This window comes from Pongo pygmaeus, chromosome 11 (assembly GCF_028885625.2).
Source record: "Pongo pygmaeus isolate AG05252 chromosome 11, NHGRI_mPonPyg2-v2.0_pri, whole genome shotgun sequence".
Lineage (NCBI taxonomy): Eukaryota > Metazoa > Chordata > Mammalia > Primates > Hominidae > Pongo > Pongo pygmaeus.
Genome location: NC_072384.2, coordinates 100,852,379 through 101,072,505, shown reverse-complemented (window position 1 = coordinate 101,072,505; position 220,127 = coordinate 100,852,379). Strand labels below are relative to the sequence as shown.

The 220,127-nt window shown below is 42.3% G+C and overlaps 3 protein-coding genes, 1 long non-coding RNA gene, 2 other non-coding genes and 2 pseudogenes across 8 annotated transcripts; 1 reads left to right on the top strand and 7 right to left on the bottom strand.

The window, feature by feature from the left end:
* Positions 1-1,814: 1,814 nt before the first annotated feature.
* LOC129031595 (protein bicaudal D homolog 2-like) lies at positions 1,815-5,463 on the bottom strand (annotated as a pseudogene).
* A 13,779-nt stretch (positions 5,464-19,242) lies between these two features.
* On the bottom strand, positions 19,243-19,350 carry LOC129032343 (U6 spliceosomal RNA). The gene has a single exon (XR_008501334.1). It is a non-coding gene; the product is annotated as a U6 spliceosomal RNA (small nuclear RNA).
* A 7,052-nt stretch (positions 19,351-26,402) lies between these two features.
* BZW1 (basic leucine zipper and W2 domains 1) lies at positions 26,403-37,133 on the bottom strand. 3 transcript variants are annotated; one of them, XM_054476824.2, is made up of 12 exons: positions 36,987-37,133; positions 35,704-35,777; positions 33,471-33,647; positions 33,227-33,321; positions 32,602-32,667; positions 31,751-31,886; positions 30,911-31,020; positions 30,601-30,771; positions 30,092-30,238; positions 28,881-29,019; positions 27,705-27,827; positions 26,403-26,860 (listed from the first exon to the last, which is right to left on the bottom strand). In XM_054476824.2, the coding sequence occupies exons 2-12, from the start codon at positions 35,765-35,767 to the stop codon at positions 26,829-26,831; spliced, it is 1,260 nt and encodes a 419-aa protein (XP_054332799.1). In that variant the 5' UTR covers positions 35,768-35,777; positions 36,987-37,133; the 3' UTR covers positions 26,403-26,828. The 3 variants fall into 3 exon arrangements, with proteins under 3 accessions (XP_054332799.1, XP_054332798.1, XP_054332800.1); XM_054476823.2 differs by lacking the exon at positions 36,987-37,133 and adding an exon at positions 36,486-36,706; XM_054476825.2 differs by lacking the exons at positions 33,227-33,321; positions 35,704-35,777; positions 36,987-37,133 and having other exon boundaries at positions 33,465-33,548.
* Positions 36,743-64,723, top strand: LOC129031075 (uncharacterized). Its single transcript, XR_008500934.1, has 5 exons — positions 36,743-37,090; positions 48,717-48,859; positions 54,548-54,743; positions 57,219-57,337; positions 64,618-64,723. It is a non-coding gene; the product is annotated as an uncharacterized LOC129031075 (long non-coding RNA).
* On the bottom strand, positions 57,100-134,029 carry LOC129031073 (aldehyde oxidase 2-like). The gene is given in 35 exon segments (XM_054476822.1): positions 57,100-57,161; positions 66,570-66,737; positions 69,280-69,468; positions 69,581-69,646; positions 71,426-71,540; positions 73,460-73,512; positions 74,320-74,394; positions 76,705-76,833; positions 78,848-78,943; positions 82,857-83,084; positions 85,272-85,463; positions 85,638-85,724; positions 89,840-89,927; positions 92,224-92,357; positions 93,079-93,203; positions 93,975-94,071; positions 97,223-97,345; positions 98,285-98,399; positions 99,629-99,798; positions 100,818-100,910; positions 102,970-103,154; positions 104,465-104,648; positions 106,474-106,583; positions 108,052-108,145; positions 110,077-110,228; positions 114,667-114,759; positions 116,723-116,867; positions 119,012-119,092; positions 121,370-121,459; positions 123,741-123,802; positions 126,473-126,599; positions 128,021-128,129; positions 129,409-129,505; positions 130,963-131,047; positions 133,976-134,029. Coding segments are annotated over 35 exon segments (4,065 nt in total). The 3' UTR covers positions 57,100-57,107.
* Positions 71,647-71,812, bottom strand: LOC129032326 (U1 spliceosomal RNA). Its single transcript, XR_008501331.1, has one exon. It is a non-coding gene; the product is annotated as a U1 spliceosomal RNA (small nuclear RNA).
* Positions 134,030-146,908: 12,879 nt separating the features above from the next.
* LOC129031072 (aldehyde oxidase 4-like) lies at positions 146,909-218,797 on the bottom strand. The gene is given in 36 exon segments (XM_054476821.1): positions 146,909-146,962; positions 148,380-148,446; positions 148,448-148,539; positions 150,437-150,622; positions 153,713-153,778; positions 153,963-154,077; positions 154,599-154,651; positions 156,161-156,241; positions 159,864-159,992; positions 161,417-161,512; positions 163,910-164,137; positions 165,123-165,317; positions 165,500-165,583; positions 165,901-165,988; positions 166,919-167,052; positions 170,607-170,731; positions 177,161-177,257; positions 179,047-179,169; positions 179,730-179,844; positions 180,460-180,629; positions 181,204-181,296; positions 183,209-183,371; positions 184,443-184,627; positions 186,977-187,086; positions 188,519-188,610; positions 190,345-190,498; positions 193,256-193,348; positions 193,605-193,749; positions 196,359-196,439; positions 197,039-197,122; positions 200,877-200,938; positions 205,122-205,248; positions 208,860-208,968; positions 211,646-211,742; positions 216,503-216,560; positions 218,744-218,797. Coding segments are annotated over 36 exon segments (4,005 nt in total).
* Positions 167,994-169,852, bottom strand: LOC129031168 (luc7-like protein 3; annotated as a pseudogene).
* Positions 218,798-220,127: the final 1,330 nt, after the last annotated feature.

Sequence of the window (220,127 nt, the reverse complement as noted above, 5' to 3'; positions counted from 1 at the left end):
TGTAAATTCTCCCAATACTTTGAAGAGTTGACCCCTTTGGACCGCCCTTTTCCTTTCTCAGGGATCTTAGCCCCTCAAGTCATCACTGCCTTGGTAACTGCTTGGGGTTTTTTTAACTTAAGTATTTTACATTTTGTCCAGGTTTTCTAGTTACTTTTAGTGAAAGGGTTTATTGGAATAAGTGATCCTACCATAGCTAGAAGCAGAATTCCCAGGCATACAATACTGAAGGAAGAAAAGTGAGAATAAAAAGGGTCCCTTGGGCTTTGTTAACAAAGACCAACCAAATCAAAACCAGTCTATAGCCCTACCACCCTGAATGCACCTGAACTCAGAAGCTAAGCAAGCTCAGGCCTGGTTAGTCCTTGAGTGGGATTCCTACCAGGTGCTGTAAGCTTTTGACCCCCGACTCACTCTTGCCAGGTACAGTGACTTGCACCTATAGTCCTAGCTACTCAGGAGGATCGCTTGAGCCCAAGAATTGGAGTCCAGCTTAGGTAACATAGTGGGAACCCATCTCTAAAAACAAAAACTTGGGTGTTTTATCCTAAATAGCAAGACTCTGGTTTTTCATTTTGTATGTCAATTGGCAACTAAGACATTCGTAAATCTACATCCCACCATAAGCTTTGTTTTCCTGAATCTTGTGAAATTCACTCTACTTGCTAGGTTTATAAATTTGGCAAATGCCAACCATGGAATAACTCCCACTACATCGCCTTCATAGAGCATTTTTTTTTTTCAAGCTCACCCACCCCCGGCCATAAAGCACTTTGGATTGTAGGTTCTAGAAGATTTCTCCTTGTGTGTCTCACATCTCTCTGAAAACCCCTGTGTTTCTTTTTTTTTTTTTTTTTCCTCCCTAATCCACCACCTCCCTGGGTCAAACCTCTGTGTTTCTAATCCCTGGACCTTAATTAATGGCATTGTGTAGATTCATACTTATATACATGTTGCCTTAAATTTTTCTTTTCTTGGGAATTTGAAGGCATCTGTAGCTTATATTATTTCTTGAGAACTGATGTTTTCAATATTGATATTTTGATAATTTTAAAATCAGCCTTCTTTAGGTATAATTTAATACAGTAAGTTTACCCATCTTAAGCGCATGGTACAATATTTTGACAGATGAACATGTAGCCACCACCACAAATAATATTCAGTTACAACATTTTCTTAGCATATGGCTGATTAAAAAGAAGAAAAGAAAGAACATCTCCACAATGCCCATAGGTTTCCTCATACTCCTTTCTTTTCTCTTTCCTTCCTTCTTTCTTTCTTTTTCTCATCTCTTTCTTTCTCTTTTTCCCTTCCTTCCTTCCTTCTTTCCTTCCTTCCTTCCCTCCCTCCCTCCCTCCTTCCTTCCTTCCTTCCTTCCTTCCTTCCTTCCTTCCTTCCTTCCTTCCTTCTCTCCCTCCCTCCCTCGCTCCCTCTTTCTTTCTTCCCTTGCTCAAACACAGGAGGTAGAGGTTGCAGTGAGCTGAGATCGCACCATTGCACTCCAGCCTGGGCAACAAGAGCGAAACTCGGTCTCAAAAAAGAAAAAAGAAAATCCCATTACTTTCTGGTTCTCTCTCTATGCATTTGCACCTGCCCATATGTACACATTGTAAAACTCTGTGAATGAGATTGCTGTAATTACTGTTCTGCCTCCCTTTTTACACTTAACAAATACAAGTATTTGTGTAAAAAGTCTGACAGATTGTATTTTCCAGGAATGTCCGCGACAATATCTCCCACTTCACATGCTCTTTGGAACTAGTAACTGCTTCAAATAATGGACTATGGGAGACACCATTCTAGGTCATAAAAGGTCATGCAACTTCCATCTGGTCTTCACAGAACACCTGCTCTCTGGCAGCTCCCTGTTGGAGGGCTACCTTTTGGAATCCAGTCACCATGCTATGAGAAGCCTATCATATAGAAAGACTACATGTAAGTAACCTTTGGAAAGCCCTGATCTTCAAGTCATCTCAAGTCAGATGCTAATGACTCCAAGCCTCTGTCATTTGAGTTACTTCCCTTATTGAACCACAGAATCTGTGAGCATAATAACATGGTTATTGTTTTATGCCGCTGAACTTTAGCATATAGCAACAAATAACTGAAATAAGTTCTTGGGATTGGAACTGCTGAATCAAAAAATATGTTCATTTTGGCCAGGCATGGTGGCTCACACCTATAATCCTAGCACTTTGGGAGACTGAGGTGGGTGGAATGCCTGAGCTCAGGAGTTCAAGACCAGCCTGGGCAACATGGTGAAACCCTATTAGCCAGGCGTGGTGGTGGGCGCCTGTAGTCCCAGCTACTTGGGAGGCTGAGGCACGAGAATAGCTTGAACCCAGGAGGTGGAGGCTGCAGTGAGCCGAGATCGTCCCACTATACTCCAGCCTGGGCAACAGAGCGAGACTCTGTCTCCAAAAAAAAAAAAAAAATTTTTTTTTCATTTATAATTCTGACCCAATGCCAATTGCTTCTCATCAGTCATTGATTCAAAAATAAATAAGAAATCCGGCTGGGCATGGTGGCTCACATCTGTAATCCCACCTTTGGGAGGCTGAGGTGGGCTGATCACATGAAGTCAGGAATTTGAGACCAGCCTGGCCAACATGGCAAAACCCCGTCTCTACTAAAAATACAACAAATTAGTCAGGCGTGGTGGCACACACCTGTAATCCCAGCTACTCGGGAGGCTGAGACACAAGAATTGCTTGAACCCGGGAGGTGTAGGTTACAGTGAGCCGAGATTGCACTACTGTACTCCAGCCTGGGTGACAGAGTGAGACTTTGTCTCAAAAAAAAAAAAAAAAAAAAAAGGCTGGGTGCGGTGGCTCATGCCTGTAGTCCCAGCACTTTGGGAGGCCGAAGCAGGTGGATCACCTGAGGTCAAGAGTTCAAGACCAGCCAGTCTTTACTAAAAATACAAAAATTAGAATGGTGTCATTGTGCATGCCTGTAATCCCAGCTACTTGGGAGGCTGAGGCAGGAGAATTGCTTGAACCTGGGAGGCAGAGGTTGCAGTGAGCCAAGACTGCACCATTGCACTCCATCCTGGGCAACAGAGTGAGACGCCACCTCAAAGTAATAATAATAAGTAAAATAAAAAATAAAAATAAAAAATAAATAGAAAATCTGAATAGACTTATAACAAGAAATTGAATTTGTAATACAAAAATTTTGCACAAAGAAAAACTCAGGCCTAGATGCCTTCTCTGGTGAATTCTCTGGTCAAAGCCCTAATCTCCACAGTCTAGAGCTACATGTTACAGAGCACACAGCTCTGCCTAGTGCTGACGCCAGACCAACACAGAGGGAGCTGGGCAGGCAGCGACAGGCCCATGAGCATAGACCATCTGAGACTGTCAGTGCATGAGGAATTAAGGAAGCAAATATAGTATCAAAATATCAAAATATCAAAAGTGCGCAAGTTGATCAGATAAAAAAAGAACATTGTAACAAAGAGCCCTGTGGTGGGCGTTTCTAGAGGGCTCTTAGCAAGCCTGGCAGCCAGGGAAGGATCTTCAGCCTGTACAGAGGCCTTTCCACGCAGCAGCTTTCGACATGCTCAACATTAAAGCTTCTTTTTTTACTCTATTGCCCAGGCTGAGTGCAGTGGCGTGTTGATGACTCACTGCAATCTTGATTTGCAGGGCTCAAGTGATCCTCCCACCTCAGCCTCCCAAGAAGCTGGGATCACGGGTGCATACCACCATGTCTCGCTACTTTTTTGTAGAGATACGGTCTCAGTCTCGCTATGTTGCCCAGGCTGGTCTCCAACTCCTCAGCTCAAGCCATCCTCCTGCCTCGGCCTTATGATGTGTTGGGATTACAGGCATGAGCCATCACTCTGGCCAACATTAAAGCTTTTTTTCTGTCCCATTAAAAACTCGGGGAATGGGCCAGGCATGGTGGCTTACACCTATAATGTGGAACACCTGGTTGGTCAGCCCAGTGCCCTTAGCCCTGTCACTGGCGCAGACGCAGGCATAACATAAGCTTGGGGTGGCCAGCTTGGCCTTGGGGGCAGCTTTGGTGGGGTCACACCAGGTCTGTGTGGTCCAGCTTGAGCAGCTCCAGCCACTGGGTCAGTGCCAGCTTCTGCAGGATGAGCATGCGCAGCAGTGAGTTCAGTGCCTTCTCATCCTCTGCAGCTGACAGCTGCTGCTGCGTCTCCTCCAGCTGTGATGTATTCATTTCACCTGGTGGCAAACTGGCACACAGTGAGGAGAAGGTGGCCATGTCCTCCTCAGAGGCGAGCACCTGGAGCTCATTGCAGAGCTTCATCCTGGTCTTGGTAACCATGGTCTTCTCCTTCTCCTACTTGCCCTTCAGCTTGGAGAGGGCCACCTTGGCTGCCTGCTGGCTGGCCTGCAGCACAGTGCGCAGCGTGGTGAGCTGCTCCCACTTGGTGCTGAGCAGTGACTTCAACTTGAGGATCTCTTCCATGAAAGCCTCCTTGAACTTGTCCATGGTTGGGCCCAGCTCTTGCGAGGTGATGCGCCGCCACAACAGCTCCATTATGTGGTTCACAGCTGCCTGCAGGTGCTTGATCTGGTGGCAGATGATACGAATCAGGTGGTAGATATTCATGGGCTCCCAGCATGGGTCACCCAGGGGCGATGGCAGCGAGGGGCTACGTGAAGGGCTGATGTCCCTGGTCCCGCTGTGTGCTTGGCCTGCCTCTGCAGCCAGCAGCCCCTTGGGTAGGAGGATGGAGGAGTTGCCCGTGGGGCTGGTGCAGCTGGCCCCGTCCTGGCCCTCAGGTAGTAGTGCCCCATGACAGAGCTGGGCCTCCAGTTGTTTCACATGCACACATGATGGTAGAGGTTGGCCAGCTCCTCACTGAAGATCACCAGCTCATCCTGGGCCACACTCAGGCTGGCCCTGCGTCTCACCGGCAATGTTGCTCACTTTCAGCAACTTCTCCAGCAGGGCCAGCGCTGGCAGCTGGCCTTCTCCAGCAGGGAGACCTCTGCGGTAAGCGCCTGGACTTTCGCCTTGTATAGGCCCTCTCCTCAGCGTGCTGAGTCTCACGGGCCTCATGCCTGCTGCGCAGTGCACTGAGCTGCTCTTGGAGCTCGCCAGCCTCGGCAATGCCACAGCCACATGGTACCTGCAGGCCAGGATCTTGCCCGTTGATGTCCACCTCGTAGTAGTCACCATCCGTGATGTTGCAGTCCCTCTCGTTTTCCTGGGCTGTCTGCCACACCTTGCAGGTTCAAAATGGGTTATAAAGCAGTGGAGACAACTTGTAACATCGACAATGCATTTGGCCCAGGAACTGCTAACGAACATAGAGTGCAGTAGTGGTTCAAGAAGTTTCGCAAAGGAGATGAGAGCCCTGAAGATGAGGAGCATAGTGGCCAGCCATGGGGAGTTAACAACGACAAACTGAGAGCAATCATCAAAGCTGATCCTCTTACAAGTACACGAGAAGTTGCCAAAGAACTCGACATCGACCATTTTTGGTCATTCGGTATTTGAAGCCAATTGGAAAGGTGAAAAAACTCAGTAAGCGGGTGCCTCATGAGCTGACCAAAAATCTAAAAAATCACCATTTTGAAGTGTTGTCTTTTCTTATTCTACTCAACAACAATGAATCATTTCTCAATTGGATTGTGATGTGTGATTAAAAGTGGATTTTATATGACAACTGGCAACAACCAGCTCAGTGGTTGGACTGACAAGAAGCTCCAAAGCCCTTCCTAAAGCCAAACTTGCACCAAAAAAAAAAAAAGGTCATGGTCACTGTTTGGTGGTCTGCTGCTGGTCTGATCCACTACAGCTTTTTGAATCCCAGCAAAACCATTACATCTGAGAAGAATGCTCAGCAAATCAATGAGTTGCTCTGAGAATGCAATGCCTACAGTTGGCATTGGTCAACAGAAAGGACCCAATTCTCCACGACAATGCCTCACCGCACGTCTCACCACCACCACTTCAAAAGTTGAATGAACTGGGCTAATCTGCCATATTCACCTGACCTCTCGCCAGCTGACTGTCACTTCTGCAAGCATCTCAACAACTCTTTGCAGGGAAAATACTTCCACAACCAGCAGGACACAGAAAATGCTTTCCAAGAGTTTGTCAAATAACGAAACATGGATTTTTACACTACAGGAATAAACAAACTTATTTCTCATTGGCAAAATGTGTTGATTGTAATGGTTCCTATTTCGATTAATAAAGATGTGTTTGAGCCTAGTTATAATGATTTAAAATTCAGGGTCTAAAACTGCAATTACTTTTGCACCAACTTAATAGAATGAGTTTGGAAATATTCCCTCTGCCTTTATTTGTTGGAATGGTTTGAGTAGGATTGGTATTAGTTCTTCTGTAAATGTTTGGTAAAATTCATAAATAAAGCCATTGGGTCCTGGGCTTTTATTTGTTAGGAGACTTTTCTATTATGGCTTTGATCTCATTACTTGTTATTGGTCTGTTCAGATTTTGTATTTCTTCATGGTTCGGTCTTGGTAGATTGGATGTGTCTAGAAATTTATCCATTTCTTCTAGGTTTTCCAATTTACTGGCATGAAGTTGCTCATGGTAGCCCCTAATCATCCTTTGAATTTCTGCACTATTAATTCTGATTTCTCCTTTTTCATCTCTGATTTTATTTATTTGGATTTTCCTTCTTTTTTCTTAGTCTGGCTAAAGGTTTGTCAATTTTTTCTTAACTTTCCCAAACAACTTTTTGTTTCATTGATCTTCGGTATTGTTTTCTTCATTTCAATTTCATTTATTTCTGCTCTGATCTTTATTATTTTTTTCTTCTACTAATTTTGGGTTTGGTTTGCTCTTGCTTTTCTAATCTTTGTTTGTTTGTTGGTTTGTTTGTTTTGAGACAGTCTATCACCCAGGCTGGAGTACAGTGGCACCATCTTGGTTCACTGCAACCTCCACTTCCTGGGCTTAAGTGATCCTCTCACCTCAGCCTCCCAAGGAGCTGGGACAAAAGGCATGTGCCACCACGCCGGGCTCATATTTGTAGTTTTTGTAGAGATGGGGTTTCACCATGTTGGCCAGGCTGGTCTCAAACTACTGGCCTCAAATGATCTGCCCATGTCAGCCTCCCAAAGTGCTGGGATTACAGGCATGAACCACTGCACCTAATTCTTTTTTTTCTTTTTTTTCTCTGAGACAGAGTCTGGCTCTGTCGCCCAGGCTGGAGTGCAGTGGTGCGATCTCGGCTTACTGCAAGCTCTGCCTCCTGGATTCACGCCATTCTCCTGCCTCAGCCTCCTGAGTAGATGAGACTACAGGCACCCGCCACCACATCCAGCTAATTTTTTGTATTTTTAGTGGAGACAGGGTTTCACCGCGTTAGCCAGGATGGTCTCAATCTCCTGACCTCGTGATCCGCCCGCCTTGGCCTCCCAAAGTGCTGAGATTACAGGTGTGAGCCACTGTGCCCGGCCCACTGAACCTAATTCTTTAGGATGTATCATAATTTGAAGTTTCTCTTCTTCTTCTTCTTTTTTTTTTTTTTTTTTGAGATGGAGTCTCAGTCACTCTGTTGCCTAGGCTGGAGTGCAATGCCACGATCTCAGCTCACTGCAACCTCTACCTCCTCGGTTCAAGTGATTCTCCTGCCTTCCTGCCTCAGCCTCTGGAGTAGTTGGGATTACAGGCACACTCCATTTTGCCAAGCTAATTTTTGTATTTTTTAAGTTGAGATGGGGTTTCACCATGTTGGCCAGGCTGGTCTCAAACTCCTGACCTCAAGTAATCCACCCACCTTAGCTTCCTAAAGTGCTGGGATTACAGGCATGAGCCGCCACGCCTGACCTTTTTCTTTCTTTTTTTGAGACAGAGTCTCGCTCTGTTGTCCAGGCTGGAGTGCAGTGGTGCAATCTTGGCTCACTGTGACCTCCGCCTCTTGAGTTCAAGCATTCTGCCTTGGCCTGCCGAGTAGCTGGGATTATGGACGTCCACCACCATGCACAGCCAATTTTTGTATTTTTAGTGGAGACAGGGTTTCACCATCTTGGCCAGGCTGGTCTCAAACTCCTGATCTCAAGTGATCTGCCCGCCTTGGCCTCCCAAAGTGCTGGGATTACAGATGTGAGCCACCACACCCAGCCAGTTTCTCTTGTTTTGATTTCTAGTTTTATTCCATTGTGATCACAGAAAATACATATCATTTCAATTTTTTGCCTGTTTTTTTTTCTCGCTTTTTTTCACTTTTTTGTTTTCTTTTTTACCTTTTTCTTTTTTTTTTTTTTTTTTGAGATGTAGTCTCGCTGTGTCCTGCAGGCTGGAGTGCAATGGTGCGATATTGGCTCACTGCAACCTCCGCCTCCCAGGTTCTAGCGATTCTTCTGCCTCAGCCTCTGAAGTAGCTGGGATTATAGGCGCCCGCCACCACGTCCAGCTAATTTTTTTTTTTTTTTTTTTTTTTTTTTGAGGCGGGGTCTCGCTCTGTCACCAGGCTGGAGTACAGTGGCACGATCTTGGCTTACTGCAACCTCCGACTCCCTGGTTCAAACGATTCTCTTGCCTCAGCCTCCTGAGCAGCTGGGATTACAGGCATGTGCCAGCACACTCAGCTAATTTTTGTATATTTAGTAGAGATGGGGTTTCACCATGTTGGCCGGGATGGTCTTGATCTCCTGACCTCAGTTGATCTGCCCACCTCAGCCTCCCAAAGTGCTGGGATTACAGGCATAAGCCACTGTGCCTGGCTTTTTAAACCATTTTTTAAGATCCTGCTTGTGCTCTATTCTGTATCTATTAACTTTTTTCCACTCATGTATATACCAATTTTTGAATGTTTTAAGACTTTTTTTTTTTTTTTTTTTGAGACGGAGTCTTGCTGTGTCAGCCAGGCTGGAGTGCAGTGGCGCGATCTCGGCTCACTGCAAGCTCTGCCTCCCGGGTTCATGCCATTCTGCTGCCTCAGCCTCCCGAGTAGCTGGGACTACAGGTGCCCGCCACCACACCTGGCTAATTTTTTTGTATTTTTAGTAGAGACGGGGTTTCACCGTGTTAGCCAGTATGATCTCGATCTCCTGACCTCGTGATCTGCCCATCTTGGCCTTCCAAAGTGCCGGGATTACAGGTGTGAGCCACAGCGCCCGGCCCAATAATTTTTCTTAGTACAGATCAAAATGGAGTTTCTTATGTCTTCCTTTTCTATATAGACACAGTAACAGTCTGATCTCTTTCTTTTCCCTACAGAAAGGCCCATGGGGAGCACTGCCAGTGTACCACCAATGTTTACTTAAGGCCCAAGGGCTCTTTAGTCAGCTTTTGGTGAATGTTACCAGGCTTGGGACTCACCCTTCAGGGCAGTGGGCTCCCCTCTGTCTCAGGGTAGGTCTAGAAATGCCATCCAAGAGCTAGGGCCTGGAATTGGGAACCCCAATAACTCACTTGCTACTCTTGCCCACTATGCCCAAGCTGGTACCTAATTTGCAACACAAAGTTCCCTTTATTTTTCCCTCTGTATCGCTCAAGCAAGAGTCTCTCCTCATAGCCACCACAGCTGTGAATATGCTGGGTCACACCTGAAGTCATCAGTCTCAGCATCTCACCCAAGGCTGGCAGGTATTACCTGATTACCACTGCTGATTATTTAGGGCCTAAGGGCTCATTAGTCAGCAGGTGATAATTCCTGCGAGAACTGGGTTCTTCCCTTCAAGGCAATAGGTTCCCTTCAGGCTCAGGGTGTGTCTAGCAATGTCATCCAGGAGCTAGGGCCTGGTATGGGGACTTCATGGCTCTGCCTGGTGCCTTATCTTACTGTGGCTGAGCTGGTATCCAAGCTGCAAAACGAAGTCCTCTTTACTCTTCCCCTTCCTCTCCTCAAGTGGAAGGAAGGAGTCTCTTCTGGAGCTGTGAGTTGCACCACCTGGTGTTAGGGGAGGGATGAGGCAAGCAATCTTTTGGCTGCCCTGGCTGGTACCCCACTGGGTTGCATGGCCCCCCAAGTCCACTGGCCCTGAACCGAGCACAGCACTAGAACTTGCCTAGGAATTGCAGTCCTTGTGGCCAAGATAGGCTTTCAAGTTTATTTCAGACCCCAGAGTACTGTAACCCATGGTGGTGAGGTTGGCTGAAACTCAAGTTCTGACTGTTGGGATGGGCAATTCCCCTCTGGCTAGGGCTGTTCTTTTTTTTTTTTTTTGAGGTGGAGTCTCGCTCTGTCACCCAGGCTGGAGTGCAATGGCGTGATCTCGGCTCACTGCAACCTCCACCTCCTGGGTTCAAGCGATTCTTCTGCCTCAGCCTCCCGAGTAGCTGGGACTACAGGTGCCCGCCACCACGCCCAGCTAATTTTTGTATTTTTAGTAGAGACAGGGTTTCACCATGTTGGCCAGGTTGGTCTTGATCTGTTGACCTCATGATTCACCCGCCTCGGCCTCCCGAAGTGCTGGGTGAGCCAAGATCGCGCCACTGCACTCCAGCCTGGGGGACAGAGCGAGACTCCGTCTCAAAAAAAAAAAAAAAAAGAAAAGAAAAAGAAAAATTGTTTTGCCTTGAGATGCTGTTAATCTGTAACTTTAGCCCCAACCCTGTGCTCACAGAAACATGTGCTGTATGGAATCAAGGTTTAAGGGATCTAGGGCTGTGCAGGATGTGCCTTGTTAACAATATGTTTACAGGCAGTATGCTTGGTAAAAGTCATCGCCTTTCTCCATTCTCGATAAACCAGGGACACAGTGCACTCCAGAAAGCCACAGGGATCTCTGCCCAAGAAAGCCTGGGTATTGTCCAAGTTTCCCCCCCACTGAGACAGCCTGAGATATGGCCTCGTCTTCCCCTGGTCTCGAACTCCTGACCTCAGGCAATCCACCTGCCTCGGTCTCCCAAAATGCTGGGAATACAGGCGTGAGCCACCATGCCTGGCTGGCTAGGGCTGTTCTAAATGCTTTTTCTATGGGCATTGGCTGAGTTTTGCGTGGTGTTGGCATCACTGAGTTCCAATATAAAGTCCCACAAACTCTGCGCCCTCTCTCCCCCAAGTTCCCAGATTCTCTCTCCACACCCTGGGCCAGTGGCATGTGGCCACTGCTGGGGGATGAGGGTGGGGTGGTGTCAGCAATTCAAGACCGTCTTTCCTACTCTCTTCAGTGCCTCTTCCAGCAATAATTTGAAGTTAAAACCAGATACTATGATCACTCACCTGATTTTTGGTTTTTAGGAAGGTGCTTTTTTGTGTAGATAGTTGTCAAATTTGGTGTTCCTGCAGGGAGGATGATCAGTGGCGCCTTCTATTTGGCCATCTTGCTCTGTCTCCTTCCTCTGTTTAATACATTTTTGCTATTTGTTTTTTATACATCTTTCATGTTTCATTATGTCTTTTTTTATGTTAGATATTTTTAGGGTGCCATTTTAGTTCTGTACTTTTTTGAATGATTTTCTTAGCAGTTGTCATAGTATTACCTTTAGCATCTTAATTTATAACAATCTAGTATATATGAAATAATGCTAGCCTAATCTCAATATGCAAAAACTTCTTATATAGCTCTGCTCCCTCCCTGCTACTTTGTGCTATTATTGTCCCACAAATTACATCTTTACACATTATAAGCCCATCAAAACTGTTTTATAATTTAATTGGCTTATGTGTTATCTTTTTAATCACATAAAAGAAAAATTACGAACAAAAAATAATTCCTCATGTAAATTTGAGTTACTGTGTACTGGATTTGAGTTGTATCCTTTTGTTTCAGCCTGAAAGACTCTCTTTTGTATTTTCTATAGTCTGAATGTGTTCCCCACAAGTTCATATGTTGTAATCTTGACTACTGGGGTGATGGTATGAAGAATTGGGACCTAGGCTGGGCATTGTGGCTCATGTCTGTAATCCCAGCACTTGGGGAGGCCAAGGTGGGTGGATCACGAGGTTAAGCATTCGAGACCAGCCTGTCCAACATAGTGAAACCCTATCTCTACTAAAAATACAAAAAATTAGCCAGGTGTGGTGGCAGGCACCTGTAATCCCAGCTACTTGGGAGGCTGAGGCACAAGAATCACTTGAACCTGGGAGGCAGAGATTGCAGTGAGCCGAGATCATGCCACTGCACTCCAGCCCAGATGGTAGCGTGAGAATCCGTCTCAAAAAAAAAAAAAAAGGAAAAAAAAGATTTGGGACCTTTTGTGAATTGACTAAGTCATGAAGGTTCCACCCTCCTATATAGGATTAGTGTCTTATAAAAGAGGCTGAAAGAAGTGTGTTTGCTTATTCTGCCATTTGAGGACACATAGAAGGTGACTTCCATGAGGAATAGTCCCTCACTAGACATCAAATCTGCTGGTGCCTTGATCTTGGACTTTCCAACCTCCCGAACTGTGAGCAATACATTTCTGTTGTTTATACATTTCTTGGTCTAAGATATTTTGTTATAGCATCATGAATGCACAAAGACAAAAATTGGTACCAGAAGTGGGGTGTTTCTATAACAAATATCTAAAAATGTGGGCCAGGTATGGTGGCTCATGCCTGTAATCCCAGCACTTTGGGAGGCTGAGGCAGGTGGATTGCTTGAGGTCAGGAGTTCAAGACCAGCCTGACCAACAGGGTGAAACCCCATCTCTACTAAAAATACAAAAATTAGCTGGGCTTGGTGGAGGGTTCCTGTAGTCCCAGGTCTGGGGAGGCTGAGGCAGGAGAATTGCTTGATCCCGGGAGATGGAGGTTGCAGTAAGCTGAGATCACCCCACTGCACTCCAGCCTGGGCAACAAAGTGAGATTTCATTTCAAAACAAAACAAAACAAAACAAAACAAATAAAAATGTTGAAGTGGCTTTAGGATTGAGCAATGAGCACATCTTGAGTTGGAAGAGTTTTAAAGTGCATGCTAGAAAAAGGCTATCTTGCTGTGAATGGAGTGCTAAGGACAATTCTAGTGAGGGCTCAGGAGAAGAGGAGTGCCATGAGGAAATCCTGAATCTTCCTAGAGATTACCTAAGTGGTACAAACATGGACAATAAAGGCTATTCTGATGAGGTTCATATAGAAATGAGGAACATGCTTTTGGAAACTGGAGGAAAGGCCATTCTTTTTACAAAGTGGTAAAGGGCTTGGCTGAATTGTGTTTATGTCCTAGTGTTTTGTGGAAAATAGAACTTTTTATTTATTTATTTATTTATTTATTTTTGAGACAGAGTTTCACTCTCATCCAGGCTGGAGTGCATGGCATGCTCAGCTAATTTTTGTATTGTTTGTAGAGACGAGGTTTCACCATGTTGCCCAGGCTGGTCTCAAACTCCTGGGCTGAAGAGATCCACCTGTCTCAGCCTCTCGCAGTGCTGGGATTACATGTGTGTGCCATTGCACCTGGCCCAGAAGACAGAATGTATAAGTAATTAAATAGAATACTTGGCAGGCAAAATATTCAAGCCAAGTGTTGAGGGTGCAGTATGGCTCTCTTGACTGCTTATAGTAAAATGTGAGAAGAGAGAAACAAAGATAGATTTTTAAAGTTATATAATTTCCCTCTTTTTTTTTTTGAGACGGAGTCTTGCTCTGTCACCCAGGCTGGAGTGCAGTGGCGCAATCTTGGCTCACTGCAAGCTCCGCCTCCTGGGTTCACGCTATTCCCCTTCTCAGCCTCCTGAATAGCTGGGACTACAGGTGCCCGCCACCACGCCCGGCTAATTTTTTGTATTTTTTAGTAGAGACGGGGTTTCACCGTGTTAGCCAGGATGGTCTTGATCTCTTGACCTCGTGATCCACCTGCCTCGGCCTCCCAAAGTGAGGGGATTACAGGCATGAGCAACTGTGCCCGGCCCTTTTTTTTTTCCTTTTGAGACAGAGTCTTGCTGTTACCTAGGCTGGAGTACAGTGGTGCAATCATAAGTGACTGCAGCCTCAAACTCCTGAGATCAAGCAATCTTACAGCCTTGTCCTCCTGAGTAGCTGGGACTACAGGTGCATACCACCATACCTGGCTATTTTTTTAAGAAATGGGGTCTTGCTATGTTATCCAGGCTGGTCTTGAACTCCTGAGCTCAAGCAATTTTCCCGCCCTAGCTTCCCAAGTACCCGGGATTACAAGAGTGCACCATTTGTCCTAAAGATGGAATTTGTAATAAAAAAGGAAGCAGAAGTTAAAGATTTGGGAAATTCTCAGCCTGGCCAAGTTATAAAAATGAAAAAGTATGTTTAGGAGACAACATCAAGGATATGACCAAAGCAACCATGTGATAAGAAAATTAGTATGGCTTAGAGGAAGCCAGGTGCTATTCATCAAAACAGTAGAAGATTGATCCTAGACATTTCAGTGGTCTTCAGGGGCTACCCTGCCTATCACAGGCCCAGGATGCCAGGGCCTTGAGGGCAGAACAATTTCAAATGATGGTTTCCCCAAAGTCATATGTTGAAATCTTAACTGCCCATCACTAAATTATGGGGACTTTTGGGAAGTGATTAAGTCATGAGGATTTCACCCTCATGAATGCGATTAATGCCCTTAGAAGAGTCATAAGTGACCATTTTTGCCACTTCCACTAAGTGAGAACATATAGGAAGTACCATCCATGACAATGGGCTCTCAGCAGATACTGGATCTGCCGGCTGGCATCTTGATCGTGGAATTCCTAGCCTCCAGAACTGTGAGCAACAAATTTCTGTTGTGTATTAAGTTACTAAGTCTAAGACATTTCGTTATAGCAGCAGGAATGGACTAAGACAGTATCTGTTAGTGACAAATTTACAGTTTTTGTTTTTGTTTGAGTAGGAATTTTTATTATTTTATTTTCATGTTTGAAATACAGGTTTGCAGGATATAGAATTCTTTTTTTTTTTTTTTTTTTGAGATGGAGTCTTGCTCTGTCACCCAGGCTAGAGTGCAGTGGTGCAATCTCGGCTCACTGCAAGCTCTGCCTCCCGGGTTCATGCCATTCTCCTGCCTCAGCCTCCCAAGTAGCTGGGACTACAGGCGCCCGCCACTACACCTGGCTAATTTTTTTTTTTTTTTTTTTTTTTTTTTTTAGTAAAGACGGGGTTTCACCGTGTTAGCCAGGATGGTCTCAATCTCCTGACCTCGTGATCAGCCCGCCTCGGCCTCGCAAAGTGCTGGGATTACAGGCATGAGCCACCACGCCCGGCCTTGCAGGATATAGAATTCTTGTTTGGCATTCTGTTTCTTTCAGCATTTTGAATATACCATCCCATTCATTGCTTTCTGGCCTCCATCGTTTCTGAGGATAAACCAGCTTTAAATATTATTGAGGATCCCTTGTACATGATGAGTCACTTCTCTATTGCTGCTTTCATGAGTTTCCCTTTGTGTTTGGTTTTTGACTTTTTGATTATAATGGAATATAGGTGTGGACCTCTTTGAATTTATCCTGCGTGAGTTGGTTTATCTTCTCAGGTGTGCATGTTAATGTTTTTCATCAAATTTAGGAAGTTTTAACTATTATTTCTTCTAGTATTCTTTCTGCCCATTTCTCTCTCTCCTTCCGAGACTTCAAATGTGAATGTTTGTATCCTTAATGGTGTTCCACAGGTCTCTGAGACTCTCATCTTTCTTCATTCTTTTATCGTTCTATTCATCAGACTGGATAATCTCAATTGATATAGCTTCTCATTAACCAGTTCTCTCATCTGCCAGCTTAAAATCTGATGTTGAGCCCCTCCAGTGAATTATTTTAGTTATTGCAATTTTCAACCTGGAAATTTCTTTTCTTTTTTTTTTTTGAAATAGAGTCTCGCTCTTGTCACCCAAGCTGGAGTGCACTGGCGCGATCTTGGCTCATTGCAACCTCCGCCTCCCAGGTTCGATTCTCTTGCCTCAGCCTCCTGAGTAACTGGGGTTACAGGCGCCTGCCACCATACCTGGCTAATTTTTGTATTTTTAGTAGAGATGGGGTTTTGCCATGTTGGCCAGGCTGGTGTCGAACTCCTGACCTCAGATGATCTGCCTGCCTCGGCCTTCCAAAGTGCTGGAATTACAGGTGTGAGCCACCACACCCGGCCTCAACCTGGAAATTTCTATTTGGTTCTTTTTGCAATTTCTCTCTCTTTAATGCTTATTCTATGTTTGGTGAAACATCATTATCTTACTTTCTTTCAGTTCTTTAGACTATTTCTTTTAGTTCTTGGAACATATTTGGAATAGCTGATTTAAAATTTTGTCTGGCTGGGCATGGTTAAATTTTCTATCTATCAGTTGGTCCTGAGGCTACACAAAATAAGATTATTTTAGGGCAATCAGAGAAGCTCTCTGGTCTTATGAGCATGTCTTGAGTTGAAAGTTTAGAGACCTGAGCTTGTTATCTTCTTTCTATAGGTGCTCTTGTGTACTTGGATGCAACCATTCCAAGTCCTTGTAGTCATCATTACTGCAATAATGGCCAAATGCAGCAGCCACTTGATCTCCCAAAGCACTTACTTCATTAAGTGTGTCATTGATAATTTGATTAATTATATGGTATTCCACACCATGAATTCCTAGCATGCCACTTTCCACTGGCAAAAAATTCAGCAGTGCATTTAAATTCAAACCAAACCACAAATACCCTCTTTGAGAGTCTTTTTTATAGGACCAGTCCTGGTACCAATTCTTCCTAGTCAGGAGACAGGAGAAACCTACTTATAACAAGGAGATCTAATAGAAAGTATTTAAAAACACGTACTGGAGAACTGGAAGGGCAAAGAGGGGATACTGACATATTACAGAGGTAGTAACTGCAAGATGCAGCGACCATCTCTATGGCTGGTGGTGAAAAAGGGAAAGCATTAGGATTATTCAAATTTTAAGCTTGGAGAGAGTCCAAAGATGTGGAATTTAACTTAGGGAGGAGCCCTTTCTTGGCTGATACTGGAGCCTTGAACTCAGAATGAACCTCACAGAGCTGGGAATAGACTTTTTGTTTTTTTTGAGACGTAATCTCGCTCGTCACCAGGCTGGAGTGCAGTGGCGCGATCTCTGCTCACTGCAACCTCCGCCTCCCAGGTTCAAGCAATTCTCCTGCCTCAGCCTCTCAAGTAGCTGGGATTACAGGCACCCGCCAACATGCCTGGCTAATTTTTGTATTTTTAGTAGAGATGGGGTTTCGCCATGTTGGCCAGGCTGGTCTCGATCTCTTGACCTCATGATTCGCCTGCCTCGGTCTCCCAAAGTGCTGGGATTACAGGCGTGGGCCACCGTGCCCGGCCAGGAATAGATTTTTCAGAGGGAAATTCTGGCTGGCTGGTGCTGGTATTTGAGTGACAATGAGATTGACTGTGGTAGCGTGGACAAACTGCAAACTGGAACCAAGTGCCACTGCCAGGGTGAAGAACCATTGCTGTAGTGACACTGACAGGAAAAAGAAGCAAAAAGGAGCAAGCCCTTCTTCCTCTTTCATCATTCTAGTCTTCCTCTAGAATCCCCTGCAGGAAGTCTAATTGGGAACCAGATGGCATGAGAAATCCAGTCTGCAGAGTTCCAGCCCCAGCATCGCAGAAGACAAAATGGTGTGTTTGAAGCTGAGAGATAATAGCTTAATAATCGATGGCTTAATAATACTTGCTTTTATTCCCTCTATGATGATGTATTCAGGTTTTCTCTTTCTTAAGTCTATTTTGGCTGTTTGTTTTGCTATTTTTCTCCATATTTCTAAATGACCATTCAGGATTGAACCCAGCAATCAGTAAAAATAAACAGGTTTTTTTGTTACCTGAAAAAAGTCTAGGGATGTAGGTTGTGCAGGGATGGAATGCTGAACTTTACTGTCAGGAACTCAGGCTCTATTTTGTTGCCCTGCAATTCTCAGCAAATGATTCTTCATCATGTCTACTTCCCAGCTAGCAGGAAGAGGGAAGGGAAAAGACATGACCTCTCCATTTTTTTTTTTTTTTTTTTTTTTTTTTTTTTTTTTGAGACAGAGTCTTGCTCTGTCTCCAGGCTGGAGTGCAGTGGCATGATCTCAGCTCACTGCAACCTCCAACTCCCTGGTTCAAGTGATTCTCCTGTGTCAGCCTCTCGAGTAGCTGGGATTACAGGCACGTGCCACCATGCTCCGCTAATTTTTGTATTTTTAGTAGAGACGGGTTTTCACCATGTTGGCCAGGATGGTCGCTATCTCCTGACCTCGTGATCCGCCAGCCTTGGCCTCCCAAAGTGCTGAGATTACAGGCATGAGCCACCACGTCCAGTCTACATGACCTCTCCTTTTAAGGGCACCAGACGTGGCCCATCCCAGTCTATATATATATATATTTTTTGAGACAGAGTCTTGCTCTGTCACCCAGGCTGGAGTGCAATGGCACGATCTTGGCTCACTGCAACGTCTGCCTCCCAGGTTCAAGCGATTCTCCTGCCTCAGCCTCCCGAGTAGCTGGGATTACAGGTGCCAGCCATCATGCCCGGCTAATTTTTGTACTTTTAGTTTCACCATGTTGGCCAGGCTGGTCTCAAACTTCTGACCTCAGGTGATCCACCAGCCTCGGCCTCCCAAAGTGCTGGGCATGGGCCACCATGCCCAGCCTTTTTTTTAAGAGACAAGGTCTTTCTCTGTCACTCAGGCTGGAGGTCAGTAGTGTGATCATAGCTCACTGCAGCCTTGAATTCCTGGGCTTAAGCAATCCTCCCTCCTCAGCCTCCCAAGTAGCTCACTTGACTTTATTACTTTTTTTGTAGAGATGGGGGTCTCCGTTGCCCAGGCTAGTCTTGAACTCCAGGCTTCAGGCAATTCTTGCCTTGGCCTCCAAAACTGCTGGGGTTGCACATGTGAGACACTGTGCCTGGCTTTATTTTAATTTTTATTATTTATTTATTTTTTGAGATGGAGTTTCGCTTTTGTTGCCCAGGCTGGAGTGCAGTGGCGTGATCTCGGCTCACCGCAACCTCCGCCTCCCGGGTTCAAGCGATTCTCCTGCCTCAGCCTCCTGAGTAGCTGAGATTACAGGCATGTGCCACCATGCCCGGCTAATTTTGTGTTTTTAGTAGAGATGGGGTTTCTCCGTATTAGTCAGGCTGGTCTCGAACTCCCGACCTCACGTGATCCACCCGCCTTGGCCTCCCAAAGTGCTGGGATTACAGGTGTGAGCCACCGTGCCTGGCCATTATTTTTATATTTATTTTTTATTAAATTTTTTTTATTATACTTTAAGTTCTAGGGTACATGTGCACAACGTGCAGGTTTGTTACATATGTATACATGTGCCATGTTGGTGTGCTGCACCCATTAACTCGTCATTTACATTGGGTATATCTCCAAATGCTTTCCCTCCCCACTCCCCCCACTCCACAACAGGCACCGGTGTGTGATGTTCCCCTTCCTGTGTCCAAGTGTTCTCATAAAAATATGGAATGCTTCACGAATTTGTGTGTCATCCTTGCGCAGGGGCCATGCTAATCTTCTCTGTATTGTTCCAATTTTTAGTATATGTGCTGCTGAAGCGAGCACTATTTTTTTTTTGAGACACAGTCTCGCTGTCGCCCAGGCTGGAGTGCACTGGCGCGACCTTGGCTCACTGCAAGCTCCGCCTCCCGGGTTCACGCCATTCTCCTGCCTCAGTCTCCTGAGTAGCTGGGACTACAGGCGCCCGCCACCACACCTGGCTAATTTTTTTTTTGTATTTTTAGTGGAGACGGGATTTTACCATGTTAGCCAGGATGGTCTCAATCTCCTGACCTCGTGATCCACCTGCCTCTGCCTCCCAAAGTGTTGGGATTACAGGCTTGAGCCACTGCGTCTGGCTTTTATTTTTAATACGGTGCTTTTTTACTCTTATCTGTCTGGTATCCCCCAGTCCATTATCACCCTCTCCTCCCCTTTTTCCAACTTTTGCAGAAGGTGAAACTTCTGTTTTCTGCTGAATTTGTGCAGGGGCACTCACTTGCCAGCATAAGGGGAAGAGATGGCCTAAGACATTAAATAAACTTGTTTTCAGCTCCACCATACTCACACCCACTCTCAGAAGAAACTAGCATCCCTGACTCCCAAGACCTTGCGGAGTTTGGCAGTTCCAATCAACTTTCTGGGTTGTTGTTAGCAACCTGCGACACCACAGAGGCTTAGCAGAACAGAGAAAGCTAAAACCAAGCTGGTTGTTGGTCATATCTGCTTGCCTTCTTCCAACAGTTGGATATTTTTCATCTGCCATTAACTCTTATCTCTTGTTCTTAGAAGTTGATAATATTTATACTGTTATTACAAAGGATTTTGTGAGACTCACTGAATACTTGACCAGTCACACAAAGCATGATTATCATTCACTACTGGGCTATAAGGATTTCAGCTACTATCTTGCTTCTCTTTTTTTATAGTTGCTAAAGCAGGCATCATAATGATGGCTGCTGGCACTTAAATTACCTTCCACCAGTTCCTATCAAACATAAAAACCTGTATTTAGGGCTGGGCGCGGTGGCTCACGCCTGTAATCCCAGCCCTTTAGGAGGCCGAGTGGATCACCTGAGGTCGGGAGTTAGAGACCAGCCTGACCAACATGGAGAAACCCCGTCTCTACTAAAAATACAAACAAAATTAGCCGAGCGTGGTGACACATGCCTATAATCCCAGCTACTTTAAGTAGAACTTCTCAACTGCCCCATGTAGTTGAGACTGTCATTTTATCACTGGGTAAAATGATACCATTTTTTTTCCCCCCAGAGATGGAGTCTCACTATGTTGCCCAGGCTGGAGGGCAGTGGCTATTCTCACATATGATCATAGCTCACTATATCCTCGAACTCCTGGACTCAAGCAATTCTTTATCTCAGCCTCCCCAGTAACTGAGATTACAGGTGCCACTGTGCCCAGCAATGATATCATTTAATCAAAATTAGATTGCCATTCTCATTTTACAGGTTCAGGAAACAAGATTCAGAGGCTAAATTATTTGCCCAGTCACACAGCTAATAGATGGAGACAGATCTTTCTCCATTAGACTGTAGGTATGCACTGTTTTGTTCAGCTATTAGGCGCTTGCAAACCATATTTTATCAGCAAGTACAATTTGTCTTTCACGGCATCCTAATAATTTACAGATTATATCCTTGAGACTGGACCTTCCAATTTGCCAGTCCCTCCCACATCCTTTTGTTTTGCATTCAGCCTACTCTTCCTTTCCTATCTCCTCCTATGGGCTTGAATCTTGGGGTCCAGTGCTGTTCATTACCATAGTCTTAAAGCTCAGCAGAGGGCCTGACAGTATATGTTTCACATTTGCTGACTGCCAGCTTCTCATCCTGTCTTGGTCACATCAAGCAATACTAACCACAGGACACAAATAGCTTGCATCTAATCTTGCCTAAGAAAAGTTGCTTCCTAATACCTGGAATTCACATAACAGTTTTCATTCTACAAGCAAACGTCCCTCCTAGTTGTCTTTTTAATAACAGTATTAAGCATGACACCTACAGTCCCAGCCACTGAGGTGCGAGGATTGCTTGAGCCCAGGAGTTTGAGGCTGCACTCAGCTATGATCATGTCAGTCTGGGCGACAGGGCAAGACCATCTCAAAAAACAAAACACAAATGGTATTAACTGATGGGCTTTATAATCTCTTTTTTCCTATCTTCACTATTCCCTGGATACTAATCCAGTTAGTAACCAGCTTGTTCAATTACCTGCAGGTTTGCATGTGACAAGCTCTGCCAACTACACAGCACATAGTGATGAAGAGGAAAAGGCAGATGAAGCTGAATAGTTCATGAAAGACCACCTAGGCAAAGACAAAGATTTTAAACTGGTAAACTACATCCAAAGACCACTCTTGCTGTTAAAAGATGAGATACACAAAAGTGGATGCAAAAATCACTTAGTAACTAGGTGAGATGCTGGTGGCCTGAATTGCGGTGGCATTTGAGATTATTTTGGAGTTAAAGTGGACAGGACTTGAAGCATTCTGGAGTAGATTACATTAATCTCTTTTGAATTAAACACTGGCATTTTTGGAATATGTTCCAACAGTTTGAAGCACATGAGCCATACAAATGCAAAAATGAGACTGGAGAAAAAAACATCTGGAAGCACAGGCCCTTACGTCATATTTAAAACAGCAAAATGGGAAAGGTCAAGGACTGAGGCCTTAGTGTACAACCAACTTAACAGTCATTGCTTTTCTCTACATTAACAAGGAGTCTCATGAAATTTTATTCCATTTCAAGGGTACAGACAAGAAGCAAGTTTCACAGTTAAACATAGAAATAATGCAGCAATAGAATTACTGGCTTGGATGGCTGTATTTGAGGTTGTTCAGAGTGCCAAGAGCTAAATGAGTTACCAGCTATCCAGTTTTCCCCATTCTGTGTGCTGTGCTGGGCGCCATTACTCCTAACTAGAATGGAAATGAGGTGTATTTACAGAGAAAATATTTTGTTCTTCAAATGCCAGACTGTAGAGTATCTTTTTGAAGTCATAGAGGCTTCAGTCTATAAACGAATCACTTATTTCCAACAGGTTTATCTCTAAAGCACAGCCTTCAGGATTTCAGATTAAAAAAAAAAGCTTTAAACTATTTTTGTCCTTAAGAATATTAGCATGAACTAGCTCCTAGCTTGTTTTGCCAAGGTATTTTTAAATGGTTACACTGACTGGAAACAGAACAGCTCAATTATATTTGATTAACGTTGTAGCACCCTAAATGCACTACACAACCACAAACATTCTAATCATACCACAGTTTAACAAGGTATCAGTCCTTCTGGATAAGATGACAAAGCAAGGGATTCTGCAGATTTTAATCACTGTCCCCACTAGGGCACTATAGTAGTTGCCACAAGCAGTTAAGCCTTTAACAACTGAGGTTCTGATTCAAGGTTACTAAAATGACAGTGATTGAGTACATTTAAAAATATCTTAGCCGGGCTTAGTTGGTGGGCGCCTGTAATCCCAGCTAGGAGGCTGAGGCAGGAGAATGGCGTGAACCCCTGCTGTGGAGCTTGCAGTGAGCTGAGATTGTGCCACTGCACTCCTGCCTGGGCGACAGAGCGAGACTCCGTTTCAAAAAAAAAAAAAAAAAAAATTATATATATATATATATATCTTCATCCCATCAACTCATTAAGAACTGAGACTATACTCCTAGCATAAAGATGAAAGGATAATAAGCACACTGGAAAATAAAAATAATTAGATTTGAAATGACTGTTAATTGCCTCTAGTTAAGTTGGGAGAAAAAAGTGAAGAGAAAGGAGTCAGAAAACCTTTCTGATCCAGTTTCATATAATTATGTCTAAGATTGTTCAGATAGTAATCAACTTAAAAGTTCTTGGACAAAAGCCAATTATAAACTCATTACTCCGAAGACAAAGGTACTTATCACATCATCCAGATTCCACTTAAATCAAATTAAGCCCACTGAAAACCTTTTTATTCCTGGTATTTTAACCTTTAGGCCTTAGTAGGCTGGGGAATACAAAAACTTCGTATTGATACTAGAGGACTAATACTGAGCATGAAAAATCATAGCAAGGCAATTTACCAGAATTTGCAAATACCTATTAACCTATTTTACATGGCACCTGTAGACAGCATCTGAGGAATATTTGTACAAAGGTAATTTGGTAATTTAAGTAACACTGTACACTAAAAGTTTGGCATCTACGTTACATTTAAAGCCAACCAATAGTTGTCAGTTCTGCAAGCAGCCTACTTGACTATGAGAGCAGAGGTTTATCAGTGTTATGCCTACAACTTTCGTTCATTCATCTAGAGGATTTTCACTGATTTTTATAGAAAAAACCCAAATGATTCTACTTAGTAACACATTTACAATCAAGTAAGAATCTGTTAAGACCTTGAAAGACAGCAGGAAATGCTTTGTCTGTTGCCTGTGGTGGGGTAAGGTACAAAGCACAACTGGTGAAAGATTGGCTGAAAATGAATTTCATCTACTTTCTATTGACCCTGACAGAAAAACTACTACTTCACTGTATAAACATAAAGACATGCCTGCCAATGCAAAGGTCTATTACTAGTTCTTCCCTTTTAAAAAAGATTAGAGCATGCATTCTCAATGGGGGTCAATCACTACCAAGAAGGATTAAAAAAAAAATTGGTTGGGCGTGGTGGCTCACGCCAGTAATCCCAGCACTTTGGGAGGCCGAGGCGGGCAGACCACGAGGTCAGGAGTTTGAGACCAGCCTCACCAACATGGAGAAACCTCTACTAAAAATACAAAAATTAGCCAGGGGTGGTGGTGGCCGCCTGTAATCCCAGCTACTCAGGAGGCTGAGGCAGGAGAATCGCTTGAACCCAGGAGGCAGAGATTGCATGAGCTGAAATTATGCCATTGCACTCCAGCCTGGGCAACAGAGTGAGACTCAGTCTCCAAAACAAAAACAAAAACAAAAAAATTTTACTTTTCATGTATAAAGCACCGATACAGTACATATACAGCGTTATCTATGCTAATAAAATTTATGGGGGACTCTTAGAAAAAAAGTCTAAAAACGCTGGGGGTATGATAATGGAAAAAAGCTTTTGAAAAACTGAATTAGAAGTCCAACCTCTTGGTCACATGCATTTCCCCTAACTAAAATTATTATGCTATTTCAAAATATCCTGTAGCATTTTTGGTATATGGAGGCTTTTTTTTTTTTTTAAATAAGAATGGAATAAACATCTATATATAGAATGAAATAACATCTATAACTCACAGAGTAAGGCTAAGAAACTTATGACCAGCTCTAAAAACTCATTTAGTTTCCAAGGAGACATCCTTAGAAACTGACAGTTAGAAAAATCAACATTTATCCAATCATAATTAAAAGTACAATTTAACATCTATATTAATTACATACTTGAGGCCATAGGCTGGCACTGGCACCTGAATTCTAAAATTACCACTTAAGATTCAGAACGGAATCTTTTTATATGGAATGGAATCTGCAGTCTTTTTATAAAGCATTCCCCTTCTTTACACTATTACTGTCACAAGTGGTATCCACTTACAATATTGTACTAAGTAAACAGTACAGTGTCATTATGAAGAAACAAACTACGATCAAAGATTATAATGTAGTTCTGGAAGATGACACACCTTTTCACTATACACAGTAGAAAATGGCACACTTTGTATGGAAGAAACATGCAATGAATTGGTTGTAGAAATATTAATGGAGTTTTAGCTACATCAGAATTCTGTGTAGGTGGTTTACAGTTTGGGAGTCTAATTATTACTTAATGGTATACAGATACAGTAAAGACATCTGAACACACAACATACAATACCACTAGGTATTAACATGAAATTAAAAAAAAAAAAAGACTGATGTATAAAGCCTAAGTGTAAGTATGGACTTTATTTTTTTTAAAAAAAAGTCTTTTGAGAACTACAAATTACAAAGTAAAGCAGATCACTACGTAGAAATCTAGTGAATACATTTTGCCTGTGCATGAAAAACTTTATCAAAGTTACTCATTTAACAAATTCACCCCATTCACAACAATCAGTTATAATGTTCTTTTTAAGGTTACTATACCTTTATTTCAAATTATATTACATGTTATTCCCTCAAAATGAACTTTTAAATGACAAACTTTTGGCTCGTAAGAATGGCACCTTCAAAAGGGGCGATTTCCACTCAGTCTCTGGTGGCATTATTCCAGGCTAGTTTCACCAGTTAAAAACCTTCAAAATGTTCACTTTTAACACAAAGTCTTCCCATAAAAAATGTGGCTACATTTTCCCCCCAATGACTACATACATAGATGGGTAGCAGCAAGAAAAGATGAAAATGAAAAGGCAGCCATTAAAATAAATGGATCAACTGTATACCAAGAAGTATTTGGCTCACGGCAATTAAAAAATGGCAACTAGGGTGTTAATAGCCAGAGGCTTGAGTCATTACTGAGTATGTTAAGAGAACGAAGCCAGTCCAGTATGACCGAGTAGGAATATATAATTGTCATTGCACTTCATTTGTTACAGCAAATACTCTAAGCCAATAGGAAATCTAAGCTATATCTAGATTCCCAATTAGAACATGCTGACCTTTAACATTTTCAACAATTTTTACTGGGTTTAGTACATCAGCCATTTTCTTTACTCAAACTCCATTACGAGTTCTTTCCTATCAATCTAAGTGTATTCTGTGCATAAAATACCTTAAATGTTAAGACTTTTCTAAGGTTCATTTGAAAATGGTTGTATGAAAAGAATAACCATTTGTTTTGCCTGGAAAGATACAAACTAAATGCAGAAGTTTCTCAAGGGGAAAAAGCTCAACTTTCTTCTTCCCAACACCTCTGCCACATTATGATTTCCTAAACTTTTCAAGTCTGTTCTCCATGGCTTCTCTAAAGATGAAAACCAGAGACCAAACAATTGAACTTTAGGACATCTGGAGTTAAAAATGCAAAAAAAAAAAAAAAAAAAAAAAAAAAAGTTAACATGCAAGCAATGGTTCATGTACTCAAGATTCATGTTAAATGAATTCGATTATTACATATGGGTTTTTCATTGATGAGCAGGGCTCCGGGCATGCCATATTATCACACAAATCATTGCCTTTTGAGACTTTGGATACTTTTCCAGTTTAATTTGCAAACAGAATTTTTATAACAAATTATTTTTTAACCAAATCATATCTTGAAAACTGTTTATAGAAAACCCAGGCAATAAAGTGAACTGTTCATTGTGGAAGGCCTTAAATTACATTATTACAGTAGAAAATACAGGAGGTAGAAGATAACTAAAAAGACTAATGCAACATTAGATTCAAATCTATAGCTCCTGTAGCTACTTAAAACATGGTTTTAGAAACTAAACCCAACATTTCCAGCAACCATAGAAACAGTTAAAATAAAATTTGCCATGAAAGCCCTTATATCATGCTTGATACAGGGAGGTAGGAAGATGTAAGAACCAGGACACATGAGACATGACATTTTATCTACAACTCCTGTTTGCTTTACTGAGGGTGTAGTTTCAAAATTCAGTCACCTTCTTCAGCTTCAGATTCAGATTCTAGAAAAGGGGAAAAAAGCAGTCAAACATTATATATCAGAAGGCAAAAGTTCCCATTTATAACTCTGAAGCTTCTTTAAGATAGAGTCTCCCTCTGTCCTACAGGCCGGAATGCACTGGCACCCTCTTGGCTCACTGCAACCTCTGCCTCTCGGGTTCAAGTGATCCTCCCACTTTAGTTTCCCGAGTAGCTGAGACTACAGGCGCCCACCACCAAAACTGGCAATTTTTTTTATTTTTAGTAGAGACAGGGTTTCCCATGTTGTCCAGGCTGGCCTCAAACTCCTGGCCTCAAATGACCTGATCGCCTCAGCCTCCCAAAGTGCTAGGATTACAGGCGTGAGCCACCACACCCAGCCTCCATATAACTTTGAAGCAGTTAAGGAATTTTATTAATAACCATTTACATGAGGCAGATATTCAAAAGCATTCACTTGGAAATCCCAACATTTGGCTGGGTGCAGTCACATCTGCAATCCCTGTACTTTGTGAGGCTGAGGCAGGACAGGAGGGTTGCTTGAGCCCAGAAGTTCAAGACCAGCATCGGCAACATAGTGAGACCCTGTCTCTATATGTTTAATTAAAAAAAAAGTAATCCACAAATTTATAAACATTAAATATTCTCAAACTTTTCCATTTCACGAAGAACATTTACTATTATGGCTGAGCCATAAATATACTATAATAATTAAACTCTAGCTTTTACCACCTGCCTTATACGTTAACAAAAATCTCTACTCCAGGTACAAAGTGGCATCAGAAAGAAGGAAGCATGTGTGAAGATATATTATGGCCACATTAAAATTAGCTTTACCAAACAAACCACACAAAGGAAAATCCTTACCTTCTTCAGCATTTTTGAGCCATTCTACAAACTTTTTCATTTGCTCAAGGAAAACACTCTTCCCCTTCGCAACATGTGCATCTTTATACCACTTCAAAATGGGCTCTTCGCTCAGGACTTCAGCTGGAAAGAAAACTCATTGCATTAGGGGAGTTTTAATATACTCTACTCAGAGTTAGAACCACCACCTAATGTGCAAATGCCTGCTTAGCAAACAAACTGCTGAAAAGTTAAAAACATCCATGAGAACTGGAGGACAGAATAACACATGTGTGCATACCAACTACACTCAACAGGATCAAGGCTGGTCTGATTAGTGCAGAATTTCAAAGTGTTATGACTAACTGCAATGGATTTTCTCCCAACAGAGGTCTTCTCTTTACTAGCCACTTTAGACCAGGTTTCTAAAATTGGGATCAAGAGAAAAGGGAACAATATAACTGAAATTGGGGTTGCTATGGAAGCACTCTGAACTGGTCTTGAAGGACTACGGAAAGTCAACACTGGGTGGGGGAGTAAGATGAACAGAAGCAGGATTCACACAGGCTGAAGACTCCAGAGCTATGACTACACAGCTAAGACTACAGACTGTCTGGAAAAGGGACCTGGGGATTTTCTTTTTTGAAACAGGGTCTCGTTGCCTAAGCTGCTGGAGTGCAGTGGCACAATCATGGTTCACTGCAGCCTTGACCTCCTAGGCTCAAGTGATCCTCCTACCTCAGCCTTCTGAGTTGCTGGGACCACGGGCTTGCGCCACCATTCCCTGCCTAATTTTTTTTTTCCAGAGATGAGGTCTCCTTATGCAGTCCAGGCCGGTCTTGAACTCCTGGGCTCAAGTGATCCTCCTGCCTCAGGCTCCCAAAGTGTTGGGGTCACAAGTATGAGCCACCACACCTAGCTGAACTTTGGGAATGTATACCTGGTTAGAGTATAGGAGGCAAGTTTGAGGATGCATAATGATGGCTTTAGATTTCATACTTCAACTTGTGAATAGGGTTTAGAGATGTTTTAAACAAGTATCAGTGCACTAAAAAGCACCCAGTTTAATCAGAGGTGACTCATAACTAGAAGTAAAATATTTCAGGGAGCTGATGTCCGGATAACTCATCATTTGGACCATTTTGTGTTTACAAGGATTTTTATTGTGTTATTTACAAAATTCAAAATCTAAATTACCTTTATAAAAAAGCACCACTATTTTCTGGAAGGCTTTCATGAAATGAATGTTGTCATAGCAATACTCCTGAATCTTCAGTAACAGAGTCAGCTCAGACTGACCTTGAGTAGTAAAGGCAGCAAGTAGAGGGCTGTATTGCTTTCAAAGGAACAGAGAAAAGATTTAGTCATTCATTACAAATAACCATCCATTACAAAACTCCTACAATACAGACAATATATAACTTATCTTTTATAATCACTGCAAACTATAACTTATTTACCAGAAATTTAAAAAATAGGCCGGGCACAGTGGCTCACATCTGTAATCCCAGCACTTTGGGAGGCCGAGGAGGGTGGATCACTTGAGGTCAGGAGTTCGAGACCAGCCTGGCCAACATGGTAAAACCTTGTCTCTACTAAAAATACAAAAATTAGCCAGGCACTACTTGGGAGGCCGAGGAGGCAGAATTGCTTGAACCCAGGAGATGGAGGCTACAGTGAGCTGAGATCACATCACTGCATTCCAGCCTGGGTGACAGAATGAGACTGTCTCAAAAAAAAAAAAAAAAAAAGCAGAAAATCTAAGTAGCTAAGTAAAATAAACAATACTATACCAAGTAGTCCAAGTAAATGTCAAACAATATTAGTATTTTAGAGGGGGGAAAAAATCCTATTTTCCAATACCCCCTTCAAAAGCAAACATCTAATTACAGGCTTAAGTTCCTTTTCATCATGTTCTTTTTGAGGCAGGATCTCGCCCTGTCACCAGGCTTTGTCTGACAAAGCCATCATAAGCTCACTGCAGTCTTGATCTCCAGGGCTCAAGCGATCCTCTGCCTCAGCCTCCTGAGTAGTTGGGACTACAGGCATGCGCCACCATGACTGGCTATTTTTTGTGATTTTTAGTAGAGATGAGATCTCACTATGTTGCCCAGGCACGTCTTAAACTGAGCTCAAGCAATCCTCCTGCCCTGGCCTCCCAAAGTGCTGGGTTTACAGGCGTGAGCCATTGTGCCTGGCCAGGCCATATTCCTGTTTTTAACCTGTGAAGCACAGCCCAATTCAGAGCATTATCATCGATAGTTAATGTTTCTATTTGTCTATTTACTGGTGGGCCATCCCCAGGAACCACAGGATGTGATAAATCCTCTTGGAAAAGCATAGTCACAGTTCACTTATCACCATGTAAAAGTAGAATAGTTTGTTTCGTCAAGGCATAGTTCTAATACCTTCAAGTGCTTGATGGCTTGCTCTGCTACAAGCTCCTCTTTTTTGTTCCATTCCACAGTGCTCATTACACTTGACCAGACTATTCCGATGACAACTGGCTCTGGGATGTTGTTTTTTTTCATCTCCTCCTTGACATATAAAATTATCTGCAAAAGAACCCAAATTTAGTAACAGAAGTCAGTTTTGATTATGTACATACTTCACACATCAAGTTTAGACCTTTAACAAAAACATAACAACTCCTTTTCCATGCAACTGGCAACCACATGTGTACCACATATTAAAAGAGACCTTTAGAACTGAAAGGTGCCCTGAGCTCCAGTCTCTTATATTTCTGGGCCTCAGTCAGGCACTGAAGAAGCATATGCAAAAGAATGAGGCAAAGTTCCAGTATAACATCCTGTTACTATTAACTCAATCTCATCCTGGTGAAGTAAGTTCCTCAAATTAGTGAAAATCTCTATGCCAGAAGCTTAGCCATAAAAAGACGGTTTAAACAAAAACTTACATCCTTAAATGGATCACCACGGGACATCTGTTCTTGAAGTTCTTTCTGGAGCTCCTTACGAGCTCCGATGGTTTGCTGATTCCGAACATATTCTGAAAGCTCTTTCAAGCCTGCCTCAGTAAAATACTTTGTGAAGTGTTCAACACTTTGCTTATTGGCAGGAAAGAGTTCCTAAAAGAAGAATTTATCTGGTTAAACTTTCTTTAAATCAGATTAAGAAAAACACTTTCTTTTCACAGTCTTAAAAATGAGAAATTTCTCTCATTTACATCTTTGGCAAGAATGGGAAGAAAGAAAAAAAGTTACCAACCATCAGTCTGTTATCCATGCTGACTTTCCGAAGACTTGCAGCTACTGCATTGATATCTTTTTCATTTATCCATGATTTAAAGAGCTTCACAGCAAAAGCTGCTGAAACTCCTGTAAAAGAAAATAGCTTACTTACTTAACAGAAGTACCTTCCCTGGTTTCAATCCCTGTATCCCCCTATATCCTTCCCTTTATAGTTCAATCCCATGGGATTACTGACTTTCCTCACAAACTTAACCCTGAACTTTCCTGGGCCACAGTTTATCACTTCTCCAATTTCCCTAGTCTACCACTTGTGAATTGTATATTCTTGGCCAAGTTACTTAAAGTGTTCTCCAAAGTATAAATTGAGGGCAACAGTCTCTACACTTGACAAGGCTGTTGTGAGAAATACAGTAAGGCAACTTAAATACTCACTACTGCAAGCAGTTTTTTAAAAAAAGCTTCAAAAAAAATTACTGTAGAGAATAATCTGACAATTGGAGCCAAACAGGGAATTGATTTTCCCTTCCAGCTTGACATTTTCCCCAAACGTCATCTTCTCCAAGTTCCCCAAATGGTATTAATCTCTTCTGGGGTTCCCACAGCATTTCTCATTTTATTTTCATTACATATAACAACATTTTGTCTAAATCTGGGTATTTGTTGTATGCCTAAAGAAAGCCATTAAACCTGGATGCCAAAGGTATTCATTAAATGTCTAGTGAATTAGACTGAACTTATTAAATTTAAGGCTGGTTAATAAACGAAGACTTTCACAGAAGTCACATCTATGAACAGTAAACCATGCTCTTATCCACCCCACTGAGTCAACTAAAGACCATCCTTTGAGGCTGATTACCTTCTTTAACCAAATTCTCATTATAAAGGCTATTAAGAATGGATGCATTAAGTGTTCCATTAGCCAGAAGAACACCAGTCAACATAGCTAGCTTGTTCCTCTCCGACTCTGAAAAACCCTTTAAGAACAGCAGCAGCTGTAAAAAGTAAAACAGTTAAGAGTTAAAACAGCAATTGCATTACAATAAGAGAAGCAGTAAAGCATGTTATACTGGCTACCTGTTCAATACGTGGACTTTGGGATCTAACCATCCAAGTTTATATCTAAGTTATAATACTCATTAGCTGAATGATCTTGGGCAAGTTACTCAATCTCTGCACCTCACATGTAAAATGTGGATAATAAAACTTGCCTCACAGGATTTTTATAAACATTAAGTGAATTAGTATCATTAGAACAGTGCCTGGTGCTTGATAAACGTATCAGGTTTTCTGGGCATCTATATGCAATATTGGGCCAGGCGTGTTGGCTCACACCTATAACCTCAGCACTTTGGGAGGCCGAGGGCAGATCACTTGAGGCCAGGAGTTCAAGGTCAGCCTAGCCAACATGGTGAAACCCTGTCTCTACTAAAAACAGAAAATTAGCTGGGCATGGTGGCACATGCCTGTAATCCCAGCTACTTGGGAGGCTGAGACACGAGAATCGCTTGAACCCAGGAGGCAAAGGCTGCAGTGAGCTGAGACTGAGCCACTGCACTCCCAGCCTGGGACACAGAGTGAGGCTCTGTCTCAAAAAACAACCCAAACAAACAAGCAAAATTACTCCAAATCTGTGGCAGAATTAGGATTTAACATTCCTCTTTCTAACCCTATTTTTTTCTTTTCCACAAAGTACATTATTACTCATACCTTTTTTACTTCATCTTCAAAACCTTTCTCCAGGTATTTGTAGCGCCTGATTAACTTGTTAAAAACCTATGAAGAACATTAAATGAATTCAGTAACTTCATCTATTTCTAGAACAGCAAAGTAGTAAATCTTTCACTGGATGTAAGTTTATGAGCTGCTTAAACCAGCTTGAGAAGAATTCCTAGTGACACATAAGAATGTCCAGGTTAGAGGTACTTTAATTCTTTGCTTACAGTAATACAAACATAACTACATATGAAACTTTCCAATGAGATCTTAACAAGCTCGTCAGCCCACAACTCATTTAACTTTAAAAATAAATATATGCAGATAAACTAGAGAAATCACAATACGAAACTGACTTTTTCAGCTTGATATTTTTCTTAAAAACTGAGTAATTTCAGGACAAATAGGAACAGAAGAGTTAATTTCATTTTTCCCTATTTTGTTCGCCTTAACACACCTTAAGTTTCTAATTCATCCCGTTGCACCAAGAACAGTATCCCTAAAATTTAAAATCAAATTTCTTCAACTTTCTAACCACAACTCTTAAAAGTAGAATATTCCTCAAATATACCACATGGATAGTAGCTAACTGAAAACAATTATGTAAAGTTTCATTTACCTGAGCAAATGCTTGCATGGTCTCTAGATCTTCTTGGGCTGCAAACACGCAGACATCTGTACGCATCATGTCATCTGCCAGTGTACCACCTGGGGCTAAAGTTGGATAAAACCAAAATACAACACAACCAAAAAAATCACTCCATTTTAACAAGTTTGCCAAATAGTTCATATTCTAGACTCTCCATAATCTCCATATATTATACCTTTCTAAATTATTAAGCCCACAAACCGCAGACACTTACCCAGCATTCCACCAGCCACCAGAATGTCAAAGAGTGTTTCCGCATATCGACGGTAATCAAGTTTTGCTCCAGAAGCATCAAGAAACTTAGCTACTGCTTCCAAATCAGTACCGGTTTCAGTTAAGCCTTGAATAATACAGTCTTGAAACTGAGTAGGGTCAAACCTCTCTTTTTCATCTGGGGGGACAGGGGACCCAAAACGTTTAGTTTTAAAAGATTTACCAAAACGCCACAAAACTATCACCTTATGAAGATGCAATTGTTAAATAAGTTAGATTAAATTCACATCCTTTGCATGTTTCCCCTCTGCAAGTGTAAGACAAGATGGCCCACTCACAAGAATTGTGCAACTTTTCAAATAATTTCACAAGTGATCTAAATGTGCTAGTGTCTTGTGTTCCCACTGCCATGAGGCAATTTCTACTGGGAACGCCCTCCTACTGCCTCTTGGCTTTTCCAAAATTTAGGCCATCCTCTAACAGGTAAATTTTATTCCTTTGGGTTTTGTTCAGACACTGGAGCTCTTGATCCTTTTCCTTAAATGTCCATAATATTAAACAAACAAAAAAACTGAACCAATCCTTTGGCATTTATGATGGTGAGTTTTAGAAAGTACATTTAATGAGCACCCAATATGACAGAAACTATATTAAGCATTTGCTTTAATCCTGTTAACAACCTTGTGAGGCAGATTTTCCCCCTATTATTCAGAAGGAAAACTGAGAATCAGAGAAATTAGATAATCAAGAGACTATATTGTGTAGTAGTTCAGTGCATGGGCTCTAGAGTTAAACTGCCTGATTCAAATCCTGATCACCATTTAACCACCTGAATTCGAGCAAAGTCTCACTCGCCATGCCAGAATTCCCCCACTGTAAAATGGGGATAAGAATAGTACCTATCCCATTAAGTTGTTGTAAATACTAAATGACATTAATAAAATAGAAAGCTCCCAGACCACAGCCTCGTGCACATACCTGACCTTTACTGAGTTGCTTTCACACACTCCATAATAGGGTTTTGCTTTCCCAATCTAGGCTAGATGACATCTTTTCACACAGTACTAGGGTGGCAAACACCTCTGTGTGTCCAGCACTTTCCTGGTTTTAGCACTGAAAGTCTTGTGTCTGGAAACTCCCTCAGTCCCAGACAGGGATTGTTGTATACCCTACCCAGTACCCTAACCATCAACAGCCAGGCCACGAATCATCTCTAACTGGAACTGGGGAAGTTACATCTCTCCCTGATGCTAATAATAAGAATGATAAAGCTACTTGCCATTATTTGTATTAAGGTAACATCAGTAACCCACATATTCAAGAGATACACTTTCCCATTTTACTGCCAAACTGTTCTAGTTTACAACTCCTGCTCCTTAAGAAAATTTACCAGCTAAATCTAAATGAATCTGCAAAGATTAGAATCAAATCACACTTTGGTCTCCCCACCACTACTACAAGGGGACAGCCAGCCTATGATTAGTGATTTTAAAATTCTACAATATATATCTCAAAATGTCTGCTACTTAAGGTAGAAAAAGAAAAACACAACTTATAACCAGTAGCTGACCCAGTTCTTCATTTCCTCAAAACCACCTGTAAAACAAGGTTAATATGCTTTTGACCAAAAACAGTAAAAATATATCTGAGACTACACCTTATTTAGCTTTATATCACTAGCACAGCACTTTGCTACAGAATTCAATACTCACTTAAGTACACACTAATGCCAAAAAAAAAGTAATATAATTCTAATACTTTTCCTACTAAGTCTGTATTTCAAAAGACATTACAATGTGAATCCTGTTCCACAATTAACTTCCATGGGTGAAGTCTGAGTTTTCTCTCACAAATCTCCACAAAATCTGGGTGACTACATTAGGAGTTCTTTTATATAAATTAACATTTTTGCTCATTTAAGTTTGCTTAAATGAGACTGCCTGCTAGTGAAAACAGAGCCCTTATTTTTATTTTTAAAAAGTATTTTACCTTCACACCAAAAAGAAGATTCACTAACCGGCTTAGAGATATATTGATACTAAAAATTAAGGCTTGAGCAGTAAAGCAGTAGAAATATTAAAGGTGTATGTGAAATGGCAGTCAACGAGAAATTCAAGTTTCTTTCTGGTATCTTCTCTTGAGGCTTTAGTACTATGCAAGTGCCTGTCAGAGAAGGCAAGATACACAAGATATTCTGGAGGTTTGAAGACAGACATTAAAACATAAATATTTACCTCTTTTTCTAGTTTTAAAACGCTGGCCTGATAGCGTTGGCTTTTGCTGCTTTTGATTATTCATAAAAGACACCCTAGGAAAGGAGAAATAAAGCCTTAATATCAGTGCCATAATACTAATTTTTAAAACAAAATATCAAACCTTAGTCTAGTCACATATGAATCAAATGGAACACCCACTCTCAGCTTGGCAATTATAGCCGGTGCAGGCACAAAGAATTACCTTCACTTGAATCAAATGTATGTCAAAATCTGCATTTCTCTCTACAAGAAACCCTTCAAATTAGTGCTGTGAACTACACTTTTAAGCGACATTGTAGTGCTACAGTGATCACCCATCATAAACCTAATTGTTCAGTTTCCTCCACATTTCTCTTTACATTCACTTACATCTTCCACGACCACTAAGCATCGCAGAACGCAAAGAGAGATTACCACCATAGTCACGAGGCATCCAAAATGTGTATGCCAATTCTAAAACACTGTCAAAAGGTAAACCCCGTCTTCTGACAGGCCTGGTTACGGGCAGCACCATCCTACCCTAGGTCATGCCTGTGACCCCAACAGCGGCCGCCTTGCACCACTCAGCCCTGCAAAACTAACAGCCAGCCCAGACTCCTTCGCCCATATCCCACAGTCCCAGCCTCCTCCCCGGGAACGTGTCTCCCAATCCACACCCTTCCCATGCCTCCCGCCCGAGCCACAGATCACCCGCTTCCCGCCCAGGACCCCACTGGCCACAGCGGGGCGCCGTAGGGTCCCGCGGCTCCTTTTCCACTGACCCTGTCGCCTGCGGTGGCGGCCGCCGCAACGAGCGGACCACAGGCACTGAGGCGCTTTGCGCCGGGGCCCCAGCCGCCCGGTACATCCGCCCACCCTCCAGCGAAAGCAGCGGCGGAGGCGGCGGCGGCCGCAGTGGTGGTGGCAGCCCCTCCGCCCCGCCCGCCGGAAGCCCCCACGCGTACATCACACAACAGAGGCCGCGGCGGCTTTGTTAGCCAGGCCGGGCACGGCCCAGAGGGAGCCCGCCTCGGCCACTGCCTTCGCCGCCAGCGCCGCGGCGCGCACCCGGACCCCACTTCCCGACCCGGGCCGCCGCTACCCCTCGGCCTCCCTGCCGATGCGGCGGCCTTTAGGCCCTGGTTCCGGCCCGGCCTCAACAGGAGACCTCCGTTCGGGCCCATCCAAGCCGGGCTGCATCCAGCCCGCCGCCTCCCTCTCCCTCTGCCCAGCGTCCACGACCCGCAGCGTCCGCGCGGGGTGAGCGGGGCGCCACGTCTTACCGAATTTAAGGCGAAGAGGAAAGAGCCAGAAACCCCCGATGTAGCGGCAACTGCGGCAGTGTCTCCTCTGCGACCGGAACTAACGCCAGGAGGAGGAGGGAGAGGTGCCACCCCCGCCCGGACCGCTCTCCTATCGCGAGATTTCTTCCCCTTTCCCCCCCACCCCCCTCCCCACACCCTCGGGCCCCGCCCTGATCGTGGACTGGCGCTTCCGCCTTTTCTATTCCGCGCGGATTAGGGTGAGGGACTGGGATAGGGGAGGGGAGAGACGTTTCAAGGCTTCTTTATTCACTTACTGGGTTCCACGTCGCCTGGACACTTGTCCTAGACTAGCTTATTTTTCTTCCCCCGCTGCGTCGTCCGCCCTCTTCACACACGGAGGGGTTGGAAGAGCGGAGCCGGCCCCCGCCGGTCTCGAAGTTGGACGCGTCCTCCTGGAGTCCCTCCCCGCCAGCCCTCTCCTCCAGCACCGGAAGTCGAAGCCCGAGGGCGGGGGGCGCTCGGGTCGTGCGGGGGCGGAGGCCGGGGGCGGGCATGGGGGCGTGGCTTGGGGAAGGAAGCCACACCTCGCCTCCGCCCAGGCCGGGATGGGCGGAGCTCGCTCCAGCTGAGTCCCCTACGGGGCGACTTTTCTCTGAGGGGCTGTCTCATTGTTCACTACCTCCCTTAAGAGCGAAGAGGACACAGGCCGAAGATTGAGAAGGGGAAATTCTGTCCTCCAGCCGCGGTCCCCGCGCGCTGCAGCGGTTGTCTCCCGAGTGTGGTGGCTATGGGGACTTGGAGAGCATCAGAATCCCTTGGAGGACTTGTTATAACAGACTGCTGGGCCCCACCCGTAGTTTCTCATTCTGTAGGCCTGGTGTGGAACCCATGAATGTGCATTTCCAACAAGTTCTCTGTGATGCTGCTGCTGGTCCACACCTTGAGAACCCCTCAGTTAGAGACTATATCATCAGGGAGCTGGGGTACGATCAGATTAGATAGTGCGTGTGAAAAGCACTGTGGACGTGACAAAACTCTGTGCAGATAAAGATGCACAGCGCCTCTAGGATGTAGCCCCATGTTTTTATTCACTGTACAGTAGTTTACTTCTCTCCAGTTGCTTCCTCACTCTCTGGTAGGAGGAGAGTGGCTTCTCTTCCCTAAACCTTTTGATAAAATAGTTTGTTGACTTCTTTTCCCTAATTAACCATCTGACCTCTACCCCCCCCCACCCCCCCGCAACTTCATGGAAAAATGACTTTCTCAGCGTTCGTTCCTGAAATTATTGCCAAACCCAGTGATTCTTTTATTCTTCACCCTCTTTGCCTCCTCTGAGCATTGAATGTTACCTACCTCTCTCCTTGAATCCTGGCTCCAGCTATCCTGGTTACGTTCTGAATGTGCCTTTGCACGGTATTTTCTGACTCTTCTTTTCTGTACTGACACCTTTTCTTTCTGGATACTTTCTTCCATGGCAGTCTCATACATTCTCAAGGATTTAACATTTACTCCACTTAAAAGAGTTCCAAGATCATCTACTGAATCATTAAACAAATATTTGTTAAGTCCAGGCTCTATGCCCTTCCAAGTTGAGGCAACAGCAGTGGGAAGGAGGCAGGAAACAAACTGATCTGTTGGAGGAACCGCAAGAAGCTAGTGTGACTGGGAGGGCTGTGGGGAGCAGAGGGAAGTGGCCGGAGTCGGATCTCTAAGTGTCTAGCCCCATCGTTTCTCCCAAGGCCCCAGTCCACACTATCTGGCATCTTCACTTCATGGCTAATTTAACACTGTCAGTGTTGTCGATTGCTCTTCCCCCAGACCTGCATTTTTCATATCTGAAGTTCTGTGAAAGGACAACGTTTCACAAATAAAAATGATAACTAATATGTTCCTATATGTATCAGGCCCTTTTCTATGCACTTTATGTAGTAACCCCATTTGATCCTGAAAACTACCCTGTAATCTAGACACTCATTAGTCCCATTTTACAGATGGAAAAGCCGAGGCATCGAGGTCAGGTAACTTGTCTAAGATCATAGAGCTAGTAAGTGGAAGAGGTCCAGTTGAACCCAAGCAGTCTGGCTTCGCCATTATAATGCACCGCCTTACCACCAAGATCTTATTTATTTATTCATTCAACAAATATTTATTCAGCTAGAGACCAGTAGAGATAGTGACATGTTAGGCCTATGGCCTCACAAAGCTTATCTTCTATTTTTGCCACGTTTTAAAATTGTATCATCTTTCCCCGGTACCATCTTGATTTAGGCATCTGTTACCCCTAACTAAATGGGACTTTTGCAATAACTTCCTAACTGTACTATCCCCTTTCTCAACATTTCCAGAGCAATCTTCCCAACTGCAACCTGAATCATTTCTCTTCACTGTTTAAATGCCTCTTTATACTCAGAGATAGCTCTGACCAATGTTTTTCGCCTTTACTTCCCATTACATTTGTGGTTCTTAACCTGTTATTACCATCATTGTGGGGTATGTAGCAAACGATTTTTGACTAAAAATGATATTAAAGTAAGCAGATTATTTTCTTTAAAATGTAAAGTGGATTAAAGGTTTTCCTGAACTCCTGGCCTCAAATAATCCTCCCACCTTGGCCTCCTGAAGTGTTGGGATTACAGACCACACCTTGCCACTTACCTTTTCTCTGCTTTCGGGTGCACCCATGGGAATAGGCACCGTGCAGCTAGCAGCAGAAATGTTGTTTGTGAATTGTATTATGGTAGGAAAAGATTCCAAACAATTGAACTCTATGCTTTGGTCAGACAGGACACATCTTGTCTTGACCTTTCTTGAGATGTCCTTCCCTCATTTTCCACTGTCAAAATCCCACTATTGTTTCAAGCCTCATCTCAATTACTGCTTTTTTCCCATAAGCCTTTCTTAGTCATGGATGTGAACACATTCCTTCTTTGTAATTGGGACTACAGGCATGAGCCACTGAGTCTGCTAATTTTTTTTTTTTTTTTTTTTTGGCAATGATGGGGTTTTGCTTTGTTGCTCAGGCTGGTCTCAAACTCCTGGCCTTAGGTGAGCCTCCCGCCTCAGCCTCCCAAAGTGCTGAGATTATAGGTGTGAATCATCACGCCTAGCCTTGCCCAGTTTTATGGTTGTTTTGGGAAAAAGGATATGCTGATCTCTTTACTCTGCCATTGCTGTGAATCCCGGTAGTACTTTTGGATTTAAAAATTTTGAACTACTTAAAAAGAAAGGTGCTAAGTGCAACATGTGAATGTGATACTGCTTTTAACTTCATTGATGGAAATGGATACCTAAGTGTTTCTTTTTCAAAAGCAAGTAACAATAGGTTTTTATTCCTAACAACTAGAAGAATGTCAAGGGCCTGTTTTGAAAAGCACATTGTTACCCTTGGAAAATGAGCTGGGGAAAGTATTTATTCCTATGCTGTGAGTCTTGTAGAAGCTTATAGAACATCCTATGAACCTGGCTTAAATATTGTAGCATATGTATATGAAATACTTCTAGATACACACACCTATGTATGTATGCATATATTTATGTATGTATGTGTGGCCAGAAGTATTTTCATAGGCTCCACAAAATTTTTACAATGAAAAAGCTTTGAGGTACAATGAGCTTTTAAATAATTTCATTTTAGGTAAAAAATGTGTTAAATATCATTCATTTGCTACATATCTCATATATACCATTTCTTTTACTTCCTTATAGAATTATTTTAATAGTTATAATTATTAATAATATTTGACATAATCAAGATAAAAATAAGCATTGCTTAGTTACATTAACATTTTGGTAATATTTGTTAAATAAATACCCTCTTTTAGCAAACATACTCTATTATTTAGATTTTAGTTGTTTTTTTTTTTTAAATAGAGACAGGATCTGGTTATGTTGCCCAGACTGACCTCCAACTCATGGGCTTAAGCAGTCCTCCCACCTCTGCCTCTTAAAATGTGAGCCACCACACCTGGCCTCGATTTTTGAATAGGCTGAAATAATTGGGAGGCTTAGGGATTCAAGAAATTTGGCATACATGCATTTTCTGTTTCTCTCTTTCCTCTCTCAACATCAGAATAATGACAGGTTAAGGTGAAAACTCTTTGCTCCTGTAAAGTGCTTGTTCAGAATATAGTTTGAAGTGAGTTGCCAAATAAGTGATATTTGGGGTGATTTAAATATGTGCATTCTAAGTTATATAGCATTCAAGACATTCATTAAAACAAAGCAAAATAAAAATCAACAAGAGAACAGTGTGATGGCATGTGGTATGTTAGCTATAGGATTGTTTAGAAAAAACTGTTTATTGCTTATTATTAATAGTTCATATCTCATAGAATATTACTGCAGAACTGAAGATTAAGAAATGTTACTAAGAGGCTGGATGCGGTGGCTCACGCCTGTAATCCCAGCACTTTGGGAGGCCAAGGCGGGTAGATTACGAGGTCAGGAGATCGAGACCATCCTGGCTAACACAGTGAAACCCCGTCTCTACTAAAAATACAAATTAGCTGGGCGTGGTGGTGGGCGCCTGTAGTCCCAGCTACTCGGGAGGCTGAGGCAGGAGAATGACGTGAACCCAGGAGGCAGAGCTTGCAGTGAGCTGAGATCCCGCCACTGCACTCCAGCCTAGGCGACAGAGCAAGACTCCGTCTCAAAAAAAAAAAAAAAAAAAAAAAAAAGAAATGTTACTGAGGACGCCAGATCCAAACATCTCTGTGTTGGAAAATTATCTCCAATGCATAACTGTTTCCTTGGCATATTTAGATGGCCATCTTTCTTTGATGTCTTTTTTAAAACCTACATTTCATTTTTTGGGAGGCTCAGTGTGATGGAATTTTTTTTTTTTTTTTTTTTTTTTGAGACGGAGTCTCTCTCTGTTGCCCAGCCTGGAGTGCAGTGGTGCGATCTCCACTCACTGCAACTTCTGCCTCCTGGGTGCAAGCGATTCTCCTGCCTCAGCCTCCTGAGTAGCTAGGATTACAGGTGCGTGCCACCACCCCCGGCTAATTTTTGTATTTTTAGTAGAGACAGGGTTTCACCATGTTGGCCAGGCTGGTCTCAAACTTCTGACCTCAAGTGATCCGCCCGCCTCAGCCTCCCAAAGTGCTGGGATTACAGGTGTGAGCTGCCGCGCCCAGCTGATGGAAAGTTTTTATCTAAGATGAAAAAGCAACTAAACCAAATAGAACTTAATCACTGCCTTAGTGCTATTATTAGTAGTACTACTGCTATTACTTGGTATGTACTACCATTAGTAGTAATAGAGTGGTCACAGTAGACCTTAAATTTATAGAGGATGTTACTGTTTACAAAATATTTTCACATGCATTTTATAATTCTTCACAGAAACTTTGTGAGAAAGTAAGGCTGCCTTGCTTTCAAAGCAAGCTAACTATAGATAGAATTGATGATTATTAGTCTTCCAGAATAAGGCCATGGACTACCATTAAGTAAACTTAATGTCAATTTATCTGATAAGAAAAAGTGGAACCTTTTTTCTAATGATACAATTCAGGTCCTACTCTTAAAAAGCAGTCTTGGAGGATTTCCCAGATCTTTCTGGGATAAAATTAGTTTTTTTTAAAAAAGCAGTTTCATTTTCCAGAACTTAACCAGTATAGAAGGCTTTAGCATCAGAGAACTTTATACAATAAGGCTTGCCCAGCACAGAGATTCTTAGCACTAGGTGACTAGTTATAGTAAGTGCTAAAATGAAATTCTCTGTTAGTTCTCTATACCTGTGCTTTGAATTCAACTCACATTTTTCAATACCTAAATTCCACGAAGAACTTTCAGAACCTAAGCGTGTTAGGCCGTTCTTGTGTTTCTATAAAGAAATACCTGAGGCTGGCGCGGTGGCTCACGCCTGTAATCCCAGCACTTCGGGAGGCAAAGGCAGGCAGATCACAAGGTCAGGAGATGGAGACCATCCTGGCTAACATGGTGAAACCCCGTCTCTATTGAAAATACAAAAAATTAGCCAGGCGTGGTGACACGCGCCTATAGTTCCAGCTACTGGGGAGGCTGAGGCAGAAGAATCGCTTGAATCCAGGAGGTAGAGGTTGCAGTGAGCTGAGATCACGCCACTGCACTCCAGCCTGGGCAACAGAGTGAGACTCTGTTTCAGAAAGAAGAAGAAGAAGAAGAAGAGGAAGAGGAAGAGGAAGAGGAAGAAGAAGAAATACCTGAGGCTGCGTAATTTATAAAGAAAAGAGGTTTAATTGGCTTATGGTTCTGCAGGCTGTGCCAGTGTGGCACGAGCATTTGCTTTCAGGTGAGGGCTTTGGGAAATTTACAATCATGGCAGAAAGTGAAGTGGGAGCAGGGACGTCACACAGTGAGAGTGGGAGCAAGTGTGAGTGAGGTGGGAGGTGCCACACACTTTTAAACAACCAGATCTCACGGGAATTCAGAGTGAGAACTTACTTATTACCAAAGGGTTGGTGCTAAAGCACTCATGAGGGATCTGCCTCCATGATCCAATCACCTCCCACCAGGCCGTACCTCCAACATTGGGAAATACATTCAACATGAGATTTGGGAGGCGAGAAACATCCAAACCATATCACCAGGTAAAAAGGGCTATAAAATAACATTAAGAACATTGGGGTTTCATGACTTCAGAAATTTTAAGAATTTCTTGCCTAGAAAGAACAATGTATAAGCAACAGATTTACTTGCCTTTGAGAAATGCTTTTGGTGAGAACTCTTTAGGAAGGACTCTGCTTTTCCTTATGTGCCTGGTGTGCTGTAATGGAGGCCCAAAGACAGTCATGGTGCTTGTGACATGCACTGTCCAGTGAGGGACATGGTACAATACCATCACGAATGTATTATACAAGGTGCTATTAGAATATGGAAAAGGGAGTGACAAACTCCACAGGTTGAGAAGGATTTGAGAAAGATTTTGAATAGGAAGCATTTGAGGTAGGTCTTGGCAGAAGAGAAGAGGTTGGTCAGATGGGGAAGAGGTAGGTAGGAGCAGCATGTGGAGCAGCCTGAAATGTAGCTGTCACATTCTAGAGCAGGGAGCAGCTTGCTGTGTGTGGTGTAGGGTGTATGTGTATCTGTGTATGTGTATGTTGGGACAGGGATGGCAAAGATGAAGAGGGGATTAGCTTGAGAAGGGCTAAGAGCCCATCCTAAGGAGTTTGGTCTTCATCTATGTTCTGCTTTCTATGTGGTAATTCACTTTAAAATGCTTAAGAAATTTAGTGTAAACTATATGATGTATTTAAACATAAGTTAACTTTTTTCTGTACCCTAGGTAGCGTCAACTTGCACTCTAGGTGTAGTTAATTAGCATTTGATGAATCCAAATCATGAATCCACACTTCAAAATTGGTTACCTACACATTTCAAGTAATTTTCCAAGAGTCCACTTTAAGGTTTTATTCCTTGGTATAGTGGATGTTAGAAATAAGATATGTGGTTGGTTAGAAAGTTTACACTTGCTCTATGAACCTCATCCGAGGAAGGTGGAGGAATCCAGCAAGCGATGCTGGCAGCAGCCTCCAGGTGTGGATTGCTATTGGTTCTCAGTACTCTCCTCCCAGAAGGGTAGATGATTCTGCCGTCAGGCTGTTATGTTCACTCAGAGTGAATCTGTCATGTGAGATGTTTGACCTTCCTCTAACTTTTAGTGGGGGCTGCGGATATTTATGAAGAGGACCTGCCAATTGCTGTGTTCATCAATTGCCTAATTGCCTGAGATCACTGTGTGACAATCTGGCCAGTAGTGGAGACCACTAGAGATTATCTATATGATACCAGCAGACTGTCAATATTATAGAAAAATTATTCTGGGGAAGGGAAGCATTGGTGAGCTGGAGGATAAGATCCTGTTGGATTCCATTTCAACTAAGTCAATGTAACCCTCCAACAACCTGCTTTTTGTATACTTGCTTTTCTTTCTCTTCCCTCTATGGATTCTTAAGCTACCCAGATTAGACCAGGTGCAGTGGCTCACACCTGTAATCCCAGAGCTTTGGGAGGCCAAGACAGAAGGATCACTTGAGGTCAAGAGTTCAAGACCAGCATGGGCAACATGGTGAGACTCCATCTCTACTAAAAATAAAAAAATCAGCTGGGCATGGTGGTGTGCACCTGTAATCCTAGTTACACAGGAGGCTGAGGCAGAAGGGTTGCTTGAGCCCAGGAATTTGAGGCTGCAGTGAGCTATGGTGGTGCCAGTGCACTCCAGCCTGGGTGACAAAGTAAGACCCTGTTCCAAAAAACCCCCCAAAACAAAAAAGTACCCAGATTCTGGCATTGCCTCTTTGGGTGGTATATCAGGATAGGGTAGGGGTGGGCAGCAGGATGTGGGAATTTTGAAAAAGCTCCTTAAGTGGTTCTGATAGATCTACTTTTGCTTCTTCCAGGGATAGATAATTTAGGAGTGGGAAGAAGAGCATTAGGGCCAAGGAGAAGAGGATTGGATTGTGTGTGTCTGTGTGTGTGTGTGTGTGTGTGTGTGTGTGTGTGTGTGTGTATTTCCTCAATTTTTGTGGATTATGAGCAACTTGTGGAGATTGAAAAATGAGCTGCCAAACTTTGATTTATTTACTTCTTGGATAAAAATATAAATTAACTATTGGTAACAATGGTGTTTGAAAGGCCTTGGGAGGAATATATTTTCATGATACTTATCTGGATAAGCTTGGAGGACATTTACATTCCAACAAATTCTTGAGCACAAGGAGCAAACAAACCAAAGAAATGGAAAAAGGTCTTAACTAAATTGGTACAGGCTCTGTTCTTGTCATATTTACTAAAAGGAAAAAAAGGAAAAGAAAGAAGTTTATCATTTTTTTTCAAATTTTTTTTATTGTGGTAAACATACATAACCTAAACTTTACCATTTTAACCATTTTTAAATGTACAGTTCAGTGTTATTAAATATATTTATAACGTACAACTATCACCACCATCTATCTCTGTAGCTCTTTTCATCTTGCAAAACAAATCTTATACCCGTTAAACAATAACTCTGATTCTCCTTCCCCACATGCTTGGCAACCACTATTCCATTTTCTGTCTCTCTGATTTTACTACTTTAAGGTTTTCGTATAAGTGGAATCATACAGTATTTGTCTTTTTGTGACTGGCTTATTTCATTTAGCAAGGTTCCTCAAGGTTCCTCAAGGTTCATCTGTGCTGTAGCTTGTGTCAGAATTTCCTTCCTTTGGAAGGCTATTATTTGTATAATATATACCACATTTTCCTTATCCATTCCTTCATTGATGGACACTTGGGTTGCTTCCACGTTTTAGCTATTGTGAAAAATGCTGCTGTGAACATGGGTATATAAATATCTTATTTAGACCTTGCTTTACATTCTTTTGCTATAAACACAAAAGAAATGGAATTGCCGGCCAGGCACGGTGGCTTATGCCTGTAATCCCAGCACTTTGGGGGGCTAAGGCAGGCAGATCAAGAGGTTAGGAGTTCGAGACCAGCCTGGCCAACATGATGAAATCCTGTTTTTACTAAAAATACAAAAATTAGCCAGGCGTGGTGGCGTGTGCCTGTAATCCCAGCTACTTGGGAGGCTGAGGTAGGAGAATTGCTTGAACCTGGGAGGTGGAGGTTGCAGTGAGCCAAGATTGTGCCATTGCACTCCAGCCGGACCACAGAACAAGACTTCATCCCGGGGCAAAAAAAGAAAAAAGAAATGGAGATGCTGAATCGTTGGGCAATCTAATTTTTGATTTTCGAGGAACTACCATACTGTTTTCCACTGCAGCTGTACGATTTTACATTCCCATCAGCAGTACACAAGTGTTCCAATTTCTCCATGTCCTGGCCAACACTTTTTATTTTGTAGTCTTTGTTGTTTGTATGTTTTTCAACTTTTATTTTAGGTTGAGGGGGTCCATGTGCAGGTTTGTTATATATTCATATTTGTTATAAACTCATATCATAGGGCTTTGTTGTACAGGTTATTTTGTCATCCAGGTGCTACGCCTAGTACCTAATAGTTATTTTTTCTGATTCTCTCCCTCTTCCAACCCTTCACTCTGAAGTAGGCCCCAGTGTCTATTGTTCCCCTTTTGTGTCCATGAGTTCTCATCATTTAGCTCCCACTTATAAGTGAGAACATGCAGTATTTGGTTTTCTCTTCCTGCATTAGTTTGCTAAGGATAATGGCCTCCATCTCCCTTCATGTTCCTGCAAATGACATGATCTTGTTCTTTTTTTATTGCTGCATAGTATTCCATGGTGTATATATACCACAGTTTCTTATTCAGTCTCTCATTGTTGGGAATTGTATTAGTCTGTTCTCACACTACTATAAAGTACTACCTGAGATTGGGTAATTTTTGAAGAAAAGAGGTTTAATTGACTCACAGTGCTGTAGGCTGTATAGGAAGCACGGCTAGGAGGCCACAGGAAATTTACAATCACGGCAGAAGGCAAAGGGGAAGCAAGGCACATCTTACATGGCAGCCCGAGAGAGATAGCACAAAGGGGGAGGTGCTACACACTTTCAAACAACCAGATCTCATGAGAATTCACTATCAACAGAACAGCAAGAGGGAAATCTACCCCATGATGCAATTACCTCCCACCAGGCCCCTCTTCCAACACGTGGGGATTACAATTTGAGATGAGATGTGGGTGGGGACACAAAGCCAGACCATATCAGGTATTAGGTTGATTCCATGTCTTTGCTATTGTGAATAGTGCTGCAGTGAACATTTGTGTGCATGTGTCTTTATGGTAGAATGATTTATATTCCTTTGGGAATGTAATGGGATTGCTGGGTCAGATGGTAGTTCTGTTTTTAGCTCTTTGAAGAATCGCCACACTACTTTCCACAATGGCTGAACTAATTTACACTCTCACCAAGAGTGTGTAAGCATTCCCTTTTTCTGCAACCTTGCCAGCATCTGTTATTTTTTGAGTTTTTAATAATAGCTATTCTGACTGGTTTGAGATGGTATCTCATTGTGGCTTCAATTTGCATTTCTCTAATCAGTGATATTGAGCTGTTTTTCATATGCTTTTTGGCCACTTGTATGTCTTTTGAAAAGTGTCTGTTTATGTCCTTTGCCCACTTTTTAGTGGGGTTGTTTGTATGGAGGTTCATCATTAGTTACATTTAGTCAATAGATTATATGTGTTGTAGAATATGAAATTTATTCATTTGAATTATAAATAAACTATGTTCATCAGGTTAATCGCTGTATAAATTATGTAGGCTCTTCTTACATACGGAAGAACCTTAGAGTCCTGTGTTTGTTTGTTTTTCCTTTGTTGGCTGCATGTCAGCATCTAACTTTAAGCATATAAACCAAGGAGGGAGGGTGGGAGAGGGGTGAGGGATGAAAAACTACCTATTAGGTACAATGTACACTGTTTGGGTGATGGGTACACTAAAGTCCCAGACTTCACCACTATATGATTCATTCATGGAACCAAAAACCACTTGTGACCTTAAAGCTGTACAATATATAGTGACTCCTATACAATGTGTAGTGAGCAGATTTCAAAGATATAGTCAATGAGGGAGCGAGTGTAATAAAGCAAGTTCAAAGGAAGATATGAGAAACCAATATGGAAGAAAGAACATCAGAATAAGATTGCAGATTAGGGGAAAAAAACCCAAATAAACAACAAAACAAAACTGGTTAATGTCCTAAGGGCAATAAAACTGAAACCTTGGGTGATTTCTTTTCAACTATACAGCAATTCTTTGTAACTTATCAATGTTTTGCAAGTTAACGCCTGTATTATTTCCTATTACAGCTACAACGAATTATCCTAAACCTGGTGGCGTAAAACAATATGAATTTATTATCTGACAGATCTGAAGGTCAGAATTCCAAAATGGGTCTCACTGGGCTAAAATCAAGGTGTCAGCAGGCCTGCATTCTACTCGGAGACTCTAGGTGAGAATGTGTTTCATCACCTTCGCCAGCTTCCAGAGACTGCCTGTATTCCTTGGCTTGTGGCCCCTGACATCTTTAAAGCCAGCTACTCTAATACCAACTCTCCTGCCTCCCTTTTCCACATTTAAGGATTCTTTTTTATTTGAGATGGAGTCTCACTCTGTTGCCCAGGCTGGAATGCAGTGGCACAATCTCAGCTCACTGCAAACTCCGCCTCCCGGGTTCACGCCATTCTCTTGCCTCAGCCTCCCAAGTAGCTGGGACTACAGGCACCCGCCCCCATGCCTGGCTAATTTTTTGTATTTTTAGTAGAGACAGGGTTTCACCATGTTAGCCAGGATGGTCTTGATCTCCTGATCTCGTGACCCGCCGGCCTCGGCCTCCCAAAGTGTTGGGATTACAGGCGTAAGCCACTGCCCCCAGCCACATTTAAGGATTCTTGTGATTACATAGGGCCTACTGAAATAAGCCAGAATAATCTCTTTATTCTAAGGATACCTGATTAGCAAACCTAATTCCATCTGCAACATTCATTTCCCTTTGCCATGTAACCTAACATAATCACAGGTTCTAGGGATTAGGACATGGATGTCTTTGGCGTGCTGTCATTCTACATACCACATGATCTAATGTGGTCTGGGCCCTAATAAATGGCAGATATATAAAGTTACATTTCCCTAGAGCAAACCCATCTATATAACTTTCTGGAGTGATGGATACTGGTCTTTTCTGTGCTGTTTAATAGGGTACCCAGTAGCTGTGTGTGGTTACTGAATACAGTACTTGAAATGTAGCTAAGGAAACTAGGGAACTGAATTTTTTATTTAAATTATTAAAAATTAAATGTACATAGCCACATGTGGCTGGTGGCTACCATATAGACAGGGCAGCCCTAGAGTGTCAGATTACTCTGTAATGGGTTTATTAGACAGTGCTGGAGGATAACATTGACAGGTTATCTGAGTGGGGAGGTTCGCTTGAGGCCAGGACTTTGAAACCAGCCTGGGCAATATTGGGAGATCCTGTCTCTACAAAACATTAAAAAATTAGCCAGGCCTGGTGGCACACTCCTGTAGTCCTAGCTACTCTGGAGGCCAAGATGGGAGGACTGCTTGAGCCCAGAAGTTTGAGGCTGCAGTGAGCCATGATTGTACTAGGGCACTCCAGCCTGGATGACAGAGTGAGACCCTGTTTCTAAAAGAAAAGAAACGTCTCACAGTATTTTTGTTTCTTTTTGCATTGTTTCCAAGTTTTGGAAAATTTTGCTTAATACATGTAAGTAAAACAAATAGTGGCTCCAGCAGATTTATATCCAAAAAAAAGTGAAGCCTGGTTTCTTTGTCAAATAACCGTAGGTTCTTTCTTTTTACCTTCCTTAGGTCTCCTGGCTCATGGGTATCTGAGTTACACAGTGTAGGTTTCATCTGTACTTTTGTTGTCATAGAGCACATTCCTTGGCTCTTTCTTAATCAAACGTATGCAAGTATCAGTTTGAGATAGACCCTGTGGTAAGAGATGAGTAAAACACAATCCCTGTCATCAGTCAGTGGCTCACCTAGAAAGAAAGGATGCACATGCAGACAAATTGATTGTGTGTTATGTAAGAACCAGACACAATAGGGGCATAAAGGAGAGAGGGTCACTTCTACCCCAAAACTATCCATTAGCCTCAGCAAGGTTTATTGGTAGAGTGGGTTGAATAGCTTCCCCCCAAATTCATGTCTACCTGGAACCTCAGAAGTGGCCTTATTTGGAAATAAAGTCTTTGCAAGTATAATTAATTAAGCTAAGATGAGGTCTTACTGGATTAAGGTGGGCCCTAAATCCAATGACTGGTGTTTTTTTGTTTTTTTTTTTTTGAGACAGGCCTTGCTCTTGTTGCCCAGGCTGGAGTGCAATGGCACGATCTCGGCTCACTGCAACCTCTGTCTCCTAGGTTCAAGCAATTCTCCTGCCTCAGCCTCCTGAGTACCTGGGACTACAGGTGCCCGCCACCACGCCTGGCTAATTTTTGTATTTTTAGTAGAGACAGGGTTTCACCATGTTGGCTAGGCTGGTCTCAAACTTCTGGCCTCGTGATCTGCCCACCTCGGCCTCCCAAAGTGCTGGGATTACAGGCGTGAGCCACCACGTCCGGCCCAATGACTGGTGTTTTTATGAGAAAAGAGAGGATTTGGATACAGACACACTGGGAAGAAGGCAATGAGATGATGGAGGCAGAGGTTGGGGTGATGCAGTCATAAGGAACAGCAGGAGCTGCCCGAAGAGGCGAGAAAAGATTCTTCCTGAGAACCCATGGCCCTGCCAGCACCTTGACTTTGGACTTCTAGCCTCCAGAACAGTGAGATAATACATACTGAAGCCACCCAACTTGTGATAAATTGTTGCAGCAACCCTAGGAAACTGACCACTGGAAAGGTGCTGGGTAGTCACAGAATTGAGGGCAGAGCTGAAGAATGGGGCGCAGGAACGAGGACACTTCTGAGGAGCTCAGCAGCAGAAGCTTGTGGACTCAACGCGGCCATCCAGGCGACCTGCTACAGTGGCCCTTTAGCTTGTGTAGCTTGCGCAAGAGCCTATCTCTCAGGAGAGACTCTAACCCAGCTTATCTCATTCCTTTCCCAGCAGCTTGTTTGGAACACATGGAGTGGAGGATGGATAATTTCCCAAAGGAAGACACAGCAGTCAGATAAAAACAACAGGTGACCACTTCACAGATGGCAGTAAAGTCCCTTTTGGAAGAAGAAACTGTCCTGTTGAATGCAACTCTTTTACACAGTGACAGTGGGTGGTTACAGATGTTGAGAAAGATTATCTTGGCAGAATGGTTTGGAACAAGACCAATAGCGAGCCAGTAAAATCATCTAAATGTAAAGTTACAGGAGCACAGGGGAGCCTGTCCTGCTGTGGCTCGGCAAAGGAAGGAACACTATTGCTTCATACTCGGTGGCATCTTAACACTGACTTTCAGGATTGTGTGGCGGGACTGAGAAAATTCCATTATTTTCTGTCTCCAACTATTTCTGCCTAATTTTTTGACTTCCTTTTGACATCTTACAAATTAGAAAGCTTATCTTTTTGCTATTTGCCTACTCAAATCTATGAGACAGATAGTGTTAATTTTCACTGTTCTGGGATGGAACCGGGAGCAGTCTGTTTTTCTTTACAAAAGAGAAAACCTACTCAGAGAACTCAGGCTCAGAAGGCAAGAGTACAAATGTCTCCTGTGCTCCAAGGCCCAGGGAGTAAGAAATAGGAGGTTCCATGAAGCCCATGATGAGCATTAAGGGTTAGGCTTCCTCACCCTTACAGGCATCAGGCTGCTGCTGATGTTGGGAAGCTGGTAGAATGGAATTGTTTAGACAGAGAGAAGAGGCACAGCAGGTGTGAAAATAAGGGCGGGAACCAGGTGCTTGTCCTGTTGCCCTAGACTTCCTCAAACATTCTGACATTTGGCCGTTGTGTCCTGTCCATTTGTAGGGCCAGCTGAGTAGCTCTGATTTTGCCAAGAGTGGCTGGGCATTCTGGGACAGGTTACATGCTGGGCTTTCTGGGAAAGCAGAAGTTATACTCTGTGCATGTGTGAGAATTGGATGGATGGGGGTGGTATGTGTCTTAGTTGGTTTGGGCTGCTATAACACAAATACCATAAACTGGGTGGCTTATAAACAGAAATGTTTTGCTCATAGACAGAAATGTTTTGCTCAGAACCCCGTTCTGGAGGCTGAGAAGTCCAAGATCCAGCTGCTAGCAGATTCAGTATTTGATAAGGGCCCCTTCTCTGGTTCATAGATGGTGTCTTCTTGCAGTGTTCTCATGTAGTGGAGGAGGTTAACTCGCTCTAGGGGGTCTTTTTTTTTTATAAGGGCACTAATCCCATTCATGAAGGTGGAGTCCTCATGACCTAATCACTTCCCAATGGCCCCACCTCTTAATACCACCACGTTTTAGGTTTAGGTTTGAATGTATGAATTCTGGGGTGACATAAACATTCAGGCCATAGCAGTATGAGAGTAAGTCTTTGCTTTACCTTTTTTTAAAACATTCGAGCCATGTTAATGTATTACTTATTTAAACATTTTAGTCTGTTTCATATTTTAATGATGTTTATTGAGCCCAAAGAACTGGTTTCAAATATATGGCTTCAACTGTATCTTTTTAAAAAAGTATTTTATTAACATCCATGCCATCCAGATTTTAGTGCATCAACTCACAGAAATAATTTTTATTCAAGCCCCTCTATTTTTAGTGCTTTGTAGTTTTGAACCATGACAAATGGAAAATAAATGCCCAGTAACCATCCTTAGCTCTAACTGACAAGATTCTAAAAAAAAAAAAAAATACAATTTACCATCATTTAAAATGATACACATGATAAGACAAACTTCCCACATTCTTATTAGATTAAGGATTTTATTTTCAAAAGAGCTAAAAAAAAAAAAAAAAAAATACTTTCAACTTATTTCACCCCAGCCACTCCCACTAAGGTTCTCAGCTCTTAATGTTCCTGTGTCTTGTGTAATTTTTGTCCTGCCCATGACCCTTCTGCTCCTGCCTCCTTCCTCTTTGTGCTCCTGTCCTGCTTTATCCCTTGGGCTCCTGTGGTGTAGGGAAGCCTCCAATGTCCGCAGATAGGCCTGTGGACAGCTATGCCCCAGCCTCTCATGACAACGTGCCCATGGCTTTAAGGACCTTCAGCCTCCTCTGGGCTGTATTGTATGCCTTATTGCCTACCTTCTCTCACCCATCACCCAGTGTTCTCAGCTCTGCCTCCCCTCCTTCAGCCACTGCAGGGATCACTGCAGACCATGCCTTGGGGAGCCTGATTGTGTGAAATCTGGCTAGTAGAAATTCAGCTTGCCCCTGACTTTCTGGTCAAATAGGGCCTAATTTATATGCTGGTTCCTCTCTCTGAAGGCCTCTAAACTCAGATGAATGTAATTTGGTGGATCCCATATACCTTCTTTCTTTTTTTCTTTTGTTTTTCATTCTCAAAGTTATTGGTAGAGAGGATCTTGCATATTTTAAACCACAATGTAGGGGGTAATTACAATTTATAATTCTTTTGCTTTATGTTCTCACTTCAATCTATGGGAAACTGAAATATGCAATATTTCTTAAACTCTGATACCAGATTGGATGTTTTTCAACAACAACAACAATAACACACAGGGGTTGGGGGCAAGATATTGAAAATGTTTTTATATTGCTTTCTCCCCTCCTCCAAATCCAAAAGAATGGTAATCAGTTGAATAGTAGATGTGCATGAGGGAAATACCACTCCTTTGCTGTCAAATGCACGTACATAGACCTATGGTCAATCCATGGCAAAACAAAACTTGCAGAACTCTCTTGTGGCTACTGAATCAAATACACCCCTGGGAAAAGTCATCATATATTTATCTACCAAGAAGTGTCTTTCATTCTATAATCATAACCTGCATTACCAGTCCATTTAGATTGGATGGACACAGAAAGGAAAAGTTTGCTTTTACAGCAACATTTACGTGATCTTTTCAGAAACAAATCAGCACTAAACTTGCTTACTGTGGATACAGCAGTGCTTTTCTGGTGGCCTCTAGGCTGGAAAGTCTAAGTGAAATGCTTTGCAAATAATGATTCATTGGGTTAACATAATCAAAGTTGGATAACGTTTCTAAATTTTGTGTCTATTTTTTTCTACAACAGTATAAGAATATCAGTTTGGAACCCAGTTAGGATTAACAAACCATCTTTTTACTTGTGAAAAACTGAAACACCTGGAAAAAAAAAAGACAAGACAATAATTATGAAACAAAGTGTGCAAATCTCTCAGCTTTATATACAGGGAGAAGAACAATAAATGATTGACAACTGGGTTGATAAGATTTACATCTATGAATAAGTACGTTTGGGTAGTTACTATTCTCCTCTGGCCTCCGTGTCTTCATTTATAAAATAAGAAGCTGGATGGCATCAGAAGTTTTTGAATATTTTTAGCAGAGGTTTAAAATGTTATGGGGAACATACTCACATGTATATGTTTTTAGTGTGGTAAAAATTTGATTTATAAGATCAATGTTGAACACTTCCTTATAAAGCAAATATGTAAGAACCAATTATGTTACTTTGAAGAATGTAAAAATTTGAAATTGCAGGTAAAGGATGACAGTTACAGACTCAGAATGCAATTTATATCTGCGTCTTGTGTTGATTGTATGGCATGGATAACATTCTGACACACAGAAGTAATTATAAATGGTAAAGTGACAAGAGGTTTTTTTTGTTTTTTAAATTTGTGTTGCAATTTGAGGATGGTCTTTTAAAAAATTCCTTAATTTTTAATTTTAATTTTTATAAAAATAGAGACAGGGTCTTGCTATGTTGCCCAGGCTGGTCTTGAACTCCTGGGCTCAAGTGATCCTCCCATTCTGGCCTCCTGAAATGCTGGGATTACAGGCATGAGCCACCATGCATAGCAGAGGATGGTCTTTATTTTAACGTCTGTACAGACTGGGCACAGTGACTCACACCTGTAATCCCAGCACTTTGGGACGCTGAGGCGGTCCAATTACTTGAGGTCAGGAGTTTGAGACCAGGCTGGCCAACATGGCAAAACTCTGTTTCTACAAAAAAATAAGCCGGGTGTGGTGGTGCGTGCCTGTAGTCCCAGCTACTTGGGAGGCTGAGACACGAGAATCGCTTGAACCTGGGAGGCAGAGGTTGCAGTGAGCCGAGATTGGACCACTTCACTCTAGCCTGGGTGACAGAGCGAGACCATGTCCCTCCCCCCAACCCAAAAAATAAAGTCTGTACAAAAACTTGCAACCTCATTCATTCATGGTGTCTAGTTAGTTAAAATCGGGCATTTTATCTGAATGTGTGTGTGTCTTTGTGTGTAGCTATATTGAGTACTATGCGTCAGGCACGATGCCACGTACTTTATATGCCTTGTTGTACATAAGAATTAGAGTGGATTTGCCATCATGCTCACATTTAACTTTAATACTTGGAAAGAGAAAGAAGGATAGAAAGAGAGAATAATTAAAGAGCTTAGATAATTTTGCCCTACATTTGTGTGTGTGTGTTTCTGAGATAGGGTTTCAGTCCATTGCCCAGGCTGGAGTCCAGTGGCACAATTTTGGCTCACTGCAACCTCCATCTCCTGGACTCAAGCAATCCTCCTACCTCAGCCTCCAAGTAGCTGGGACTACAGGCATGTGCCACCATGCTAGGTGGTGTACAGACAGGGTTTCACCGTGTTGCCCAGGCTGGTCTTGAACTCTTGAACTCTTGAACTCAAGCCATCCACCTGCCTTGGCCTCCCAAAGTGCTGGGATTACAGGCATGAGCCATCATGCCTGGCTTGTTGGTGTATGTTTTAAAATGACTATCTTACAATAATGTAAGATGTAATTTTAAGTGTTGCTTATTTTGATTTGTGTTGTAAAGGAGAAGCAAATTCTCATCGGTTATTTAATCTGATTTAGTAAAAACATCAATACAAGTTGTTCTCATATGACAAAGCACAATGGAATTAAATGTATATTATATGTGTTAATACTTGTGGGTGTTTTTAGACAATTACATTGGAAAATTAGATTTTAATGAAAAAATTTTATTTTATTTTTATCTGAGTTTATGCCATAGTTCTCTCTCTTCCCCAATGTTTTCAGTTACTGCCCAGTAAGTGTGCAGAAAGTAGAAGTTTAATTTTGTAACAAAAAAACCATGTTTCTTCTTATCAGCATATATTTCCCAAGGAGTTTCTGTGGTCACTCTCCAAAGCCTTCAGTGCTCTGTGTGTAGTGTTAAGCAGCAGCACAAAATTGTAGCAGTTGAACTCAATGAATACAAAGAGATAACTCTTCCAAATAGTGCTAGTTAATTATAAATGGAGTAATCAGTGGATTTCAATTTGTTTTTTTGCATTCCAGTTGTGATTCTTAAAGAATCAGGGCGTAGGCTTTTTAAATATTTTAATCCAGTGTATTTTCATATTTTATTTTAAAATTAAAAAAACTACCATGTTGGTTAAAACACACTGGCCTTCCTTTGTCAGTTCCCAGAACCATGCATATTTAGTGTTAAAGGACTTAAATATTGGATAAGATATATTGACTTTAAAATGAAACATGACTTAGCACTTGTGCAATTCTTGATTTCTATAGAACAAAGTTTGAAAGCCTGGATTGGCTGATTTTTTTCCCCACTTTGAATAATTATCTTTTAGCTTATTGATCTTACCTTTTAGGGAATGATAGCAGTGTTATGCTATAGGGATAGACCAAGGTTTAAATGTCTCAGGGTCATCTCTTGGGATCTAAGAAAGAAAGCAAATTAAACACTTAATATACCATAACACTATTTATTTCAACAGGAGCATTACATCAAGTCTTTGGGTTTAAAGAAATTTTTGGATGAGAGGAGGCTGGATGTTCCTGGCTCCTGGGGCATGGGACTGTGTCATTCCCTTCAATTGACAACTGTGAAAAGAAGGTGGGTTTGTGTTGTCCTCTCTGTTATACCTAATGTTGCTAAATAAGAGGGCACTTCAGATTTTTTTTTTTTTTTTTTTTTTGGAGACGGAGTCTTGCTTTGTCACCCAGGCTGGAGCGCAGTGGTGAGATCTCAGCTCACTGCAACCTCCTCTTCCCAGGTTCAAGTGATTCTCGTGCCTCAGTCTCTTGAGTAGCTGGGATTACAGGTGTGTGCCTCCACACCTGGCTCATTTTTGTATTTAGTAGATACAGGGTTTCACCATGTTGGCCAGGTTGGTCTGGAAATCCTGGCCTCAAGTGGTCCACCTGCCTTGGCCTCCCAAAGTGCTGGGATTACAGGCGTGAGCCACTGCGCCTGGCTTAGTAAGAGGGCACTTCGGTGAGTTACCTATCTTCTTTGCTTCCCAGATATGAATCCCAAAGAGAATTACACATCCCATGAATTCATTTGGGAGTAGGGATGTGGCTAGGCTGGGAGGTGTGTACACTGGAGCCCACACACCTGGACTGCTTTACAGCGATAGATAACAGCCCTGTGTGCACCTTTAGTCAAATGGTTTGTGTGATATTGTGTTCTTGCTGGTCAAACTCAAGCCTCTTTTCACTCTCTTGGGCTACAGGCTCCGAGAATTATTCATCCTTTCTTGTGGTCCTCAATGCCTGTCTCCTCTTTGGGGAATTCTTCCCCTTAGGTTCAAGCCCAAAGCAGAACACACATTTCTCCTCTCCCCTGTTATGTTTTTGTTTGAAGGGTTGGCTTTTAGTTACAAATGTGTTAAAAAGCAAAGCAAGCTTTTCCCTGATGATGGAAAGCTATGAAGGTTCCAAAAAGCTTTCTCCCCCCTCCTAATATGTACTTATTTCACAAAAATACAAAAAGAAGCCAAATAATTCACCCATCTTCTACCATTCAGGACATTTTCCTAAATTCTATTCTTACTTTTTGCCCTCTGTATTGAAATGTAAACGAAGGGTTTGCCTTCCCAAAGGGCCTTCCCTATTCTCTTCTTAGCTGTTCCTGTAGGAGCTGCTTGGCTCTCTTCTTTAGAATGAGCCTGTTCTGCAAGGTCTGGGCTGGACACAGGGCAAAATTCCTGAGTTCAGCTGTGGCAGATTTGGGTCTACTCTTCTGCTAAAGTTATGGAATTTTTAGTCTCTCTCTCTCTCTTTTTTTTTTTTTTTTTTTCCAAAGACAGGGTCCTGCTCTATCACCCGGGCTGGAGTGCAGTGGCACAATCAAGCTCACTGCAGCCTCAAACTCCTGGGCTCAGGCGATCCTCCAACCTTAGCCTCCTGAGTAGCTGGGACTATAGGCATGCGCTACTATGCCTGGCTAATTTTTTTCGGTTTTGGTAGAGACACAAATATACATTCAATAACAGTATCAGAGACTCTCCCTTCAGGAGTAAGAATGGCTACTCTGTGAAATGTCATCAAGCATTGCAGGGAAATAATTCAGTTCCTGCATCCTGGGACAAACGTATTCAATGTGGAACCAGTTTCACAGCCAATAAAACCTCTTCCAAGACAGCATGAGAGGCTAGAAGAATGTGGTTAAGAATGAGTACATGCCTGTCTGAATGTGTGCGTGCGTGTGTGTCTGTGTGCGTACATGCATGCATGTATGCGTGTGTGTCTCATGGGAATAGGTCAATAGGTTGAGCATTCTGAGGAAGACACCATGGGAGACTCTACTCTCAGTCTGTCCTGAGCCATGCAGCCTGCTCTGTGTTCCATCTCAAGGAATCCAGGTGACCGAAGCATGTCTGTGCTGGTCTAAGGCCCTGCCAATTATCTGCAGCTGAGATTATAGCTGAACAGGCTGGAGATTTCATGTTTTCACATGTTGTGGTATATGAGCCCCCAAGAAATAGAATACAGTCTTGTAGGGCTGGTAGATGTCTCCCCCAGCTCAGAGAAATCCAGGGCTGTGTATAGAGTATGGGGTTGAGCAGACTTCATCTTGAACGGCTAGTGTCTGGGAGTGAACTGCCTGAGAGCAGTCGGTAAACCAGGCTGCTGGCAGCATGCAAAATGTTCACGTGCCTCTCCTCCTTCAGCAGGGAGGAAGGGCTCCAGATACTGAACTAAACAGGTGGCGCTTTTAATGCTGCCAGTTCTCACTGAGTCTGGGCATCTAGAAATGCAAAAGAAGCAGGGAGGGAAAATGAGACGTGGGGATGTGAGAGACACAGTGCTGTAAAGGGAGGGGAGTCCGTGGATGGAGACTGTATTAGGGTTTGCGGCGTAGGAAGAAGGTGAAGGCCGTTAGAAACTAGCCATTGGTCAATCTCATAGAATAGCAGATTCTATGAAGGACAGGCATGGCCATTTAGAATTGAGGACTGATCTAAGAACGAAGGACTTTTCCCTACTAGAGTATGATAAGATCATGCGTCATCCTAACGCAGGACATGAGCCATTTGTTATGATTGCAAGGATTTCTTATGAGTCAGTGTGTTCCAGGCTGCCCCTTCAGAAGTAGGGTAAGCTGAAACCTGCTTATAAACCTGTTTCCAAGCTGAGGTGTCTGATTTTAACTTCCAGGAGATGGAAACTGAAGCTGTTAATTGGCTCTACATGGCCTCCCACTATGGCAGCCCACATAGACCACATTTGGTGATTACTCAATAAATACGTTTTGCTGCTGGTGATATTAAGATAACATGATTTTTTAAAAAAGTCTGCCTATTCCACATTCTCCAAGGCAGTATTTTTCTAATTTTTGAGGGTATGGAAACTTCATGTCTCTGAATCCTACAGTTTTTTTTTTTTTTTAAATGAAATCACTGTTTCTAAGGAGAAGTCCTCATTTGAAAGTGTTAAATATGTATATCTTTAAAGGAAGTTTACTTTTTTCCCCTTGCGGAATTTAAGATGACTGTACAAAACACATTTTCCAGGAAATACATATTTTTCTTTCTCCCATCACCGAAAAGGAAATTACATAGAGATGATGTTTCTGGCCACGCCTAGTTGAGCCGGACTGCCCTGCTGGGCTCAGAGTAGAAACCATCACCAGCAACACTGTCCTCACCAGAAATTAAACACCTGAGAAAGAGCCATGCAAAAATGGCAGCCTGCATTAGGCTGTGATTAAGGTTAAACAAACCCAAACATGTTTAAAAAAAAAACCTTTTGACATAGTAAATGCTCATTCATACAGTATTATTTTTTTGGTAACAAACATGCCTTAGGCTTCTTACCAATGCCTGCCTTTTTTGAAGCTAATTTACCCATGAAAATGAGGCTGCTAGTTAGAAGAGTTGTTGTTTATTCTGGCCTCAGCAGGTCAACTTGATTTAATGTGGAAACACTTTTCAAGCCTTTTGGGAGAGGCATATTTTGAAGAAGGTCATTAACAGTTTATGGGTTTTTGGTGACGACCTTAACACTAATATTTACAGAGTGACTCATATTTACACAGTATTTTTACATGCATTATTTTATTTAATTCTGAGGGAAAAGTACTGAGTGTTTTACCGTCATTTCTGTTTAAGAAATAGATCTAGTCAGGCTGTTATTTACCTTATGGCTATAAGGAGGTTATTAAAAGAGGAGGTCCTGAACTTTTCAATACTCATGCTCTAGTATACAGACATTCTGACTCCCCAAACTTCTTATTTATTAGAACAAATTGTGTTTTGACAAGGGCATTCAAAGGCCCAATACAAAGACTGTTAATATCTATGTTTCTTATTCTTCCTCTCTTTCTATATATACATTTGCATAGTACAGCACTGTGTACCAGTGTGAATCATTATATATTTCAATTAAAAAACATGTTGTAATTTGATCAAATGTATTAAAAATGTAAATTCTGGCTGGCACGGTGGTTCATGCCTGTAATCTTAGCACTTTGGGAAGCTGAGGCAGGTGGATCACGAAGTCAAGAGTTTGAGACATGACCAACATGGTGAAACCCTGTCTCTACTAAAAATACAAAGATTAGCCGGGCGTGGTGGCGTGCACCTGTAATCCCAGCTACTCAGGAGGCTGACGCAGGAGAATTGCTTGAATCCTGGAGGCGGAGGTTACAGTGAGCCGAGATTGTACCACTGCACTCCAGCCTGGGCAACAGAGAGAGACTCTGTCTCAAAAAAAAAAGAGTAAATTCTGATATGGGGTCAGACTTGTTCCAAGATGCTTTAGAAATTGGTCTGTGTGAGCAGCCAGGCTATAAGAACTTCAGGAGGCCTGCTGTGGCTCCTAAAGGGATGAATGAATTATAGTCACTAAAGATCTAAAGAAGTAGATCTCAAGTGTGACAAAGTGTATGATAAAGACTAGGAAAGTTGCTGATTGGAAGAAGGACTATCCAGGTTTCACTCGCTGATGTGAAAATAAATGGTGTGGCCACAAATTCTATTTTATCCCTCAGCCATGGAGAACAACAATTGTAAGATTTTTCTACCAGAGAGGCAAATCAGACACTTTTCTACCAGAGGGGCAAATCAGACACAAAAGGGCCACTTTTGAGGGCTGCTTAGTCCCAAGTGGCTTTGATGCTTCTGAAGCTGCCACAGGGCCTTTGCATGAGCTGTTCTTGGCCTGGACTGTATCATTGCCAGCTTTATACTTGGTCCCTTGCTTCATTCAGGCTTTGGCTCAAATGTGAACACTCTCAGAGGGAACTTCCCCAAGAAAGTATAATCAAATAATCTCTCCATCACATTCTAGCTCCCTTCTCTTCAATTTTCCTTCACAGTATTCAATACTGCTTGCAATTATATTGTGTGTTTGTTTACTTGCTTACTGTCTGGCTTCCCCCACAGAACATAAGCTCTATGCTGGCAGAGATTGCCTTGCTCACCACTATTTTTTTAGTTCCCCAGCAGTGCCTGGCACATGGAAGGTGCTCAATAAATATGTTAGATGAATGAACAATTGCATGACGAGTAACCAAAGTGATCTATGACCCCTCTGACTTCAAGAAAAGAGCGAGGCTAAGTCAGAAAGGTTTTATTCTGTGGGATGTAGTAGTATACCCCAGGGTCAGCCAAGCACTTATAATTCACAGTCACTGTCTTCCTTTCCTCCTAGACTATAAATGCCTGGAGAGCAGGGACCTTATATTGCTGGGACCTCAAACTATGCAGAAAGGAAGGGGTCAAATGAATTTGTTGAATTTGATTAAAGCTGAGTAGGAGTTAACAAGTTGAACAGAAGAAGATGGTTCCAAGGAGAAGGAAGAGCACGGCAGAGGCCCTAAAGCAGGAGTGAGCGTCTCTGTCCTTAACATGAGCAATGACAGAAGAAGGCAAATGTGGCTGGGTGGGGTCATGGGTGGCTGGAGAGGTGGGTGGGGTTGGCCACGCTGGACTCTGAAGGTTTGTAGGCTCAGGAAGGCAAGTTAAGAAGTTTTCTGTCTCCTATGAGCAAAGGGAAGCTTTTTGCCAATGTGTGTGCTGGTGTGGCATGGTCTGCTTTGCCACACCACAAGCTTCTGGCTGCAGGGGGTGTAAGGAGATCAGCCAGGAGGCAGCTTTGATCCAGGATGGAGAGATGGTAGGTAGCTTCAGGGTCACCAGAAACTAAACTCCACCAAGGTGGGGGTCTCTGTTTCATTCACTACTGTAGCCCCAGAATTGTTCTGTAGAACAATGCCTGGCACACATTAGATGCTCAACATCTGTTTGTGGGATAAATGAATAACATAGTGGTTAAGGATGGAGAAAATGGACTGGGTCAAGAAATTGTTGGGGGTGAAAACAAACAGGACATGGTGAAGGACTAGCTACTGAGTATGAGTGAGAGAAATGCCAGGATGGCTCCTGGGTTTCTTGTTTATGTTTCTATATGGATAGAGGAGTATTGCCATTTCCTGCAACAGGTAATAGTAGAAGAATCTGAATTTTGTGTGTTTCTTGGCCTCTGTTAAACTAAGACTCAGGACTTCCTCCTCTCTGCTCTCCTTGGGAGGTCCCAATCAAGGCTGGCCTCTAACCAGCCCCTTCTTTCTGTTGGTGAACAGTTGAGGAGACAGGGTCTGGAGGCTCGAACAAACTAACTGAAGTCTTCTCAAGTATTTAGAGAGGGCTTTCTTTTCATTGTTTCAAATACATGTGAGGTCGGTTCAATGGTTAGGAATATTGTAGGTCACAATAAGTATGAAGGATAAATGATTATGGCCAGGCACAGTGGCTCATGCTTGTAATCCCAGCACTGTGGAAGGCTGAGGCGGGCGGATCATCTGAGGACAGGAGTTCCAGGCCAGCCTGGCCAACATGGTGAAACCCCATCTCTACTAAAAATAGCAAAATTAGCTGGGCATGGTGGTACACCCCTGTAATCCTAGCTACTCGGGAGGCTGAGGCAGAGAATCACTTGAACCTGGGAGGTAGAGGGTGCAGTGAGCTGAGATTACAACACTGCACTCCAGCCTGGGCAACAGAGCAAGACCCTGTCTCCAAAAGAAAAAAAAAGCATAAATGATCATTCTCCATATGGTCTAAGTAGCCTTAATAACAAGGGGATTATTATTGAAAAGTTAAACGTTCTGTGCTGCCCTGGCCCCTCAAATTTATTCCGGTAGCTATAGACAAAGATTAAGAGTTGTAGGATAAAAGAGTTTGGCCAGGTATTCTCTTTTTGTGTTTAAGCAAGTATTTTTTGAGTGATGCTTCATGGGATACTTTTCCCATGAAATTCCCAATCCAGATTTTTCTGTGACTGAGGCTCAGCAGAGTCATTCCCAATTACACTGTTCAAATCTTTTCAAAGACTTATGTCAGGGATATCCTGATTTTATTAAATGAGTTTACAAATAAGATATATTGTACATATAAACATATATAAATTAAAGGATGGTTAAAAGTGTACACACACACACACACATGCACACTCACACTCCAAAACATGGTTATAGTTAGTTTTGGTTGGTGGGATTATGGCTGATTTTAACTTCACCTTATTCTTTTCAGCATTTTCTAATTTTTCCATAACGGACATATGTTACTTTCACGAAGACAAAATGCAATGTATGTTATTAAAAGGAGGTATAAAATAGCAAACATAGGTTATAACATGAAGTGATATTTATAAACCATGTATCTACGAGTATTTTAGAAAATGCTAGGTTATTCTAACATTGAGCATTTGATCGATGGGCACAAATTAGTAGATGATTTATATCTGCAAAGATATGTTAGTCTTATCAAGGAACCATCAGACTTGAGAGAAAATATGGTTTCATCATATGGACCAGGTAGCTAAGAAGCTAAGTCCCAAATGGTAAATAAATCAAAGTGTTTCACTTCTTCCCATTGTATGTGACAGAGCTACTTTGCCAGACAACTGGACTATTCAACTATTCAAAACAGCCTGAAATCTTAGACATGAAGGAATTCATTTTCTAGGAGCCAGACCATTGGAAGACTGAAAACATTAACCTCAGGCAAGAAAGGAAGATTAGAAGTATATTTTTGTCTTTTGTGTTTTTTAGTTTTCTTAATCTGCCCCATTCCAGAAAAGGGTATTTATTATTGCAAAATGTGAATGAGAACATTTTTTAAAGGTCAGAAGTGCTTATGCTTTTGGGGTATGAGATGACACCATTCCACAGTGACCATGTCACCAGCAGAGTCAGGAACGGGCAGATGACTGACCTCTAGGCCAAGATCCACACAGAGGAGTTCCTGGAGTGGGTGGAGGGTGCTGGTTTCCCGGCCCTGCCCATCTGAGGAGGGCATCTGGCCAGAGGCAGGTAATTGTAATCATTGCTGTAGACAATGGCATCAGATGAGGGTCAGATCCATAGACTGGGAGAAGACTTGGAGGGAAATTACAGGGTGACTCGTATTATTGGAGTATAAGAAATATTGTTGAGTTAGATTTGAAGATGGAAATAGGAATAGGTTATGTAGGGGAAGGAAATTAATAATTATGACACTTCCTTTTAAGCAATATTTGTCTAAGATCTTTTCACTCTATGGTTGGCTGTTTTGAAGAGGTCAGTTAAGTATTTGGGCTTCTTTTAATATAGATTTGAAAATAGAAATTTCCTTTTAAGAAGTAGAGAATCAACTCTTTTCTCTCTGAGAGGCCATATATTATAGTGAAGCCAGGCAGCCTGGGTTTGAATCTTAGCCCCCAAATGCTAGGTGTGTGATCTTGGGAAAGTTATTGCACCTATTTCCTCAATAGTAACATGAAGAAAATACCAGTAGTTACCTGATAGAGTTGCAGTAATGACTAATATATGTAAAATGTTTAGTGTGGTGCTCAGTCAGGTAATGCTACCTGGTATTACTTAAATTAGGATGCTTAGGAAATTGGCAAAGGCGAGGCTCAATGACCTCTGGAAAGTTGCTTATCTGTAACCTTCAGCAGGTGGGATTTGCCATGTGTGTATCCACATGGATAACTCCCTAGGCCTCCCTGTCCCGGGCTGGGAGGCATTGGTATGAGACAGAATGAAGGAGAAAGGCAGTAGCTCGCAATGGGATCACCCTACTTCTAAATGACAGGCAGTCTGTGTATACTCTCTGTATAGGGAACACAGAAAGTGACATTATCAAATATGGCTATATGACATATGGATTTCTGTGTGTGTGTTTGTTTTTGTTGAAGGGCAGGATGGAGTTGGTAGGATAGAGGGAGGGAATACTTAACCACTGTTTGGAGAAATCAGTCAGTTGCTTTCCATTTAGCTATTAGTTTTTGCAGCATTTTTAATATATATATACTTTTTATTTTTATTTTTTATTTTTTTGAGACGGAGTCTCACTCTTCGCCAGGCCGGAGTGCAGTGGCGTGATCTTGGCTCACTGCAACCTCTGCCTCCTGGGTTCAAGTGATTCTCCTGCCTCAGCCTCCTGAGTAGCTGGGACTAGAGGCGCGTGCCACCACGCCTGGCTAATTTTTTGTATTTTTAGTAGAAACGGGTTTTCACTGAGTTAGCCAGATGGTCTCGACTCCTGACCTCGTGATCCACCCACCTTGGCCTCCCAAAGTGCTGGGATTACTTGCGTGAGCCACCGCACCTGGCTGTAGCATGAGATTAATAAATTATCCTACTTCAGGGTTGCTAAGACGATCAAATTAACACTTGGGAAATACTTTTTTAAAAGTTAAAATTACTACATGTATACAAGGTGTATTTGTGTGATTTGCTTTTTTCATTTCATAATTTGATTAGCTAGACACAGATTAGGTTATACATTTACCCAAAAGGTCTAAGTAGCAGGAAATAGACAAATCATCTTTTAGGAAAATAAACAATTTCCTACCATTTCTGTGAATCGATCTGCACAGGCCATTCGAACCCATTCTGGCGTTACTGGGCTCTGCACCGTGAAGTCCTCAGCTATGTCTCTTTCTCTTCGCACTGTGGCCACAGCGTCAGCAATGGCAAAGAACACAGATGACCCCAGGAACATCCCAGACTCCCCGAGGCCCTGTAAGAAGGCACATTGGTTTAAGAAACTTCTATACTACACTATAAGTTTCTAGAGGGTAGGGGCCAGGTCTTGTTCACCATTGTATCCCCAACCCCTGCACAGTGTTTTGTACACAAAATCTTCTCAATAAATGTTTGTTGGCTGACTTACTGACTGAATCAGAAACTTGAGTAGTCTTAAAAATCACAGCATAGGGCGGGCTTGGTGGCTCATGCCTGTAATCCTAGCACTTTGGGAGACCGAGGTGGATGGATCATGAGGTCAAGAGATCAAGACCATCCTGCCCAACATGGTGAAACCCCGTCTCTACTAAAAATACAAAAATTAGCTGGGCGTGGTGGCGTGCGCCTGTAGTCCTAGCTATTTGGGAGGCTGAGGCAGAAGAATTGCTTGAACCCGGGAGTCGGAGGTTGCAGTGAGCCAAGATCATGCCATTGCACTCCAGTTGGGCGACAGAGCAAGATTACATCTCAAAAAAAAAAAAAAAAAGGCAAAGAAAAAGAAAAAAAGTCCCAGCATAATCTGAGTTTCCCAGATCTTGAATCTCGTCTGGGTTAAATTTTGTTCTCTAAGAAAGGTATGTATGTGTGTATGTGTGTGTGTATGAGTGTCTTTGTGTGGTAATGGGAAAGTACCCTATTTAGTAAAACACATTCAATGGCTTGAACTAGCCAGCTTTATCAGCAGAGAGAAAAATGCCTTTTTTAACTCCAGGGTCAGGATAGGCAGAGTACTCTAGAAGAAAGAGTACAGACTTTGATACCAGATGAAAGGTTGTAAACCCATCATCTGCAAGGAACAGGCAGGTATTGTCAATGAGTGATGCAGGCAGATGAAGGACAATAAGGAGCAGTGGAAAGTAAGGTGAGGAAGAGCACCCCCATGTCCTGTCTATAAGGGCAGCTGTTCTTTAGTTGTAGTTAGTTGCTGCCTTTCCAAGAATGCAGCCAAAATTACCAGATCATCCATTTTCTCAAGAGAATTTAGATATCTGTATTTTAATGTAAAATTCCCTGACTTGTAAAAACACTGTGTAGGCCAAAGAAAAGTACATCTTCAGGCTAGATTTAGCCAGTAGACCACCAATTTGTGACCCTTGAGTTAGTGAGACTGAGTCTGAATCCTGGCCCTTACTCCCCATGTTTCTCTGGGTAAGTGAGATAATCTCCTCTGTTCCTTTGTCAGTGAAGTGTGGGCAGTGATGCCAACTTTATTGGGTGTTGCGAGGATCAGGAAATGCAAAAGCACCTAGCACAGCTCCCGGTACCTGGTAGCTCTCTGTTGTTTTTACATAGTACCCTCCATGTGGGACCTGCAAACCCATGATTTTCCTGAGTGTCTGCTTGTGAGTGGCTGTCTGCCACTACAAGGACTCAAGGGTCCTTTCTGCCCTGTGTTACTCTTGGTGGCTTAAAAGCTGCTCTCTGTGGGCTCTTAGCTCCCTTTTGCCTTTTCGCCTTAGAGTGATTTCCAGTTCAATGAGAAACCAAAGGCCCTATTGATTGTCCTTCCTTTCAGGTTTGCCCTGACCTTATCACTATAGGTCTAGAGGAAGTTCCTGCTGTTCCTGGGCTGACAGTGGGATCCAGTTTGGACATGATGAAATTTCTACAGATGTGGTTGGATACTTTTTTTTTTTTTTTTTTTTTGGAGGATGGGTACTAGCAAGAAGTCTCCCAAAAGATCTTATTTATTGATTACCCAGGCTGGTCTTGAATTTCTGGGCTCAAGCAATCCCCTGCTTCAGCCTCCTGAGTAGCTGGAGCTATAGGTGTGCACCACCATGGCCAGGAAAGATTTTAAAGTCTTAAGAGGAGTCAAGAAACTTTAACAATATTTCTCAAACCTAGATGAAGTTTTTACTCTGAGGGTGGTTTTCACATAATCTGCATAGAGCAAGGCAAACAAATAATGATCTTTATTTTAATTTGCAGTTTCATTACTTTAGCAATTATTAAGGGTTGATGTCTTTGCTTTCTGATGCTATTAACATTTTGTGCCAGATAATTCTTTGTAGTGGGGTGGGGGGCTGCCTTGTACAAAATCACCTCCCCCACTCCCCCCACTCCCAATTGAGAACCACTGTTCTAGATGCATTTCTGGGTATGGTGAGGACCCTGAGCCCCTCAGAGGTGAGTGATTTGCTTAAGACCACGGGGAGGGGATAGGGCTGTGGCAGGAACCCAGGTCTTCTGCGACCTCAGTCCAGGGTTCTGTCCATGCTGCCACTGCTAGGATTTCAGTCACATTGCACCTCCAATCCTGTTTAATATTATAGTCTTCAGGATCTTAAGTAAAAGTGTTATTCTATTAAGAAGTCAAAGCTTTTTGGCGAGTTTTAGAGTTTTCAGTGAAAGAGGAAATTATTAAAATCCTTGGCCCACGATTGCCATGGGTGAGTCATCTCCAAATTCTAGCAGTCTATAGTGATTTGTTCCTGATAACAGTTAACATTGACTTACTATTTTGTCGGCCTGCTTTCATCTGCCATGTGCTACCCGATCCATGACACCGGGCAGTGGTAGGTTTGGATGCTTACCTTAGACTAATAGATGGTTAGTGGGGTTTGTGACGATGGCAGCAAGGAGACATTGAACTCCTCTGGGACATCAGTGATGGCTGGAATTTTGTACTCATCTGGGCTCCGAGAGTACAGTACACCTTCTGGGGAATATTTCAGTTCTTCAGTGGTATAAAGCCCCATTCCCTGAATAAATGGACCTTCAATCTGGAGGGGGACAATTTCAAGCTTTGTGACATTGTATCATTTTTAGAAGGCCTTTACCTACCCTGAAATGACTCCCAGGAAGGGGCATCTGCCCAGATGGGCCAGCACCTACCTGCCCAATATCAATGGCTGGATTTAGGCTGCAACATGCATCCATGATGATGTCCGTTCTGATTTTCTGCCCAAAATAAAAATTACCTCACCGTAAAAACTTGAATTAAAAGTATCATTTTCAGGTATACTCAAATGATCTCCAGTTTTTCCAGAACTCCTGCTGGCTAATTAACACTGCATTGAACCCTGTCAACATTAGAGCTGTTAAGATGCCTGCTGAACTCTTCAAATTGAGTGCCAGGACTGTCCATGACCCTGGAAGACCTTGTACATTCATGGTTTTGACTCCTCTTAAGTGACTCCAAAGTCCATGACATGCTAGTGTGTCTGAGTGAGTCACTTGGTAAATAATTGTTGTGCCTGGTTGTTCATCTGATTCTCAACCTGAATTTGTTGTTGGAATATAATTTATGAGCTCATGTAGTCCTCATGATAATCTGTGGCATCTGGTACTATTGCCATTTTACTGTGAAAATCCTAGAGCCATACTGGCACGTATGAGTTTGTGGATTTGTAAGATCTTGGAAGGTATTCATGGCAAATGTTGAGACCACCTTTGATTTGCTAATCTACTTCCTTCTCTGAGAAGCATCACATGAATCTGGCCCTTGTTTTGGCACTAAGCATGGGCCTGCAGGTTATTCAGGAGCCACTAAAAGCCCCTAAGTGCCTGTGGCCTATCTCTGCAGTGTCTCAGGGCTTCCCTTCTGCCCCCCATTTCCCAGTGCTTGTTCTGACAAGATCATCATTCTCTGTTTGGGCTCAATACCTGGGCTTCTACTTTCTATCTAGCCCTTTGGACTTGGCAATTCTCTTTTGACTCAAACCTTGGCCTCTTGGACAACCTACTCTGGGCATTGGGACCAGCCTTCATCTATCCTCAACCTGGATAGGGAGGGAGATTGGACACACCTCAGAGTGGGCCTTCAGTTTACTTCTACCTTGAAACCTGGTGTGTTTCGCACTGTAAGTGCTGGACAGTGGAAAGAGATGGCTGTGCACTAACACTGAGTTGATGGATGATTTAGTTCACCAACCACAAATGGCCAGCTGCAACAGGCCTGTCACTGAATTTCTCTGATTTCTCTTTAGTTAAAAGAAGTTTTGCCTCTTTAAGAAATAAACTATTTTAAGGGATCAAAGTGATACTGAAATTATTGAACCTTAAACTGTAAATGTAAACTGAAAGGCACAGAAAAGACCACATTTTGACTTTTCTAGCATCATAAATTCTGGAAGATCCTCGTAAGTTTCATATCTTTAGGGATTTATTCCAAGGCCCTTGGGTAAAATTGCATCCTTTATAATGCAAGTTGTTAATTTTGGGTTAAGTATGATTCCCTGTCTCCAATGGGTAGTTTCTTGGCTGTTCAATTAAATAGAAAATATAACAATTATTTTAATACCTCTCTTCCCCCAAAATCTGTTTCAGTAATACTTTTTGGATAATTGACTTTGGAGAAACAGCACATTGCTATGTGCTTTCAAAATGTTTGCTCAAGACTATTTACTAAGTTAGTTATTCCTTCAGATTAGAAAATGTGTTTTTCCTTTATAAATAGAAGCTTTTTTTTGGGAGAAATCTTGGAAAGTGATTTTGTTGTCTAAATGAAATAAAAAATTTAATACAGTTTAGACTGTCATCAGCAATTCATTTTTGACTACTATATTGTCTTTTTAAGTGGAAATTCAGGATAAGGCTAGATCTCTGGACCCTCCCATGGAATTGAAAGAATCTTGTTCTTGTTATGAGAGAATTACATAATGGAATTGGGCTATTTACTATACAACACACTTTTGTTGTTGTTTTTATTTGCCAAGAGGAAAGTTAGACTTGACTTACCTTGTGAGCACCTGTCAGGCAGTCAATTTCAACCTCAGAACAGGCAGCTCCGTAGACATAGTAAGGAAATGGGTCCCCCACCCCCTTCTCCCAGTCCATGGAGGCCTTGTAGCCCCTGAGGGAAGAAATAAAGCCTTTTAGCTTGAGTTGGGGAGATAGAATGTTGATTTATTTTAAAAGTTACCAAAGTTTTATGGTAGTGTTTCATTTTTTTTTTTCGCAGGGAGGGCACAAATACAGTCTCCCACTACCATAAATTATGCAGTTGAGTTTCCTACATTTGGGGAAATCACAGGGGTCAGCATTTCTGGAGTAAAATAGGTAAGATAAGCCTCACTCTAGGAAAACCACCTTCGGAATCATGGTATCTCCCCTGCCAGTAAGTATAGCATTTCATTTGATTTATGTTCATTTCAATTGCCTTTTAAACTCATTTAAAGAGGACATTCCTTGTGCCACAGTTAGGATGTCAAAAAGAGGGAGAAGCCAATAGATTTTTTGGGACCAGACCTCACAGTGTGCCTGTATCTTGACCACAAAGGATTTGAGCTTTAGCCAGCCTGCCCACTGAGAACCTCAGTTGAATTTTATCAGTGGTCCCTCTGGGACCACTCTTCCCAAAGGGACCCCATGGATAGTGCTAACCAAACTCACAGGGAGCTGATGGTAATTCAGGGTTGGTAAAAAAGGACTGGTAATTCAATGCATTAATATATAATAGAAGATATATTCAGATAGAGGGCTGGTTTGCTCTCAGGTAACTGAACTTAGGAATTTAGAACTCATTAGGTACAAGGCTCTAGGCTGGGCTGTTATCTCCTTATTTCCTCATTCTTCATGAGGATTTGCTTTACTGTTCTTTGTGTTTGTGTGTGTGTGTGTGTGTCTATTGTTTGGTGGTTTGTTTCATTAGACTGTAAAACTAATGTCACATGCTTTTTGAATTTGACAATGACTGGTGATTATCATCCACCCATTCTCCCTTGTCTAGTATGGAGCTTCAAAATAGACAGGTTTTATGGTAAAGGGAGGGAGATTTGTAAAATTGAGATGCAAGTCATTTCTAATGATAATATATTTTTACTATTCACGATAAAGAATAGTAAATAATGATTAGATATTGTAAGTAATGATTAAATAAATAGTAAATAATGATTATAATGATTAGCTGTTGTAAGTCAAGCATCTAATTTTTTTCCCCAATAAGGGTGTTTTATTGTTTAATTTTTTTTTTTGGACATAACTGAAAGGCCTATGTGAAATCATAGAATTTTGGGCCTAGAAGGGACCTCAGCAATCACATAATAAAAATGTATTTTACAAATGAGGGACCTGCGGCCCAGAGTTGAGGCAGCATAGGTAGTCAAGAAAGCGACCACGTTCTCTGGACGCAGCACCAGCACTGTGGTGATGGCACAATCAACATGAAAGCCTCAGCATTTCCATTGTAATCGCACTCATTCAAGCAAAGCTATCTTCAGTAGGGAATTTCCCCTGTAGAGAGCATGCACACTTTGATTTTACCTGTCCCCAGGTAAAATCAAATTATTTTAATAGTAAAAAACACACCTCTGGGGTGGAAATTTAAGATACTAATGGTACATGTGATGTATGAACATGCATGTACAGCTGCACATGTGCACCCAGAAGACCACCCAGAACGTGCTTACTAGTAACACCTCTTCCCACCTCTTTATGAATAATCATGTAAGACCCTCATAAAGGGAGCGTCCGCAATACCAGTTTTTGCTGTCTCATCCTTATGGACAGCCTGCCCTGAATTCTCTCTCAGGGTGTACTGTCTACTCTGCACCTCATTTTCAAAATATTCTTTTTTTTTGCAATAAATTACTCTATGCTGCACATCTTTCGCTGTGTGTCTCTTTTTGTTGTTGTTTTTTTGCTTTGCTCTGTCTCTTGTTTAAATTCTTTTAAACTAAGAAGACAAGAACCAAAGTATCACGACAGCCATCAACAGTGATTGAGTTACCTCGTATTTTCTCAGCTACGTCAAGATATTATTGTGATGTTTACCTGAAGTATCCAGTGGCTGAGAGACTGATTCTTTGTTCAAATGCAGCTTCTATCTGCAGAATGGGCATATTTAGTTAAAGCGAAACAAATATGCCATCTGCTAGGTGAAAACAGAAATGTCCAATCTAAAATTGACATCTCATAATTGTTTCTGGTGCTTTGCTACCAATAATAGAACTCATCATCATATTATTTTTCCTTAACTAGCACACTAACAATTTCCTTCTGATTGAGTTTAGAAGTCTTGGTTGAACAAACATAAAATAGAATGCTGCTGCACATCCATGAGATAGGGGCTTAGTGCACAAGGTATTTGGACTTCATTTCTAAATGTTAGAACTTTATAGTAAGCATGTGTGTAAATTTGAAATAATTGTTCTAATGAAAAAAGTCATAGGATATTGTAAAGTTGGATTAAGTTAGTCATCTCCTTTGAGCCGTATTCAACAGCAAATAGGCCTTTTAGTTTTCCTCCTAACCTACCCAAAACATCGTGCTCGCACGTGTGTGTGTTTGTGTGTGTGTGGCTTAGGAAGGCTCATTCTTTTCCTCTTATTTCTTACTTAAGCAGAGTGTATTCTTCATACACTTCTATTTCTCCTTCCAGTGACTGCTGTTTCCTGTGCGCTTTCTCCATACACACCTGGTATACATCCTGGAGTAGCCTTCTCAACCTTTAGAGATCCTGCCTGTTTGCAGAAACCCACTCAACTGGGGAAGAAACAGGGGGCATGCTCCATCACTGTGACACTTAGAGGAACTGTCTCTGTGTGTGATAGCTGTGCACTGCTGTGGTGCTGTCTCAGTACTGGTTTACATTGTTTTCTCACTTGTATTAACAAAGGGAGTGGAACACTTACCCAGTCTTCCCATGCACCTTCCGGATGTTTCTTAATGATGGGCTCAAGGCGTTTCAGAAGGATCTGACAAGCATTCTTGAAGTAGTAAAGAATGGAATCCACATTAGAGAAGAGCCCAGTGGTTATGGTGGTTACGATTTGTGTGAACAAATGTTCATTGATTAGGTCAGCAAGTGCTATGGAGTGCGTGATCCTGAAATATTGGGAACACAACTCCTGCCCTTGATAACAGTATTGGTTACTGGAGGTTACTTTTTCCCCTTCCTGGCTCACTTCCTGTGAAAATATGGGTTCAGCTGAATTTCTACTCTCAGATCCTCTTTCTTAGAATATTCAGGTTCTTAACTTCTCTCTCTCTTTCTTTTTTTTGGTTTGTTTTTTTGAGACAGGGTCTCACTCTGTCAACCAGGCTGGAGTGCAGTGGCACCATCTTGGCTCACTGCAACTTCGACATCTGGGCTCAAGCAATCCTCCCACCTCAGTCTCTTGAGTAACTGGGACTCCAGGCACTCACCACCAAGCCTGGCTGATTTTTGTCTTCTTTGTAGAGATGGATTTTCACCATGTTGACTAGGCTGGTCTTGAACTCCTGAGCTCGAGCCATCTGCCTACTTCAGCCTCCCAAAGTGCTAGGATTACAGGCATGAGCCACTGTGCCTGGCTCTTAGCATTTTTTTCCTACATCTTTTGTATTTTTGTATATTTCTTTTTTTTTTTTTTTTTGTTAAGATGGAGTCTTGCTCTGTCACCAGGCTGGAGTGTAGTGGCACAATCTCAGCTCATTGCAACCTGGGTTCAAGTGATTCCCCTGCCTCAGCCTCCCAAGTAGCTGGGACTACAGGCGCGCACCACCATGCCTGGCTAATTTTTTGTATTTTAGTAGAGACGAGGTTTCACCATGTTGGGCAGGAAGGTCTCGATTTCCTGACTTCGTGATCTGCCCGCCTCGATCTCCCAAAGTGCTGGGATTACAGGCGTGAGCCACTGCACCCGGCCATTTCTTTGGTATTTTATGGCTATTAAAATAAATGGAATAAACATCCTATTTTCATTCAAATTTGTGCTTTCCAGTCTGTAACAATGACATGCCAGAATCCCCCTGTCTGATCTCTCCCTCCATCTGTTCATTCAACCACCATCAAACTACTATAATAAAGGCCTTGGCTTTGGCTATGAAATGAGAAAACAATTAAATTTACTTTATAATGGTCCAGATCCACAAATTTTCTGATCTTTAACAGAAACCTAAAACTTAATACTCTAGAAGATGGATTGACACTTATTTTGGGCTGACAACTCCCATACACTCTGAGCTGTTCCTCTTTTGTGTTTGACCCTACTCCAAATTAGATCTCATGCATTTGAGGTTTCTTACACATTTGTTCTGAGCAAAAAAGAGTCTTTGCTTTTTGATTCCTTAAGAGGTATCACCACAAAATTAGGACTGATTTGAAAGGGGTTCCTGTTGGTGGTATCATTGCAGCATTCTGGGAAAATATGGCTCACCACAATATCCCAGTGGAAAAGTGAACAGTTTGCAACAGAAACATGACAAATATATATATTTCAAAAGTACATGCAATCAGATATTCGAATTAAGGACTATGAAGTCATGATTCTATTCTGAGACAGTGAAAATTTAGCACTTTTAAAAAATCAGTTAAAAAAATAAGTACAAAGAAAAGCTCTAAGTACTCGGTAGAATACCACTGAAGACAATGCTTCTATTGCACCCTGTCTCCTTGCCTGGGGTCTGCCTGCCTATCTGCCCGCAAAAACTTGTTTATGCTGGAGGAAACTTGCACAGCTCTGCATTACTTGGTAGCCAAATTTTTTCTTGCTGTGTCTGCTAGGAACAGAGACTGCCTGTTCACCAAAATCCATTCTCTCCTTCTTCCATAGCAGCTGGACATATGGTTTCCCACTACTCTACATTTCCCAACCTCCGTTGCAGTTAGACATAGCCTGAAACTGGTTCTGCTAATGGACTGTGAGTGGAAGTGACTTGCATCACTTCCAGATCTGGCTCAGAGTCTTCCACACCGGCTCCTCCATGCTCACTGGAATGATGACACCCAGGGCAACTTGGCACACCACGTGTTGAAGATGGTGGAGCCTCCATCAATTTGGGTGCTCAAATGACCAAACAATGCTCGGGACTGATACGTGTACAAGAAAGGGACTTTCACTGTGTTTGAGCCTTTACATTTTGGGTCTGTCATCTCAATTTAGCCTACTCCAAATACACTCTCCCAACATTTTAGTTACCCCAGACTATGTTTAGTGACACACATGACTTCTCTGAAGTCAACTATTGTACCTGTATCTAGCCATAAAAACCAGAGATGTGGGAGAGGCACACCAAGGAGAGACAGGAAGACTCACCTGCACAGCTCTGCCATTGACTTCTGCACCGATAGACGCTGCCGTAGTAATTGTATTGGGCACTGTTGCTGTGCTTGTTTCACAGACGTGCATATAGGACATGGGTATTTTTAACTCACGACTGGCCACCTATGAGAAACATAAATATTTTCAAGTCCAGCAAGGACTTCTATGAAGATTTGAATCATTATTTTTCTTAATAAAAATTATTTGTTATTACATCCATGGTACCCTTTTAAGACTAAAATAATGTACTTTATAAGCATCAAAACTACTTTTTTTGTAAGGCCTCATGCTGATTTTTACAGTGTTTTCTTGGTAATATTCCACAGTGGTTCTTTTCAAATTGAGTCCATTTAGAATGTTAAGAATTTCCTTTTTTCTAAGTTTTAGATGTGTAGGAAGTAGGCCAAATTGAGATTTTCAGGCACTTATTTGGTTCAGTGGCAGGAAGAAAAAGAGGGATGGAGGGAGAGAGAGAGAGAGGAAGAGAGAGAGAGAGAGAACAAAAGAGGGGAGAATGAGATAAGACTGACTCAGAATTTGGTCTGAAATCTTTCGATATCAGTATCAGATGAACTTGGAATGACCCTGAGGACCTTTTTCTTGCTCTTATCCTCCCACCCTTTTTTCTATTTGTTCTCCCTTGCTTATATTCCTCCAGTATTGGCTGTTCATTTTTTCTGTTTTTTAAAAATAATTTTTAAAAGATTATTATTATTATTTTAGAGATGAGGTCTCACTGTGTTGCCCAGGCTGATCTTGAACTCCTGGACTCAAGTGATCCTCCTGCTTCAGCCTCCCAAGTAGCTGGGACTACAGCTGCATGCCACTGCACCTGGCTTCTTTTCTGCTCTTTTCCTTCCAGTTTCTCTAGCAAACACATGTGGAGATGAAGATATTTAATCAAGAAATGACGAGGAAAGAGATGAAAAAGAAGAAAGGGAAAGGAAAAAACATTATTTTGGCTTCTCTTGTCTTTTTGTTTTTGCAAAAAACACCTTCTCATGATATCCCGTTCTCAAATGCTAATCTTCTGACTAATGTCATTCTATATGAAGTTTATCCAGAAAGATGCAAAATGAAAAAAAGGGACGACTTTGTTGTTTCTTGGTGGTGAAAATCCAAAGGGAATTTGTTGGTTCATATAACTGGGCAGGATAGATGGAGCTAGTGTGAAGTACATGTGTATCTAGGGGCTTTGAGGTCTCATCAGCGTCTCCTCTCAGCCTCTCACATTTGCTTTTCTTTCTACGATGGCCGGTTCCATCCATGGCACAGAACTGCCTGTGGCAGCCCCTGCCCTATAGTATAGTACCTAAACAGCCACAGGGGAAAGATGGCTCCTTTCTCCCAGCATCTACATGTCAATCCAAGGAAAGGCTCTGAGTGGCCTTGCTTAAATCATGTGTCCTTTCCCAGAGTCAGTGGGATTCCAGAACCCTGATTGACCAGAGGCGGGTCTTGTGCCTATATCTGCAGCAGGCGTGGGAGTAAGGATGGGGATGGAGCTGAAAGGTACCCAAATTGAGGAGTCTTTCAGAAATATATGGCATGTGAGAGGTACAGTACTTCAAATGAGCTAAGGGGCTGGATGGTCAAAAGCTACAGATGTGCACTATAACATTCTAATACATTTGTCATAGGGTTATTTAAAGAATTATTCTTGTTTTTCTCCTGAGATTATATTCTTACTAATTAGTGTGTATGTGTGTGTGTTAAATATCTTATAAAAATCGTAGGATGATGGCAGTTGATGAAATACTTGTCCTTACTTGTCAAAATAAAACACTAGCAACCTAATATTGTTGTCTAAAAGGTAAACATTAAAGCCACAAAAGCTAAGAAAGTCCTGCTCCTGGTTACCTGCTTGGAGCTCCCACCACAGGGCTCCATGGTTTTCTTAGTGGCGTTTTCACTAATGATCACCCCATCCATGAACCCTGGCCAAGCTCCAGGACTGTCTGCATACATGTGGGATTTCTGCCACCTCAACCATTCTATTTGATATGTAAGAAGCCTTCCAACTAAATAGTCAAGATCTCAGTGTTTGAATACAGGGAGTCAATATTTACCCTAATAGATGAATCCTAACTTTCAACAATGTATATAGAGAATAATGGTTTAATTTTATTTATCTTACCTGTAGCATTTTGGTGTGAATACCTTGTCCCAGTTCATTGCCCCCGTGTGTGACCAACACAGACCCATCTGTGTAGATATGAACCAGTGCAGCTGCCTAGTAAAAGAATTGGAAGGCATAGCTCAGTGCAAGTTAGCATTTGGTGAGGTTCAATATAAAACACAAGGTAGTGAAATACCAGTCTTAGGGAGTGGAGGGGGTCAGAGAAGCAAACTTTCCTGGTAGGATGCTGAAGCTTAGTTCTGTTTTGTGCAAAAAGTCGCCTGTAAAGAACATTCCTTCTGATTTTCATAGGAGCCCCTTTGGATACCTCAGGAGTTGAGAGTGTTGGTTCCAATTGTTTGAAAATCACTCTCATGCTTAAAATCACTGGCTGATCATTAAGCTAGTTATTTAAATGTTTTAGGTACTTGCACATAGTGTGTACCAAGTGTGCTCAGCTCCAGATACATAAAGATGAACAAGACATGGCTCTTCTTCAAGCTGCTCACAATGTGGTAGAAAGACAGGCTGGAGATCAAGTCACTGTAGTGTAGGATGATCAGTGAGATAATGAGAGTGGCATAGGGTGCCCTGGGAGATCTGGGAGGACAGGTGCAACTCCTGTGCTGCTCAGGGATGACAAGTGACAACAGAACAGAATCACAGACTGAAGAAGGCTTTGCCATGGGCAAGGTGGGCAAACCCCCCACAGCCTGTAAGGGAAAGCTCGGCTCCTTATTCCACTAGGAGGCCCTGTGGGATTTGGTCTCTTGTACAGTCCCTGTTGCCCCCTGCCTTGCCTCTGAGTCTGGCCCCACTGCAGCTCCTTTCTGACTTGTGCTCCTTGCTTCTGTCCAATCTCTTGTCCTGGCTGGCTTCTCCTCCTGTTCCTTACCTGTCTGCTCAGCCTGCAGGGCCACGCCCTGCAGTCTATGTTCTGTTAAAACTTCCGCACTTGGCCGGACACGGCGGCTCACGCCTGTACTCATCCCAGCACTTTGGGAGGCTGAGGAGGGCGGATCACGAGGTCAGGAGTTCAAGACCAGCCTGGCCAAGGTGGTGAAACCCCCATCTCTATTAAAAATACAAAAATTAGCCAGGTGCGGTGGCGGGTGCCTGTGATCCCAGCTACTTGGGAGGCTGAGGCAGAGAATTGCTTGAACCTGGGAGGCAGAGTTTGCAGTGAGCTGAGATCATGCCACTGCACTCCAGCCTGGGTGACAGAGTGAGACTCCGTCTCAAAAAAACAAAACAAAACAACCCCAAAACTTCCTCACATGTGTCTCATCCCCATCTGGGAAGGATCAATCACCTCCTTCTTTGTACTTCTCCTTACAGGAATACTGGGTTGAAGAGTGTCCCTCCCCTGCCCCCTAAAATTCATGTCTGTCTGAAACCTCAACATGGAACTTTAGTCTTTGCAGATGCAACTACTTAAGATAAAATCATACTGGATTGTGGGGGCCCTAAACTCAATGACTTGTGTCCTTGTAAGAGGGCTGTGGAAGATGGAGGCAGCAGCGACTGGAGTCATGTTGCCACGAGCCAGGTAATACCAGGAGCCACCAGAAGCTGGAAAAGCAAGGGAAGATTCTTCCCTGAAGCCTTCAGAGGCAGCATGGCCCTGCTGACCCCTTGAGTTTGAATTTCAGGCCTCCGGAATCGTGAGAGAATAAATTTGTTGTTTTTGAGTCACCCAGTTTGTGGTACTTTGTTAGAGCAGCCACAGGTAAGGAATCCTGGAGCTAAGAGGCTCTTCTCTGAGTCTTGCCATGGAGGGGCACCTAGTCTTAACTCATCTTTGTGTCCCGTAAATACCTCTGAGCAGGTCCTGGCCTTGCGTGGTGGCTCATGCCTGTAATCCCAGCACTTTGGGAGGCCGAGGTGGGTGGATCACCTGGGGTCAGGAGTTCGAGACCAGCCTGACCAACATGGTGAAACCCCGACTCTACTAAAAATACAAAAATTAGCCAGGCATGGTGGCAGGCGCCTGTAATCCCAGCTACTTGGGAGCCTGAGGCAGGAGAATCGCTTGAACCTGGGAGGCGGAGGTTACAGTGAGCAGAAATTGTGCCATTGTACTCTACCCTCCAGCCTGGGTGACAAGAGCAAAACTCTGTCTAACAAAAAAAAAAAAAAAAAAAAAAAAAAAAAATCACAGGGACACTACATCAATGTTTGATATATTGGACAAAGGGAAAGGTGGTATTTTTTTCCTTCCAGGAGGAGGAGGAACGAAGGCTTCAGCCCATTTGTGTCTCAAGATGCCTGGAGGCCCAGGGTTGGCTCAGAGGGGCTTGGGAGCACTGAGGCTTGTAGCTGCTAATAATAGGATTTACTCACCGTGGGCCTTTTGACTCCCACTGAGGACAGAGCTCTCACTGCCAATTTAGAGGGTAGGTGTTCCAGCTTTGTGAGTCATCTGCTGACCTGGAATAACACCCTTCTATTCCTAGCCAGGTGATTCTAGGGTGCCTCAATTTAGAACTCTGTGGGGCAGCTGGAGGATATTCAAATGGAGACTTAAAGTCATTGCTTGATTTGAAGGTTTTCTTTGTCATGAGATGAGATGTTGGTTCCCATGGATGACGGTAGAGTGTAGGCTGTGGTTTAGATGTGGTGTGGCCATACAGGTGAAGGGAAGTGTGTTATAATAAAAAGTAAATATTTGATCTTTGCCCCTGGTTCTTGGTTCAGAGTTTGTAAAGGCTTGGAATTTACTGTTTTATTCTGCTAATGAGACGACTCATGAGAAGGGCTTAGGTAGCTTTAGGATGGGGGCTCGGAGGCGGTGTGCATTGGTCTTTCAGTCCTCCTCCCCATCTTCTTGGGATGGGGGCTAGAGATTGAGTTCAATCATTAATGGCCAATGCTGTAATCAATCATGCCTGTGTAGTGGAACCTCCATAAAAACCCCAAATGATGCAGTCTGGGGGCTCCTGGGTTGGTGAACACGTGGAGGTGCTGGGAGGGTGTGTGCCTGGAGAGGTCAGGGAAGCTCTTACCCCTTTCCATCCCTTGCCCCAGGCAGCTCTTCCATCTGGCTGTTCCTGAGTCGTATCCTTCATAGTAAACTGGTAATGATCATAAGTAAAGTGCTTTCCTGAGTTCCATGAGTCATTCTAGCAAATTATCAAACCTGAATGGGGGTAGTGAAAACCTCCAAATTAGTAGTCGGCCAGGCGGGAGTGTGAGTAGCTAGGGCCCTCCATTTGAAGCTGGTGTCTGAAATAGGGGCGGTCTTGTGGGACTCAGCCCTTGATCTGTGGAGTCTGCACTAACTCTGGTAGTTAGTGTGAGAAAAGAATGGTTGGACACCCACTTGGTGTTGGAGTTGGTTTGGAAAAGACAATATTTGGCGTCAGAGAGGAAACCACACAGGCGGCTCTCAAGTTTCTCTGATGTCACAGCCTTTGATTGCATCTAGCTTGCAGACATGACAGTTACCCTTCTTGTGCCTGTTTATAGAAGGGGCATGCTGGGCCTGAACATGTGACCCAGAGGTTCAGGGGGTCTCATCCTACCCACCAGAGGAGGAGGAGCCCTGAGAGGTGTGTCTGAGCTCTCCTGGGAGGGGCTTAGTGATGCTCTGGATGACATCCACAGTGTTCCAGGAACCCAGCCAAGTGCTGCTCTACATTCACTATCTTACTGAGTCCTCATCAATCTTAAGACAGAGTTATTGTTATTATTATTATTGTTATTATCATTGGGAAAGCTGAGGCTCAGAAATGTTGAATAACTTAATGTCACACAGCTAGTCAATACAGAGCCGAGGATTTCTCAGGTCTTCCTGACTTCAGTTGATTAGGCATTTGTTTCCCAAGAAGGAAACAAATACTGCACTGTATTAAAAATGCTTGCAGATGGGGGTGCTGCTCTGGACAGTTCTGTACATTTCTGTTAGGTGTTGGCAGGGAGGAGCTCAATGCTTTAAGAAATGAGATATTTTTCAAAGTCCTCAGAAGCAGATTGGGCCAGGAGTGTGTCTAGCATGAAGGTTATTTATCCTATATACAAGTCTTACCTGATGGTAGCTTGTTGCAGCAAAGCCAACTGAAAACTTCATGGGAATAATAGCAATGCCTTTCTTCTTCCAATAATTCTTCTTATTGAACTCTTTGACCTGCATTCTTCTGCTGTGAAAGGAAGACTTGTCCAGACATTCATTCCAACATCTTATCAGGGTCTCAGGGTTGAATGCTTGTTTGTAGACGGTTTTATCAACTGTTTTGTACATATTTTTCTCTCTAATCTGAAACACGTGGGAAATTCAGTAAATAGTTATGGTAAGGCAGAAACTGATGGCCAAATAGAGACTTGAAAAACTTCTCCACTAAAGCACAAGCTGTAGAGAAGGGAAGACAGGGTCTGTTTTTTCTTTGAATGGCACATGCTTTTGCAAAAATAGTAGAGGTTATTTTTTACCTCTTCATCAATGCACCAGTTGGGGTCTCTCCCTACTAGAAGTGGAAGGTAGCATGTGGAGACTATTCCACGAAAGGCAGTGGGATGTAGAGGCCTAGGGAGGTAGATTTTTCTTTTCTTTTTATTCTACAAGGTTCAGAGGATGGAGCAGAGCTGGTAGGCAGTACACTAAAGCAAGGATTAATTGTCATAACTGAAGATTTGTCCTGCCAGGGAGGAATAGCATTGCAAATAATAGCAGATCCCCTCTAAGTCTTTTAATTGCCTTTGGAATGTATGGGTAAATCTTTTAAACAGTTTCTTTGGGCCTGGTGTGGTGGCTTACACCTGTAATCCTAGCACTTTGGGAGACCGAGGCAGGAGGATCACTTAAACTCAGGAGTTCAAGACCAGCCTGGGCAACGTAGTGAGACCTCATCTCTAAAAGAAAGAAAAAAAAAGAAAAATAGTTTATTTGAATAAGGTGTGTTTTATGTTATATGTCCTGGAAACTTGCAACACTTGACTGCTGAGATATGCCTAGAAGTTTTTTATTTTTAATCATCTCCATTTTATTCTAATCACAATAAAAGAATTATTATTATTGGCAACAACGTTGGAATAATACTATCCAGTTTATAAAACGAATATTGTAATGAATGTTAAATTATTTGATTCTTGCAGGAACTCTGTGAGGTGAGTCATTTATAGATAAGGAAACTGAACCACACAGACATTGACGCTCTTGCTCATGCTGTTCTACTTGCCTAGATCACCTTTCCAACATCTGTGCCAATTATTCTTCAAGGCCTATCTCAAGTGCCATCTTCTCCAGAAGGTTCTTCCTGGTTCCCCTCTCCCCATGCCAACGTGATGCCTTCCTTCTCTGGTACCCGTGGAACACTGTATGTGACTTCTCTTAGGATAACTACTGCCTTCCTTGTACAAAATATTGGGTATTCTCTTGTTTGTAGGAAGTACCCCGACAATCACAAACCCGGAATTCCTGTTGAATTTAGGGACAAAGCAGTTCTAGGGACAATACATACGAGAGTTCTTGCTGGAGTAGGGGGTCTATATTGGGGAAACGGGACAGAAATGGAAAAGGTAGGGTGGGCTCTGACTGGAATGTGTGGGGAGTGGAAGCAAGTTATTGACCATGATCTCAATTCCAGAAGCTGCCTCTCTCTAGTCCAGCATACTGTACATCCTGTGCACCTTCTGGTCTATTGTGAAAAATAGTATTTTCAGAGGGTGTTCTTCTGGAAGTATTTCTCAAAAGTTTTCAAGTGCACCAGTAATTCCACTTCTGTAAATTTATCCTAAAGATATACAATAAGGCAAACATATACCTGGGTACATATGTACCAAGATGTTTATTGCAACATCATTTTAATGGCCAAAAATGGTAACAGCCAGAATGTATATTAATAGTGGAGTGGCTAAATAAGTTATGGTACGTGCATATTACATAGTACTATTCAGTCATGAAAAAGAACGAAGCAGACCATTCTACTGACACAGAAAGATGGCCATGGCATATTGTCCTGTAGGAGAAGGAAGAGGCAGAGTAAGATGTATGCTATGGTCCCATTCTGGTAAATAACCATACATGTGCACATATATGTTATATATCAATGTTTAGGTATGTGTGTATGAATACAAATGGGTGGCCAAAGATAGAAAAAGGGGTAGAACAATAAACATGGAATTGTTAACAATGATTACCCTTGACCAAGAGGGATGGGGGTGGAAAAAGGGGCATTCCCTTTTTTTGATTACTTCGGTGTGGTTTGAATTTTAAATAGAGTAATTATTTTGGTACAAATTAAAAAAAAGAGATGTGTGCGTAAGTAAGGAAGGAGTAAGATAGGGTGAGGTGAGTTTTTTTAGGTAGCTTTTAATTCACTTTGAATTCTGAGCCAGGGCTAATTCATGTGGTTCTTCTAGTGTGTTTCCTTGGGTCAAAGAAGCTGGGTTTCCCACTGGTCTGGTTCATCAGCAACTTTGGTTATGGCCTTGGTTACAACCTTACCTTTTCTGGCAGAAGGCCACATTTGGCTGCCACAGCTGTGATGCAAGATTCTGTTACTAGGGCTCCTTGTGGGAAGCCAAATCCACGAAAGGCCGTATTGGATGGCAAATTTGTCATGCATGCACGGCCCTGGAACCTGAGGTTGCGAATTTTATATGCATTTTCCAGCTTTAGTATTAGAAATTCTGTTACCTAAAAAGGGATATTCACATTTATCATCACTTTTTTTTTTTCTTTTCTCTGACGGTCAAGTACAAACGGCTTGTGGAATTTAACTACATTAGGAAATAAACTTCATAAAGAGTCATCTAGAAACTTGGCATTCTACTCATGGTCAAGCACGTTGCTGCTTTCTGGTGTACGTACCAGCTCAGAGTCATCCAGCGTGCATCCTCCGTTAATGTAGCACTCAATGTCTAGAGCTTTGATCCGCCCGTTGTTCATGAATCCTACCTGTCACCAAATGATGGTTATTTACTGAGATGTTCAAAATTTGCATGCCAATTGTGAGACATAGCCCAGTTCCCCCATAGGGCAGGACAGAGGCCAGACTCAGCTCCCTGTTTGCTTTATGGTGTACCATGCCTTGCTTGACTGATGGAGACCTCTTCTGAGCTTAATTTTGCTGAGCTCTTTCCTTCCAACATGTGATTTTCTGGCTTCACAGTCAGCATGGAATTCCAAAGACTTTGCTTGTCTCCTGGACTATAATTGCCACCCTCTTTGTCCTTATTCTTGGAAGATTCCCCTTCATCTTTTTACTGACTTTCTTTCTAATTTAGTCTGTGGTTTCCTTCCTGGTGAAAAGGTCTCTGGAATTCCAGAATGTGTTGGAATGAATCGCAGTGTATCCTGTTATGGGAAAGCCTCTGAAGCTGAGGTCCTTGAATGGATGCATGGGGGCTGCTCTTATTTCACTAGGTGGTGAAGATGTTTGTACATGCTTACCCAACCTAACAAACCTGAGCTCGTGCTGTTGTTACTGTTTGGGAAGAGCTTAAGGCAGCTTGCATTCTTTCAATGTTGCCACTCCCCTCCACCCACCCAGACCATTTTGTCTATACAGTCCACATTAAAAAGAAAAGAAAAATCCCCACTCCCTACTGTAGTTCTACCAAACAAGGATTGACCCAGGTCCCTTTGCCTTTCTGAAAGCAGGGATAAATGCGACTGAAGGATCCACATGACTATATATATAACTATAGGGTTAACATTAGACTTTGACTGAAGTTTACCTTTGACTTTCATGAAGGAAGGACTGCTAAGCAAAATAGTACTATAAATAAGGTAGCAGAATCCTTAAACTATTTCATATAAACTTTTCAAAAATTTGGAAGAAACTATTTACACATAAACACATGTTATCCTAATTTACAAATAGTTCTGAATAATCAAGCAAAACTTTGTTAGCTGTGTCTGAAGGATATGTATATATATATATTTATTTCTATATTTTTATATATATATTTACATATATTTATATATTTATATATATTTATATGTATATTTATATATATTTATATATATATTTTTATATATTTATATATGTATATATATTTATATATATTTATATGTATATATGTATATATTTATATATGTATATATGTATATATTTATATATTTATATATGTATATATGTATATATGTATATATTTATATATATTTATATATTTATATATATTTATATATTTATATATTTATATTTACATATATTTATATATATTTATATATATTTATATATTTATATATTTATATATTTATATTTATATATTTATATATTTATATATATTTATATTTATATATTTATATATTTATATATATTTATATTTATATATTTATATATTTATATATATTTATATTTATATATTTATATATTTATATTTATATTTATATATATTTATATATATATTTATATTTATATATTTATATATATTTATATATATTTATATTTATATATTTATATATTTACATATATTTATATATATTTATATATATTTATATGTATTTATATATAAATACATATAAATATATTTATATATATTTATATAAATATATATATATATTCATATAAATATATATTTATATAAATATATATATTTATATAAATATATATATATATTCATATAAATATATATTTATATAAATATATATATTTATATAAATATATTTATAAATATATTTATATATAAATATATATAAATATTTATATATATTTATATATTTATATATATTTATATATATTTATATATATTTATATATATTTATATATATTTATATATTTATATATATTTATATATTTATATATTTTTATATTTATATATTTATATATTTTTATATATTTATATATTTATATATTTATATATTTTATATATTTATATATTTATATATTTATATATTTATATATATTTATATATTTATATATTTTTATATATTTATATATTTTTATATATTTATATATTTATATTTATTTATATATTTATATATTTATTTATATATTTATATATATTTATATATTTATATATTTATATATTTATATATTTATATATATTTATATATATTTATATGTATTTATATATATTTATATGTATTTATATATATTTATATATTTATATATTTATATATATTTATATGTATTTATATATATTTATATATTTATATATATTTATATATATTTTTATATATATTTATATATATTTATATATATTTATATATATTTATATATATATTTATATATATTTATATATATTTTTATATATTTATATATATATATGAAGTGAAATTGTTTATATATATTATATTGGAATTGAAATTGTTTCTTAAAAAATAAAATAAAACTTGGACTTTTTTTTTGAGACAGAGTCTTGCTCTCTCACCCAGGCTATAGTGCAGTGGTACAATCTTGGCTCACTGCAACCTCTGCCTCCTGGGTTCAAGCCATTCTCCTGCGTCAGCCTCCCAAGTAGCTGAGACTACAGGTGCATGCCACCACGCCCAGTTATTTTTTTGTATTTTTAATAGAGATGGGGTTTCACTATGTTGGCCAGGCTGGTCTCGAACTCCTGACCTTAGGGGATCCACCCACCTTAGCTTCCCAAAGTGCTGGGATTACAGGTGTGAGCCACCACACCCAGCCAAAATATAAAATAAAACTTGGATTTTTCAAAAAATCTATTTCCCTCTTTTATACTTTATATTACTATAATTACCAAAATATTAACAGTCTAGAATCTTCTTAACAAGTATTAGTACTAAAAGAATCTCATAACTTTGATAAGAGCACAGCCATCACCACAACAGCAACTGCTCCAATCTTAGCAGTGTGTCTCTACATTGCTCTCGGTCCTGGAAGACAATAATAGCTGTGACTATTAATATCTGTGCATTTGAAAGCAAATAAAAAGTTGAATCAGCCAACTATTTGACAGGATCTTCCTCTCTAATTATAAAAATTATTAATGCCAATGGAAAAAATAAAATTGTTCTGTGCTATAGAAAACTGTGGCTTTAGTAATACAGGGAAGATAATCTAAGACAATGACAAAATCAGATAGGAAATCTAACTATGTGTATGCTACAAGCAATTCCCATGTAAAGCATGTTTGATACGACTTAGATTACATTAGAATGATCCTAACAGCTCAATGACAAATTTGAAAAGTAGTATTGTAAGCTTGAGGCCAGCAAGTATTTTTAAGATGTTTATATTATAGTTACATAAAAATGCAGTAAATGCAGTCTGAAACAATTTTAAATTCACTACTTACTGTATTATTTTTTCCTACATGCAAACAGCTTTTGTGACAGTATCATAGCCACTTGGTAAAAACACTTCTAAAAAATGATTTTGCAGTTAAAATGGTCAATGGTCAAATTGTCTCCAAACATTTCTACTGAAAAATATTTGTATAGTCAAGAAGGTTTGGCATAGCAATGTTTGTACCTTCTATCAGTGTTTATTTGTTTGTTTTTGAGGAACCACTAATGTAAATCCTTATTCCTTCAAGGAGTGTTTTGATCATTATTTGAAATTGTATTTTTATCATTAAACTTCTTCACAATTATTTACTAGAATTATTAAAAGTTCCTCATAAAATGTTATGAATATTCAAATACACAGCATCCTCATTTAATATTTTAGGTGCTAAGTTTGTTTTTAGAATTTAGCCAAATCAAAATGATAGAAAATAACAAAGCCATTCAGATAAAATCAGATTATTTATTTATTTATTTATTTATTTATTTATGTCTGAGACAGGGTCTCACTCTGTCGCCCAGGCTGGAGTGCAGTGGTGCAGTCTTGGCTCACTGTAGCCTCCACCTCCTGGGCTCAAGGGATCCACCCACCTCAGCCTCCCAAGCAGCTGGGAGTACAGGCATGTGGCACCATACCCAGCTAATTTTTGTATTTTTTTAGAGATAGGGTCTCCCCATGTTGCCCAGGCTGGTTTTGGAACTCCTGGGCTCAAGCGATTTGCCTACCTTGGCCTCCCAAAGTAGTAGGATTACAGGTGTGAGCCACAGTGCCTGGCCAAAATGAGATATTTTAATAATTCATCTTTAATACTCACTTTATATTTTCCAAATAATGGGTGCCTTCCTCCAGTTATTAACATATCATCTTCACGATCAAGGACGAGACGAATGGGATGACCAGTTCTAAAGAAAATAAATCTTAGGTTCTCCACCCATCCCATCCATCCATCCATCCATCTTCTCATTCACCTATCTACTCATATTTATCCATCCCCTCATTTAACTATCTGCCCACCCATCAATGTATCTGCCTATTATCCATCCATCCACCATCCATTCTCCCACTCTTTATTCAACCATCCATCCATTCATTTATCCCATATAAATGTATTAATATCATACAATATGCTAGACTCTAATGTGAATTATTAATGTATGACTAAATCTTCATTGTCTCTGTGGTCTGTAACTCAATGGTTGGAGATCTTGTTAAAAGTATTAATGTCACATGCGGTTAAGTTGAATTCTGTAGCTTCAAGTTTGACCTTCACCCAGATCCAGATATTTGCATTATCTCCACCACTATTTACAAAAGAGAAAGAATGTGAACAGATAAATGCAAACTTAACAACACTACTGGGAAAACAAGGCCAAACACTCATCCTAGGATGTCTGGGTTAGCGTCTCCATTCTCATCCATGAAGGCTATGCTGGCCAAGTTGGGCTCTCACGCAGGGAGGATCCTCAGCTTTACTCCATCTCCAGAGCAGAGGCTTCTAGACTTTGGAGTGCTGAAGAATCCTCTGGCGCGCTGGTGAAAATGCATATTCCTGGGCCTTTGTACTAGGATTTGGATTCAGTGGGTCCGGGAGGGGCCTTAGAATGCATTTTTCTCAGTGATGTTGATTCAGGTGTCTTCAGGCAAATGTTGAAAATCACTATTCTAGTGCAGGGTTTCCTGGTGTTCCCTAATTGTGAGGACAATCTGGAACATCAGGGAAATGCAGTTTCCAGGCCCATCCCCTGCTAACTCTGATTCAGTGGTGCTGGGATGGGGAGGCAGAACTTTCTTTTTTGAGACAAGGTCTTGCTCTGCCACTCAGGCTGGAGTGCAGTGGTATGAACACGGCTCACTGCAGCCTGATCTCCTGGGCTCAAGCAATCCTCCTGCCTTAGTCTCCTGAGTAGCTGGGACCACAGGCACGTGCTACTGTGCTCAGCTATTTTTATTTTATTTTATTTTAAATCTTTGTAGAGATGAGGGTTTCACCACGTTTCCCAGGCTCGTCTTGAACTCCCGGGCTCAGGTGATTTTCCTGCCTCAGCCTCCCAAAGTGCTGAGATTATAGGCATGAGACACCATGCCCAGCTGAGGCAGGAATTTCTATGACATCAGGCAACTCTTACTTACTATTAGGTTTGGGAACATTACTCTGGGGATCATTTAATGCATGGCCCTTGTGTACCAAGGTAGAGTTGTATCTTAAGGCACTGGTTGCCACACTTGGCTGCACAGTGGAACCACTGAGGAAGTTTTAAAATATATGGATGCCTGGGTCAGTATGGGGCAGCCTAGGCACTGGTATTTAAATGCTGCCCAGATGATTCTAACGTGCAGTCGTGTTTGAGAAGTCTTAAAGCCACAACGCCTGGGGGGAATTCAATGAACTGATTATCTTGTGCTGAATCCCCAGTGGGTGTGAGTGGAGTGGAGTTAATTATGGAAAGAATTGGAGATGGGATTCAGATCCTGCTTTTTCCCACTTCTCATTGAGGACTGAGACATATGTCTGTTTCAGGACCTAGCTCTGAACTACAAGAGTTGTCAAATGAAGAAGGGCCTGTGAACTTTGCATGCCCTTTGGGGCTCTGACAGAATACTTAGCCACAGAAAATGAACCATTAACAGAAAAAGCAGCACCAACTAAACACAAATCTGAGGCATGAACAGCAAAGGAGCGAGCCTTCTGCTGAGGTCAGCCTGGGAGCTGTCTTTGAGGATGTCATTTGTCCATTGAGCAGACTCTGAGGACGCAGCCCTTCCCAGGTGCAGGGAGGCAGAGGATGAAGAGCCTTTCTTTCCTTATCTCACCCTGTTCTTGGTCTGAGAGCAGGAAAGAAGAGGCAGGGAGCAGCCTCCCCTAGCACTCCACTTGGGCAGGGTGACTTGCCCCACCCCTCAACGGCTCACTTTCCCTGAAGCGCAGGAGGTATTCAGCTAATAGTACCACTGCTCCTTTCAATAGCATGTTAGCTATTCAAAGTCCTGTGTACACTTGACTTTTGCAATAACTCTAAAAGCGTGGGAGGGTAGGTATGATTATTTACATTTTTTAAAGAAACAGACAGGAGGCTGAATTGCCCAAGGACACACACATGGTTATGACGGCAGCCCAGATGACTGTCAGCTACTGATTTGCCCTCAGCTCTGTGCATTTGATGTCATTCTGTATCCCCAAGCATCCCCAACCATACTTACTTGACAGCACCCACAGCTGCAATCGCCCCGAATACAGCTGGCTTTCCTACCTTCCCTCCAAAACCTCCACCCACTCGTTTTACATGACAGGTGATCCTGTTGATGGGGATGTTTAAAGTAGAGGACACTGTTTTCTATAAAAGTGAGATAACAAGAAGGTTTATAAGAGTGAAATGGTAAAGAAGCTTTTTGTTTCTTGAAACAACATCGCAGCAGAATTCATTCACGTCTACCATTGGTAAAAAAAATGGAGATAGTCTGAATCTGTCTGGTGGGGCTCTGTTTAGCTCGTAAACACCGTTGGTCTGCACAGAGCAGCCCTTCTAGCAGAAAAATGGTATTTTCCAGAAGGAAAACTGTCAGAGCCCTGGATTCCTGTGAGAAGCTGGGTTCCTAGTCTAAAGTCCCAAGGAGGTGAAAGCCGGCGAACTCCTGACAACCTACCAAGGAGATGATGTGTTTGCAGCTAAACCTAGAGCACTTTGTGACTGGGGAAATGAAAATGTACTATAAAGTGATGTGTTGACTCCAAAGGTTATCTGTGATGATTATTTTAGAGAAAAATCAAGTACAGAAATAATTTAGTGATGTCATCTCATCACAGAGCTTATCTAAGCATGATGCAAATGAACGTACTCTTGAAACCTAAAGTTACTGTGACTATTTTTTATTTACTTGAAAACAACAACAACAAAAAAAAGGTTCTGAGGTCTTGGCTGCATTATTGATGTCTGATGTCTAATGCTTGGATTCCAGGTTTCTGCAGGTAAAATGGCCAGCAATTGTGAGGCTGTGGGATCGACTGCCATCATGGAATTAGGACGGTGGGGACATGGGCGTTATCCTGGACCTCACCTGCACGTGGGCTGGGTCCTGTGTGGACACATAAATGTCCAGTTCTTTGTCCTCTGTCTTTGGAATAACAAGCACTCTTTGTGTTTCCATGTAAAAATGTTCCTGTCCTCCAACATGGACCTCTCCTGTTAAGCATAAGCACAGAACAACTCCTAAGGTGTGTGCTGGTGGGAAGCCACCGTCTTGGAGAATTCAAAAGCCAGTAAGATGTGGACTGGCTGGCCTGGATTTTTTTTTTTTTTTTCTTTTTTAGATGGAGTCTCTCTCTGTCACCCATGCTGGAGCGTAGTGGCGTGATCTTGGCTCACTGCAACCTTCGCCCCCCAGGCTCAAGCGATTCTCCTGCCTCAGCCTCCCAAGTAGCTGGGATTACAGCACCTGCCACCATGCCTGGCTAATTTTTGTATTTTTAGTAGAGACGGGGTTTCACCATGCTGGCCAAGTTGGTCTCGAACTCCTGACCTCAGGTGATTCACCTGCCTCCGCCTCCCAAAGTGCTGGGATTACAGGTGTGAGCCACTGTGCCCTGCCTGGCTGGCCTGGATTTATCCTGACGAAGGAACCAGGCATTTGTCCTGTGGCAATCTGTTTCAGAGACAATAGTTCTGGATCACAAATTAAAAGTGCCAAGTTTTGTTCCTTACTCTGCCCAAACCAAAATCTTAGAGATTTTCTTTTATTTATTCTATTGTTCCCTACCTCCCAACCCCAAAACCGCACACACACACACACACACACACACACACACACACAATTTGAAAGGAAGAGGTGTAAGAGAAATTTGGCAAAGCACCAAGACTTTAGAGGCTGGACTTTCTGAGGGGAAATCATACGCTTTTGATGGTTGCTTCAGAATAGAATCAGGCAGAGTCTATTAAGTATCCCTGGGAGCTTACCTTCAATAATTTGGTCAACTTTTTCAAAGGCCTCCTCAACGTTTCCTTGTTCAAGTTTTTTTTCACGGCACAGGAATGAATTGTGTTTTATGGCATCCTAAATGGCAGAAAAAATAAAATAAAGCATAAAAGCCAGTCTTTCTGACTTTTCCTTCCACCGTTAGTTTTTTCTTAAAAGCCAGTATGCTCTGGAAAATCACTGTCTCCCGGGACAGATGAAAGGTGTCAAACAAGCAAGGGAGAATTAGAGCGGTAGGCTGGCTGCAGAGATGAGAAGTCCGAGGAAAGGTCTTCTAGATTTGCAGAGAAAACCAGCAAGAAGGATTAGCGAAACCTTCAGAAGGAAGCTACGTTCATAACCAAGGGCTGGGGACACTATGATGATCCCGGACAATGAATACTAATTTCTTATTTAAATATGACTCTCCAGGGAACATGAGATAAGTCAAATGCATGATGAGTGAGGTTTGGAAATCTGCCTTTTTTTTTTTCTTTTACCTTTTCGTTGAAGAAAAATGCTTGTGTTAGACTACTTAGGTAGCTCAGGTACAAGAACCTCTCACTCAGGAATCTGAAAAATACTGAGGCTGTCTTGAGAGGGAAGATACAAGTTATTAAACATCTCTGGGGCAGGAAAGCCCAGTACACATTGTATTAGGTTGGTGCAAAAGCAATTGCAGTTTTTGCTATGAAAGTTTGCAGTTGCTTTTGCACCAACCTAATAGGAAGTTTGTTCCTTTCTTTATTTGGCATCATCTCATAAGGGCTTTTCTAGCTCTTTGTTCTATGTTTTTTTTTTTTTTTCCCCTGACAATAACATGAACTGACTTACAAATAAAGACTGGTTCTGTGGACTCACCTACTGACAGCAGATCCTTGTTTAGCCTTTAGAACCAAGGTATTTTTTCATACTTCTGAATGACACCTGTCTCCTGCCTTCCTAGGCTCTGAAGGCCTCAGATGCCATAGCCTTTCTTGCTGATGATGCTCCTGGGAGCAGCCAATATTGATGGAGAGCTTGCTTTGTGCTAAGCACTGTGCAATAACAGCGTATGTACATGTATCCTTACTTTCATTCTGTTATGATCTCTGTTTCCTAGATGAGGAAACTGGGCTTAGAGAGGTTAAAAGAACTTTCTCAAAGTCACACTGTAAATAAGTCATAAAGGAAGTGTTCAAGCCCAGGCTAAGTTTTTAAAAACATCTTATCTAATGATGAACACTTGATTTTTTCAAAGCAGCAGACAATGAACAATATAGCTGAACTTTTTCATTTTCTGTTATACTAAGATCTCAGAAGCCATCCTGGTACATGTGAAAGTATATTTATTGCCATACTGTAAATGTATCATAAGACAGTATGATCTCTTTTTTTTTTTTTTGAGATGGAATCTTGCTCTTTCACCCAGGCTGGAGTGCAGTGGCGTGATCTTGGCTCACAGCAACTCCGCCTCCTGGGCTCAAGCAATTCTCCTGCCTCGGCCTCCCAAGAGGCTGGGATTACAGGCATGCATCACCACACCTGGCTAATTTTTGTATTTTTAGTAGAGATGGGGTTTCACCATGTTGGTCAGGCTGATCTTGAACTCCTGACCTCAAGTGATCTGCCTGCCTCGGCCTCCCAAGGTGCTGGGATTATAGGCATGAGCCACCAAGCCCAACCAAGACAGTATAATCTTGTTACAACATAGGCTATATTGGGTGAGTGCTAACCATATGCCAGGTACTGTTCTAAGTGCTTTACACCTGTTAACTCATTTAATTTTATGACAAACTAATGAGATACATATCATTACTACCTGCATATTACAGATGAGGAAACTATGGCACAGAGAGTTTAAATAACTTGCCTAAGGTCACACAGCTCGTAAGTGGTACAGCCACTATTCAAACCTGGCAGTTTGGTTCTAGGACCTGTGTTTGTAACCATGACCCTATGTTGCCTTTGATCTATAAAGTCATATAAATAAATGAATAGATGGATGAAGCACCATTGGTATTATATATATGACAATTTTATGACTTGTGGAGGATTTTTTTTGCTGACTCTGGACAGTCCTGTTCTAAGGGAACTCTAAATCCCTACCCATTCTGAATTCTAGAATAGTTCATGGGTGTGTCCTCTGGGTGCCATTTCTCCCTTGAGGAAAGTGGGGTTAGAAGGGAAATTTCAAAAACCCTTATTAGGATCCTAGTTCAACCCAAGGAAGAGGAATGAGCCAAGAAAAATGGCCTGGATTTCTTGCAAACTTGGCAAATGGGAATTTGGAACAAAGTTGATTTGGTTTAGGAAGATCCAGAAACATTATTTTTTAAAACACTTTAAATATTGAGCAATTTGTACCATTTAGTTACATTTTAAAATGTCCCAATGGTTCACGAAAGCCTCTGGACACATTTGATGTTCTGTCACAAGCACACAAACAAGTAAGCTTTTCTCGAGTCATTGACTCTGAACCTGTCCCTCACTAAATCAGAACCTAAAAACCCCAGTCCACACCTGAATGGTCTGTCCTCACTCCGTCATCTTCCCAAATACCATTTGAATAGCATTACCTAGACTCAGAAATGAGAGTGAAGTTTCTGTGGAATTCCACCATGAAAGTTCCACTGCATTTGGGCTCCACCTTGAAAACATTACTGTTCCCAGTATGCATCCTCACCTTCCTCCTCAAGTCATAGAGTCTCCGATCTGTAGTGGTTATCTGGCCACCTGGAATAAAATCCACATTTCCCAGCTCCCCTTGCAGTTAGGTGTGGCACGTGACCAGGTTCCAAACAAAGAGATGGAGGAAGGCATGTGCAATGTACATGCCTCCCTTTAAGGACTGGGAAGTGTCCTTAAAGGAAGGGGGCACATCCTTCTTCATCACCTTATTTTCTCGGCTGTCTGGAATGTGGATGTAACGGCTAGAGCTTCCACGGCCATTGTGGACCAAAAGTGCCCTCCAGGAAGCAATGCATGATGGAGTGACTAGATATAAGAATGCTGGATCCTAAACACACAGAATGCTGTAGAAGCCCTGGACTGCCCACTTCTAGACTTTTTGAATGTGAGAAACTTCTGTCTTTTCCACTCCTTGGAACCAAAGATAATTTCAGCTCATACAAGTAATGTTTTCCAAAGAAAGTTGATTTTTCCAGAGCAAACCAGCGACAAGAAAAAAAAATTAGATCCTTCATTAAGATTTTTACACAGGTACTTTTAATTCTACAACCTTAGGGAGAGACTGGCCAGCCCTGTTTACCTTGATGGTGAAGATTATAGGTTCCAGATCTTCATAGGTGATCTTTATCTTTTCAGTTGCTCGTTTTGCCTGTACATCTGTTTCTGCAACCACAGCACAGATGATCTGGCCCACACAGATTACCTGTGGAAGGTACACACATGAAGCAGATACAAAATTCTGGGTGGGAATAGGCTTAGTTCAACCTTAGCAGTGGCTGGTGTCTTAGATGTCGCTGTTTAGCAATAGTAACCACATTGGAGTCACATTTGACTACATCTGCTTCGCCAAAAATAAAAAAAATATATATTTTTTGAGACAGAGTCTCATTCTGTTGCCCAGACTGGAGTGCAGTGGTGCCATCTTGGCTCACTGCAGCCTCTGTCTCCCAGGTTCAAATGATTCTCTTGCCTCATCCTCCTGACTAGCTGGGATTACAGGTGCGTGCCACCACACCCAGCTAATTTTTGTATTTTAGTAGAGATGGGATTTCATCATGTTGGCCAGGCTGGTCTCGAACTCCTGGACTCAACTGATCCATCCACCTCAGCCTCCCAAAGTGCTGGGATTACAGGCGTGAGCCACCATGCTTGGCTAAAAAATATGTTTAATGAAAAAATAATTTAAACAATACAGACAGTTCCATTGGCCATGTAACTCAGTGAACATAAGGCTCAGAGTGGATGTGAGGTTGGCCGTAACCCGAATCTACCATGTCTTCTGTCCAGCTTGGTTGACACGTGTTGCCTTCATGATATTTTAGAGTTTAAAGATAAACAAAGTTTTTGTATAATGTGGCTCCTGTTGTGGACTGACTTGTGTTCCTAAAAATTCATATAGACTCAAGAGCACACAGTGGCAGAACTAGGACTTGTTGCTTTTCTGTAATACATTTCCTTTTACTATGTTATTTCCTGAGTCCGGACTAGTAGGGCTGAATAAAAGCAGGGTAGAGAGGTGCCAGAAGGCTCGGCGCTTTCACCTCTCAAAGGCAGGAAGAGCTGGGAGCTGGACAGCTGGCAGGAGAGGTACCTTGGTGACTGTCTACACAGAATCATCTAGGAGAGCATGTCCCGGACGTACCTTATCTATAGCCAGCAATTTGTCACCTTCAGCGCCATTGGTGCCCGGAACGTCTTCAGCTGTTATCACATCAACCACTTCGGGTAGTTCAAGGGCCTTGGACACATCAATTGATCTAAACAAACAGATATTTAAGAAGTAGAAATCACGCTGGGCAGCGTGGTGGACGCCTGTAATCCCAGCACTTTGGGTGGTCGAGAAGGGAGAGATTGCTTGATGCCAGGAATTTGAGACCAGCCTGGGCAACATAGCAAGACTCTGTCTCAATAAAAAAAATTTTTTAAATTAGCCAGGTATGGCGGTGGCGCATGTCTGTAGTCCCAGCTACTCAGGAGGCTGAGGTGGGAGGATGGCTTGAGCCCAGGAGTTCAAGGCTGCAGTGAGCTATGATGGTGCCTCTGCCCCCAGCCTGGATGACAGAGCCAGACTCTGTCTCTGAATTAAAAAAAGAGGAAGTAGAAATCAGCAAGCTTTGAGGGCCCTAAATTTGAGGGAGGGATAGAACATGATTGAAAATCGGAATATATGACAACAAATCCAGCTTAGGTCCTGACCAGTCAGAACAGACCTGCCAAGGAGTAGGGTCCAAGAGACTCCCACTGGGCCAGGAGACAGCACTTTAGCTGTTGGGGGTTGGCAGGTGGAGAAGGGATAGTGTGGCCTTGGCAAGGGGCGTTCTTGAAGGTTGGGACAGGGGCCATTCATTCTTGGGCATGAAGTTGGGTATTTCACCACCACCTCAATACCAGCTCTCTATCAGGGTTATGCCTTTGAGTCATGTCTGAGGCTGTAGCAGGGAGCTGAGGTTTTGTGAGGTTAGGAGGGAAAGAAAGGGCTTGTAACTGTGATTTTTTTTTTTTTTTTTTTTTGAGACAGAGTCTCACTTTGCCGCCCAGGCTGGAGTGCAGTCATTTGACCTTGGCTCACTGCAACCTCCGCCTCCCAAGCTCAAGTGATTCTCCTGCCTCAGCCTCCTGAGTAGCTGGGATTGCAGGTGTGTGCCACCACGCCCAGCTAATTTTTGTGTTTTTAGTAGAGACAGGGTTTCACCATGTTGGCCAGGCTGGTCTTGAACTCCTGACCTCAGGTGATCTGCCCGCCTTGGCCTCCCAAAGTGTTGGGATTACAGATGTGAGCCACTGAGCCTGGCCAGTGATTTTTATTCTCTCTCCATGATGTTCATTTCTAGATGCTCTCCCTTCCTCCTGGAGCTGGCAACCTTTTCTTTATTCTTTCCATTTTAGGTTCTTTAAGTTCAGGACATGGCAGGAGCATGGGCGCATTCCTCTGAGGGGTCACCAGGTGTGCTTTTAAAAGGTTCTTGAAAACTCTTCGTTCACTTACATGATTTTTGCATGAGCCCTGCTACTGGTCACCAAAGCCATGAAGAATTCTTTATCCACCACGGGAATGTCATCACAAAACATGGCTTCCCCAGTGGCATGTTTAAGAACTGACAAGTGCATGATAGGGCGTCCAACTGGGTCTTGGAGAGGCTGATGAGGATCCACACTCTACAGAGGAAGACAAGAGTTGCCTCAGAAGCTTTTAATTTTCGTAAGTGGCCTGGCCTATCACCAACACTCCTGAGCTAGGATTGAGAAATTGGACAGTCACCCTCGGGTGACAAACACTGGAGTGGGCCAGATGATGAGTGTGACACATTAATGATGCCACTAGAACAGTGAATTGTCATTTCAGTTATATGGCAATAAATGGCGAAGTAGGCGAAGGGGCACCCCAGCTTCTCCTTCTGGCATCTTCTTTTCCCTGGTGGTGCTCTCAGGGGTCTCACTGTCCTGCCTCCTCACCTTTCCAATGATCAATCTGTTCACGGGTACTGTCCTCATGATGATGGGGCATAAAGTGATACAGTTCCCAAGGTGGGATGCCAAAATCCAAGCCAGAAGCCCAAGTATGGACTTGATTGGGGCCTCTGGCACAGGGTTTGGGGGATGGCAACAGAGTCCCCCCAGATCCAGAATAAGGTGTCCTGGCTGCCCTTGGGAGTGGCACAAAAACATCACTGGGCTGTAAGGAGGTGGAGATAGTGTTTATGCTGGAGCTCCTCTCAGGGAAGCTCTGTGTGTGTGTGTGCGTGCATGTATGTGGAAGTGGGGTGGGAGAGGGTTTGTGCTACAGCAAGAATCCATAATTTCTAAACTGTCCTGCTTAAAGGGTGAGTTCAGTTACTTGCAGGGCATTTGTTTGCTGACTGGAGATTAAACATTTGCAATCAGAGCTGGGGGCTGAACCTTCCAGCTCGGTTGCTCTTCTGAGTAAATATCAAACAAATGCCCAAGAATATCACTTTGAAGAGACTATAATGATTAGACTGTAGATTAGCTAGACGGTTCACCCTTGAGCTCATCTAGCAGCAGCTTGGGCCTGACCTCAGATTCCAGCGTCTCCCTGACGAGGACTAAGCAAAGAGCCACGACTAGAACGTCAGACCTGAAACCACAGCTCTGAAAAGCTTGCTCGCTCAGCACAGCTCCAGTTTGCAGGTTTCAGTTAAATCAAACTCACTGACCTGGTATGTTTGGACTCCCTGGGGTATTGTGACTGGGAAATCTTCAAGAGCACTTAGGAATCAGTCTGAAATTTCAGAATGATGACGGCTGTCCTGAAAGATGATTCAAAACAATAAAGATAAGCTGGTTAGCTACGGTTAAACTGGGCTTTGGTTTACATGAAACTGACTTGGCTAATGTATCCAGCATAGCGTGGATAACCACGGTCCATACTACCTGCCCCGGCTTCATGTTTTATGAATGTTTCTTGTTCCCCTCCTCCCTCCACATAATGAGGACCTGGACTGACTGCTTGCAATCTGATCCTCAAGCCACACTGAGGAGGCAGAAGCCTGCCAGAGAGTGGGGACAGAGGCAGGAGGAGAAGCAAGGAAAATGGGCTAGATAAGCCATCCCAGAATAAGCAGGTATCCATTGCACACAAAAGGACTCAAAGCCAGATTGCTTTTCTCAGGAACTCAACTCTCCTGGGAGAGCAGTAGAGGTGGGGAGGCTGCTCTGGGTGTCACTGAAACTTGTCAAGTGTCTTGATTCAGAGATTAATTGGCAGCAAGGATTATCCTGGTGAGTGTGGTTGATGAGGGTCTTCATCTGAGTCTGTGAAAATCAGATACCTTAGAACAGCAGGCTCTTGGGGTGAGCTGTGGTTGGGGAAAAGGGAATACAAGGTAGGGTGAGTTGTAATCATGGTCAGGGGAGGGGTGGAGAGAGAGAGAGAAGGAGAGAGAGAAAGAAAAAGAGAGAGATAATATGTTTTGCTTTGCTTAGCTTATTCCAAAAGTTTACAATCAGAAAAATCTAGAAAGCTATTTAAACATTAGCATACACATCAGTTTTTGGTTTTTTTTTTTAAGTTTTTAAATTTTTAAATTTTTTTATACAGGCTCTTGCTCTGTCACACAAGTTAGAGTGCAGTGGTACAAACATGGCTCACTGTGGCCTCGACCTCCCAGGCTCAAGAGATCCTTCCACCTCAGCCTCCAAGTAGCTGAGTCTACAGACGTGTGCCACCATGGCCAGCTAATTTTTCTATTTCTAATAAAGATGGGGTTTCCCCATGTTCCCCAGACTGGTCTCCAACTACTGGGCCCAAGCCTGCCTTGGCCTCCCAAAGTGCTGGGATTACAGGTGTGAGCCATCATGCCTGGGCAGTTTTGGTTGTTTTGAAAAATAAAATATTATTTTATGTTTCAGATTGATCATACAATTACAGAAGAGGCAAAATGAATCTCTAGTGCCAGCAAAGTGATTGGTGGTTGCCTGGGCCAGGGGCAAGATGGTGACACAAGGGGGCATAGGATACTTTTTGGGATAATGGAAAATTTGAGGTGGTAGCTACACCGATATACACATTTGTCAACATGCGCTGAATTTAAATAGGTGCATTTTATGATGTGTAAATTACACTTCAATAAAGTTGATTTTAAAAGAAAAAACTGCACACTGGCAGCAGGGACACCACAGTGTTTCAGTGTTCAGGGCACGCAGTCAACATTTGCGGACTGCAGAGAGTCTGGCGCCATGAGCCTCATGTAGCCCCTCAGGGCTGGATTCCAGGAGGAGGGCTGGCTGGTAACGGACAAGGCCTGACTCAGAGCAGGTGACAGGTAACAGCACAGGCTGTGCACAAGACAATTTGCCAAAGTGATGGGAAAGCTGTGAGCTTATGGGTGCAAGGAACACATAAGAGCCAGATGCTATGGGTCAAATTGTGTCTGTTCTAAATATTTGTGTTGAAGTCCCAGCACTCCAGCCCCAGTTCTTCAGAATGTTGCCTTATCCAAATAAGGCAGAGCCTTTACTACAGAGGTAATCAAGTTAAAATGAGCTACTTAAGACGGGCCCTAATCCCATATGACTGATGTCCTTGTGAGAAGTGGAAATTTGGACCCAGATGTACCCACAGAACTTCATGTGAAGAGAGAGATCACGGTGATGTTTCTAGAAGCCAAGGAGTGCCCAAGTTTGCCAGCAAACCAGCAGGAGCTAGAGGAAAGGCAGGGGGCAGAGTGCCCTGCACAGCACTCAGAGGGAACCAGGCCTGCTGACGCCTCCAGAACTGTGAGGGAACATGTTTCTATTGTTCAGGCCAGGCAGGCTGTGCTACTTTGTTTCAGCAGCCCCAGCCAGCGAATACACCAGATCACCCACAGGCACAGAGACTAGCTTCACCAACTTCTTCAGTTCCTGCAGAACCTCTAGGTAGAACTTGAAGAGGAAGCTGATGACTAGGGTCCTCTTGAATTCCACCTGGCCACCCAGAGCTGAGCCTAGGAGCGAGACTTCATCCAGAAGCAGCCTGCAAGCCTCATCCAGCATCAGCTCATTCCAGCGCCCGGGAGGGTCAAAGGCAGGAAGGAATTGGTTAGAGGGCAGTTTCTAGCATGGCATGATATGGGATAGTGACCTTTTAGAGACCCCAGAGTTTCCTCTGGAAACTCAGAAATCACCTAATCAAGCTGCTTAGGGAAACCAAGGCCTGGGAAGGCTGCATCGAGTGGCCCAAGGGTCATGGCAGGGTGAGAATGGGACCTGCAACTTGAACATGAACACGTTCCACAGCCAGACATGCTAGAATCAAGTATTAAATAAGCAGAGCAGGCCGGGAATGATGGCTCACGCCTGTAACCCTAGCACTTTGGGAGGCTGAGGCAGCTGGATCGTTTGAGCCCGGTAGTTTGAGACCAGAATGGGCAACATGGTGAAACCCCATCTCTACTAAAAACACAAAAATTAGCTGGGTGTGGTGGTGCACACTTGTAATTCCAGCTACTCAGGAGGCTGAGCACGAAAATCACTTGAACCCAGGAGGCAGAGGTTGCAATGAAGCCGAGATTGCACCACTGCACTCCAGCCTGGGTGCCAGAGTGAGACTTCATCTCAAAAACAACAACAAAACAGACCACGAGGGCCAATTCCATTGTGAACTGAACAGGACTCAGACTTGGAGACTGACTTCACTGAGGAAGAAGTAGAGTGCACTTAATGGCGGGAGCGTTAGGTGCCGCTTGGACACTGCCCAGTGTGGGTTTGCTAGACTTTTTTTTTTTGAAACAGTCTTGCTCTGTCACCTAGGTTGGAGTGTAGTGGCATGATCGCTACTCACTGCAGCCTCAACCTCCAGGGCTCAAGTGATCCTCTTGTCTCAGCCTCCTGATGAGCTGGGACTACAGGTGCATGCTACCATGCCCAGCTAATTAAAAAAAAAAAAAAAAATGTATATATATATGTAAAATAGAGATGGGGTCTCGTTTTGTTGCCCAGGCTGGTTTTGAATTCCTAAGCTCAAGCAATCCTCCTGCCTTGGCCTCCCACATTGCTGGGATTATAGGCATAAGCCATGACACCAGGATGGCTTGGCTGTTGATCTGTGTAAGAGAACGAGGGCAGATGGGAAAAAATCACCTGCTGGCTGAACTCAGGCCAGGTCATTTTTGTTGTATACCTCATCCAAAGACTGGCATCCAATTAATCAAAGTCAAATAAGGTTTAATTCATTTAGCAAAATGACAGAAAGAACAAGCAGTGATTTTCATGTAAGAGTTTCTATCTTCCCAGGGCTTCACTGATGCTTGCCAGAGACAGATCTCCACTTGTTTTATTTAACAGCAAGCTTCCCCCTCAGGGTGCGGGCTTTTGGCTTACCTCCCGAGGAGCTGCTGGCAGGATCTGTGTGCACTGATGGTGGCAGCCCCCACCCCTCCATAGGCGATGCTCAGGTCCTCAATGCTGTCTGTGCCTTCTTTGAGAAGGACTCGCATGCCAGCATTCACGTGGGGCAAGGCGTTCTGCTGGCACTGAGCCTGTCGGAAGGCTGACACAAATTCCCACTGTGGAGACAAAAACGATTTGGGGTTATCTGATATGTCAAAACTAAGAACGTGGTTTATGCTTCTTGTTGCCACTAATTAATCACTTAGACACAATCTAACAAGACACCAAAGACAGTTGGCACGATTAGAGGACACCTTGGTTGACTTCTCGTTCAAAGTGAGAACAGCGTCCTCCCCAAGGCCCACTCTCAAGGCCTTGGACACCCTCAAGGAACAGGGACCACCGTGCACTCTCCCTTGGAGGCCAGTATGCCTCTGCATGGGATGCTGTGGGAACTCACGCCTGGACACCCGTCCATGTGCTGGCATTGCCAGGGGCCATTCCCTCCAGTCTTCAGACACCTTTTCCCCATGAGGGTGGAGGAGCCCTCCTAATGCAGGGGCTTTTAAAGGTGATTTGTTGAAAGTACAAAGCAGACCCACCACATTGCTTGGCTGGTAGAAATGATTGCTTTTCCACTTGACAAAGCACAAAAGGGAGCCGAGCAAAGCTTTCCAACAGTGGCTAGGGAATCTTGTGTCAGGAGGAAGAGTCAAAGGTGATGGCTGCCCCAGCTGACCCCTTGGCACCATGACCTTTGGTGAGCCGAGGTGGGGTCCACAAAGACGGCCTGTGCCCCTTTGTGCATTTCCATCTGTGCCGCCACCAAGGGTGCACATGTTTGAGTGGGCTTGTTTTTCCGTCTGCTGCCTTTTCATGGATTTAAATGGGAACACATTTCAAAGTTTCCATTCCAAAGGAAAAACTAATGAAGATCACACATGGCTGAAAGCATAACTTATGACTCCCTCCATAACCAGGCTGCCCCCCGGCTTTTGGTGCTGCTAATTAATCACACAGACACAATCTAACAAGACACCTGGCACAGTCAGAGCTGTGCTGGTTGGAATGTAGGCATGGTTGTAGGAGGCAGGGGTGCCCCAAAGGAGCCCCCCACTGTTGATCTCTGCCTGGTCCCTCCCTGCTGCTGGGCCGGTGAGCTGATCTATTGCCTTGGCTGGAGCTGGAGCTGTGCTCCAGGTGGAGATGGCTGTGGCTGAGCTGGGAAAGCAGAGACCTTCAGCCAATGGTAACGACCAATGCCCCTGTAGAAGAACACTACTGCTACTGTAGCAGAAGGCCCCGGATGGGGAGTGGGCCATCCTCATCATCTTGGTGCCCCAGAGTCTTGGCTGCTCCTCTCTGGGACTTTGGGGGCTGAGCTAGTGTGTGTGTGTGTGTGTGTGTGTGTGTGTGTGTGTGTGTGTGTGTGTGTGTGTGTGTGTGTGTGTGTGTGTGTGTAGCATTGCCTCTCTCTGGGAAGACTATCCTCTTGGATTCAGGTACAGCTTTGGCAGAGGCACAGGGAGCAGGCAGTGAGGACAGAAGGTCAACTCCATAGCTGACTGGGTGGCTGCATCAGCTGCAGGGATTCTGACTTAGCAAACAACTAGAGGCCCTCCTGCGCCCATGAACTATTGGCTAGAGTCGGGTGTGGGACAGCTGAGCCCTAGCCCCCATCTCCCTGTGGGTCAGTTAGAGACACTCCATTTGACAGCCCGAGAGCTTGAACTCGTGGCCATGAGGGGCATGGTGGTGTGACCACAGGCCCTCAGCAGGCTCCACCCTGCAGCTAGAACAACAGCCCTACATCCACACCCGGAGCTGCCTGCTCTTGGCTGTCGGAGGGCCTTGGTGCTGGCCCAATCCGCAGTTGGACAGGAAACAGGTTTGCAGGGCAGAGTTATTTTCTTTCCATCTGTTTTTAGATTTCTAAAGATGACTGGACTCATTTATGAAAAAGGAAAAACCACCCTCAAAAGCAACCAGCGGAATTCTGACCTTTTAAGAGTGCAGGATATGCACAGATTCCAAAATTTCCTCTGGCTTAAGGTCTGCACTTGCCAGCCCAGCAAGAAAATGTTCATTTAGAGGAATCCGCCGCGTACCTTCTGTGGAAGAGAATTATATTTCTGCACAGTCACAACAAGGAGAGAAAGATTATTCTGTTCTTTTAAATGTCAGCAGTGGAGAAGGAAAGGCCAGCTTCCTCTACACAGAGCAAGGCTGAGGTCTGAGTCCACGGCAAAGTCACAGGGTCCCATCATGGGGTCCCAGGTGGTGGCACCGTCATGACATTATATTCTCTCATCAGCATATGCGCTATGTGAACCGGGGTCGCTTCTGCCTTGAAGGCTCACTGGGCCTGTGGTTAACTACATAGAACCTGTTCAGTGCTTATGATCACTTGTTAAGCCAACAACTTTAAGCCAACACACGATTTGTTTGCACTTCTAACTATTCAATTCAGTTCAAGCCACTGACTTTGCCTTTTGTTCTTCCTGCTGTTGTCAGCTCTTGAGACAGACACTTACACCTTTAAAACGAAGTGAAAAATTCTGAAATCTCCTTCTAGCCCATTTGCCCCCTCTTGGTGACCACAACTGTGCCCTCTGGCCCACAGGAGTGCAGTGAGGAGATCAAACTATGGCCTGGGGACTGTGACATGCGTTTGATCCCTGGCACAGTGAGCGCTGTGCTGGTTGGAATGTAGGTATGCTTGTGAGGAAGCAGGGTGCCCCAAAGGAGGCTCCCACGGTTGATCTCTGCCTGGCCCCTCCCTGCTGCTGGGCCAGCGAGCTGATCTACTGCCTTCGCTGGAGCCGGGGCTGTGCTGTGGGTGGAGATGGCTCTAGCTGAGCTGGGAAAGCAGGCCTTCAGCCAATGGTAACGACCAACGCCCCAGCACAGCCTGGCATGTAGTTGCATCCAGTCAAGGGGGTATTAGTATCTGGGGGGCAGCTGGGGGCGGTGTGAGTGTGCTGGGCGCTTGGGGAGATGAAAGGGAGGTTTAGTGGGCAGCCACCCCAAGGGAACGTTCCTCTCAGCTAGCAATTAAAATCAATCACTGCCTACCCCTTCCCAGGGGCCCACCACGACCTGTATGGATGTCTACTGTGTGTCCTCACCAGCCTTGTAGCTTCTTACACAGCAACTAGGGGGTGGGGATGCAGCTTTGAGGGCACTGTGTGGGGGCCTCGGACTCTGTGTGTTGGCGGAGGGAGCCCATGATGAGAACGGGGGAGCAGAGAGCAGTCCCTTGGCCCATAGGGAGGGTGCGCACTGCAACCTCGCCCTCAGCTTAGCCTCTGCACGTCACCTCTGGTGTTTACTGGTCAAGCAAGACACGTGGGCGAACATGTGAGCTAACTATGTGGTCCCAGGTTGTGTGCGTGTGTGGTGTCAGAAGGAAACACCAGCTGCCTTTTGGATCAGTGCACCTTCCCTCATGAGCTGGGCTCCCCATGGTGAATTGAGAACCACAGACTTGGGCTCTGACTTAAAGCAATTCCTTAAAAGAAGAAATAAAAAAGACAAAAGATCTCTAGGTGCTGTTCAGAGTGTTTGGAGGCAGCTTACCTGCTGAAATCAGATTGAGGGTAGCATTGCCCACAGCAAGAATTGGATTCAGGTCCGAATAGCAATGCCGGCTTATCACATGCCCCCCTAAGGACTAAGGAGAGAGAGTTACAGCTCAGTCATTCTATCTCTCAGCTTCTCTACCCCGAAGGCACCTGCTGATGGTCCTCTTAGTGGCCATGAAAGGGTCAAGAGGAATCTCAGTCAGTTCAGTCTTTCTCTCTTTTGCAGAGGGCGTGGGTTCAGCTTGTCAGGGAGGGCCCCTCCCACTGGCTTCTTTGGATGGGAAGAGGACTCGAGGGTGCCTAGCACTTACCTAACACCAGTGTGTTCCACGCACCATCTAACCCCTGACACAACAACCCAGTGAGGTGGGTGTCTTTATCCCTATTTTACAGATGAAGACACTGAAGCACAGAGAAATTATGAAACTTGACCAATGTCCCCAGTTAGGAAGGGGGAGGCCTGGGATTCAGATTCAAGCAGGGAGGCTCAGCGGCCTATTCTGAGCCACCCCACTCAGCCCTGGCCACAGTGAAGATGGCCATGGTGTTGGCTACAGAGGTGCCATCTTGCCTTGGTGCACAAGGTCTCAGCCTCGTCTCTTGTGGGCTTCTGAAATGGCCAGACTTCACATGGGCTGTGTCAGTGTTCTGAGGCATCCACACAGTTGGACAGAGAATTGCCTTTTCACTCTTTTTAGGGAGCCCTCACTCAGATCTGATGGAGCCTGTAGCATTTCAGAACTTGGGAGGGAAATGACTGGCCATTGAACTCAAGATTCTCCTCCCAGCACAGGGAAGGAATCTACGGTGACCTGGTTGCTGTGGTCTGGACTGGAACACAGGTGAGGACAGGGAATCCTCATTCCTTTATGAGCAGCTCCATTTTACATTTTTTTTAGTTCCCCTGAGTTGAAATCTGGCTCCCTGGACCCTCATCTGTCAGTTATTCTTCTACTCTCTGCTCATATGTAATAACACATCAGACCTCAGAAGTCTAGACATAGTCCAAGGCAGCTCTCATGTTCCCTTTGCCTGTCCTCCCACCCCTAGTCCTCTTTTTGGGGTGGTTTCCAACCCCTCATTCTCCTGCCACCTTCTTCTCACCAGTGTACCTCGTCAGAGTTCCTGACTGGGGAGAGAACATTTTGGAATCACTTGAGAGCTGTTTTAAAGGAAACATGTCCTCCCTGGTTTTCCATATCCCAAAGATTTCTGCTCTATAATTGAAGGTATGCAGGGGAAGGAGCATATGTGTTTCAAAAACCTAACTGTGTCTCTTTTCCTTTCTTTTGAGGTCAAAATCAACCAGATCTTCAAGTATACCTCCCAGATCTGACCTTCTTTCTCCAGCTGTGTTTTGAACAGTCCAGAGTAGAGAAGGCTACCCTCCTTGTTTCAGATACTCTATTTTGTTAATGCAGCCTAAGACTAAACTAAGTTCTTGGACAAGCTTATCATGAAACTAGCAAAACCATAACCTCCTTTTCTCACCTGTGATGCTGCTAAGCCACTCTTTTGAGCTTGACTTATAGTTCTTCTTCTTCTTCTTTTTTTTTTTTTTTAGATAAAGTCTTGCTCTGTTGCCCAGACTGGAGTGCAGTGCCATGATCTCCGCTCACTGTGACCTCTACCTCCTGGGTTCAAGCAATCCTCCCACCTCAGCCTCCCGAGTAGCTGGAATTACAGTCGTGTACCACCATGCCCAGCTATTTTTTGTATTTTTAGTAGAGACAGGTTTCACCATATTGGCCAGGCTGGTCTCGAACTCCTGACCTCAAGAGATCCACCCGCCTTGGTCTCCCAAAGTGCTGGGATTACAGTCGTGAGCCACTTCTCCCGGCCTATAGTTGTTTCTTAAATATTTTTATTAATGCTTATTAATTTTAAACATTTACTGTGCCTGTTGCTTCAGTCTGCTGAGACCTTTTTGCATACTGATTCTGCCAACGCATATCTCAACATTTCAGTGAGGTTCAGAAATAGGTGCGGTGTGTCCAGTGGTTGAAACCAGGGAACATACCGCCATATTCTGGATCTGCTGGCCTGCCAGACTCCTCAGGTGCTTCAGGAGGGCTCGGTACGTCTGTGTTTTCTCCTCTGGGAGCTCAACTATCCTCTCAGCCAAGATGTCCTGCATCTGGGCCAGGCTGCAGCCAGCACCTGTTGTCAGTCCTGGAAAGCAACTTGTTTTTACTAGTGACATAAGAGGAGCAGCTGAATTGTAATCATGGCACGAGGACCTCAGTGTTTGGCCAGTGCAGTGAGTATCCACATTGGCTCACAGAGAATCGCTGGGAACTCCAAAACAGCACAGATGCCCCACTCTCAGATAAATTCAATTAGAATCTCTGCTGCTTTTTTTTTTTTTTTGAGACAGAGTCTTACTCTGTTGCCCAGGCTGGAGTGCAGTGGTGCAATCTTGGCTCACTGCAACCTCCACCTCCCAGGTTCAAGCGATTCTCATGCCTCAGCCTCCCAAGTAGCCGGGATTACAGGCACCTGCCATAGCCCCAGCTAATTTTTTTTTAGACCGAGTTTCGCTCTTGTTGCCAAGACTGGAGTGCAATGGCGCGATCTTGGCTCACCTCAACTTCCGCCTCCCAGGTTCGAGCGATTCTCCTGCCTCAGCCTCTTAAGTAGCTGGGATTACAGGCATGCGCCACCATGTCTGGCTAATTTTGTATTTTTAGTAGAGATGGAGTTTCTCCATGTTGGTCAGGCTCATCTCGAACTCCTGACCTCAGGTGATCCTCCCGCCTCGGCCTCCCAAAGTGCTGGGATTACAGGAGTGAGCCACCTGCCTGGCCTAATTTTGTACTTTTAATAGAGATGGTGTTTCACCATATTGGCTAGGCTGGTCTCGAACTCCTCACCTCAAGTGATCTTCCCGCCTTGGCCTCCCAAAGTGCTGAGATTACAGGCGTGAGCCACTGCGCCCAGCCTGGATCTCTGCAGCTTTTTAAAAGGCTTCAAGGTGTTTTTACACAGCCAGAGTGAGATCCCCTGGGCTGGTCCACATTCTTCTTTTGATAGACACAAGGAAATAGAGGCTAGAGAGAAGGAATGACAGCAAAAACTTGCAGGTGGCAGACCTTACTAGAATTTTCCATGACCTCCTCCTGACTGATTGTGGTGAAGCTATGCAAAGTTGCTTTGTGATTAAGGGAGATAAATCGAATGGCATTAAAATAAGGCAAAGGTCATTCAATTCTCCAGGTCATTGTCTAAAATCTATAATGCTTGGATTTCAGGTTTTGCACTTGATACTCAAAATCTTCAACAATCAGTTTCGTGAGGGGCACTGGTCAATTGGCCCATGCAAGGAGCTGCTCCAGCCATTTATGTTGAGCGTTACTGGGTATGAGGAAGTTGGGGGCTCCTGGGAAGGGTCCAGGGAAGTAATGGGAGGGCATCTAGCAGGATCGAAGTAACGTTATTTGCTAACTGGCAAGGAAATAATTCAAAATTTCAACAAACTTTGGAGCCATAAGTTGTGAGGATTGGCAGGATATTAGCATGAGCTTCAGGGTTTTTCTTCAGTAAGGATGAAAGGGTTCAAATCAGTCTTCAAAAGTGAAGTAGTCACCCAAACCCCCAGGAGATGAGTTAGGAAGCCTTTTAAAATTAATCCTTCACACCCTGGGGTTTGCAGAATGAAACGCTAACGTAGAGTGATTTGACATTACTGGCTGGGCTGGTTCTAATTGCAGTTAGTCTGTTTTTATCAGGTGGGGCTTTGATTTATCTCTTGTTGACTAATCTTTGAGAATATTTCACCTGCTTATATAGCTGTATTTTGTCAATATTAAGAATGTACTTGGCATGACAGCTCCCCCACCTTGCCAGCATACTCATGCAACACCCCGCTGCCTCAGTAATCTCAGATAATTTAGTTGATGAGGGAACCATGAGCTGCTCCTTGTTATCCTTATGCTAAACAAATCTAAACTATCCCTCCCCGCTGGAATGTCTCAGCCTGGATTTCTCACCCTGTTTCTGTTTTAGTGTCTCCTACACTGTACTCTGTAACAGGGGATCTAATTTCATCCCAGACCCATCAGTGATGGTGTGTTGCTTCCTTATCACAGGTTTCACTGGAGCCTGTTCTTTAACTTCTGGAACGTCCTGGCCTGCCTTATCTTTGCAGGAGTGCTAGGAAAACCAAGCTTTTTTTTTTTTTTTTTTTTTTTTGGTCACACAATTCCTTCTCCCTAAGGAGAAGACCCAGAGCCTTATTAGTGGAGGAGAAACCAGAAGCAAAAAGACATAATTATTATTAAGGTCAGAAGCATCACATAGACCAGCATCACCACCTCTTATATGACACAGATGGAAAAGGGCAGTTCAATCCCAGTGGGGACTGAAGTATCCCTGTCTGCTCTATTGCCTGAATCCTCATAAGAGTTCAAACACAGTTTGAAGCCAAATAATTCCATTTCCATTGCACACATCACCACCTCACCTCATGCTAGGCACGACACACCTTATGCCAGGCTATACTGAGAACATTCTACGTACTGTGGTTCTATTCATATTTTATTCCATCTCTGGTCACAAAATCTAGCTTTCTTCCAATGCAAGTGAAAAGAACTTCAACTTTGATTCTCAGAAAGGGCATTTCAGTGGAACTCTATGCTTTTCAGAGTTCATGGGTCTATGGGGTAAACATGCAATGACTTTCTGGAGCACTCACTATACTAAAGATTTTGAGAAAACAAATGTATACTGAGCCAAACATGTAGGTGATATGGTTGAGCATGCAAACCTTAAACAAATGTTTAAGTCAAAATTACAGCTGTGCAAAAATGTATTTCCTGGGTGCGCTGGTGGGGAACACATCTGGCTCCAGTGCATCCCACCCCCGCCAGTGTCCTTCACTCATCTGGGACTTAGGAAAAGTTCGAGAATCGTGGAAACTTTCCTGCAAGCCACTAGAGGGTACTCATGCTTTAATTTTAAGAGCCCTAAAGGAAGGTGCATTGTTTGTTTTAGCTCTGCTTTTCAGAGACCAAACTGAACAGTCAACTCACATAGCTAATTGTACAGGCTGTGGGGTGGAACTGAGGGGTGGAATGGCAGTAACAAAAAGAGTGTTGGCCAGGCACAGTGGCTTACGCCTGTAATCCCAGCATTTTGGGAGGCTGAGGTAGGAGGATCACCTGAGGTCAGCAGTCTGACAGCAGCCTGGCCAACGTAGTGAAACCCCATATCTACTAAAAATACAAAAATTAGCTGGGCGTGGTGGCGGGCACCTGTAATCCCAGCTACTCAGGAGGCTGAGACAGGATAGTCACGTGAACCTGGGAGGTGGAGGTTGCAGTGAGCTGAGATGGCGCCACTGCACCCCAGCTTGGGCAACAGAGTGAGACTCCATCTCAGAAACAAAAAACAAAAAACAAAACAAAACAAAAGAGTGCTGAATTGGGAGTGGGAGACCTTGTAATCTCACCTCCAGCCAGACTAGGGACCTTAGGCTAGTCTACTTTCCTTTTGCATCTTGGCTTCCTCATTTGTAAGATGAGAGACTTGGATTATATTGGGAATTAAATTAGGCTCTGAAGGGCCCTCTCAGGGACAAATAAGGGTGGCTCAGAGACAGGGAGGGATGGTGAAAAGTCTTTCTCCTCCTTCAAACAGATCAGTTTATTTTCATCTTCTTATTTAATATTTGTGTGAGGATAGGGTTGTGGCGCTAAAAAGAAGTTTGCAGATGGGGCTAAATGATGCCTGGGGTAGGGTTGGGCCAGGGCCTCCTGCCATCACCTCTGCTTAGACAGGCGGTCTATGTGTCCAGCTGTCCATTCTGCCATTCCCTCTCCCTCTCCTTTCCCTTCTGCCAACACCAAGATTTCAGGTAAATCTAAGCACATTCCTGTTTTTCTAAATGGCATTAAGTTTTGCTACCTGAATTGTCCCAAGGCTGAAGCTGTGAAACCTTGGTGCTGAGCAAAACCAGGAAGGATCCCTTCCCTTGCAAACAGGTGGGGTCAGGCCAGGGAAGATCCAGCTTGCTGATGTGCGGTGCAATCTAGTTTGGCTGGTGATGATTAGCGGCCAGGAAGGTGGGACTTCTGGATGGCAGTGATGCCACCATGGCGGATCCCCTCCCCTGTCCCCCACTGGCCCTCACTGAGCCACCACAAACACATGGTGACCTACAGCTCAATCTTGACAAAAGCTTTCAGTTCAGTCACTCTACCTGTTTCCTGTGTTAAGGAAGTCATCATTACACTGCGTCCCATTGCATTCAAATTCCTGTCCTGCTCATTCATTTTTTTCTGTTAATTCATTGATCAGCCACCGACTGAGTGCTTATACTGCATGCATAGGACTAGGAGCTCAGGGGATGAAGAAAGGAGTAAAATAAGGTTCCTTTTACTAAAGGGTTTGCCATGCATCTCAAATGCCAAGTCTTGTGTGTTTACTGCCTTCTTTGTGAGTTCCGCCTTGCCTGATATAGTACTCTGCACTACTCATTTAAAAAATGAAGAATAACTGGAAATATACAGGAGAAGACAAACAGATGAGGAGGTTCTGAGTTGTTTGGCAAGTGTTAGTTTAGTGCAGGGATCGCCCCATTGACATCCTACTAAAAATACCAGGAACTCACCATCACTTGTTTTTGTCACCATACTCAGCTCAGAGATCCTTGCAGGAGAGAGGAGAACTGGATGAAAATGTCCTTGAGATTTCATTGCAGGTCCTGAAGAGTAGAGACAGTTAGGAATGGGACAGTTATTTTAGAGACAATTAGGAGAGAGAAAATGCCTTTTTTCATGCATTGATATTTTCTTTTCTTCTTTTTTTTAAGTGGAGATGGGGTTTTGCCATGTTGGCCAGGCAGGTCTCAGGTGATCTGCCCACCTCGAACTCCCAAAGCGTTGAGATTACAGGTGTGAGCCACTGCTCCAGGCCTTGAAATTTTCTTATAAGAGATTCAGATACATTAGAGATTGACAGTAAATGTGTACAGATGTGAAAGCAGTGGTTATATACCGCTGCCAAATAAATTTATATATGTATGTATCTATTTATGCACTATGTCCATATAAAAATTGGAAATAGAAAGGATAAGATGCCCTTTTTTTTTTTTTTTTTTTTTTTGAGATAGAGTTTCTGTCACCCAGGCTGGAGTGCAATGGTGCAATCTTGGCTCACTGCAACCTCTGCCTCCCAGGCTCAAGCGATTCTCCTGCCTCAGCCTCCCAAGTAACTGGGATTACAGGCACATGCCACTGCACCCGGCTAATTTTGTATTTTTAGTAGAGACGAGGTTTCTCCATGTTGGTCAGGCTGGTCTTGAACTCCTGACTTCAGGTGATCCACCCACCTTGGCCTCCCAAAGTGCTGGGATTACAGGTGTGAACCATCACGCCTGGCCAAGATGCTCTTAAAACACTCCTGCACATAGTTACCGGGAGACATATAGAAGAATATTTGTAATGCCAAAACAAGCTGTTCTCCAGCAATATAACAGATGTCAAAGTGTTCCATGTTCATATGATGGAATACAGCACAGCTACATGCAACAATATGGATGCATCTCAGGTCAAGTATGTTGAACAAAAAGCAAATTGCAGAAGAATAATACCCTGGGATTCTTACTGTTATTATTGGGAGTGGGAGATGTTGTAACCTGACCAGAGGTCAGTACTCTCCCTCCAGTCCATTTATGTGAAGTTCAGAAATATGCAAAGCTAAACAACATATTGTTTAAGGATTCAAATATATGTGGTAAAATTATAAAAATAAGGAAGAGAATGACCAACACAATATTCAGGCTAATGAGTACCTTCGAGGAGGAAGGGAAGGAAAGGGGATGTAGCTTGAGAGGGCCCACAGGGGTCTTCAAAGTTCTTGGTAAAGTTTGTGTTCTTAAAGTGGATGTGGGTGGTAACTGAGTGTGCACTGTATTGTTAATATCCCTATACATATTTTATAAAATTCTTACTAAATTCATTCAATATTTAACAAAAAACAAAAACGAATAAGACAAAGTCAATGATAAAAAACCCTCTATGCCGGGCGTGGTGGCTCACGCTTGCAATCCCAGCACTTTGGGAGGCCGAAGCTGGTGGATCACCTGAGGTCAGAAGTTTGAGATCAGCCTGGCCAACATGGTGAAACTCTGTCTCTACTAAAAATACAAAAAAGGCTGGTGTGGTGGCTCACACTTGTAATCCCAGCACTTCAGGAGGCCAAAGTGGGTGGATCATGAGGTCAAGAGATCTAGACCATCCTGGCCAACATGGTGAAACCCATCTCTACTAAAAATACAAAAATTAGCTGGATGTGGTGGCGTGCACCTGTAGTCCCAGGTACTTGGGAGGCTGAGGCAGGAGATTTGCTTGAACTTGGGAGGCGGAGGTTGCAGTGAGCTGAGATCGCGCCACTGCACTCCAGACTGGGTGACAAGAATGAAACTCCATCTCAAAAAAAAAAAAAACAAACAAACCAAAAAACCCCACAAAAAACCCTCTAATACTTTCCTCCCACATCTCTGGGGTCCAGGGTATATGCACATCCAACTTTGGAGACCACTGGCTTTATTATAAAGGATGAAGTTTTCATCCCTAAAAAGTAGTTTCTGTAGACTGAGAACAGAGTAAGGGACAGGAAGTTCAGCCCAGCATTAAGGGTGGAATGAGAACTGGGTAATCACTTACCCAGTGAGGTGTTGCCCAGAATGAGAGGGGCTTCGGGGTGTTTCACTTTCAGCTCCAGGAGATCCTTGAGGGTCCCAGGCGAGATCCAGGTAACTCTCTCTCCATAGAAGGTCAGCGTTTGTTTTTCTGGATTCTCTGCCATCCTCTAAGGGCAAATGACAAGTATGTGTGCCCGTGTGCATGCCTGTCCTTCCGGCTTATTCAAGGCCCCAGGTGGAAATGTGTTTCTCTACAGAGATGTCAGGGGTTCTGGGGTGTACTTGCCTAAAAAGATACTCACTATACCCATTGGCTAATGCCTGAATTTTCATAATTGGATGGCTTTCTGGGGACAAGTAGCAATATAAACTGGCACCTGTTATTGACCATTCAGTGTGTATTAATTTAGCATAATTTAGTCTTATGGCTTTAAAAATCATAATTACACTAATGCTCCTAAATTAATATCTTCAGCCTGGCTTTTTCCTCTGAAATCCAAGCTCATATCTGAATGAGTACTTGATGTTACCTCCTAGATGTGTAATAGGCATCTCAAATTTAATATGTCTCTTGGACTGGCTTAGAGTTATAAAGGTAAAAAGTTAATATTTCAGAAACTGAGCTCCTCATATCCAATCCCCTTCCAAGCCCCCAAAGAGAAACCTCCAAAAGGAAAACTCCCCTCTTCCTCCGGAGGTCTTCCCCATCTCTGTAAATGGCCATTCCATGCTCCCAGCTGTCCAAAGCCCTGGAGTCAGCCTTGAAGCCTCTCTCTCTTCCACCCTCACAGCTTATCCACCAGCAAATCTTACTGGCTTTTCTACCAAAATACATCCCGAATATACTCGCTTCTCACTCCTTCCACCCGAGCAGACTGGCACAGCCACCACCATCTCTCAGGATGGCGTTAGTCCTCTGACAAGGTTCATGCTCCTTCCTTCCCCCTCTGCAGGCCATTCTCAATACAGCAGCCAGAATGATCCTGTTACCACTTCAACTGGAGCATGCCCCTCCTCTATCCAGCCTGTTAGCTTCTCACCCTACACACAGTAAAAGCCGAGCAGCATGAAGTCCAGCATGGTCTGCCCCTGACAGCTCCTTGGCCTTCCCCTTGCTCACTCTGCCCCAGCCAGGCTGGACCATGCTCTGTCTCTGATCAGGCCTGGTGTTCTCCTGCCCTTGGGGCCTTTGCATTTGCTGTTCCTATGGCCTGGATTGCTCGTCTCCCTCTTCGGCTGGGAGGGCTGGCTCCCTCACTTCCTTCCAGACTTTCTTCACATGTTATACTCTCAGAGTTTTCTTTGGGCAGGATATCTAAAATTGCAACTCCATGCATCCTATCCTTCTCTGCTTTATTTTTTTCTCCTTAATACTTCTCAATCACTAACAGACTATATCCTTTCAAAAATTATTTATTATTTTTTGGGAGGACAGGGCCTCACTCTGCTGCCCAGGCTGGAGTGCAGTGGCACGATCTTGGCTCACTGCAGCCTTGACCTCCCAGGCTCAAGCAATCCTCCCACCTCAGCCTCCCAAGTAGCTGGGACGACAGGTGAGTGCCACCACAGCTGGCTAATTTTCTGTAGAGACTGGGTTTCGCCATGTCTGGCTGGTCTCCAACTCTTGGGCCCAAACCATCTGCCTGCCTTGGCCTCCCAAAGTGCTGGGATTACAGGCACGAGCCACCGCACCTGGCCACACTGTATCTTTTATCTATTATTTTGCTTATTATCTGCCTCTCTCACCAGATTACAAGCTCCTTGAGGGCAGGTGTTTTGTTAGTTTTGTTCCCTGCTGTATATTCAGTACCTAGAACAGCGTCTGGCATGTTGCTGGATGGATAAATACTGGTTGAATGAATAAACAAACACATTAGAACCCCTTCAGAAATAGGTGTTTGATAGAATAGGACTGCTGAATTTCTGCAAAGAAAGATACTGATGGGAGGAAGGCTGAAAGGTAGGGGTGTCTCCTGGAAGTGTTCCTTGGGGTGAATGTGCTGGAATGGGCCAGAAGACCAAGGAGAAGCTTAGCAGTGCTGTCTCCTGGACAGCCACTAGTGACACATTCCAAATGACAATGATGAGAGTAATGAAGAAATCATTTACAAAATCGCCACAGCGGAGGCTTCAGGGAAGCGGAGGCTTCAGGGTCAGGCAGGGCGTGGCGGGGAGGCAAGCAGTCATCTTCATCTGATCAAACATTTCCACAATTTGACAATTTCAAGGGAAGGAAAATGGAGACTTTATAAAACCGAGTTTATAACCAATGATATTTAAACGAGTATGTAAAATATCCAGCTCGTCTTACCAAGAGTTCTGGGGGAAATATGAGCTCCTGGGTTGGATCCAAGGAATGAAACTCCTCTTTCGCAAATAACTTCGTGCAAATCTTTATAAAAGGAAGAAACAGATGGCTCTGTCAGCCCAGCTCAATTGGAAACAGCCTTGTAATTCTTTATAGGAATTAGGCAACATGAACGTAGTGATAACTCTCCTAGTCTCCCTGGACAGGTAAATAGTTCAAACCAAATAATTTAAAATAGGAATCTTGTTTTAAGAGAAATACTGATTTGCCACTAATGCAACACTAAAGAAAAGAGTATTCTATGAAATAGTACAAAGAGTATTCTGGAAAACACCAAGACAGTCTATGAAAAACTGTGAGAGGTTAAATAAATTAGGAAAATCCTCTCCATTGTGCCCCACATGCCCACGCTTAAACACACACACACACACAATTTGACTTTAATAACAATAGTTAACGTTTATTAAGTGCTTGCATTCCAAATGCTTTTACATGTAATTTATTTAATCTTCACAATAATTGAATAAAGAAAGTAAATTATCTCCATTTTACCCTGTAGGAAACCAAAGCACAGTGAAAAGTTACCCAAACTGTAATCCTGTCTGAATCAGATCTGTTTTAGCTTTGGAAAACACTTCTTGCCAGAAGAACATTCCTGAAGAGATAAGGAAAACTGGGAGAGAACTGTGGAGCACAGAGGTGGATGTGGGTGTGCTGGAGAAGAGAATATATAGGCTGAAAGGTAGACAGATCAGGGTTCACTCACTCTGAGGTCAGCACTCTAACCTTTCCAATGGAAAGGTCCTTAACCTCTTTAAGGATTAAATGAAAATAACCCATATTTTGAAGGGTAATTGTGATAATAGGTAAAATGACCTGATATTTGTCCAACACTTCCCCTCTTTTTCTATCTCTCTGAGGTTTTCCCAGGCTCCAGAAAAAAATAAAAACACTTGTAATTCTTCCTTGATAAGGTTCTTAGTAGGGCCACAGGTTAGGCATTTCAGGATGACATCTGTTTTTGCGTTAGTTGGCGTTAGAAGTATAGGCAGTGCCTGAGGGCAATAATGTGGTATATATCTAAAACTAGAAATAAGTTTGTGCTGGGGAATTAAAATATAAAACAAACATAATAAATGAACGCTGAGAAATGAAAAGTTTTCTTAAACAGATCCCAGGCCAAGATTTAACGGCTACCCAAGTGGAAGATCTTAACATCGCTTAAAGAGAAGGGGGAGCCGCTCGGGCAGACACCTGGCCTCATGCAGGTCCAGTCTGCTGGAAGAGAAGGGTCTTCTATGGCGCTGCCCCTTAAGGCTATGCAATTGCTCTGTGTCCATGCTCACCAAGCAAATTTCTCCTTGTAATTTGGCTTCTTTGTGTTTTCCTATAGGGAAAGGATCTGTGGCTCAGTGATGGCAAGATCCACTTTATAATTGTGTTTCTCTTCATAAATGAATATGGGGCTCATTCCAGTTTAAACGTCATGGTCTTTTGAGTTTGGTTAAAGTGAGTCAGGTGGTCCCTAGAGCCCAGTCATTGCCCAAATAGAATTCCCGAGACCACAAAACTGAGAATTGACTTTAGGATATATTGACCCCAGCAAGGCATTGATCGTCTGTAAAGCGGTTGTGAGGGGTGAAGCCCCCTCCCTTGGGCAGCATTCCTCTGTGTCACGGCACACTTTCTTTAGACACAATTAAGGTGACGGTGGGAGCCAAGAATGGGAAAAAGGTATGTGTGAAGGATAGAAACACGCGGGTTTGTCTGTGGTCGCTCTCAGATTTCCTCGCTTACTGGGAGCTGATTCTGTATTTTATCCTGTATTTCAAGTTCTCTAAGTAATATCTTTAAGAATATGGCAGTGCCGTTTTTTTCCTGGAAAGGAGCATCTCTCAGGGAACAAAGCCAGAGACCGGAATGTTTAAGGCTGGACTTCCTAGCTAGGGGGCCACTGACTCGTGTGTGACTGTGGACGGCTCCTCAGCCCTCTGGGACTCCAGCGCCCTCTGTCTACAAAGGAGGAGACATGACAGAAGACGGCTCTGCAGGGGCAAGTATGGAATCCACTTCCACCTGAGAATGCGACCCATCCAGAGTGGGCGGAAGTGCTTTGTTTCTGGTCTGAGTGTTTTTGTCTTCCTGTTGTTCCAGCCTTTCTGACTACGAAGGGGAAAATCGGAGTGTGGGCTTTGATTACCACTTTCCGCAGCTCCCAGAGGAAAAGAGTAATATTTGCACATGCGCTTCGGACAGCTGTAAGCAGAGAATGACCATGAAAATAAGCAAGCACAGTTTCAACACTGGGTCTGCATTAAGCAAGACTCACAGTGAGCAGACAAAACAAACAAAAGGACTCACTTCATTTTTCTTGCCAAGTGGGGAAGAGTCGTTTTCTCCCCAATCCAAGCAGCATTTTCCCATTCCTTTCTGTTGACAGCTATTTGACTCCTAAGAAGGTGAAATGCCTTAGATTAAAAACTTTTGAGTAGGTAAATGGGAATGTGCCTTGAAAGGTTGGCAATTTAAATGAAACTTCAGACTTTTTAAGCCACTGTTGGTGGTTTCTATTGGAACACGGATAATCACAAGGTATTTCTTCTTTTGCTTATTTTTAAGAATAATACATATAAAGTATATAAGATACATAATTTGATAGGTAATATACAAAATATATAATATAAAATGATAATATAGAATATAGAGAGGTGTAAAAGAAATAAACTATCATTACTCTATTCCACTGATAATGTTTCACATTTGGGATTGTATTAGTACATTTATATAGTACATAGTATGTGAACATTTTTGTTCATTACACGTACAGCTTTGTGTACATATATGAATTTTTAGGTTAATTCCTAGTGGAAAATTAATTGATAGATGCTTTACAGGGCAATAATAATTTATAAGAAGAAAAAAGAAAACCATTTTAGAAACCAGATCTCCCAGACATTTGGGATGTGGATGGAGCTGTCTGGGGATGAGTTGACAATGAGTTTTAAAGCAGGTTTCCCTTTGCTGGCTCTTTCACTTCCCATTTCTTCTAAACTTACCTCTTGTGTCTTTTTCCTTGAGTAAGTTCTCCTAAGTCCCTACCACAATACTTTCTTCCAGACACTTCAGTTCTTTGTCTCTACTTGAATGTTTTGAGCTGCCATCTTTCCAATTTTATCCAAGAAGCAAAAACAGCTGGGCCAAGCAAGCAGCACCTGTCTTTCTCAAAGCTCTGAGAGCTTCCACGGTGCACCATGAACCAATAACGGAAAAAGCCAGTCATCTCTTGGCCCACTCGATATTAGCCTTGTGTATTCCCTCTGAGACTGGGTTGCTTCACCCACTAAAGTCCCGTAAGACATGCTGGCTACCAGGTTGGGTGGCTGAACACATTTTTGCCTTTATCCCCAGACGTGCCTGGAAAGGTAGATAATAACATCTGTATCCACAGGCAAAGATGCTTCCTTTAGCTTTTTTCGTTTGTATTTCACAAGTGCTTTTTCACTCTACACCAGCCATTTGCTGGGCTTACAAGCGATTTCATCTACTTCTCAGCATGTTAACTTCGGCTCCCTCACGTGGCAGTAGACATCTGGGAAATGCATGCACGGTGACCTGCCTGGTTCTAGGACACGGGACACACCTCCTGGTCTACTTCTGGGCCCACCTCTACGATCTGTGGAGCCTCAGCAAAGAGTGCAAACAAAGGCCCCCAGCCTGGTGCCTGCTGGCCTTCTCCTCTACCCTGGCTCTGTTCTGTGCTGTGAGGAGCCTGAGCACTGCAGCCTGAACAGCCAAGCTCAGTCTACTCCCTCCACACACAGCTGCTCCTTGGCCACCCTCTGACCTAGGGGTGCAGACCCTGCTGTTATGATCTGCCCTAGACGGACTCAGATAAGAAGCTTATGTGTGGTCTAACAGTGGGGTCAAGGCCATCCATGGAGAATGATCTAGAAAAGGGGTGAGGTTTCAGGTGGGCAAGTCATCCTGGTGCCTTGAACTCCCGAGAATCGCTGGAGGAGGACCAGAGAGGAGCCCTCTAAAGTATGGGTCCCCTTTTTTGGTCCTAAGGGCTGTACTGCCCACATTCATCCTGCCCTCAGCAGAGAACCACCAGATGTGCCTGTTTGGTCTCCCTGTCAAACACTATTCACATGTCAATGACGTCCTCAATGATAGCAGTGACTATTTGTGGAACTCTTACTAAGTGCCAAGCAAGACTTATGTGATTTTCTCAAGGGCCCAGTGAAGAATCCCCATTTTGTAGGGGAAACTCCCTGTGCTCTTGTATTTGGAGGGAATTTTGGGTTCCACTCTATGTATTCAGCTTCTTGTCTGCTCACACCTTCTCAGCTGGTTGGATTCTGGAACTGACCTTGCCTCACCAAAGCAAACTCCACCCCCTTGCATCCTTTGTCCCTTTGGGTTTGCCGATGCCCTCTGACTTGCCTGTCCAGATGCTTTGCTGAACTAGTTACAGAAAATGTCTGGGCAGCTGGTTGGATATCTGACTTCCCTCTGTGATTTTGATTGGACAACATCAAAGGTGTGACAACATTCCCCCAGTCCTCAACAAAAAGCTAAAACTCCAGTGAGTTGGTTGGAGCTAACTCAGTAGGTCTCCCTGACAGTCTGTTGAGATGGTCTAAAAAATTTTAATTCCTCTGTCCCTGGCCTTGATCAGCTGTCATTGTCATTCTTGCTGCATAAAGTGTCCCCACAGTCACCTACTTACCATGCAGAAAGTCCTTCCACTCTCAAGTATTGGCCGATACCCAGTGCAGCGGCATAGATTACCTAATCAATCAGAGAAGAAGTATGGTTGTTAGTAGGCTTTGTATTTACTGGTTTCTTTTGTCTTTTGAAAGTTAAATAGATCTAGGTTTTTTTTTTTAAAGGGGTCTCACAATGTTGCCTAGGCTGTATTCAAACTCCTGGTCTCCTACCTCAGCCTCCTGAGTAGCTTGGGCTACAGGTATGCAGCACTGAGCATGGTTCCCAACTTTTTTAAAAAGGATATTTTAACATCTGCCAAGTGGTTTAATGCTTTATTCCTCTACTTGGAATATTATCCTGCCCACTACCTCAATTCCAGTTTTATTCTTTGTCTTAAAGATGATAGCCTAGTTGGCGAGCTCACTTTCTTCATCTATTAATTCATTAATTCAATGTCGATCTATTGACAACTATATTTCAGATACTAGGTAAGATAACGGGGATCCTCAAAGAGAAAACCTGGGCGGTTTCTAAGGCCATCATGCCTTGGATGGTTTGTCAGTGATGCTCCTCGGATGCTTTTAGATTATTACATCAGAATCTCCTGGGGGCATTTTTAAAAAATGCAGATTCCTAACCCTGCTCCAATTCTCCTGAATCAGCCATTTAGGGGTAGGCCCAGGAATCTGCATTCCAGACGTCTGCAGGTAATTCTACTGCACGGACTTTCCATTCTATTGCTGTTTCATGTAATAACATTTGAGAACCTCAGGTTTCCAAAGATGAAGGCCTAGGGGGTGGGAGTGAAAGAGAGTCAGTGTGGCAGTTTATCTGGCAAGGCTTCACAGAGAAGCCTGGGCTTGAAGGATGAGCAGGCTGTGGAATGGTAGAGAGCTGGGGAGAGGCATTCTGGGTTCTCAGAGCAGCAGGCACAGGTGCAGAAGAGATGGGGTTGGGAGGGGACTGGCCTGCAGGGAGCCATGGAGAGTAGGAGGAAGCATGAGTTAGGGAGGTCAAGTAGTTGGACTTCTCTGAATGCCTGGTGAAGGAGGTTAGGCTTGGCCATGCTTTAGGCATAAGGAGCTGCTGAGGGATCTCAAATAGGAGAGGGACCTAAGGAGGGTGGGGAAGTCCACCAGCAGCTGGCAGATTAGGGGAGTGTGTCTGTGCTCCCGATCAGCCCTCAACCTAAGAATTTGTGTATTTAACAGATAACTTGTTTAGGGATTATTAACACCTGAAATGGGTGTTTATTGATTCTTCAAAAGGGATATGATTATGGACTCTTCTTCAGTAACTTAAACCCATTGAAGATTTTAAAGAATTCTTTTTTTTTTTTTGAGATGGAGTCTTGCTCTGTTGCCCAGGCTGGAGTGCAGTGGTGCGATCTCGACTCACTGCAACCTCTACCTCCCAGGTTCAAGCAATTCTCCTGCCTCAGCCTCCCAAGTAGCTGGATTACAGGTGCACGCTGCCATGCCCAGCTAATTTTCATATTTTTAGTAGAGATGGGGTTTCGCCATGTTGGCCAGGCTGGTCTTGAGCTCCTGACTTCAAGTGATCCGCCCGCCTTGGCCTCCCAATGTGCTGGGATTACAGGTGTGAACCACCGTGCCTGGCCTAAAGGATTCTTTTGGTATGTGAAGGGCCATGTTAGGGGTTGAGTTATGTCCCCACAAAAGACATGTTCAAGTGCTAAACCCTGGAACCTGTGAATATGAACTTATTTGGAAATAGGTTCTCTGCAGATGTAATCAAGTTAAAATGAAGTGATACTGGGTTAAGGTAGGCCCAATTTGATTATTGGTGTCCTATAAGAAGAGGGAAATTTGGACACAGACACATGGGGGAGAAGACCATATGAGGATGGAAACACAGATTGGAGTGATGCATCTACAAGCCAAGAAATGCCAAGGAAGGAAATGCCATTGTTAAGCAGCAGAAGCTAGGCAGGGGTGAGGCAGGGGTGAGGAAGGGTCCTCCCAGAGAGCCTTCATAGAGAACATGGCCCTGTGGATGCCTTGCTATCAGACTTAAAGCCTCCAGCGCTGGGGGAGAATACATTTCTGCTATTTTTTTTTTTTTTTTTTGAGACGGAGCCTTTCTCTGTTGCCCAAGCTGGAGTGCAGTGGCACGATCTCGGCTCACTGCAACCTCCGCCTCCCAGGTTCGAGCGATTCTCCTGCCTCAGCTTCCTGAGTAGCTGGGATTACAGGCAAGCGTCACCATGCCCGGCTTATTTTTGTTTCCCCATGCTGGCCAGGCTGATGGGTTTCCCCATATTGGCCAGGCTGGTCTCGAACTCCTGATCTCAGGTGATCCGCCCGCCTTGGCCTCCCAAAGTGCTGGGATTACAGGTGTGAGCCACTGTACCTGGCCCATTTCTGCTATTTTAAGACCAGCAGTTTGTGGTACTGAGTTAGGGCAGCCCTGAGAAATGAATACAGGCCCTTAACAAAGGAAGCCAAATAAGTTACTGGATAGAAAATGGGGTGTTAAGTGGGTGGTGTGGAGTGTATGCACTGTGCTAGTTCTGTGCAGGCCATTCCAAGCACATGCTCTGATAAGCAAGGAGAAGCTTGGCATTCTCTGCTCCTGGGTGCTGTAGCTACTTTAGAACCAACTGAAGCAGAGGCCTGAGAGGGGCTAGGATGACATTGGGGGTGGTGTGGAGCAGTTTCTCGATCTATCCAGAAACACACTTCCTACCTGGCCCCAGGTGGGTGGTGGGTTTTCTCTGTTTAGACTTACCCCCCAGGGCTTCCATGAGCTGCTCCTCCGAGGGCTGCGGGTGGTTCCTGAGCAGTGCGTACATGGACATCACCATCCCAGGGGTGCAGAATCCACACTGGGTGCCGTGGCTCTTGGCGATCCGCTCCTGGAAAGAGACATGAATGGTTTCGGCCGTGCCTTCTCTCTGCCAGCAACTCTCACCACACTCCACAGCCTGCAGTTCCCTGGCAATGGTAGAACCCACTCCCTTCCCTTTGATCAGACTCTGTCTGTGCTCCTTTCCCTAGGCTGCTCCTGTAGGAAGTGGCCAGAAGCAATGTCCTATGATAATCAGTTTCCAAGGTCAAGTGCCCAAATCCTTCTAATTGGGAATTAGTAGCATGCATCCTTACTATCAGAGTGCAAAGAATCCTCCAGAAATCAATAAGTGTAAACAGAGTGTGTGGGAGTTTCAAAAATAGTTTTCTCCAACACCTCCGCATGTTGCACAGTTTAGTTCTATGAGGCTACCTCTTTCTGATTAACTTGGAGGCTGTTGATCCCACTGTTGATCTCACTTTGCTTTCTTCCTTAAATTCTTCTGTGTTGGCACAAAGGGAGCTCTCCTTTCAAAGGTCCGAGATTTTGGTCCATGTCCTGGTCGCTGCCATTTAAAGTGTCATACATGGACTAGTAGTATTGACTCCACCTACAGGAAATGAGGAACCTGAGGCTCCTGCTTCAAATCTCTTTACTCAGAATCTGCATCTTTAACAAGCTCCTGGGTGAGTCTTAGGAACATTAAAGTTTGTGTCTAAATCTGGAAGCCCTGTTCTAGATTGCAGAATGTAATGTAATCCTAAGATTTGGGTTTATCAAACTTGCTGTGAGCATCCTCTCTGCCCTCCTACTAGACTCTGCTACACTCTGCTGGGTCATTTGTCTTTGCTCATCTCCTTGGAGTTCATTCTCCAATGAGATCATGTAGTTAAACCCAGAGACCCTCTGGGCTCCGCCTGTCTAGAAAGACTCAGTGTTGGTTAATCTGGTCCTGTGACTCCTAAGCTTCTGTAACAATGTTGGAGGAATAGTTGTGCTCTCTGTCAACACATGCCACATTGCTCTTAAATCCAACCTCTTTGTTCCAGCTTTAGGTTAAGATTCAGAGAAACAATTGTTCTCATGTTCTGGTGAAGTTTTAGATTCCTCTTACCCCCAATTCTGATTTTACTACTAAGACCTCTGCACCACAGGGAATAACTGTAAATTTTATTCTGTTAGCCTCAGAGACATTTTATTCTATGTGAAATATTCTTTGTATGATACCTATTCCAGACCATTAATCAATGCTTCAATAATTCTGCTTTTCATTCAAGCAGAAAAAGTGAAAAAAAAAAGATTAATTAAATGTGGATGGAGTTTTCAGTTTCCTTTTAAATAACTTAACAAATGTTATTACCCTGGTCGATAGGCATCCAAAGCTTCTACTTACCTGATCACAACCTAGAAGCCTCAGGCAGTATAGCCAACACAGCATTTGGCAAAAAGAAAAAGTTAAGAAGTGAGAAAATTAGGATGTGCTCTTACCTGTACAGGGTGAAGCCTGGTTCTGATGCTTCCAACACCTTCCACGGTGGTGACAGCAACTCCATACAGAGAGCAGATGGGCATCAGGCATGCGGTGACAGAGAAGTGTCTTTGTATAAGAAACACAAGGAAAATCAAGAGAAGTAACACAGTCCTGCCTCATGGGGAAGGCTGGCACCAGGAAGAACAGCAGAAAACCAGGAAGCCCATCACTGAGGGGATGGGGAACTGGAGAGGTGACAGGGAAAGGAAGAATTTACAGTCCTCTCTGCTGACTTCACACTGTCTGTAGGAATAGGGATCCTTAAGGTGAACCTGGGCATTCTGAACTTCAGAAACACTTTCCAAGCCCAGAACAGACCCACCCGGGAGTAACGGGAATGAACTTGGGTGTGGTTCGTTGTGTGTGGTTCATTGAAGTGTGGTTGGACTTCAGTAGTATTCACTGGGGCATTGACTTCATAACAAGCAAAAGGTTTTATCCGTATGGACACATTTGGGAATTTTTTTGCTTCCAAATTTAAAACTCTCTGGATAAGGTCATTCAATAGTGTAGGATGACCTGTGTTCTGAAGCCATCTCTTGATTTGTTGGGCCAGTGGACTTGGGGGAACCCCAACTTCTAGAATCTGGTCCTTAATCAAAAGATGAAATCTTGGCCCAGGTCCTTGATCTGTAGGGCTGGTCCAGCCCTACTGTAGAAAGGGCATTAGCTGCTGGTGGTGGTGGCTCACACCTGTAATCCCAACACTTTGGGAAGCTGAGCAGGCAGATTGCTTGAGATCGGGAGTTTGAGACCAGCCTGGGCAATATGGTGAAACCCTATCTCTACCAATAATACAAAAAAATTAGCTGGATGCGGTGGCAGGCACCTGTGGTCCCAGCTACTGGGAGGCTGAGGTGGGAGGATCACTTGAACCTGGGAGGCAGAGGTTAGAGTGAGCTGAGACAGCAACACTGCACTTCAGCCTGGATGACAGAGTGAGACTCCGCCACAAAAAAAAAAAGGGAAAGAAAAAGCATTAGCTTAAGAGCCAGAAAATGTGGGGTTCCAGTCCTTGTTCTAAAGCTTACTAGTTGTATGACTTTGAACAAGTCACTTCATCTCTTTGAGCCTCAGTTTCTTCATCTATAAAATCAATGGCTAACCTACATTGGGGTTTCTTAATCTGGGGTGCATAGATGGGCCTTGGGGGATCTCCCTGAAATGGTGTGTGAAACGTAGTTAGTTTATGTGTTACCTGAGTAGATGGCTCACAGCTTTCATTGGATTTTTCAGAGGCGTCTAAGATCCGTATACAGCAAGAATCTAAGAACCTTTCTTAAAGTTGTTAGCTAAGAACACCAGCAAGAAACAAAGTGCTGTCCTGGCTTCTGGGCTGGGATACCTTGTCCTCCTGGACATGGGGTCATGCTTGGACACCATCACGGTGCAGGCGCCGCAGCCTCCTCTTCCGCAGGCGTACTTGGTTCCTGTGAGACGTACTGGAAGAGGCGCAGTCAAGGAAAAGATGCCAAGGAGAACATTTGCTTTCAGTATAGCTGCCTCCCTAGGAGGTCACTTCTGAGGAAGGTCTTTTGGGGGGTGAGTGCAGGTCTGAGAAGCCACTCACCTGCCTTCAGTTCTTAGTGTGACACTGGGCATATTAACCTCTCCCTGCCTGTTTTCTCACAAAGAGGGAGAAGCAATAACTATTTTATCTTCACAGGCTTATTGTAGGCATCTTGTAGGATAATGGGTATAAAGCCTTTTGAAAAATCCTATTTTATTATAGGGTATTCTTATATGTCTTCTTCTGAGTTTCAATCATGTAATTGGAAGAGAGGAAGGTTATTTTTAGCAACTCAATTTGTGTTGCATTTGAAAGCAAATTGGTGAATTTTTGGAGGAATCTTCTATCCCTATTTACAGATCCCACCAAGTGTCTCTCTGCTGTGGCTTGGCCCGGGTCCAGTCCCAAACCTAGGCTCAGCCCCAGTCCCTTATCTTTATTCATCCTTCTCCCTAACTGTGGTTTATTTCCATGTAATTTATAGAATTGGAGGTAATTAACTATACTGGCCAAAAAGATTTCAGAATGCCCAACTCTTTACTGCTATTGCCTTTTTTTTTTTTTTTTTTTTTTAACCCTAAGGCTTATTCATCGAAATTGAGTCAAAATTTAAAATGCCTATCAGAGTGGTGACGTAAATGAAGGGGGGCTACTGGTGAGCTCAAGCCCCTTAGGAAAGGGCTGGGAACAGTCCTGCTCTGCTCTAAGCAAGACTGTTGACATGCGGGGATGGCTATCTCCCATTTTTCAAGAGAAACTGAAAAATCTTGATTTTAAAAGATATGAAATTTTCTAATTTCTAAACATCAACAACCAATTAAAAACCATGGGCTTTTAAACAAAACTTGCCCAGAAGCTGATTTCATTAATTAGTAATTTCTGTCATTTATTTATTTTTGGTTCTCAGAGAACTGAGAGATCCATATTTTAATTTACCAATTAAAATATGTTTGCTATTAAGAGGATCTATATTCCAGAATATGAAATGGCAGGGAAAACCTAGGGTAAGAAGACACATGTAGGGAAAGGAAATCTTTCCCTGTGATACAGGTTCTCACTGAATCTGGGGAATTTGGTTTCGAAAAAGGGCAGGGCGCATGCAACACAAGCCTCTATTACATAACAACCCTGGTGGGGCCCCGGAAAGCCCGTAAGGGAATTATTAGTGCTGAAATAAAGAGCTTAGCTTCTATTTCACTACATTATCAGATACAGGAAACTCTGGGGAAACGTCATCCTCTCCAAAATAGCCCGATTAACCTAATAGCCTTAAAACCACGGCCAAAAGCAAATACAGAGGAAGAGCCAAGGAGGCTCACTATTTGAATGGAGAGATTTGATTCATTCTCATAATTCTCAGCTGGCCTAAGTGTTAGGGCAAACACAGACAAGGCCAGGACTTTGACAAAAGGGTCCAGTTCTTTCGTAGGAAGGTCAGCAGAGTCCCTTCTGGGTCCACATTCCTCTCTATCACCTGTGTTGGGAACAGAAGAGAGATGATTATGGGGCTTGAATCCATGACCCTGTGGAACATCTGTCGAAATCTGTTTGATTTAGGGATTGGGGCATAATAGGCCTGATTTCATCTGCACCTGTTTTTTTTGGTGCTCTGAGGGCACATAGTGTTCACACATGTTAACAGGACAGAAGACTCACAGGGCAAGTGTGGCAACAATGCTGTGATATATGTGTACAGCCGGGACCACTGCTATGTAAAGATGCCTCTGGGAGGGTATTATTCATATTTGCTCCACTATCTATTTTTGTGGAATCTTCCAATTAAGCCTTGAAATATTTCAAATCTGGGAGGGACTCGGATTGTGTGCATGTGTGTGTGTGTGTGTGCCTGTGTGTGTGTGTGTGTGCCTGTGTGTACGTGTGTGCATGTGTGCGTGTGTGTGCATTATGTGTTTGTGTGAGCGCATTATGTGTTTGTGTGTGCGTGTGTGTGCATGTATGCAATGAAGGGTCCTGTAGGGAGGCAAGCTGGTTAGGCAGAGATTCTGGCCCCTCTGAGATCCTTCTGGTTGGGAATGCATTTGCCACAGCGGGAGTCTGAAGAGTGGTAGGAAGAGGAGATGGAGAATTGCTGCCATCCTGGGGAGGCCCTGGAGCCTGCCACTCCCCTCAATAGCAGTGGGGCCAGTGGTGAGACTTGATGACCCAGGTGGCCCTGGTGGACACTAGCATCCCCCTCACCCTTGAAAAGTGGAGGTTTGGCAGGGCACAGTGGCTCATGCCTATAATCCCAGCACTTTGGGAGGCTGAGGCAGGTGGATTACTTGAGGCCGGGAGTTCAAGACCAGCCTAACCAACATGGCGAAAACTTGTCTTACTAAAAATACAAAAAAAAAAAAAAAAAAAAAAAGAGCTGGGCATGGTGGTGCATGTCTATAATCCCAGCTACTTGGGAGACTGAGGCATGAAAATCACTTGAACACAGGAGGTGGAGGTTGCAGTGAGTCGAGATTGCACCACTGCACTCTAGCCTGGGAGACAGAGCAAGACTCTGTCTCAAAAAACAACAACAACAAAACAAACAAACAAACAAAAAAACAAAAACAGAAAAGTGGAGGTTTTAGCCACAAGGAGACTTCTTTGGTGCCTCTTTCCCATTTGCTTATTTTGGGATAGTTCCTTTGACTTTGTCTTGGGGTGTCCTGCAAACACATCTAGCCATTCTGTTGCATTGGAGGAAAGGAAGATACAGTGAACTATCCATGTTAGGGTCTTCCTTTCTCCCTAGAAGGAAGACATAAACTTTTGTAGATCTCAAAGAATTAAAAAAACAAGGAAGATGCATCCAAGCTGGGATGTTAAAATTCAGCTGCTTTCTGGATCTCCAGGGGATCTGAATCAATGGAAGAAGAGGCTATTCTCTGCCTGCCCGTACCCCCACTGCTGGTCCTTTAAACACATGGATTGACAGTGTGGTTGGATGATTTTTTTTTTTTTTTTGAGATGAAGTCTCGCTGTTGTTCCCCAGGCTGGAATGCGATGGCATGATCTCGGCTCATTGCAACCTCCATCTCCCGGGTTCAAGCCATTCTCCCGCCTCAGCCTCCTGAGTAGCTGGGATTACAGATGCCTGCCACCACGCCCGGCTAATTTTTGTATTTTTAGTAGAGATGGGGTTTCACCATGTTGGCCAGGCTGGTCTCGAACTCCTGACCTCAGATGATCTGCCCACATCGGCCTCCCAAAGTGCTGGGATTACAGGTGTGAGCCACCACGCCCAGCCAGATATTTTTGTTGTGTGACTGAGTCCCACCCCTACCACACCCTCTTTGCATTTCTTCTAACCCTTGACTTATTCCCTGTTCTGACTGCAGCTACTTCACTCTGGGCTCATGGCGCAGAGGGGATGTGGAGTGGAAAGTAGAGGAAGGAGCCTCCTCTGGCTTTTGAATCTCCAAAACCTAGGCCAGTGGGTCAGGCAAGTAAGGACGCAGACCCTTGAACGACAGTTTTGGAAGAACATGGCAGTTGCTGGTTATGGAGTCTGCATACAGGAGAGTGGGTCAGAATGGCAACGATGAGAACTTTAAGGTTCCTTTCTTGAACTAAGCTCTGGGGTTGGGGGTAGACAATGACCAAGCCCTGGGGCTGAGGGTCCTTAGGGGAGAGGTGACAAGACCCTAGAAAAGCCGTGTGCCTTAGGAGCTGCAGAATGGTTCATTTGAGAGACAGACAGGGACTCAGGAAGGGAAGGACCTGCAGAGGGCACTAGGGTTAACTAGGGGCCTGCATGGGTGGATGGTCAGGACTGGAGGGAGGATGCTGGGACAACTGGCAATGGAGAGTCCCTGCTCTTGTTATATAGGCTCCAAAATGGAGCTTAGCTACAACCCAGGGAAAGAAGGGTACTCCAATCGACTGTGAGGACATTTTAGCCAATTCTGTGTGATGAGGACTCAACAGAAAAATTAAGTTGATAAAAAAATAAAAAAGGTCCCATTTCTTGTCCTCCTAATTTTGAGGATCAAGATGTGTCACCAAATAAAGTGTGTCCATGGATCAGGTCTGGCACCAGGTGCTTTACAAGGGGGGGTTCCTAAGCAAGGAAAGATGCAGCTTTCTTTTCATCTTTACAATAGTCCTAGAAGTAGATTCCAAAGGTGAGGACTCCAAGACTCAGGGAGGGGAAGTGGGGTGCACAACATTATATAGTAAATGGCGAAGCCAGATTCATCCGACACCAAGGCTTTGCTGCATCCCCCCCACATTTCCAGGAGCTGAGCTCTGGCTGAGTGGGAAACAGGTCACATTAGGATGGCTTTCTAGTACCTGGCTTCTTGCCCCTGACTACAGGGGCTCAGCCCAAATGGGCCACAAGAACTCCCCTCCAGCTTGTGGTTTCCTGCTGCCTCTGCAAACCACGGCAGGAATGCCCATCACTTACCTTCCTCCCGTTCACGAAGAAAACCAGCTCATCTGATTGTGATGCGTAAGGCATTGCACCTGTAAATAAGCTCTGCTTTACAAGAAAAGGTGAGAATGCAGTTTGCCCCAGCCACAGAATTGAGTGGTAAGGACTTAGGTCTAAGCAACTAGAATCTCTCCCTGTGTAGAAGCAGGTGGCCTGGAGCCTCAGGATCACAAGAGCTGGAGACTTCCTTGTTTCACAGCTGAAGTCTAGGGCCCCTGTCTAGTCCAGCCTCTTAACTTGAGCCTCACTCTGCCTCCCACCAATCCTGACTTTGAAGCTGACTCTGTACACAGCCCACACCTCTTCATGCTTTTTCTGAAGTTTGAGGGCGTCAGCATGAAAACCATAAAAAACAATCTAAGCTTAAGCCTGCTCTGCACACTGCCTCAGCCCTGGGAACAGACCCTGGATGGATTTCACTTTTTTCAAAGACAGAAGTGGGCTTTCTGAGACCTCCTACTTTCCCCAACTTTTTTTTTTTCTAATTTTAGCTGCAGAAATGTCTCCTCATAGGAGATCATATGATCAAATCCAGTCTGTGCCATAGTTGAAGTGGAGTTGTGGGGTGCCTTCCTACTTCCTCCCCACCCCCAGAATTGTTCCACTGGAAAATAGTGATCTAGTTAAGGCAACCACTGTACAAATAAATAAACTGAGAGGTGAGATTGGTAGGCCCAGAGAGGTGAGATTGGTAGCTTGGAGTCACTCAGAAGTAAGTGGTAAAGCAGGAACTAAAACTGAGATATTTGCCTTGTAACACCTGTAGAGTGTATAAACAGAATCCTTGATTTAAAAAAAAAGAAAACCCAGCCAGGTGTGGTGTGGCTCACACCTGTAATCCCAGCACTTTGGGAGGATTGCTTGATCCAAGGGGCTTGAGACCACCCTGGGCAACATGGCAAAACCCTGTCTCTACTAAAAAATACAAAAATTAGCCAGGTGTGGTGGCACATGTCTGTAGTCCCAACTACTCGGGAGGCTGAGGCAGGAGGATGACTTGAGCTTGGGAGGTCGAGGCTGCAGTGAGCTGTGAACACGCCACTGTACTCCAGCCTGGGTGAAAGAGCGAGACCCTGTCTCAAAAAATAAAAAAGAAAAATATCATCTTTGTTCTTTATGAACATCTCCAATTAGATATGTGTAGATAAAATGAAGCAGTTCTTATTCTTTCAGCTGAAGTAATGCCTAGCACTTGGCCTCATGTATGGGTGAAGCAAGTAGCTGCTTATGTGCCTGGCTTCGGGAGAGCTGGCAAGGCCACTCTGTTCCCCAACACTTCCTTAACCAGTTCTTGGAGCCCTGGCACCATCATTAGAGTCAACCCTTTGTCTTCAGATGAGCATTGTGGCAGTGTATCTTTCAGGCCAGAATGGCAAACACCTGGCATCCTCTTGATCTGGCTAATTGAGGAAGGTCCTGTCATTCCCCTGGTCCCGATGTGACTTCAGAATCCTTCCTAGAGCTACTCCTCAATGAATAGAGTTGGCAGCTTCCAAATTTCTTGACAATTCTAATGCCTAGGTGCTCAGGCATTCCAGTTTTCATGTACCCATGGAGACGAGTGTTTACACACATGCCTGTGTGTTGGTTTGAGTATGTATATGGGTGTTTTACATGTATTAAACAGTTGCCAAATACATCTGCAACAGTCCTGTGAGAGAAGTTAGAGATCGTGCTGTGAATTAGGAAGGACCTTCAGGTCATACTTTGATCATATCACTCCTGGTGCTATCAGGACTTTTTCGATCATGTTACTCCTGTTCAAAACCCCCGAATAGCTCTCTGCTTGGAACATAGGTTTAAACTCCTTAGCCCAGTGTGCCAAGCCTTCCGCAACCTGTCCCTGTCTCTGGCCTCTGACTCTCTTGCTCTTAAAAAAAAAAAAAAATCTCAGCTGGGCATGGTGACTCACACCTGTAATTCCAGCACTTTGGGAGGCCGAAATGGGCGGATCACCTGAGGTTGGGAGTTTAAGACCAGCCTGACCAACATGGAGAAACCCTGTGTCTACTAAAAATACAAAAATTAGTCAGATGTGGTGGTGCATGCCTGTAATCCCAGCTACTCGGGAGGCTGAGGCAGGAGAATCGCTTGAACCCAGGAGGCAGAGGTTGCCGTGAGCGGAGATCATAGCACTGCACTCCAGCCTGGGCAAAAACAGTGAAACTGTGTCTCAAACAAACAAACAAACAAAACAACAACAACAACAACAAAAAAAAAAACAAAAAAAAAATCTCCTGCTCCGGTCAAACTACTCTTCTCATGTCCTTCTTCTGCTTAAACCTGGCATTTCTCAACTTGCAACCCTCCAAGTGCCTCCCAGTGCACTGAGTAAACCCCACACGCCTGCCACAAAGGCCTCATGGGAACAAGCGCCGCCCCCCTCTGTGAGTGTACCTTCAGCCACACTAGCCTTTTCCCTGCTTCTACAATATGCTAACTTCTTTCACGTCTCAGGCCTTTGACCATGTTGTTAGCTGGTGTCTTCTTGTTATTTGGGTCTGAGCTCTTCCCTGATCAGGTAGTCTGAAGTAGCACTCCCGTCATTATTTTCTTTTTCTTTCTTTTTTGAGACAGGATCTTGCTTTGTTGCCCCAGCTGGAGTGCAGTGGTGCAATCATGGCTCATTGCTGCCTCAATCTCCCAGGCTCAAGTGATCCTTCTGCCCCCAAGTGATCTTCCCACCTCAGCCTCCCAAGTTGCTGGGACAACAGGCATGCACCACCACGCCTGGTTAATCTTTTATTTTTTGTAAAGATGGGGCCATCCCTCTATTTTCTACCACCCTGTTTCATTTTCTCCATAGCACTCATTACTACTTGACATGGACACTTGTATCTTTTTATTTGCTTTCTCCCCTAGAATATGAGCTCCGTGAAGGCACAGATGTTACTTTCAATTCGCCCCTATATCCCAGGGCCTAGAATGGTGCCTACCAGAGAGTACTGCTGGTTGAATGACTGAAGAAACTTCTCCCATGTCTGCAGTGATGAGGACCCTGTCCCTGCCCCATGGTGATTTCGCTCCCTTCCTTTTTAGCTACCATCAGAAAGCAGCTCCAAACCTCCCTCCTTGCCTTTCTCTGGAATCCAAAAGCACCTGCAGATCCAACCCATTGCTTCTTTACTTTTCATTTATTAAACCAAGAACCAAGAAACCTGTCTCGAATGTGCCACTGATTAGTTGATTATCTTTGCAGTGTTTGTGTGTCATGTTCCCAGCTAGGCAATTAGCTCCTGGAGTTTCCAATAGCTGGTCGTATCTCCCACCATGGGCAGCATAAATGGCAACTCATTCATGGGAGGGGCTTGACTGATTACCCAAAGTACTTTAAATGAAGGAGACATTAGCAATTCATTCATTCTTCATTCATTCAACCAGTAGTAATTGAGCCTCTGCCTTGCACCAGGCACTATGCTAAGTGGTAGAGTATGGCGGAAAACAAGAGCTACAAGTTTTCGTCCTCTGAGGCCCTTAAGGTTTTTTTTTTTTTTTGAGACAGAGTTTCGCTCTTGTTGCCCAGGCTGGAGTGCAATGGCACGATCTCGGCTCACCGTAACCTCTGCCTCCCAGGTTCAAGCTCCTGGGATTCTCCTGCCTCAGCCTCCCAAGTAGCTGGGATTACAGGCATGTGCCACCACGCGCGGCTAATTTTTGTATTTTCAGTAGAGACGGAGTTTCTCCATGTTGGTCAGGCTGGTCTCGAACACCTGACCTCAGGTGATCCACCTACCTCGGCCTCCCAAAGTGCTGGGATTACAGGCATGAGCCACCGCGCCTGGCTGGCCCTTAAGTTTTAGTAACACAGTAACATGCGATTAAAGATTTATGCTTGGGACACGCACAGATAAATCAGCTGTTTTTTCAGGGACAGGGATCAGAAAAGGCCTTCCTAAGGAAGGGAAATTTAGGCTTGAAAGATGACTAGAGTTGATTCTGTGAGGATCGGAGATGAAGGGGGAGGTGGGCTAGGGGAGAAGGGAGCGTGCAGAGACACAGGCTTCTTATGGCTGCTTCCATTTAAGGGAAAACAACACAGGGACTGGGTTTTAAGGGTCCACAATCTGTTCCCCCTCTGACTCTTCCCTATAAAAGAGGGCAACTGCTAAACCCAAAAAGCACACGGTTCCCGTTAACAGGAGCATGTGCTGGTAATGACCGTAGGAGCATGAATTATGGTGCCTCAAAATATTTATCAGAATAAATCCATCAATGTCAACATAAAATTCAAGCAAGACAGGTAGAACAGTTTTAGAGTACTAAAGCTGGATTATGGTATTAGATTTGGAAGATATAAAAGTAGTTTGGATTAGGGAACATAATACTTCAATTGCTGGGAAACTGAAAACTGACCGTGAATGGCTATAGAGAAGGGTTTTTAAACACCTTAGAGCCAGGAAAACCTTTGTTTGAATGACATCTTGTGAAGTGTAAACAAATTAAACAAAAAGTTTACTGCCCTAGCTGAGGGGCCTGGGGTAAAGGCCTGAAGTCTTCTGGCTTTCTTTCCTTCAAAAAACCCCTAGAACTCTCGGGAGCTCAGTTTGAAAACCACTTACTTCAGAGTAAATGAAAGGTTGCCCACAGTAAGGGGGCGTGGATGCAGTCTCTGCCAAGTTTTTCTGACCCTCAGCTCTTATTCAGGACAATGGAAGAACGCAACCACTACATTTTTTTGTTTGTTTCTTATTTTCTACTACTTCTTTTTTTTTGAGACAGAGTCTCATTCTGTCATCCAGGCTGGAGTGCAGGGGCGTGATCTTGGCTCACTGCAACTTCCACCTCCTGGGTTCAAGTGATTCTCATGCCTCAGCCTCCCGAGTAGCTGGGATTACAGGTGTGTACCACCACACCCGGCTAATTTTAGTATTTTTGGTAGAGACGGGGTTTCACCATGTTGACCAGGCTGGTCTCAAACTCCTGGCCTCAAGCGATCTGCATGCCCCGACCTCCCAAAGTGCTGGGATTACAGGCGTGAGCCACTGGACCTGGCCTCTTCTTTTCTTCTTTAATGAAAAGGGAAGACTGAATTTATTCACTTTGAAATGGATTTTTTCTGGTAGGTGAGAGAAATTCCACATATATTGACCCAGGTGCTTGTATGTTTATTATAAAAAAGGTCTTATGATTTACATCAAAGAATCCCTGGTACTCAGTGAAAGACTTAATATTGGAAATGACACTGTCTTCTTCCAAAAGTCAAACAAACTTTACTTCCGGGAAAAAAAAAAAGCCCTGTAACACATCCTCTTGCTGATGTAAATGGAAAAGTACCAGCCGCTGCTGTGGTGTCTCTGGGCCACTACCTTCTGTTGCGAGCTCTGAAAACCCAAAGATGGAACACACAGGTAATAGACTGACAGCGGGGGCTTTATAGGACCGTGAGAGCTTGGGCTGATCATTAACTATCTGTGTTCCAGATCTTTTGTTCTCAGCCTTTTTGACTTCAAGTTTCCTTCTCTTTCTCCCCCAGCTCCCATCTTCCTGCCTCTGCTGAGCCAGGCACAGCTGGACCTAGGGAAAGCTGAGTGCCAGTGAGGCTTTGGGCTCTGTAGGAGAGGGGTTCTTTCCTCCTCAGGCTGGAAGTGGTGGTGCTTAGAGATCAGCACCCCCAAAGTCGTAAATCTGGAGGAGAGCTTGGTCATGGGGGTGGGAGCAGGGCACCTGGAGAGAAAGCCATTGGTGTGAATAGGATGTCAAGACAGCCAGATGGGTGGGCCGAACCCTTCCTGTCCCAGAGTCTCGGCAAGGATTAGTATCAGGAGCAGGAGGGCTGTGAGGCTGAGGCGATTCAACCACTTGCCTCAACAGGGCCCTGGCAGCCTTCCTGCTTCTGCCCTGCCAGGAGAGTGAATTAGGGTCATTTCTATAGCCTTGGCCAGTGCCTCTTAGGGTACCCTATTAACTAAGCTGGAGCCCATTGAGCTGACAAATAAAAAAAAATTTAAGGCGGCCTGTTGTGGATTGAACTTTGTTTCCAATGTGATCTTATTTGGAAACTGGGTCTTTGTAAATGTAATCAAGTTAAGATGAGGTCGTACTGGATTGGGGTAGACCTTAAATCTGATGACTGGTGTCCTTACAAGGAGAAGGAGGTTTGGAGACACACGTGGAGGAGACAAGCCTGTGAAGATGCAGGCAAGGGTTGGAGTGATGCATCTATAAGGCAAGGGACACCAAGGATGGCTGGTAACTACCACACTTGAGGAGAAGGCAACGAAGTACTCTTTCCTAGACAGCCAGAAGAGCATGACCCCACTGATGCTTTATTTTGGGCATTTAGTCCCCAGAACTGTGACAGAACAACTTTCTGTCGTTTTAAGCCCACCAGCGTGTGCTATGTTGCGAGGGCAGCCCTGGGGAACTAATACAGGCCCAAGAGCCTGAGAGAAGATGATTCAAAATAGAATAATCTTCACCCCTAGCAAAAGAGAGCTGTTGGAGGGGACAACTGTCAATTTGAATATTAACAAGAACATTAAACTGCATCCCCCAAAAAGACTTTCTGAAGAAAACGTAAACCAGCTAATAAACAGTCCGGCAGATGAGGATGCTCATGGTTGAAACCCAAATTAGGGACCTGGAAGACAAAGTGCAGTGAATATCTTAGCACAGGGCAAAGACGTACAGCAGTAGAACCATGAAGAGCAGGATAAGAGGCCTCTAAATGCAAGAGACCTCATGCGTAAATAGAATAGCTGAAGTAGAAAGAGGGATAGATAAAGGAGAAATAATTATTAAACATGAACCATTTTCTCTGAGCTGAAGAGCAATCTGAGTCTACAGATTGGAATGCTCCTCAAGTTCATGGCTGGATTGAAGAGAAAGGACACCCACATGGTATCACCTGATACCACATTTAAGCTCCGAGGATAATAGACTCTTACAAGGTACTAGGCTGACAAGTTTTCTATGAAGGAGAATCACTTGGCATGGAGCTCTCATCTGCCACAGTGGACACTAGAGGGCAGTAGACTAGCACCTGCTGGTTGCGGAGAGGCAACAAGGGTATTGGAGACCCAGTAAGTGGAGCAAACTTCCCGCCCAGGGGAAGACCACCCCATCTCGGGAAAAAAAAAATCAAACAAAACCCGGCTCAGATAAGAAGGTGAAGGGGAGAGAAAGTCTAAACGGATAAGGGCAGGCTATTTGGGAATGTGTCATATAAATGCTAAAAAGAGTCATATGGCGAGGGAAATTCAATTAACAGTCTAGAATGAACACACACACAACTGCAGTAACTTAAGGCTTGGGGACAGCTGTGGGGAGGAGGAAAAGTAAAAGAGTTACCAAAGTATTAGCTTACTGGGGAAAGGGCTGGAAATACGAGACAGATGGAGCAGGAGGCCAGGAAAGAGTAACTTTTTGCAGTGGAAATATTCGATATCTTGTTTTCAAATAGAGGTGGAGAAATACATGTCTGTCAGAGCAGGTAAATGGAAGTGAACAACTTATGGTTCAGTTGAACTTCCAAAGTAACAAGAGAAGAAACAGAATTGCTCATAGCTTGAGTATACCAGCAAAGAAACAAAAAGGAAAAAATGGAAACCACAGTGTAAAACATATAATATACATTATATACATGTAACTGAAATGATATATAATATGTATAAAATAAATATAATGGGTGTGAAGTAAATAATTAAAATTTTTAACCATCATGAGAAATCTAAATGAAATTAATCTTACCACTTAAAAATAATGATTAGCAGATTTAGTGATAAGAAATCCTCAAATCTAGGTATCCTGTATACTATTTATAAGAAAATCACTTGAAGTGATAAAAGGGAGGATAAAAATATAGACTGGTCAAAGAGGTAACACACTAATGTAAACAATAAGACAACTTGTTATGGAAGAGAATGGAAAAGATTAAAAATGTCATTGAATAACGAACCAGAAACAAATGGACTTACAGATGAATTTCATGTAATCATTAAGATAATGGCAATATTATTTAAACACTCCCTAGCATATATAAATGGAAATTCTCCCTAATTTGTTTTATACACCTAGTAAAATTTAAATATAACCCAACACAGATAGTAAAAAAGTTGCAGAAGAACCTTGTTTATGAATATAAATAGAAAAATTCTAAGTAAAATATTAGTGAATAAAATCCATCAGTGTATCAAGGGATAATATATCAAATAAGGATTATTTCTGGGACACAAGGGTGGTTCGTCAGAAATCTGTCAACTAACTTCTAACTTAGTCCATTACATCAAAAAAAGGTGGAAAACTGTGATTAAATCAATAGATGCTGTTAAGTTACTTGATAAATTCAGCAGCCATTCCTAAGAAAAACTCTAAAGAAAACAGGAAGAAACTAATGTAACAAGGCTGTTTACAAAAACCAATAACCAATAACCAAAAAATTCAATTAAAATCAGGAATTAGATATGGATTCTCTTTCTTGCCATTGTTGTATAAGATTGCCTTGGAGGTTGTAATGTAATAGATGTAGTAAAATAATGAAAAAGTGAAATAACTGCTGGTAAACATTAATATAAACATTAACAGAGAAGAAAACTTGAACTGGTGATTGGATATAATATAAATATTAAAAAATTAATAGCTTTTGCTACTGTATAAATAAGCACTTAAGAATGGAAGTAGAAAAAATTCCATTCACAGTAGCTCCCAAACGTAGAATATGTAAGAATAAAATTAACCTCCTCCCTCCAAAAGTATAGGATCTACTTATGAAACAAAATCTGCACAAATCAAAAGACATATAATGTTCTTAGATGCAAAGTTAATAAAAAAGTAAGTTCAATTAAAATTAATATATAAATTTAATTTATGTATTACAATTTATAAATGTAAATATAAATATATTTACAATTTGAATTAGAATCCCACCTAAGTTTTTAGGAGAAATTGGATAAAATGACTCTTTTTTTTGGTATGAAACCAAATAGCTAACAAGAATGTAAAAAAATAAGGGGAGTGGCCGGGCACGGTGGCTCACACCTGTAATCCCAGGGCTTTGGGAGGCCAAGGCGGGCAGATCACGAGGTCAGGAGATTGAGACCATCCTGGATAACAGGAAGAAAACCCGTCACTACTAAAAATACAAAAAATTAGCCAGGCGTGGTGACATGTGCCTGTAGTTGCAGCTATTTGGGAAGCTGAGGCAGGGAAATTGCTTGAACCTGGCAGGTGGAGGTTGTAGTGAGCTGAGATCGCACCACTGCACTCCAGCCCGGGTGACAGGGTGAGACTCTGTCTCAAAAAAAAAAAAAGAACATGCCATGCAGTCCATATTAATCGGGTATTAGTATAAGGATAGACAACTAGATAATTGGAACTAAGGAAAGACTCTAAAAATAAATCACTATATATAGATATGAATTTAATAAATGACAAAGAGGAAGTGTCTCATAGGATATTCCCTAGCAGGTGAATTAAATGACTGACTTGGTGACCAGAGTCCTTTGACTGTAAGTTTTGGGGAATATTAGATATTAAATAGCTATTAACACTACAATTAACACCTAGGCATTCCTATGACATTTTGGGATAAACTTATGTTTTCTCATACTGTTGCCTTACAGATAGATTCAGCTTGTGTCAACTCGGGGCTCAGGGCTTTAGAACTCTGCCATTCCCTGAATGGCACATTTCAGCCTAGGTAGGGCAACTGTGTGGGGCAGTGTTTGCTCCCAGAAGTCCTTGCTGGCTTATTGATGCCTCTCAGGCTGCACTGCAGTTCAATTTCTACCTTTGCCCAGCTCTGCTTCTTCAAACTTCCTCTCCTAGGTGTTGATCCATAAGAAACATCCTACTCTCCAAACTCTGTGTCAGCCTCTGGAGAACTCCACCTATGGTACTGTGTGTTCTAAGCGTGTGAAAAATATGGCCAGTTTATATCACTGAAAGTATCAAGTACAGATAAATTATTTTTCCTTAAAAGAAACAACATATTTGGTCTACCATTGATGGACATTTAGGTTGATTCTATGTCTTTGCTGTTGCACATAGTGCTGCAATGAACATATGTGTACATGCAAATGTGGTACATATAAACAGTGGAATACTATACAGCCATAAAAAAGAATGAGGTCATGTTCTTTGCAGGAACATTGAGGGAGCTGGAGGCCATTATCCTTAGCAAACTAAGGAATAATAACTACTAGGAAGAATAACTCTGATAGATCTGTGTGGTGGGCCAGGAAGTGACCCACTGATCTGTGTGATCCATTTCCACTCAAATCTTCCATGAGGAAGGGCTTGTGCCCTGCCCGGGAGTGAGGTCCGCACATACCCTCAGCTGCCAGTTCCTTCAGGGGCTGCCTCAGGGCAGACAGCCTCTTCCTCAAGGTCACGCCCTTCCCAGGGCAGTCTCATTGGGGCACATTTCAGAAAGGCTGAGATAGAGTTTGGGGAGTAGGATGTTTCTTAGGGATCAACACCTGGTAGAGGAAGATGGGAGAAGCAGAGCTGGTTAAAGGCAGAAATTGAACAGCAGTGTGACCCTGAGAGGAACAGAAAACCAATATGGCATGTTCTCACTTATACACAGGAGCTAAATGATGAGAACACATGGACACATAGAGGGGAACAACACACACTGGGGCTACTGAGAGGGTGGAGTGTGGGAGGAGGGAGAAGATCAGAAAAAATAACTATTGGGTACTAGGCTTGGTACCTGGGTGACAAAATAATCTGTACAACAAGCGTCCATGATACAAGTTTACCTATATAGCCAACCTGCACATGTACCCTGAACTTAAATATTAAAAAAAAAAAAAATAGAGAAGCAACATAGGCCTCTAAGACCTGTCCCAGACATTCTTGAACTTTTCCAAAACCTGAGTGCATGTGAGTGTCGGCAGTTTCAAGATACTGAAAGGAAATCAACTCCATCCCTACTACTATTCACTCAGCTTCATTTTCCCAGTTTTTGTAAGGTGATGCAAAACAGCTCCATCATAAAATTTGGCTCAGAAGAATTAGGATATCTTTGGCCACACAGGCACTTTAACCTGAAAGGAGAAGCACAGCAAGTGTGGTAACTGCCACACATCGTTTCTCTTCTGATAAACTTTTATTAAATCCACAATGAAGCATCAGTAATGATAACCAGTAACAGGCACTAGCAGTTTTGCCCAGAGTTAATGATCAAAGGCTTTTATCATTAAAAGGGTGCTTGATCATTTACAGAATCTACTGGTTAAAAAGATGGCATCTTATACTTTTAGCCCAGCTCTCACTGTAATAACATTTTAGAATTGGACACACAATGATAGATATTTATCTAAATTAGTGACATGAATTAAGTATGTAATAGAACAGGCACTCTAAATTGTCAATCTAATTTTTAAAGGCATTAGGATATTAATCCTATGTTTGAAACCTGCTATTCTTTAACACGCACTATTTTTGTGAATACTTTCCCATCCTAATTCTTCAAGTTAATAAAATACTGCTGAAATGATCAGACTTATTTTGTAAAAATGCAATTTCTGTGATATCAGAGGCCTTGTCCTTACAGTCTATGAAGTATAACACTTCTGTAATTAATTTATGTTTGTGGTAAATGTGTCTTCCTATTTTACTGTTAGAAAAATATACCAGTGACCCTATTTTTGCTGTTCTGTCTGGCACAATGAGTTTTTGTGGGTTAGGTTCTGGGCAATCTAGATTATTGAATGAATTCAAACACTTAAAGACTCCCTCTCTCTCCTCTCAGAATAAGAGACATTGAAAAAAACAGAATGAGACATGGCTTGGTGAGCCTTTTTCTTTGGAAAGAAGTCTTTCCTTTCTACCACCCGACTTCTCTTCTAACCTGGTCTGACACACATCTAAACTTATCCTTCTGTCATAAAATTACTATTAATAGATGCAGAGCTTTAATATCTAGCACACAGATCCCTGACAAATGCTTATTTATTTATTTATTTATTTATTTATTTATTTATTTATTTGTGTTTTCAGTACAGAAGTTTCTTTTCTTATTTGTGTTTGCAAACCTCACATGAGTCTGAACATCATCTCTGGTATAAGACTACATTTCTGCAGGAAAATGCAATGTAAAACAGCTAAGAAATAACCAAAAAATAACCCTGAGGATTTCGTGCCCCTTTGACGGCAAAAGGAAGATAGTGCTGATTTCACCTTTTGGACACTAAGCCAAAACAAGGGACTCAAAAGTGATTTGAGATCATTGTTTTACTCAGCATGAACAATGATCCCCTGGCCTCCCAGGTGAGGAAGAAGTTGTACCATGGACATGGCTCATGGCAGATGAGGACCAGTTGGAGGCTTTGGATGGTTACTTCCCAAAGCCTCTTCTAAATGGACCATGTGGGGGTGGCAGGAACCCAAGGACTGTGGTGCGTTTGTAGTGCTGGAGATAGCTCTTACCCACTCCCAAGAGCTGATGGCAAGCTTTCAACTTCACATTCAGAGACCTCACATCAGTGGCTTGGCCAGGGTAGGGGTATTTACACCATAGAAATGGCCAAACAGCATAAATCAGGGTTTTTTCCATTACTAGCACACCATTGGCTTTGGGGGAATCCATTCCTCAGAGTTTTGCAGGTGGACAATTTTACTGAACTTTGGGCAGATTTCTGAAGAACAAAGCATGAATAGTCTCTCTTAAGTTGTTCCAGATTAATAAAAACTCTATCATGCTTTCAAATCATGCTGATGTAGATTTTCAGGATAATGCAAACGAAAATGAGAATTTTTGAGTTTTTGATTCTAAGCTTCATTATACCTTTTGGTGAAAATTTGCATCCTAAAATATAATCATGTAGTGATCTAAACCACAGAGAATACCTAAACGATGCTAAAATTATCATTGACAATTGGGAGCCAACCTGTATTTTGTTCTGATTTGAGGCTTTTAAGGTCAATCATGTATTCTTTCATTTTCTAGAAAACATAGGCTTAAGACACACGGATGGACCAAGGTGTAAATGTCGAAGGGTCATCTCTGGGAATCTAAAAAAGATCAAAAGAAGAAAGATAGTTGTTAATAAAACGTTATTATATTAAAATGCTGTAATTCAGAAGACAAATTATTATTATTATTTTTTGATACAGAATCTCGCTGTTGTCCAGGCTGGAGTGCAGTGGCATGATCTCGGCTGACTGCAACCTCCACCTCTTGGGTTTAAGCGATTCTTGTGCCTCAGCAACCTGAGTACCTGGGATTACAGGCATGCACTACCATGCCCAGCTAATTTTTGTGTTTTTAGTAGAGATGGAGTTTCACCATGTTGGCCAGGCTGGCCTCAAACTCCTGGCCTCAAGTGATCCACCCACCTCAGCAACCCCAATTGCTGGGATTACAGGCGTGAGCCATCATGCCTGGCCGGAAGACAAATTATGTTTTTTAAAAATGAACAAGTCAATGTCCATTTTATTCATATCAAAATTATATAATTCTCATATTTGTTTCAGTCCTTGAGTCATAAACCTTCTTATCCTCATAAACTTCTGTTTGGGATAAGATGCAACTTACTCAGAAGCCCCGTAATTTCCAAGTCATAAAGTGCAATCTAATTTTAAACCAAAGTCTCACTTAGGGCTACAGAAAGCAGTTCAATAGAGGACTAGGCTTGAATGCTAGTTCCGGGTATATTTTTAGCCACTGGAAAATAGAAGTGTACTCTGTGATTACAAGGCATATCAAGGTGTGCCCAGTGACTTGATATTTTCATTTAAGTTATTTTTATTAGTTTGCTTAACAAATACTTTCTGCACGATTGACCAGATCAGATATCTAGTTAATGTAATTTGGTTACTGAGGTAATCAAAAATACCACATCAGCTACATTTTGATAAAATGTTTAAAGAAGCAACCTACCATGCCCATTTGCTGCTAACACTGGCTCAATTAAGTGTGTTTTTCTTTGGGGTCTGAAAGAATCAAATCATAATTTGAAGAGGCTTCCTCACTTTGCAGTTGTTAAGAAGCACACATGGAGGCCTGGCGCAATGGCTCACGCCTGTAACCCCAGCACTTTGGGAGGCCGAGGTGGGTGGATCACGAGGTCAGGAGCTCAAGACCAGCCTGACGAAACCCTGTCTCTACTAAAACTTCAAAAATTAGCCGGGCATGGTAGTACACACCTGGAATCCCAGCTACTTGGGAGGCTGAGGCAGGAGAATTGTTTGAACCCGGGAGGCAGAGGTTGCAGTGAGCCAAGATCGTGCCACTGCACTCCAGCTTGGGTGACAGGGCAAGACTCCATCTTGAAAAAAAAAAAAAAGAAAAAGCGCACATGAAGTGGCAGGTGAGGGCAAAGTGAGAATTTTCACTGAAAAAGATGAACCTGCCCTGTAACATCGTCATGGTTGTCAGATCCATACCAACAACCTGAAAGTCCATGACAACAATAGGGGCCTCCCTTACCATGTCGGCGAACTGATCCACACAGGTCATCAGAATCATCTCAGGGGTTGCCGGGCTACTCAGGACGAGAGAGCCCCCTCTCTCTGCGGGCAGCAGCCACCGCGTCGTATATGGCAAACAACACGGAGGACCCCAAGAACATTCCAGCCTCACCCAATCCCTGAGAGAAGAACAAAAGGCTGTCAGGAATGCACGGTTCTTTTAGGACTAATTTGTATACACACACACACACACACACACACACACACACACACATTCTCCTCTGGCTTTATAAGTGCTTCCAAATTGCCAGAATCAAATTCCCCCGCATGGTGATTTGGGTGTCCACTTCAGAGTAGCTGGTGAAAATGCAATTTGGTTACTGAGTTAATCAAAATACCACATCAGCTGATGTGAGGGGAGGGGCTAAAACTCCTGTTGCCTTTAGTGCCCTGTAGGATGCTCCAACCATAATGGTAACTTGAAAGCATCCAATCTATGCCAGGGAAGTTACCACACATGAAAAGAGGCAACCACCTCACTGTCTTTCAAGTTCAACTGCAAAGATTGTGATTGTTTCATTTTGGCCTTGAGTTAGACACAAATGCTTTTGAGTTACCATTATGGTGACATTATATTTCAAATGATTCACCAATGCTTTTTTGTACTGATTTTTCTTCCTGCTTTCTTGCAGGTAATCTGGTCTATGATCTGTGTCCAAGGTCCTGGTGGAGGGATGAGACAAAGGCTGAAAGCAGATAAAGGCTTCCCCAGGCTTTGGTTGTTGTCAAAATTCCAGGTTCCTCTGAGGCAAATATGGAGGGAGAAAGGGGGCCGGTAGGCAGAAAGGTTCCTCTGAGGCCGGGAGAAGGGGTGACAGTCGAGGGGTCTGGCTCCCTAGTTGGAGCAGAACTGGCAGGGAGGCAGCTAGACCCCAAGTGGCAGGATTGTGTGCTGTGTTGGGCCAGCTTAGAAATGCCCATGGCCAAAGTCTGGTGTAGAAGTGGAGGCAGAGACCATTCAGATAGGAAGTCTCACCTTCCTAGCAATCGCGAGCTACTCCCAGGAAAGAGGGAATCCTCTGGAAACCTGAGGTTAAAGTTACCACCTGTCTGTCCAGATGTGGGCTCAGACCAGAACATAAGTTGGGGAAGTTGTGTTTTTTCTCACACTTGTATGTGAGAGCCCTTTCTTGCCAAGGTCTTTATGGGCCAGTTGAAGGCCTCTTGCTCCAGGAAGCATGGCACCAACACCTCAGATATCAATGGCTACGAACACCTCAGAGCAAAGAGTCAGGGAGAAAGTTGGTCAAAAGCCCATTTTGACTTGCAGATGGTGTGGAAGAGGCAGTGTCAGCAAGAACTGTGTCTGGAGGACAGGTGGGAACAGTGCAGAAAAGCTCTGGGTGGATGGAATTTGCCTACAATGTGAGTTTATCTCACAATGGCACTTAGCCTCATGAGCCAAGTTGTTCATTGCCTTCTTGACCCTTGTTTGGTTTAGATTTGTTTCATGGTCTCTAGCAAAACATGAAGATCCGGCTTAGGCTTCTGGAGTCAGTGTCACTCTGCCACAAGCATGCTTTTCTTTTCTCTTTCTCCTTTTGGGATTTGCAGTTCAAAGGACATAGTAAATTCAGGGGATGGTTTCATAATTTCTTGCAAGAGGAAATTGTTATGGGGTGAACTGTGTCCTCCTCAAATTCACCTGGTGAAGTCCCAATCCCCAGCACTGCAGAATGGAACTGTATTTGGAGAAGAGGGCTTTACAGAGATGACTAAGTTAAAATGAGGTCATTCAGGCAGGCCCCAATCCAACATGACAGGTGTCCTTATAGGAAGAGGAAATTTGGACACAGACACATACAGAGGGATGATCATGTGAAGAAAAGGGAAGAAGATGGATGACTACAAGCCAAGAAAAAAGGCCGTGGAGAAAACCAACCTGGCAACACCTTGGTAGCGGAATTCCAGTCTCCAGAACTGTGAGAAAATAAATCTTTATTGTTTAAACCACCCAGTCTGTGGTACTTTGTTATGGCAGCCACAGCCAGCTAACACAGAGGTTTAAGTTCTTACCTTGGATGAGTAGATGGCTATGGGATTTTGGGAACGCACCAAAGTGACATAGAACTCTTCTGCTATCTCAGTGACAGTGGGGATTTTGTAGTCATCTGGACTCCGAGAATAAAGCACACCTTCTGGGGAGTATTTCAGTTCTTCTATGGTATAGAATCCCATGCCTTGAATAAATGCTCCCTCAATCTACGGCCAAAAATTTCACAGGTTATAAGAATTTGATATTGGTTGAATAAATATTACAGTGTGAATAAATGTGGAGCTCTGGATCATAATAAGCCATTCTTTTTTTTTTTTTTGAGACGGAGTCTTGCTCTGTCACCTAGGCTGGAGTGCAATGGCACAATCTCGGCTCAGTGCAACCTCTGCCTTCTGGGTTCAAGCAATTCTCTTGCCTCAGCCTCCTGAGTAGCTGAGATTACAGGCGCCCACCACCATACCCTGCTAATTTTTGTATTTTTAGTAGAGACGGGGTTTCACCATGTTGGTCAGGCTGGTCTCGAACTCCTGACCTTGTGATCCGCCCTCCTCACCCTCCCAAAGCGCTGGGATTATAGGCGTGAGCCACCGCGCCCAGCCAATAAGCCATTCTTGAAAGCACTGCAGTGGATTTTACAACGGGTCCTTTAGAACTGGTGCCTGCCACCTTGCCTGGCCTCATCCTCAGGTACCTCACACTCCAGGTGCCTGACATTGGCTACATTCCTGCTAATTCTCCAAACCCACCAGCTTCTTTCTCATCTCTGAGTCTTGGTAAATGCAGTTTCTCCTGACTGTCTTCACCCCTTCCCACCCCAACTTGTCCACCTGGCACACTCCTATTCCTCCTCCACATTTCAGCTAAAGGATTAGGGCCCCTTTGGCATCTTAAGATCCTTCCAGCACTCCCTAGTTGGATTTAGGAACTGCTTCCTCCAGGCTCACTGCACCTGGAACACACTCCTGCCCATGGTGGAGCTTGGAGGGTATTTCATTGTTCACCTCTCACTCTCACTCTCCTCCCCTCTCTCACTAGCTTATGAGCATCTCAGGCCTGGCTTTCTTATATTCTGTTCTTAGCATGGTGCCTGGCACATAGGTTCTCCATAAATGTCTATTGAAGTAGATGAAAAAGAAGTTAACATTGAGGGAATACGAAGTACAATAAATAGAATTAGGACACTGTAATTCATTATAATATCTGGATTTGTCGACTTTTCTTTTCTTTCTTTCTTTCTTTTTTTTTTTGTTTGAGAGATGGAGTCTTGTTCTGTCATCCAGGCTGGAGTGCAGTGGTGCGACCTTGGCTCATTGCAACCGCCGCCTCCCAGGTTCAAGCGATTCTCCTGCTCAGCTTCCCAAGTAGCTGAGACTACAGGCATGTGCCACCACACCCAGCTACTTTTTGTATTTTTTTAAGTAGAGATGGGGTTTCACTATGTGTTGGCCAGGCTGGTCTCAAACTCCTGACCTCAGGTGATCCACCCACATTGGCCTCCCAAAGTGCTGAGATTATAGGCGTGAGCCACCGCACCCGGCTGACTTTTCTTCATGTTACCAGGGAGACTAGATCAATGCTAAACAGGGTAGATTGGAAGAAATAACTATATTTATTAAAAGCCATGATGAGCTCTATTTACATACATTTATGCTCCAGGAAAAAGGTTGCTTTAGGAAAAAGGTTGCTTTTAAAGCGACCTTTTAAAAAAATTGGAGAGTTAACAAATTGGAGAGTTACAGTTTCCATTTTTATTAAAACATGAAATGTAGGAATAAGGTAAGTAAATTTAAATGCTAAATTTGGAAATAACAATGCGTGTCTCTAAAGGGAAAGATCAAAGCCCAAGAGATTCAGCCTAACACACTTCTGGCTTTCTTCCCTTTTCTGATGGGGTAAATGTAGGGTTTTCCTGATCATCTTCCTTTTTGCATTTGCTTAAGCAATAACGAGGGAGGAATTAGCTGGGAGGAGGGGAAAAGAAATGGGGAGAGAAGGTAGGGCCTGGGGCTAGCAGTAGTTCTCAAACTTACAGGCTTAAGAGCAATTTTCACCTAACAAAATTGTGCTAGGCCATAACAGCCCGGCACAATTATGATGGAGTACGTCTGGGCCTGGGGTGGGCCCAGGAATTCGTGTTTTCAATAAGCACTACAGGAGCTTCTGTTGCAGTGTCTAAGGGCCATATTTTGAGAAACACTGGGGGACCAATCAAATTGTTCCTTGTAAAGCCCATCAGCCCAGCTAGCGAGGTAAACCAGTCTCTTAGGACCCAGGATGGTGAGAAGCTGCTGGCAGACGAAAGCACCATATGTCAGGGTTTGACGCCAGGCTACTCAAGCGCTCCCGGTTGCTACTTAGTTGCAGACTGTGGACCAACTGTCTTGGCCTCACCTGGAACTGGTTAGCAGGTCTAGGGCAAGCCAATGTGGCTGGTCTGTTGGCCCCACTTTGAGTAACAGGGCTAGAAAAAAGCAAGGCTGTGCCAACAGCTGGGAAGGTTTCAACACCAAGTTTAAAAAGACTTTGGGTGAGTTAATTTTATTTATTTGCAAGATAAAAATCAGAATTAAATTCAGCAAGTGGGGGAAATTGTGTTTAAACTTTTTTTTTCTTAAATTTCTGTAAATTGTGCAGTCTGTTTAAACTCAATATTAATATGAACACTAACGTAACTTTATTATATCGATGTAATGTTCTAATTATGAACATATCAATGCTAATTGAAGAAAAATTAGAAAACACAGAGAATCATAAAGCAGAATAAATCATATATATTCCTGCCATGTAGATAAACCATTAACTTTTTCTTGAATTTACTTTCAGTATTTTTTCTACGTGTTGTATGCATGTGCATAATAGACAGTACGTATTACAGAATACTTGCACTAGATATGAACAAGGTTTGGAGCATGGCCGGATGCGGTGGCTCATGCCTGTAATCCCAGCACTTTGGGAGGCCGAGGCGGAAGGACTGCTTCAGGCCAGGAGTTCAAGACCAGCCTGGCCAACATGGTGAGACCCCTGTCTCTACTAAATATACAAAAATTAGCCAGGTATGGTGGTGGGCACCTGCAATCCTAGCTACTCAGGAAGCTGAGGCAGGAGAATCGCTTGAACCCGGGAAGCTGAGGTTGCAGTGAGCTGAGACTGTGCCACTGCACTCCAGCCTGGGTGACAGAGTGAGACTCCATCCCTCAAAAAAGGTTTAGAGCATGTTGGAAAATAGTATTCTGAGTGAATAGCTGCTAAATGGGATTGAGCATAAGTCCCTGTGGGGTGGTTCTGGAATCACTCACCTGTCCAATATCCAGGGCTGGGTTTATGCTGAAAGCGGCATCCATGAAGATGTCGGTCCTAAGAAGCTGTGCCAGAGAAAATAGATAATGGAAAATATTACTTATTTAAAATAAATGTTTACTAAAATTATGTACCTATCCCTAGTTTTTCATTGGGAGGATCAAGGTTATTATTATTTACAATGTTGATTATTCTTTACCGTGTTAGTGTTTACATGGAAGATGGTGTAATAGAAACATCAGTCTTTACCTTATGAGCCCCCGTGAGACAGTCGACTTCAACCTCAGAACAGGCTGCTCCATAAACATAATACGGGTAAGCATTACCTTCCCCCTTCTCCCAGTCCATATTTGTTTGGTAGCCTCTGAGAAGAGAAATCAGGAGTGAGGAGAAGAGGCACTTTTCCCACTCGTGGTTGGATCACCCCATGGTGTGGAATCTTGGAGATGAGCAGAGCAGAAGGGCTGCCCCGCAGGGGCTCCAGGCAGCGTCTGCACCCAGTGGCTGGAGGCCTCCCCATCTTCTCTTGCAAGGACCACGAGGTCAGGGCCGCAAGGCTCCACCGAAGACACGGGGAGAAGATCAGCTGGTATTGGACCCCTGCCCTCCAGTACACAGTTCCTGGGATGGGCCAGGACATGTATAGACAGCTGTGGTGTCCCTCCTGGTGTCCCTCCCGGCTGCTGAACAGCTGCTGCCTCTGGATTGTTCCCAGCCCCTGGCCCTCCCCCAGATCTCCTTCCCCACCCTCCACGACCCCATGACTTAAGGAGTTAACACTGAGCACAGCAGAGCTCCGGCACTATCTGGACATCTGTCCAGACTGATGAGTGCACATCACCCCTGCCCAAGTGTAGTTTAAACCAAAGTAAAAATGCCGTTTACTTGAAATATCCAGTAGCTGAGAGACTGATGGATTCTTCAAAGGCTTTTGCAATCTGAAAGAGATGATGAGTTACAAAAAAATATAAATTTGGGGAAAGTAATGGAAATGCCTTCCATGCTGGGCTTGCCTTCTCTTGTTTGTCCCAAGTTCTGCACCCACACTTCCCTGCAGTGAGACCTAGGCCTGGGTACAAGCTGCAAGTCATGCTTTTCAATGGAGGTTTTTAAGGGCAGCTGCTAGCTGTACTCTGGGACTCTGTTTTGCAGGGCTGCTGCACAGTGTAAAGTTTAGTTTATTATTTTTCACACTTTTTGGCTTTTTTTTTTTGAGACAGGGTCTCGCTCTCTCACCCAGACTGGAGTGCGGTGGCCCAATCTTAGCTCACCACAACCTCCACCTCCTAGGCTCAAGGGATTCTCCTCCCTCAGCCTCCCGAGTAGCTAGGACTACAGGCACACACCACTACTGTCTGGCTAATTTTTGTATTTTTAGTAGAGGTGGGATTTCCCCATGTTGGCCAGGCTGGTCTCGAATTCCTGACCTCAAATGATCCACCCGCCTCAGCCTCCCAAAGTGCTGGGATGATAGGTGTGAGCTACTGTGACTGGCCACTTTTTGGCTTTTTAAATTAGGGAGAGGGCTAGGCTATATTTAAGTACTTCTGTATAGGTATGCACATAGGTATTTTTACCCTGCTTTGTTCCCAAATAATTTGGCTGTCTCAATATATGATTATGTCAGTTTTCCTGCTGGAGTAAACTGTATAGGAGTGGGGAATAATAATCAAGATGGTAATAATAACTATTATTATTAGAAATTCAATAATCCTTTGATCTTAGGACTACTATTATCTCCATTGTACAGGTAAGAAAACAAACTCCATGACCCTGAGGCTATGGTCTGAATGTTTGTGTTCGCTCAAAATTCTAATGTTGAAATCTCAATCCCCCAGGGTGATGGCATTAAGAGGTGGGGTCCTTGGGAGGTGATTAGGTCAGGAGGGCAGAGCCCTAATGAATGAGATTAGTTAGTGACTTCATAAAAGAGGCCCTAGAGAGCTACCTTGCCCCTTCCATCCTGTGAAAACACAGCGAGAAAGCCTCATCTGTGGACCAGGAAACGGACACTCACCAGACACTAAATCTGCAGAGGCTGTAATCTTGGACTTCACAGCCTCCAGAACTGTGAGAAATGAATTTCTGTTGTTTATAAGCCACCCAGCCTACAGTGCTTTTTTTTTTTTTCTTTTACAGCAACCAAACAGACTCAGATGGGGTAAGTGACTTGCCCCATAGGCTAGTGGTGATGAAACAGGGACAGCAACCCTAGGTGTGCCTTACTTTAGAGCCCGTCCTGCTCTTATGCTCAGTGAGAAATGAGGCTCTGAAATAAAGCCAGGTTTCAATGTATACAGTCATCTCTTTTACCCTTTTGAAAAAATAGAAGTAAATGCCAGTACATGCTTTGTTTCTTGAAGGGGCACCACCCATCAGCCCATGCGTCTAGGACTGTTTCCTATCTGGATGTAGTTGCCTTTCTGGAAAGGGATAATGTAGAGAACACTCATCCAATCCTCCCATTTTCCTTCAGGGTTTTTCCTGATGATGGGATGAAGACGGGCCATAAGAGTTTGGCAGCCATTCTAAAAATAAACATTTGAAATAATGTCAGAAATAAAAGGCACAAGGAATATCAAAATGTTAACTCTTTAAATTGATTCAAATGCAGACCATCAGTTTGGTGAACCTGCTTCCTAGTCATCTAGACAGGGTTTCCTAAACTTGAGTAATGAAGTTGGGTGGAGTCTCCTTAGAGTTATAGCTCTTTTATAACTAGAAAACAAACACATAATCACAGAGTGTGCACACCCATCTGTATGCCAATGAAACTCAAAATAACAACACTAATTTAGTTGATCGATGATATTGTTTTCTGGAGCTAAATTGCTGCTCGGAATGTGGAAAAAGTATTGACTGCTGTGGCACAAGTACTTTGGAGTTTGACATGCCTATTATGTGCTAGTGGGTGGATCAATTTTCTCCCCACTCTTCCTACTGAAATTGCCACTATATTCATTTGCATTTTATATCTTGCCATCATCCACTCACCACTGGGCAAGAAAACATCCTTTACATATGAAGTCCATCTCTGCTCTTGTTGCTTTAGCACAAAGCATACTCTTGGTCTCAAATGTGGACAGAGATCTCACGGCAATATTCCAGTTATAAAGCAGTCATTCAGATGATATGAAATATACCTGTACTTATTTTAATTTTTAAAAGTTTATCATTAAAGTGAAAATAAAAATTTTTGAGGTAAAATCTTGGATTCCTGAGATTACACCTGCTGACTCCTGAGTGTCTGTGGACCCCAGCATGGCTTCCACTTGTAATTCCAATACAAATCCATTCTGATCTTTGCCCTTACTCATTTATCTCAGCCTCAGAGTGAGACCCCATCTCAAAACAACGACAACAACAACAAAAACCCAAAACAAACAAACAAACAAAAAAACCCCTCAGCTTTTGCTGTATGTTTCTTTTGAAAATCTGATGTGATTGTTGGCTGAAAAAAAATCTAGAGACTTGGGTTGCTGTGGGTCTTGGTGAGCCTTGAAATCTCTTCATAATCAACCCACCATGAAAGCCCACTGAGGAGCTGCAGGCTGTCTGAAGGACACGCAGATGACCAGTCATCACCCTTTTCATTCCAAGGAGCACTCTCTCAATCTGCTGGGTGCATTTCTTCCCAAGCCAGGTGGAAGCTAGTGTACGGAAAGTCTTCTGTTCCCTTTAGAGTTTTCCTAGATTTTTGGACTCCAGATGAAGAATTTTACTTTGTTTCAAAGGTGGCTTGGCAATGATCACATAGTCCTAAAAGAAGTTTTCATGCTGTAATTTGAACTGTATCCATTATAAAAACAATCTTATTCTTACATGCATTTTTTTTGGTGCAACCATCACCACTATCTGTTTCTAATACTTTCTTATCAACCCCAACAGAAACTCTACAACCATTAAGCAATAACTCCCTCCTGGACCCTACAACCTGGTCCCTCCCTCCAGCTCCTCTAACCTCTAATCTCTAGGTTTGAAAAGGAAACTATCTATAAGGGCTTCCCGCAAGGGGTGAAGTGCCTTAATAGAATGAGACTGGAGGGGACTTGGTGCTCAGGATAGGGCTGGGGCAGGGCACAAGAGGCTAAAGCCAGAGGAGAGGCACTGCCCATGCCCAAGATGCCTGGAAGGGACTCTCAGAAGGCATCAGATGTAACATGGCCAGATTACACTGATGCCAGCCAGGTAGGTCTTTTCTGCTTTTTACCTCTATGCCCTTCTCTCCTCTGACTCTACATGGGTCTGAAAAGTAGGTTAAGAAGCTGGAGGGGCTGGAGGGAAATGGAAAAAGTACAGGGAGGGAGATGGGGAGAAGCCATCCCCACCCTCTTTCTACCTGCAGGCCCAGATGGGAGGTAGCAGAGACACTGCAATTTGACGTACATTTCGGAATTTTGAATTAGACATTTTAATTATTGAAATGAGGTTATTTCTGCGAATAAAAGTGATCCATGGAGTTTTAATTATCTTAGAGTAAATAGAAAGCTCTGGGTAGATTTTATTCAGGGGAAAGAAAGAGGAAGCCCACAGAGGGAACTTGAACCAGGCTTGCGAGGAGAAAGCGTGAAGCTGTTTCCTGCGGCATGCCTTGGAGTGTCACATGGCACTCTTTCACAGTAACAGTTTCATGTATTTATTTATTGTCTGCTGGAATGTGAGCTCGGGCTCTTTGGATTTTGTCCTGTTTCATTTATTGTGACACCCCTAGTGCTTAGAACAGGATCTGGCACCTGGTAAGCCTCAGTAAATGTTTGTTAAACCCATGTTGAATCAATAAAATAATTGTGAAGTCACACAAATTTATGACTTTCATATGATGACTCATCAAAAATCATCATAAAATATGGAAAATTTTCAAAAAATATTTTTGTTTCCTCATTTTTTTGGGTGTCCCTGCCTTACCATGCCTGAGACCATAGCTAGTTGTTTATTGGTGTCTCTTTGCATTGTGTGCTTGCAAGGCAATTAACATCTGGATGAAAGGTGAAAAAATGGACTTAGTCATTTACATGGTTTCATCAAAATTTGAGTTTTCCAGAGCATTTTCCTTGAGCAGGTTTCTTTATTGCAAAACTCTCAGAGCCTTTAATATGCAATATGCTTTAGTGATGGCTCATGCCTGTAATCCCAGCACTTTGGGAGACTGAGGCAGGCGAATCACCTGAGGTCAGGAGTTTGAGACCAGCCTGGCCAACAAGGTGAAGCCCCCGTCTCTACTAAAAATACAAAAATTAGCCAGGCCTGGTGGCAAGTGCCTGTAATCCCAGCTACTTGGGAGGCTGGGGCAGGAGAATCGCTTGAACCTGGGAGGTGAAGTCTGCAGTGAGCTGAGATTGCACCACTGCACTCCAGCCTGGGTGACAGAACAAGACTCCATCTCAAAAAAAAAAAAAAAAAAAAAAAAAAAAGTGCAATATGCCTTATATGCCTCTATGAGTGGGATGTAGTAAGCATGCAACATTTTCCAAATTTGTTGACTGTAGAATCCTTTGTTTTTTCCACCGAGCATTTCATGGGACCACTATCCCAAAGAGCATAATTTGGGAAGCCATGGTTCATATGATATATGAATATATTTCATAGGCTCAAAGCTTCTCTTTTCATCCAGGTGCTTGTCATTTTGTGGAGACGGTCTCTATCGGTGACTAATGGCCAATCAATAGTTTTCTGGTGGAGAAGAAGATGGTGGTGGCTTTACTCTATAACCCCTGTAATCCACCCAGCAATTCTATGAGGTGGGTGGTGTTCATATCTCCAGTTTTGCAAAAGAGGACACAGATACCTAGAGAGGTTAATGACTGGCCCGAGCCCTTTGTGGAACCAGGATGGGATAACCCTGCATTGCTCTGGTGTGCTGGGGTGAGAGAAGAGAGAGAGTCTCAGATAAGATGAAGGGAGGTTGCTGAAGATGCAGGTTTTCACATTCAACAGAACAATTAACTATAAAAACAGCTCAGCACGGCAGGAGGAGCACTAAATGGGAGCCTCAGAAAACCCGATGCGGAGCCTTGGCTCTGTCAGTCATTAGCCAAATGTCCTAGAACTTGACCTTTCTTGGCCTCAGTTTCATCTTCCACAAAAGAAAGGATGGGACAATGTTCTTTCCAGCGCTGTCTTTGAGTTACTGGAAAATGAAAGAAAAGTCACTTGCACAGCCTTTCCATTGATGTCTGTCCCCATTGATCCTGATGTGAAGATGCCATTGGACACCGTGACTGTGCTTGTTTCGGACAGGTGTATGTATGACTGGGGGATATTGAGTTCGCGACTAGCCACCTGCCAGAAGCAGAAGAAAAACATTTATTGTATGGACTTTAAGACCCTCCCCCAAATTAAAAGTTACAATCTTTTTAGAACTGAGTATAAACCTGGCTATTCTTCTATAGAGACAAACATTTTAGCTGGTATCTTGAGTTTACATGTAGATTAGTGCACTTGAAGACTTTAAATGGCATTGTTAAAGATACATTCCTTTTCAGAGACATGTGGCCAACTGGTGCTTTCTTTTAATGCCACTCTCATGGAAGCCATGTGCCAGGATGGTCACTCTGGGACATCTAGTGTAGTAGGACAGGTGCAGGCAAGCTCGAGGCCCTTGTCTTAATGTTTCACCTTCATCTTCTCCTTGTGGTTTACAGATAATTTAACAGATTATGTTTCCTTCATGGGACATTTTGGAGGCATAAGGCTTTTGTTGTGAAGAAGCAAGATATATGCAAAGAAGGCCCTGTGGATTTGTGTGATTTCCTAATTCCAAGTATACTATTAAATAACATTCTTTCCTTAAAGAAAATGTCTTCTCTCTATCTCTCATTGGGAGTGAAGCTTTGTTTCCCATGCATGTTTTTTAATCAAATGTCTTATTTCACATTTAAAAAAAGGGAAAATTTCTTATTTCACATTTTAAAAAAAGGGCAAATTTCTGAATGCAGTAATCTCTTGCTCTTTCAATCATATTTGAAACATTTTCTTAAATTGGCACACATAAGGGCCAGTCATGTAATGTTCCTCAGTAGATTGTTAATTCTAAGAGCATAATTTTTTATCCTACTAAATGCACTCACTTCTAATTGAGGATTTGGATGAGCACAGTATTGCTCTGAGCAGTTGCCAGAAAGCTTACAAGTATCTTATCTTTGAAATCTGGAATCACATTTTTCAGAAGACCTGTGGCCTTGGTTCTGTTGTATGCAGGAAGAACAATAGAAAGTATTTCCTTAATTCTAGGCTGAGCATGGTGGCTTATGTCCGTATTCCCTGCACTCTGGGAGGCAGAGCGGGGTGGATTGCTTGAGCTCAGGAGTTCGAAACCAGCCTAGATAACATGGTGAGACCCTGTCTCTACAAAAAATACAAAAACTATCTGGGTGTGGTGGTACACACCTATAGTCCCAGCTACTCAGGAAGCTGAGATGGGAGAATTGCTTGAGCCCAGGAGGTTGAGGCTGCAGTGAGCTGTGATTGTGCCAATGTACTCACTCCAGCCTGGACAACACAGTGAGACCCTGTCTTAAAAAAATAATAATTTCTTCATCCTAACACTTATCTCCCTCAGTCCCCTGCATTTTTGCCTTCCTAAAGTCAGAAGTCTTACAATTGACTTGTGCATTTAGTGTGATGGTATTTCTCAAGAAAAAGCTGTTAAGTTGAATGTAACATGCATATTCTTCTATATTGGAGAAGACAGACACTGATCTCACCTGAATCATTTTGGTGTACAGGCCTTGTCCCAGTTCACAGCCACCATGAGTCACCAAGACAGAGCCATCTAGATAGATGTGAACGAGAGCGGCCGCCTGGAGGGAAAGAATTATACCAGTTTGGGAACTGATTCAGCCAAATGTTGTGAGTGTAGCCTAGGTTGCTGGATGAACAGTCTTGCTTCATTAAGCCAATCTTTTATTTTTTCTTTTACAATTTAAATATCTTTATTTCATTAAAAATATTCCGGAGAATATTATATTATTCTGGAGAAGAAAGGTATTATTAGTGGCTACAGACAACCTCTTGCAAGGCTTCAAAATCATCAATGTAGATAGATGAATGTGTTTATTGTCCATCACACCAGTCTTCTGCCTACTGGAGGTCTTGTGTGGTTGCCTTGGAGCTGCCTCTCCAAAGCCCCAACCCACAAACACTTTATAATTCTTCCCTCCCTGGGCATGAAAATATAATTTTAAAGCAAATATAACTCACATGAGTAAATTTCCAGGCACAGCCTCTTCTTGCTACTAGAGAAACTGGAAGAAACTTGAGATGTTTTAATGGTTTCCAAACACTGATCTTTTAGAATCACATTGTTGGGGTCCCATTCTGGAAATTCCAATTTGGTGGCAGGAATGACAGGTTGGAGGTGAATTCCAAATACCCATTTTTTTTTTAAGCTCCCAGGTGATTTTGATGATTGGCCAGGTTTGGAATCCACTGATTTAGTCCAAATTCTTTACTTTGCACATGGGGAAGAGAAGCCTAGAGAGGGGGAGGCGTGGTAAAACTCAGCTGTCTAATGTGTGGTAAAATCAGGACTGGAGCCCACAGCTCCTAATTTGAGCCCAGTGATCTTGGTGACCATGCCATGCTACCTTTTCAAACTAATTGCTGTTGTCTATCTCTGGGGCTGGTGGTTCTAACTGAAGAATCTATAGAATGTGCATGTGGTTCCAGGGATCAGACTGCAGGAAGAAGGAGGCTGGCTACGTAGGGTGGTTCTGCAAGTGGCTGGAATCTTTCTTTAGAGCAATCCCCATCACATGCTCATGCACGTGGCCAGGATCCTACTTCCTTGTTGATGCCTGTACCCCTGCCACCAAGCATTCAAATATCAACGAACTCATCTCTTCCAGTCTCCAGAATATGACACTGTATTTGTGGAATCATTAAGTCCTCTACAAGAACTTTTAAACTTTGTGTTTTCACCTCCAAGACAATCTAACAAGGGTAGTGGATGACCCTGTATAAATGAGTATTGCTTTCAGATACCATGCTAGATTTTGTCTTGATAATTGTATAAGCACCAAGTATGATTACTTTAATTGATGGAGCATATTAGAGCCGAGAGGTGAGACAGTGACCCATAGACTTTTAGAATTAAAAACTTCACAGTGACTTGTGAAGCAGCAGCCAGAGCCATTGTCATTTTGTGAGTGAGGATTTGGTTTTAGAAAAGCAACATCATTCACCACGTTAAATTAATGTTATTATTTTGAATGCTACTGTCATTAATAGATTATTTTTAGTTATTTTGCCAATTTGCTTGTGTTTTATAAAGGCATGAGCAAAAGAAGCTTATTCTTTGGTTTTTGGTTATATATAGTTGATGAACATTAACGTAAATAATTTAAGCAACTTTTGAGAGTCCACAAAAATGTTCTTCTTAAAGGGGGTCTCAGTGTTACTCTGGCTTGAGAAGTACTACCTGGGGGGAAACATGAACACCTGCTCCAGGGAGTGCAGTGCTCATGGCCTTTCCCCCACTTCTTGTTTGGCCTCCTACCTTGTTAGTGGACTCTGGGGAAGGGTGTGCACAGGAAGTAATTTGCTAAGAGAGAGCTTGGGCCTACCTCATTCACACCATGAAGGGGGCGTGTGTTCTCTCCTTTGCCTGGGTTTGGTTATGGGGACATTTCAGAGATTAATAGGAGTAGAAAAAAATAAAAGAATCAGACACTGGACGCCGCCTCCCCCCCACCCCTCCCACCCCACACACACACAGAAACAAACTAGTTATGGTGAAACTTAAAAGGAGGCCAGGTAGTCACTGAGCCTCATTATAGCAGCTCCAAGTGCTCTGTCTGTTCTCATGTAGTTTTGAAAACTGTCTTCAGATGACCCTGCTGCTCTCACTAAGGAACTAGGAAGGAGGAAGTGATCCTCTTGTTACTCCCAGTTTTCTCATGGATTTGAAATTTGGCCCCATACCCCAATACCCATGTTTGGGGACATTCTATACCAGCCCAGAACCCCTGGGCTGGACTTTACTGTTGATTGCTTTCAGTGTGACTGCCAGGTCTGCCCTAGCACTTGCGGTCCCCAATGCTTGCCTAAACCCACTCTGTTTCCTGCTAAGGAAATTGCCCCAGTTGTTTTCTCTGTTCCCAGAGGGGATCATCCCTTGTTGCACATGATTGATCTTCTCAGGCAGCAGGTCATTTGGAAAAAAGCTTTTGATGAGAAGACCCCTCTCTCAGTCTCACCTGATTGTAGTAAGCTGTGGGGATCCCAATGGAAAATTTCATGGGGACTCCGGCAAGTCCCCTCTTCTTCCAGTAATGCCTTTTGTTAAATTCCTCTGCGGCCAGTTTCCTAGCATAGAATGAAGATTTCTCCAGACATTCTTTCCAGCATCTTCGCAATGGCTCTGGATTAAATGTCTGCTTAAAGGCTGTTTTGCTAATTCTCTTATATATGTTTATTTATCTAACCTGAAAGATGAGAAAATAAAATGGATTTTAGGCATAGATGCTTGTTTCCCATGTGCAGTATGTGTTTTTATTATATGCCTGATATGCAGGAAGTCTTTCTAAAGAAAGAAAACTATTTAAATGGCTATAAATATGCAAGTGCAAGTGTACATGTGTAAACATCAGAGTAATAATAATAACAGTAGAAACTACTCTTGAGCATTCCATATGCACCAGGCTCTAGACTAAGTGTATTGTCTAGTTAACATCACAATTACCCTGAGAAATAGTAGGTTCCAACCATTGTGAACTGTCACAAGTTTGTCAGTGGTGAGACAAAATTCTCCTGATTCAAAATCCTTTTACACCCACACAATGTTGCCTCATTCTTAACTGTTCTCACATTAGCTCCTCAAAGTCTTGAATTGTGGTACACTATCTGCACAAATGGTCGTAACCATTCTGTGCTGTCTATCCCCTGGGTGGCTTCACACTGATTCGAAAGCATGGCTTGCTTTAGAATCCCAATGGGACAATAAGTGTGTGAGGTGGACAGAGATTTGAAAAGCACTTGTACACCAGGGCTTGCCATGCTGTTCATGGCAGCTCTGTGACCACCACCATGAGAACGAATCTGGGCTGGCATACTGGAGGGTGAGAGACTCCGTGGCATGGAGATGCGCCTTCGTGGCTGAGGCATCCTAGACGAACCAGCGTGATGACCACCAGACATGTCAATGAAGCTACCTTAGACCATGAAGCTCCAGTTGCTCTGGCCCAGACCAGAAGAGCTACCCAGCTGACCCACAGAATCATAAAAAATACTGTTGTTTTTAGACGCTAAGTTTTGTGGTTGATTTACCACATAGCAAATCTAACTGATACATAGATGATGTGCTTTATTTTTTTTGAATCCACATAGGGGTTGATATAATGCATATATAGGCATTTAAGATATATTGGAACAATGATCTCAGCATTTTATTAGGGCGTTATGACTTATTACCTCTTCAGGGGGTAAGTTGCATTGAGATGCCACAGCAGTTATGTAAGCTTTGACCACCACCGTAGCCTGAGGAAAGCCAAATCCTCGAAAGGCTGTGTTGGATGGCAAATTTGTTTTGCAAGCCCTACCCTGGCACCGGAAATTAGGAATACAGTATGCGTTTTCAGATTTCAGCACAATGAACTCCACCACCCGAGTTGAAGCAAAACAAAGTGAAATTTCACATCTGACAAATATTCAAAACCACTTATCTGAATTTTATCTAATTTGAACCTGTCACAGAAGTTATCTGATTTGTAAGACAAATCTTTATGCAAATAAAGTGTAACACATACAGCTCAACTGGTAACCTATGGGAAAGGCATGTTTCTCACCGTCTCAGACTCATCAGGAGTGCACCCGCCATTGACATAATATTCGACATCAGCAGCTTTTATCACACCATTGTTCATGAATCCAATCTGCAAAGTGATGGCAAGTAAGACAATTTTCTCAATAGTCCTTCTTTGCAATGAAATCACGCTGTACACAAACACATCTTGTCACAATTGTCAATGCACACTTAGCTTATATACATGATTGGATGTGACAGTAACCAGAGGAATATCAATGATGGTGCCCAAGTTGGACATGATACCAATAGAAAGTTTTGGGTAGTTTTAGGCAACGTCTAAATATCCCTTTCAAGTGGTGTGGGATGTAGTAATTGTCTTTACTATTGGTTGATTAACACTGAACAATGTCTTAGGCAGTTTGCTAAACTTTTGCTTTTACCTACTTTGTATTTTCCGAGGAGTGGGTGGCGGCCAGCAGTTATCAGCATGTCATCACCACGTTCTAGGATAAACCGGATTGGATGGCCAGTTCTACAGGAAATGACTCTGTTAACACACTGGATGCTTCAAAAAGTTGTAGAAACATAGAGATGGGGGAGGGGGACTTGAGATAATCTAGCTTATTGGTTTTCAGTGAGGGTAGTAACATTCCTTAGACAAACTCCTTGGAAGTGTGTGGGGCATTAGTATTCTTTAAAAAGATCATAATTATTCTGGTTTAGTCATGTCTGAGAATTTATATATTGCAATGACACATTATTTGGTTATAAGTTACTTTCTTTTTTATATTTTACTAAGGAATTGTATTATTGTTTTGCAATTACGTCTAGTAGGATTTACTGTTGTGAATTTCACTTTGAGATAGTTAATAGAGCATTAAAATATTAGGTTGGTGCAAAAGTAATTGCAATTTTAAATATTTGCCTTAAAGGGGATGTTGAGGCTTAAAGTGTTGAGCTCCAATGCTCCATCGAGCATAACCTTCCTTGCATTCAGACTCCCCTTTCATAAAATGCCCATCGAGGACTCCTCTGGTTTCTGATGGAATGTTCCCAGTGCCTGCAAACCTGCAATTTACAGGACAGTCTTTCCTACTGTTGGAAAGTGCCAATGAGCTAAGATGTTCACGGTTTTTCTTTTTGTAGAAGTAGCCTGGGATAAGTTAGTTTGAATAAGTGAACTTTGGTAGTTACAAGGTTCGCAAAAGTCATGACTATTCCAGTGTTTGGGTATTCCAGCTGGATGACACAGAGGCTAAGTGAACATTCCCAGGTGGTTGCAGAGACGCTGCTTTATTTCATGACAAACTCTGTCTCTTTTGGGGCTGGGGTTTGGCCTTCCTTCCACGTGGCCAACCTCAGCTGAGTTGAAAGCTGAGACGAAAGCTGGGCTGCTGGGCTGAAAGAATGCGGATGGCATCAGTGCTACTTGGACTGATAATGATGCCACTGTGACTCTTACTTGTTGGCGGCCACAGCACTGACAGCTCCTAGCAGAGCAGGCTTGGTCACTTTCCCTCCAAACGCTCCTCCAGCTCTTTTCATGCGGCAGGCGATTCTATTCCTTGGGACGTTCAGTGCTGCAGCCACATATTCCTGCAAGACATAAGTTCCCAAAGTTATGTAAGCGCAATTTAATAGTTTACTTTCTCATCCTTGTATTTCCCCTCTGCCCAGTAAAAGAAATCTAGTAATTCAACAAATACTTATATTTACAGAATTGTGTAACCATCACCATAATCTAATTTTAGAACATTTTCGGCATCTGCAGAGAAATTTTGTATCCATTAAGCACTTGCTCCTCATCTTCCCCAAACCCCCAGCACTGGGCAACCATTAATCTACTTTCTGTCTCTATAGATTTGCCCATTATGGACATTTCATGTCAGTGGAATCATACACTATGCGGTCTTTTGTGACTCGCTTCTTTCTCTTAGCATAATATTTTCAAGGTTCATCCATGTTGTAGCATGTGTCAGTACTCTATTCCTTTTTTTTTTTTTTTTTTTAGTTCAGAGTCAATAACTTTATTGGAAGAAGAATAATACTAAAGCTTGTCAATGGCAGAGACAATCAACTTTGTAACAGAAAGTCAGGAAAACTTTATTTTTACTTCTAAATCCAAAGGCTAAGTATAGCAGAGTTGTAAAAATGAAATCCCACTTAGTCTGATTCACACAAGTACTAACATTTAATCCTGTTTTCAAAGTCCAAGAATGAAAACTTGTAATTAAACACTGAGCAAGCCACACATTTAAGTAAAATTTCTTAAAAAGTCTTAAAAAAAATGATACAGGACCTAAGTTTTCAGTGGCATATATACTATTAACATATGTTCTGAAATCTGGTAGGTTACATCAGTCCTGAATTAATTTTTAATAATAACAATTAAAAAAACTGAGCTTTATACTTTTTCTATGCCACTATAGCTTTCTTTCACCTCATTTTTTAAAATGTCAGTCTTCACTTTATGCCATTTTCAGTATTCTTCCAAAAATCTTCGAACAGTAGTCTTCTGTCTGATCTGAGGTCTTATCAGATTGGTTTTAATTGAACTGAGTGTCACATTCAGATTTAATGTCTTCACTGGTCCCATTGACCTCATTCTTAGTATCACTTTCCTTTGATTCAATGTTTGTGTCTTCACTCTGTTTTTCTCGACTACCAGACTTCACACTACTTTTTATTAATCATCAAATCCTCTTTTTCTCCTTGGATTTTCTATCTTGTTCTTTGTCCCAACTTTCGCTCCTGTGCTTATATGACTTTCAATTGTCTTTTTGATCTTCTTTGATACCGACTTTGAGATCTATGTTTTCTTTCTGATTGATCATAGCTTCTGCTTCTTCATTGATTTCTACTTCTGCTTCACCTTCTTTCTCTGCTTCATGATCTTTTGTGGTCCTGAGACCTGCTGCATCTTCAGTCTGAAGTTTGGCTTGAGTGCTATCTTAGTCTGTTCTCACACTGCTAATAAAGACATACCCGAGTCTGGGTAATTTGTAAAGGAAAAAGGTTTTAATTGACTCACAGTTCTACATGGCTAGGAAGGCCTCACAATCATGGTGGAAGGCAAAGGCAAAACAAAGTCATGTCTTATACGGCGGCAGGCAAGAGAGCTTGTACAGGGGAACTCCTATTTATAAAACCATCAGATCTTCTGAGACTTATTCACTACCACAGGGACAGTATGGGTAATTACCTCCACCTGGTCCCGCCCTTGACATGTGGAGATTATTACAATTCAATGTGAGATTTGGGTGGGGACACAGCCAAACCATATCAACTGCCTATTTCATGAACAACTTCTCTTTCTTCTTTCTCTGTCATAAGCCCTTTTTTTCTCTTTCTTCCTCTTCCCTTCATCTTTTCCTTTCTCCTTCACTTCCTCTCTCATGTTCTTTTTCTCTTCTCTTTCTTGCTTCTCCTTTTTTAGACGCTCATCACGATCAGGTTCTTGAGTCCTTTTTCTTAACTTTTCTTTTGATTCTTCTACAGTAGTTTTAATTTTGGCATATCCCATGTGTTGTTTTTCCAACAAATGGTCATCTACCCAGGACTGGTCATCTCCTACTATCAAAAAGGCTCCACACACTTTACAAACTTCCATTTGTTTTTTTCGTGTGTGTGTGCAGCAAAACTTTCAATTTTCAAGGTTGTGGATCTAGGCAATTCTCTCTCTTCTTTTAATTGTTCAACTAATTTCATCATCCCCTGGGCTTCTACTTTTCCTTCAGACCCTAATTCTTCAATCTTCTGCAGAAGTACATCAATGTTTTCTGTCAGAACCTGAATTTTTTCTTCATTTTTGCCTGTTGAGCCAGCTGCCCCAGAAGACTGCTGGTTTTGAGACAATGCCAAATGAGCATGGCCTCATCTGATTCCACGTTCTACTTTTGCAAGTAAGCTCTGTAAGTACGGCAAAACAAACAAAAAACAAAAAAAAACACCTCTCTCATAGCCAACTTTCATTAAAATGAGAGCTTTTCTCATACTGTTTTGTAGCTTTTTAGTATGAATTTTTTCACATGGACCAAAATCAGAATGTGTATATGTGAACAATTCTGCAGGACAAAAACCACAGAGATAATATTTATAAATGTTCTGTGGTCCCACCACATGTTGCTGTGCTTCTTGTCCAGGGTGATGTTTTGGTCCCAGCCCATTAACTCATCCAATTGTGTAGCCAAAATCAAAGTGCTTCCTTTGGGCAGTTTCTCCCACCAGCCCAGGCACCCAGCAACAAAAATGCTGGCGACACTGTCACCAACCTCCTCAGCCTACTCTCAGGTTGAAAAGTCTCCTTTACACAGGAGCCAACAAGACAAAATCTCCATTCTTTTTTATGGCTAAATAATATTCCACTGCATGGATATACCACATTTTGTTTCTCCATTCATCAGCTGGACAATGTGTTGTTTACACTTTTGTTTATTATGAGTAAGGCTGCTATGAACATTTGTTCATAAGTTTTTTTGTAGACATATATTTTCATTTATCTTGGGTGGATATTTACTTGCAGAATTGCTGAATTATATGTTCAGTCTATGTTTAACATCCTAAGAAAACACCAAACTATTTTTCAAAGTGGCTGTGCCATTTTTCATGCCCATCAGCAATGTATGAAGGTTCCAGTTTCTTTACAACCTTGCCAACACTTGTTATTGTCTGTCTTTTTGATTATAGACATTCTAGTGGGCGGAAAACGGTATTTCATTGTGGTTTTGATTTGCATTTCCCTAATGACTAATGATGCTGAGCATTTTTTCATGTGCTTATTGTTCATTCACATATCTTCTTTGGAGAAATGTCTACTCAAATCCTTTACTGGGACTGCTTTTGATACTGCCTTAGCCTCTGGGCTATGGCAGGCTGTGGGTACCCAGTGCCCTAGTTACTCTCAAGGAAATGTCTGCTGTTGTGGAGCTGACTGATTGTTACTCAGGAAATGTTAATAATAGGTGGCAATGGTGACTTTGGGACATACATGTTGTTCATTGGAACCCAGAGTCACATACCCCCTACCAAAAGGGACCTCAGGGGTGATCTTTATCACCTTCCACAATTTATAGAAAAGGATGTAGATGCCCACTGACTTCTAGGAGATCACACAATTGCTTAGGGGTGAAGCCTGTATCTCCTCCAGTTACCTGCACACGGGTTGGATACTGTGTTCCAAGGTGTAATACCATTTCTTTATCTTCTTCTTTTGGGAGAGCCAGGATAGATGATGTTTCCATGTAAAAATGTTCCTGTCCTTCCACATGGACCTCACCTGTAAAGCACAAAACACAAGGCAATGTTTAATCATAAGTTCCAACGTGGGAGCTCTTGGTGGTGTTTTGCTCATGAAGAGTGAGTTGCTTTAGCTTATGGAGAGCTGGACTGTTTTTTCTTTAACAGCAGAAAAAAGTTTTTCTTCATATGCATATGGGAGGGGGTCACAGAAATGAATGGAAAATCCTGAAGAGGTGATTAGGTGGTTAGACCCAGAAGCGTATATACTATTTTAACAAAGGACAATACATTTGTGGAGAAGTGAGAAGGCAAAGGAAATGAGTTTTGAGCTTCTGGGGGTGGTAAATTGTGGAGAGATAAATATATAGGGGAAGTTAATGGAGGATAAGGGTTATTTTAGTGAGGTTTGTTATGCAGATTTCTCTCAGTGCCATCTCTGGGCTGATAAGAGTCTGGAGTTTTCTCTTGTTCTGCTCATCCTGGTATAAGAGAGGGGTCAGGAAACACCTTCATAAAGGGACATTTATGCCCTACTTTTAGGTCAATAGGAGGAGAGTAGATAACTTTTTTCTGTGTCTGCTGCTTCTTGATTGCCTTCAGCTCAAAATAATCCTTATGTGAAAGTGGCATATTTTAAACCCAAATTTATTTACTTAACAATTAGATAGTGTTGACAATACACTAGGTATTTTTCTAAGGCTTAGCACTTTACAGACAATTAATTCACTTAATCCTTATATCAATCCTATGAGGCATGTGTCATTACCCCCATCTTGCCAGATGGGGAAGCTGAGACATGGAAAGGTGAAGTAAGCTGCCCAAGGTGACACAGATAGTAAGTGGCGGAGCTGGGATTCAAACCTAGGCAGCCTGACTGACTCATGTTATGAACCATGACACCACACTTCTCCATATTGGACTGCTGTGTGACTCTTAGTCATTCCTGCCAAAATTCCTTTCATGTTTCAAATTTCCTACTTGCACCAAAATTCTGAACTCTCACAATTTCCGAAATCCCAAATGGCAAAGGTTCCAAATGGTACTCTGTCTGTCTGCTGCCCTCTGGGTGAGAATAATAATTAAAAACATATATACCATGGTGCTTAAGAGCTAGGGCCTTGGGATCAGCCAGTCCTGGTTCTACTGATAACTGAACATGAGACCTCAGCCAATTATCTGCTGAGTTGTTCTGCTTGCATGTTAAATAGTAAGCAGTAAATAGTAGCTTAAAATAAGCTTAATAATAATATTAATCTCCTAGGATTGTTATTAGGATTAAATAATATAATACATGTAAAATGCTTAGCATGGCGTCTGGCACAGTAAGTACTTGACAAGTGTTAGCTGATATTATTATTATTAAATCATCTTTGACTCAAATTTATAGTTTTTATAAAATCTCATTTAATTTTTAAAATAAAGTCCCATGGAGTAATGAATGTTTGGTATAAGTAGTAGTTACTGTAAAACATCTGAACATCTCTCATGAGTTTATTGGTTGTGTCCAACTATTCTTACAAGGTAGTGCATTGTTTTTATAATTGGGAGGCAGTCTACATTTTTCATTTAAACAGAATGATGTTAGGAAATATGCATTCTAAAGGTCTCTCAGGTTTTAATAAAAGATAAAAGCTTACACCACTTGCCATTCTAGTTACTTAGAAGAATGTAATAGATCCTGTGAAAATTACTCTTTTTTCTTACCAAAGACCAGCAGTGATTCTGTTAGTAAAGACAGCTGTGGTTATTTGGCCACACATTAGCATCACCTGGGGAAGCTTTTTAAAAAATATTAATACCCTTTTTCCGTATTCCCATATTCTAATTTGAGTGGTCTGAGGTGGGACCTAGGTAATATGTGTGTGTGTGTGTGTGTGTGTGTGTGTGTGTGTGTGTGTGTGTGTGTGTGTTTTGAGATGGAGTTTTGCTCTTGCTGCCCAGGCCGGAGTGCAATGGTGTGATCTTGGCTCATTGCAACCTCTGCCTCCTGGGATCAAGTGATTCTCCTGCCTCAGCCTCCCAAGTAGCTGGGATTACAGGCACTTGCCACCAGGCTTGCTAATTTTTGTATTTTTAGTAGACAACTGGTTTCACCATGTTGGCCAGACTGGTCTCAAACTCCTGACCTCAGGTGATTCACCACCCTCGGCCTCCCAAAGTGCTGGAATTGCAGGTGTGAGCCAATGCACCCAGCCAATATTGCTATTTTTTAAAATATAAAAAATCTTTTTTATGGCTGTATAATATACCGTGGTGTATATGTGCCACATTTTCTTTATCCAGTCTATCACTTATGGGCATTTGGGTTGATTCCATGTCTTTGCTATTGTCAATAGTGCTGCAATGAACATGCATATGCATGTGTCTTTATAATAGAATGATTTGTATTCCTTTGGGTATATACCCAGTAATGAGATTGCTGGGTCAAATGGCATTTCTGGTTTTAGATCTTTGAGGAATCGCCACACTGTCTTCTACAATGGTAGAACTAATAAACATTTCTACCAACAGTGTAAAAGCATTCCTATTTCTCTGCAGCCTTGCCACCATCTGTTGTTTTGAATTTTTAGTAAAAGCCATTCCAACTGGCATGAGATGGTATCTCACTGTGGTTTTGATTTACATTTCTCTAATGATCAGTGATGTTGAGCATTTTTTCATCTGGTTGTTGGCCGCATAAATGTCTTCTTTGAGAAGTGTCTGTTTATGTCCTTTGCCCACTTTTTAATGAGGAATGTTCTTTGCATGGTTATGAATGAAGCTGGAAGCCATTATCCTCTGCACACTAACGCAGGAACAGAAAACCAAACACTGCATGTTCTCACTCATAAATGGGAGCTGAACGATGAGAACACATGGACACAGGGAGGTGAACAACACACACTGGGGCCTGTTGGGGGGTGAGGGGAGAGACAGCATCAGGAAAAATAGCTAATGCATGTTGGGCTTAATACCTAGGTGATGGGTTAATAGGGAAAGCAAACTACCATGGAACATGTTTACCTATGTAACAGACCTGCACATCCTGTATGTGTACCCCAGAACTTAAATAAAATTAAAATACACACACATGCACACACACACACAAACCTAGAACTTAAAAAAAATCTTAGCCAGAACATTAAGTCTAAACAAATCAATGAACAAATAATCGTGTCAAGATTGGAAAAGATAAATAAAACTGTCATACTGCTGTGTATACAGAAAATTCAAGAGAATCTCTAAGTCTATTAAAATAGTAAATGAATTAAGCAAAATTGCTAGATATAAGATCAATATACAAAAATTAACTGTGTTCTTATATACTAGACACAACAAGCAGAAAGTTAAATAAAAATAACCTTAGTATCACAAAGCATAAAATACTAGGAATAAATATTAAAAAGGAGGTGCAAGATCTCTATAGTGAAAACTAAAAATTACTGAGAGAAGTTAAAGAAAACCTAGATAAAAGGCAATGTCTACCATGCTTATGGATTAGAAGACATAATATTGTTAAGATTTCAGTTCTCTCAAATTGATATATTGTTTCAATACAATCCCAACCAAAATCCCAACAAATTATTTTTGGTGGGATTTATGAACTAATGATGAATTTATCTGAGAATGCAAAGGACCCATAATAGCTAAGGTCATATTGAAGAGGCAGCAGCAAAAGTACCTTAAATTATCAGGTTTTAAGACTCACTATAAAGTTACAGCAAGTCAGACACTGGTATTAGCAAGATAGGTAAATAGACAAATAGAATATGATAGGGAACTCGGAAATAGAACAACACATATGTAGACATCTGGAAAACAACAAAAGCTGCACTGCAATTCAGTAAGGGAAAGGATAGTCTTCAATAAATGGTGCTGGGTCAATTGAATATCTACATGAAAAAAATGGAATATTGACTCCTCTCTCACATTATACAGAAAATTTAACTTGAGGTGAATCATAGACCTAAGTGCAAAAGCTAAAACAATCAAGTTTCTAGGAGAAAACTTAAGAGAATATCTTCATGACCTTTGGACGGCAAAAATCTCTTCAACGAGCACAAAATCATTAACTATAAATAAAAGACTGATAAATTGACATTCATTAAAATGAAGAAATTAGGCTGGGCGTGGTGGCTCACGCCTGTAATCCTAGCACTTTGGGAAGCTGAGTCGGGCAGATCACCTGAGGTCAGGAGTTTGAGACCAGCTTGGCCAACATGGTGAAACCCCATCTTTATTAAAAATACAAAAATTAGCTGGGCGTAGTGGTGCAAGCCTGTAATCCCAGCTACTAGGGAGACTGAGGCAGGAGAATTGCTTGAACCCAGGAGGTGGAGGTTGCAGCAAGTCGAGACCACTCCATTGCACTCCAGCCTGGGCAACAAGAGTGGAACTTCATCTCAAAAATAAATAAATAAATAAATAAATAAATAAAATAAATGGAAGAAATTGTCTTGGCATGGTGGCTCACACTGTAATCCAAGCACATTGGGAGGCTAAGGAGGGGGGATCGTTTGAGACCAGGAGTTGGAGACCAGCCTAGGCAACATGGAAAAACCCCATCTCTACAAAAAATACAAAGATTAGCTGGGCGTGGTGGTGCACGCCTGTAGTCCCAGCTACTTAGGAGGCTGAGGTAGGAGGACTGATTGAGACCAAGAGGTTGAGGCTGCAGTGAGTGGAGAATGTGCCACTGTACTCCAGCCTGGGCAACAGAGTAAGACCCTGTCTGAAAAAAAAAAAAAAAGGAAAAGAAAAGAAATTTTGTTTATAAAAAGGTACCACGAAGAAAGTGCAAAGGCACAGCTGAGAGAAGGTATTTTCAATACCCATAACCAATCAAAAATATATTAAAAACCTCCTATAAATAAATTATATCATTAATTGTATTAAAATTAATTATATATAATTATAATGCCATAATTATATTATTAATTATAATTAATTATTACTTTTAATTTAAGAAATTAAAAAACAGGCAAAATACTTAACAGGCATTTCATCAAAGAGAATATAAAAATGACCAATGCACATATGAAAAAGCTCAACATCATTAGTCATCAAAGATATCCAGTTAAAACCACAATGAGATATCAACCCACACCCATCAGATCAGATAAAACTAAAAAGGCTGATGATAACAATAGAACAATGGACCTCTTTTGATTGCTAACAGGAGTATAATTGATACAAGTTTTATTTTTTTTTAATGCTTGAAATTAACTACTAAGGCTAAACAAAAATATGCTATTATTGGCCGGGTACAGTGGCTTACGCCTGTAATCCCAGCACTTTGGGAGGCTGAGGCGGGCGGATCACGAGGTCAGGAGATCGAGACCATCCTGGCTAACATGGTGAAACCCCGCCTCTACTAAAAATACAAAAAATCAGCCAGGTGAGGTGGCGGGCGCCTGTAGTCCCAGCTACTCAGGAGGCTGAGGCAGGAGAATGGCGTGAATCCGGTAAGCGGAGCTTGCAGTGAGCCAAGATCATGCCACTGCACTCCAGCCTGGGCAACAGGGTGAGACTCTGTCTCAAAAAAATAAAAATAAAAAAAAAAAATGCTGTTATTCAGCAATTTCATTCCTGGGTACATTCCATTAGAAATAAGTGCTATGTTCACCAAAATATAAGCATAATAGTGTTTATAGAAATTTTATTCATAATGGCCCCAAATTAAAAACAACTCCAATGTCCTCAATGGTAGAATGAACAAATAAATTGTGAAATATTTGCATAATAGAATACTACCAATGAAAAAAAACTAATCTATGCAACAACATGGATTAATCTTTCATACATAATGTTAAATAAAAGCAGAAGACATGAAAGAGGTTATAAGATTCCATTTATATAAAGTTCAAATGAGGTAAAACTAATTTACGGTGATAAATATTAGAATAATACCTTGGGGGGTTACTAAGAGAGGACACATGGAAGCATGCCGGGGGTGCAGAAATTTTCTATGTCTTTTTACAATTTTTTATTTTTATTTTTTGAGACAGAGTCTCATTCTGTCATCCAGGCTGGAGTGCAGTGGTGCAATCTTGGCTCACTGTAACCTCAACCTCCCAGATTCAAGTGATTCCCATACCTCAGCCTCCCTAGTAGCTGGGACTACAGGCATGTGCCACCACGCCTGGCTAATTTTTGTATTTTTATTAGAGACGAGGTTTCACCATGTTGGCAAGGCTGGTCTCGAACTCCTGACCTCAAGTGATCTGCCTGCCTTGGCCTCCCAAAGTGCTGGGATTACACTGTGCCCAGCCACATTCTATGTCCTGATGTGGGTAGTATTTACACATGTTTATACATATACAAAAATTCACCAAGCTGTAAATTTCCTCTGCATTTTAAATTACTGTTTAAAAATCACACTTGAATGAGAAATACTGCCTTATAGTTTCAGTAGTTTTCAATCCAGATGATTGAAATTAGAGTCTTCAGCTTCAGAAGCTTCCCTTTTCTCACTAAGATTACTTACCTTCAATGATTTGGTCAACATATTTAAAGGCTTGCTCTACATTTCCTTGCTCGATTTTTTTCTCATCAAAAAGAAATGAATTGTGCTCTAGGGCTTGCTGCAGTGGAAAAACAAACGAAAACAACAGCAAAAGATTTATTTTTTTGCATTCTAGTAAACTATTTGTTTCCCATCAAAATTCCATGCTCCATGTTCCTACTGTATCAGATCTTCATCACACTGAGAAAATCTGAGCCAGGGCAGCATGAAGAGTCAGCAGAAGGTGGATTCAAATGGATTATAGGCATTGGTGGCTCATTTGTACAGTGCTCTGGGGAAGGGCTGAGGGAGACACAAGGGTATATAAACATGCTTCCCACCTCTCCATTGCTGAGTGATGATCTGAGCAATTTGGCAGTTAGGTGTTGACTCTGGGGCTAGGGGGTTACTCAAGAGTAAAGAGAGGTCAAGAAGCAGGAGGCTGATGGGGCCTGGAATGCTCAGGAATGGCCTTGAATGGGTGACTTGAGTTGGATCCTGAATCATTTGAAGTCAAAGGCGTATCATAAAACAATAGTTTGACGTTGAAACCAAGCTGAGGGGCCAAAATGAGCACAAGGCCAGACTGGCCAGGATACAGGTTTTCTATCAAGGGACAGTGGAAGATGGGTTTTGAAAGGTGGAATGTGGCTAGACTATTAAAGACCTTGATTTGATACTAAAGGGTTTGGACCTTATTTAAGGGCACAGTGTTAAATAGGAAAAGTGACCTAATGAACTTAGTGACTTAGGAAAGTTAGTATGTTAGGTAGATGGGCTGAAATGGAAGAAAAGAGCCTCTTTTAGTGGTTTTTGTAGCAAATCTGAAAAGAAGATGGTGAGGACTAGGCTGGACGGTGGAGTGAAAGTGAGGATGAAAAGAAAGGGTCAGCCTTAGGGGGACATTTAAAGGATAACTGGAAAAAACTTGAACTTGGCAACTGTTGGGAAGAACAGGGGAGAATTGAAGTGGATGCTCAAGACTGAATCTACTTGGTGGTGGTGGGGGAGGGGTGGTGTCCATATTGCTTATGCATCCACCTATCCATTGATTCCTCCACCCCTCCATCATCCAACATATGTTTATTGAGCATCTACTATGGGTTTAGAGCTTTGCTAGACACTGGGAATATAAAGTACAAGACCACACAACATGTCCCTGCCCTCATTAATGACAACTAAAACAAAAATGAGAGGTAACGATTATTGAATGCATTCCCTGTCCCAGGTGCTATTCTAAGCATTGTACTTGGATTCTCTCATTTAAACCTATCATGACCTTTTGGTGTAGGTACTTTTAGAGTTACCATTTTACAGATGGAAAAGCTGAGGTAGGAGGAGTTTAAAGCTTTTGCTGCTATTAAGAGGCTACTAGTGGCAGAGTCGGATGATGAATCCAAGTAGTCTGTCTCCAGAGCCTGTCTGTGCTTAAGTAGTAAGTGGGCAGGGAGACAGAGGACCCAATAGTTGTAATAAGTAAATGTTACATTTTTTCCGATTTCTACAGTGCTCTAGATTTTCCCACTGACTATTTTTGTATATGAGGTTATAAAGACATTTTTCAGGTGTTGCTTATCTGCATTCTTAGCCCATGCCTTGGCAAGAGGTTACAGGAGGAGTGGGCACAGAATGCTTCATTTCCACGGGTCCCTGTAGAAGCAGTGGTGGGAAGGAGGAGTCTAAGCAGGAAAGGGCTCAGTTTCTGTCTTGAGGGGCCAATTGCTGGAGCCTTCACTCTAAAACTACAGGTAACACTGAACAAAGTGTAGATGGAGCCCAACTTATACTATTTCATGAGTCCATAGGTTGAACTGTGCCGGAAGTCCACCACTCAAGTCATTCTAGAAGACACAAAACGGTCTGACTACCTCTATTGTGATAATCCTTGGCTCTATGTCTTCATAAGCGATCTTCACTTTTTTAGCTGCCTCTCTTGCATGAGCATAGGTATCAGCGGCCACAGTGCCGACGATCTGACCCACGCAAATTACCTGCAGAAAAGCCACATGTTGTAATTAGCGAAAACACAGACTCATTAAAAAGAAATTACTGCTCCCACATTCTTACATTTACCTATTGGGTTTTTGTGACCAAAAGCAAGATTATTTTCTACCTATGAGAATAAATTTACAACAGCAGTTTGAGTGGGACTTAGGGGGCACAAAAGTTGAATGTAGAAATTAATTATCTGGCTTTAATGATCTCCCTTCTGGTTGTCCTTGGCCACATTACTCACCATTCCCGCAGCATACACAGTGATCCAATTAACCTAATATTCTGCTTGTTCTTTCAATGTCCTATGATCTGTCTTGCTTCTATGACTCTCATAACTTTTGAGAAGTATTCTTTGAGGACTTCCGGCTTTTATCAGAATCTCAAAAGGGTCCACAATTCAAGAGAGAAGTTGAGAATCACTGAGGCGGAGTCATTGGTTTCCAACAAGTCTTTGTGATGTGAACATGGATCCATGGATGGCTACAGTCATAACTAAAAATCATTTTGGCATCTCCAGCAAGGTATTTGAATAATAAGCCACACATAAATCACCCACCTCATTCTGTGCATAGAAAACCTCTCCTTGATAGTTATTATCTCCTGGAACATCCTCTGCTGTTATCACATCAACAACACCTGGAAGTGCCAGGGCTTCTGAAATATCAATTGATCTAGGAGAGAAAATTTGAAGGTAGATATTAAAGTTGCAGGGGCAAGTTCCCAGTGATTCCTCAAACACAGGAAAAAACTATAATGGACGTCATAACTAAATCGTGGAGCAATATTCTATGTTGAAAAATGCCAGTATTTAGCAGATGTTCTAACTCTTTCATAATCTTGGATTCTTTCATAACTATGCTTAAAAAATGACTGATTCTCAACCAGAAAAATAAATGTGTATTCTTTTTTTTTTTTTTTTTGTGAGACAGGGTCTCACTCTGTTGCCCAGGCTGGAGTACAGTGACGCTATCAAAACTCACTGCAGCCTTGGTCTCCTGGACTCAGGTAATTCTCCCACTGAAGCCTCCTCAGTAGTTGGGACTACAGGCGCCTGCCACCATGCCTGGCTAATTTTTTGTAGAGATGGAGTTTCACTATGTTGCCTATGCTGGTCTCGAACTACTGAGCTCCAGCAATCTGCCTGCCTCGGCCTGGGATTACAAGTGTGAGCCACCATGCTGGAAATTAATATTCTTATTTGAATTAAATATATAATAGGCTCTTGATTTGAATGTGAAACTGTGAATGTGTTTCAGTAACATTAGGAATCTCTTTTACTTCCTTACATGATCTTTGCATGAGCTCTGGTGCTGGTGATTGGAGCCAGGAAGAGTTCTTGGTCGATGCGGGGCATGTCATCAACATATATAGCTTCCCCTGTGGTGTGTTTAATGGCCGACTGGTGCATGACTGGGTGTCCAACTGGATCTTGTGGGGGTTGGTAGGGATCCACACACTGTTAAGGGACAAAGCAAGTTATTTTGCCAAGAGGAATTCTCACGCTCTGAAAATTAGGTCTGATATATCTGGCTTACTCATGTGTTAGGGAAAAAATCAAAAAACAAAAAAATTATAGGCAGTTGGGTATCCATATCCATGAGTCCAGGTTAATAAATATCCATTAAGTATTCAGTACTATGGTAAGGGATTATATTCTGGTTACAATTCCCCTCTTACCCCCCCAAAAAAGACATCCTAGATTCAGGGTGGTTGTAAAAAAGCAGAGAAGGCTTTCTAGAGGCAGTAAATATTGACTTGGGTTTTAAAGGAAGAACAGGTATTGGGCAAGCAAAAGAGGTAACTAAACTGAAAATAGTGGAGAACAATGATTCAGAATCTAATTCCTGTGTAGCCTTGGGCAAAAGCATAGAAGCTAAACCAAGCAAGTTCTGTGTGTATAGTAATAAGTAACATCAGCTGACTTCAATAGACGTTATCTTAAATACAGTTATTGAAAAGAAGGAGAAGTATGCATAATGCATACATCTGAATGCATAAACATTAAAAAACAAAAAACCCTGTCCACCAACCTGAAACATCTGAATTCCTTGGGGTGTTTCAATGGGAAAGTCTTCTAGAACACTCATGAACTGTTCTGGGATGTCGGGAAACTTCTGGGGATCCTGAACAGAAGATTATTTCACAGTTAATTTTACAATCTGAGTGAGTAGCTTGGAAAAACACATATGGAAATAAAGTTATCCAATCTATTCTTTTAGATCTTAGATGCCAGTTCTTCTGGGAGAAAGCTCTGAGCTTCAAGTTCCCTAAGCTAGTAGCAGTTGCTTGAATAATAATTACATCTATTTATGTGCACAGAAAAATAAATGTTATTTCCAGGAAGTAAAGATTTCCTTTCAGGACAAGGTCTTTTTTTGAATGAATGGAAATATAGACACTTCTAAATGGAGGTTGTGTTTCCAAACCTGGGCCAGTCTTGTGGGCATGTATCTCCAATAAACAACTGAGGGAGTAGGGAAAGATTAATCTACAAGGATGTTCAATTGCAGATTATTTGTGATAGTAAGGAAACTAGAATTAAACCAAATATCCAACAATAGAGAAATTATGGTACATCCAAGTACGATATTCTGCAGTTATAAAAAATAACTTTGCAGAAATGTCTTTAATGGATAGTTAAGTAAAAAAAAGTTACAAAAATTTATGTACAGCATGATCCCATGTCTTATAAAAAAAAATAAAAATGTAAAAGTATGTATTCCAAAATGTTAATAGTGGTTATGGTAGAATTATTAGATTACAGTTCATTTAAAAAATTTTGCTTCTCCATATTTTGAATTCATTTATAATGATAGAATATATAATAGAAGGTAATATGTAAGATAATATAGGATAATCTATTAAATATGTTAATCTATTAAATGTATGATAACCGATTGAATATGTTTTTCTTTTATACCTATTATGTATTATATATTGATAAAGTTTAATTATCAATACCATTAATATGGATTTTATATGTGATATAATCTATGAAATATATACTTAATATTTTTAGACTGAATATGTATACAATTATATACTGATTATATATTTTTCGATTGAATATGTTATATAATACGTAATAGAGTATATAATGTATAACAGAATATACTAAAATAATAATAATAAATAAGGTTAATAAAATAATAAAAAGGACTGACTGAACTAAGAGAGCAAAGCTCTCAGTCATAAAAGGGATGTAGGTGTAGTCATCTGTCTGCCATTTTGGGATCACCTCATGGCTCATCAAGGGGGCAGTCATGGTCATGGATCATATTCGGAGAAACACTGCTGTGGGGTTATTTTAAACTAGGCTAGGCTAAAAAAATAGTTAACAGAAAAGTAAAAACAATCTAAATGTCAAAAATGAGGAATGGATCAAATAATGAATAGTGCATCTATCCCAAAACATGCCATGCAACCATTATGTCATGATGTCACTGAAGAATATTTAATGTCATTGAAAGATGATTACGTTACTAAATGGAATAAGCAAGCTATACTACACAGTTATACAGATACATACACATATACATATACATCCATAATGAAGGGTTTCGAAGGACGCACACCAAAATAGTAATAGTGTTTATCTATGGGTGATGGGATTATAAAAGACTTTCTCCTCCTTTTTAACTTATTCACATGTTCTAAACAGTAAAGTATTATTTTAATTTTACTTATTATTTTAATAAGAACATGTTCTTTAAAAATGGAAAAGACATGGATTTACTTACTGAAGGCTTTTCACTACTGTATGTCAATCTGATCTTGCATGTTAGTGTTTGTCACACAGATAAGGCAAATGGTGTAATAAAGTTGTCCCTTTCTCAGCCAAGGGGTGAGGAAGGGAGAGGGAAGGAGAGGAGCAAAGTGGCCCAGGAGGAGATGTTGGAGGCTGGGAAGCACCACATTGAGGGCCCCAGCCCAGGAAGCCTCCACGTGTTATCAAAGGCAGGCAGGGGAAGTCCTTCATGTGCAGATGTATGCTGAGAATGTCAAGGCACCCTGAAACCCAGAGAAGCCATTTACCATTTGATTCAGTCCTCACCTCACTTTCAGGTAGAATTTGAAGAGGAGGCTGATGATGAGGGTTCACCTGTACTCCACCATGCCACCCTCAGCTCCTGGTGGGATGTAGATCTCATCCAGGACCCATCGGCAGGCATCACTCAGCATTTGATTATCCCATTGCCTAGTAGGAAAGAATGTTAATGTTTCATAGAAGACGCAAAGACAGAATATCATATTTGAATGTACCATAATTTGTCTCACAATTTCCCCGTTGCTGGATTTTAGTTTAATTTTAGTTTCTTTACTGTTAAAAATAATCTGCAATTGAGCATCCTTGTAGGCAAAGACAGACACTAAACTGACATGCAAGGCAAGATGGAGAGCAAGTTGTATCCACCTTTGAAGTCTAGACAAAATACCTTCAAGAGAGTTTGTTAGCTCTCTTCAGTATCTGATGCAGTGGTTCCCAAACTTTCCACATTAAGTCCTCCTATATTATTATTTTTCATTTCCAGGATTGGGAATGTTGATTTACCTTAAATACCTGGGTTAAAAAACCACTAAAACTAAAGCTTCCTGAGTTCTGGGACTTTGTTGATCTTGTCCACTGCTATATCTCTAGCAACTAGATGGCTGCCTGGCATACACACTGTGCTAGGTAAATAACCAAATTATTGAATATAGCGGTAAAATATTTCAGAAATCAATGTTTCTATATAAATTTTTGGAAGCATGAAGTTATTTTTGTATCTGAGAAAAAACTCACATTAAGTTCTAATTGTTGACAATGAGTGGATAAAAAGTATTGTAGAAGCACTAGTTGGAAACATTTTTAAAAATTACTTTTCAAATGTTAGCGATAATGAGAATGACAGGAGGGAGGCCATTTAACCTTTCAAACATTTCATCTTTTTTTAATGTGGCTTAAGGACATTTTCAGATGTCTTAGGATACAGTATTGGAGACTTACTGAACAGGCTAATTAAAAGTGAAAATTTAAAGATAATATCTACTCAAACCAAGTAATTTGTGCACTAATCGCATTGCAGAAACCTGTAATAAAAGAATCATTGTACCTTAAAGAGGGCGGCTTTTGGGTGGCTTGTACTTTATACTTTTCTTCAGTGCTTAAATTTTCTAAATGATTGTATGTATTTTTATAATCAGAAAAAATTCCCCAAGTGCTAGTTTCATTAAAAAAATCTAAACTAGAAAGGCCTGAGTTTCATGCCCCAGATGTACTGTCACATACCTCCCAATAAGCTGCTTGCAGGTTTGGCTTGCAGAGACAACAGTGGGGCCCATGCTTCCATAGAACATTTGAAGTTCCTTGATTGTGTTTGTGCCATCTTCAAACTTCAAGCTCATCCCAGCATTGACAATGGCAAATGCATTCTCCTGACGCTGGGCCATTCGGAGTCCAAATACAAAGTGCCACTGGAGACAGGAAAACACTCAGAACATTGAGTGCTTACTCTACTGTCTGCCATACGGCAACGCCTTCAATGAGTGGATCTCTACGCACTGTGATTGACTATAGTTGACATATATACCATATACGGGTACTGTCTGATGTGGTTCATATATATTAACACTTAGTCCTTACAAGTCTGCCCATTTCCAATGTATGATGAGGAAACTGGGAGGTTAAGTAACTTTCACAAGGTCACACAACAAGTGGCAGAACTGGGGTTCAAAGCCAAGTAGCCTGACTCCAGAGTCTATGCTTATTGGCTAAGCTTTATGCCTTTCAACTCTGAATGGTCACATGTGGCCTCAGGCAAGTGACGTAAAAAACTGGCTCTTAATTTTCTTTAAAGTGAAAAGGTTGGGTTAGATCAGGTGGTGCCTTAGGGGCTGCTGAGTGGAATGAGGGGAAGATCGGCAGATGGGATGGCTTTTAGATGGAACTGCCACAGCTTCAGTTTCATCTGTTTTAGTTTGCTGTTCTATGTAAATTTCATTAGAATAAAGAGTTGTACTGTTAAAAAAAAAAAAAAAAGAAAAAGCTTGAAAACCACTGGACTACTGGTCTCCCCAGTTCTTTCTAGGGGTAGGCCTGTTATTCTTGGTTGAATCTCATGACTAGAGTGGAACATTGGAGCCATGAACTGGGAAAGCCTCTTTGTGTGGCCAGCATCTTGGCGGGTGCTGGGGAGAGATTAAATCCTACCACCATGGACCTTGTCAAGGATAAAACATTTCTGTCATACAAAATACTGGTGACAGAGAAGTGTTTGAGACACACTGATCATATTTACTCTGCTGTACTGATGGGTGGGGACTTTCCTCTCCATTCCTGCTGCCACTGTCTTCACCACCATCTCCCAATTTATTGCCCGAAGTGCTGCATTAGCCTCCTAACTGGTCATTCAATCTTCAGTCTCTTCCCCATCCTATTTATCCTCTATCTTTCTACTCCATTTATGTTCTTAAAATACCACTTTCATTTAATTTTTACTTTGCTTTAAAGCCTTCAAAGGCGGCCATCTGTTAGAACACATACAAACTCCTTGACGGAGCAATGGATGTGTTTAGTGATGGAGCCCAGCTGCCCTCTCAGTCTCACTCATGGGCTACTCCAGCCCCGTGCCCCACTCCCTGGCCTCCCAAACTGCTATCCCCAGCTCTCAGGTTCTCCTCCCTTCTCTCCACTGATTCAAAGGTTACCATCTTCTATGCTTCACCCCATCACCCTTCCTCCCCTTTTCTCCATGTAGGGACAGGCTCTTCCCATCACCAGAGCTACTCTGAGTGGCTCGCTGTCCACTCATTTCCTGTCTGAGGGTATTAGTTATTTCCTACTTCAAGCTCTTGCTCTTAGATTTAGAGATCTTCAAGGACAGGACCCCTTCTGTGTCATAAACCCTTAGTGTCTTCTAGGTTTACCATACTGTGCCTGGGATATAGATTGGTAGGTGGTTAATAAGTAAATAATTTTATTTAAACTATTTGGTTAATAAATGTTGATTGACTTGGAGGTAATTTTACGATAATGAACTTTCAGTTTGCCAGAAACTTGCTGTAGATGATGTTGACTGGATTTACTTAATCTTGGGTAAGATGTGTATTTATCTGAGACCGAAAATTCAAGTCACATGAAAGGTCCTCCTTTTGCAAGGCCAGTGTGCCTTTTAGGTAATATAATCTTACCAGACCACTGCCAGTGTGCCCTTTAGGTAGACTGGCTTTGCAAAAGGAGAACCTTTCATGTGAGATAGAGCCTAGGATACTTTTAGGGGCCCAGGGAAATGTTTTACTTTTAATTCACTGCAGACTACTAGATGGGGAAGGGAGGGAGGGAAGCATGAGTTGAAAAACTACCAATTGGGTGATATGTTCACTACCTGGGTGATGGAGTCCGTATCCCAAACCTCAGCATCTCGCAATATACTCATGTAACATACCTGCACCTGTAGCCCCTATATCTAAAGTAAAAGTAGAAATTTAAAAAAATCTTTAAAAATAAAAAAGTGAATATAAGACGCTGAAGTGGATTTATATTGTTACAATCATATTTTTATATATAGGTATAGCTATATAGGCATACAGTTTATTTTTTATGGACGAAGAGATTCACAAAGGCAAAAGTGCCTAGGGCCCATAAAAGTCATAATATGGCCCTGATATGAAAGCAAATCAAATGGTCATTTGGAAATTTGCCCCTCCCTGTGTGGCAGCCCAGAAAATCTCCCTAGAGCATTGTCCTGGAAACTTGTCTGCAGGCTCATTGCACAGGTCAGGGGGGCTTCCCTCGGGCTGGGCAGTGAGTCAGGGAACCCTCACCTGAGTAGAGTAGGGAATATAAACAGACCACGCAATCTCTTCTGATTTCAAGTCGGCCTCAGGTGATCTCTGAAGGAAAGGACCATTTAAAGGAATCTGCCGTTGTCCTTCTGTTTGAGAAAATCACCCTTGGTTAGGATGAGCTCATCAAATTGGAAAATATGTTGCCAGTGACAGATGTGATGTGTGGTGGAAAGAGGGTGCAGGCTGGGATCCATGTCTGGTTCTAGCTCCAGCTCCCAAGCTGGGCCTCCTTTAGCAAGTCATGGAAACTTTGGGGTCCTCAGCTTCAGAGTGACAGGGTTGGTCAGATAAGCTGCAAAGTCATTTCTGGTTCTTATAGACCATTATATGCTACTCACAAAATTTGGCCTCGAAGAGCTTTAAAGCTATTTGGAAACAACCTAGAACAATGTATACATTTCACAAATGAGAACACTGAGCTCCAGAGAGGTTGAGTGACCTTTGCAAAGTACCAGAGGTGGGACTGGTGGCAGAGATGGGATTCCTGATAGTCATGCGACACTTAATGGGGATGCATTCTGAGAAATGGTGTAGTTAGGTGATTTTGTTGTGTGAACATCATAGAATATGTACTTACACAAACCTAGATGGTGTAGCGTACTGCCTACCATACCATCTAGGTTTGTGTAGTAATAGCTACAACTAGGCTACAGGGTGTAGCTATTGCTCCTAGGCTACAAACCTGCCCAGCATGTTACTGTGGTGAATACTGTAGGCAATCACAATGTAATGGTAAATATTTGTGTATCTAAACATATCTAAACACACAGAAAAGGTACTGCAAAAATATGGTGTTATTAATGTAATCTTATGGAACCACTGTCATGTATGTGGTCTGTTTTTGGCTAAACAATTTTTATACATGATTGTATGTGTGTGTGTGTGTGTATATATATATGTATACATATATGTGTGTGTATACATATATTTTACACAGCTTACCATACTGTTATTTGACCCATAATTTTTAAATGTAATTTTAATCAAGAAGATATCTTACATTAATAGCCCAATGAATAATATGCAGTTATTTTTATTTCTTGAAGTTTAAATCATTTTCTTTCCACAAAGCTCATGGTATCTTTGAATAAAGAGAGGAGGAATAAGTAATATGCCCCATAAACTTGATTTTGTTTAAAACAAAAAGTCCTATAAGAAAAACTGCCATCTTTATGAATCTCTGCAATAAAATATGGCATAAACCTTTAAAGCCACAGAGATACTTCTCATTAATTTTTCTTCACTTGCTTTGATACTGCAATTTAGACTGCTCATAAATGTGGCCAAATATTTAAGAAAAATTGTCAGATGCAGTAAAGTATCTGACCTACTACACATAGAACAGCCGGAGAGAAGGATAATTGGTCACAGTTTCACCCTTAGGTTTGAGGTAATGTAAACATAGTCTATGAATCTAAATTAGAAGTACTTTCATCCCTAGTTCATAGTTTACAGCAGGAGCTATATAAACTGATAGTGATAAGTACGAAAATAAATGCGTAAAGCTTGGTCTCTTACCTTTGGATATCAAATTGACGGTAGCATTTCCTGCTGCTAAAATGGGGTTTAGGTCAGAAAAATTAGGCCGGCTCACCACATGTCCTCCTAAAGTCTAAAAAAAAAAAAAAAAAAAGATGGCATTTTAAAAGCTATGCTCAGCTATTTGACAAATACAGAATTATGTATACAGGGTTCTTGTATTAAGTTTTTAATTCTCTCTCTTTTTTTTTTGCTTCATTGAAAGAGCTGGCAGGGTTTGGGGGCAGTTAAATAGATAATATATTGCACAAGATTCCCACTCCTGACCCCATCCAAACTCACAGCTTGAGAAAATATTCCTCTTCCATGTGCAATGAAGAGGAAAATTTCTTTGAGAACTGACCCTAGTATGCATTTGTCTTTGTTTAGAAGCCTTCCTTGATAGGCATGTTTACTTATGAGGATAGACAAAAAGGGAAATGAATGGGAAAAGGGGCTGGTGCCAGCAGGTTAGGGAGAAGAGGGGATATAGCTAAAGGGAAGAAAGTGTTCACCAATATGTGGTAGGTGGAGAGACTGGAGCCTGAGGAAACCTAAAGAACCAGAATAGGAGCATCGCATTCAAAATGCCTGCGGTGCTGCTGGGGAGTAGAGGCTGCTTTGCTGTCCTAAGCCTCAGTAAAGGCTGCTTCACACACAGCCTTGAACAGTGGGCCTTTGAAAGACTTAAGGGGACAAGTTGATGTTGAGAGGAGCAACGTGCTTCAGAAAAGGGACAGAAGATGCAGAAGGTGAAAACACATAGTGGGTTTTGAGAATCAGCCGAAGGGCCAGAGAAAATCAGGAGAGGGAAGTGTCTCCTGGCCCTACTAAATCCTGCTGAACTGCCCATCATGTGTGAAATGAGGAATGATTCAAACTAATCATTTTTAAATCTTAAATAATAAGAAAGCTCCATAAAGCTAAACAACTGGGGGGTATCCAAGAATGGACATGTGGGGTACACATGTTTAGAAATTCACGTTGGTGCAAAGGCCTAAGAGGAGAACCAGCCATACAAGAGTATTTTGGAAATGCGGGCTTGTGTTTACTATACTTTGGATAAGACATATTTCGTGGAATTTTAGAGCTGGACATAGAGATAGTCTGTTTGGTTGAATCTTAGAGATAGTCTATTTGGTTAAATAGAGACCTTAGAAATCGTCTATTGGGACCTTAGAGATAGTCTATTTGGTTGAATCTTAAATTTTGGTGTGATGTTTTTTGTCTATAGTCTTTACTTTTATTTAAAAAATTTTAGATTGACAATAATTATATTTATGGGGTACAATGTGCTGTTATGATATGTGTATACATAGTGGAATGATTAGATCAAGCTAATTAAAGTGTCTATCACCTCGTGTATTCATCATTTCTTTGTGGTGAGAACATTTAAAATCTACTCTTTTAGCAATTTTGAAATATACATTATTATCAATTATAGTCATCATGTTGGGCAACAGATCACTAAAGCTTATTTCTCCTGTCTAACTGAAACTCTGTGCCCCTTGACTAACATCTCACCTTACACTGGGCCTTAATTTTTAAAATGAAGAAACAGTAGCTTACAGAGGTCAAGTGGATTCTCCAGAATCTTGTGGCTCCAGCACCATAATTTTGCTGTACCATGTGTTACTTGCTTTGCACACACACATACACACTCAACGTGATGCCTTCACCTTGGGCATATACATGCTCACACTCATATTGTACAGACTTGTTCAACATTGACTTGACATTCCTCTTCAGAGGAATGTTTGTTAAACTGAACAGAACTGTATGACTGTCTATAACTGTGACTTATCTCATAGAACAATAGAGAACATATGGCCATATTCCTAATCTGGGCTCCTGCAAGTGTCCTCAGATGCTTCAGCAGAGCTCGATGGGTCTTAGTCTTCTCCTTCGGTTGCTCCGAAACGATAAAATGTAAGGCATCATTCAACTGGGCCAGGCTGTATCCCGCACCTATTGTCACCCCTGAAAACACGGTAGTGAGATGTCAGCTTAAAGGAACTGTAACCAGAAGGGGTTGCATGCAAATGGTCTTTTCAATATATCTCCTCTTTTCATATTTACTTAGAATGACAAAACCCAAAGATATTATTAAAGATATTTCTAGCAGCTTGCTTTATTTCCAAATATTAAGTACCAAATCCTTTTCCCCAGTCATGTATACAGTCATGTATGCCATACATTTTTAGCCCATACCAACCACAGATATCTGAAATTTATTACTTCCTTGATTTCCAATTTAGTTTTCCTGAATAAATTGATCCAATATGAAAATTCCAGCCATGGTTCTATAAGATGTTTTAAAGATCATCAAGTCTAAGTGGGAGTTGACCTGCACAATGTGTGTTGCCCATGAGCCCTTCTTCCCCAGCCATCTCTTCCTATTTCTCTCTTATCAAAAAGATGACAATAATAGATGACAATAATAGATACCTTCCTGTACCTTGGGTCAGAGTTTTGTTTGTGGGTGTGCTTACAGAGTATGATTTGAGTAGTGATGCCATCTACTCCATGTATTCTCAATGGGGGCAATACTGTTGCCAGGTTGGAGTGCAGTGGGACGATCATAACTCACTGCAGCCTCAACTACCAGGCTTAAGCAATCCTCCTGGAGTAGCTGGGACTATAGATGCAAGCCAGGCTTCGCTAATTTTTACACTTTTTGTAAAGACTGGGTCTCACTATGTTTCCTAGGCTGTTCTAAAACTCATGGGCACAAGTAATCCACCTATCTCAGCCTCCCAGAGTTCTGGGATTACAGGCATAAACCACCGTGCCCAGCCCAAAATCTCACTCTTCTTTTGTATAAAGCACCTATTTGCATTCAACACCCTTGACATAACTAACTCCGTCTTAGAAGAAGACTCCATTTTATATTTCATAGGGCACTTTGCCAACAAGGATAAGATATTTTGTTTAGTGAACAAATAAAAAAAATAAAGAGTACATCCAACCAGATAACGACACAAACAAACACACTCTTCCACTATCAGTTCTTGCCAGAACACTCTGACTACAAAAGATTTGGCTTTCAGTAGCTCCAAACGGCAGTTTTAACTGACAACAGCTTTCAGTCACTCATGATAAAAACTCATCGTCTGCCCTGAAGGCACCTCAGACTCTTCCCTGCAAGACCAACGGGCTGCCCAGCCCAGAGAATGACTCCTTTTGTCTTCTTCCCTCCACCTGCACTGGTTCATTAGACCTTTCTTCCATCTTTTTCCTCTTGATGTTAAATGTTACTTCATTGTGGAATGTTTAACTTACAACTTTTACATATAGACTAAGTGTATTATTATGTATGGTTTACAATATTGACTGTCTTGTGGAGTGGCTTGAGCCTGTGTGCCCACGGCTCTGACTACTGAGTGAACGGGAGGTACTAAGGAGAACTGCCTCCTTGGGAACTCCGTGTAGCTAGTGGCTTTTGTGATTGAAATAGCATCAACAAAAGCCTGACTCTGTGGAAAGACACAAACGTGCATGGACCTGGTTGCCTCTAACCTAAGGAATGTACATAAACAGATATACAGTTTATCTGTGGTATTAAAATTTCAGGGAGGGATGATTCGGAAACCAAAGCCTATTGCTCTTACAGGGGTGATAATGAAGAAAAGGTTGAGAAACGCTGATCTAGTTGTACAGGCTCCACCTCCCCTGTCCTTCTAAAAATAACTAAACCTAAAATGACTAACTAAATAAATTTATTTAAAATAACTTTAAAAATAACTAAAAATAACTAAATACCCCCCACACCATCCTCCCAACCCTCTCCCATACCTGGCTGGCCTCCCCTTGCTCCATCGCTTCCTGTGAGTCTGTTAATACAGACTTTCCAATGGGTAAAAAAATGAACAAGCAGACTGACTTCAGCTTGGCAGGTTAGAGGGGATAGCAAGACATTATCCACTTGATTTCCATTTGCTCGTTGAGAGAGCCCTGTTTTATTGGAGTTTTAGCTCCTATAGCCTGTTCTCCATTTAAAGGTTTAGTGTGGGTAGTGGATGGTGGGATATGTTTTTCAGACAGCCTTATTCAGTGCGTGGTGTGGAAGGAGTGAGGCGACCTAGGATCTAGTCCTGACTTGGCCATACGTTAGCTGTGTGATGCTGGGGGAAGCTACCTAAGCCCTTTGGTTCTGTATCTTTGGTAGGATAATGGAAATACCAAGGCTACTTGCTTTGTCCACGTCCCAGGGTTATCATGAGGATCAAGACATAAGAGATGTGAAAGCACTTGGTAAGCTGTGAAAAGAGTGTAAAAATAAATAAGGCTGTTGTTCACAGTTATATTTCAAATCTTGTGGCCCAGACTTTGTGTGTGTGTGTGTGTGTGTGAGTGAGTGTGTGTGGGTGTAGGAATAGCTTCGACAAATTTGTGAATGAAGGAGTAATGTGTGGCAAGAACCTTTGCTACTGCTAGCAAATGTCTTAAATTTTCTTATTTGTTCAACCCCTCCATACCTGGCCGAGCTATGTGGCATCTTCCCACCACTATGACTCATATGACATGTAGAACCCAGTGACGCAGCTGAGTGGGTCAGTTTGGAAAAGTTCATAGAGGACACAGAGTAGGTGCTCAACAAATAGCTTTGACTGAATAAATGAATCAATGAAGTAAGATATTCTATGAAGTGCTCACATTTGCCCAGTGCATGTAATCCATTATCAACAGCCCACCAACACCAAAGATTACATCTTATTTGAAAAAGAAGGTGCTTACCATCATCTGTGGTGTTCACAAAATATAGTTCTGGAAGCCCAAGTGGAGATATAAAAACTGGATGGAATTCATTTTTGAATTTAATGCTGGGTCCTAAAGGGAAAAGTGTTTAAAGTAATTAGAAACATTTGAAAAAGAGGACAATGGATGCCAGTAGATGTCGTTTACTGATAAGCCAGAGGGCAAATTGTGACTTAAGTGATTCATTTGCAAAAGAAGACCCAAAGCGTTATAAAGGACCATAAATATCATTAATAAAAATGAATTGCATTTATGAACAGTTTAAAAAGAAACACAGATATTTGGGCTACTTAGTCTAGACTAAAGAACATAGGTAGCAACCACCTACCCACTTCTGTGTTTCCCATGACAAGCAGGGCTTTGGGGAAATTGGCTTTCAGCTCCAGAAGGTCGTTCAGGGTCACAGGGGTGATCCATGTGGTTCTCTCCCCTTGGAAGGTCAGCCTTCTCTTGTTTGGATCTTCTGCCATTCTCTGAAGAGAAGCAAAGCCAATTTGTTTTCAAGTAAGGCTCTTGAACAACAAGCTGTGAGTGTATCTATTGCTCTGGGCATCCAAGTAGGCTGCTGGTCATTTTAACTTTCTGAAGAATCCTAACTTCTAGGGATCAGGAAAGGGTGGTCTGTTTGAAATTACCGAGACTAATAAGATCTGTGTGGGTACTACTGAATAAGGATCATGACAGGTGTCCATTGATGACTGGATATAGAATAAACTCTGTCTGTGAAGTGAGTGTGTGAAGAGGAAGCAGCAGGGTATTGTGAAAGCGGCTTAGTCAGGAGTTAAATCACAGGCTTCTGGTTCTGGTTCTACTCTAACAGTGACTCAGAGCGGGCTCATCTTTGGGGATTAGGGGGATTAGGTGGGTTTTTTTTTGTTTTTGTTTTTGTTTCTTTGTAGGACAAAATTGCTTATAGGCAAAATTAACCTTAAAAAAATCCTTTAAATCTTTCACAAGGAATAGTGCAAATGGAATTTTTTATAACTGTGTCGTATATATATGTGTGTGTTGTGTGTGCATATATATATGTATACACATACACATATATACAAGTATACATATGTATACATATACGTATATACATGTATAAGTATATACATATATGTATACATATACACACATACATATTTAGATATGAAGGGACTTCATAAAGTTTGTGGAGAAATGGAATTAAAAAATAAAAATAAAAAATAAACTTTATTTCTCAACATAATCTCCATCACAAGACACTTTTGTAAGTGATGATACCAACCATTTAGTCCATCCCTAAAGAACTGAGGGTCTTGGAAATAATCATGTTAATGTAGTCTGTTTATGTTATTAATTGAAGAAAAATGGGTGCCTCTTACAGATTTTTTTTTAAGATTAGAAAACAAAGAAGTCAGAAGGAGCCAAATCAAGACTGTAAGGGGGATATCTAATGACTTTCCATCAAAACTCTCCCCACATTGTCCTTGTTTGATGAGAGGAATGAGCAGGAGCATTGCTGTGGTGGAGAAGGACTCTCTGGGGAAGCTTTCCTGGGCATTTTCCTGCTAAAGCTTGAAAAAAATCTCTTAGGAGGATGCCAAAACATCCTCCTAATAAGCAGATGTTAGCATTCTTTGGCCTTCCAGAAAGTCAACAAGCAAAATGCCTTGAGCATCCCAAAAAAGTGTTGCTAGGACCTTTGCTCTTGACTGGTCCCCTTGTGCTTTGACTGGGCCACTTCCACCTCTTGATAGCCATTGCTTTGATTAGATTTTGTCTTTGGGATCATACTGGTAAAGCCACATTTCATTTCCTGTTACAATTCTTTGAGGAACTGCTTCAGGATCTTGATTCCACTAGTTTAAAATTTCCATTGAAAGCTCTGCTCTTGTCTGCAGCTGATCTGGGCTCAACGGTTTTGGTACCCATTGAGTGGAAAATTTGCTCAACTTTAATTTTTCAGTCAGGATTGTGTAAACTGGGATATCTATGGTGTTGTCCATGTGAGATATCTATGGTGATGTCCATGTGAGATGTCTATGGTGTTGGCTATTGTTTGTGCTGTTAACTGCCAGTCTTTTTCAATCAGGACATGGACAAGATGAATTATTTCTTTGAAAATTGATGTGGGTAGTGTGCTGCTACAGGCTTCATGTTCAACATCATCTCGTCCTTTCTTAAAAAAAGTTATCCATTTGTAAACTGTTGATTTACATGAGGGCATTGTCCTCATAAACTTCTTGTAAAGCATTGATGATTTCACCATTTTCCACCTAAGCTTCACCATAAATTTGATGTTTGTTCTTGCTTCAATTTGAGCAGAATTCATGTTACTTGGGCTCTTTTTAAACAGATGTCATATTCTTTTTAGTGCCTCAGACTAGATCCTATTCAGGTGTGTTATAACACGTTAGTAGGAGTTTATTTTGGTGAAAAAAATGTTGAAATCCATGTACAGTTTTTTCATAATATGAATTTTCCATGGACTTGTTGAAGACCCCTCATATATACACATGTATACATCTGTATCTATACCTATAATTTAAAAATACCAAGTTCTCACACTATGCATGGTGTATGGGCACTGAAACTTTCTGAGAAGCTAGTAGAATCCTATCTCTCATCTCATACTCTCTCCAAGGCATAGTCATGGAATGGAATGGTGGGCATACCACAGTACTTAACATTATTTTTCTCTGTCTCTCTTTCCACTGAGTTGAAACCATAGAGGTTAATTGTATGAATAGTGTAATGCCATTATTCCAAGTATCATTTGATTTTTACTTCACCAACCTTCCAAAATGCCTGTAAGATATCTTACAGTGTCACTGTGTGACCTTGAGAAAGTCACCTACACTTTGACCTCAGGATCTTCAGCAGAGAGGGTTGAACCAAAGCATCTCTGAGATCCTGGCAGCACCATTCTTCTAAGCGGCCAGCTTTAAATTATTTATAGTAGAACTGAACAAGTTTCTAAAAATAGGTTATGGCTCCATTGTCGCTTTGGGCACACTTCCAACTTTTAATGTCTAAAACTCGGTAATTCTATAGTGTAATACAAAAAGGCATATACAACATCATGTTATGAGACAACAAAAGCAAAGTATCTTACTATCAGTTCAGGAGGGAATATAGGCTCCTGGGATGGATCCAAAGGCTGGAATTCGTCTTCATCATACAGTTTGGTGCACATCTCAACGAAACAAAGCAAAATACAAATGGAACTTTAGAGTTACTGAGAGAGGTACAGGAACTGTGAGACTTCAGAGTGAGGGCCTCTATCTCTGACACCCCCAACACAAAATGGAGGGGCCAGAACCATAGATCGTTCCTGAATGAAACTTTTTCCACCCTCACAGGACCGTTGGTTGGTTTCCCCTGAAGATTAACTGGATTCTGATTTTCCTCCTCTGGTGCTGGGAATTGGCAAAGGTTTTAAACTCCTGTGCTGGGTCTCAGATATTTGTGGATTTCATCTGCCATAAGCATGAAAGTGCACCATTGCTTAGACCTTCTTAGTGCTTGTTGATTTGGGGCGTGTGTGGGGAGGGTGATTGGCAAACTAAGATGAAGCCACAAAAAGTTGTACTGAAGGAAAACAGCCTTCTGTGGTGACTAGTCTTACGGGAGTCATGGGTTGGACAATTTTGGGAGCTCTTTAAGATATTTATGCCTTGTATTAACTTATTTTGTACTTTATTCACTCAAAAGGATAGACACCTTGAATGAATTTGGATTTATGTGGGTATTTCTCAGTCAATCCCAAGAGAGGTGGAAAAACCAGATACTTACTTTTTCCCATCTATTCACGAAAGACCCTTCTTCTTGATCCATGCAACATTTTCCCGATCCTTTCAGTTGACAAACAGTTGATTCCTTAGGAGGTAAAGCAGTTTAAATAAAATTCACTGGTTGATTCTTTAAACACCTACTTGAGTACCTGGTGGGGAAGGTAACAAGCTATACTGTCACTTAACAATTAGAAAAAATTATAGGGAATGTGCCACCAAGCTCATGATAGAGTCTTGTAAATGGTGTCACTCAAGTCTCAGGGGAAGACAAAAGGGGTTAGAGGTGGTGGGGTCAGCCAGCTAAGGCTTCCTACGAGAAGAGAGATATGGAATAGAGTTGTAATGTGGTAACTAAAAAACCCAAACACCGAGTGCAGTGGCATGTGCCTGTAATCCCAGCAACCCAGGAGGCTGAGACAGGAGGATCACTTGAGCCTGGGAGTTTGAGGCTATGGTGAGCTATGATCACGCCTGTAAATAGCCACTGTACTCCACCCTGGGTGACATAGTAAGGCCCCATCTCTAAAAAAAACCTCCCAAAACCAATCCACTCCCAAAACCCAAACAGATTGCTCTTCTTTATCTTAGTGGTGCTACAGCATGTATCTTTAATAAAGTCCTGGGAAGAAAAACAGCCTTTAAGACTTTCTATACACACATATAAATAACTGAAAACCTGAGTTTGTTTGGGTATTAGAGTCATTCTGAATTATTTGGATGACTCAAGTCCCAAACCATTTAACCTTAATTTTCAAGACAGTCATGCAGACCCACAGTAGTATTTTCAGCCTGAATTCATTTGTCAGTTACAACTATCAGATTATTTATTTATTTATTGAGACAGGGTCTGACTCTGTTGCCCAGGCTGGAGTGCAAATGGCATGATCTCAGCTCACTGCAGCTTCGACCTCATGGGCTCAAGCAATCCTCCCACTTCAGCCTCTTGAGCAGCTGGGATTACAGGTGCACACCACCATGCCTGGCTAATTTTTGCATTTTTTGTAGAGACAGAGTTTAGCCATGTTGGCCAGGCAGGTCTCAAACTCACAGGCTCAGTGATCCACCAGTCTTGGCTTCTCAAAATGATGGGGTTACAGGTGGGAGCCACTGCACCCAGCCGGACTAATTATTCTTGTTTGCCCTGTTCAATGTGCAAACATTGTCTAATGATCTGTGGTGATTTGGAGACACTGTGCTTCTTACATGGCATCAGGGAGACCTGGGTTCTAGCTCCTGCTTTAACAAGCTGGGTTGAACTTGTTAAATTAGGATAGTAAGCCCCATCCTAATCAGGTTTGTTAGATTTAAATATGAGAAAAGTTTGACGCAGTGTGTGACACATAAGAACAGGTGCAAAAGCGGCAGCTGATACTTTTACTTGAAAAGTCATTTTCTTTTTCTCTCTTTTTGTTTTTTTGAGACAGTCTCGCTCTGTTGCCGCAGGCTGGAGTGCAGTGGCACGATCTTGGCTCACTGTAACTTCCGCTTCCTGGGTTAAAGTGATTCTCCTGCCTCAGCCTCCTGAGTAGCTGGGACTACAGGTGTGCACCACCATGCCTGGCTAATTTTTGCATTTTTTGGTAGAGACGGGGTTTTACCATGTTGACCAGGCCGTTCTCAAACTCCTGGCCTCAAGTGATTCACCCACCTTGGCCTCCCAAAGTGCTGGGATTACAGGCATAAGCTACTGTGCCCAGCCTGAAAGGTCGTTTTCTACAAAGTTAACAAGGGATTTGGATTTCGTGACAATGGTGCAAATCATATGAAGAAGTTGCTATTTTTTGTAGGTCAAAATGGTGAAATATTGGCTATTCATATGTTTTAAAATAAATAGTATCTTGCCCAGGATTTAAAATAAACTAGCCTGTAGTTTGTAAAACTTCTTGAAATTCTTCATTACTAGCATAAAAAGTACATTTTTTTTTCAAAGACTTCATAGTACTTGGAATGACCTGGTGCACCTAGAATTGTTTTTGGTTAACAAAAATTATATCAAATTAATTTTCCTAACTGAAACCTTCCCAAAAGTATGTCTTGGCCAAGTGCAGTGTCTTACGCCTGTAATCTCAGCACTTTGCAGTGTTGAGGTAGGTGGATGGCTTGAGCCCAGGAGTTCGAGATCAGCTTGGGAAACAGAGAGAGAGACCCAGTCTCAAAAAAAAAGTATGTCTCCGTCTCCTTTTTACATGAAATGATTTTTTTCCCACCTTCTTTTGTCCTATTTTGTTCCTTAATCTCTGAACTTTGCAGGTGACTTGGATTCCTTTCTCACTGCACTCTTGACTGTCTGGTGGTTATGATTCTTGCAATTCCTTTCTAGGAAGTTATCTTTCTGTCCCTACATATGCCACACTGGCCTGGGTTGTCACTCCTCATGCATGGGGTACTGCACTAGTCCATGCCCTCACTTCCCAGCACATCTCCCCAGGCTTATCCTTCCATTGGCAGGTGCCAAGAATTCTCCTCCTGAAATACGATTGCCATTGTGTTACTCCTGGTTTGCAAACAGACAATGACTACATGTTGTTTATCAGCTTTAAGGCTACATTTCTTTTCCTTCTTCTTTTTTTTTTTTTGAGACAGGATCTCACTGTTGCCCAGGCTGGAGTGCAGTGATGCCATCTTGGCTCACTGCAACCTCCACCTCCCAGGTTCAAGAGATTCTCCAACCTCAGTCTCCTGAGTAGCTGGGACTACAGGTGGGCACCATCACACCCAGCTAATTTTTGTATTTTTTGATGGAGGTGGGATTTCACCATGTTGGTCAGGCTGGTCTCGAACTGATGTCAAGTGATCCACTTGCCTTGGCCTCCCAAAGTGGTGGAATTACAGCCTGAGCCACCGTGCCTAGCCAAGGCTAAAGTTCTTAGCCTCAAGCAGTATCTTTTTTCTCTCCAATGCCTCAGTTGCATTCCTTCCCTCCTTCCTTTCCTTCCTTCCTTCTTTCCTTCCTCCCTCCCTCTCTCCCTCTCTCCCTTTCTCTCTTTCTCTCTTTCTTTCTTTCTGACAGAGTTACACTCCTTTGCCCAGGCTGGAGTGAAGTTGTGCAATCTCGGCTCACTGCAACCTCTGCCCTCAGGGTTCAAGCAATTCTCCCACCTCAGCCTCCGGAGTAGCTGGGATTATAGGCATGTGCCACCACATCCAGCTAATTTTTTGTATTTTTAGTAGAGAAGGGGTTTCACCATGTTGGCCAGGCTGGTCTTGAACTCCTGACCTCAGGTGATCCACCCACCTCGGCCTCCCAAAGTGCTAGGATTATAGGCATGAGCCACTGTGCCTGACCAGTTGCATCAATTTCTTACCAGAACCTTGGTTAGCTTTCTTTTTCCTACTTCCATACATTTTATGAGTTGGAATTTTCTACTGACCTTTCTTCAGCCATTCATTTCTATTACTTCCTTTAGGACCTAGCTCAAAACTTCCCTTCTTCAATAAGTCCCCTCTGTCTCTCTCCTTCTCATTCATTAATTCTATTTAATCCAGGTTCTTTTGAAATTTATGTATATAACATATAGGATATATTGAACTTTTAAAATCTTGCTTTTAAATTACACTTTTATTGTTTCTATGTTTCATTTTCTTCAAGAGAGTTTTCATTTCTTGAAGTCATGGGCAATATATTATACTTCTTAGGAAAGTGCCAAATTTGGGGCTATAAACAAGATAGATGCTAAGAGTTTATATAAGAAAATACCAACAGTGGGCATTTAAGCAATTTCAGTGATTAGAAAGTTCAATGTGGGGCTATTTTAGAAATTATTGAATGAAATAGATTATTTTATGCAAAGGTTCATTAATATGTCAAGGCAATAGAATGAATTTTTTTTTAAACTTACCACACAGAAAGTTTTTCCACTTTCTACAATTGGTCGGTATCCAGTGCAGCGGCACAAATTACCTGATTAAGAAGGGATCACATTTTAATGAATAACATAAGAATGTATTGCATATCATTCCTTAATGTTTTCAGAAAAATAACTATGTTAGTAATTAGATTCTTTTTTTTCCCTAAACCCAGCCAGTTGGTTCTTTGGAACAAATGTTTCCCCTGGAGATGGTCTTCAAAAATAGACCTTGTGATTACATTTTCTTTCTTAAATACCACAAAGCTTTTTTTTCCCCTTCTTGTCTTATTTCCAGCACAGTGGCATACCTGCCACCCTGTAACATCTCATACTTGCCACCCTATAACTCGCGTATCTGCCACCCTATAACATCTCATGTGTGGCCCTTCGTCAAGCCTTTCTCATGTAGTCTCTTCTCCTTCAAGTGCTTTCTTTCTTTTTTCTATTTCAGACAGAGTTTCACTCTTGCCCAGGCTGGAGCGCAATGGCACAATCTCGGCTCACTGCAACCTCTGCCTCCCGGGTTCAAGCGATTCTCCTGCCTCAGCCTCCTGAGTAGCTGGGATTACAGGTGCACGCTATCACGCCCAACTAATTTTTTGTATTTTTAGTAGAAATGAGGTTTCACCATGTTAGCTAAGCTGGTCTCAAACTCCTGACCTCAGGTGATCCACCCGCCTCAGCGCCCCAAAGTGCTGGGATTACAGGTGTGAGCCACTGAGCCCAGCTCAAGTGCTTTCTTAGGGGAAGAGGGACTGGAAACATTCTTCAAGACCTCCATTCCCCTTCTCCATGGGGTCTGCCCTAAACCCCAGGCCAGAGCCATACCATTTACTGTCTGGATCTTTTTGTAGACCTAGCATCTCCTATGCTTGAGGATTAGGGTCATTTATGTGTGTATGTCTCCCTCAGTGGATCTTAAGCTCCTAAAGAAGGTAAAGTTGACTTAGATGTCTTTGAACCTCTCCAGAACAGCACAGTTGGTGTTCAATAAATACGTGGCATTGTTTTGATCAGTCAACAATTCCCACATATGGTGGAAAGGGTGAGGGAAATCACTGTCTTTAAAAAAAATCTTCATATTTTGCAGCCAGTATGAATGATATTAATGAAGAGGTTTTAATAACATGGGAAAATTCTTATGTTATACTATTAAAATTGTACACATAATTTAAAATTGTATATATAATGGTCACAAGTAAGTTAAAATAAGCAACAAAACTGATATATAAAAAAAGACTGAAAACACAGACATATTTAACAGTGGTTGTGTCTTGGCAGAATTATGAATGAGTTTTTCCTTGTCTTTTAATTTTTTGGACATTTTAAATAATATGAGTATATTATTTTTATACCAAAAAGTAAATATAAAATTACATTCAACTCAGATTAAACATTTTAAAAACAATGTGAGGACTGGGCAGGTTTAAACATCTATAAGTAAAGTGTTGTAGAACCTGATGCAGTGAGTCATATGAAACCTGAGTAACAGGTATACTCCTTTCTTTTTATTATAATGAGAATAATTTAGGAAGAAACTGCATACACAGAATGTCTGAAGACACCATAATCTATTTCTTCGTTTTGCTAAGAAGAAAAAATACAGAAGGCCGTGAACTCAGAATTCTTCTTTAGAGTAGAAGGATGGAGCTACAATGCCTAGAATATAACTACATGACATGAACTAGAAGTATTTAAGAGGCAGTGAATACCTTCTTGCTGATAATCTGTAAGCAAACATTAAAGGCGGGTGTGAGCCAGCACTAGGGTTTTGTTTTGTTTTTATTTTTAGCCACATAGTCAGTGCTCAGTCTATAAGTCCTACTAAAGGCCCACCAAAGGAAAGCTAATTGCATACATTGCAGAAATTCTCCTGATTCTAAGAAAAAGAAATTCAAAAATTCTCTTCTATTCTCTTAGTCTTGAAAAGACTAGATTAAATGAAACAATGATCTGTACCAGCTAATCATTTGAGAAGTTATGTGCTTACACTAATTACATTTCTTTGAACTTTAATTTATATTATTGTTTTTCTTAAAATATGAACATGAAGATTATCAGTGAACCTAACATTAACTCTAGAAAGAGCACAAGTAAATGGATTGTGAAACAAAATATACTCTCCAAGTTCTCTACACCTAGAATGAGGTTATCTACTTCACTCACTTAGCCAAACTTGGCAATACCATCTATTGATAGTTGTAATGTGAATTACAGGCATAGAATCTAGCAGGAAATAATCCATCTCAGTAAGACTGCCTGTATATCTCAGGCAAACAAAGAAAAAGTATGTCAAATCATACGATCTCTGCTTTTCAAAGTTCCAAATACCTCATTAGTGTGGATTAAATTATTGAGAAAAGATTATCCATTGTTCACATCCATTCAGGTTTCAGTGCAAAGCTTTAATATTATTGAATGAGAAACCAAAAAATTTTGACTGAAGAAATTGTTGAGTAGTAAGGGAAAATATTAAAGAATATTTATATACAAGTTACTATAATATTTAAGTTAAAATTTTGCTTAGTTTTATTCTGCATCTTTTTATCATAAAATTGAGTTTCTGCTTGGTCTGTTTATTGAAAGGGACAAAGAGCTTTCCTATAATATTCAGATGTTTGCTTTTACAGCTTTGTTCTAAGAACCAGTGATGAGTTACCTTGGAACTCTGTATGTTTGTTACAGGAGACTACATTTGTTAACATGCTTTTTTTTTTTTCTAGTGGAAAATTATGTTCATTTAATTTTTTTTTAAACATTGTCTTGCTCTGTTGCCCAGGCTGGAGTGCAGTGGCACAATCTCCACTCACTGCAACCTCTGCCTCCCGGGTTCAAGCGATTCTCCTGCCTCAGCCTCCCGAGTAGCTGGGATTACTAGGTGTCACCACATCCGGCTAATTTTTGTATTTTTAATAGAGAGGGGGTTTTGCCATGTTGGCCTGGCTGGTCTCAAACTCCTGATCTCAGGTGATCCTCCCACCTCAGCCTCCCAAAGTGCTGGAGTTACAGGCCTGAGCCACCGCGCCCAGCCCTGTTCATTTAAATTTGATAGCTATTTTGCCACAGGAGATTGAATTGCTCTCTAAGCTTATTTGTGATAACTAATCATTGTCTGTGATCTTCTTGATCTTATTACATAAAATGACCCCAACCAGAACATAAAAATGCAGAGTATCTGAAAGTCTTTCCTCTTTGCAAATTTTTTTTTCTTTTTTTGAGATGGAGTCTCGCTCTGTCCCCCAGGCTGGAGTGCAGTGGCGCGATCTCGGCTCACTGCAAGCTCCGCCTCCCGGGTTCACGCCATTCTCCTGCCTCAGCCTCCCGAGTAGCTGGGACTACAGGCGCCCGCCACCACGCCTGGCTAATTTTTTTTGTATTTTTTAGTAGAGACGGGGTTTCATCATGTTAGCCAAAATGGTCTCGATCTCCTGACCTCGTGATCCGCCCGCCTCGGCCTCCCAAAGTGTTGGGATTATAGGCGTGAGCCACCGTGCCCTGCCAGCAAATTAATTTTAGTAAGTAAAGTTAATGAATGATTTTAACAGACTAATTAAAAAACAAACAGCAGGCCGGGTGCGGTGGCTCACGTCTGTAATCCCAAGCACTTTGGGAGGCTGAGGCGGGTGGATCACCTGAGGTCGGGAGTTCGAGACCAGCCTGACCAACATGGAGAAACCTCATCTCTACTGAAAATACAAAATTAGCTAGGCATGGCGGCACACACCTGTAATCTCAGCTACTCAGGAGACTGAGACAGGAGAATCGCTTGAACCCGGGAGGCAGTTGCAGTGAGCCAAAATTGCGCCATTGTACTCCAGCCTGGGCAACAAGAGAGAAACTCCATCTCAAACAAACAAACAAACAAGCAAACAAACCAAAAAAACCAGTAAAATTCTATTTTTCTACACTATCCAAATTTCCACATTTGGAAAATATTGTGTTAAAAGTATTAGAAGCAGCGCATTTCAATGCCTTTGCAGAGTTACAAAGGGCTTTACTAGAGGAAAAAGTTTTGTAAGGAAACCAATATCACCCCAATTTCTGGCATCACTGTTGCTAAGACAAAGTGGAAAGGACTCGTGTCAAGACAGGTACTACGGAGGCCTACCTGTTGGCCAGGTGCCTGGAACCCCAAAGCTGTGCTATGACTTCTCTCCATGGGCTGGGACATCTTTCTTTAGTTACTTGGGCACTTTCTAACCTGGGCTCTGCCTGCAGAGGGTCAAGAACGCTCACCTCCCAGAGCTTTGGTGATCTGCTCAGGGGTTGGCTCCGGGTGATTCCTCAGCAGTGTGTAGATGGACATCACCATCCCTGGGCTGCAGAATCCACATTGCATGCCATGACACTTGGCAAGTCTTTCCTGGGAGACAATGTACATCATTTATGCTTTAGACCTCTTGCTTCTCTGTGTTGAACAACAACAAGCAGTGGAGCTTATATATTTAGCTTTCCAGAAATAACTTCAGGGTAAAAGATGAAAGGTATATCCTGGAAGAAAAACACTTTTATTTCTTGGAACCATATGCATATTATTTTTGTCCTGAAGAACAGCCTAGTGGCAGGTATTAATTAAGTCACTTTACTCTCTAGATCCTCAGTTCTTTATCTGTGAAATAGGAAGTATAATTTAGGGGAAGAAGTAAAATGCTCTGAAGCCATGTTCTTGTGAGTTTTAGTCCTTACTTCAACTCATTCATTGTGTGACCTTAAGTGATTTACTTGACTTTTCTTCATCTTTAAAATTAGGATAATAATGGTGTCTACTTTATAGGATGGTTATAGGAATAAATGAATGAATGTGCACAAATCATTTAATGTAGTCTCTGGCAAGTCATTTTTATACCTTTCTCCATCTATATGATAGAAGTTGTTGTTAATTAAATGCCATAATCAATACAAATGCTCTGAGAATGGTGAAGTGCTATTTAGTAGCATGCTAGTCACATAGTTAATTTATGCATATATAACTTTATACACTCAAATGCAATGACAGAACACACAAAACAATGAAAAAGGAGAGTGATAAATGACAATATACTCTGTCTACTCTATACAGAGACCCTATTCCATGAAGATACAGATGTGAGCCACAGCTCTGGGGGTCCCTCTGTGTGTCAGTCCTATGCCTCTCAGGGTGCTCAGCTGGCGGGCTTGAGTGTGATTCAAATGCTTTTAAATAAACGTTTTCCAAACAGCATGGCTCCTAAAATGAAAGCCAAAGACTTCACCTGTGGCTCAATGGAAAGGACAGCCATTGTTTGAATGTGAGAGGGAAGTATGGCTGTGGTTGGACTTATTGCTAGACGGCAAGTTGTTTCAGATGTGGCATGTTAACATGGCTGTAAATATGCTGGGGAATATTTAACAGCTGGCTCTCCTGGAGGAAAAAGAAGTCCTGATTTGTATTTTCTGTTAATTTTTGTAGTATAAATATTTCCACTATGGCTGATATTATTTTATAAATGATTTAATTGTAAGTTTATATAGTTTAATTTTTAATAATGGCTGTGTTCCAAGACTGGCTTGCAAAATTCCTGAAAATTTATTATTGGTTTTCACGAGCCAGTACAAGCAAAATTTATTACTGGTTTTGATGAGCCAGTACAAGCTTGCTGCAAGGTACTACTTAACAAACCTATCACCCGTACTACCAAGATTTGAGAGAAAGAAATCTGACCAAGTACAGCATAAAGTGCTTTTATGACTGTTAAGGGGATGAGTCAAGTGTGGGATAAGATCTTAACGAGAAAGAAAGTCATTAAGTTTATGGCTGAAAGACACCTATTATTATGATTATTCATTTATTCTCATAACCATCCTCTAAAGAAGATACTATTATTATCCTAATTTTGAAGATGAAGAAAAGTCAAGAAAATCACCCAAGGTCACACAATTAATGAGTTATAGTAAGGACCAAAACGCACATGAACATGGCTTCAGAGTATTTTACTTGTTCCTCTAAATTACACTTCCTAGTTCACAGATAAAGAAAGCAGGATTTAGAGAGTAAAATGACTTAATTAATACCTTCTGTTAAGAAAGGAGAACCCCCATATACTGTTGGTGGGAATCTCAGTACAACCAGTATGGAGAACTATTTGGAGGTTCTTCAAACAACTACAAATAGAGCTACCATATGATCCAGCAATCCCACTGCTAGGAATATACCCAAAAGAAAGGAAATCAGTATATCAAAGAGATATCTTCACTCCTACGTTCATTGCAGCACTATTTACAATAGCTGAGGTATGGAATCAATCTATTAATAAGTGTCCACCAACACATAAATAGTGTTAAATTGAACTAAATATGGCCTGAGAAACGTCCATACTTCCATATTTGAGTTCTTGTGAAGGAACAGTAACCTAACTTAGCAATAGACAAGGCTGAAAACCTAACTTAGAAGTATGCTACTGCAACAGTAGCTGAGTCCCAGCCAATCCCAGCAGCCATGCTTCAACCACTCATACACTGCTGACTGTTCAAACTGTGTTCAAACAAGGCAAAAGCCAAGCTGTAACCAACCCAGCTGAATCCAGCTGTTTCTGTACCTCACTTCCTTTGCTATACATCACTTTCCTTTTTTTTGTCTATAAATTTGCTCTGACCACAAGGCATCCCTACAGTCTCTCTAAATCTGCTGTGACTCTGGAGGCTGCCCAATTTGCAAATCATTTATTTTCCTTGCTCAATTAAACTCTGTTTAATTTAATTTGTCTGAAGTTTTCTTTTAACAGTGGAAAAAGAAAATGTACATATACACAATGGAATATCATTCAGCTGTAAAAAGTAATGAGATACTGTCATTTGCAAAAACGTGGATGGAACTGGAGGATGTTTTGTTAAGTGAAATAAGCCAGGCACAGAAAGACAAATATCACATGCTTTTGCTCATATATGGCAGCTAAAAAAAGAAATTGAACTCATGGAGACAAAGAGTAGAATGATGGTTACCAGAGGCTGGGAAGGTTAGTGGAGATGGGGGTATAAAGAAGGGATAATAAGTCCAAAGTACAGTTAGATAGAAGGAATAAGATCTAGTGTTTGGTAGCACAATAGGGTGACGACAGTTAACAATATTTTATTGTGTATTTCAAAAGAACCAAGAGAGTATGATTAGAGTGTTCCTAACACAAATACATGATAAATGTTTGAGGTGATGGACACCATTTACTCTGATTTGATCATTATGCATTGTATATACTTGTATGAAAATATCACATGTACCCCATAAACATGTACAACTTCTGTGCATCCATAATAATTTTTAAAAAAGAATTCTAATTAAAAAAATACCTTCTACTGTTAACAAGTGCCCATCAAAGGTAAGACATTGTCATCGTAGAAAGCTCTTGAAAGGACAGCTTTGTGTTCTAACCACAGCCTTCCAAGAGACGGAATCTCATGGGAAAATATGGCTGTTTATAATCAATTTTTCTATACATTGCCTTTAAAACTCAACCTTTGCAGAAGTTCCTATTCTAGTTATAACAATTACATTACCATTTCTTTTAAATGTTTTTGAAGTTTTAGTAAACATGTCATTATTTTAGTTGTGTTTCATTGAGCATAGTGTATGGTTACCTGTTAGACATCTGGAGAGCACCTGGGGAGTATTTGTACACATAACTGGCTTCTCCATCAGAGTTTAGTAATTTTGAAATGGAATGGACAACTAGTATTTTCCATAAACTTCTGATTTGTTATCTCATTTTCTTCTTTTGTCAAACTGGATTGTTCTTTTTTCACTTTAGGGCAAGGATAGGGCTGAGAAAGTCTTGGGTTTAAGATATATTAAAATCAATGAAAGGATCTTGACAAGATCTCTGAAAAGATCCATAGCTATGAAGCATTGAATCTTACAAAATAAGAATTTAAAAGCACAAAACAGTTCAAAGGTGGTGACCTAAATGGAGTACATTAGACTGTGTGGGATGCCATCAGCTGGTCCAGACTGCGTTCTGCTCTTACCTGCGCAGGGTGAATCCTGGTTTTGATGCTTCCCACACCTTCCACGGTGGTGACTGCAGCCCCATACAGAGAGCAGACGGGTACCAGGCACGCCGTTGCTGGATAATGGCTGTGATGGAATTAGGTAAAGAGAACACACTGGAATCATGGGGAGTGGGTAACATAGCTCTGGAGTTATTTCAGTTCAGGAGAGTCATGAGACTGTGTTTCCCTGAGAATAAGCAGGCTAGATAGAAAACCATAAATTTACGGATGTGCGCAAGAAAAAACTTATGTATGGCTGGTGCAGAATGGCAGAAAGAAATGGAAGAAAAGAATAAGGAAGACCTTGTGTAGGACCTTCAAGACACCCTCATTCTCCATTTTTTTTTCTCATTCCAGGGAAAGGAAGCCTTTTATTCACCATAAAAATGATCTATTGACTTAGTAAACCACTGAGGGGTAGCTTGGCCCTGCGATTCTTAACCATGGAAAGCTCTAAAAACTGTGGATATTCTGATTGTATCCTAGCCCAATTAAACAGAACTTCTGGTGAGGGATCAATTAATCACTTTTTAAAGCTCTTCAGACGATTCCAACTGAGGAATGGCCAAGTATGAAAGACACTGTTTTGTGCCTTGCCTTGACCATCTCTCCCATACTGGTGCCTGTGTTAACGACGTGGCAGATTGGCTAGTCTCCCTGATTCCCATCTCCCTGCTTGGGAATGGAGTACAGGCTTCATTAATTAAATTTAGCTTCTTCATTCCCACTCAGGCTAAGTCCCAGCCTCTTTTCAGGTATGGGAAATTGCCCCTTTCCCAGGGAATGTTTCCTTTCTTTCCCTACCCAGGCTGAGAGTATGAATGCTATTCTTCTGAAGAAAAGATAGAGTGCTGATCGTGGTTTCCCCAGCCCATTGAATCAACAAAGCTCTTTGGAAGCCACCCAGCCAACTAGCTAGGGACCCTGGAAGAGTGCTTAGTGTACAGAACGAGGGTGGGCCCCGGGTACCTCATGCAACAGATACATTTTTGTTTTTCATGTCCTCCACTTCCCTCCCTGTTAAGGTTTGTTTCCTCTTGAACTCACCTCCCTCTGCCTTTTCTCTCAATGACTCTTCCCGTGCTCATTGCTCTCCTCAATCTTGCCCTTATGCCTCATGCAGGGAATAGAGGCATGAGCTCCCTTCACGCCTAGCCTGTGGCCACTCATATCTGCAATCAGTCTCACCTCCATTCAAGGCTTAGAGCATACAGAAGCCTTCCTCCTCCCTTTCCCCCGATCTCAGGATCCCATCTACTCTTGGCACCACATAGATTCGCCCCATCATCAATGGTCCTCCTACCCTCTTCCCGCCTAGGGTTCTCATTTCCCCAATTACCTTGCCTTTATGCTAAAAAAAAAAAAATCCAAAAAACCTATGTGCCCCTCCAACATTGGCCCAACTTTCTTTCCTTTCTTGGTCGTTTCTTCAAGAGCGGTCTACAGCTTCCTTGACTTCCAGTCACATCTATACCTACTGTACCTTGCCTTCCATCTCCACCATTCAGCTGTCATTGCTCTGGGAGCAATCCAATGTCCCGTGACCACTCCTAGTGTTTCATACTAGTGACCATCTCTATCTTTTTGGAGCTTTCTCCTCTCAATGTTCCTCCTTCAACTCTGGCTACTCCTTGTTGGTCTCCTTTGTGAGGCCTTCTTTCTTTGCCCATTTTTCTTTTTGTTGTTCTATAGTGTCCTACACTTTTATGCTCTCCCACAGTTCCCGCTACCTTCCAGGTGGCCTGGGCTGAAAACCTGCCTTTGCCATTACCTGGCCCATGGAACCTTAAGCAAGTTATTTAACTCTCTTTGTCTTAGTTTCCTCTTTTTTTTTTTTAAATGTGAGTGATCATAATGCCTGTCTCAAAGTTGTTTGGGGGTCTAAATATGATAACATATGTGAGCTTCTTTGAACAGTGCCTGGTACCCAATAAGCATTCAATACATACTATTTTTATTATCATTGTTATTATTTATAACTTCCAATAAGTTATAGCTCCAGATGAGATCTCTTCTCTAAGTAACGGACCTGTCTATCTTGGTGCCTGTTGGACAGTCCCTTGTAGGTGCCCCATAATTACTCCACAGCTAAACTTACCACTTTCCCCTCCCTGCTCCTCCTCTTCCAAATTCCCTAATTTGTGAATGGCACCATCCAGGCACCTAAGGCAAAAACTTGGGAATCGTGCTAGACAACTCCTTCAGCACCACATTCAATCAGTGAGCAAAACTATATTTTTAGGTCAAGGAGATGCTGACTCAATCATGTAGCATGAATTAAGGTCTCATTCAGCCTTTACAGGCAAACAACTCTTCTTAGTATATGTTGAATACCTGAATCTTCCACCAGGACTACAACTGGCTTGGGTCGAGGTTAAGATTTAATCTTCATCTTGGAAATTGCTGCCTATGAAAAGGTAATACAGGGTCAAGATATTCCTGGTAATTTCTTTGTATTAAGCCATTCTTGCCTGATCTTACCCCGAAATCTACTCAGAAGCAAATAAAATATTTTTACAGCAATAGAGAGCAGAGCCTGATAGACAGGCACACAGGATAGATACATTCTGATGGGAAGAACATCTGTGGAAAGATCTGGAGTTTGGGAAGTTACAGAGAGAGCAGGCCTAGAGGCAGCATGAGTGCATTAGACACCTGGAGAGAGGAGGGGCAGAAGGCACATTGACAAGAAAAGTGACAGTTCCACACCCTTCCCAGGCATGCCCAGAGCAGGCAGGGGCTGATGCCAACACAAAGGATACTGGATCGTCTTGGTTGTGGGGTTGTATCTTGACACCATCACTGTGCAGGCACCACAGCCACCTCCTCCACAGGCGTATTTAGTGCCTGTAAGATGGACTCAAAGGAAGGGAGTCAAGGAAAAGGGGTCCCAGACCACTTTGGTTTCTACATTTTCCCCTTTGCATACTTATAACAAGCAACATGTTTTCTTGAGTCTTGTACCAAGTTGGCCATGGTTTCTTGCCTAGAGAGATTGTTCAGCTTTTTCTTATGAATGAGCTCACTGATGAAAGGTAAGAAGAAATCCTTGCAGGCCTCCCCTGCCTTGTCTGAAAACCTCAGATCCAGATGCATTTCTGAATTTAAAATTGTTCAGATTTTAGAAAGGTAATAATATAGCACTCCCAGGTGGTCTAGGGCAGCACCTTATAATCAAACACATTTATGTCTCCTCAGCAAAACATGTGCACAGTCACATTAAGTAGGATACAGGAAAACTACACAGAGCCTCATGCCAGTCAGGTCGGGGTTTGCATCCAAATGAGTTGTGAAAAATTCTGCTGAATTCTGAGTTGTGGACAATGGATTCTGGACCCATATAACATTATTTCTGTAGAGGTGGTGGGATGTGGTTTGTGTGCAGAACTTAGAAAAATCCCACCTGTGAGGCTTAACTTTCCCTAGTACTACAATGTAATGCTATTATATTTTTATGGGACTAGACATTATTTATTTAATAACCATGGCTCCTGAACCAGTTATGTCAACAATCACTAAGTATCTTTTTTCCTGTAAGACGTTTACATATTTTCACAAAGGGAGAACAAATACTATACCTAAATCTCCTGCTTTAGGTTCTATAAGCATGTACTGGAATTCACTTGAAACCTTCTCTGGGTGAAGTTTAAAAAGGATTTTATGAGTGGAGGTTATAATTGGCTTGGGTAGAGGTTAAGATTAATTTTCATCTTGGAAATCGCTGCCCATGAAGAGATAATACAGGGTCAGGATACTCCTGGTAGCTGCGGCAAAGAGCTGAGAAATTTTCTGCAGCATCCTAGAGGGGCTGAACATCCCTCTCCTCTGTTCTTTTGTCCCCAGCTTGAGCCAGCGATGTCATCCCTGGGCACTAGACTGCTCTGGCAAGTCCTGCTTTCTACCTGCAGTCAGAAGGCTAAAAGTAATGTGGGTCATACCTTAGTTAAAGGGCCTATTGAATGGGGTGCAGAATGCAAGGAAATCCTTTATTTCTCCTTTTGGTGTCCCGAAATTTCCAATCAAAGAACCCAGGTGCTATCTAGCTCAAAGATGGAGGTCACTTCTGGCTTGGTCAGGCCTTCAAACAGCTCTGTGATGCTGTTTTCTCCCCTGGGCCCCCAACAGCTAGTTTGGTGCCCCCTCCCTCCACCCTCAATAGAAGAGCCTGACTCAGTTGCTTCTATCTTCTGTTGACTCATCCTAGGTAAGATTGCTAGATAACATATAGGATGCTCAATGACATTTTAATTTCAGATAAACAATGAATAATATTTAAATATAAGCATATCCTTTGCATTCAAATTCAAATCTAACTGGGTGTACTGCATGTTTACGTGCTGACTCTGGCAACTCTACTTAGGTCAAATACAACCCATACATCAGAAATTTGTCTGTTTGTTTTTTTTGTTTTGTTTTGTTTTTGTTTTTGTTCTTGAGACAGAGTCCCACTCTGTTGCCCAGGCTGGAGTGTAGTGGCACAATCTCACCTCACTGCAGCCTCTGCCTCTAGGGTTCAAGTGATTCTCCTGCCTCAGCCTCCTTAGTAGCTGTGACTATAGGCATGAGCCACCATGCCCGGCTAAGTTTTTGTATTTTTAGCAGAGACGGGGTTTCGCCATGTTGGTCAGGCTGGTCTCGAACTCCTGGCCTCAAGTGATCCGCCTGCCTCGGCCTCCCAAAGAGCAGGGATTATAGGTGCGAACCACTGTGCCTGGCCAGAAATGTGTTTCTTGATCCTTTATGTAGGAGAGCTTTCTTAGTGCCCCCAAGATTCACAGCCCCACAGTATATCTAGAAGTTGTCCTGAGACTAAATGGGGCAGCCAGCGTGTGCAGCGGAACCTGGATTTACAATGGAATCTGGTCATTCATCATTTGAGTTCTTGTGTCCCTCTGTGCCAGGCAGGGAACGTGACATCAGGGTCAGACGTGGTCCTTTGCTTCAAGGGTCTCATTGCTTATTTCATTTCTTGTCACATCCTCCCACTCCCACCTTGAATTCTCTACATCTGTCAGGATCAACTTCTCCCAGTTCCTCCAAAGCACTCTATTCTTTTGCCTTTGGCCCCTATGCTGCTGACTGGAATACCCTAGGCCTTTGGTGTGCCCTGAAAACGCCCACTCATCTACCCTCTCCTCCTCTGCTCCCCACGCCCAGCTTGCGTGACCTTCCCTGTACCCACAGCATGGCTCTCCCCATGCTTGCTCTATTTGCCCTTGCACTGGCAGTCTCCCTCAGTAGATTGAGGGCAGAGGCCGTGTCTGTCCAGCTTTCTTCTGAACACCTGGTGCTTGGTAAAATGTGTTAGCTAAATGAAGTCAGAATTATTTTGAGAACTGCAAGAGACGTCAGGGCTGCAGCAAACAGTCCGTGAGGGCAAACATTTAGGGGTGCCTCTGAGACACCCATGTCCCAGTTTTGTCCTAGAGCCAGGATCTCATGAAGATTAAACAACCCTAACATGCTACACCCTCCTTGCCCCACGTAGCTGTGGGCCGTTCCCTCTTGGTGGTGCATTGTCTGGTTCCGCAGATCGGATTGCTTAAAGCCAGGTGAAGAGGTAAGGGATACAGGATTGTGCCCCAGCAGGTTTGGGCAGGGCAAGCTGGGATGGCTGCTGCGGTGACTCAACGGAAGGTTGTGGGACTCCGCAGGGTCCTCTGACCTTGGGAAGGCAGCAGGTGGAATGGTGAGAGGGGGATGGGGATGCTTCCAAACACACTTTGCTCTTTGTGTGGCTGCGTTCCACTCCGGGAATGATGCATAAGCCAGGGCCCCAAGTCAGCAGGAAATTAGGGTTTTATGTGAGCCTGAAGTTTTTGCAATATGAAGGATCTGCTTTAAGAAAAAAAATATAAAATTATGAATATACATTTAGGTACAGGGCTTTGGAAAGGGACACGGGAGTCCTGTGAAAGTAGTTGGGTACTGACTCTGGCAGAAAATCTGTTTATCCACCAATATTCATTTCTCATATACTAGCCATCCATCAAAACCACCCACTGGAGAGATAAGTTAAAAACAATATCCCTGACCCCAGCCCAGAACTGTTGACTCTAATCAGAAGTTGGGGGCTGGAAGTGCCAGGTGAATCTTGTTTGCCCAGAACTACTTATTTATATTAGGCACCAGAAAGAAAGGTAGAGAGGGGGTGCTGGAAAGATGGGGAAGTGGGAGGCTGAGAGTTGGTTTTGCCTGAAGCTGGTTCTTGCCACATTTACTCGGGAGTTTGTGAAATTTCAGCTCACTCCCAATATAGATGAACGTCTTCATTTTAGAATGTCTAGAGAAAGCATGGTGAAGAATGTAGTGGATTTAGAAATGATATAAAAGGGGAGTGGCAGAGCTGACTGACTACTGGTGAGCTGTTGAAGCTGGGTATACGGGAGACAGCAGGAGCAGGGAACGGTGATTCGGCCTGTCTGGAATGTGAGTGGATTGGGACATTAGGAGGCAGTCCCCTACAGAGTAGTAAAATGGTAGGGTAGGAAATGGGACTACAAGGAGTTATGTCGTGAGAGATGGAGTCTGGAAAGAAAATGAAGCATCAGGTACAAACAATTTCTTAGATAAGTTTGGCAAGGAAAGAATAGGGAGCAATGAAGTAGTGTTTTTAGATGTTTATGTTGGGAGACAAAAGGACAGAGAGAGGGGATAATGCTCTCTTGTTCACCACTGGATCCCTAGAGCCTAACACAGAGCATGGCACTTTGTAGGTGCTCAATAAGTATGTATTTAACTTATTATTTTGAAAGAACTTTAGTCTCACAGGAAGTTGCAAAAATAGTACCAGCTGTCCTACATACCCATCCTCTAGCTTCCCCCAGCTGATAAAGTCCCGCAGAGCTACAGCACAACATCAAAACCAGGAAATTGACACTGCTACAATCCTGATAACTAGATTACAGAACTTATTCAGATTTCACCTCTCATACAGCACTCATATGTGTATGTGTTGTGTGTAGTTCTACATGATGTTGTCTCATAGACAGATTCGTATAACCACAGCCACTACCTCCTACTCCTTTACAGTTGTGCCCAAACTCCAGAAATTCTTCAGGAAGAAGCATTTACTGAAGGTCTATTGAAGGTCTTGGAGGAGTGGGGAGTCAAGACCAGTGGTGGAGAGCTGGGAGTATATTAGCTACACTTTGGAATTTTTAAATATATTTATAAAAGTTTGTTTTCTTTGATGAGGATTATGAAAGCGTATAGGACCAGTCAGTGAAATGTCTTTTTGGGATACTATTGTCAGTGACATGCACCCCTGAACATTTGGCTGGACAAAAGCTTGGCTAGACATTTTTTATATTAACACCTCTGAATATGAAGCTGTTATCAGGGTGATGTCGGGGCTCAAAGGCCATAGAGCTCTTTCCAAAGTGAGCACACTCATGGTTCACTGGATGATTTTTTTGGGTTCTGTTCAAGTAAAAAATACAACAAATAACACATGAATCTATCACGTTTAGATGCATTCTCCGCACTCCAACTAGATTGTACAAATGGAATGCGAGACCGTTTATCTAGACCAAACACAGGCAACTTCCTAGATAAGTCTCAGCACGTTCTCTCTTAACTGCCCAGTCCAGACAGATCACAGTAAAATAAAAGGATACGTCTTTTCCTCACGTAGAACAGTAGATTTACTTCAGGATCAGCATTCCTCTGTATCACCTACATTGTGAAATGAGAGCAGAGAGTTTACGAGGATAATATCAATAAGTTAGGGCAATTCAGTCCATTGTTTTGGAGTCATGTTTTTGATAGATGGTGACTTTACAGGAAAAAATAACAACAATGACAAAAAAACCTTTTGTTAACAAGTGGAAGTAGAATTTTGAAGAAATAGTGGAATATTATGCCAATGTCTCTGAATTTTCTAATATATATAACAATTATAAATTCCAGATTGTTTTTCCTCCTTGGCTTTGGGTCCATTTGTATCTGGACCCAAAAGGGAACAGATACACAGAAACACTGAGTTCCTAAAAGGACTCAGATAACTCATGGCCGTAGAAAGTCATCAAAAAGGTGAGCCGGAGATTTCTAAAATACAGGGTTTTGCTTCCCTGCCTCTGCCACTAATTAAGCATGTCCCAGGGAGCCACTCCTGATCCCCCAGTGAGGTGGGAGTGCCAGTGCCAGGGATGTGAACTGTGGCTCTGCCCCTCACATCTTGCTGCAGGCTGCTCCTGCCAATGGATTACAGCGGGTGCATCTGCCCTCCCTGGCCCTGGAGGAATGCAGGAAGTTCTCGTGTTGGGTATAAGCACAAGAACTTAGGGAAGCGATTACAGAAACTTGCCTGGAAGGGTAGCAACACTGAACCCAGAGAAAGAGGACATCATTCTTTTTATTTTTACCATCTCAGAAAAAGGCAATAAACCACATTATTTCTTCATACAATGCCTTCTATTTCCAAGTTTCCTTTCAAGTCCTCAGAAGATTTACTCAGCCAGAGATGAGCTCAGCAACCTTCCGCTCTAAATCTTGTGTGTGTAGGGGACTAAGTATAGTGGCACCGCAGAAGCAAAAGAAAGTATTATAGTTGTATTTTCTTTCACACCACAATTGTGTGGCAGTGGAAATTATTTCAAGGTTGGAACAAGACGGAGGGTAGGGTTTGCTGATAAGCATGCCAGGTCTACTATGCCTTCATCCTGCCCCCATCACACTCGGGGAGCATGGCCTGATGACACTATGCTGTGCTATAAAGACATCCGTTTATCCGATACAACATGCCAGGTATGGAATTATTGCAAATTGTCACTCAGCAATTATTTTTCTGATGTTCCAGTTGGCTTCAGTTCACTCAGGATCACTAACCTCACGCTTTCTTTGTTCTGTCCTTTCTCTTTCATTTTTCTGTTTATTAGTTCATAGGCTTCCTAAAAATGATCATTTTTTGCTATTTGACAGGCAAAATTTCCAATGGTATAATTTTGGCTCACTGCAACCTCTGCCTCCTGGGTTCAAGTGATTCTCCTGCCTCAGCCTCTGGAGTAGCTGGGATTGCTGACTAATTTTTTTTTTTTTTTTTGTATTTTTAGTAGAGACAGGGTTTCACCATATTGGCCAGGCTGGTTTCAAACTCCTGACCTCAAGTGATCCGCCCACCTTGGCCTCCCAAACTGCTGAAACTGCAGGCGTGAGCCACCACGCCCAACCCATTACAACAAATTACTTTCTAAAATAACTTTCTACTTTTATTATTTCTGTAGTTTTTTTCTAATTATCTCAAACAATTAGATATGCATCCTGACTTTAAAGCACCTCAAACTTTTCATTTACTCATTACAGCACTGAGTTGAGAACATCTGGCACAAGCTAAGCATTCACGTTGCCACCTCTCTTATTGGCGGGGAAATTGCTGACTTTTGGTATTGCCCAGGCATGGGGTGCACTGACCTGTAGGTGAATTGATCAGCCTGTGGGTATTTATTAAGGTGAAACAAAATCATCTGAGAGTTCTTTGCTATTATCATTCTCGATGTCATATATACCTTCTATGAAAACAGGTGAACTCACGTAGAGCTAATATCCAAATAAAGAGGGGATAACAGTTTTTCACAACCATGCCCTGAGGCTCAGCTGTCAGAAATCACTCCCACTATAACAAATAAAAGAGTTCTTTATGGATTCAAAAGAAAAATTAAAGCAAACAGAAGCCCCCACAATTTAATAATTTTGCACCGAAACTTGAACTAACAACCCATGTTCAAATTCATACCACTATATATGACTGGAAAATGACAGAAGAGAAAGATTAAAGAAATAAGAAGTGGCATCACAGTGAAAAAAGCTTGGCTTTCAACCTCGATACATGAAAATTCATAATAATTATGTCAAAAACTTACCTTTCTTCCATTCACAAAAAAAATCAGCTCATCAGAATGGGGAAGGGAAGGCATCACGCCACACACACACAAAGCCTTCACTGGGATAGAGTGTGTTTGCTTTCCGTTCTTTTAAAGAGCAGATATTTTAGAGTAATTACTTGGATGCCTATCAGCCCCAAGGAAGCCCAAACTGACAGTGGCAGCCTGATGTGGGTGGTTTATAGCTTGAACTGCCAGACCAGGAATACCAACCAGGGCTCCCTCTGCCCAGCCCACGAGCACTTTCAGCAGCTCTGGGAAGCACCATTTCTTTCTCTTTCATCAATGAGTCAAACCAGCATCTTCACGTGTTTCCTTTGGAGTCTAAGACCCATTTCCCCAGGAGAATGTCTATAAAGCCAAGGACTAGTAAATAAAAGCGACTTTTTTTAAATTAAAAAAATAGTTGTTGGGGACAGGGTAAGGTGATGCAAGGTGATTTGAGAGACTAGTTTAGATTTAGGTAGTCAGTACAGGCATGCACTTGGGCTGAGTTCTAAAGGACAAGCTCACCAAGAGAAGGCGTGGGATAAGAGCAACAAATACAGCGGCCCCTAGGAAGAAAGGAGCTTGGTGTGTCAAGATAGCAGAAAGGAGGTCAGCACAGCTGGGTGTGGGGAGTTGGGGAAGGTGTGGTGACAGAAAGTCAGAGAGAATTTGGTGGCCAGGACAAGGGTCTTGGAGGGATCTAGTGGGAAGGGAAGCTATCAGAGAGTTTTGAACTAGGATGCAACATGATGTTATTTATAGTAGAGCATTCCGTTGTACACAGAATGTACTATTGCTGGTAGGAGGGCAGTTGCAGGTTAGATCTGAAGCCATTTTTATGTACCCTGGGCTAGAGGTGATGGTGGCTTGGACTAGGGTATAGGATGGTGGCATCAGAGATGGAGAAAAGGTGAAAGTCTTGGGATAAATTTTGGAGGTAGATCCAACTGGACCAGTTGATAGATTAGATGGGAGGGGGTAAAGAAAAGAGAGGACTCAAGGTTGAATCCTAGGTTTGTGGCTTGAACAATTGGGTGAAAGTTGGTGCCGTTTGCTGGGATGGGAAGACTGGGGGAATTGAAAGTTCTCTCTTGGACATTTTTGACTTCCAAGTGCACATGTCAGTTGGATATAGGAATCTGGAGGTCAGGGGAGGGGTCCACACTGGAGATGCCAATTTAACGGTCACCAGCTTATAGATGATGTAAGCAAACACTCCATGGGAATTGTAAAGTATTAGAAAAAAGTCATGATCCTATTGTGTCAGGATAATTTGAACTAAGATCTGATGTGCTTTCCTCATGCAATTTCTTTTCTTGCTCTGCACATATCAGTGAGGACAGCCCATACTCCCTGCCTTCAGAGTCGAGCTCTT

Excerpts from the sequence above, each read along its gene's own strand:
- BZW1 (XM_054476823.2), bottom strand. The coding sequence starts at position 36,670 with ATGTACGCGTGGGGGCTTCCGGCGGGCGGGGCGGAGGGGCTGCCACCA. Across the intron at positions 31,021-31,750 it reads TGAGAATTTGGTTAAAGAAG|GAGTTTCAGCAGCTTTTGCT; the intron begins GTAATCAGCCTC and ends TTTCTTTTACAG. Across the intron at positions 27,828-28,880 it reads AGTGGTGCTTTTTTATAAAG|CTGAAGTCCTGAGCGAAGAG; the intron begins GTAATTTAGATT and ends TTTTCTTTCCAG.